Source organism: Podarcis raffonei, chromosome 3 (genome assembly GCF_027172205.1).
Source record: "Podarcis raffonei isolate rPodRaf1 chromosome 3, rPodRaf1.pri, whole genome shotgun sequence".
In the NCBI taxonomy this organism is placed as follows: domain Eukaryota; kingdom Metazoa; phylum Chordata; class Lepidosauria; order Squamata; family Lacertidae; genus Podarcis; species Podarcis raffonei.
Genome location: NC_070604.1, coordinates 98660433 through 98940468, shown reverse-complemented (window position 1 = coordinate 98940468; position 280036 = coordinate 98660433). Strand labels below are relative to the sequence as shown.

The following is a 280036-nucleotide window of genomic DNA, read 5'->3' as shown; positions in this document are numbered from 1 at the left end:
CGTGGGGATTCGAACCGCCAACCTGATCGGCAAGCCCAAGAGGCTCAGTGGTTTAGACCATAGCGCCACCTGTGTCCCTTTCAGACTACTTGTCCATTTTGTCAGATATTGTCTACTCTGACTGGCAAGGTGACCTTTTTTGAGGAGAGGCCTGCTTGATCAGAATGTTGGTTGATCAGAATGTTGATCAGACCAAAGAGTGAGTCCCAGCTAGGTCTACAAGCTGTTCTCCCAGGAACCTGTCTATGCCTCCTACCTGATCCTTGGAGAAGACAGAAATTGGACATCAGCCCCTCTGCATGCAACACATGTGCTATGCTACTGAGCAGTGGATTGTCACCCGATGTGACTGCTAGATTATCCCTATCTTTGGTTCAACCCAGGAACAGGGAGATTGTGGACCTCCCAAGGCTGTTGGCAGTCCAGTTCCCATCATCTCTCACCACTGTCCACACTGGTTCAGGGGGTGATGGGAGCTAGGAGTCCTGCAACATCGGGAGGGCCACAGGTTATGGAATTCGTGTGAGAGACAAATTCCTGTGATAACCGTCCTCTTGCTTGCAGCGCTGAAATTAAATAAGACGGGGAAGCAGAGACCGTTTTTCTAGCAACCTGGGGCTAAGCAGGAGTTGTTGCTGGCCAGGCGTGAGGAGAGGAGAACGCTGCCAGATTCATGTTCCTTCCAGCAAACTCCCTGACCTCCCTTTACCTCAGCAGCTGCTGTGGGATCAAAGGGGTAAGGAAGCCAACTTCTTCCTGCTTCCCTGCTCTCCTGTGGGGAGGAAGAAAAGAGGGAAGCAGCATGTGTGTGTTTGTGTATGCACAGGCGCGCACACACACAGATATTGGAGAGTAATTTGCTTCAGCCTGAAGCTGTGCCATTAGCCCTCTCCATTAATATAACAAGTTAAGCTAGTTTGGAAAGGATTTGAAGCACAGATTGCTCTCAGACGGTGTGGGGCATCTGCCATAAAACATGGGAGCAGATGGTAAAAGGCAATCTGAGGTAAAAAAATTAATGTGCACCTAATGCATATACTGTATTTATATATATGATCTGCCACCCTGGGCTCCTTAGGGAGCAAGGGTGGGATATAAATTCAATAAATAAAATTTTAAAAGAATATATGTTAACTCATTTATTGAGCCTCCCCTCCTGATTTGTTTGCTGGGAGATAAGGCAATGTTGTTGGCTATTCAATTAGCATGAGTAACATGCCTTACTTATTTCATAAAATCTATACACCGCTTTATGTTTTTTAAAAAAACAACAACCACCCTCAAAGCAGTTTACAAAGACAATAAAACAACCAAATCATCAGGTAAAACTGTTAAAAGCAACTATTTAAAGCATTTTTATATTAAAAAAACCAGCAATAAACTAAAAACAGATTGAAACATAAATCAACATTTTCCATGTTTTGTTTTCTTAAACAAAAATGTGTTTTGTAGGCACCAGAAAGAGTACAGTGAAGGGTTTGTGTGGGCTTCTGGCCTCTGGGTGGTGCCTGTCAAATTTTAGGCACTTTATAAACGATTAATAAAATGCCCTTGCTTTCCACTGTATGGGCATGTATGAAATCAATATATATATTCCTTTATAGGTACTCAGAGGGGAATAACAAGTCTAGCTCGTTTCCTTTCTAAGACAGAACTGGGTGCCCTGTGTATGCACCCCTAACAGTGCTTTAGAATACAAATAACCTCCAGGTTGTTTTTCAAATCAATCACAGTTCCAGAAAGACATAGCGGTCAAAGAAGCTAAAAGCTGTCTGCTATGCTGAAAGAATGGACATGTTAAAGCAGAGACAAGCAGGGCAGGGTTGGCAAACAGCCAAAGCTGAAATAGAAAGAGTTTTTATTGTTCCAAGTACAGTACAGTAACCTGCTTTTCCAGCTCCACCCCAGGGAAGTTTATTCTAATAATTAGGGGGAAATATTCTAATTACTATGTGAGAACATGCATCGCTACCCCTTTTGGGGGCAGTGGGCACATATATAATGTTGAGAAAGTGCCGTGGGCACCAGCCACAAAATGGCTGTTATGGGGGTGAGGCCTAACACAATATGGCTGTTGTGGAAAATGTGGCCTCACACAAAATGGCAGTGGTAGTTAGTGACATTTGGAACTGGCAGAGGGCAGGATGACCCAACACTTAGGGGAGCCAGAGCCAACTCATTCTAGTTTTGTTCATATCCTCCTCCCTACAAGGGCAACACTGTGGCTAAGAAACTAAAAACTAAGCCCTGGACTGGATATAAGTATGTTATGTTATGTTGTTATGTTGACAGATTTTATATTAGTCTTTGTTCAATCTGATGGCAATTACCAGTTTTAGCTTCCATTGGGGGTCTTAGATTTATAGGATTATGCAGGTGTTGTGGGGTTTTGTTTTACCACCAGTGCTGTTTTGAATTGCTTGCATTTTGCTGATATTTTGCATGCTTGAATGTTTGTTTTACATTCTGGAGGTTTGTTGCTTGTGGTGAGTGACAAGCAATACATAAATAATTGGCTATAAGGATTTCTGCCTGTTTCAGAAGCTTCACCATAGCTGTTTCAAAGGTCTTTTAAGGCTTTGAGGTCTAGTAAGGTTTTGCTTGCCTTGGCTGGAACTTGCTGTTCCACACATGAGAAGCATGATAATAATTTGATCACTATTGCAAGTGAAGAATGTTTTGATTTCTTTGTTACTGTGATTTTTTTGGCTTAACTGCCATGCTGTTAATCAAGGCACATATGCCATCTCTTTACCTTAATGTCTTTGTGAATTTCAATAAAAAAATATTTGTTGAGATGATATGCCATGAAATTAACCCTCTGAAACAACATCTCCTAAACTTTGAAGCCATCCCATTCTGAGGGAAACATTCTTTTCTCATACAAACATGGATTCTTCACCTCTATCACCAAGTCTCTAGCAGATAATTTTCTAGAACTTCGCCCAATGTTTTAGGATTGGGGTTGAGCTGAATGTCTTCTCAGGATCCCTGCTAGCCCAATAATTTTATCATTGTAAGAGGCAGGTCTGCAAAAGACAGGGGCTGTTAAAATGGTCAAACCAGTTTAAAAGCCCTGGACAAGTCTGTCAAGTGTCCTCTTTGTTTTTGTAAATAAACACAATGCTGCTAAACAGAAAAAACATTTCCAGTGACTCCTTCCAAAGGAAACCAAACCAGAATTAGTGCAGCACACCTGGAGCATCTTATTGCTCTGAGAACTGAGGTGAGCATTAACAGTAGCATCGCAAGTGTTTCCAATGATCACTCCAAAATATGAATCAAATCCCACATTGCTGCATTTTAAGCCACATAACAGTTTGCATTCGTCTAGCGTTGACACCACCTATTCAGTGGAAAATATCTCTCTCTGTGTGAATTAACTTTCTCCATCCTAAGCTACTCTGTTGGACCAGCTTTTAAGAGAAACAAAGGGAACTTTAACTAGCAACTTGATCTTCAAATTGCTTTTTTTGGCAGGATATAAATGGGACTTCTGTCAAGAAAAACATTGACAGCTGGCACCTCTGAACTTCATTGTTTCAACAAAACTCAACATTTTCTTGTGGCTGGGTTCCACACACACCTCTCAGTTCAGATCAAATGTGTTTTGTTTTGGGGAGTTGAAATCAGTGGTACTGTCAAGGCAGCACTTTAGGGCAGAAATCCAGGGCCCCACTCTGTAGGCTAAGCAGAAAGGCCTCAAACACAGCAGGCCTGTAGCACATTTTCCCCTCAAAGAATCCTGGAAACTGGAAACTCATAACGGGGCTCAGAGCCACTCTGTTGTTTCATTTTACCTAAATGCCTTTTGCACCTGGTCCATCTTGGAGGTCTAGAAAAAACAAACCTCAAAGCAGATCCCTAAAATTTGAGGTCTGCCCACCCCGGTAACCATACTATCTTAGTTTACTGAATTTTAAGCAGCTCTCAGATTTGTGTGGTAGAAATTGAACTAAGCCTGTCAGTGTTTGCAATGGACGAAAGACAAGAAGTATCACAATATTGAATCAGTTTGGCTGAGAGACTTTATCTCTCCTTCTCTGTCTCTCTCTGTGCACTGAATTTTACATTTATTGCAGACACCATATTGCTGCCAGTGCTCCTTTGCAGTAAAAAAAGAGAGAGGGAGGCAGCTAGAACCATTTACCTACTGAAAAGATTATGCCCTTGCCCAGTCAAGGATCTCAAACTATGTCAATCTCAGGCTGCTGTAGCACCTTAGAGTAGACCAGCACTTGATATGCGTGAGCTGAGCCAGCTATGTAATTTTATTTACTATTAATTTTGATCTTGCTTTTGTATTGCATATATTTTAACTCCATATATCCTCATCCAATCAGTTAGGTCTGTGGAACTGGCACTTTTACAAGTGTTTGCACCCCACTTGCAAGAAATTGGTCCTTCAGCCCACTCTTTGGAACTCCTTGCCCAGATTAGGCAGGTACCTTTGTTGTACATATTGTTGGAAGGTACCCCCGCAATGCAGGAATATGCAGCTGTCCCATACGGGGATCAAACCTGCAACCTTGGTGCTATTGGCACCATGCTCTAACCAACTGAGCCATCACTGTTACATTTTAGCAAGCCTACCCAGGCATGTAATGTTAGCATGCAGTTTTAACAGGTGATTTTAATAAAAATAATGGTTTATAAATTACTTGTTTTTTAAATATTTTTTAACAAGTTTGTTTGTTTGTTACCCACCCTTTACCCTAAGGTCCCAGGGTGAGTTACAGCATTAAAAGACAATATAAAAACAATTTTGAACAACTTGCAACCATGAAAATGAGGTGTGTCCTAAAAACATAATCTCAAATGTCAAAATGTATGATAACTTGTTATGTAACCAAATGTTATCTAACTTGTTTTTAATGTTTGTTTTTATCTGTATTTTTAAATAAATAGTTTAGGCTGTCTTTTGCAAACCTCTTAGCAGCCTACTGTTTGAATGTTATATAATTAAATAAGTAAATAATGAAGTATAATAGTATCCTTTTATCATAATATTTAACTTAACGTGTAATGAATTGCTGTTCCAAACGCATTGCTTTATTGTGATAATTACCTGATGTTTATTCTCAGCAGCTTTGGGCACGGTGGAAAAGCAGCTTATAAGGAAACTAAATTAACCACTGGTGCTTGACTGGGTCCAAAGTGAATGTAACATCAGTGAATAATCTAGGGCAGCCTTAGCTGATCTGGTGCTTTTATGAACTACAACTCCCATCAATCCAAACATAACTAATGATCAGGGATGATGGAAGTTGTAGTCCACAACACCTCGGAGGAATTAAGTTGGCCACCCCTGATCCAGGTATTTTAATGTCGTCTGGGGGGGGGGGAAAGAAGTAAGAGTTGGTCTGTGTAATACAGGGGATGCCGACATTTTTGGACCAGTGGCCACATTTTGAATTTTGGGGGAGTGCTTGGGGCACCAGCCACAAAATAACTCCTCTGGGGAGGCATGGGGCATAACCCAAAATTAGATAGACAGCCATCCTCAACAACTTTACACTCACCATAAGTCAGCTACATTCTCCAGGTCCTGATTGTAGTGATTGCACAAGACTGATTTTAGACAAACAAGCACAGATGTTGTTGCTGTCTTAATAGGGAGGGAACATTCCTCACTACCAGGAAAAATATACAAGGTGGCCACATGACACCCACTCTCATCTCACAGAAACCAGTTAGTGTCATGAGGCTGACAGAGAAATGCTGGGTTTCCGCAGGTCAGGAAAAGGCTGGAGGCTTTTACAGAAAAGTAACAGAAAGTAACACAGCGGAGTCTCTGTGGCTCGACTCCTTCAGCTTGAGACATTGCTGGAAAACTGACCTCTGGCCCTGCCTTTCCCCACTAGCCTCTCACTCTGGAGACCTCCCCAACAGACTGCAACATAGGAATAGGCCTGCCTGGTCCTTTGCTTGGCAACATGCAGAGCTCTCCTGGAGCCGGGTTGGGAGAGGAGGAGAGCAGCAAGATTAAGACTGCGCTGCTGTGCGATGGCAGGTGTACCTTCCGATTCCTCCCTGTGTCTGTGCTCACACTGAAATGCTCAGCCTCCAGCCCTGCCCTGGAAAGGCCTTCATCTTCTGACGACCCCGTCCCCCAATCGCTCCAACCTCCTGCTTCTATTACCTCCCAGCTCATTCCTCCCCCAGTCTCCTCCCTGATGTCCCACCACTAGGACCATGGAGTGTCATGGTCCGGTTCACAGGCAATCGAAGTCCTGGCTGGGGATGTCAGGACCGGGGACAAGATGGTGGGGTGGGAGCAGGAACAGGAGTTCCGAAGCCAGGAGTCAGGAAGCCAAGAGTCCAAGGGTCAGAGGGCCGGGAGTCAAGAAGCCAAGGGTCTGAGGGTCAGGAAGCAAGGAGTCACAAAGTCAAGGGTCCAAGGATCAAGAAGCAAAGAGTCATGAAGTCAAGGAGCCAAACGCAGCAAGGCAGGAAACATGTTGCTGTGGCAAAGAGCCAAAGGGAAATGCTAACCTTATACCCTTCCCAGCTCTTGCCACCAGGTGCTGTGAGTTACCAATCGGCCTCACCTGTGCGGCCACGCCTTGCCTCTTCAGAACAAACTTAGGAAGGCTCCAGTCCTGCAAAGTCCTACTGGTCACAGGGCCAAGCTCCTGCACGCACTCCTGACATGGAGTCTAAGTCCTCATCTTCCCTGTCCTCCCTGGGGAGCTCCTGGGCTGAAGACTCCTACCACTCCTCCTCGTCCAGCCAGTCCCTGACAGAAGGCAACTACACGTTTTGCCCCACAACTTTCTTTCAAGGCAGGCTAGAGATGTACTTTCCCCCTCCCTCAATGAAAGCTCAATGTCTTGGGCACCTGCTCAGGTGTTCCAGTGAAAGCCTTTGAAGGTGCCATGGTACACAGCTGATCTACTCTGGAAAGCAATAATGGGAAAAGTAACATCTTCTTACATAACAGATCTGGGCACCTTCTGTTTTATTCAGAGTGGCATCTGCTGACTTTGGGGACCAAGCTGCATTTTCATTCCCTTTTTTATATTTTTTGCTCTGCTGTCTCAGTTAAGGCAGAATAAAATGTGTTCAGCTTCCTTTCATGCAGATCTGTCTAGCAGCAGCTCATGGGCCATGTCTGCTCTAAGGTAATGTCATCTGGTCCTCGGCAGCCCTATCCAATTTAGTTAAGGAATGACACTTTTTTTGCTGAGGAAGCTGCCTTATATCAAGTCAGACCAGACATAGGCAACCTTCAGGCCCCCAGATGTTTTGGACTACAATTCCCATCATCCCTGTTAGCTAGGGATCATGGGAGTTGTAGGCCAAAACATCTGGAGGGCCGAAGGTTGCCTGAGTCAGACCCTTGGTCCATCAAGCTCAGGTTGTCAACAGTGTTTGGCAGCAGCTCTGTGGACCAAGGAAATAGATACAATTTTTTAAATAACAAAAAATGTACTGGCATATTTTACATAACTTATTTTCAAACTATTAAATTTTTTGGTAACCAATTTAATTCAAACACGGACAGTATTATAATTGTTTATTTGCTCCTGAGAAATGCCCAGCACTCCAGGAGAAACAGCCTTTGAGGAGCACATCATCCAAAGATAGCATGGCCTGCAAGATACAAAATAAAGAAGCATAATACAGAATCAGTAGGAGACGATGACTTTCTTAGAACCATTTGGTTAAAGCAAGAGTAGCCGATGTGGTGCTGTCTAGATGTTGTGGACTACAAGCTCCATCAGCCTCAAACAGCATAGCCAATGATCAGGGATTATAGGAGTTTTAGTCCACAATATCTGTAGGGCACCATCTTTGAGTTAAATCAACAAGCTCTCTATAGATGTTCAAGAACTGGAATAAAGCAACATGTGAGGGAGAGCAGCCTGCCAGCTCCACCTTCCCCAACCCGTCAAACAGCTGGAGAGCTACTGTCTGAAGTGGGAAGCTCCCAGCATGATGTAACCTGTACTGGTAAGAGCCATTGTGGTGCAGTGGTTAAAGTGCTGGTCTAGGACCTGGGAGACCAGGGTAAGCTGCTTTTCAGAAAATGATCTGAACCAACATTTTCCCCAATCCCAGCAGTCTCTGGCCACTATGATTCAAAATTCACACTTCTACAAATGTTGTGATCTAGTTCTCCAACTAATTAAAAAAAGAATTAGGTGAAAATGTGTATAAAAATGCATATAAGTGAAAAATCACACAAAAAGTTAGGGAAAGTTGCTTGCAAAAATGTGTAAAAAACTGCAAACAGAAATGTGCTTATTAGGAGAAAATTGCACTAAATTGCTGCTGAATTTTCATGGATAATTTGTTCATGGAAGTTGCTGAAGAATTTGGAGAACCAAAGGTAAGTTTTGAAAGACTAGAAAGCAAAACTGACAAGAGTCATCTATCTCTAACCTCCAAACCTTCAGACCAAATTGTTTTAACTCTGCTTCAGTGTCCTTTCTCCCAGTCTTAATAGTTAATCATGCACGGAACTGTGGGCCAGGCAAGATAAGGCAAAAAGCTAAATAAATAAGCGCTGCCTTTCTCCTCATTGTTTTGCAAGCAGCATCTAAAATAAATTCAGTGGTGATGATGTAACACCTGTTCTGCTTCTTCAGCCCACTCTCAACATCACTTTTCTGTTTTGTTTTACAAGGAATTAGTTGGTGGCTGAGTCAGTGATCAATCCCCAGTACCTGTTTGCATTAGCAAAGCTCAGCCATGAAATATGCCCACCCATTCTAAACAACAATGTCTCTTAGCTGATTGTCTTTTCCTTACTATTGAGCAATAAGAACCAGTCTCCACATGGAGTGGGGGTGGGCAGATGGGCTTGGGAAATATGTCCTCAGAGGAATACGCTTCTTGATCAGCCCCCAACCCCTCCTTGTCACTGTTTGTATATTCGTTCTATTTACTCCCTTCTTCCAAAGGAAACCAAACCCAGGTAAGCACTGTGTGTACCCCTGAAAGTTTTCACCACTTTGGGGGAGTGAGGCAAGCATAACTCTACAACATAGGGAAGTAATGCAGGTGAATTGCACCTCAGGAGAAAGAAAGATAATGCCATACTTTTCAGCAGCTTCATGCTGGGTAAAGGAGAATGGAACAGAAGAGATGGGAGTTAAGAGCACAAGAGGCAGGATGGACAGAGAGTGAGCAGTAGGCCCATTGCAAACTAAGGGGCTAACTCATGCACACAAATTTTTGCAAAGCACATGACATAAATCACATAAAAATGCTGTCCTTTATTATTTCCCCATTTAATCTGGAATTACTGTGAGCGCAGAAAACATAAGTAAAAAACAAATAAATCCCTTAAAACAGGAGGGAAATATGGGCTGGTATTTTGACAAGGACATCACCATACAGATGCTATGAAAAATTGCACCCATGCGCAGGACCTAATCCATGATAAACTGTTGTGCGAAAGTGCCCCTTATTACTCCTCCAAAGTTGATGCGTAGAGAGGGGTGGAATTACAGATTCCTACAGTTCAACACTTACTTGCAATGTAATATATCGTTATGTGTTTGCAGATGACAGACCTTTTAATCCCTGTACCCAGCAAATGTTAAAATATTATAAGCCAGGCTGTCTTCCTGATGAAGCAATCTCCTGACGAGATAGGCCATTGAAAGAGGGGAAAGGGAAGGGTAATGACTCATTAAGAAAGCCATTAAGAAGGCTAATAATAATAATAATAATAATAATAATAATATATTTATACAATGCCCACCAGAGTTTCCCCAGCCACTCTGGGCGGCTCCCAGCAGAATACAGTGGTACCTCGGTTTAAGAACAGTTCGGTTTAAGAATGATTTGGTTTACACTGAGCCTAGGGCTTGCCGATTGGAAGGTTGACAGTTTGAATCCCTGCGATGGGGTGAGCTCCCGTTGCTCAGTCCCCGTTCCTGCGAACCTAGTAGTTCGAAGGCATGTAAAAGTGCAAGTAGATAAATAGGTACCACTCCGGCGGGAATGTAAACGGCATTTCCATGTGCTGTTCTGGTTTTGCCAGAAGCGGCTTAGTCATGCTGGCCACATGACCTGGAAAAACTGTCTGTGGACAAAAGTCGGCTCCCGCGGCCAGTAAAGTGAGTTGTGTGCCACAACCCCAGAGTTGTTCGCGACTGGACTTAACTGTCAGGGGTCCTTTACCTTTACCTTGTGAACTTTACCTCGGTCTAAGACTGGAAATCGAACGGTGAAAGGGCACTGGTGGTGGGAGGCCTCATTAGGGAAAGCGCGCCTAGGTTTAAGAAGCATTTTGGTTTAATAACCGACTTCTGGAACGAATTAGGTTTGTAAAGCGAGGTACCACTGTATTAAAAACACGATAAAACATCAAACATTAAAACTTCCCTAAACAGAGCCGCCTTCAGATGTATTCTAAAAGTCAGGTAGTTTCTTATTTCCTTGACATCTGATGGCAGGGCATTCCACAGGGCGGGCGCCACTACCAAGAAGGCCCTCTGTCTGGTTCCCTGTAACCTCTCTTCTCGCAGTGAGGGAACCGCCAGAAGGCCCCTGGAGCTGGACCTCAGTGTCTGGGCTGAACAATGGGGTGGAGATGCTCCTTCAGGTATATTGAGCTGAGACTATGTCCCAGCCAGTAAGTGGGTGGATCTCCTCCCCAGGTTCTGGATGGCTAGCCAAAGACAACACCAGAGTTTCAGGATTGCAGTGGGCATGGTGTAAGCTGGAGGAAAGATAATTGCAGTTTCCAAGTGGCGCCAAGCTGGAGAAAGGTGGGAGTCAGAGCACAATGTGGGCTGATAGTTTGAATCTAAGACAGAATCCAAGGGAGAAACGGAACCCTCTTGTACTGTAACACTGGAAGCCCCTCCATCATAGGCTCAGATTATATAGATGTTTAAATAAACCATATATCATAAAGACACCTCAGTCTCTGCTGTTCCTCATTGTCCAAAAGGAGACACAAACCTGGGGTAAAGAGTGCCTGGAACTCCCTATAATCTCTGCTGTGGAGATTGGCGATATTGTGTGTCACACTACATTACAAATTAGCTTACTTTTTTCCGGGAAATGCCTCTTTTCCTTATTTTCAGGAGGGCCTATTGTTATCCAGGAGGCCCTGTCACTGATGTACTCATGCTTCACTATTTTAAAAATCTCTGCCGAATTGCGGTTAGAAAAGGGATAATGTCTCCTCTGAGGCCTGAGCCAGGCCGTTTCGCTCTTTCCTTCCAACCAGCATCCAGGGTCCCTCATCTTGTTATATTCAATCAAGAGCTTTTTCTCATCTTTGGCCATGTTGGTCAACTGGAACTTCTCTTTATCCCGAGAGGAAGTCCTGCTTTTAAAAGCAGAGCAAAAATACAAGCAAGCCTCAGTAACTTCAAATGCTTTTAGCCCATGTGAAAGCAGGACACCTTAGCCCTGCTCAGTTGCTATAGGAATGAAACCTAAGATACAGTTGTGCAACAGAAGATGGTACAATCGGCTCTTTTCCTCCGCCCCCATGCTGATCAGTACTACTGTTTCTGGGATCAAATAATAAGGACGCTTTAAAACAAGGATAAGAAACGTGTCCAGGGGCCACCTTCCCTTGTGTGCAACCTTCTGAGGGCCGCATGCTAGAGGTGGGTGGGACCAGAGGCAAAAAGTGGTTGGAGCGATGATACTCCCACACACCCCTGTCTTCCGTTCAAGAAAGCAAGAAGCATTATCTGAGTTTAAGGTCCCATATCAGCCAGGCAAAAACATTCAAGGAGAGTGTGCTTGTGGAAGGGGCATGACCTGAGGAGACTCCCTAGGGCCAGACAGCCTAGCCAATGGGAGTTGTAGTCCACAACGTCTGTAGGGCACCCTGTTGGCCACCTTTGGCTTAAATCCATCATCTAATACAGAGGTTCCCAAACTTATTTGGCCTACCCCCATCTTTTCAGAGAGAAAAAAAACTCAGTGCCCCCCAACTCAGTCTGATCTGCCCCAGGGGCAGGGATGGTGACACAGCCTGCCTGCCATTGGCCAAATAGGCAAGCTGTGATCTACTTCCCAGGCCTGGGAAGCTGAAAAGGGCTCATCCAAGCCCAGGAAAACCCCTCACCTGCAGCACGACCATCAGATCCAGGGGAGGTGTTGTTGCCATCCCGCAACAGTGCCCGACCTGGTGGTAAGCATTATTACGCAGCAAACTTTTTTTATGCTTCCACTGCCCTCTTATTTTTATTCAATGCCCCCCAATTACACCTGAGGCTACTACTGCTCCCCTGGATCATTCTAACACCCCCCAGGGGGCGGCATCACCCACTTTGGGAAACACAGATCTAATATGACAGGGATAAATAATGATTACAGATGATGCATCTAAGTTGTGAAATAGGCTAGAAATGAACTCTTTAAAAGAAGGTACTTGGCCATCCAACTCATGAAGGGGTGCTGGAAATGCTCCTTGTTCAAAGCACCATTTGATTTATAGCTGATTCCTGATAGAAATGATAATTTGGATGCAGCCTAGGTCTCCAGAACAGCCTTTCCCAAGCTGGTGCCCTCCAGATGTTTTGGACAACATTTCCCATCAGCCCTGCCAGCAAAGACAGCGGCCAAGAATGATGGGAAGTGTAGATCAAAACCGGGGAGGGCTGTTCTGGGCAAACCATGGTCAGCATGCCAATCTTGATTAGGTCGTTGTTTCTTGGATTACATGTCTTGCCAAAAAGTACTCCTATATTCTTCCCAATATGCTGGAACTAGAGGTGGAGGCTTCCTATACCAGCTCAACCTTTAAGCAACACATACCCTGCAGTGCTCTGATTTCCTAAGAGATTATTGAGTGGGACTCCCAACTTAGATCTCCTGATGGAAAAACAGGGACTGTTTAGAACTTCAGGAAGTTCCGTAGATGCTTAGCAACTGGCAATTCAAAGAATCAGCGGTCACCTTCTGTGCCAGCTTTTAAAAGCTTGCTGAAAACTTTTCTGTGCAGCCAGGCCTATGTAGGCAATTATGAGCTCATCCCCCACAATGGTCCATTCATGTTTGTTTTTAATTTCTTTTTGCTTTAAACTTATTTTTAACTTTCGTTATGTTATTGTTTGGTTTTATGTTTTTATATTCTTGTAAGCAGCTGTGATATATTTTTATGATACAGTGGTATATAAATATTTATAAATAAACAAATCATGACTAAATTAGCAATAAGGCTTCCGTTTGCTTGTCCAAAAAATTTTGTCTTAAATTTTTTTTGGCAAGGAAGAGGTCTTTGTAGTTGCTGCAAAGCCTAGATCTTGCAGATAAGAATTGTGAAGTTTCTCTGAACGTAGTGATACAGTATACTGTACAATAAAACAAGGACAAACTGGATAATATGCTATTTTACCTTCCAGCTCTCTGCATAGTATCCCCTCTAGGGCAACATGTAGCTTTAGAGGAATGATTTAGATCAGGGATGAGTGGCATAAGTTGTGTATCTTGTGCACTGAAGCCTTTGGGTCCAGGAGACCTTAGGGACTGCCTGAGCCCTTATTGATCAGCTCAATCGCAGAGATCATTTGGAGACGGACTGTTATTCCCCCCACCATGTTACAGAGGCATGACTGGCCTCAGTTTAGTGTCGCTGGTCCTGTGCTGTAAAACATACTACCAGCAGATATTCAGCAGGCATCCTCACTTTTGAACACCTCTTGAAGACATTTTATGCCCAAAGCCCTTTGCAGTTTAACATCTTACTGAGTACCCAGTCCTCTTAACGATGGTTTTGTACACCTTTTGACGGGTTTTTTATATTACTGCCCTGATATTTCATGGAGAAGAGTTAGGGACACCCCCTACCCTCAAATGCCTGAGCCCTGATCTTAAGCAAGGGTGCTTCTAGCCAAGAGAAGAAAAAGCCAGAAAATGCAGTCACAGATCTCTCACATCACGTTTCATCCGGCCCTTCTGAACCTGTGTTTCCTTGCGCCTAAAATGACACACTACCTACAGAACCACTTTCTGTCTCTTTCCTCCATCCACCCATCCTGTAAAAAACAACAACAGTGCAGTGCAAATGCACATTTCACACCGTACCTACCCCATTGCAATACAAAAACAAGAGTCATCTTCTCTGTGGACAATTTAATTTTGTTTTTGGATCCGTCTTACTGCACCCTCTGATTTCTAGGAGCTGCCCGGGTGTCTCTGTGGCATCCTTCTTCTGTCACTACATGCAAGGCACGAAAGGGTGCGCGGAGAATGGCAAGGGTGGGTGCGTGGGGGAAGAAACCTCTCTTGCGCCGGACGAGGGCCTGAGAAAGGCGAGGATCCCAGCAACCCCCGCGGGGAGGGGTCAGTAGAGAGCTCCACGTGGCCCCCAGTGACATGGAAGAGGCGCACAAGCCTCGGACGGATGGAGAGATGGGCTAAGCCCCGCCCCCTTTCCCCGAGCCCGGCCGTCCCATTGGCTGCGGAAGCGGCTTCGGCGTATCTGCCGAGGGGGGCGAGCGCCGTGTGCGCATGCGGGAGCCGGCCGCGAGTTGCTAGAGGGGCGGCAAGCGTTGCGGAGCGAGGGTGGGCGCCGCGTCCGTTGCTTAGCCCTCCTAGCCCTTCCGTGCTGCGGGGCGGGGTGCAGCGAGAGGCCCCCCGGGACAGAAGAGGGCTGGCTGGCTGGGGAAGGACCAGGGCGAAGGAGCGAGCGAGTGTGCTGGGCAGGGACGGGTGCGCGCTCGTGCAAATCCTCTTTTGTGCTGGAGGCTGGGAAGGGGAGCGAAGCTGAGGCAGGACAGGTGGCGGGTAGGCGACCTTGACGTGTGAGGCGGGGGGGGGGCGACGACAAATAGAGGCAATAAAAGGGGCTAGTCCCTTGGAGGACGGGGAATAATCCTGCCTGTGTCTGGGATAGGAGTGTGTGGGTGTTTTGTGTGCGTATCTGTGCATCAAAGGATTGTGGGTGTGAGTCTGGGGCAGAGGATAGGAGTTTTGGGGCTGTATATTTATTTTGGGGTGAATCTGTGGGGCAAAAGATAGGAGAGTGTGTTTTGGGAGTGTGAGTCTGGGGCAAAGGATAGGAGTATTGGGGGTGTATCTGTGTTTTGTGTCTGTGGGTCAAAAAATAGGAGAGTGTGTTTTGGGGGGTCTGGGGCAAAGGATAGGAGTTTTGGGGGTGTAGCTGTGTTTTGTGTGTGTGGGTCAAAGGATAGGAAAGTGTGTTTTGGGGGTGTAAGTCTGGGGCAAAGGATAGGAGTTTTAGGTGTGTATCTGTGGGGCAAAAGATAGGAGAGTGTGTTTTGGGGTGTGTGACTGAGGGGAGGGGGTTTCTGGGTGGGCAAGGGGAGGCCTCCAGTTGATCACCTGTGTGTGACCTGTGGGTGTGTTCAGGGAAGCCGGCTTGAAGGAAACGGACCCAGGCTTGAGGATGGGTGGGGATGGTGCTGACATGTCAGAGGCAGGGGAAGGCGGAGAGGAGGGAGAGGGTGGGGAGATTGTGGAGGTAGCCTTGATGCCTCCCCTGCACCAGAACGGGTGCCTCCCCGGCAGGGAGACACAAAGGAGCAGCAGCTCAGCACCTCTGGTGTCGGTGAGCGATGTGGAGGTTGGAAGAGCTGTTGCATCCGAGGAGCACCCTGAGGCAGAAGCCATGCTCCCTGCTTCCACATCGGAAGTGAAGCTTATCCCTCGGCTGTCCAAGCGCAGGCTGGTAGTGCTGGTCATCTTCAGCTTGTACTCGCTGGTGAACGCCTTCCAGTGGATCCAGTACAGTATACTGACCAATGTCTTCACCCGTTACTACAACGTCTCCAACTCTCAAATAGACTGGCTGTCCATGACCTATATGGTGACGTACATCCCCCTGATCTTTCCTGCCACTTGGCTGCTGGACACTCGGGGTCTTCGCATCACTGCCTTGCTGGGATCTGGACTCAACTGCCTGGGTGCCTGGATTAAGTGTACCAGCGTCCAACCAAACCTGTATGCGGTCACGTTGGTGGCTCAGATTGTGTGCTCCATAGCCCAGGTCTTTATTCTGGGGCTGCCCTCCCGCATTGCATCTGTCTGGTTCGGGCCCAAGGAAGTGTCCACTGCTTGTGCTGTAGCTGTTCTGGGCAACCAGGTAAGAGGATGTAGAATGCAAGATGCTTGGGACAGGGCTGTGTCAGTGAGGGATGCTCATCGGGAGAATATCTGGAGAAATCATGCATTTCTAAGGGAGGAGGGAATCTTAAATGGAAAGGGCTAGAATTTTTGTGATGAGGGTGGGGTGGGAAGGCCTAGCAGTGTGTTTTGTTTGTGCCATGTACAGTGGTACTTCGGGTTACATACGCTTCAGGTTACAGACTCCGCTAACCCAGAAATAGTACCTTGGGTTAAGAACTTTGCTTCAGGATGAGAACAGAAATCATGCTCTGGTGGAGCTGCAGCAGCGGGATGCCCCATTAGCTAAAGTGGTGCTTCAGGTTAAGAACAGTTTCAGGTTAAGAACAGACCTCCGGGACGAATTAAGTACTTAACCCAAGGTACCACTGTAGTTAGTTGCAGGTTGATGACAAGCAAAGCCCTGTCTGTAGTGGTGTGTCAAAGCAGCTTCATCCATGGAGAATGATGTTTCAATATAATTGTAACTTAAAACATTTCTCCATGAGCTGTGAAAGACTTTGAAACTAAAGGCAGTAGCAGTCTCATTTCCATTAGTCTGACTACCAGCCCAATAATGGTATCCTGTGCAGCTTAATGTAGAACTGTTCTGAATTATACAAAGATAAAACATTGTAAAAGCAGACAACAGCTTTACAATTTTAAAAGGGTGTTGACTACAAAGCTTCCATGTTTGCCTGTAGCATTTCTGAACTAAAGGCACAAAGTATCTAATGCTTTTTTTGCAGTTAAACCATGTGCTTCAATTAATTCTGCTGACAGAGAATGGTAAAGAAATTCAGCTGTACACTTCCAGTGATTGCAGTATCAATAAAATAGAGACGCTGGTATATTTCAAGATAAGAAATTTCAGCCAATGCCTTGATTGCCACCAATATTCAGAGAGAGGCAGCACCTTACAGAAATGCTAATATAGGATAGCACTATATGAAACATACCAATAAAATTGGGATCGCACAATTTCTCTGTTACTACTGATAAATGCCTTGCATTTTAATTCAATAATGATGCACTATTTAAACACTATAAGTGTAAATAAATCCACCAGGACCTGTTCCCCTTCAGGTTAATGAAGGAACACCTTGGTTTCAAACATGCTTTACTTGCAGTTATATGCATGTTTCAATTACCAAACCTCATTTAGGTTGCTTTTTCTTTACAGCTGGGCACAGCAATCGGCTTCTTATTGCCACCAGTTTTAGTTCCAAACACACCTGATGACATGGACCTCATGGGACATAACATCCGCATTATGTTCTATGGTACGGCAGCCATATCCACATTCCTTTTTATACTAGCAGCAGTGGGTAAGTAAAACATATCTGTAAGCAGTTTTGTAAAAGCTGAAGAAAGCTTTCAAACAAAGCAAATCCAAGTCAGTCAAAGGCTATATAAATATCATAGATGAGGCGCAGAGTTGTCAACTTTTCCCTTTTCTTATGAGGAATCCTATTTGGAATAAGGGAATTTCCCTTTAAAAAAGGGAAACGTTGACAGCTATGATAGGCTATGCTTGACAAAACATTCCACTCCATTAAAAAATGTTTAAATTGGAAAACAGTGAAAATAGCAAGAGAGTAAATATTTTCACAGTACATAAAAAATACTGTTTGGAATGCTTTTTGCCTAGTTACGAAATTATTACCTGATTCCATTAACCACCACCCCACTCCCCCGCCCCTTCTAAAACACATTCCTATAAGTTTTGCCTTCATGGCTATAGCTGCTTCACCATTTTCCTTTCTAGGGTTACCTGCAGATAAAAAAGTGTAGCTTGACTTATCTTTTTCGCTTAACTCCGGGAATAGGAATGGAGAAAATTCCAAAGTTTATGCTGGGCTGCCGTGAAACAGTCCTACCGGTCAATTAATTTCGTACCAGGTATTTGAAAGTATCTGCAGTGAGAATCTTGCCAGCTTCTACTTTGAAAGCCAGCAACCTGGATGTATTTCTTTTTTTTGGGGGGGGGGGGTGTCTCTCAGAAATAGGGCATAGATAAAGGGGACATTCAGACAGAAGGAGCTTGAACTGAAGAGGAATAGAAGCAAGTAAATCAAAGCTCTGCTTAAAAGAGTACAAGTTCAATGCGGTGGTTAGAAATGAGAACTGGGGGAAACGGATAAAATGTTACACTAGCTGAGAGCCTGGAGCAACATCTTAGCAACTTCAATAGGAAAAAAAGTATACACTTTGGATGCAATGAAAATAAACAGTTGCACTACTTGACAGCGAAGGAAATCATGAGAAGAAGCGTAAAGAACAGATTGAACTTGAATCAAAGAACTTCTGCTAGTTGGGAAAACATTTAAAGCATCGTCTCTTTCTCAGATAAGTGTGTGTGTGTGTGTGTGTGTGTGTGTGTGTAGATCAGTTTTCCTGAACCTGGTGCCCCCTATACTGGACTACCAATCCTGTCATGCTTAACCATTGCTCATGCTGGCTGGGGCTGATGGGAGTTGTAGTCCAACAACATCTGGAGGGGGCCAGGTTGGGAAAGGCCGGATTAGATAAATGATGGGAAAGGTACACCCTGTGACCTCACCCTCATCTCATGATTTGCATGGTGCTAATTAATATTTTGAATAACAATAGCTGGTTTGCAAAACTTTTATGTCTGTGTCACCTTCTTCCTAGTGTTTAAGGAAAAACCTAAATATCCCCCAAGTCAGTCTCGGGCTGTTCTTCTGGATGTCTCGCCTGATAATTACTCCTACAAGCAATCAATGATCAACCTGTTCAGAAATGTTCCTTTTGTTCTTTTGTTGATCAGTTATGGTGAGTATTTTGAGCATATTTTTTTCATGTGTCTTGTATAACATAGTTGCGTAACGCCCCCCCCCCCCCACGTACCTTACTACAGATTCATATATTAGGAGGTAAATATTTATGCTACTATGTACTTTTTCATTTTAAAATAAATCAATAAAATCTAACCATTATCAACTTTAAATGATAAAAATGGGTGAGAAGAAGCAGATGACAATATAACAATGTATTTATATAGTTTATTCATTTGTTCAACAATGATTTTCTTCATTTAAAATTTTTCTGTACAATCAGTTCCATTTAGAGTCTATTAATATTGCTGAATACTTAGGTAGTATCTGATATTTTCATTAACTATTCCAAAAATGTTTTAGTAGATTCACACATCTTTTAAAAAACTTTTGTAAAGTCCACACCACATGTATACAAATATATTTAGCCTACATGTGGCAGCAAAGATGTATTGTTCAATATAAAATTCTTCTTTGAAAGTTCAGTAGAACTGTGTCATTCTTACTTTAAACTGGTGTTTTTTTAACTTTTCATGTACTCAAATAAAGCTTACATGTCTAATCAGATTTTGGCCTTATACAGATTAATTAACTATGCTATGTTTGTAATAAACTAAAACAATATGAAGTGATAGAGCTGTTTTTTTTTTAGCCTTCAGATACCAATGATTCAAGTTTTCTCCTTTTAAAAAATAAAAATTAATTTTGCTTGATTTCATTTCAGTAACCATACGAGTACTTTAAACAGTCTTATTTCTCATTGCAGGAATTATGACTGGGGCATTTTATTCAGTCTCAACTCTACTAAACCAAATGATAATAACTCACTATGAGGCAAGTTTCTCTAGAATGTCTGTTGATTAATTTATTCTCTTAAAGAATTTCATGTCATGCTTGTTTCAGTTATCACTGTCAAATTAGGGTTGAGAGGGTCGTTTTGCTCAGGGCTGGAACAGATCTGACCTAAGAAATTGGTGATTATACGTGTGTGTCATGCCTTGATGCAGTTTCCTGGCTGCAGACTAAAGGATAGTGTAATAGCACATATGAAGAAAGGGTAGAATCTCTGTGATATTCGTAGCCACAAAAGAGGGGATTGAGCTTCTTGGGGAAGTCTGAAAGAGTAACAAGTAGTTCATCTTCTGGCCTCTGAGAGCATCTCCCAAATCCGCTGCAATTTTAAATACTTGAGTAGAACCTGCTTGTTCCTTTTGTGATTTTTTTGTTCTGTGGGAGGCAGTGGAAGACAGGAGTGCCTGGCGTGCTCTGGTCCATGGGGTCATGAAGAGTCGGACACGACTAAACGACTAAACAACAACAGTATATGGGGAGGGGGACCATTCCACTGCTTTTTCAAATTAAACCATTAAACACATTTTAAAATCACTATGCTTATAAGCAAGTAGCCTGATTTTAATGCTGTCATGGGATCTGTTAGAATTGGAAGCAATCAAAAACTTTAAAATGACAAAGTGAAAACTATGGTTGTGCAGTACGTTGGCAGGCTGTCTCCTGTTACCAACAGTTATTTCATTGATTTGAGTACATTGAAATGTCTTTATAGTCTGGATTAACCCATCTGTGAAAAGCTCTAGCGCAGTCTTCCTCAACCTCAGCCCTCCAGATGCTTTTGGCCTACGACTCCCATGATCCCTAGCTAGCAGGACCAGTGGTCAGGGATGATGGGAATTGTAGTCTCAAAGCATCTGGAGGGCAGAGGTTGAGGAAGCCTGCTCTAGCAATTATTTTTTACACTTAGCTACAGCAGCGATGTTTACTTAAATTTTGGCTTTTCTAATAAGTTTGTGTGCACGTATTAACTGTAGTAAAGTGGGTGCCGCTTATGGATACTTACATAACAATGTTATTCCAAGGGAGAAGAAGTGAATGCAGGAAGGATCGGCCTGACTCTTGTGGTAGCTGGAATGGTGGGTTCAGTTATTTGTGGCTTGTGGCTGGATTACACCAAAACATACAAGTAAGTGTGCGAGTGGGAAACCATAGAATAAGGCTTAAAGGTAAAGGGACCCCTGACCATTAGGTCCAGTCATGGCCGACTCTGGGATTGCGGCGCTCATCTCGCTTTATTGGCCGAGGGAGCCAGCATGTGGCCAGCATGACAAAGCCGCTTCTGGCAAACCAGAGCAGCGCACAGAAACGCCGTTTACCTTCCTGGCAGAGCGGTACCTATTTATCTACTTGCACTTTGACGTGCTTTCGAACTGCTAGATTGGCAGGAGCAGGGACCGAACAACAGGAGCTCACCCCGATGCGGGGATTCGAACCACTGACCGCTGTCTTCACCAAAGTAAATGGACGCTACCAAACCTATCTGGAACTTCCCACCATTAGAGAAGGGGAAATTAGTAAATAACCTGCTTCCCCATTACTTTTTGAGGCCTTCCCTCATATCTCCCTGTTGTTTCACTGGTGGGCGGCAGCTTTGTGAGAAAGCCTGTGGTTGAAGTGTGGTCCAGAGAATGGTAAAGAGAATATTAAGTGAAATATTTCAGATTCCTATGGGCCCCCTATTTTGTTTACTGAATTATTTGTTGGGAACTAACGATGATGTTAAATGATGAGGAAAGGTGTACTGAAGCAATAAATAAGCGGAATTCAGTAACTCAACATATAAAGGGAGCTTGGAATGTCAGGAAGTATGGTAGATTATGTGCTGCAGGACAATTTTAAGCTTTGAATAACTGCATGCAAGTTAACTTTTAAGGTACAAAAATATTTTTTACTTACTGCAACCCAAGCTGATCAACATTTGCATGCGGGTTTGTGGTCAATGTGTTTTTTATGTGCTTGTAGCTAACACTTTTTCTCTATTAAGCTTATTTTTTGTATGGTTTAAATATCATAAATTTCATCCTAATAATCTAAAGTGTGTCAGCCCCTTCCAAGAGGGACTTGCCAGACTCCCTTGAGAGATACACACACACACACACGCATATAACATTACTGCCCTATACCCGGAGATCTCAGGGTGGTTCACAGAAAAGATCACAGTGTATAAAATCAAAATAAGAACAATAACCCAATAACACCCCCTGAAAAAGAGCCACATTTTAAAAGGATATAGGACAGGCATAAGCAAACTCGGCTCTCCAGATGTTTTGGGACTACAACTCCCATCATCCCTGACCACTGGTCCTGCACAGGATGATGGGAGCTGTAGTCCCGAAACATTTGGAGGGCCAAGTTTGCCTATGCCTGGTATAGGATGTCAATCAGGTCAACCAAAGGCTGATTAAGAAGGAACATTTTTGCCTGGTGCCTAAAAGTGTATAATGAAGGTGCCAGGTGAACTTCCCTGGGGAGAGCATTCCACAGATGGGGAGCCACTGCATAGAAGGCCTGTTCTCCTGTTGCCACCCTCAGGGCCTCTCGAGGAAGAGGCACATGAAGGAGGACCTCAGAAGATGATCTCAGAATAGGTTCAAGTGACAGGTTAAGAGAGCTGTTTGAGATGGCATGCATTTCTATAGATAATCAGTTGTCCCTAGACCCTGTCTAACTATACTGCATTCCTGCATTGCTAATATTATTGGTGTTTATTGTGGTTTTTATATTGTCTGTATCCTGAGAGATGGGAAGGTACGTTAAATTTTTTTGACCAAGTAGCACAAGACTGTGACAGCCTGTCCTGAGACAAAGCAGGGAAGTGACAGGTTGTCACTGAAATGTAGTGCTGTGCATCTGTGTTTGAACTGCAAAGTAGCTTGGTTTAAACTGTAGCAAAAATAATAATACTGATGCGGTCTGAACTTGACAGTGTTGTGTTTTCTTCTTACTCTGTTTACAGGCAGACTACATTGGTTGTGTACATCCTCTCATTTGTTGGGATGGTTGTATTTACATTCACCTTGGACTGTGGACACCTCGTCGTTGTGTTTGTGACTGGCGGAGTGCTAGGGTATGCATCTACAAATTAATAAAATACACTGGTGTATTATAATGCAGGCTAAATTAAATCTCTTGGGTGTTATTGATCTAAGCCACGCAGTGGACTTAAGTTACTTAAACCAACTGATTTCACTGGGTCTAATAACTTTTCATTTAAAAGAGTTACGAGCTTTCTGGCGCCAATATGTATTTCCTGTGGATGAAAAATAGCTGTTTTTTTTCATAACAACTGTTGCTCATTTGAACTTTGGGTTTCTATGGCAGCTTCTTCATGACTGGTTACCTCCCGCTTGGCTTTGAATTTGCTGTGGAAATTACATACCCTGAGTCAGAAGGCACCTCCTCAGGGCTTCTGAATGCTTCAGCGCAGGTAACAACGGGATGTTTTGTAAAACTAATCTGCTCCAATAATTAATGCTCTGTTTTGAGTTCTGGTAGCACTCTGTTTTGTTATCAGGCGTGATAGACCTACTTACCGTACATTGTCTCTAAATGGCATACCTAGAGAATGCAGAAGTGAAACTCTCTACCCCAGGTGGTGCAGTGGGCCAGTGCATCTGACTGTTAACCAGAAGCTTGGTGATTTGAGCCCAGCAAGGGTTGGCTGTGGGCAGGATTCCTGCATTTGAGCGGGTTGGACTAGATGACCCTTGGGGGTCCCGTCCAACTTTACAATTCTATGATTCTATGAAATTCATTTCTGGCAGGCTCTTCTGCTGATAAGGCTCCTACTGTAGCTTTCATAAAATCAATAACAGGCAAGGCAGGCAGCCCTTGCCCTTAGGCTTGCACTCTAAAAGACACAACCCAACAGGCAATATGTGAAAAGGAAAGAAAGGCAAACTAGGGCACCAGTTCACAGGAATACAAAATTCTTACAGTGACCAGCTCAAGTGAAAACCATCCAAAAGTGAAGAAAAATTTAGCTAGTATCTCAGCAGAGCTGATGCCCTTGCCCTGTTTCCTATCTCTCCCTCTGCTGCAACACAACCACTGTGAACAAACACCATGCAAGTTTTAACTGTGATAGCATTGTAGTGAAGATACTCTTTATCGAGAAGCAATCTGAAATTCCTTCTTATGGTCTATTTACAGATATTTGGGATTATCTTTACGCTGATTCAAGGAAAGCTCACAACAGATTACAATCCCCGTGCAGGAAACATCTTCCTCTTCGTATGGATGTTTATAGGTATCATTTTAACAGGTAACGAGTTGGCTTTCTTTCTCAAATTAGTGTATAAATGTATTTTCTTCTTACTGGAATAGTATGCAGTCCATCCCAAAGACCTGATTCGTTCATATTTTATTTCTGTTTTATTAATTTGAAACATTTCTATCCTGACTTTCTATTAAACATATACCCAAAGTGTCTCACAACAATAACAACATTAACAACAACGTATCATAAAAGCAGCCATATGACAAAGTAAGATGGATGGAAATAATTAAGTTCTCAAAAGCAGGGGAATATCAATAAAAGTGATAAAAAACAGCTGGTTGCCTGGCTTTATCTACTTTAAAAGAGGAAAAATAAGGTGAGGAGGAAGTGGCCTGTGGGTAGCTTGCTTTTTTTTTAAAAAAGAGCTAGTTAGATTTAAGAGTGGGATGTGAGTAAAGAAAGCTTATTAGGATTACTGGCTGCCATCCAAACTATTGTGACAACAAAGAATGTTTCCTGCTTGGCAGGTGGTTGGACTCGATGGCCCTTGTGGTCTCTTCCAACTCTATGATTCTATGATTCTAAGAAAACTAAATCTTCCTTTGTCTGATAGCAGTAGAACCCTGCACTAAGAAGTAAAATGTGAGCAAGGTTATTAAATAGTTGAATGAGCAAAACCGCTTGAAGAGCATGAAAGCTGTGCTGTGATGCTAAACTCACACAGGCTGCAGCCCTAAACACACTCAGGAAGCGGTGAAACTTAATTCTGATTTAAACATGTCCAGCATGGTCAACTGGAAATAAACCTTATTAAACACAGTACATTTAAGTATATATGCTTAGGGTTGCTGTGTAAGTTGAATGCATCTTCTGTTCATTCAACAAATGGGCTTTTTGGTCTTTGCGTTTCTACAGTTTGGATCTAGACCAGGCATAGGCAAACTCGGCCCTCCAGATGTTTTGGCCTACAACTCTCATGATCCCTAGCTAACAGGACCAGTGGTCAGGGATGATGGGAATTGTAGTCCAAAACATCTGGAGGGCCGAAGGTTGCCTATGCTTGATCTAGAGTCCCATTCATTCCCCATTATAGGCTAGCGGTTCATAATTATTTGGGTGTGTATAAATTGGTAGATCAATTTAGCCAGGTGGAAACTAGAAATATGCAATATTAGTGTTTAATATCAAAGATAACAACAATATGTTTAGGGAAGTTTTTAATGACTGATGTTTTAATGTGTTTTTTATCTTTTGTTGGAAGCCGCCCAGAGTGGCTGGGAAACCCAGCCAGATGGGTTGGGTAGAAATAATAAATTCTTATTATATAAATTATAATATGTTCTAGCTACTCCTCTTCCTGCCTGCAGCACATTAAACATTTTATTTTATTTTATTTTTTAATGAAAGCTGAAGTTTTCAGAGTGCTGAGTCCTGCACCATTGTCAGATTTGACCCTCGTCAACATTTGATAAATGTGTTTCAGCAACCAGGGCTGTTAACTGCTGCCCTGTCTGAAAATCACTGTTGTAGACTGAGAAACAACAGCTAGGAATAAGGCAGGTATCATGTGGTCTGCAGAGCAATCATGATGTTAGTCTTTTGCTGCAAAAGCAATAGTCTCATAGCACCTTAAAGACCAACAGAATTTATCCTGCAAAAATATGCACGGCAGTGAATGTGCTGGTATTCATATGCTTCTTTTCTTTCCTCCTTTTAGCTTTAATCAAATCAGATTTGCGAAGGCACAATGTGAATTCAGGGATAAGTGTTGACATTAAATCTGTAAGTAGTTTTAATCTTTTAATTTGCTGGCATAATCGACCACTAATACCTGGCACTCGGCAATAGACTGTTGAACACAATGTCTTTAGAGTTCTGGTTGCTTTGAGTAGCAGATTTCAAGTTCAGCTTGCCATTATAGAGCTTTGTGGTTGTATTCCCCCCCCCCCATGATAAATTTTTATTAGTTTTCAATTACAGTCCAATAATAGCCTCATTATAACAATACCAAATTATAATGCAACTATTAATACCAATCATTCAAATACCGAATTATATAATTTAGTTAAAGTGGCCCTCCCACATGCCAGATTGGATGGTTTGATTATTTTCTTATTTTCTGCGTTCTAAAATCTTAATTCGTTTCAATTACATTCCGGTCATAATAATAATCCCTTATACAACAACTGCAATATTAATAACTTCTATTCGTGTTGACACATTGAATGATATATAAAACTGCAAGTGAGGAACTCAAACTATATCCTTGTTCTTCCTGTGTGTGGCAATTATTCTGTCCGTGGTGTTTCTGACACTGGTAGCTTATTGTGACAAGTTACTCAGAGGCAGCAAGGAGTAGTGGCACTTCTTTCTTAACGGCCATGCTTTGATCCACCTACAAAAGAGAAAGCTGCATGGACTCGTCTCAGTAATATCTTAATCAAAGGGAAATGGTCACCTGTAAAGTAATCAAAGCATCATAGAGCGTTGCACACAAAACAAGCAATCCAATAGCCTATCCCAAATCATCTACAAGGCATGTAAAGTTAGAGAACTCTCAAACTTATTCAGTGAGAAAGCTCAAAAATATAAGGCACTTCTGTCTTTGTGGGCTCACTTTGATACCCATTATCACCAGCTTAAGCAGATACTAGAATTAATAATGCTGGTTTTAGGAGTTGGAATAATCAGTGGCCCAAGCAATAGGTTTATTTGCTTTATCCTTATATCTCCATTCTTCAGAATTTGTAAGCCCCCCTACTCATATTCTGTTCAAGCTACTTTTCACTATTGATTCCTAAAATTACGATTATTGTAGCCTCAGAGCCCAGGCAACCCTGTCAAGAATGGATTGAATCAGCCATCAATTTTATTTTTTCTCACAGATGTCAGTTGACGGTCCTACAGAAGATGAACTGAGTAAAACCGCATCGAAAAGCCAGTCTGAATTAAACATTTAGGATGGAAGAAAGAAGTGCCAGATACTCATAATTTTCAAGTTAGACCAAGCAGAAGCAACTTGACAGATAGAGAACAAGAACTGTCTCGAAGTAACGTGTTTGCAGTCATGATCATGCAGTACTGCTTATATATGAACTCAAGATACACATACACTCTGCTGAAGGCACCTGTTAATTTTATGGCGACTTATTTATAGTGGGATTCTTAACTTTTATTTATTTATTAGTTGTGCAGTTTAAGATCTCCAGCAGTCTGCCATTCCTTTGTGGAAGCTGTACAGTTTCAGCAGAGACAGAAAAACTGCAATCATAAACATACTGTGGGATAAGCACCATTGAACAAATGCAGCCGGTCTTGCTTCCAAGTTAGGATGCATAGTACTGTAATGTAAACTAGGGATGGGGAAACTGTGGCACTTCAACTTCCATTGTCCCTGGCCAGTGGTCATACTGCCTAGGGCTACTGGGAATTGGAGTCCAATGTCATTTTGGGGGGACACAGGTCCTGATCTTTGCTGCAAAGGAACTTGAGTACTGTGGCAAGTACGAGTAAGTTCTAATTAAAAGCTGCACAACTAATTAATCCACACATCTTTTATATGAAGGTGTGCTCTTAAGATTAGCATGAATTAAAGGAGCATTTTAAAACTTTTTTTATTGTAAATATATTGGAAATTTTAATCCGCCACTTCTACAGGAGGTGGCATTTCCTCCAGCACAAAATGCAGTATACTTAATTCAGATTTTGAATGTGTTATACTGTAGTTTCTGTTCGCCATTTCTGTTGGCCATGAAAGGATTATAGTTTATGAAACCTCTTGTGTTTAAATACAGATGTGGGAGCTTCATAAGCTCATACTTTCTGGAAATATTTTTCTTTTTTTTTTCTTGTTTGAGAGAGTCTGGATTTCTGAGCTACAAAACCAGATCCTCATCTGTCCAGATTTTTTTCCTTTGCATTTTGAAAATGCAGCTGTGTTTTTCTTAATGTTTGAATGGTGAAAAAAAGCATTGCCAGACCGTACAAAGGCATGTACTTGCAGCCATTCTTCATTTGTGTGTCTATATGTTTGTTAGTGAAAAGTAATGGGCAAATAAAAGTATTGCAAGAGCACAAAGTGAATGTTTATCTACTGCTTCACCTGGTTAGAGTCGTGTGCAGGTTTATAATATTGTGCCTTTTCCTGCTGAATCGTGTAGCAAATGAATCAGGCCTCAGATTTGTGCTTTATGCCCTCTTGTGAAGTTAAGGAAAAACTTGAAAGTACATATTCAGCCTCTGCCGCTTGCTGATTTGGTGGAAATTTTTGTGTGTCCATTGGAGAAATATTTTGTCTGTTAAATGTTCTTCCTTCATGTCACTTGAATACAACTTGCCTGGTAGTAAATGATGGTTACCTTTTTAGATCTCTCTCTGCTTTAAAGGAAGGAGGAAAGTGGAGAGGCAGTGTGGTGTAGTGGTAAAGAACGATAGTCTCGTAATCTGGGGAACCGGGTTCGCGTCTCCGCTCCTCCACATGCAGCTGCTGGGTGACCTTAGGCTAGTCACACTTCTTTGAAGTCTCTCAGCCCCACTCGCCTCACAGAGTGTTTGTTGTGGGGGAGGAAGGGAAAGGAGAATGTTAGCCGCTTTGAGACTCCTTTGGGTAGCGATAAAGCGGGATATCAAATCCAAATTCTTCTCTTCTTCTAAATATGAGTCACAGTGATCCAGCATGCTAAATGATTCTGCAGCTTTTCAGCATTTCACAACATTTCTAGACTCCTTTACTGCTTCTGCTCTCAAATACCTTTGTCACATGACACATACCAACATGCAGGTATTATCTATAGCTGTAATTCCACATGCTGCAGAAATCCATCAATTAAAAAACCCCCCCCATAGGTGGAATTCAATTGTTACGCCATTTAAAATGTTCCGTTTGCCCAAGCATATTGGCTTGGCAGGTGGAATGATCTCCCCTCCCCCCACATACTGTTTCCAACCCCACCCAGACAACTTTTTCTGGTGGGAAGGTGTTGCCCTTCTGCTGTTCATTAAGTGAATCCCACCCTAAATCTAGGGTGGTTGTTTTTTTGAAGGAAACATTCTTTTTCTGCCATCTCTTCCCTTGGAACATCTTTCATAAAAGAGATAGCTTTACAGCTAAGCTTGTTATATAAATTTAAAATGGCCAATTTTTGACACCCTACCAAAAGCCACCTTTAAAAATCACCATACCTTTAGTATGACATTTGGAGCTTAAAATAAGTTTGTTTCCTTCCAGAATTAACGTTAAAACCTTAATCCTGCTGAATCCCATGTTTTATGTCTTTTGCCAAATTGCAGAGTTGCCTTCTGAAAAGCTCCCAAATAAGTTTGACCTGGCAGAATGCCTGTGGGGATTTTTAAATCCAAGTGTTCCTTGTAATGAGGGCTTAACGGCAGCTACAACAATGGTTCCCTGTTGGGACTGTGCAAGTTCTTCCCTGGGACTTCAGGTATACATTGGCAAATTATATTCTGGATTAAATAAAAAGGGGAAAGTGTGCTGCATAGTTTAAATAGGCAAACTTATTTGCTATCTAAATAATTGTAGGTCAATGGGGAGCTGGCGACATGTTACTTGTATGTATACCGAACAGTGTGGAATTTTGCATCATTTCAATTCACAAGGGAATCTATAGGCAAATCTCTGAGCTTAGAAAAACTGGCGTTTTAAGTTCTCTTGCTGGGTTCCAAAGAACTGCTTAGCTGGTTGTACTAGCCCAGTGGGATTTTTCTTTTTACCTCCAGAATGTATCTCAAACTAATTTTGAAGCTCCCCTCTATTTCAAAACCACTTTGTTATCTAGCTTGGGTTGCTTCTGTTTGAGAAAAACAATGGCTCACATGGCTAGAGATTCAGGGTTCTTGGAAACCTGGCCCCTCTGCTTTGATTACTTGACAGGATTCTTGGTTGTGCTATTGGTTCAGGGACGGCCCACCCATGAGGCAAGGTGAGGCAAATGCCTCAGGCGGCAGAATCCACAGGGGCAGCGGATCCCTATGTTGATCTTTATTCCCTCCATGTTCCTGGGTATAGATCTTCACTCACCCCTTCTTCCCTGGCAGGGAGGGGTGATCATTTTGTGGTTCACCTCAGATGCCAACATGTATCTGTTGGATAGTTAAACTCAGTATTTCTAAAACATGCCAGCTTTCAAGTACTAGGAGAAGCCCTTTCAACAAATAGTAGGTCCAAAATCTTCTTACTGAGGGTCTCCATTACGGCCTCTTAGGGACTCATTTTGCTTTCACTATCTTATGTGGAATCCATACTTTCTCAGGTTTGAGCTTTCTCAAATGTGCAGTGTCTGAGTGATCCATTGAGGTATAAGTGGGTGGATTTTTGTCATGTTATTTTTTTTCTAATTTCATCTACATTGGGGCTGGAGTGGAGCTCTGCTTATTGGGCACTGCTGTGGGTGAAAGGGGGGCAGGATATATTTTTAACCCTTCACCCCATAGCCACTGTGCTCCCCGCAATCTGCTTTGGAGAGTTGGGGGAACCCTTTACAACACGCATGGAAGGTGGAGCTGGACTCTGACAGGCAAAGGAGGAATGTTCTGGAATTTCCTGGAATTACTGTATAAATTTGAACAGCTTTAACACAATGTATTTATAATCTTGAAATCTACTATGGCAATCATTGTATCAGATGTTGGTTCAAGTCCCTCATGTTGTGTATCCTCAAAGACCCTGATGTTGACCCTAGTGCTCTCTGCCAGTTCTCGTCGTCTCCATAACCTTATTTTCCACCCAAGCAAACCCAGCTTCAGAGCAAGCCTCTCTACTACATTGTGTGTACATTTTTGATGTGGTAATATGTAACAAACAGATAAAAGACAATATGTCCAGACAGCCTTTACTGATCTGGGGCCCTCCAAATGAATAAACAAAATAGAAAAATACAGCTTCCATCAGCTCTAGCTGGCATGGCCGTGCTGGCTGAGGTGGATGAGAATTGTAGTTCAAGGCATCTGGGTTGGTGAAGGCTATGGAGAAATGCTGATGTGCTTGCTGTCCCGGGGTCCTTTGGGAGGAAGTGTGGGGTAGCAATTCAATAAATAATAATAAATAGAAAATGGTGGTTTGTGGCTCGGTATTCTTTTAACACCACGAAGTAGCTATGCTTGCATTTTGGACTGTGTCCTCATAAAAGTGTGGTCATTAATACCAAGTATTTTTTTATTCTGTACTTGGAATATGAACATTGTCTCCCCACCCCTTGGTAAATATAAACAGATGGAACATATCTGTAAGTTAAGCACTGACATTGCTAGATACAAACATCAGGTCCTGTAGGTATGTAGACAAAACATTTATGCCTCGCTACTACTTCAGGAGATCAAGGAAGCCAGGGAATGATCTTGATATTCTATGCTGTGTCATGTTGACCTCGCAACTAGGGTTTCAGCTGGCCCTGAGGCTAAACAGCTGTTTGAGTAGAAAACTTGATATACACTTAGTACAAAGACACTTCTATATCTTGGTTTAATTTGCTTCAGGGCTCCCTTTATTCCTGCTGTCACTCGCTGTTCACCCTCCCCGTGTTCCTGACCTTTGGGGATACTGACCCATTTAGCTGTCTGATCATGGCAACTGCTTCAGGTTGGTTAGAATTCTGAAAGCAGAATTAACTCCCTCCAGGCATGTCCAAAGTCTGTTTCGGGGGCCCAATTTATTTATCCCATTTATTGCCTGGGATAAAATCCTAAAAAATCGTAAAAAGCTCAGCAAGTCCAACCCTAAAAAAAGCTCAACAACTTCAATCCTAAGAAAAGGTCAATAACTTTGGTTGGCCCCCATGGCCCTTCACTTTATCAAATCTGGCCCTCTTTGAAAAAAGCTTGGACACCACTGCCGGGCTTAAACTGATCTATAACTTGATTCTGAGTCATTATTAGGAAGGATTCATCCAGACGTGAACCATGAACTTTACCAGTGTAGTTGACAGTGTTTTTTTTTTTTTAATACAGTGGTACCTCGGGTTAAGTACTTAATGCGTTCCGGAGGTCTATTCTTAACCTGAAACTGTTCTTAACCTGAAGCACCACTTTAGCTAATGGGGCCTCCCGCTGCCGCCACGCCACCGGAGCACAATTTCTGTTCTCATCCTGAAGCAAAGTTCTTAATGAGGCTGCATTTTAATATTTTAATGTTTCAATATTTTAATGTTGTATTTTAATCTTGTTTTTTAAGTTGTATTCGTTCAATTTGTTTTTATTATTGCTTGTTAGCCACCCTGAGCCCGGCCTTGGCTGGGGAGGGCGGGTTATAAATAAAAATTATTTATATAAATTATTATTATTATTAACCCAAGGTACTATTTCTGGGTTAGTGGAGTCTGTAACCTGAAGCGTATGTAACCCGAGGTACCACTGTAGTCACATTATTTTTTTTAAAGCCTTGCCTATTGTAGCCAACTGTACATGTCATTAATATTTCAGAGTGGAAGTGATTTTTTCCCCTTGCTTAACAGTTCTCAGTGTTTTGAGTGGGCACAGGCATGGCAGCATGAGAGACTATAAACAAGATCTAGTGAATAGGTGCTACACTAATTACTCAGTTGCAAGTGCAGAGAATTTGTGAGCAGCCATCCGGCTACTGCTGCTGTTATAACTACCAGGCACTGTTTGGCACAATTCTGCAACAATTAGAGAACATCCACTGATTTTTTAAAATATTGTTGGCTGCTAGGCATATCTACCTCCTCCCCTCATCTGATAGCTCTCCCTGTGTATAAACAGTCATCATTCTTGTGCAATTTCTTTTTGCAGCTAAGCATATCATTCAGCAAGGTCTTACTGCTATGTTCTAGGTACACAACGACCTGGTTTGTTTCCTATATGCTAGTCATCAACATGATGTACCGTCTTCTCACATGATCTTATTTCCTAATCCTGTGCTATAAATAGCTCCTAAGATTAAATAATAAGCAGGTCAGACTTTGAAGGACATGGACCTCCTTGAAGATGTAACTGATTTCTGACACCGAACATTGCGGGCAGATTCTAGGGTGGAAAGATTTTTACCCTTTCCCCAGTAGTGTTACAGCACCCTCTACTTCCTTGCATAGAACCAAATGGTCCCCACTAACGTGTATGGCTGAAAGTAAATATAGCTCATTCTACCAACAGGCTTTCCCACTCCCTCCTCACACCTCAAAAAAGTGTTGTATCTGTTTCTACAGAGTTGTAAGACCAAAGTATCACAATGTCATTTCAGGGTTGCTGATCCTAGCAAGGCTTTCATTTAAAGTCTGGATTCATAACCTTCATAATGGAGGTGGTTTCAAGCTAGCAAATGAAGAGTGAGGTGGGAAAATCATTGTCTTTTTGATTGTATTAATACTGTGATCCATTTTTGTACTTGCCTATATTGGGGTGTGTGTATTATTACTTATACTAATGGTCCCAATCCAGTAGGGTTTCTTCTTCATCTTTTCTTGCCTTCCTTCTCCATCCCTGAAAGTTTTTTAAAAACGCCCTTTTCTAGTAAAAAGCTGGCCATTATTTTTTTTTTTTACTTTTTAGTGAAGGCTGAGTTTGCATCGAGATCACTGTCTATTGCTAAAGTTTCAGCTGAGGGAGACCTCTGCTGTTAGCTTTGAGCATTGGTTCCATGCCTCCAATAGCAAGCAACGGACTGGAGACCCAAGATATGTGACTGCCGTAGCGGTAAGTGAATTAAATTACTAGCTGGCTTCTAAACACTCTCCCAGCTGGAAGGCAGCCCAAGTGCAGACAGCATGACATGGTCTGAGCTGCTGAACAAGGCTGGCAACTCCTTGTAAAACCACAAAACATATAATGAAATGAGGACGTATCCTATAAAAGGATCAAGGATTGGCATATAGCGTGTATAAGGCCTTGTGATATTAGCAAACTCAGCAGTTTGCTAATATCAGTTAAGCACTGAGTGGAAGGCCTTTGATTAATGTTATATAATAATGTTATATAATAATGTTAATAATAATAATAATAATAATAATAATAATAATAATAATAATAATAATTAATAAATTTATACCCCACCCATCTGGCTGAGCCTCCCCAGCCACTCTGGGCGGCTTCCAACAAAGTATTAAAATACAGTAGTCTGTTAAACTTTAAAAGCTTCCCTAAAGACGCCTTCAGATGTCTTCTAAAAGTCTGGTAGTTGTTCTTCTCTTTGACATCTGGTGGGAGAGCGTTCCACAGGGCGGGTGCCACTACCGAGAAGGCCCTCTGCCTGGTTCCCTGTAACTTGGCTTCTCGCAGTGAGGGAACCGCCAGAAGGCTCTCGGCGCTGGACCTTAGTGTCTGGGCAGAACAACGGGGGTGGAGACGCTCCTTCAGGTATACTGGACTGAGGCCGTTTAGGGCTTTAAAGGTCAGCACCAACACTTTGAATGGTGCTCGGAAACATACTGGGAGCCAATGTAGGTTTTTCAAGACCGGTGTTATGTGGTCTCAACGGCCGCTCCCAGTCACAAGTCTAGCTGCTGCATTCTGGATTCTGGAGGTTGTCCCCTCAGTGGAAAAGGGGACCATTGGTTGGGCACCCTGATTCCTGACAGTTTCTCATAGCCACTTCAAACCTCTCACACACTTGACACTTTGTGAACTATAGGTAAAGGTAAAGGGACCCCTGACTATTAGGTCCAATCATGACCGACTCTGGGGTTGCGGCGCTCATCTTGTTTTATTGGCCGAGGGAGCCGGCGTACAGCTTCCAGGTCATGTGGCCAGCATGACTAAGCCACTTCTGGCGAACCAGAGCACCGCACGGAAATGCTGTTTACCTTCCCACTGGAGTGGTACCTATTTATCTACTTGCACTTTGACGTGCTTTTGAAATGCTAGGTTGGCAGGAGCAGGGACCGAGCAATGGGAGCTCACCCCGTCACGGGGATTTGAACCGCCGACCTTCTGATCGGCAAGTCCTAGGCTCTGCGCCCTATAGGTGAATGTAAAAAAAAAAAGTTTGCTGTAGGTCATAGTCCTGTGCACACTTACCCAGGAGTAAATCCCATTGAACTCAGTGGGACATACATCGGATTAGACTATTCAGCACTAAGAAAATGCTTCAAAAATCCTGGGAAGGATTGCAAAACCAAATTAGCAACAAAATCCTTAGAATGTAGGGTGCCCGATTTAGATATGCAACGACTGTCAAGATGTGTACAACTACTGTGTCCCCCCCCCCAATCTTTCCTCTCCTGCTGATTTCAATTCCCTTTTTCAAAACTCTTATCTGGGATTGCTAATGGGTCATGCATCTTGAATTATGCACTCAAAGTGCAACATGACATAACCAGGAAATCTGGATTCTTCTTTGAGAACCTATTAAGCCATTATCCATATGTTGTCTTAATTATACAAATGAATCCTAGAAAAAAAAGAAGTGTAGTTAAGCATTTGGGAAAACAATTTCCGAAAGGGTTGCTGGCATCTTCCTGTCTCAATAGACAATGGAGTGTGCCCCCGGGGTGCAGCCAAACTAGCAGCAGGAAAGTGACCTCCCTGGGGCACAAGCCTGGACAGTGTCTTTGGAGGTCCTGGGCTGCCCAGACAAGAAGCTTCTTGGCCTCACTGATGTGGTCCAAAGGAAAACAGAGCAATACATTTGGTGCCAGCTTAGCTGCAGGAGTTGCCGGAGTTGCCTCGTATAAGTTGCCATCCAACAGTCTTAGGGACTCCACTCTGGATTTGTGTATGGTTTACTCCTTAGCTGTTTCTTTTCCCAAAGATATCCTGCAAGGCATGGTTTACTACTTAGCTGTTTCTTTTCCCAAAGATATCCTGCAAGGCAGCAGAGGTTTAGGACCAGGGTTTTCCTTTTCCTAGATGGTCTAGGTGGAGGGCTTATGGAGTGTTAGGAGAGGGGTATTACCTCTGGTGGGGGACACGGCGTGTAGTTTGTTGGAAAGGCTAGAACCAGGCACAGGGCCTTCTTGGTAGTGGCGCCCGCCCTGTGGAACACCCTCCCATCAGATGTCAAGGAAAGAAACAACTACTTGACTTTTAGAAGACATCTGTTTAGGGAAGTTTTTAATGTTTGATGTTTTGTCATGTTTTTAATATTCTGTTGGGAGCAGCCCAGAGTGGCTGGAGAAACCCATCCAGATGGGCAGGGTAGAAATAATAATAATAATTTATTATAGAAACATTAAATCACATATATGTATGGTAGAGAGGATTCATCCCTTCAGGACTTCATTGAGGCATCCATCACCTCTGATGGGAGACACCAGCATCCGCCTGCTGGATATCACATCAGTTCCTGACCTTATAGGTGACAAATCTGTTTTGCTGATTCTAAGCTTTCTGATCCTCGTGGTTATTAGGCTGTGGCGTGTGTGTGTGTGTGTGTGTGTGTGTGTAAACTAGAAAATGATATAGACTGGACTAAGCTACAGCAAAACTTGGGGGAGCGCAAATGAAGAGGTGCCTAGGATGCCACAAGGAGCATACTAACCTTGACTTTTTGTAGTGTTTGGTCTGGGTCTGTATGTTGCAACTTTCCTCCAGTAAATCAAACTGAGGCAGAATGATGTTGGCAGTTTATTCAGTAGGTGGCAGCATATCTTTAGGACGACTTGTGCTATTAATTGAGACAAGGCTATTTGCAGAGGGAAAGACCTTTCTACATACAGATTAGATCTAGATCAGGTGCTACCGTACAGAGAAACCCCTTTGCACTCAGCACCCAGCCTGCTGCTCCACCCCATACGAATATGCTCCCCCAAAGAAACCTCCCTCAGACTGAAGCCATATCAAAGGTGAAAGCCCAGTATTTCATAATAGGAAAAGTTATTTCCAGTCTTTATCATCTATTTACAAAAAGCCCTGAGAAGTAGGTCATAGTTATACCCATTTTACAGATGGAAAAGAGCATCCCAAACAGAGCAAGTGTTTACTAAACTAGATATATATGCATACAGTAAAAGGCTAGCAATTGAAACCAAAGTACTTACATGGATGGTGAAGTGATCTGCCCACACCTTTTACTTTCACAAAGAGTTTCAGCAAATGTAATGATATTCCATGGGGCTTTACACATCTCTGACTCACCCACTACATCCACACTAATAAGTGGGGTGATGGGCAATGGGTGTTTGTGAAGGGCTTTGAGATCCTCAGATGAAAGCCGCTAATGAAATGCTCCGCTGCTGCTTTGACACTTTCACTCCTTCAGCAAACCTCCTTGTTAATGAGGAATTGCCAGAGCAGAGCATCAATGGGGAAGAGCAAGTGGGAGGAGATGAAATTTCACCTCTGCAGACTAGAAGCAGAATATGTGGCTCACTTCATCCCATGAAAGCATTCTCCTGCTACCGAGAGGATCGCTGTCTCCGTCTCGCTCCTACAAATCTTTTGGAAACGCTCAGGGTTGTATTCAAAGCTGTGCTAATGTTCTGTCAGTGCAAGGAATGTGTACAAAGGGCAAATCCAGCAAAGGGAGGCTTTCAAAAAAAAGTTATTCACTTAGGCAAGAACCATTGGAACGAGCTGTTGAGGATGTGGATCCTCAGCTCCAGAGGCGGATTTAGGGCAGTGTGACTGATTCTGCTGTATTGGGTGCTGAGCCTAGGGGACGACACAGGCCGTTACAACTATAGCAACTAAGCAGAATGGAAGGCAAGAAGTGGGAGGAATTTTGGCACAGGGCACCACTGAAATTTGAAAGACCAAAGTCTGCCCCTGGAAGTTCAGCTGGCTGCTTCCTTGTTCAGCCAGTGTAAGTCCCCCCAAAGGGAGATCATGGGGGCATGACATGGGTGGGACCAGAGAAGCAGGACTTGGGCTGGATCTGAAGCTTGTGCAGCTTGGCCATGTGACCTGGCAACCCAGCACAGAGCACTGTTTAAAAGGTTTGATTCCCCTCTGCCAGGCTTAGGCAGAGCAGCAGCAGAAGCCCCAACTGCTGAACTGGGTCTGGATTTGGTATAACTTTACACTGGCTCAATTTTCACCAGCTTCTTGTGTATAGGATTGCTTCTTTAGCAAGGGACTCCAGCAAATACTCCTGTCTTGTGTTTAAAGGGGGGGGCTGCATGAGCTGTACAGAGAGAAACTGTTCGCCCTGTGAAGAGCTTATTAAAATGTATTTTATATCCTAAACCCTTTGAAAATTCCAAGAATTGTGTGGGCTTGGGAAAGGGTCTTTTGGCATCAGTGACATCACAGGCACTAGCCAGTCAGGTGGCTTATGATAAATCACCCAGCCACCACTTTCACGGCAGTTTTTTCTTGCACTTGGAAATCAAGCTGCAGGGAGAATCTGACTGAAGAAGAAACCACAAAATCACACCGGAGCGTTGGGAAAACAGCCTCAGGGGCACAAGTTAGAAGGAAGTTGTTTCTCCTGGAACCACATAACTGTGGTGGTAATACCGTCATCTCTCACAAAAACGCAGCTACAGAGTGAGGTGCGATGTGAATAGAGTGGTACCTCAGGTTACATACGCTTCAGGTTACAGATGTTTCAGGTTACAGACTCCGCTAACCCAGAAATGGTGCCTCGGATTAAGAACTTGTGCTCCGGCGGCATGGCGACAGCGGGAGGCCCCATTAGCTAAAGTGGTGCTTCAGGTTAAGAACAGTTTCAGTGACCGAAGTCCAGCCGTCATTAAATGGTGCACAGCATAGAAAAAAGACACAGAGAGCCAACAATATTCTCAGGATGGGAGCAGCTCCTTCTTCTTACTCTCCTCCGATTTTATTATCCTTTGTTCCCCTCTCCCTCATGGCCGGTCTGCCAATGTCTCACGTTACATCATCCGGTCATGGCTTTTACTACACCCATCACCATATACACCAGAGGAAACACAAATCCATATAAGGTCAATACATTCTATACATTTTAAGGCACAGAGTGCTGGTCAACAGGTCAGGAGGCACCCTGCAGTATTACAAGCCTCTGCCATGGCTTTATGACTCCCACATTTCAGGTTAAGAATGGACCTCGAGAACGAATTAAGTACTTAACCCGAGGTACCACTGTAGTGGCGTCATTTGGCTCGACTGTTTCTCCCACCAGGGAGTGTGCAAAGTATGTGCGATACTCTGCTCTTTCCAACTCCCAGAACCTAAAATAGGACTTGGGATGGAAACATGTGGCGTGCTGCTTAACCACAACCGTTTTGGGTTCCTCCAGGTGAAAACAGCCAAGCTGAAGATTCCAAGTTCCTGCTGCAACGCAACATGGGGAATGCCAGCAGAGCAGATGACGACATGACCAGAGGGCTTCCATTGGAGAAGAAGGGTCTGTTGTGAGGCTGCCACAGAGTTCGTAACTCTAGGTTGGATCTAAATGTTCCCTTCCTCTGATGTGAGGAGTGCTTCCCTCAGTGAAAAGACTTTTTCTGGTTGGAGGAATTCTGCCTGTCTTATGGGACAAAGAAAATGAGCTGATTAATGATAGAATAGTAGAATTGGGGGAGACAGCCAAGGTCATCTAGTCAATAGAGGAAATCACTGATAGTTTGGCCATGCAGCCTCTGCTTAAGAGCCTCAGTAATGATGCAAGACAATCTGTTAACACTACTGTTGAACAGCTTGTACTATCAGGAAGATCTTCAAATGTTCAGTCAAAAGATCTCCCTTCTTGAAATGTGAACTGGTTTGCTTGGGTCCTACCTGCTGGAACAAGACTAAAATGTTAGTATTTATTTATTTTTGTATATAAAAAAGTTCCTTTTGTTTTCATTACCCTAGTTTTCACTTATTGAGTGTATATATCTTATCATTAGGCTGGTGTGTTATGCTTCCTATGTTGTTGAAAACAATGACATTTAATCAAAATTAATGCATGTTACAGTTTAAAAACAACAACAAAACTCAAGCCAAGGAGGGAGATTCAAAGGTTGAGGAAAAAGGAGCTGTGGCAACTGTCTGTCTTGGGAGACAACAGAGGTGTGTGCCTTGGGGGGTGAAGTCAAGCTGTTGGAAGGTTTCAGACATGTTTTGTTGCATCTAGGGCAGATGAAGGCATCCGGTAGTGCTGCTGCAGATGCACATGGTGTTTCTTCTCTCTGTGCTCCTCCAAGCAGCCTTTTCTCCTCTGGTCACCACTTTGGATACACAACTTGACTGCCTATCTCCAGGCAGTGTGGTCCATCTGCAAGGGATTCCCACACGGCAGGGTTAATGTTGCCAGTCTTCCTGCCATGTTAGTAGACATCTTTGTAATGCAGAGTTGGTCTGCCAACAGGCCTGGTGCCGGAAGCCATGTCTCCATAGAAAGCGTCCTTGCAGTGTAGGAAGGCTGCTGATATAAATGTGCTTTTACTCCCTCCACACATGTACCTATGTCCCATAGAAGCAGCAAAGCTGAACTGAGCATCTTTCACCTGCCATTGTCGCTTTCAGCTCAAGAAATAGGAATGCTGGCAGACAGTGCAGAAAACTGAAGAGCTACAAAGCACCTGCTTTGCGTACAGGAGGTCCCAAGTCCAATCCAGGCAGGAATCCATCTATCTCCAGGTAGGCTTTGGAAAAGACCCTGGAGAGCCGCTGCCAGTCAGTGTGGACAATAGTAAGCTCAATGGAGTCAGTGGTCTGACACCGTATTAAGTCAGCTTCCCAGGAAACCTAGTCAGAAACCAGCCCCGTTTCGCTTGTTGTCAGCACACCCAGAAGCCAAGAGTTAACAGGGCTGAAAATCCTTCACACCCAGCAAATTCACAGCATAGAGAAGCATCTTTGTTCCAGTTCCCTTCCTGAATGCCCTTCTTTCTCCTGGAACCAAACACTCTGCAGGCATCACAAACCCACACAGCTGGTTTACTTTAGCTCCTCAAACAATACCTCCATGGTCTTCCGGTTGCTCATGCTAATGATGGAGTTCAGCAATTCCACCGAGAGAGAAACACGAGCCAAGGAGACAGTCGGGAGGGGAGCTGGCTCCTCCAGGGATTACTTAGTGCCGCAGAGTGGCATTAGCATAAAATAAGTGTGCTCATACCTACAGAGCAAGCTGTAACAGTTACGTAATATTAGACTGAAGAGAGGAGCCCTTCTTCAATGTGCATAACTTCACTGACTACAAAATGTGGCAAGGCCTCCTGCCGTTTCTGCCCCACGGTCCTGTCCTGACTGCGCCACTGGAAGCAAAAGAGGCAGCTTGTCTTTTCAAGTCAACAATGCTAGGGCTCTGGGGTTACCTTAACACAGTCGGTAGCACTAAAACTTTTCATTATGCAGATCTGCAAACAAACAAATGCCACCGCAACCCACACTTGTCAATTCCATCTCCAGAAATACAGTTTCAGGGCTTGTGCCACGAAGATCTTGCTCAGAGGCTGGGACCTAACCAATCATGTAACCCGGCATAGTTTATTTGATCTAACCATGGATGCTCAGATACCCAGTGCTCCTCTTCAAGCATCCAAGAGAACAGGGAGCTGCAATATCCGTCCTGGCAAACAGCATGAGGTTCCTGGATGGGCCAAGCTCCCTAGGAATGTTAGATGCCAGTCATAAGGGCATAAGAAGAGCCTGCTAGATCTGTCAGCTCCGCCTGTCATTGGCTGTGGCTTATGTGGTGGAGTTTGGGCTTTCAAATTTCAGCAGCGTCCTGTGTGATGCCAAAATTCAGTGCCCCCTGGCCTCTAGCCTTCCATTGTTCGTCCTTGTTGTGACGCCCCCTGCAGTGCCCTCTCGGCTCAGTGCCCAATGGGGGTGAACCAGTCATGTTCTGCTAAATCCACCTCCGATGCCACCAGTCCCAGAAAGCGCCACCAGCCACCCCTGGACACAGGGCTGGCCCAAGACATTTTGCTGCCTGAGGAAGAACTGTAATGGCACGCCCCTTCCTCTGTCAAGGTGAAAGGTACCAAACACTACCCAGGTGATTTTGGCACCTGAGGCAGGAAGTCTCACAAGAACTTTTCTCCCTTTCTGGCGGTAACAATGCCACCATAATAATTTACACGATTTACCCTTTGCTGCCCTTTAATGACACTTAAAATGAGCTGCCTGAGGCAGATGCTTCACTTTGACTAATGGTCAGGCCAGCTCTGCCCATACAAATGGGCACATATCAGAACGTTTGTAAGATTATTTCCCCACACCCAAATCCCCTGGAATGCAGATGATGCCCTGGCCAAGGACGAATCTTGTTCAGTCCTGAGTAAGTCTATTGTGTGGTGTATAAAAAAAAGAAACGTTAGCATTCAAATAGCTTTCATTCTTGACATGTTCATCGAGTTTAGCATATATGTTCATTTTTCACCTCCCTCCTCCCCATCTGCCATCTGGGATAGATGAAAAGGGAATCTGAGGTCTAACGGATCAAATCTGCTGATCTCTATAATGGGACTTTCGTAAACCCCAGATTATGCCACTGCCCATCAGGGTGAAAGGAAAAGAAATCCAACTGGGCTACTTTGCAGGCATTTTACATCTTAGCAGTTACATTTTAAGTTTGTAGTCGGAAGACAGAACAACCACTTTCTTTTTTACCCTAAGACTCTAAAATACAGTAGATCTCACATGTATGAAATGGGATTGGGGGTGGGGGATTCAGTGAGAGGGAGGAAAAGACTTTGGGTTCATCCAGACTTCTGCTTGGCTCCCAGAGAAGCTCAATCTTTACTGCTGTATTGGAGCAAACATCAATCAGGTTTTTAGGCACACGACAAGCAGAAGTGTGGACGAACCCTTTGACTTTGGCATATTTCATTTTAGAAATCAGTTCTTAATTTATAAAATGAAAAATGCCAGAACTCAGACCTGGGAGATGTAGCATGCAAGAGACAACATATATGCTTTTTGTTGTATTTCTTTATGTTCCTATTGATCAAAGTACACTCTTGTAATGTCAGGTTAAAGGTTGAGCTTTCATTCTGCAGAACCTGGGTTATCTTTTGTTCTTTCCATACATCATTTTTACCCATTAATATATATATATATTTAAATCTACTCTGCTTTCCCACTCCACAGGAGTTGCTCAACGTGGCACAAAATAGAAAAGCAAACAGAAAGACCAAACTGATCAAGCTATTAAAACACAAATGATAAAAAACTATAAACAGCAGTAAAAGAAAGAAAGAGAAAAAACACCAACCAGGAGAACAAAGAGCAAAGCTCACAATCAATGCAGTAAGGCAGAGGGAGTCAACCTAGTGCTTGCCCGATGTTGCTGAACTACAGTTCCCATAAACCCTGACTATTGGCCCTGGTGACTGTAGCGGATGGGATTTGGAGTCTCAACAACATCTGGCTGCCTCTGCATTAAGGTAGCCAAAATGGCTTGTTTAAAAAGTAACACTTCCAATTGCCAGAGAAACCCAGGTAAAGAGGAAGGTAACTTAACATCTTGGGGCAGGCAGTTCCACAGACAAGAGGCCGCCACAGAAAAAGCCCCATCATGCATTGTCACCAGTCTCGCCTCACTAAGCAATGGCACCACAAGGGACCGTAACAGCTGATGTTAAAGGATAGACAGATTCCCGTAGGAAGCATAGGACCACAAAAAGCTGCCTTCTGTGGAATCAGACCATCCATCTAGTTCATCCATCTAGTTCAGCATTGTCTACACTGACTGGCAGCGGCTCTCCAGGGTCTCTCCTAGACATACTTGGAGATGTCAGAAAATGAACTAGGGGCCTCCTGCAGGCATAGCAGATGCTCCTCCGAGGGGCGAGGGCCCTTCCCCGCAATAAGAAGAGACAGTCCTTCAAGCGGCTTTGTCTTAAGCTGCAGAGGGATTTATAGGCAACAACCACCAGCAACATGAACGGCACCAGGAAAGAATAGCCAGTGACTCTTGTTTATGTTTAATCGTCTGCCTGGTGATTAGTATATATAGTATGTACATGAATCTGCTACTGAAATCAGCTATGAGCTCAGACGGGCGAGTCACAAATAACGCTCAGCTTTACTTATGGAATATCCTAGGTGGCGGGGGGGAGGGGGAGCGATGCCTTCAGATCTGTTCGAATCGCTATGAATACGCAGCAGCGAATCAAGAAGACACGCTGCCGCCAGCCCTTTCCTTTAATGGATTCGTTTCATCAAATTTATACACTGCTTGTTTAAAAAACAAAAACGAAGCACCAAAGCGGTTTACAAAAGATAAAAATGGAAAATCACAACCCTTCCTGAAAGCACTAAAAAAAAAAATTCAATTTTCTTTTTAGTTAAAATATGAAAGCAGATTAAAATTTTATAGACCCTTACACCCACTTTGAATGGGGCGCTGCTGGGAGAACCCCGCTTAATTTTTTTTTCAATGACACCAAGGCCTGACTCGCAGCACGAGCGATCAGATTTCCCGGGCTGGCCTCGCTCGGCGCCCGACGCGGCAGCCAATCGGAGCCCGGCCAGCCTTCCTTGCGCCGCTGCCCGGGTCCGCGAGGCCCGCCCTTCTTTGTTGCGGCGCCCAATGGGGGCGCTCGGAACGTCGGCGGCTGCCGGGTAACATAGTTCCATGTCAGAGAGCAACACTTGATCATGGAACATGGGCTGAGGCCGGGGCGGCCGAGGCAGCTGCAGAGGCAGCATCAGCCGCAGCCGCCGGGAGAGGCTCCGGTGCAATGAATCGCTGCGCGAGCAGGTGAGGCGGGCCGGGTTTTGCGGGGAGAGGAGCCCGAGGATGGGTGGGGTCGCCCGGCGGCCGAGAGAGGGAGGAACCGCCTGCTTTTTTTTAAAAAGGGCTTGCAGTAATCACAGCGGACAGGTCCACCTTCCTCCCCGCACGTCGGGATCCCGAGACCGGTGCCAGCTCGCCTGCATGCGTGCATGCACCCAACCTTCCTACCTGCACCATCCGAGGCTGTTTGCCGCATGCAAGCCCCGGAAGAACGAAGCGCCGCTGCTACTGCTGAACGGCGGCGGGGCTCGCCGAGATGCTCGGTCGGATCCTCGTTCCGACGGCCTTAGCGGTGCGCCACCCTCCCCGCCCCCAAGTCAGGCTCCATCCAGGCGCGGAGCCGGGTAGCCAGACACAACAAGCAGGGAGATCTGGCGGAATCCAGCCTCGCTGTGGGGGTGACAGATTTATGATCACCCGGGACAATGTTATGCGGGAAGAGAGGGATCCAGCTCTGCAGCAGCAGGCTCCCGCTTCCTTTTGTGTGACAGTTCCCAGAGGGTTATTCCAGGGTGTTCGTATAAATGTGTAGATGCGTGTCCTTAGAGGGAGATCAGGGTCGCTCTTGCCTTCAGCCGCCCTCCGGTGAGAGAGAACCTGAGCGGGATGCCGAGGAAGAGAGGGATCTGAGGGTCCTCCTCTTTTGTTTCATAGGTGTATCCGATAAGTGTCTGCTTTGATTACTGCTGTTCCATTGTTTCCCATTTCTGGCTGAGAACAACGAGAGCCTCTGCCTGATGCGTCTCGCTCGCTAGTTCTCCTAGTGGGAAACGGGCTGTTTTGTCTGACCATGATGCTAACATGTGCTGTCTTGCACCTTCTGTTGTTATTTTCGAATAGATTCTGCCTGCAAGAGGAGAGACCCGCCTGTGATCTGCTTGGCTGCCGTTAGCAAGCAACTTCATGCCAACCTGATTCCTTGGGGGGTGGGGGAAGAGGGGATGGGGAGTGCTACCTGGCTGGGACACTGAGCTGTCCGTCTCTTCCTGCTTTGCCCCGAGAGGTGCCTCTCGTCCCTTTGAAGGCTCAGCGATGACGGGGTCCAGCTCCAATGCTTCCCGCCACCCTAAAGGAGACAAAGGGGGCCGTTCGAGGAGCTCGCACGCCCGGACGGTTGGCCTTGCCAACAGCGGGGGCTCGGAAGAGGAAGACAAAGATGGAGGGGTGGTTTTCCTCGTCAACAAAAGTGGCTTCCCTATTGATGGGAAGACCTGGGAGAGGATGTGGGGCCACGTGGCGAAGGTGCATCCGTCGGGCAAAGAGATGGTGGAGACCATAAGGAATGCTGACAACCTTGCAAAAGTAAGTTATGACTGCAGCTTCCTTTGTCATGGGCCTTATTCTGCGGCAAGGGTCTGCAGATTCTCTAGCCCAGACAGGTGGCTAGTCTACGGATCTCCTAATGTTGTTGGACTCCAAATCCCATCAGCCCCAGCCAGCATGGTAGATGGTCAGGGATGATGGGACATGGAGTCCCATGCAGCACCTGGCGGGCCAAAGGTTAACCACCTCTGCTCTGGCCAGGTGTGTGAATCAAGCTCGTGTGTGTGTGTGTGTGTGTGTGTGTGTGTGTATTTACTCATTTGCACGATCATTTCTGCTTTCCCCAGTGAGGGTTTCAAAGAACGGTAGAGTTGGAAGGGACCACAATGGTCATCTAGTCCAACCCCTTGAATTGCAGGAATCTTTTTGTCCAACGTGGGGCTCGAACCCACAACCATGAGATTAAGAGTCTCGTGTTCTACCGACTGAGCTATCCCGCAGGCTAACTGAAGGTTGGTAGCTCTTTCTTTTGCAAGCAAAGGATTAACTGTAAGGAAGTCAGGCATTGGGTGAGGTAGCCATGGCAAGGGGAAAAAGAAACCCCGATTAAATTAATGGACATTAGGCATGCTCATGCGTTCCAATGGGTCTGCTCTGAGTAGGTCTAACATTAGACACAACCCACCAGCTCTAAAGGGGGCACTGAAGACTTGCCTAGGGACCAGTGCATGCCTTGCTCAGCCTCCTTTGGTCTTTGAGACTTTGCCTAAGTGCCCACATGTTTCCAGGCCTTTCCTGTACCATGAGGACTAGTAAGTTGCTTTAAAAGAAGAAGCTTGTACCAATTTGTATGTATGCGTGCAGTACTGTGGTGTAGTGTAGAATATTCCCAGCCTTGGTTATACTTGCATTAGTAGACCTTTGAGACATCTGTAAACGCAGCCCAGCAGCTGTTCATTTTCATCCCTGGAGGAAATGCTTGTAGTTGCACATTAGAGCGGAGGCCAGAGGTGGTTAACAGCGACAGTCATCTGGGCATTTCCATGCTAAGCACTTAATTTTGAGCAACGAATTGCTTTCCATGCATTGGAAATGTCAGGTCTCATCGTTTCTCTCCATGAACAGTTGTGAAAGTTTGCAGCTCTCTGCTAACAGCTCTTGTGATGAAGTGAAATCACAGGTGGCACAACAGCTGCAGTTTGGCAGGAAAAATGACACTTGGCTCAGGATTGCGTTGAATTTCGGATTTGATGGGATGCAATGAGAAGTCTGTAGAAACCCTCAAACCAGGCAGTTTGGATTGTTTCACTCTGACCAGCTGCTCCAAGCTTGTTCTGTGCACTTACAAGTACTGCATGAAGCTGCCTAGGCCAGGTCATCTAGCTAGTCTTGCCTACCCTGACTGGCAGTGGCTCTCCAGGATCTCAGAGTCTTAGATCCTAGAACTGGAAATGCTGGAGATTGAATCTGGGATCTTCTACCAATGAGTTATGGTCCCTTTTCTATCAGATGTGCTCTGCTACTGAGCTACAGTCATCTCCAGAGGCTGCCCACACCTTCAGTAGAAAGGAGAAGCAAAATTGCACCGTTGGTGAGCAAAGAGGCAGGCCTGATGTTGCTTGCAGTCATGGCAACACTAAGAATGATGGACTGTACTTCAAGATGGATTAATGGTTCTTCAGCCCTATACAAGGTCCTCCACACATACCCAACAATATAAGTTGTTTGGAGAAGGGCATTCAAATGGCCTCCAGGAGTTCCTTCAGAAGTACTTAAGAACTCCGTGTAACATTTGGGAAGTGGTATTATCTGTTTATATATCACATTTATATCCCACCTTTTTCTTCCAGGAGCTCAAAGTGGCATACATGGTTTTCCCTCTCCTCATTTAATCCCCTGAACAACCCTGCGAGGTTGGTTAGGCTGAGAGGCAGGGACTGGGCCCAAGGTCACCCAGGGAGCTTCGTGGCCGAGTGGGCATTCGAACCCTGGTCTCCTAGGTCCTAGTCCGACACTACTAACCCACGAGGGCTGAATTTGCCACTGCTGCAATCCTATGTACATTTAATTAGGTGTAAGCCCTATTGTGCATGAATATGCAGCAAATTACACTGTCAGCTTTCCAAGCAGCTGCATCCCAGGACACTGAGGCTGGCTGGTCATATGGATAAATAAAACAGGCCCTTATATAGCGCTGTGTGTGGAAAGAATGAATACGAATGATAATAATAATAATTTTTTTATTTATACCCCACCCATCTGGCTGGGTTTCCCCAGCCAGATGGGCGGCTTCTAGCAAAATATTAAAATACAATAACTCATCAAATATTAAAAGCTTCCCTGAACAGGGTTGCCTTCAGATGTCTTCTAAAAGTCAGATAGTTGTTTATTTCCTTGACATCTGATGGGAGGGCGTTCCACAGGGCGGGCACCACTACCGAGAAGGCCCTCTGCCTGGTTCCCTGTAACCTCACTTCTCACAGTGAGGGAACCACTGGAAGGCCCTCAGAACTGGACCTCAGTGTCCAGGCTGAACAATGGGGGTGGAGATGCTCCTTCAGGTATACTGGTCCCAGGCCGTTTATGGGCTTTAAAAGTCAGTACCAACACTGAATTGTGCCCGGAAACGTATATGGCTGTATCCAGCTAAGTTATCCTCAGAATAGACCTGTTGAAATTAATGGACTAAGTTAGTCCTGTCCATTTCAGTCTATTCGGGGTAAGCTAACATCAAATGCAACAGGCTTACATAATATGATTGCATTATAACTCTAACAATAAGTAGGATATATTTACTAGTCCTCAAAGAAAAGCAAATGTCCTACATCTCAGATGCCATGCATACCCCTCCCTGATGAATTTGGGACGCTTAGAATCATAGAACCATAGAGTTGGAAGGAACAACTAGGGTCATCTATCCAACCCCCTCCAATGCAGGAATCTTTTTTGCCCAATGTGGGGAGCTTGACAAAGACTTTCCTAATGCAGCAGGAATTTTAAAGTGGTTTCCACCCCTGTTTTTAGAATGAATTTTAATCTTATTCTTTGTATGATCTTTTTTTTTAACATTCTATGTACACAGCTTAGAAATTCTGAATATAAAGCCACATATAAATGCCTTACATAAATAACAAAATGAAAATATAGTCCCTTAGCCATTCTGCCCAGAATCTGTTGTGTATTTATTTCAGCATTCCCCTTTGCTTTGAAAAATGAGGGTGATAATTAGGGTTGCCAACTGACCAGAAAAAACCCCATACCTGGCTTTCTCCCGTACCTGTCACGGCAGCTTGAAGGGCACTGAGTGAAGCATCATGCAGATAAGCGTTACCAGCTATGAATGTATGACAATCAAAGCATTAAAGGCACAGGAGCAACACTGGGTTGAAAGAAAGAGCTGGGTTTAGTTTTTTTGTTTTTTAAGATGGTTGGCAACCCTCTTTCCAATCCCTCCATTTTAATTCATCAGCTGCTAGATCCCAATTGAAATCCTTGTGAATGGACTTATTCAAAGTAAGTGCTAAATTGCAACGTATGGGAATCTGGCATATGCCACCCAAATTAAATCTGTAATTAGTGATGATTTTCTTATTAGCGTGTCAGAGGCACGCTATTTCCTCGCGGCCAGAAAGGAATTGGGATTTGGGTTTCAATGAGCATCCCAGCGCCCCAGTTGCTATTGCAGGCGGTCAAGGCAGATGCTTCCTTCCTTCAGCTTTTTCCATTTTCCGAATTCTAATTCTGCACCATGTGACTTGCGGCTGGCCTGGTGATTGATGAAACAGCTGGTGATGGAGACAACTTGCGATGGAAACTCTCCAGAGATAGCTACCCTTCCAGCCACCTGTTATGTCTGCAAGGCTACATACTGCGGGGCACTGAGACGATTTTCCTATTAAACTCCCTTGTGTTTTAGCAGTCGTGAGCAAGCATGTCGTCCGTCTGGGCAGGTTCACATTTTGTTATGTGCCACAGAGTTGCTCTGACCATTTGTTTTTCTTTTATACAAAAACGAAACAAAAAAACAGAAACCTGGTCTGATACCTGGTCTGACTGCCTGATCCTACAGTAGATCCCTGGGTGGCAACTAATTTTTAAATATCCTGTGCACATCTGCACAAGGCAATTGCAGTGCAAACCAGGAATTAACCACTTCCGTTGTCATGCGTGGAAATCTGCCACATCCTGGATCAGATTATTTATTGTGATGTCAGGTGATTGACAGGTGGGCACAGTTTCCCACCATCAAACTTGGCCCATGGGGGATGGGAGAAAAAACAATACGTTACACTGTGAAGATCCAGTACTCCACCTCTGGTGAATTCAGTCGAGTGTTCACCTACAGCTCCCATCATCCCTTGCTGACTTGGGCTCATAGGAGTTGGAGTCCAGCATAAATAAATATGGAGGGCCCAGTCTGCTCTGACTAGTAGGTGACCTTCTCTTCCTTAATGAGCCGGTGTGGTGTAATGGTTACAAGTGTCGGAATAGGACCTGAGAGACCAGAGTTCAAACCCTGACTCAGCCATGAAGCTCACTGGGCCAATCACTGCCTTTCAGCCTAACTTATTTCCTAGGGTTGTTGTGAGAGGAAAATGGGGAGGAGGAGCTATAGCTATGCTATATCACCTTAATCTTCTTGTAGAAAAAGTGGGATGCAAAATGCAATAAACACAAATAAATAAGTTATAACTTCCTTAAACAAAATTTAGCACCCTGGGGGAACAGAACAGCAGCATCAAAGGGCTGGGGCAATATTTCACATTTTTGGAAACTGGTGTCCCATTTTTAGGAGCAGGCACGACCCAGAGCTGTGATAGTATTGGAATCCCTGACTGCCGACATCAGTTAAGAGCGGGTGCTCAACATTCTTTTGTAAATCTGTTATGCAGCTCTAAATGGTAAACTTCATGAACCAAGCATGAGATTCTCATGGCAAAGGAAGCTTATTTGTGTTTCAGACATTTCAGCATCTGGTCACTGGCTCCTGTCACATATGCCAGCAGTCCGGCTGCTGAAGGCATGTGTCCATGTCCGTTTGTCAATTGCTGTCACAGAAGAGTGACATGTGGCATCATAGCCAGCTCCCTTTGACAGTGCCGCAAACAGCTGTGGTGAATATTCTGGGGAAAGTATGGCTCAGGGAGTAGTGCTGAGTGATGGGGAACTGTCTTCTGTGCATTGCAAGGCCAAACTAAGAAAACAGTTGATTTGGCAGAGCTGGCCTGATGCTGGAATGAAGACCAAACTGAGCCTGGAGAAGTTGGCTCTTTGTAGCACTTAATGTGTGTACATTCTGCCCAAGACTGCCCAACCCTATTGTCATGAACTGGCTGGAAAGAGAGAGGAATGGTGGGAGGCTGGGGAACCCCAAAGGGAAGAAGGCCCCGGACCTGGGGATTGGTGGTGGGATGACGATGAGTGCTCAGAGGGAGAAGAGGGAGCAAACTGGGAGGAGGAAGCTGGAGAGGTAACAGGGCTCAGTGAGAAGGGAGAATCTTGGGTAAAGAGAAGTTCTGAATTGGAAGCTGCAGCAGGAGAGAGGGATGAGGGAAGCCAAGAGGCAAAGATGAGCCAGGGTGGTGAAGAAGCTTCCCCCTCCCTGGTCTCCCAGGACCAGGAGAGGCATGAAGTGAGAGAAGCAGAAGCAGACATGCCAGCGTAGTCTCAGATTGCTTGGGAAGGACCTGGGAGAGGATGAGACTTCAACAGTTGTAGGAAGGTAGGGATCCTCAGTCTCCACAACTGCCTCATAGGGGCAAGACCTACCAAAGAAGAATTGCTGTGCTCATTAGGCCTGGCAGACTATGTTTCTAATAAAGAGTTAACTTTGCTTATTCCATATGATTTATTGCTGGCTGGCTCCTGTCACTTATGCACTTGCTATAAGCCAGGGGTGAAGAATCTGTGGCCCTCCTGATGTGGTTGGACTCCAGCTCCTATCATCTGTTGGCCATATTGACTGGGGATGGTGGGAGTCCTGCAACATCTACAAGGCCCTAGACCAGGCTTCCTCAACCTCGGCCCTCCAGGTGTTTTTGGCCTACAACTCCCATGATCCCTAGCTAGCGGGACCAGTGGTCAAGGATGATGGGAATTGTAGTCTCAAAACATCTGGAGGGCTGAGGGTGAGGAAGCCTGCCCTAGACGCCTAGATAGGGTCAGGCTGCACGAACTTCCGTAGCGTAAACCAGCGATGCCGCTGGCCAGTTGGGAAATGAGGCTCAGGAGCCATGTATCTGCATAAATGGAAGTGTGTCTTGGTGCAAATTTGAGAGTAGATGGCTAGGGTCTTCCTAGCATTGATGAAGGCCAGTAATCCTGTTGGCAAAGCTTTTTTAAAAAATAATAATTAAGAAAGAGAGCATTTGAGGAAGAATGGAAAATGTTTAGAGAACTTTGAAGCAGTAGTCAGAGAGATGGGTAGGTAGACAAGACACCTTTTGCAATTTTATGAGAACAAATGAATATGATACTTCTTCAACAAAATATCATAAATGTATACATTTATAAATCAAAGGGCCCAACCAATATCTCCCCCCTATTAACTTTATTAAGTATGCTGGTTTCTTTTTCTTCGCCCCCCCCCTTTTAATTTTTTGTCCATGGTTATTGGTATTCTGGATTATACAAATCATTGTTATTTAAAGTTTACTTGCAATTTGATGTATCCTGTCTAAACTCTGCAATTATTGTGTGCTTCTTTCCATGTCAGTACCTGTATTTTCAATGTACTTGCATATATCTATCCATATAACTATAAATAAAAAAGAAATAATGGTAAAAAGCAGGGAAGCGAAGAGTCAAGAAATGTGGGGCCACTGCACAAAAGACCCAGGGCTTGAGCCACCCCATAACCGGACCTCTGGTGTGAGCAGAACACTGTTATCCTGAGGTGATTTAAGCTCTGCCCCCTTCCTGCTTGAATAAGCAACAACCTCTTAACATTTCTCTCTCTCCTCGTCCACAGCCTTCAATGCCATCCTTGCCAAGCTACAGGGCTTCCATGACCATCCCTGAGTGGCTTCAGGCAATACAGAATTACATGAAGATGCTGCAGTATCCTTTTTTAATATATATAAATATGTTCTGGAGACCCAAATCTGCAATGTTAAGCTTTTCCATCGAGCTACTGAGTGAGTGAATGAATGGAGGGAGGGAAAAGGGTAAAATGTGACATGAGAATGGAAAGCGAAGGAGGGGTAAAATTCTCTTTGCTGCCTTTCCCCAGCACTAGGGAAGATTTGTGAGGCTACCTAAGCTTTGGCCTGCTTTGCTTGGTCTTGAGGGCCATGCAATTAGCTTGTGCTGACACTGATGAGGATGTAATTGAAGAGGGAGATTTAGCATCCAATCGATTGAAAATGTCCTTTGTGAACTCCGCTTCCAAGGTCATTGGGAAGAGAATTTTCACGTCTTTGTGGTGATGAATTGCTGCTGAGGAAGAAAAGGTGGCGGCCATACCTTTGAAATGCCAGAGCGGCCTGTATTGAGCTGAAGGGGCCTGTGAAGCCTTAGGAGCTTGGTGGGGTAGATCATTAGATGGAACAAGTGAGATCTGCAACAAAATTTTGCCATTCCCCTACACCCCAAATCAGTACTACAGTGGTACCTCGGGTTAAGAACTTAATTCGTTCTGGAGGTCCGTTCTTAACCTGAAACTGTTCTTAACCTGAGGTACCACTTTAGCTAATGGGGCCTCCCGCTGCTGCTGTGCTGCCACTGCATGATTTCTGTTCTCATCCTGAAGCAATGTTCTTAACCTGAGGTACTATTTCTGGGTTAGCAGGGTCTGTAACCTGAAGCGTTTGTAACCTGAGGTACCACTGTATTCTGTGACTACTGAGCATGCTCAGTACTCCTTGAGCTGCTTCTTGGGTTCCCCCTCTCTTAGGTGCTCTTTTGCAAATTTTGGGTTCCCCCCAAGCCTACTGGTGCTATCCTCGTGTACATGAGCAGTGCCAGGAGCGGTTCACAGCCTGGAAAGAGAGGAGATGATACGGTTTAGCAAATTGGAGTCCTGTAAGAAGGAAGCTGAGTTTTCACCTAAGGAGAAACCCACACTATACATTTACAGACCATGGCTCTGTAGTTTGTTAAGGGGGTGGCGAATTGCAGCTGAGTGAGAAGTTCCCAGGATTCTTTGGGGGAAGCCATGTGCTTTAAATGTACAGTGTGGATGTGCCCAATCTACCTCAGTATTGCCTACTCTGACTGACAGTAGCTCTCCAGGCTTTCAGGGAGGGCATCTTTCCCAGCTCTACCTGGAGATGCCAGGGATCTGCATGCAAGGCAGATGCCCTACTCTTGAGCTACAGCCCTTTCCCAGATAATTGCCTGCAATTCAGACTAGCAATATGGATTGGAGGGGGAGAAGTGTGCTTTAAGTATACAAAGCATTAAGGATGTCTTGAAATCTGATTGAACTTTGTTTGACATTGCAACGAACCTGACCAGCTTTTAAAAAATTGACCATTCTAAACCTCCTGAGGCTCTGCCTTACAAAAAAAGCCACTCTAAAGCAGAGCCGCTTCTCCAGTTTCCCACGCATCTAAAACAGCAAATTAACCTGATGCTTTGCTTCCTTTTTTGACACATCACTCCATTACAGTTCAGCTCTCCATCCTGGAAACAGATGTTCCCATTGGGCTATTAAGCGGCCATCCTGTGTCTGGCTATTAAGCTGCAACTCTGAGTCAGAAAGTGATTTAAAACACTCCCAAAAATAAACCACTGTGTTGGCCACAGCGAGGGAACCACCAGAAGGCCCTCAGAGCTGAACCTCAGTGTCCGGGCTGAACAATGAAGATGGAGACGCTCCTTCAGGTATATAGGGCTGAGGCCATTTAGGGCTTTAAAGGTCAGCACCAACACTTTGAATTGTGCTCGGAAACATACCAGGAGCCGGTGTAGATCTCTTAAGACTGGCGTTATATGGTCCCAGCAGCCGCTCCCAGTCACGAGTCTAGCAGCTGCGTTCTGGATTAATAGCAGTTTCTGAGTCACCTTCAAAGATAGCCCCATGTTCATTGTCAAATACATCTCCATTGTGTATGTTTTTAAATCTATGATTAAATTGGAGGTAATACCCCCCCACGAAAACAAAGATCACCACAGCCAATCACAAACAAACAACCACACCCTAGGTCAACCCCAGCCTCTCTCACCACCAAAGGAACACAATTGAAGAGCAGAGAACCTGCACAAGCAATGGTGACACCAAACCCTGCATATATTAAGTAAAATATAAACATTGCCATCCCACCCCACCCCCACCCCCCTTTCCCTCCCTCCACCTCTTTCCCCCTTTTCTTCCTAATGTCTCAACAAATGAAACTGATTTGTAAAAATGTTACATGGTAAAAATACGAGAGAGAGAGACATTACACATACTTTTGTAAATCAAGAAAATCTTTAATAAAAATACATTTTTAAAAAAATGGAGGTAATAACTTTTAATAGGTGGTATGCATTTTTAGAAGTGATGATGGTCATATCACTTGCTCAAACCAATTGATTTCTCCTCCCTGTTATGCAGTTACTTTGCCTTAACCAATGAAACCCAGATACAATCACACAGGGACTCAATTTTTTGAAATTAGGAAATCAAGACCTCTAAGTGGGTAGGTATCAATTGGACTCATTGGGGGTGCTGGATGCTCTGGTGGGCTTGGGTTATTTTTAAAGAGAGCTCCTAAGGTTGGGTAACTTTTCTGCATGGATAAAACAGGATACAATGCTCGACATAAGACGAGCCTGTTGGACCAAGCCAATGGCCCATCTAGTCCAGCATGCTGTTCTCACAATGGCCAACCAGATTCCTATGGGAAACCTGCAAGCAGGATGCAAGCACAAGAGCCCTCTGTTTCCAGCAATTCAGAAACTTTGGCTGTGTGAACAGAGGCCAGAAGTGGAAAGTTACAATCTTAGCTCAGGTCTGTACCAGTGACAAGGCCAGTTGCCTAGCCAAAAAATGCCAGCTTGTCGTTGCTTCATCGTGGACCAACACTATGTGATAAGTCATTGTGTGAATCCTCCCAAAGACTGCATTATATGGCTCATCTGCTGCAGCAGACAGATGTTGGTTATGACAAGTGGTGTAGAGTGGTACCTCTGGTTGCGAACGGGATCCATTCCGGAGGCCTGTTTGTAACCTGAAAAGAACTGCATGTCTGCGCATTTGCGAGTTGCCGCTTCTGTGCATGCGCGTGATGTCGTTTTGCGTGTCTGCGCATGTGCGAGTGGCGAAACCCAGAAGTAACCCTTTCCGGTACTTCTGGGTTGCTGCAGGACACAACCTGAAAGCGCGCAACCTGAAGCAAACGTAGCATGAGGTATGATTGTATTAGTAAGTTTTGAAGTGCAGGAGCTTATCGTGATAGCCCCATAGCCCTGCTCTCAAGGAGAGACAAAAACATGGTTTTTGTTCCACACCCACACCTATCAATGAGCACTAGCATAATAGCATAATACAAGCTAGGCAAACTCGGCCCTCCAGATGTTTTGGGACTACAACTCCCATCATCCCTAGCTAACAGGACCAGTGATCAGGGATGATGGGAACTGTAGTCTCAAAACATCTGGAGGGCCGAGTTTGCCTATGCCTGGCATAATACCTTGTTTGTTAGATCAGCATGACATGCCATCATATCCAGGACTTCCTAGGAGTAAGCTCCAATGAACTCAGTAGTGTTTACTTGCCTAGGATTGCATTCGACATGACTTACTTAGGTCTGTTAATTTCACTAGGTCTACTCTGCGTAATAGTTCGCTGTAACTACAACCCGTAGGCTCATCTTGAAAAACACATCGAGACAAGGTTTAAACAAAAGATCCCCGTCTGCTGAATTGCAACCTCTTTAGCTTTTGATTGGAAATGCAAACCATCTTGCAAAGAAGGGTTACCATTTAAACTGCTAGGGAGAAGTAGGAAAGGGAGCCTCATTAAGGAACAGAAAGAAGAATCCAGCCTTTCCTTGATTATTTTTCTCCTTCTCTGGCCTCCTCTATACTAATCTGTCACAAATAATCTTGGAGGCCCCATTCATTTGCCAGAGCAAGAAGGGTCCATCAATTACCCTGGTGCACTGGCCAATGGCATCACTGCTCCTATCTTGAAAAAAGTCGAGAGCTGCGCTCCCCTGTATATCCCTTCCACAGTGCCGCTGTTTTTTGGCCTTAGAATGCAACTCTGTTGCTGAGTCAATGGTCCCACAATGGGGCAGAACAGTCTTGCTTGTGTAACGAGTGGCAAGCTTTTGTTCTGCTGACTTCAGTAACAACTCCAGATCACTGGATGGAATAATGCTTTTAATTGCTTTTACAACTTTTTTAACTAATTGCTTTGAAATGTTTCTAACTGCAATTGCTTTTAGAAGCTTTTAACTTAAATATATATATCTTTTCATTACTGACAACCCAAAAGTGTGGCAGCAGGGCATTATATCATACCATATAAAAGTGTTTAACCATTTTTTAGAATGGTTTTGCTTTTGCTTTTTAAATTGTGGATCTTCGTGCCACCCTGGGTTTTTTGTGGGGAGGAAGGGTGAGATATAAATTAAGTAAATCAAATCAATCAATCAATCAATCAATCAATAATTGTGCAAGTATTGTGTGGCCTGACAGACAACATGTGTCTACTTAAATTAAGCTAGCAAAATGCCCGGCGTCTTGGATTTTAAATATCTGCCTTCAGTATGTTAGTGAGCAGAGGATCCTGATAAGTGAGGTCTTGCATTGGAAATGGAGCATACATTAAAACATGACTTTGGTATTTCGACAATAAGAGGAGGATGAGTTGCTGCTTGTGTTTGCTCTGCTCAGCTGGTGAAGACTGTCAGGCACTGAAACCATTAATATTCTGCCCACCCTGATGGCTTCAGGAAGTGGGGATAATAATTACCATCTTGTAAAACCCTGTATTGAAAAGCTGCCAAGACGCGCTCCTTTTTCCCAGCTAGCAAGGAGACTGCTGCACATGGCTTTGCATGCACATGGCCTGCTGCTTCTGAGCCTGGTGTCAGAAGTTCTCAAGGCAGGGGGCTCTGAAGCTTCCTGTGGAGATCTAGAAGGTCAACTATTATTTATCCTTCTTTGTGTGTCTTTACCCAGTCAGGAAGCTGATCGACAACTAGCCTCTACTTCCTCCCAACTGGTGTAATAGAAGAGCTTTAAACTTCCACCTCTCATAGTATTTCTACTAAGTACATAGTATTTCTACTAAGTACATAGTATTTCTACTAAGCTGAGTTAGATCAAAGGACTACCAGGGCACCAAACTAATATATAGTAAAACTGTATAATATAAAATAGAACCACAGAGACTGGGAAACTGTGTCTCTGCAGATGTAGTTGGACTACAATGAACATTCAGTGGCCTTTTAAATGTGATTGTGGTGGCAGCAGCGGCGGTTTGTTTTGTCCTTGTTTTTGTCTTGTCTTATGTATTTTGTGTTCTTATTTTGTACTTTTAAGTTGCGAACCTCCCTGTGATCTTCGGATATGAAGGGTGGTACACAAATTTAATAGCTAAATAAATAATAAATGCAAATAATAGTAGTAATAATAATTATTAATAATTTTGTTTATATGGTGGAACATTCCATAGGACACAGCAGTGCAGATGTCTCAGCTCTGCAGGGTCCACCACTTATTTTGACATTTTGATAAGTCTCAGACGGGACTGGCTGGAAGACAATTGTAGGAGACATATTGTTCAGTGTTACTTGGGGGGCCTGTTTGTGCCAGCTCCTCCCAGCACAGCAGGCTGCTTGTCTGTGTTTTAGCTGCTGCGTTTCCATAGTGTGATCCCTGATCTATGAATAGGAATTGTTGTGAACGTGGTGAGCCAGTGCCTGTGGCAATGCTCAGAATGGGGACCTTGAAAAACGCTGAAGCTGTGTCTGTAAGCAGCTTTGGCTGTGATGACAGATGGGATGTGGGGGCGGGGGGGGGAGAGTTGTTTCTCTGTCTCCCTGCAGGGGAGATGCAGACATGCCTTTTTTTGAGTGAACTGGAGAAGCACATGGGCAGGTACTTGTGCTTCCTGTTCCTCATGCATCCTTGTCACATCTGAAGCTTCTGTGAACAAAAAAAGACATTGCTGTCTAGACTGGGCTAGTGTGATAACTAAAACAAGGCTTATTCTCCAACTCCACCCATCTACTTTTCTGAGATGTCCTGTATGGGGACTCAATTGTTTACTGCCATGACTTTTGTTAGTATAGGGCTTGCTATACGCCACGGGTGGTGCTGTGGGTTAAACCACAGAGCCTAGGACTTGCAGATCAGAAGGTCGGCGGTTCGAATCCCCACGACGGGGTGAGCTCCCGTTGCTCGCTCCCTGCTCCTGCCAACCTAGCAGTTCGAAAGCACGTCAAAGTGCAAGTAGATAAATAGGTACCACTCTGGCAGGAAGGTAAACAGCGTTTCCGTGCGCTGCTCTGGTTCGCCAGAAGTAGCTTTGTCATGCTGGCCACATTACCCAGAAGCTGTATGCCGGTTCCCTCGGCCAATAAAGCGAGATGAGCGCTGCAACCCCAGAGTCGGTCACGACTGGACCTAATGGTCAGGGGTCCCTTTACCCTTTACCTTATATGCCTAAAGCGTGCCTTATGAGGAATGGTTGAGGGAATTGGGTATGTTTAGCCTGGTAAAGAGGAAACTGAGAGCAGCTATGACAGGCCTCTTCAAATATCTAAAGACAGGGGTCAGCAAACCTTTTCAGCAGGGGGCCGGTCCACTGCCCCTCAGGCCTTCTAGGGTAGCCGGACTATATTTTGAAGGGGGAAAAAATGAATGAATTCCTATGCCCCACAAATAACCCAGAGATGCATTTTAAATAAAAGGACACAGTCTACTCATGTAAAAACACACTGATTCCTGGACGGTCTGCGGACCGGATTGAGAAGGTGATTGGGCTGGATCTGGCCCCCGGGCCTTAATTTGCCTACCCATGATCTAAAGGGCTGTCACCTGGAAAATGGAGCAAGCTTGTTTTCTACTGCTCTGGAGGGAGGACCCAAATCAATGGCTTGAAGTTAGAAGAAAGGAGATTTTGGCTAAACCTCAGGAAGAACTTTCTGACAGTAAGCCCTGTTTTGCAATGGAACAATCCTTCACTAGAGGTTTTTAAACAGAGGTTGGATGGCCATCTGTCATGGATGCTTCAGCTGAGATTCCTGCATTGCAGGGGGTGACCCTCAGGGTGCTTTCCAACTTTACAGTTCTATGATGCTATGAAAAGAGGGAGTTGCTATTTTATGCCTGGAAAGTGGCACTCAGGTGAATGGGAATGTTCCTGCGCTACAGCAACTATGCTACAGCCACTGGTGTGAATGGAATCCAGCGGGATGAACATACGCCAGAAGTGCAACGTGGAGAAAGTCAATTGCAATTCAGCTTGCAGTGAAAGAGCAATGTTTATGAGCGCTAGGAAACTGCCCATCTGGAAGCAGACAAGGTTCAGCAGGCGGCCCACAGAGACGTCAAGTCAGAATTGCAGGGCTATAATTAACATATGAGTATAAGAAGAACCTTGCTGGGAAAAGCCCTTCTAATGCAGCAACTGGAACACTTTGGGAATTGTTCTAACTTTTATTGTGTCTGAAATTTGTTTATCCGCAGGAGTTCTGGTGTGCTACTTTAACAAACAAACAGTCAGGAGAAAGTCTCTATTAGGAATGAAACTGACTAGACCAGAAAGGGGTGAAACATAGGATACTGTCTACACCTGAATGTTTTTTGCAGCCCAAGGTCTACATGACTTTCTGGGCAGCCTGGACAGAGCAAGGAGTGCAAATGTAATCCTTGCAACACAGCTATGCCCTCCTTTGGCCAAAGAGATCAACAGATCCTCAACTGGTTTGAAGACAGGGAACTTGTTATTGCTGCAAAGTGCGAGGCTTTTGTGCACTACAAGGGTGCGCCCTGCGAAAAGGCACTTGCTACACTGAGAAAGGCCCAGAAGATTGCCAGACAGTGTGCCAGTGTGGAATATACTCAGAGTCGAGTGTGAATTTCATGCTCTTTATTCAGCTTGTAGTAGCAATGAATGAAACTTTCCCCAAAACTCTGCTATATATACATTATTTACACAATGGGCCCCACATGATTGGCTAATTCCAGGCTGCTCCTGCAGGCCAATCAGGTTGCTGATTCACTTCATCCAGCAGTCTGACTGGCTGCTCCTGCAGGCCAATCAGGTCGCTGATTCACTTCCACCTGGAGCTGGATTGGGTGGCTCCTGCGGACCAATCAGACTGCTGCATTCTGGGTCCTGTTGTTCTAGAATTCAACTCAGTACATAACACAATGACTACTGGCTAAAGCTTTGCACAGTAGGCTAGCCTCTAAACACCCACCCATCCCACCTAATTCATTCAGACAAGCAAGAGGTGTCATTGGAATTCAGGGGCACATCTCAGCCAGGCAAAAGCCCTTAGGGTGCAAAGCAGCTCCGGTGAAGGGGCTGCCTGGGGAGAGTTCAGAGGGCCAAAAAGAGAGGATTGGAGGGCCGCACAGACCTGGGGGTTCTTCACCCCTGGCTTGCAGGGTTTCAGACAGGGTTCTCTCCCAGCCCTGTTGGGAGATGTTGGGGACTGAAACTGGGGCATTCTGCACGCAAAGCAATGCTCCGCCACTGAGCTGCCATCCTTCCCCTGGCAAGCCAATATGGTCAGTTTCACAACTCCAGTTACTTATGTGGAACTAAGTCATGATGAGGAATTAATAAAGCAGTATAAAACAGGCTGCCTGCTCCACAAGACTCCTCCACAACTCAGTTAGGTTTGTGCAGTCGTGAAGTCATCAGTGCCGGATCAAGCAGTTCTTAACATTGTTTTCTTCTGAAATAAAAAGTCTGTGTGCAGCTTCCCGGTGTGAAAACATTAGTTGCTTTCTCTGAGTGACTATAGTACATGGCCGTGGATTTCAGGCACAATGATTCTTGGTCCAGCATTTGTATAAATGATTTGTTTTCTTTTTCCTCCCCTGCTTTCGTAGGTTAATGGAATCGGCAAAAGAAATGACCAGGGAATCTTTACCTATCAAATGCCTTGAAGCAGTTATCCTGGGGATGTATCCTTTTATCTACGAGTTCTTTGCTCGGATCTGTTGTTGTTGTTGTTAATAATAATAATAATAATAATAATAATAATAATAATAATAATATAATGGTAACCTACACTTCTTGGATGCTGTGTAACAGCACCGGCCAAAGGTGAGTTAAAACAGAGCTGGTTTGGGGAACCTGCTTCCTTCCAGATGTTACTGGATCACAGCTAACCATGGGGCTGATGGGAACTGAAGTCCAACAACATCTGGGCTACACATCTGTGAGGCAGAGGATTGTTGGAAGCTTGACTCCTTTTCATTATGCTTTGAAACATCTCCATTGGCCTAGTTTACTTAGATTACCTAGGAGCAAAGGGTTCAGTTTTAAATAAAGTAGGAAATTGTGATGGAAAACTCAGGCTTTTCACATCAGTCACTTTGTCACAAATATTTCCCCCCAAAATATGGCATGGTCCAATATAAATCCACCACTCTGTGCCAGGAGCATACCTAGGAGTTAGGTAAGTTGGCCTCCAGCAAGGGTGAAGTCTCTGGGGTGGGGCCCTCACAAAAATCACACGTACTAGGTGTCACAGCATCCCTGAGAGGGGCCCTTCCCAGTCGGCCGGCAGTGCTATTATCTCCTTGTCAAGGTCAATGCACTATTATTGCACCCATAACTTGTTGCAGGATATATCCACCAAAATGCATCAGTCTGGAGGGGCCCTTAGTCAGCAAGAAATTAGCACTCCCCTCCTTTCTGAATGTCAAGATCATGACTGAGCTTCCTGAGTCCCTCTCCTTCTGTGGAAATAAGATACAGGCAGTAATAACCTCATTACGCTGACAGGCCTCGCTGCTGCTTGCGTTCGGGGCAGGATCACGCCAAAGCAGCAGTCCTTAAAAAAACACGGGAGCTTCCCAGCGCCAAGCAGATTACTGAGTTGTCATTTTAATCAGGTCTCTTGACAGCTTGCACTGTCAGCTTTTACAAGTGATTTTCCTTCTTTTTTTATAAAAAAAGATCACTTCTGTAATCTCTTTGTGTGTCAAATTAGGTTTTGGAGCACTCTCTTCCTGCTTAGAAGCCTCTTGAAGTTTTGTGAGGCGGTGAGTTGAAGCACTCAATTCACTGCAAGATTGGTTGAAGGCATAGCTGATGAGTCCTTATCAGAAACTCCCTCCCCACCCCCTCAGGATATCAGACTCTCAGTAAACAGAGCAGGAGAGATTATATGGGGCTCTTAGTAAACAGAGCAGGGGAGATTATATGGGTTGCCTGGCTGGAGATTTTCAAAGGAATCCAGACAGCTTCCTCTCCTCATCTATTTGTTTGGCCTGCAAAAATCTTCCCCGAATTACAGCCCTCCTGAGATAAGAAACATGCTCAATTTTGTTTAAGAACATAAGAAGAGCTCTAGTCCAACACCCTGCCCTCACGGTGTGTTTCCTTTTGGAAACACACAAGTGGAAACTGAACCCAATAGCACTCTCCCCACTTCTGAATCCTAGCAACAGGTACCCAGAGGCATATTGCTTCCGCCATGTCTTCCCCATGTTGTGCACTGGCCCTGATCTAACAACAGCCATGCAATAGCTGGTATCTTTGGATTTCTTTATACTAACTTGGATCCAGCCTTTGGCTTCTGCCAAAGAAAAAAAAGGCTTTTGATCCAATGGAGGGGTCTCACCAGCAGAGGAGAGGTGGCTTTTGCTGATATCTCCCCTTCTCCCTGTAGCCCCCAGTGCCACCGTCTACATCAGCTTTTCCCAACCAGGTACCTTTCAGATGTTTTGGACTGTAATTCCTATCAGCACCTGCTACGCACATGGCCTGTGGTCAGGGATGATGGGAGTTGCAGTTCCAAAAAACCTGGAGAGCACCAGATTGGGAATGCTGCTCTGTTCAGTTCTTGGGGGCTTCCCAAACCCTGGAAACATGTGGAAGGCGGTGTTGGGAGCTGCAGGGGCAATGGGAATTCACCCAATTCCCACCCTCATAGGGTGCTAAGTCTAGATCCAATTCTCTGCGCGCGCTCTCTCTCTATATATATTGCATCCTTCCATTTTAAACAAACATGCAAGACAATTTTCATTCTAAAGCAAGATAAAATGTCACTAAAATTAGTTTAATTGAAAATCAAACTTTTGAAAAGAAGCAACCAGAAGTTCAATCAGTATCAACCAATGCAGTCATTTCAGGCAAATATATTTACTGAGCCAAGAGTAAGCCGATAAAAAGGCTGGCAGTGTAGGTGAGACTTCACTATTTTCCAGAAAACACAGGGCGTGTGTGGCCTAGGCAATGAATTCTGTATTTGTAGAGCAGTTACGAGCAGTACTCTGCTCTTCGGTCCTTCCTGATCTTGCGTCTTGGCTGAAGAAAGCTCGGAACAATGTCCCTATCTTGAAGTTAGTGTTCATGAATGCTCATGCAGATAAAATCATCACCCGATGCGCACAGCATCAGTCTCAAAACATGTCCAAATTTATAAGGTTACTATCAATGCTTTCGGTGTCAGCCGCAAATTCTTGGGCAAGACGGTCAAATGGGACTCCATCCTGTTCTTCATTGAATCTACTCCCTTACTACAGCAAGTGCAAGGGGCTCTTGTCCGTGGGGCCCATCTGGGGGTATGGGTCCTCAGCAGATGCCTAACTATGCTGACCCCTTGGCGCCTTCCCTGAGTGGTTTGTATCAGGAGCAACCTGTCAATCATGAACAGTGAATGAGAATAGATGTTGTATGCCTTCTGTCCAGCAAAAGCCACAGAATTGCACTTATGACCAGCTGAAAATTCTGTACGTTTCTGAGACAAGCCCCATATGGGTGGAGGGTTAACTTTACTTCTGTTTGTATACATCGAAGCAGACACAACACCGATGGGGAAGCAAGCTTTCTTTCTTGCCGTTTCTGTTTCAGAGTAGGCTCAGGAGTAGGCTTGGTCTGTGTCTGGTTGTACTGTATTCACCATGAGTCTTTTCATTTCAAAAGAAGAGGTTGACCCCAGCCATTGACTTGCACTAGGTACCAAAGCGTCCTACGCCTGAAGGTCCCCTTCTCTGGCTATTGTTTCTGTGGTACACAAGAGTGCAAAGTCAAAGGTGATTCTCCTCCTCCTAGTTAGAATTTAATGGGATTAAATAGCAAGGATTTGGGGACCTGAAGGCTTTATGGCTCTGACACAAGGGCAGGTGGTGACAGGGGGCAGCTGTTCAGACTTAACAAAGATCTGCTTGGAGGCAAATGGAGTTAAATTCTTCTGAGATGCAAGGAACAATTGTGACGGATCAGATCAGTGCCTGAAAGACTTGACAGATGCTAGCAAAAGAAAGGGCAGATCTTGAAGAAGAAATGCAACTGGTTTTATAATTTATCTGAGATGAAGTCTGCATTTACTTGTCTTCTGGTTACCCCAAAGCACTTAAAGTTCTAATTAGCAAGAAGGCATTTTGATTTTAAGATTCTAAAACTAGCTGAGAGCTGTATGAGAGGCCTTAGGAGGCTGCTTGAGTTCCACTCCACAAGTGGAGAGTGAGGTCTTTGCATGGAACAAAACTAATATTGCTGGAACTCTCCCAGCCATTGCTTTTTTTGGGGGGGGGGGATGCAGGGGTACACAAACCCCTAAATGTTTTGTGAATCTAAGTTTGGCCTCATTGAGGGGCAGTATTTCAATATGAGTAGGAAAATGAGAGTACCTCTAAACATTTTTTAAGAAAAAAAGTATTGCTCCCGGCATAATGTCCCATCTGTTGTGTCCTACCAATAGTGTGTGTGTGTATGTGTGTGTGTGTTTAAAGGTGTCAGATTGCTCATGGATCTGCAGGATTCAAAGCCTCTAATTCCCCCCAACAGAAAAGATTGACCTGAAACAACACCAAGCATATTCTGTTTGGGTGTGTGTTGCTGTTCAATCATTTGCTTTCTACACCAAGTGAGCAGAGAGCATGATGGCATGTTCCTGTGCTGTGTAGCTTTATCTTTTCCCATAATCACCCCTCCCTTGCTTCTGCTACCCCCTTTTTTTGTTCTAGGCATGTGTGCAGCTGTTTCTGTACCCCAGAAGTGTGCAAGGGCACAAGAGCAGGTGTTACCAGCCATTAGTTATCATGTTTCACAGCAGACAAAATGGAGGCTTGGCCTCCCCTCCCCCCATATCCATTTGGTGTTTTTTTTTTTTTAATGAACATTTTGGTCCAGAGAGTGATATAATTTCACTATCTTGATCTGCTGCTTGCTTTGGTGGGGACTGGCACTATACCTCCTTCAAACTAGGAATATGCTATAGGTCCCCATAGCTATTAGGAGCACAGTCATGCTTCTCTCCCACCCCCAATCCAAAACATACACAATAGCAATGAAATTCTGGAATTCTGATATAGAGGTTTTGTGCAACACCTCCAAATGTCTGTGTATGTGTGTATATATGCACACCCATCTTGGTGGATATGATACGATAATCTTTATTGTCATTGCCCCATACAGAACAACGAAATTGAAAAAACCTACATCAGACATTCAAAAACCAACAAGCCAGCTATCCCAGCTATCCCAGCCTGGTTAACCCCCTAAAAACTCTGATACCCCATAATTAAATACAATGTACTCCCACAGAGACTACCTTACACTGCGTTTAAAACCAAAATCGCATTTGGATAAAAACTGTTTCTCAGGCGGCTAGTCCTAGTCTTTATAACCCTGTACCTTCTTCCAGAAGGCAGAAGCTGAAAGAGATCATTTCTGGGGTGCGTACTATCCTGCACTATCTCTGCCGCTTTCTTATGACACCTGAGGTAATCCACCACATGTGTGGAGATCCTGAAAGAACAGTTATTCTGAACTGAGAGGTGTGACGATAGAACCCACTGAAACATCAACACACACATGTGGTGCTCACCCAAATTTTTTTGCTAAAGAGCTTCCGCATCAACGGTGACTAGGATTGCATAACGGCTTCTTTTTACTTAGTGGACTTTGTGCAATGGGGAACCTCTGAGGAAAAAGGACAGGTTAGCGTTTTGATGTTGATGATGTTATGTGGATGATGTGAGCAGCCTCCAAGCATGAGCTGTATCAATTCCACAACAAACTCCTGCCTGGAAGCGGGCATGTTTTTGCTTCTGATTCGATGTTGGATCAAGCCTTGTAGGTCTATCAATAACCTTAAGTGACAGAAGGAGGAAGGGAGTGTTTGCTATGGCATATCCTGCATTCAATGTAGCCTTTGCTTAAAGGATCAGTAGGAGCGATGTTGGAAAACCATGACTGCAAATATTGCGGATTCCTATAAATGGGTACTGACGTATCCTAAAATGATATCGTGCTAGCAGTGGCGCATAAAGATTAGTGTGCACATGACACATGTTGATCTGGATAAAAAAGACTGCTGAAAAGTCCTTCCATTTTTAAGCACTTTCCTGGCACCTCGGGAGTTCATGTTTATGTGAGAATGCAATGGAGGGCAGGTTTCTCTCAGCTGAGTTCCATGCCATTTCAGTTAGACAAAGCCTATTGTTTTTCATTTTGCAAAGGCATTTTGCAATGTTGGAAGTGGTGGAAATGCTTTAGCTCCTGAGTTCACTTTTTCGTCTCCTTAGGTTGTACCCTAAGTGTCATAATTATCCAGACCCTCAGCTGGGATAATTACTTGGGGAAATATTGTGTGGGTGAAAAGAGGTTGTGCAGAGTGTTTTAACAGTACAATCCTTCCTGAGCAAATATACATGGATATTAAAAGGCTCTGGGTTCCCTGGGACTTGCCCTCTACAAAATCTATTTAAGACTGCAGCCCAGTCATCTTGATAACTTTGAGTTCTAAAAAGATGAATAGAGCTTCAGATCAGAATTTGGCACTCATAGAACCCACATTCAAAAGGGAACAGTTCCTTTGCAAACCCCTTTGAAGTTAAAGGCAGATAGTAGTTTACAGAGGTTGCATACAGACCATGCATTTAAAGCACACATGCCCCACAGAATCCTGGGAACTGTAGTTCATCCCTCACAGGTCCCAGCATCCTTGACAAACTACAGTTCCCAGGATTCTTTGGGTGGTGGTGGAATGTGCTTTAAACGTATGTCATGTGCAGCTGAGGATTAAAAGTGGTTTGGCAAGGACAATGGAACCACACTATAGACATAAAGGACCCACACTATGCTTGTGTCTGTGTCTTGTTTTAGACTGTTGCGATATTTTACTTTAAATGGTTGTAATGCACCACGGGACCTTTAGGGAAGGAAATACATAGAAAATAATAATTTTTAAAAATAATCTTTTGTCCCACAGCTTCTGTTAAACTGTTCTTGCAGGTTTCATTTATACTGTTTCATACTTTTATAAAACCTGTTTAAGCAGAGGTGAAAGAACTACCTGTGAGGGACAATCCCTTTCTTGAAACTGCTTTCCACACTCCATTAACCAACTGCTCCGAAGTGTTTCCAATTAGGTTGGAGAATATACATCTCTCAGAACTGATGGAGTGATTGTTGCTCTTGAGACCCCTCTGAACATTTTGTAGTTTATAGAACAAACACCATCTTTATAAACTTCCTTCCTTATTTTCACTTTACGTACGCTGTGATCTTGAGTCCCTTCAGCAGAAGGCTAGGGCTGACTCAAGCATTTTGACAACTGAGGTATAAAACCCAAGTACTGACTCCTCATATAGTATAAATTGAGTGATAGCATCTCTTTAATGGTGGTTAAGATTTGCTGCGAAGCTGCCTAAATTGGTTGCCCTGTAGAAGGTAATTGGCTCCATTACACACACATTTCATGTATTGTAGAAGATCACAGGTTCAATCTCTGACATACCCACTTAAAAGGATCTTCGATAGTAGTGCTTGGAAAACCCTTGTGTCTTGGTGGGAGAGGCATTGCTAACTGGAATAGATAATATAGGGCTAGAATGACCAATGGTTGCATTCAGATATCACAATAAAACATGGCTTATCGTGACAGGAACAAGCCTAGGAAAGCACTGGTATTATACACCAGGAAAGCACTGGTATTATCCTCTCCTTTCCTTTCTTCTCCTCTCCACCATCACAGCAACACAGAGGAGTTTGAAAGCTTTCACTTCTGGTTTTATTCTAACTACAGTTTGTAATGTCTTCTGACACAAGCCAGCTACAAGCCGTGGGTTATGAAGATGGTTTGTTTCAACAAAACACAGTTAAGAGGTGAACCATCGTTTGGATGTAATGCTAAACTGTGGTTAGCTGAAATGGCTTCTGATCTCTTGGTCACAGTAGGAGCGAGAGTGTATGAGCTCAAGGCTCACCTAGGTTTGTTCCTACTGCAACAAACCATAGCTGATCATGATGTCTGAACACAGTACAGTGTAGGCAAATGTTATATGTGTATCATATGCAGCATGGAAAACATTTCTGTCAACAGAGGGTCTTTGTTGCCTTAACGGTAGCCTTGCCAGATACTTAACCAATGGGCAGCCTTCAGTGGAACGATTCCCAATCAGTTTTAAATCCCACTTCTCAGGGAACAATTTTCATCATGTGGTGCTTGGAATTTATTTCAATGGTCGATATGGATCTCTGGGCATGAGCAGAAGATCGGAGCTGATGGACAAACCTTTGATTTTCCGAACTCTGAGTGACCTCATCTTTGAGTTTGAAGAGTCCTACAAAAAGTATTTACACTCTGTGAAAAAAGTGAAAATTGGATTGTATGTCCCCCATGAACCACACAGCTTTCAGCCCATCGAATGGAGGCAGTTGGTGCTCAATGTGTCAAAGATGGTGAGGTCAGAGATAAGGAAGGAGCTGGAGAAATATGCCAGAGATATGAGAATGAAGGTATGTGCCTAACTTGTGTGATGCCTGGAGATGGTGTGTGTGCGTGTGTGTGTGCAAGGGAGCAAGAGAGAGGCAATTACATATAAAACAATTTTTAAAAACACTGATGACAATGAAGTATATAAAACCAATTTCATATCTAATACAGATACTGACTGGAACAACAGTCTGCACTTAGAAGGCTTCTTGAAACAGGAAAGTCTTCAACAGACCCCTAAAATACACCATATTTTATGGTGTATAAATGCTGAACGATAGCCCTCCTTTAAGTCTTTATATTAAGGTGATCCACCAAAAAGAGCACAACTAAAACAAATAAGCAGAGTCCATAGAAGGCTGCGGAGACAAGCTGAATCACAAGCCAGCAGCAGATACATTCAGAAGAACCCCAAAATACCCCATTGTCTTTGTCAGAGTAATCTATAACAGAATAGAGAAGAAAACCTTCAGCTGTGTTAAACCACAATGCAGTTTCATAAATGAAAGGTGCACTTTCTCTCCTATCCAACAATGAACTACTTGCAAGGGAAAACTGTTCTTAACCCACCCATTTCCCTCTTTCAGATTTTGAAGCCCGCAAGTGCCCATTCTCCAGTCAAGCAGAGAACACGGGGGAAGTCCCTCTCCCCCCGAAGAAGACAAACCAGCCCTCAGAGGCGGGCCTGCCGAAGAGACAAATCGTGAGTATAGTCATGTTGAGTTTTGCACTGCTGACTGGGTCAGATATTTGTGGTGAATATGACCTCCAATGCTTTTCAGGCTATATTCTGACCTGGGAAACCCTGAGCCTCCTTGGAAACTTTTCAGGTGTCCTCAGACAGAAGTAGTGGTAGAAAAATCTTTGCTGGAAGATGGCTTGCCTTTTATTTAAGATTTAAAGTGCATTGCTTGCCTTCCTTCCGTAATGGAATTTATGTTGAAAAACTCAGGTGGTTTCCCATCCTAGCACTGAATGGCTGAACTTCAGCAAGTTTGCTTTATCCTATACCTTCAGACCAAACCTCTCCTCTACAACAGGCAAATCCAGAGGGGCAGGGAAGACTACATTTTAGGGATGAGGTGGGCAGAAGTTAGACTTGGTTCTGCTGATGGATCTCTAGGGAATTAGCTGTAGATCAGGAAGGGTTTCTGAGTCCCAGTCATATACTAGCAGTGAGCTCAGATACTGAGGTATTTATTGTCCCTCATTTCTGCCCCACCTTGCTTCCATCATTGAACCCAAGGCGGGTTCTGACCAGGCCTGGGTATGTTTAGCTTCAGCAAGGTGGTGGCCTCATAGCCTGGCTGCTGACTATGTAGCTAAAGCATGGTTGCTGACAAATTAGGAGGCATCAGCCTGCTTGGGTGCACTCCAAGTTTTGCTGGAGTCATATATATGAAAAACCTAGCAGGCAAGTGCCTTTCCCAAAACAGCCCAGTGAGGACTCGACATGCTCAGTGGCCACAGAATGTGAAGCGTCTGTTGTGGGTGGAAAATTGGGGATGTGTGAGAGGGCGAATGGAATGGAGTTTTCTGTACGGTTGAAACAACGAATGGATGCATTCCACACCACCATTTTGTTGCTGTTCTGAGTTGTTCAATAATAGCAACAACAAAAAGCTCCCCACACCGCAACGTTCCACAGCAGAAAACCAAACTTGACTGAACACCAAACTTAGTTGCAACTTAATGCTTTTCTTAAAATGGTACCTGAAGTTGAAACTGCTTGAGTTTAGTTACACTTCAGACCTAACCTAATTTAATTGTCGTAGAGAGAGAGGAGAAGAGATGAAGATTGGAATTTCAGCCCTGTGCATAATCACTTGGGAGTAAGGTCTACTAAAAAGAATGGGCCTTACTTCTAAGTATACATGCCTGGGACTATGCTGAATGTAGCACATATTGTGGATTTAAAGCAAAAATATGCATCCCACAGCAGATTCTGCTTTCTTGATCTTTTTAGGCAGAAACTGAATCCTATCCAACGGACTGGAGTCTTCAGGTATCACGTGACATCACAGGTTTTCAGAGTGAGAACGTTTAGATATTAGGAAGGAAGAGGAAATCAGATATAGCCTTAATTTCTAAGACGAAAAATGCCAGGCAGCTTGTCTTGAAGTTGTACCCTCTGACTTAAAAGCCCTTATCACTGCTTTCTTTGGAGAACTGGAGTCAGCACCTGATGTCCTTGGCTAGCTGCCAGGACCTGTGGCTGATGCCAGTCCTGAGGCCCCTTGAATTATTTTTCAGGCCCAGCGCCAGGCTGCCAGATATAGCCATGTTCCATTTTCCCACAATGCACCTGACCTAGCATTGTTCTAGTAAACTGAAAGGGTGACTAGACCCAGCTGGCTAGTACTGGTTAGAGCATTGCCACCACAGCCAGGTATGCCTGCTGTTAAAGGAGGGGGCCCTTAGAGCAATGCCATAGCTACGTGGCGGGAGGGGGAGGGGAGGGCTAGACGGTTTTATTTGACCCAGGTGAAGCCTTCAGAGGGGCGCCACTGAGGCTCTCAACCTGTGTGTGCATGCGGTGTGCGTGTGCCAAACCGGGTCTTTGACCTGGGTGAAATAAAGCCTAGTTTTGCCCCTGCCTCGGATGACGCTCTCAAATCCTTCAAACCCTACCCAGATCCTTGGGATTTGATAGGGCCTTTGCAGAGGTGAGAAGAAGACATTCTGTACCTGCTTAAAGGCTCCCTTCTTACATTTTACACAATACGTTTCAGGTCTAAGGCAATGGATTGAAATGACTCTTTGAGGGATTTGGGGCACGCCAAAGTGGGTTCTGCACAAGTTGAAGCGGGCAACCCTGAAGCACTTTGTGGTGCTTTGGCGATCCAGACATTTAAAAAAAAAATGCTGTGCGCAAGTTAAAATGTCAGGGTACAAGGACAATGTCAGGGTACACAGGCTTTGCAAGAGCGAAACTTATTTATCCATTATGTATTAAGGATATTTTTAACCAGCTCATCCCAGGGCAGGCTACAACATCCCTTAAACCAAACAGCAATCTACACTTAGAATTGGTTCTTAGATAAATTAAATGGCAAGTAGAATTTCCAACACACCCAAGGCAGCAGTGGAGTAACATCCCCAAATGCCTGGAGAAACAGACATATTTTGGCCTACACTGAAATGTTAGCAATGCAGGGCTGGTCATATTTCAGGGGACACCTGAAGGGCGCCAGGTTGCAGAAGGCTGCCTTATTGTGATGCGATTGAGCTACAGTAAGCCTCGGCCTTGCCCACTCTCCTCTGCCCCGCTCCTAGTTTGGTGAGGCTTTCCTTGCAAGTTGGTTTGTTTCAAAGCTGTAGCAAAGTGAACACAAGGCAAATAGCCATGTTGGAGGAGGAGGAGGCAAAAGGGAAAGGGAAACTGTATAAGCCTGGGACTCACTGAGGTTTGTTCTGGCCCTTCCGTGTCTTGTTAAACGATGGTTTAGAATGACATCTGGATGTGTCCGTTAGGTCCATAATGTGTATGATAGTTGCATTTTAAATAAGTCTACGGAGGGGTCTCTTCACAGTTTCTTAGCAGCGAAAAGTGTCACTAGACTGTCTCTCTAAATATACCCCAATGTTCCTTGCAGCTGTTAAATTAACCACACGCTTCTATTTTCCCCTCGAATTCATACTATCGCTGAACCACCAGCATTCTTGGGGGCCTCTCGGTAGGAGTGCCTGGCCTCATTTAGTGTCTGGATAATTATAGTTGTCAGAGGTTGCAAATCTCTAGCTCCTTCTTCCTGCCTCATTGCGCCTACTTTAGGGGAGTATTTTAATCTCCCTGTTTCTGTGGCTGTTTCCACAGTTGCTAGGGTGGCACAAGTGTTCAAGGGGGAGGTGTGTGTTTGACTAAGATGTGTCAGCTCAGCAGGCCTCTCTGGAGTGCCAACTGCTGAGCTGAACGCCAGGTGCACTGTTGCTAGCTCCTTTCCTGCTTTTAAATTTCTCCCATGACAGGGGCAAGGGAAATTGAAATCCATCCCTTGGCATGCTCATGGGTTGTAGCACTTATGGGCCACAGGTAGGCTGAGGGGCTGCTTAAGTCTTGCTGGTCAGCAGCAGGGTCAGAACTCCAGAATAATAATAATAGTAATAATAATAGTAGTAGTAGTAGTAGTGGTAGTAGTAATAATAATTTTTTATTTATACCTCGCCCTTCCTGGTTCAAAAACCGGGCTCAGGCTGGCTAACAACAAATTTAAAACACTTAATTGTGATACAACAAAAAACAGCATAAAATACAGTATAAAACACGAATAACAATAAATTCAGGATTCAAAAATCAGTTTAGGGGAAAATCCATCCAATAAACATTAGATGATCACCAGGGCTAGCTGGCTAAATTAGTCCTATTTGGGCCAGTGTGGAGACCAGGGGAGAATTAGCTGTGGGATCCCAGAGCGAGTAATCTTCATAAAAAGGGGAGGGGGAGGGAAGGAAGGGGAATAAAAGATTAGGCTAAGTTCAAGTTGAAAGTTGAATAGTGTGTGACTTAGTTCAGCCTTTGTGAACCCAGGGTGCAACTCCCAACAGCAGCTCTCTAAATGTTCCTGGACTACAGTTCCCATCATTGCTGACCATTGGGCATACTGTTTGGGGCCGATGGTAGTTGTAGTCCAAAACAGCTAAAGCAGTGTTTCCCGAACTTGGGTCTCCAGGTGTTTTTTGAACTACAACTCCCATCATCCCTAGCTAGCAGGACCAGTGGTTAGGGATGATGGGAATTGTAGTCCCCGAAAAGCTGGAGACCCAAGTCTGGGAAACACTGGGCTAGAGGGTGAAGACTGTTCTAGTTCTTAGAAGTAAACGTGACAGGATCCTATGGCGTATTTAAAGTTTTAAGACAGTTTTGGAGTAGGATGAGCTTGAGGATCATAAGTGAGGATGGGGAACCCGTGGCTTTGTAAAATGTTGGGGACTTCAGCTCCCATCTGTCACACTAGCCAGTTGGGCCAGTGGTGAGGGGTGGTGGGAACTGGAATCCAACATCTGGACGGTTCCCCACCCTTGATCATGAGGATTGCTTTGCTGGGATGGTCAAAAGGTTCATTTCACCCAGAATTCTGTTTCTGATGGCGGCCAGCAAAATTCCTCTGGGACACTCATAAGGGGACTCTGAAGGCAGCAGTTCAGTAGTGTTGTGATTTATACAAAGGCCCACCAATCGGCTCTGTGCAAATCCGGCTTCTATGAAAGCTAGGAAAAAATAGTTCTCCTCTATTTTAATTTGAGCATGAAAGCTGCACAAGTGTTCAAAAGGTACTGAGTACACTGGACTTACCACTCGAATGATAAACTTCTGAACACAGCCTGTAGTTTTCCGTCTACACCCCAACCAAAAGGAATTGAAAGTAGACCCAACTACGTTTGGTTTTGCTCACTTTCATCTCATGCCTCTCTTACACATCCTCTCTCTTTCTGTTCTCCTTCCCCTTTGAAATGTGTAAGCTCCTTGGAGCAGGGATCTAGTGCTCTTGGAGGCAGCAATGCGTCTGAATACCTGTTGCTGGAAGCAGCAGGAAGGGAGAGTCTTCTTGTGCTTGGGTCCTACTTGCCCGTTTCCTGTGGGCATCTTGTTGACCACTGTGAGAACAGGATGTTGGGCTAGATAGATGGGCCATTGCAGCAGGCTCTTACGTTCTTATGTTATAAGCCAAATCCCATAATGGGGCTAGTTTTTAATTTCCGGATACAGTGGTACCTCGGGTTACATACGCTTCAGGTTACAGACTCCGCTAACCCAGAAATAGTGCTTCAGGTTAAGAACTTTGCTTCAGGATGAGAACAGAAATCGTGCTCCGACGGCGCGGTGGCAGCAGGAGGTCCCATTAGCTAAAGTGGTGCTTCAGGTTAAGAACAGTTTCAGGTTAAGTACGGACCTCCGGAACGAATTAAGTACTTAACCTGTGGTACCACTGTACCTGGTATATCAGAGTGGCTTCAAATTCCTAATCAGATGGTAATCATTTTCAAGCTGCCTCCTTCAGGCCCCTTAACCCAGAGGAAAAAATCCTTTAAATATAATGGGATTACTCTAGCAAAATTAATTAGGAGGATGCTGTTTCAACTTCTGGTTCCCCTCACTGACGCAGCTAAAATAATGAATGTCTACCAAGGTTGCTTTGCTTCCTTATTTATGTTTTTTTTTTTACTTGGACATGCTAATTAAATCTGATCAAGTGACAAGGTAGGAAACAGGCCCTCAGTCAGCACTTTACCCGCCTTCCCCTGGGCTGCATAATTTCATTGGCAAGGTCTGAATAAAAGACTTGGCATTCCCCACGGGGAAGCTTCACCTTCTTAATGGAGAGCTGTGATTAGTCAATGCCTTTTGTCAACAATTAGATTATGTAAGCCTCTTTCGTGGCCAACATTCACTTTACCATTTTTTGAAAACCCAAGTACTGTACAAAACTCGGTAAGCCTCTTATCAGATACTTTTGTGAACTCCCCTTTAGCAAAGGGGAATCGGGAAGCCTTTTATGCCCTTTCCTTGTCCCTGGCTGCCAGACAGTCTTGCAGGAAGCCAGCTACACCTTCTGGCCTTATCTGGTAGTTGCTGCCAAGACCACCTTGTGAGCCCACAGCCTCTTCCCTGCCTCCGCATGCAAGGAGGGACCTGGGGTTGCCCAATTAATGACTAGATCTTAGGATCCTGGACCAGCACATCTTGCAATTCCAGCCAATACTTTATAATTTACTCAGAGTATCTCTGCTCTGCAACAGCTTCCTGGTCTTTACCAATGTTGATATTGAATTCCAAGTTGTAAAGACTGGAGTTATGTACTGGTCTTTAACACCTCTGATGCTAAACTCCGGGCTCCTCTACACTTCATCCTGTCCCGCTGCTTTCCCCTGCGGAAAACTGTTCTTTAGCGCTCAGTCAGAGCAAATAGCCATTTGGGTTTTATCTGGATTGATGTTTGCTCCTGTTTAGCACTAAAGAGCAGGAAGATGCATGAAAGTGCCTGCAGCTGCTAGTTTACTGTGCGTGTCAGCTGTTAGACAGGGAGGCTGAGCAGACTAAACAGAGCCCTGCTGTGCCTCCAGTCTCCTTGGGGCTTCCTCTGCCCTTTTTGGGCTCTGGGGAGAGTCTCCTTGTGAGCCATGAAGACTCTCCATCTCTCCCCCACCATTTCCTGTTTTGAATTGATCTATTTATTTATTTCCTGGTGCCACAAGTGTATGTGGTCATGCGCAGGTCGATAGCACATAAGTGGGGGAGGAGACACCTGCACATTCTGAAAGTTGGATTTGCAAGCTCTTAATGCTTGATGGTCCTTATATACCAAGCACAAGAGGAGCCTGCTGGATCAGGCCCATCTAGTCCAACATCCTGTTTTCACAGTGGCCAAGCAGGTGCCCATGCAAGGACATGAGCGCAGCAGCACTCTGCCCACCTGCAGTTCCCATCAACTGGTATTCTGGTTGTGGAAATACAATGGTACCTTGGGTTAAGTACTTAATTCGTTCCGGAGGTCCGTACTTAACCTGAAACTGTTCTTAACCTGAAGCACCACTTTAGCTAATGGGGCCTCCCGCTGCTGCTGCGCCGCCAGAACACAGTTTCTGTTCTCATCCTGAAGCAATATTTCTGGGTTAGTGGAGTCTGTAACCTGAAGCGTATGTAACCTGAAGCGTATGTAACCCGAGGTACCACTGTAAAAGGTTGCTGGCACTTTGTCCAACATGGAGTGAGACAATTTAGTATAGCAATTTGATTGCTTGAGGCTTGGTACCTGTGTACCTGTCGACTAGCAACAGGAACAGCTGAAGGTGGGGGTACAGGAGACCTCTCATGAACTGGGAGTTATTGGCTTCTGTTCCGTTTTCAGTCTGTGTGTTCTGATTTAACTCCTCGACTTCATGGTTATAAAACCAGGCAACGTTCTTCTGTTATTAATCTTGAGAACTGGAAGTAACAGCAGCCTCCAGCTGCAGCTGCTTGGAGAATGTCACTTAGCAAAATTGATTATCTTCACATTTGATTCCAAGTGAAGTTTTGGAAATGCATGCTTTGGGAGTGCGACAGCAAAGTGAGCTTCTGCTTAGATTGGGTTTGTTATGTAAGGTGGAAAATATGTTTCCCCCCTCCCAACCTTCTTTGCTGCAATTTGACTGGAAGCTATTGCATGTCTAGGAATGATGACCCTGTGTTCTTCCAGATGGAAAAATTTACAAACAGGGTGGGAGAACCTTGGCCCTCTAGCTTCCATTGGCCTCAGCCAGCATGGCCAATGGTCAGAGATGACTGGAATCATAAACCAGCAACATCTGTAGGGCCACAGCTTCCCCTCTCCTGATTTACAACATCAGTGCCTATCTGACAAGTTGTGTGCATGTGAGTGATTGTTTTGACTATATATACCTATTTATAATCTCATACGAGAAGGATAAATCACATATGCAACTCAGGCATCAATGTTGTGGAAGTGCAATACAGTGGTACCTCGGGTTAAGTACTTAATTCGTTCCGGAGGTCCATTCTTAACCTGAAACTGTTCTTAACCTGAAGCACCACTTTAGCTAATGGGGCCTCCTCCTGCCGGTACTATTTCTGGGTTAGTGGAGTCTGTAACCTGAAGCGTATGTAACCCAAGGTACCACTGTAGAAGTAAGGCATTTAAAACTTCATATGGGGTGCCATTTGGTCTAGGGCTTTGTGCTCAGATCCTGCTTGCTGTTTCCCCATAGGCATCTTGTTAGGCCACTGCGAGAACAGGATGCTGGACTGGATCATATAATTGTAGAGTTGGAAGGGACCCAAGAGTCATTTAGACCAACTTCCTACAATGCAGGAATCTCAGCTACAGCATCCATGACAGATGGTCATCCAACCTGTGCTTAAAAATAATAGCCATTTGAAGATGGCTATCATATCTCCTCTTGTCCAAGCTAAACATGCACAAGATGAGCCACTGGGTTGACACAGAAGACTCCTTGTGTTCTTATTAATATCCAAAGCTGCCATTATAATCCACTCCCACTGGGAGATGCTGTTTGGTGGAAATGTCACAGATGTGTAGTGAAGCAGAGCATCCTGTTAAGACTGGTCAGGGATGATGGGAGTTGTAGTCCAACAACAACAAAATCAGCTGGAGAGCCACCACATTGGCTACCCCAGATTTAGACAGACACGTTAGCCTCCTGCTGGTGGTATAGACTGGAAGACCACAGGAGCACTCTCACATTAATAAACGACTTGGTGACGCTTGGTGTTTAGGAATGGTGGTGCATTACTCACCACCTGAAAACACCACCACCATACATTTAAAGCACTCATGTACCACTTTAGGAGTCATGGAGAATCCTGGGAACTGTAGTTCATTATGGGTGCTGAGAATTGTAGAGCTGAGAGGTCACCTCTTCTTTGAAAAAAAAAATCACAACTGTTAAAACGGAATAAGAGTATTTTTTAAAATGTTTGGTGTGGATATGACTTTCAGATACAACTCTGAAACGCTGTTGGCAGTGGTCTTATCCTAGGGAAATCTAATCATTTGATTTTGAACATCTCCTCTCCCCTTCTTGATTCTAGGCCCGCTGCGCTGGATAAGAAAGTGAGCGAGCTCTCAACACTGAACGATGTTGGCTACCAGCTCCGCATCTGACAAAGCCAGAAGCCAAACAAGACAGCTTCCAGGGTGCTTCTTCCTGAATTTTACCCTGCGATCTGTGGACAAAGGGGTGGAAAGAGGGAGCTGCAACTATTTATTATGAACATGAGGATTTTATTTAAGATCCTAGGAATTAGGGGTCCTAGTAGTGACAGTGGTGGGTTTTTTATTTTTATGTTTTATTTTTCAATTCGTGAAGTGGGAATCAAGGAAAAGGGGGAACGGGGAAAACTGTTTTTTTGTCTACAATAATGTTGTTACTCTCCATCAAGCTGAAAAGGGGAGAGGTGATGTGGTTGTGTGGCTTTGGTCCCGTCCCCCCCGGTCTGGATTGAAATAATTGTTTCCGTCGTGGCTGTTTTGCATTGGAGCTCGGAGCGTTGTGTGGTGTCTGTAGGGTTTTAGAAACCGGCGACGATGAAAGTATATTCCCCCCGCGGCGTTGGAAAGGGCTGGGGTGTGGTCGGTTGCTTGCGAGTCAAAGGAAGCCATAGTCCAGCGGGAACTTTCGTTGCACGACTTCCATTGGAATTAACGGGATCTGAGCAACCCCCTCCCCATTTCAGTGGAGCTCAATGGAAGAGGAAGAGGCCAGCAGGCTATTTGTCACTCCGGTCTGGTGTTTAAATGTGACATTCAGCAATAAAAACAACAAGAGCAGCAGTCCGGAAAAGTTATGCGAGTGGGTTTTTCCTTTCTTCGGAATATCAATATTACCTCAAGAATCTTGACAATAGATATGCAAAGCTGACAGTATTTTGATTTTATAATGGATTTGTACTGTGTCCCCAGCTTTTCTGGTAGCAGAACATTCACTGGGCTCTTTCTGACCCCACCTCTTCCGCCTTACTCCCCGTATGTGCATGTGTGTGACAAAAGAAAGTATCATGATATGCAAGGGTTTTCTTAAGAGCTCTGAAGTCTTACAATTATTCTGTTAAGGATGCAGCTAACTGTTGAAGCAATTGTTTGCCTACCATAAGGGTAGCCAATGTGGTGATCTTCAGGTGTTCATTGACCATTCACCATGCTTGGCTGGGCCTGGTGGGACTTGCAGTCCAGACACACCTGGAGAGCATCATGCTGACTTCACCTGCCTAACAAATGACTGATATCTGTTTTTTTTGGTTTTTTTAAAATAATGTTTTGAAAATATTTTGTGTCAGGCTATGCAGGGGTAGCCAATGTAGTCATGTCCTCCAGATGTTGTTGGACTACGGTGCCCATCAGCCCCAGCCAGCAGAGCCAATGGTCAAGGATGATGGGAGTTGTAGTCCAGCGATGCCTGGAGGGCACCAAACGTTGGCTACCCTTGGTCTTTAAGCACAAGTGGAATGGCCCAGCGGTTCTGGTGCGTATCTGCAAGCTGTCAGGTTTGCGTTTTGCTCTGTGCATGCAGGTGCTGGCCCACTGTCTTCTGTGCAATGGTGAGTCCTCTGCGCATGCGATGAGCATTCCCCATTATGCTTGGGGAGCATTCCCAAGGGAGAAAAGACTAGGGCGCCCGGCTTGTGCCACAGAGCCCTAGGGACCTTTGGATCATGCCGAAGAACCATAGATGGCTGTTTTGTACAGATGAGCCTTGTAGTGACAGTTATATCAGGTATGTGTGTTGAACATTCTTAAAAATAATGTCAGAATCTATGGGCTTCCCTCAAGAATGTACTCTTCTTCCTCTGTTTGTATGCCTATAATTATTAATAATAATTGTCTTCAAAAGGATGGACACTTCCAAGCTGATGATGTCTTGGCATCTTATATTAAGATCAGACATCCTGTATGCAGTTATGGCCAAAGTATTAGGGGAAAACAGCCATCTGTACGGAGTGCAGTCAGAGAAAAATGAATGAGGGAAGATACCCCTGGCCAAGGAATTGTCTTTTAGAATGCACCTTGCATTTGGACAAATGATTTTTTTTGCTTATTGTGGTTTGGAGAGGAGCAGGCTGCTGGATGACTCTGTGGCCTGGTGCAGAATAGCACTCTTGGTCTTTTAAACACAGTTAAGAGATCTGTGGCTTCAGTCCAAAACAGTCTTCCCTGGAATAAGCCCCATGGAATTTCATGGGTCTTTCTTCTGAGCCGACATATCTTAAATTTGCATTGTCCTGAAACCCTATGCATGCTAACTTGTTCACATGTAACAGGATTGCAGCCCATGAGCAGGACACCCTCTGGCAAACTCTCTTCCTTTCTCACCTTCCCTATCGGATTTAATTTCTACCTGCCTTCCCAGCATAAGGCACTGTTGCATCCTGATGAATCAACATTATTTAAGGGGAAACTGCTTGCAAAAAAGTGTATATTAGCCAAACAGCACACACAAATCTGTGCCAAAATGCTAGTGAATTTTTTACGAGGATTTCCCCACACCCCTGAAGAACAATCCAAATTGCAGGAATGTAGAGAACTGAATTTAAGATTGGGAAAATGAGAAAGGGAGAGAACCAGAACAAAGGCGTTTGTCCATCCCTGATGTGGAACCAGGAGCATGGTGACAGGTGAAAGGAGGGAGAGCAATTGACCTAAAGAAGGGATGAAGCTGTGGAAAGAAGCATGCCAGCTTTTACCCACTTCCAGCTCTCTTAACTAAGGTTAAGAGATCAGCAGTGATGTGTCTGCACCAGATCTGTGTGATCATGGAAGAATCTCACATTCAAGGAAATGGCCAGGTGTGTCGCAGGGCCTCACCGCAGTGTAGCCCCTGCTGAGAGCCAGCGGGTGGAAGGGAGAGACTCAGTGGACTTCCTGCTTTGTGACTGTATTCCTGAAAAGCCTAGCCTTCCTCATCCAGATGTCTTGGACTACAACTCCCATCAGCCTCAGCCAGCATGGCCTGTGACCAAGGACGATGGGAATTGTAGCCCAGGAAGATCTGGAGAGCATCCATAGATAAGGGCTGCCTTAGCCTCATTGGGCGTTCACACCAATGTGTGTAGGCTAAAAGTGGAGAGTGGGCAGGGGTCTGCGCCCCCGGACCCCCCACATGCTCATGCATGCCCCGCCCCCAACATGCTGGCCTGGGCGAGCTCCGCATGAGATCTGCCCACGTTCTCCAAGCATGCTTAGAAGATCCTTTCAGATCTTCCATCTCAGCACAGAAGTTCTGAAGTGGACTCTGTGAGCTTGGGGAAGGCTGGAGCATGGCTTAGGTGCTCACCCTCCTGCCTGAATTCTCGTTTTTTAGCCCACACCCCTTCATCCTAAATGCCTGAAGAGGACTGCTGTCGAAAACCTAAAGGGCAGAATTCCCCCCCCCCCCCAATAAGTGTTAAGTACCACTGAGGGCTGATTAATGTGACACTTTTCTTATTGCGGTGATTTTTTAGCAGTGAAATGCAGTGTTTGGATTTAAAAATAAAATAAAAAAGAGGCTGCGTGCCATATGAAGAGCTGGTTCATATGATTAAATGAGCCAAGCCATGGCTTAGTGAGAGTGTGGGGGCTACTGGAGGAGTTTGCTGTTCCCTGGTCCTTTTTACGATCATGCTGCGCCGAGGACAAAGTGAGCTTAACCACGGGTCCGTTTGATGTGCTGCAACAAACCCTGGTTTAGCTCAGCACAGCAGTGGAAGACCAGGAAGCAGATTGGGTGCAAGCTTCTCTTGGGACCCCCATGCTTGACGGCTTGCTAAGCCAGTCTGGCTTACTGTGCTGTGGGAACCAAGTCACGTTCTGAGTCTGGATTTCCTCTCTGTTTTTTCTAAAGTACTATAATGTATGTCTCTAATATATGTGAAGTGTTTGGGGCATGATCCATCATGAACTTTACTTGCATTAGTTCTTGAGATGAACACACCATCCAGGGTTTGCACCATCCATTTAAAGTACGTTCAGCACACACTGACCCCCCTCCCCAAAGAATCCTAGGAACTGTAGTTTTATTCTCATTGAGCTTTGGTTCCCCGAACCCTTAATAAACCAGTTTCCCAGGATTTATGGGGTGGAAGCTATGTGTTTTAAATGTGTGTTGGTTCTGTTTTATTTGTATGGTGTGAATCTGGATTTAGGCCCCTCCCCCCCCCCGCCCTGGTCCAAACCTTCCAATGAAACTTTTCTAATGTGGATGAATTATTTTGTATCCAGGCGTCATTTTCCTTACGTACAGATGAATCCTATTCTATCACAACACATACCTGCGATTTTGAAAACTTAGTAACTGTGATTTCAATGACTAGGTTTCTCTATTGCCATAATTTTTTGTCAAATGCTGTTCTGGGTGAGAAATGTGCATGGTTTCTTTTTTTCCCCCCTCATCATTTGTATGTTTAGTGCAGCATGGAACTTTAATAAAATATCTTGGAAGTCTTGGGTTTTTTATAGCCTCTTGTGATTTTTTTTTTTTAAAGAAACCCAACTTATCCCACAGTGACAGACTCTGATGAGACACCAAATGGTCCTAATGCAGCTGAGCTGCATTTTTTAAATGCAGTAATTGTGCCAAGTATTTTATTTATTGAATTTCTACTCCGCCCTTCCTCCCAAAGGAGCCCAGAGCTGCAAACACAAAAACATTAAAACAATACTACAGGAAGAGGAACTAAATCCAGCTCTCCAACCAGGAGATCAGTGCGGTTACTGCTTTTTAAAGAAAGGCTCTTTTTTAAGAAGAAAGGGGAAGCCCTCTAGCTGTGGTTTGGACTACAACTTCCATCAACCCCAACCAGCAAGGCCAATGTTCAGGGATGATAGGAGTTGTAGTCCAGCAAGATCAGTGGGCCAGTTTCCTATACAAGCTTTGCAGAGACCCAGCAGCAGGATTGAAAACATATGTGTAGCTCTTGTTGCATGTAAGGTGTGGGGAACCTCTGGCCCTCCAGATGTTCTGGGACTCCAGCTCCCCTTAGGTCCAGCCTGAGAGGCCAGGTGCATCAGGAATTGTGAGAGTTGTAGTCCAGCAATTAGAGCTGGAAAATATATTGATATATCATCCAAAACTAGTTTGAAACCCATATTGTGATAACTGTTTCATAATTTTTGACCAGGCAATGTGGGAAAAACCATGAATGAATGCAGCTCTCCCCTGCCTCATGAAGGGGGCAGTGAATCACAAGAGCGGGTGCCCTGGCCAAAATCACGATGCTGGAAAAAAACCTCGAAGCCAGCCAGTGCCTCTACATAGCTCAATCCTTATTTCAGATCAAACCTATCCATTCTTAAGGAAATTAGCCCTGAGTGCTCACTGGAAGGACAGATCCTGAAGCTGAGGCTCCAATACTTTGGCCACCTCATGAGAAGAGAAGACTCCCTGGAAAAGACCCTGATGCTGGGAAAGATTGAGGGCACAAGAAGAAGGGGACAACAGAGGATGAGATGGTTGGATAGTGTTCTCGAAGCTACAAACATGAGTTTGACCAAACTGCGGGAGGCAGTGGAAGACAGGAGTGCCTGGCGTGCTCTGGTCCATGGGGTCACGGAAAGTCGGACACGACTAAATGACAACAACAACAACAACAACAACAAAGTCATGGGGAAAAGAAAGTATACCCTCTTTGAATTCCGTGGTTTTACATATGAGGAAATAATAACAATCCCCTGTTCCTTAGCAGGTCTTAAAATTAGGTAAAAACAAGCTCAGATGAACACCACTACAGTACATGGCATATTACACTGTGTCATGCTCTTATGCTTGGGTCCTGCTTGAGGGCTTACCACAAGCATCTGGTTGGCTATGGTAAGAACAGGATGCTAGACTAGATGGGCCATTGGTCTGATCCAGTAGACTCTTCTTACATTCTTATCCCACCTGAAACCCTGGAGAGCCATGTAGACAATATGGAGCTAGACAAGCCAATGGTCTGACTTGCTATATGGCTGCTGTCTATGTCTTGCGTGTGTTCTATTAAGCCATTAGCATGAGGATTGTTTTTTAAGCTGCACTGCAGAGTACAGAGTTATAACTATACTGTCATACCTTGGTTCTTAAACGCCTTGGTACTCGTCGGTTTTGGCTCCCGAACGCCCCAAACCCAGAAGTGTTTCAGTTTGTGAACGTTTTTTGGAAGCCGAACATCCAGCGCAGCTTCCGATTTAAGTGCAGGAAGCTCCTGCAGCCAACTGGAAGCCGTGCCTTGGTTTTCTAACGTTTTCAGAAATCTAACGGACTTCTGGAACGGATTTCGTTTGAGAACCAAGTTACGACTGTATTTGGATGATTAAACTAATGAACTGTGCTTCCATCTGTTTGTTTCAAACCTATGGAGAAATGCAGTCTTGGTGTTTGGTTTTCTGCCAAATGCAAAGGTTATTTCAGGTGTATTCCTCATTGCTTTGTGTGCAGCTAATTAGCTACTCTGAGCTCTCTCTCCCCCTTTAAAAAAGAAACTGAAAGTCAGCAAAACCTGCAGGGACACTGTAGAACATTAGTGCTGAAGAACAGCTTCCAAGGGCCAAAGTAATCGGAGAATACAGCAGAACTGCCAAGCAAAGGGCAGCTGAATTAGCAAACCTGCCCATGCAACCTTGCCATCTTCCTCCTTGCTCTCTCTGCAGCTCACAGTTTTGTAACTGGCCAGACTTGTCAACAGCCACTCACCTGTGATGATCAATAAATTGCTTACAGGGAACCAGGCCAGCCAGCCAAAGTATTGTAAATGGGAAGGTACTTCATTCAGGGTCCGCCCCCCCCCCTTCTAGGCTATCAAAGAGTCAAAAGTAGAAATCAAGTTCTAAGTTGATGGGTGATAGGGCTGCCCAAGATTAATTTGCAAGGCAAATGTTAAATAGGTGTGGCTTTGCAAATCGCTGTGGCTCTGTGCCAGGGACAGAAACACCCTCTCCATTTTTACACACACAACTGCCCTCAAGGCCTAACTGTATCTTGCACAATTCGTGAAGCAGGATTTCCTGATATCTGACCCTTTGCCTCAGGCTGTTTACCTGATAGAAAAATACCATTTGCACCACTGGCACTATGAGCTCCATGGACACAGGTTCGAGAAACAGGCACCCAACCCGCTGCCAAAGTTAGAAGAGGCAGTCAGACAGTTGGGGAATATCATAAAAGCAAACTGGGGTGAAGACCCTCTAGGAACATGGCTGCAACCACAAAGTGCTGGACTTAGATGTCAGAAACTCAAGTTCAAATCCCAGGCACAGCCCTGAAAGCCCAGATGGTACAAAGGGGTTCTCTTTCATCATCACACACACCTCTCTGGGCTACTCAGAGGATGAAAAGAGGTAAAGATATAGTGAAGCCCATCTCCTTGGAAGAAAACAATTAACTCAATGTCTAGAAGAAATGCTTGCCTGTAGGATTAAGGGAGCTCCATGAAGGCTATAGCTGCAAGGACGTGTGGTGGTTTTTACTTGTTTTATTTTTATTGTTTTGCTGCCTTGTTGACTGTTGCCCTGGACTCCTTTGGGAGGAAGGGTGAGAATCAAAATATTAAGAAATAAAAATCTGATCATCGTTTCTGTTTTAAAAAGCACTTTATACCATCTCTTTGATGAAAAGTAAATATATATTTTTAAAAAATTACTGCACAAATACTTTCCATTATTAAAAAAGGAATCCCAATGTAAAACTCCAATTTGCTTTTTTTATATCTGAGTAGCTGTGATAATTTACAATATATTTAAAACCCATCAAGGAGGCATGCACTCTCCAGTCCCTTTTGATGATGTAGAATTAAGGAAACGAAAAGTGGAACTATAAAAGACAGGTGGGTCATCGTTATTTTGGTGTTACTCTTCCAGCCTGAACTTGGCTAGGAGAGGGAGATGATCAGAGGAGATGGTTTCATTGGGAAGCCCATTGACAGCCCAGAGATCTTTTTCCGTCACCAGTGATAATCGGCCAAGAAGGTTCAGGCGTCCGTCAAAGGCATGTTCAGCTCCTGCGACAGAAAGAAGAGGCTTTCATCAGGTGCCTGTGGACAATCCAAAGGTTTGAAGCATAGCTGTCAACTTCCCTTTTCTTGCGAGGAATCCTATTCAGAATAAGGGAATTTCCCTTTAAAAAAGGGAACAGTTGACGGCTATGGTTTGAAGAGAGGTACATAAGCACGTAAATTACATCACAACTGAGCTGGCACCAAGGCCTGGGTGCATCATCATGCTGTTCTGAAATAAGCAAGCAGGGAAACACAGTTCCTCTATTGGTCTTTACAGACACTGCATTCTGGGGAACTTTCAAGTTGATGTAAACAATACTGAACATTTATATGATGCTTTCAAGTAAGCGCTTCACACACACTTCCCCACAACTTGCTCCCCTTCAAATATTGTGGAGTTTAATGCCCTATTCCTGACAACTGGGTCATGCTGGCTGGGGCTTATGGAGACTGTACTCCAACATCAGGCTGGGGAAAGCTACATGATCTACTTATTTCATAGTTCAATGTGTTATGCACTCTGCCACACCAGCTCTCCATTTAACTCCCAGGTGTGTGTATGCGTGTGTGTGTGTGGGGGGAGGGGAGTGTGATCCTTCCCCAAATATAACATGGTTTACCTAAGGTCAGTTTCATCACTGGGTTGAAATCTGAAGCGAGAACTTCTTTGTTCGCATCACAGTCTCTTGGCCAATTATGTCCTGCTAGTTCTCTTGATCACCCCAGTTTAAACAAACACAGACTTAATATTCCATCCAGTGGATTTTGCAAAGATGCACAGCACTGAATATGTGCAACCAAGGCAAGCTTCAGTCCTGACTTATCCACCAAGGAGATCAGCTTGAAGGCACTTTTAACATTATGGCACCACCTGGTGAGCTTTTGCTGTAACTGCTATTGCTTGATTTTTTTTTTTTTTTTAAGAAGTAGTAACCTTCCACATGGTACAATGTCGTCAGGTAAAATGCATGTAATAACGTGAGCACAGGCTTTGCCACACTGGAATTGTAAACTTTAAAAAAACAAACTGGTCCTGTGCCTTTAATCTTTAGAGATTAAATGGAAATGTGGTATCTCTTAGTAGTGAGAAGCTCTACTTGCTCAACTCTATAGATCCAGTTTATGTTAAATGCATAGGAACAGGCTGGGCTGGTTTATTTGTGATCCACTGGAAAGCCTGAAACTGAACTGTGCAGGGAGGGAAGTCAGCATTACAAAGACAATGATGAAAAGAAGATCTGTTGGCGCAGGCTACAAATGCAGGTAGTTAAGTGGTGATAAATCTTCTGGTAGAGAATACAGCCTTGTCTGAGCTAGCCAGGCAGCTTCTATATTAAGCTGTGGACTGAGCTGTTTGTTCAGTCAGCACTGAAAATCAAGAGAGGTCTTCTGTCCGAATCAAGTCCCTTCTCTTAGTATTAGCATTTTATGAACGTGGAATAAAGAACATCTGGAAGCGACAAAGCCACGTGTGTTTATGTGTGGGTGCTTTAAAGAGGCTCTACTGTACTAGAAATTTTTGCTCATTGTGCAGACTGGGTGAGCACCTAGCCAATCATTAGTCACCTATCTCGCTCTAGAGTCACTTGCCTGGTTCTGCAGCTGTGTTCTCCTTGGCTGCAGAATAGAAGATATAATCCACAGTGACTGCGCTCCTGGAGTGGCAAGTGGTGACTTCTGGGGTTCCGCTGTCTGGCAGATAATGAGTGTAGGCCGAAGACAAGGGAAAACTGTGGTGCAAATATGTGGGTGACCTAAAACGGGAGAAGTGTTTCAGAAGTCACCAGCGTCTGCTGAGACAAAGGATCACAGATGAGGCCATGCTTACACCAGGTTACTGATGTTTCAGATGTTCCACCCACAATTGTCCATCTGGCCCAGAGCTGCTCTGTTTTCTGTACCTAAGCCCCACACTTTGACATGACAATCCAGACTGAGAATGCTATTGCAGCAAGGCAGGGCAAGAACAACGCATTTGTGAGCCACGATTGTTTAACAATGGAAACATTTCTCCTGCTATTGCTCCTCATCCACTTCATAGTGGACATAGCCTAAACCATGTCCTTCATACAATGCTGTATTTTATTCCTTTGTTAATTTTATATCCTGCCCTTCCAAAGAAACCCAGGGTAACAAACAACAAGAGATCAAACAATGAAAAATATCTTAGAAATAGTATCCAGTATCTTAGAAGCAATTCCAAAGACCCAGTTCCCATATCGCACAGAACAAAGCCTCTAAGACAGCATCTGCAAAGTTTTGGTGCAATTATATTGCCAAGAATTATATCCCTTTGATCGGACCAAAGGCAAAACCAGTTTAGTAATGGGGCACAAGACCTGGATGGTGTGCTCTCCTTTATCCCATCAGCATGGCCATAAGGAGATCGGAAGCATTTACTGTTGCATCCAAACCAGGCCAAAATATGGTTGTAACTATGGTTTCTTTGAACAAGCCAACTTTGTACTGGGGTTGGTCTTGCAAACCATGGTTAACCCTAACCACCATATGTTGGATATTCACAAACCCTTGCCAGTTTGCAAATTTCCAATTTCTTCTTCCTTGGTGTGTTGGAGGATGAAGTAGGGAGTGCACATATAGCATTTTAGTGAGTAAAACTTTCAGCTCTCTGTTTATCCAGGTCCAGAGTTGTAGTAGCTGATGCCTGCAAACAAGCTGACAACCGCAGTGATGTCAAAATTTACCGTTTTGCCACTGTTACGACCTCTTCTGAATTTTCCAAGCTTCCTTCTTTAGTCTCTTTTCTCTCTGGAAAAAACCAACAACAGAAATCATAGAAGCACAGGAAGCTGCCTTATACCTGATCAGGCCATTTGTTCATTGAGTCCAGTATTATCTGGTCTGCTTGATAGCAAAGTCACCAGCAAGACATCTTCCACCCCTGTTTTGTTATCTGATCCTTCTATAACTGGAGATGGCAGGAACTGAACCTGCAAAACAGGTGATGTGTGTATGAGCTATGGCTCCTACCCTATAATGGGAGAGTGCACACAGAACTACAGCTGCTGCTTATCCATTCAGCCAAAAGTTGCTCATGAGTTGACCTGCAGATGAGCGCTTGGGAAGAACCAATGTGACCAGTCAACTCTACTAAAATCACTTCTAAGGCTTTTGCAAACATCCACAAAAACTTTTCACCCACTGATGAATTCCCAATGACTTTATATTTTTAGCTTCTCTGGGGTCAGACAGCGCCTGTAGGACTTGAACTGCCAGCATTATGTGACTGAATTGCTGAAATGACACACGAAGGAACTGCTAGGTTAAATTCAGCTGTAAACATCTGAGGGGAAGTAACCTTTTGGGAAAACACTTGGGTTATCTGCTCTGAAATTTACCTCTTTCTTTTTCTAGCTGCTTCTGTTGCTCCTCATACATACAGTCCTGAGAAATGCCGAGGCTTTGAGGCCAAATGGGGATAGTGAGTATCCTATTGCCCCGTGGGGACTGTTCCTGACCAGACACCTTAAAAAGCAAGAAACAAAACAAAACAACCAAAGAGAAATATGTGCATTTCTAGAAGATGCTCAACAGTGATTTCTGCTGTAACCCAGAACCCACCTACATAGAAGTCATTTACATTACAAACCTAAAAATGTCAACTCAGAGGAAAGCCCCATTAACTTCAATTGGACTTACTTCTAGATAAATGATTTTAGGACTGTAGTCTTAGGTTCAGCCATCTAGCTTGCAGAGCTATTTCATGGCAATTCATAGTTAGCTTGGGATTTTAGCCTTCAAGATAAACTGGCATGATATATTACCTTACTATTCACTCTCAACTCTGGATCAGTTTTGAATGTTAAAGAGCACCTGCCTTAACACAAATCCTTTCAATGACCCAACAGTTTATTTCTACTATTGTGAGAGCTGCCACATTTATTTTTAATTTTTGGCTTCCCATTTAGCCACTTTTTGAGCCATAAAAGAACTCCTGCGCCACAAGTACTCAGTTTTGGAGTCTAGTTGGTGAGAGAGCTGGCAAAAATGTAATTACTTTACATTTATTATGTGTTTGTATGTTCCTGTGTGTGTGTGTGTGTGTGTGCGCGCGCACACACACACACACACACACAAAAACTGGTACCACCCCTATTTCATGCAAAAGCAACTATGCTCCAGATGATTTTTAATTTACTGTGCTACCAATCAGCTGATCAGCAGCACCTGCAAAGCGCTATGAAAAGCACTCCACAATACTCTTGGGTCTTCCTTTGGAAAGAGGCTCAACAAGACCAAACTATCAGCTGACTGATGAGTCATGCGGAGTACTTTGCAAATTGCTCTGCAAGATCCATGTGGGCAAAAAAGGGTCACCTGATGCCAGGAGACATCAGGTGATAAACAAGTGGGTGGCCCCATTAGCAACCTGTCAGACCTGGCCCAGAAGGGGCAGGAGAGAGAATGATTCGGTCTGCTGTTAAATGCAGTTCACCACCAGTGTTAAAAACTGAGATATGAAAGCTAGGAGCTAAATGGCACCTTAAACATAGGAGTGTTTAGGTGTCCTTTTTTTAACAAGAGTACAAAACTGAAAAAGAATGAACTGCAGCTAAAATCTTATGCTCATTTTTCACATGGTCTAGTCCTCATCTGAAGATGCAAAAAACAAAGTCATACTTCCCCTGCTCGCCCCCCTCATATTCTTATGAGGGTCCCTTCTCCAGTCTTCAGAGGGTGGCTGGAAGTGGGGAGGCAGAAAAGGGCCCTCCTTTTCTTCCAGCAGTGGCAGTTTTAATCTGAAATCTTAGGCTCAGTACTGCGCTCAGAGCTCAGAAACTGCTCGCGCTAATGAAATTCCCTGTCACAAAATGCACCTAGAACAATGGGAGTTTCTAATGCTGTTCACCACCCCTGACCAAAGCAATGCTTTGAAAAGTTCTACTCTTCAGTGAACATTTCCTACATCCGCATCACCTTGTCTACTGCAGAACTCTTCAGCATCTGACACAGAACCCCTGCTCATCACAGGAAGAGGAGGAGCAAAGGCATGTTCTAAGGCACTCACAGTGTCTTAAAACCGTTGGCCTCACCACAATCCCATGGTGGGCCTTGGAATGTCTTCCACCCTCCTGTGGGTTGAAAGCGCCAGAAGATTATTAATGGCTGCAACCAACTACTTCCTAACAACACTGCTTGAAAACCTCATACCTGTACTGGCTTTGGACCACACAGCATATTTTAGAAAGAACAGCAATGCAAATTATCATCATGGAAACCCCACAATGTTACAGGGGTGGGTGGCAGGGACATCGTCTTTTGCGTGTTGTCTACCCATATATTTTTTTTCTTTACACACCAACTTGACAAATGGCTACCTACTTTCCCTATTGCCAGTCCTTCGTAATTCAGCTTGCCTTCCCTTAAGAAATTGTACAGGGGAGAGTGAGGGACGGAATTGAAGTCCCCGCAGATGACGAGGGGGCAGAAACGCCCGTCTTCCTGCATAGCCACGCTGGTAATTTCTGCCAACAGCATGGCAAGCTGGGTGAGCTTGATGTCCCCCCGCCTCGGGTTATACAGCAGGTGTGTGTTGGCAATGCAGATGGCGGCTGAGGGAGCCTTGCAGGAAAAAAGAGGCTGCAAGAGAACCACCAGGCCCACGTTATCTCTGTCCAAGAGGGGGATGTTGCGCCGAAAGAATTCCACTGGATTCGAAGACAGGAGATGGAATTTGGAGGCCTTGAAGCAAATGGTGCAGCCATCTGGCTTCCTTCCTGTCCTCATCTTGTACTCACAATGATAGCCTGGAGAAGGGAGAAAAAAGGTGCTTCACAATGTGTCTCCTTTATACTCTAAGTACACATGTTTAATATGTTCTGGTCCATTGGGCTGTATACCGGGGATGGGGAACAAGTGGTCCTCCATAAATTGTTCGATGAAAACTCCCATCAGCCCCAGCCAGCGTAGCCAACGGTCGGGGAAGGTGTGAGTTGGAGTCCAACATCTGGAGAGCCACAGCTTCCCTGTCCCTCAGCTACACAGCAGGGGTTGAGTGGGTCTACCTCTTATAGCAGGGATGGGGAATCTCCTGCCCAAAGGCCAAATATGGCACACAAGGCTATTTCCACCAAACCATGCACACCTGCCCCGTACTTGCACATCAAGTGTGCGACAGGTAAAGATGCAACTGGATTGGCTGTGTGATTGAATTCATTGTGAGGAACTTGATTGCACAGCCCACCCCTTTGGAAAGCAGGCTTGAAGTCATCACCAATCAGCTGACAGGTGGTGACTTCAAGCCTGCTGATTCACTGCACCTCAAAGCACTGTGATTATCCACAGAAGTCCCAACCCTGCCTGCCTGTCAGATTTGGCTTATGGAGGGTTGGAGAGATAAGTACATGGTCTACTGGCAAGACTGTACCTTGGTTCTCCCCATACCTTCTTGCTTTCTATTTGCTCATGGAGATGGGCTGGGGTTAAAATGGCCAAAATCAGTGGACAGTAGGGAGGTTAGCTGGGGAAAGGGGGTGGGTGAGTGGTGGTTTGACATGTATACTGGACAGTTTATACCTAAGGCTTCCAAACTTGGCTTGATCTCTATTTTGTAGTGGTCTTCTTGTACCTCTTGCAAACAAAGTACCTGTTGGGAGGAAAACAGCTGATCAACAAGTAGCATACTCCCCAAGATGACTAGGCTGGCTTTAAATTTTTAGAAACTGGCTTACAACTTTCAATAACAGTTCTAAGAAGATACTGCAACTGAAAATAATTTCAGGTTATTTAATAGTAAAATTATGTATTGTTAAGAACTGGGTACGATTCAGGCACATTCAAGCATTTTCAAGCCACGCTGATTCCTGAAGAGCATGGTTAGCTCTGCCAGTGAAATCAACATGCCTTCAAAAGGAAAATTAACGTTATAAACCGATGCATGTCTTATTGGAAGTAAAACCCATTGTATTTCATGCAGCCCAAGGCTGCAATTTTATATTTACTTAACATGCAAATACTGGGCTGTAAGAAAATAAGACCATGTCAAAAGGTGGGGTTTTGAGAAGGAATCTGAATGGAGAGACATGGCACCAGGTAAATATTCACTATACTTAAACATGAAGTGCTTGAAATAACCACATGTTCACTTATGGCAGGTGTGGGAACTTCTTGCCCTCTGGATGTTGATGAACTACAATTCCCATCAGCCTCAGCAAGCATAGTGAATGGCCAGGAATGATGGGAGTTGTAGTTCAGCAACATCTGGAGGGCCAAAGGGTCCTCACGCCTGGCTTACGGTCTGTAAAAGATTTGTTCTCCTATGGATTGCGTTTTTTATTGGCAGCTATGAGGTTAGCTTCCCACTTACATCTGCATCCAGCCGTTTGATGTCTGCAAGAATGTTGGGAAAGCGATAGTTCCAGGCTAGCACATGCCGTTGGCAGTGTCTATACAGGTGAGAGTTGTCTTCTAACAAGTCTTGGGAAAGGATGTTATACGACATTACGGTGAAATCAAACTTCTCCAGTGTGTCTTGATGATCCTGGTTGATCGGCTTATCCTCTTCAAGGACCTTCATTTTTTTACTTTGCTGGCAAAAGTATTCCCAGTGTCTTTTGACCACACCTGCTGAAACACAACAACCAGGCCAGGAGTGGCGGATTGTTTGCATTCATACTTTTGACTTGAGCTTTTAAAGTCCTGTATAAAACAATTTAAGTCCTGTTTTGGGGAGCCTACTAATTAAATATGAACTGTCCAGATCTGCATTAGGGCCTGTTCCCCTGCTGAGATCAGGTGCGTACTGATCAGCGAGGCAGCCTTCTTAGTTGTAGAGCTCTGCCTAGGTATTCCTCTGCTCAGACAAATCTAGGAGGTAGCAAGCTAAAGCCTTTTCTTTTTGATAATTTTGTTAAACTGCTGCATTTTTATCTTTCTTTTGGGAAACCTTTCTGAGGGTTGGGGTATAAGTGTTTAAAATAAAAATAATAATTTTAAGTGTTTCATTAAGCAGGACTTCTAGTAATTTGGCAATAACATTTGCACCTCTTTAAATAGGAAGTACCTGTGTTCTTGAATTGTTTAACAACAATAGTAGCAAAAGAGACCCATCTCTTTCAGGAGCAGCTTTAGTATATAACAGAAAGTAGGAAGAAAATAATAACAACAAGAAAACCCTGGGATAGCGATAAACAGGACTCTGCTGAGGAGTGGAATTTAACATAAAAGTTGTAATAACTTGCTGGATGCAGGGAAATGAGTGGGCTGGTGGAGGATGGATTCTTCTATTTTGTGATTAATTTTTGTTGGTGAAATTTAATTGATATTCTACCTGTATGTTCTATTTTTGGTACTGAATTGCTGTTGAGTTGCTTCAGCACTTCTTTATGTTTGAAAATGACACATAAACTGAACAATAACAACAGACACATTGCAAAAATGCCTCCCTCACCAGCCTGCTTGGTCTCCATACTAGCTGTGAAGAAACGAAAATATCGTCTTCCTTTTATTTCCTGCACTTCCTCCCAGAGGAGCACAGGGCTGCAAACACACGATAAATGTGCCAATTAAAACATCTAAAAACAATTCAAGATACTGACACAAACTGGGAATGATCTTTCCTTAAAAGGTTTGTTGAAAGAGGAAAGTTCAGTAAGTGCTGAAATGACAACATCTAATATTTAATGGAAGTTATTTCCAAAGAGCAACTGCCACAACAATAAAAGCCTGATTCCTGCACTGTGCGGAATGGACATCTTGATAAGATGGTACCTGAAGGAGGCCCTCACCTCTAGAGCACAATGATTAATTGGGGATATAAGGGGTGGGGTGAACTTTCAGGTATACTGGTTCCCAGTTGTTCAGGGCTTTGTGCTTCAGAAACAGCATAAAGGTGTCAACTGGCAGCAAGAAAATGCAGCAGGCTGGTGGTGGAGGACACAAAATAGTAGGATAGAATGATCCATTCATCATTCACCAGTCCACTTAGTAGAAATATTATTATTATTATTAGCCTAAAAGACTAGTAGCTCAGTGGCAGAGCATCATCTGCCTTGTATGCAGATGATTCCAGGCTCAATCCCTGGCATCTCCAGGTAAGACTGAGAAGGATTCCTGCTTCAGCCTCTGGAGAGCTGTTGCATGGAAAGCAGTGAAGTAGATGGACCAATGAATCACAGAATTGTAGAGCTGGAACGGACCCTGAGGGTCATCTGGTCCAACCCCCTGCAATGCAGGAATCTCAGCAAAAGCATCCATGATGGATGGCCATTCAACCTCTGCTGACTCAATATAAGGCAGCACCCCATGTTGCTAGTAGCTTGTGTACCCAAGCAGGATATGAAGGAGGGGCCTTCACCTCCTCTCTGGCAGGCCTGGAAGTGCAGGCAACAACAACAAAAATGATCACTCTTGCAAATTTTGTTGGCTTATTTCATCAGCTGTTGTCAACAGTGCAAAAGAAAGGTGTGAACAGCTTATGGACCAAAAACCATAAATATGTGTGGTTTCTGAGCAAGTTGAATTCAGCATATATGATAATATCACACTTTTATCTCATCCTTTTTCCAAGGAATTCAAGGCACCACAAGAATCCGATGAGGTAGGTTAGGCAAGAGACACTGACCGGCTCACTGAGTAAGCTCCATGGCCGCGTGGGGACGTGAACCAAGACACCCCAGACCCCATGGCCTCTCTTCTCTCCTAAATAAGGAACACAACCCTGTAAATATTAAGAGCAAAGGATCAAGGGAGTAAGATGCCACCATACCTCTTGGTTCTGGAGTGCTTTCTTCTTTACACTGAAGTTGAGGTGGAGACCAGGATGTTTCATCTGAAGGTGAGGTACACAGTTTTTCATTAGGGCTGTGACAAATGTCCTGATCCCCACTATGTCTTCTTCGCTTTACACATGGCTCATCTCCCTCAGCTTTCATTGTAGCACAGAGATGAATGGAAGAGTTTTGTACGAGGCTAGGAAACTGTGTGCTCCAGAGCAGAGGAAGCCTACAGCTCCCCGGGCAATCCCAAGGGTTCAAGGGTGAGTAACAAGCCCCAAAACAGGATGCGGTTCTCTTCATATGCTGGAAAGCTTGACCATCCCGGAAGAGTCTCTGAGCAACATTCCAGTGGCAAACCCAATCTCTGCCGAGCCTCTGTACACGATGGGACAGCATGGGATATCTGGAAAGAAAGCAGTGTTAGGAAAGATCCTTTGCTGTGAGATATACAGACATGACAACTAGACAACGGCCTTGTTCTTACTGCAACACACTAACATGGCTTCCTGTCTGGAAACTGCATCCTCTTGGCTGATCTCGGACGCTGCAACATTACACTCCTCCATTACTTGAAGTCTGTAATTGGCTTTATCCTCAAATTACAAATATTTAATCTCATTACAAGGGACGCGGGTGGCGCTGTGGGTAAAACCTCAGTGCCTAGGACTTGCCGATCGCATGGTCGGCAGTTTGAATCCCCGCGGCGGGGTGCGCTCCCGTTGTTCGGTCCCAGCGCCTGCCAACCTAGCAGTTTGAAAGCACCTCCGGGTGCAAGTAGATAAATAGGTACCGCTTACCAGTGGGAAGGTAAACGGCGTTCCGTGTGCTGCACTGGCTCGCCAGATGCAGCTTGTCACGCTGGCCACATGACCCGGAAGTGTCTGCGGACAGCGCTGGCTCCCGGCCTATAGAGTGAGATGAGCGCACAACCCTAGAGTCTGGCAAGACTGGCTCGTACGGGCAGGGGTACCTTTACCTTTAATCTCATTAAATAAGGAAGGGTATTACTTTTTCTTCAGGAGAAAAGAAACTCTGTACACTAGCTATGATCCAGGTCTTGCTTTGGTCTCTTAGATGTCTCTACCAAAAACACATTAGGCTGCAATGAGCAAATGCTTTATGCTGCTTTGTGTTTCCAGGTGTGGTTGGTTATGACACAAGGCTGAGCAGTTTTGTCATACAGAACAGGCTTCCTCAACCTCAGCCCTCCAGATATTTTTGGCCTACAACTCCCATGATCCCTAGCTAGCAGGAGCGGTGGTCAGGGATGATGGGAATTGTAGTCTCAAGACATCTGGAGGGCCGAAGTTGAGGAAGCCTGATATAGAAGCAGCAGAAGTGAAACAGAAAGCACATAGTTTGAGAATGACTGGCAGATACCGAACATATTCACTAATGCTCAAGTTCAATCAGCTACTAACTTGTTTACACATCCATGGCCACCATATCAGTTTAGTAATAACCTTGCCCTGAAGCTTCCTATGCTCCTGTGCCTTTTTAGTTGATCCCAGAAAGCTTTACTCCTACCCTGATTTTTAATTTCTGATTATTTTTTCCCCTAACACATTACACAGCTACCTGCAATGTTTATATATTTTAGATCTTATACATATATATATATACAGAAACATCAATGGGCTTATCTCTGGACTCCTCATTAATGGACGTTTTCCTGTCTAAATGTTTTGTCAGCAAAGCAAAATGTGTAACACTGAAATCCTAGGATCGTTTATTTGTTAGTGTGTATGTATACATACATACATACATACAAGGACATGAAGGCAGCAATCCTCTCCTGTTGTTTGCTCCTAGCATCTTAATACTCAAGAGGTACACATTCTGCATATGGAGATTTCACTTAGCTATCATTATCAATAGCTGTTTAGACTTGTATTCCAAAGAGTACTAAGTTCCAGGGTATGACTGAAGGCACTTTGCTGAAGCTATGCAGATCTGGGTCTGATCAGTGCCAAGTACAGTAACTGAAAACCACATGTATGCTGCCTTTCATGACAGAAGAAAGGCTGGGTGCAAATATAATTATTTGAGCAACATTTACACGAAATGATGATGTCAAGCGGTATATAAAGTGTCGAAATCAAAAAATGTCCCTCCGTCTTTCACGGGACAGGTAAGCACAGGAGGCCCTAATCCTCCTCAATGCCACCCTTTGAAACCAGGGTGGCAAACCTGTGGCCCTCCAGATGTTGCTGAACTCTCTTCACCCCCTGCCACACTAGCTGGGTCCGACAGGAGAGGCAGTTCAGCTACACCCGGAGTGCCAAAGGCAACACCTGCTTTTCAGCCACGGGTGGGGAACCTGTGGTCCTCCAGATCTTCAGAACCTAAGAGGAGCCTGCTGGATCAGGCCCACCGAGTCCAGCATCCTGTTGTCACAGTGGCCAACAGCGTGGGAAGCCCAGGAGCAGGAAAATCAGCGCTCTCCCCACAGGCAGCCTTCAGAAGGATGGTGTTTTAACCGTATTTTTCGCTCTATAAGACGCACCAGACCACAAGACGCACCTAGTTTTTGGAGGAGGAAATCAAGAAAAAAAAATATTCTGAATCTCAGAAGCCAGAACAGCAAGAGGGATCCAGAACAGCAAGAGGGATCGCTGCACAGTGAAAGCAGCAATCCCTCTTGCTGTTCTGGCTTCTGGGATAGCTGCGCAGCCTGCATTCGCTCCATAAGACGCACACACATTTCCCCTTACTTTTTAGGAGGGAAAAAGTGAGTCTTATAGAGCAAAAAATATGGTATATTGCAAGCTGCCTTATGATCCGCAGATGAAAGGCGATATACAAATTCCGTAATAATTCTGACACTGAAGGCGGAATACAGGCACCACGAGCTTGTCGAATCCCTCCCATGTTGCCAGTGTCGGCCAGTGGTCGGGGATGATTCGGAGGGCCACAGGTGGCTCCCTCCAGCCTTAGGCCGCCCACCCCGGCTGAGCCGCCGCAGTTACCTCCAGGGGGGACACCTGCCCTGTGCTTTGCCAGGCCGCCCCGGCAGGTTCTCTGCTCCCCGCGCCGGCCCCGCAGAGGGCTCATCTCAGAGGGCCGTGGCCGGCGGCTCCTTCACCACTCGCGCTCCAGGTCCGGCTTCGCCCGCGCAGCCGCATCCAAACAAGCCGGACTTAGCGGTCGCTCCTCCCCTCCTCACGTAACGAAGGGCGCTCTCGCTTTGGCTTCCGTGGGGGCCCATGGGACTTGTAGTTCGGCTTCCGCAACAGACGCTGCCCTAGCCGGCGGACTCATAGATTTATAAATAGACCTACTGAACACGAAAGACTTCCGGGTTCCTGTAGACTCTTCCCTTTAGAACCTGCGGCGATATTGCGCGAAAACGGAAAGGTTCCATTTCTCCTCTGGCGGAGACCAAAAACTTTGCTTCGTTGTTTTCTATCAGTTGCCATTTCCGTGGGACCAGTTCTACTCTAAAGGCGAGTTTGGAAGCATCTTTAGACAGGACTCCACACTCTAATTTTCCTATCTCTATGGTCCGTGGATAAAAGTCGTCGTAGAACAATTCAAAGAGCGGAAGGCGGGGCGAATAATCTCTCGGGAACCATCTTTCTTAAGGGCAACATTAACGCCTCCGCCGCCATTTTTGTGCAGGGAAGAAAGGCCCTGAGGGGGAAGATGATGACAGCCGGCCCGGCTTGGGACTGAGGCGGAGAGAGACGCCATGCCGCTGGTCGTCCTCTGCGGGCTGCCGGGAAGCGGCAAGACCCGGCGCGCCGAAGAGCTGAAGGCGGCGCTGAGCGCCGAGGAGGCCTCAGAGCGGCGCGTTTTCGTGGTGGCCGAGGCCGACTTGGGCGCCGGCGGCGGGGACGGCGTTGCCCGGGCTGCTCTGAGGGCGGAGGCCGAGCGCCTGCTGAGCCGCCGCGACGTGGTGCTGGTGGACTCGGGCGCCGAGCTGAAGAGCTTCCGCTACGAGCTGTACTGCCTCAGCAAGCACGCGGGGACGCCGCACTGCGTGCTCCTGTGCCCGGGAGGCGCCGCCCGCCCGGACCGGCCTCCCCTGGAGCCGCCCGACTCGCGCCACCGCTGGGACTGGCCGCTCTTCGTGGCGCCCGCCGACCCCGCCGAGCCGCTGCCTTGGCCCGAGATCCGCGCCGCCCTCTTCGAGCGCCGCCCGCCGCCGCCCAACCAGTCCACGCGCTCGCAGCCCCTGCAGGCCGCCGGCTTCCTGCACCGCCTCGACCGTCTCACGCAGGACGTGCTGGCCGCCCTCATGGCCGCCCAGAGGAACGGAGCCCAGCCGGGCCAGTTCGTGCCGCTCGCGGTGGACGGGCTGTCGCAGGCAGGCGGCGGGGAGCCTCCGGGGCTGCTGCTGACCCGGCCCGTCAGCCTGGCGGAGCTGAGCCGGCTCCGGAGGCAGTTCCTCAGCTACGCCAAGATGCACCCGGGTGAAGGCGAGGGCGACCTGCCGCAGCTTGGAAGCATGTTCCTGCAGTACCTGGGCCGCAACCTCCAGTGAGGAGGGGCTGGAAGCCGCCGAGCCGAAAGGAAAGCAAGCCCGAGGGGACGGAGCAGGCGCGCCGTGGGATTTGGGGGGGGGGGGGCGCCCGCCCGCTATGCACCTGCAGTACACAAGAGCCGAAGGAGCCTCCCCGACCATGAAGGGAGTTTGTCTGCTGCTGGAGCTTTTGGCTCTGGGTCGACTTTGCCGTCTAAACCCGAGAGAGGAATGCACCTCCTGCCTATCATTTTAAGTGTGTCGAACTGGTCCGAAACCGATCTTGGCAAAAGGGGGTCAGGATTATTGTAAATAAATGAGTTTTTCCTCTCCGCAGGTCACACACCTGTTTATATTTTAAGTTGCTCTTTTCGTTTTTGTTACGCTCCCTTGCTGCAGGGGGGGTTGGACTAGATGACCCTTGGGAGATGACCAGGTCCCTTTCAGTTCTACAATTCTAGGGTTGTGTACATGGTTCATGTACAGCACACTAAGGGAGCTGGTATCTGGTGGCACAATGAGTCAGTGTGTCAGGTTGTTTTAACAGAAGGTTGGTGGTTTAGGCCCCCTGGAGGGACACTAGATGACTCTCAGAATCCTATCCAACTACAGTTCTCTGACTTGAGAAACAGTAGCCAGTCAAAAGCCACCCAGTGTGATGCTATTGTGGTGAGACGACGATTCTGATGTAAATTGAGTGTGATCCCGAGAGTTTCTTCATCATGGATTGGACACAAACCCACTTCAATCAACTGCTGGACTGTGTGTTGCAGGACCACAACTACTGCTATTCTTAACAGACAGCTACTATTGCCTTTTCCAAGAGTAAAACAGAAAGGATGAGCATCAGGGCTGGCTCAACATATTTGGTACCCTAGGGGGATTATATGTATACTGCTTTTGTAGATTTGGTGTTTGAAACTTACCTTAAAAGTTATTGTTATGCTGTTTTTAATAGCAAGCTGTCCTAATAAGGTATTGGGAGGGTGGTGTATAAATAAATAAACCCACATCCTACTTAGTAACATGGAGCATGGTGTGCTCCCATATGAACTGCACTGAAATGAATGGGAATTAAGTGCTCCAGTCCATTTCAGTGAGGCTAGCACAGGAGACCCTCGTGGGAATTGCTCATAGTTCATGTGCTATCACTCTAGAATGAATTACTATTTGCCATGGGTGGCAACTTTTTAAGGTGTCACTTTTATTATACCAAAGAGATGCATCAGTGCCTCTAGTGTGAAAGGGAATATGCTGTCATTCTTTCCGGGGGCCAATATCACTTTATAGATTATGCTAATTAAATACAATCTAAACTATAAATATCTACCTAGTACTGGTAAGGAAATAACATTAAATGTCAGTTTTATATTGACATTGTGAATGCAAACTGTACACCTTGACAATATAACTGAGGGAGAGATGGAGGCTGCTGTCCTATGCACACTTAGGAGTTTCCCCAATTCAACAGGTGGCAATCTATGCACAATCACATTGGTCCCGTTCAACATATTTATTTATGTAATGCTTAATGTCAGAATATGCTTCTAAGTAGTTTGCAAGTATAAAAACCAATGGCGCATAGTGGAATAGCTCAGTTGGTAGAGCACAAGACTTAATCACAGGATTGTGGATTTAAGCCTCACATTGGGCAAAAGATTCCTGTATTACAGGAGGCTGGACTAGATGATCCTCGTAGTCCCTTCCAACTCTACAATTCTATGACTTAAATTTTTAAATAAACATACACAGAACCCATTAACAGAACAACCAAATGAGTTCTAAATAGCAAAAAAACTCACCTTATGGCCATGATGCGGTTCCACATCTAGTTCTACCTTTAAATGAAACAATAGTTGGCGAACTGTGAGGGCAGAATTGGTCCTCTTGGAACCAAATCACAATTGCCATGGAAACCTGTGGTGCTAGACCTAGAACTTTGGAACCATTGTTCTATTGTGATCACACAAAATACTAATCTTAATCAGTGATGTGGGTTTTCTGGAAAATTTAGAACTGGAGATTTTTCCTAAACAAATTAGGATAATTTGGATCTGGATTTTTTTCAGTCTGCATCAGAAAGTTTTCTGATGAGAGAGTGATCTAATTCATCATTTTTGCTTTGTTTGTATTTACTAAACAAAACAACTTTGAATTTGGTTACCTAATAACTGTTGAGCTCCTTAGAGGAAAGGTGGGATATAAAGGTAATTAGAAAATAAATATAAATAATATATAAATAACAAATTATTGTTAAATGAACTCTAAACGACCCTCACAAGTTCTGTGCAAGTGGTCTTTGGAGGAATAATAAATAAAAAAGACATTACTATATATGTTAAATTATGCAGCTAATGAAACTATGGCAAAATACATTAAAAAATCAGAGTAACGTGATTTACCTCACTGTTCAGTGCATGATTATGAAGTGGTGGCTTTGATTGACATTAATTACTCTTAAGTGCATACCCAAGGGGGTAGTATGTTCACAGTTAACATGTGACATCAAGATTTTAACTCATTACCTATACCTGGAGATGGCTTGACCAAGGTACTCCACGCTCTGGTAACTTCCAGATTGGATTATTGCAGTGTGCTTTACATGGGACAACCCTTGAAGACAACTCAGAAACTTCCAAGTAGTCCAAAAGTGCAGCGGTCAAGTGGCTGGGGTTGCCTTTAGGATTTACATAGCCCCTGTCCTAAAACAGCTGCATTAGTTTCCAGGTTCTTTCTGGGCCTAATTTAAGGTGCTCACACTAATGTTTAAATCCAAAAGGCTTATGTCCCAAATTTTTGGGAGACCGCCCCCTTTAAGATTAGAGGGAGCGGTCTCTTTGTAGCTCCACTTCCCTTAGAAGTTTGAGGGGGTGATAGCCCAGGAGAGGGCATTTTCTGTGACAGCTCCTAAATTGTGCAATTCCCTCCCCACAGAGGAGTGTCTGGCATCTTCACTGTACAGTTCTCAATGACTGCTGAAGATGCATCTCTTTATCCTGACATTTGGTACCTGGTATGTATGTGTGTGTGTGTTTCAGGGCCCACCCTATTCCCATGACTGTAAATTGTTCTAACTGTTTTTAATGCTGAGTTTTAAATAGTTGTAACCACCTCTGGGACCTCCTGTTGAAGGGCGGGTAATATAGCGAAATCAGTAATTGCTTATTTTTATTTCTTTTGAAAATTTCTAACCAGTGCCTTTACACAAAACATGGATTTCTGGATGGTGCACATTAAAATCAAGTATCAAAACAGTATTGAAACATTTTTTAAAATAATAAAAATAATAAATTGAGTTGAAAAGGAGTTAAAATGAAATAAGTCTGTTGCTTTAAAAGGGAGTACCTAGCTGAATGGCAAATAAATCAAGTGGCAAGCTATGGATGTGGATAAACAGTGACCTAGTAATCTAAAAACACACACCTAGTTACAATAACTAACTGAATTTGCAGCATAGTTTTATGTATAGGACACTGGCTAAAATGTGGGCCTTGGACTGGGGAGTCCAAGGTTCACATTCTCACTCAGTGGGTGACCTTGGGTCAGTAACTATCTCTCAGTCCAACCTGCCATACAGTTGTGAGGATAGGAGGGAGAGAACTATAGAGTGTACAGTATATTTCAATCATTGCACAAAAGGTAAATACTGTGTAAGTGCAATGCATATTTACCAGTAAATAGACCAATAATTCCTAAACTAGACCTGTCTATGGCTGTGGGCTTCACACCTGACCATAGCTGTCAATGTTTCCCTTTTTTTAAGGGAAATTCCCTTATTCCGAATAGAATTCCTCGCAAGAAAAGGGAAAAGTTGACAGCTATGCACCTGACATGTAGTGATCAAGCTTCAGTATAAATATTGTTTGTTAAACGGTTCTTGAATACAGACTTCTCTTTCCACCCTAAATCATGATTGATGTACTGGACCCAAACTAACAAAATGATTTTCAACAGGGACAGATGTCAAGTTATACACTTAGCCAGGGATTCTAGTGCTGAGAGTGTGACCTCCAAGCAGAGTTATGCTCCAGCCGTTACCCACCTTTAAAACTCAACAGACTGCTCACAGTGCTCACATACAGAGTTGCAAAAAGAGGATTACTAATAGGTGCATAGAAAATAGCACATCTGAGACCACAAAGCCTTTCTTCCAGAGGACAAATTGTAGCCTTAAGCTTTTAGGGGATCCTTTGGAAAGGATATGCGCTTCCTAAGAATGTCAGAAGAGCTCTGCTGGATCAGGCCAAGGGCCAACCTAGTCAAACATCCTTTGGTTGACCACAGTGGCCAACCACAAGCCCATGAGATGCCTGCAAGCAGCACCCGAGTTCAACAGTGCTCTCCACCCCTACAGTGCTTTCCCAGCAACTGGTTATTCAGGGACATAAAGCATCCATGACAGATGGCCATCCAACCTCATAAATACTAAACATTCTATAACCTTGGTAGCTATGCGTAGATGTAAGAAGTCATAAATGCATGGACGTAGCCAGGACTTTTGCTGGAGGGGGTCAGACCTTTTGTTAGGGGGCTGCAGAACCTCAGCTTGCTACGTATTTTTATTGAATTTTATTGATGGGGGACAGCTGCCTCTCCCCACCCCTGCCCCGGCTACACCCATGCATAAATACAGGGCTTAATTCAGTCTTGGCATCGTTTTTTCAATTGCAACCCTGGCACGTAGGAAATAAAAATAGATTTAAATTGCCAGAGCAGGTGCAGTGTCTATTTCACTCGCCACCACTGAATAAATACAGAGAACTGATGTGGCCTACTGGCTAGACATCTGTCCTGGATTTACTAAGTGGTCTTAGTCTCTCTCTTAATCCCCCCCTCTGGGAATAATAATACAGATCTTCCTTGCAGGGATGTTGTGCATAGGCCTACATCAAGACAGTGTGTATGCGACATGCCAGGAACATGAGAAAACACTGCATAAAACGCATCATTATTAGAAATCATGAGTCAGGGTTAAGACTGCACATTTACGCACCGTTTTATTTGGGAGCAAGAAGGACTTACTTCCGAATAAACATGTTTAGGCTTGCGGAAAGAGCGCCCCCAGAAGCGGAAGAGGTGGTGGAAAAAGACAACAACCCGGAGTCTTCGTGCTACTTTCTCTCAAATTAAACTCTGAGCAGAGGAACCTTTTTTCTCTCGATCCTGAAAAGGGTCGCGCGCGCGCAGTCATTTCATGCGCCCCTGGACCCAGCCGGCCTGACTCTGCCGGCGCTTCTCCTTCCAAGGCGTGTGTGGGTGGGGAGGCTCCATCCCGACCCCCGCGGGAAGGATCGGGCAGGGCGGGTGGGGGAGGAAAGAGAGGCAGGCCGGCGAGCTGCGTCGCGGGGGCCGCCCTCGCCTGCATCGCGCGCCGGATCCACGCGGAGGAGAAGAGAGGCGCTGCTTTAGCGGCTGCCGCGGCTCCCTCTCTCCCATTGCTTCCGCCGCCGGCTCAGGCCTGACCCGGGAGTGGATCTTTGCAGCAGCCTGGCGGCGCTGGGCCGGCGCCGAGGAAGCCGCGGCCTCCGCACCTCCTGCCGGCCCGCTGCAAGCAAGGATGATCTCCCCGCAGGGACGAGGCGGGGACGTGGCCCGGTTCTACACGGTCACCGAGCCCAAGCGCCATCCTCGGGGATACACCCTGTATAAGGTCACCGCGCGGGTGAGTGAGCCTCGGGAAGAAAAGGGAAAGAGAAAGAGAAATGGGAAGGCCGTCTTCCGTGCAATCTTTGATTAGGTTCGGGGGTGACGAACGGGATCCTTCCCCTTCTGATCTCCGCCACGGGCAGGGAGATCCTGGGAGCCTGCTTGCCTGCAAGTAGGCAGGTTGTCCGTGCGGCTCGCGGGCAGCGGCTTTCCGGCATCTACCGAAGCCGGAGAAGGCAGAATTGGAACCCAGGGCCTCTTTTGGCAACGCCCGACGGGCATGTGCTTTTGCCACAGCGCCGTGGCCTCTTACAGGGATGCCTTTGCTCGTCCTCTCTCCAAGCAGATATCCATCTCTCTCTCCCCCCCACCCCAATCTGCTGAGAGGAGTGAGTGGGCGGCAGAGAGAGAGCATTGATTCTCTTTCTTCCCCGACATCTCTATTCATTTTTCCTCGCTCTATAGCAGGGGTAGGCAACCTAAGAACAGTGGGCCGGATGCGGCCCAATCTCCTTCTCAATCTGCCCCGCGGACGGTCTGGGAATCAGCGTGTTTTTACATGAGTAGAATGTGTCCTTTTATTTAAAATGCATCTCTGGGTTATTTATGGGGCATAGGAATTCGTTCATCCCCCCCCCCCCAATATAGTCCGGACCAGCCCACGGCTGAAAGAGTTGCTGACCCCTGCTCTATAGGATGGAGGGAGTCGCAATTCCACTCGGACCCCACTCCAGAAGTACCCAGTTTTGGGGGTAGGAGGGATCATGGCATCTCCCTTCCATCTCAGATCGTCCTCTTCCCTCCTTTCCATGCATGTGGGTTTTATCTGGAGGGGAGGTCAGCATCCTCTATCTTCAGAGGAGTGGACGGGATGTAGGAATAACACTGCAATCCTCTGCATGCTTAACCTGGGATAAACACCGCCGAACACGGAGGGACTGGCTTCTTGCACATTGGCTCAGGAATGTGAGCTTCCCCCAGTAGAGATGTGTTTGGGGAGAGAGCCAAAATCTGCATTATGTAAGGCTAGGTCAGAAGGGACAGCCATCACTATAGGTGTAAAGATGGGAAGCAGTTTGTGGTTGTGCCTGATTTATGGATGGGCCTGGTTGTCCAAAGGGCAACAGGAGGTTATGGTTTGATCTGGGCTTCCAGCTCAAAGGGCAGAGCCAGGTTTTGATGGTGTAGTAGCACTCATTTGTTTCCTAGACCTGGTCCTTGAGTACAATGCAAAGAGACCATGTCCTCTCATCTGTGCTATTGAAAATGAAGGAAGAGCTGTTTTTTTGCACAGATGACAGCCTAACTCAAATGAAAGTCAAAAAAATAGTCATATTTCCTATGTCTTGATCTCCCCACCCATATTTTAACATTGCCCCAAAAATATTTTTTTGAGACCCAGTGTGGCATAGTGGTTAAAATGTCTGACTAGGACCTGGAAGATGAGGTTTCAAATCCTTACTTGGCTATGAAGTTCAGTGGGTAACCTTGAGCCAGTCACTGGCTCTCTGCCACACCTCCCTCACAGGGTTGTTGGGATTAAATGACAAGGGGGAGAACCATGTCAGGAATTTGAGCTCCTTGGAGAAAAAACATGGGATATAAAAACAACAAATAAGTAATCAATAAGTAATAGATTGGCATCTATCAGAGAATAGCCGCTTTTGAAATTCCGTGCTCCCTTACATCTCCGGTAAGAGACAAGGGCTCATTCAGACATTACTTGGGAGAAACCTACATCTGCTAAGAGTCTTGGACTCTCATCTCTCTTCTCCTGCAATCCAGCCCACATTCTCACTGCTGGGAGGAAGTAGCATTATATGCAGGCTATACTGGTGTTAATTTAATATATTTATTTTGCAAGGTTTATATATCTTTTAACAAAAAACAACCTCCAAATGGTTTCCATAAAATACTCATTATTATTATTTTAAAATGGTATCCACCTGATTCCCTATCTGTCCTTGGAAAAAATGTGAGTTTTTAATCGTGATGACAGAGGTACTACAGTCAAATAAATCTGGTACAGCCTGGATTAGATGTTGCTTTCTTTTCCTTTCAGTAGTTATTACAACAGTTGTGTGTTTGTGCGTGCGTGTGTGTCCCAAACTGGTCTGTGGACAACTTGTGATCTGCAGACTTCACGCAGCTCTCCCGCGGCTTGCAGAGAGCCGCGCGAAGCCCGAAGCCTGGGGGGTGCTGAGCTCAGCGTGCCCCAGGCTTCTGGGTGCAGGCAGCTCTCCGCAAGCCGTGGGAGAGCTGCGCGAAGGCGCGCAGCTCTCCCACGGCTTGTGGACAGCTTCCTGAAACCTGGAGAGCAAGAGGGGTCGGTGCGCACCAACCCCTCTGGCTCTCCAGGCTTCAGCGAAAGCCTGCATTCGCCCCATAGGACGCACACACATTTCCCCTTCATTTTTGGAGGGGAAAAAGTGCGTCCTATAGGGCGAAAAATATGGTAAGTACTTAACCTGAAGTACCACTGTACTTGCCAACTAAGATTTCGCTTTGTGCATCTGAGGATGTGGGCTTCAGCCCATGATTGTGTTTGTCCCAAGAAGTTTGTTAGCCTTTAATGTACCACAAGTCTCTTGGGCCACACCCAAACCCTACATTTAAAGCCGTATAATACCACTTTAAACAGTCATAACTCCCCTCCATCCCAATCCTAGGAACTGTAGTTAGTTAAGGGTGCTGAGAATTGTTAGGAAACCTTTATTCCCAGGGCTTTTATTTTCAGCTGGAACTTTCCGGAACTCAGTTCCGGCATCTCTCAGGTGGCCTCCTTTGCCATTATAAGAGAACAAGGGAGGCATTCATAGTGAGTTCTGGCACCTCTTTTTCTAGAAAAATAGCACTGCTTATTCCCCTCACAAAACTCTGGAAACTGTAGCTCTGTGAGGGGAATTGGGGTCTCCTAACAATTCCCATCACTCTTAACCAACTACAGTGTTTTCATTGTTGGAATCTGTCCTGGGACCTGGCAGGGGTGATGTTGCTTCCTGTCATGTTTGCAAACATCTTCGTAACACAGAGTTGGTCTGCCAATGAACCTGGTTCCAGAAGCCAGCTCCCCATAGAGCACACCTTTGGGGAACCTGTTGTCTTCCATTCTGTGGACGGGACCAAGCCAGTGTCAATGTTGCTGAGATAGGAGTGCAAACATGCTGGGAATGTGGGCCCAGGAGAGCACATATTTGCTTGAAACTCTGCCCTGCCATGTGATACCGAAAATCTTCCTGAGGCAACACATGTAAATAGTAATAGTAATAATAATAATAATAATAATAATAATAATACATTTCCCAAGATCCCTTGGGGGAAAGCCATAATTGTTAAAAGTGGTATGGTAGTACTTTAAATGTAGGGTGCAGAAGATGGGCCCTTCGTTGTCCATTCCTGGTGGTAAATTCCACAGCGCCTTTCTCTCAAGAGATAAGAAAGCAGGCTTGTCCAGGAGGATGGTAGATAAGAAAACCCGGCTGTTAAATTTCCAAGACAGTTCAGTTACTTCATTGTAAGCCTGAGGTGAAGTGGGGTATATGTGTGTGAGAGAGACAAAGAGGAAGAGGGGCGTAAAGATTGTGCAAGGCATGTGAAAGGTAAACAGTGAAAGCCAGAACTGTTCCACAATTATAGATAAATGCTCTTAAATCAATATATTAAAACCTGCAGGCCCTTGCTCTTTAAGAGAATTGGATTTGAAATGCACTCGCCCAAGCAAGGTTAAAGAAAAGACCCAGCGCACCTGCTCACGCCCACGATAACAGTCTCCAAAAGAGGCTGGGATTCCTTTCCTCCCCCTGCTCATTGCATCATGCTCCCTTGGTTTTATTTGGTTCCTGAGTAACCAAAGCAAATGCATCCGAAGCTTCAGATACCAGGGGGATAGTGCTTGTTAAAGTAATGTTAACAACAAGCATCTATGTAAGGTCTCCCTGTTTTTGTCATGGAATAGAGCCAGCCAGCAGTACAGAGTTTAACGCTGGTGGCGCTTGAAGCTGCTGGCATGAACTGACCTTACATGTCAACATGCTGGAATTGGAGTTAAAACTTTGACGGTAAGCTTCCTTAGAATGCTCTCAGTCTTCTCAGGTTGTGAAATGAGTGATAATCTGAATCAGCCTTCCTGTGATGGTAGGATTGCTTAGTCTTGGGAATTGTGGACTGCCATTGGTTGAGTTGCTGTGATGTCACCGAAGGGCTGTGCAGCCATAGGACAGGCAGCCCAGCATGAAAGCAGATTGAGAGACCTTTAGCAGTTTGAGTTCTAAAGTCGATCAGAGCCTTTGTTGAATTAAACTTTTTATGTGTGTTGCCTTCATGTAGTGGGGTGCTTGGTTAGTTGAGTGGATGCAGAGAAGGGTTGTGGTTCAGTGCTATATACTTTGCATGCAAAAAAATCCCCTGCATCTCCAGGTTCAGCTTGGAGAGAGCCCTATCTGAAGCCCTGAAGAGGTGCTACCAATCAGTGTAGGCATTACTGATCCAGATGGATGGATGGTCTGACTCTGTATAAGGCAACTTTCTATGCTCCTCTGAGTGGTATTGGAACATTTTAATGACCACTGACCACTCTCCGCAAGTACCACCGAATGCTTTCATTAAGAGTTAATTGGAGTTACCTTAAGGGTACAAAGGTTATTGCCCTGATCCATCACATACAAGCTGCATGCAGAATTGGGTTTGTCTATGGCCCCTTTCAGTTGTTGTTAAAGTGGCAAAAGTTATCAGCTGGGAGTGTGGGGCAGTGGGGTTGATGAATGTACGGTACTAGCTCCACATCTTTCTTTTCATTTAAATTGTTTCTATTAAAGATTTTGTTGGGTTTCAAAAGTACATACTGCGACACTGCTATCAGTTCATAGAGTTCTTTCTAACAGATCATCCAGTCTTCCAAGAAATATGCAAAATAACAAAAAAAGGTACTAGAAGCCACTCCAGAACTGGCCCTACTGAATATTTTCCAAGACAATAACACACGCTACAAAGAACTCATAAGCCACCTTCTCTCAGCAGCCAGGGATCATAGAATTGTAGAGTTGGAAGAAGTGGCCGCACTGATCATCCTGCAATGTGAAAATATGTTGCCCAATGTGGGGCTTGAACCCGTAATCCTGAGTTTAAGAGTCTCATGCTTTACTGACTGAGCTATCCCAGAGGTCGCATCATAGCTGGGCACTGGAGGGACCTGTCAGGAGTAAACATGGACCACTGGTACCAAACTATATGGGAAACAGTAGGGGACAAACAAAAGATGACACCTTCACCCTGGTGTGGCTCCCTACGTACACAGCCCAACAAGACAACAACAGGAGCCCACTGACAGCATATGAATCGATATTTCTCCCAACTTGTGGAAGCTGACCTTCTGAAGCGTGGATCTTAATGTGCTTGTGGAGGATTCTGTGTTTTAAAATGGTGGAAAATCAGCCTTTAATAGTGCGGAAGGCTCCCCATTTCATAGGGATAACCTCCACAATTGGAGGGAGGTAAGAACAGGAGTGGAAATAGCCCTCGCTTGTGTTAACTCTCTTTAGTAACACTTGAAGAGGATTTGTATAGATCCCTACTGAGCATACTGAGGGTTTGGCTGTGGTTCCTCCCCCCCCCCTTGTCTCTTCTTTTAAATGGGCTCTACTACTTCCTTTCACCAGGCATTTTTTAATTAGAGCCTGTGGGCTGATGCATTTTTATCTGCTGTTCCTGGTGTGTGTTGTTGCGGTATTTTACTGGAGTATGTTGTTGTGCATTTTAGCATCCATCTCTATATGCCATTATATCTTTAAAGATTCTGCATACCACCTTGATTTGGCACAAAAAGGTGGAATATAAATGCCAAAATGAAGAAATGAATAGCTTGGGACTTTTTAGCTTTAAGAAAAGGTGAATAATAGAATCTTAGAGTTGGAAGGGACCCCAGGGTCATCTAGTCCAACCCCCTGCAGTGCAGGAATCTCAGCTAAAGCATCTATAACAGATGGCTATCCAACCTCTGCTTAAGAGACAACATGCTAGAAGTTCATAAAATTATCTCTGATGTGGAGAAAGTGAATTAAAAAAAGGCCCCCTCCCCTCATGATATTGGGCTAGCTTTTCTATCACTTGAGCCCTGCATCCTGTTTGCGGCCTTCTAAGGATTGGGGCACCTAATTAAAGAGCTTGTGGCTCTAAGGTCAAACTGCCTGCTTGGGGGTCTCAGACCTGGTATTGGAAGTGAGCACTGGGACCCCAGTAGCTGCCTAAGATTCCAGCTGCTGCTGCTGCTTGTCCTGCATGCAGAACAAAAAACATCAGTAGGTTTGTAAGCCCAGAAATGGCGGTTGAGTGAGGTCCGAAATACAGTAGTAGCTTGGATGCCAAACTCTCTGCGAGTCGAACATTTTGGCGAACGCCGCAAACCCGGAAGTGAGTGTTCTGGTTTGTGAAGGTTCTTTGGAATTCAAATGTCCGACGGGGCTTCCGCAGCTTCTGATTGGCTGCAGGAGCTTCCTGCAGCCAATCAGAAGCCGCACTTTGGTTTCCGAACGTTTTGAAAGTCAAACAGCCTTCCGGAACAGATTCCGTTTGACTTCCAAGGTATGATTGTAAGGAGGATTGGCAATTTAAAATGACAAGAATATGCAGAGCTGGCAGGTCTAACAAGTAAAATAAGACAACAAGAAGATCAGGTATATAAAGAGGAATGGACAAATTTTGTGTACTATCTGGAAAACAACTGTAAACATGTGAAAATGTTAGTAGGATTAAAGTAAATTCAACAGTTTAACACATAACAAAGGAGTAATAAAGGAATAAGGGAGTTAAATGGCTATGCAAGAATATGCGGGAATATTAAAGGAACCAGGGAAGGGGAAGAAGGGAAGTCGTGAATGATCCGTTTATTTTAAAGAAAGATATGAATGGGGAAATGTTTCTTTTAATGTGAATGTGGTTTTGAAAAAAAATTGTAACACTGAAAAATATAAAATTTTAAAAAAGAAAAGAAAAGAAAAAACGTAAGTAGGTCCCAGTGTATGCATTCCGACTTGTTGGTTTGTTTCACCTACAGTGCATCCCTCCTTTTACCTGCAAGCTTTATTATGGTTGTTTTCCCATCAAGTGGGAAAGACCAGTCAGAGACATTTCCGACTTTAGTAATTCAGCAGGTGACTTTTGGATGCTTTCTAGGGTGTACTTTCCATTTGTACTGGGCAATGCTGAGATCTTGGCCTGCTTGTCTTGTGAACTGACGATGCACCTTAGAATATTCCCTAGAATATGGTACCGTACAGGGAGCTTCTGTGTTAAGGCACACAGGGGCTTATTAGTAGATTGGTGTGAGGGGAAGTTGAAAATTACTGATGAAGAGGGAAAGAAGGAGGATGAAGAGGAAAAAGAGGTTTCTTTTCTTATCGTGCTGTTGAACTCCATTGTTTAATGACTTGCCTTTTTGTTCCCTTGCACTTCTGCATTTTTGCCTACGGTACAAAAATACGCTGAATGTGGTGTTGTAAATGACATGTTATTTTGAAGACAGTTTGCAAAGACAACATACACTGAGAGTAATAGGATTGGGTGCTTTTGCTCTGCCTTGCATTGGATCATGATGTTCTCATACGGTCTGAAGTGCATTGAATTCAATCTGCATAGGTGTCAGCTGCACTCTATGGGACTCACATGAATTGGTTTCTATGTGTATAAACCCCTCTGCAGATATGATGCTGGAATGTGTGGATATCAAGACTGGGATGGATGAGTGTAATCCTAATCAAGCATAGCCCCAAATAAAGAAAGGGTTTTTAAAAATCAATATTAGATCATTGGGTGCTTTTGCGTGCTCTCTGTGTGTCTCTCATTAACAAACTCAAGCACTGACAGGGCCTTTGCTTTTGTTTTTCAGATTGTATCTCGAAAAAATCCAGAAGATGTTCAAGAGGTAAACTTTTTTCCTTTAAAGCATCTTTGGTTCTAGCATAGGTATGGCACAAACTGTTTTGTCTTTTTATAATGCAAAATAGAACAAGTAAGTTCTGTTCCTGTTTTAGTGACTAGATTGGCAATTGGTGGCTAATCTTGTTTCTGCTGCCTCAGTTGGTCATTTGCTCGCAGGCTAAGTCTAGGGACCTCCTGTGCAGGTGTGCACACACCTCCACACGTACACACACACACACGTTCCTCATCTTCTATCTGAGATTTGAAAGAGAGTCCTAATGGATTGTTAAGGAAATGGGTAGCAGTGCACTTTTCTCTTTCAAGCTACCATTGTGTAATTAGCACAGTTCTAATTAAATTAGTGAGGTCCTCAGTCCTACCTTGGGTGTGTTATAACTGTGAACTCCTGGTGGCCATGAAGTTTTGCCCAAAATGACAAATATAGTACAAACACACACACACACACACACAGAGAGAGAGAGAGAGAGAGAGAGAGAGAGAGAGAGAGAGAGAGAACAATGCCCAAAGCATAAGCACAGCACCACTTTCTGAAAACATCTTAAGAGTCAGGGAAACTACTGAATAGCCTATCTACAACAAATACCAGAATGATGGATGGAGAATTGGAGAGAGATGTGATCCATAACCATTTGAACACTCAACGGTGAAAGTGATTATGTAAGATTAACAGGATGCAAAACAGAGTTGACAAAAGGAGAAACAAGGGTAGGAAGGTAGGAAACTGTCTTCTCTGATGGGCAGTGGCTCCCTAGAGCCTCAGGTAGAGAGGTCTGTCATATAATTTCCTACTTTTTGTCTGAACATTTCCGGGATGAAATCTGAGATTTTATTCATTCACATCATGTGCTCTACCACTGAGCTATGGCTTCTTTCCCAAGGGAAGCGGAACAATCTAAAATACTTGCAATTGAGAAAGTCTTCACATAAACCTTTGGGCAAAAGCTTTGATGAGTGGAGGAGGGCTGTTTATGAGAACACAAGCAGGCCAAAGGCCCATTCAGGTCACATGCATGCCATGCAGTTAGGGCACATGGCTTCCCCAGAAAGAATCATGGGCACTGTATTTTCTTAAGGGTGCTGGGTTTGTCCTCTGTGAGGGATAAACTACACTTCCCATGATTCTTTGGGAGAAACCATGTATGGTGTGGATGTGAAAGCAGTTCAGCATCATCTTGTCATGGTGACCACATGTATATCTGCACATGTGAAGTCTGCAACAGGACCTGAGTCCTGCCTGCAGCAATTGGTGTACAGAAGCATGCTGCCTTTGGCAGTGAAGGCAGAACATAGCAATCATGGCTAGTAGCCACTGATAGCTTTATCCTCCAGGCATAGGCCAGGAGGCCTGAGGATGTGAACAGAGCACTATAATTCCACTTGTGCAGTTTTGGGATGGGAGATGCTCAGCCCCCGTACTGCTGAAGTGCTAACCCGGCTGCATGAAACAGAAGAACCAATGTTTCTCAATCTTTCTTGCCACATTCCTCATGCAAGGCTTCTGCCCGACGTGTTTTGCATGAGAAAGTCACGTTCTCTTTAGATCGAAAGCTGTTTCTGCACACGAAGTAGACTTCTGGGCATGAAGCAAGAAATCAGCATGTAGGAAGGTGCAGGCAGAATCAGACAAGAGGGAATGAAAAGGGCAGATGGGTCTGTAGGCAGAGGGGTGAGTGAGAAAGGGTGAGTAAGGTCAAGGACAGTTGGGAGTGCTTAATACAAGGTTCTGGCATGCTGGCAGTAGGGGCTTAGTGAGAATAAAGTGGGTATGATTTCAGTGAGATGGGATTCTAGCAGGCATTTTGAAATGATGAAAGAGGGTGGAAGGGAAAGTTGGCAAGATGGTCAGGGTAGGTATATCACAAAGCCTTCTCCCTTGTGGCTTCTACAGTATATTTAATATTTGAAAATAAGATCTTTGCCGTAATGAAAGATGCATTATGCACTCCCACTTCACCCACAATCTAGAAATAAAACATTTTTTCATAGACTCAGTTGGTTCACCTATTTATAGCAAATTTAGTAAAATATCTATCATCTATCTATCATCTATCTATCTATCTATCTATCTATCTATCTATCTATCTATCATCTATCTATCATCTATCTATCATCTATCACCATCAACAACTATCATCTGTCTATCAACGAGGGAAATTTGAACTTGAAACAACCTGATTGATTTTGACAGTCCTTGCATATGGATCATTGAGTAAGAACAAATATAAAAATGGATTAATTACAGAAACATTATCCCAATATTGTCAAATCGTTTGCTTCCTACTTTCTGCATGCAAGGGTAAAACCAAGTTGCCAAATCTTTTCCTTGTTTGTCCAGTGGGGGGTGGAGAACTTGCAGCCTTCACAGATGTTGCTGGACTCCAAATTCTATAATGCCTGGCCCAGTGGTCATGCCGGTTTGACCTGATGGGAGTTGGAGCCCAACAAAATCTGAAGGCCCACAAGTTCCCCATCCCTGCATCGATCACAGGAGCTTTCTCAGACCTTTTCTATTTCACCGTTTATGTCTGTGACAAAGGTAGACCAGCAAATGAACTCTCTTCCAGATTTGTCGTCTTCTAGTTTGTAACTTGTTGTTCACCTTTTCCAAGGAGGATCCTGAACTGGAAATAACCCGTGAAAACAGGTTGCCATTATCATCTTCCTAAGAAGAAGAGCCTGCTGGATTGAGCCAATGGCCCATCTAGTCCAGCACCCTGTTCTCACAGTGGCCAACCAGATGCCTGTGGAAAACCCAGAAGCAGGACCTGAGCACAAGAGCACTCTCTGCCTCCTGCGTTTTCCAGGAACTGGTTTCAGATGCGTTATTGCCTCCGACTATGGAGGCAGAGCATAGCTGCCATTTTGTCAGACTAGCCATAAGTGTTACATTCATGAGGCACACCGTGGCCTGGTTCACACATCCCATTAAATCATAGTTAAAATACACAAGCCATGGTCTGGCTTGCCACATCATCTGAACCTGGGCTCTTGGTTTGTTTCTCTCTAGACAAACCATAAGCAGAAGATAAAGTTTGTTTTTGGCTTGCCACATGATTTATTTGGAGGAAAGAAACCACAAGCCTGGGTTTGGATGACACAAGTAGTCTGACTTTGGGTTGCTTTTCAGAAGCAGGTCAGATCCTGCTTGTGGGCTTCCCATAGGCACCTGCTTGTCCACTGTGAGTGCAGGATGTTGCATAATATGGGGATTTGGCCTGATGCACCAGGGCTTTTCTTATGTTCTTATGGTATGTCATTGTAAGTTTATCAGCCATTGTAAGTTTACTTTCTGTTGCTGTGCTCCCATCCCCAAACCTTGACATTTCTGCAGGGCTTTGTTAACAAAGCATAGTACTGCATTTCCTTTCTGGGCCTTAATGGTTTCTGAAAGTGCAAACACTAAGGTGCCATACATGGTAAATCACCAGGGAGTTTTAATTTATATAGATGCAGAAGGCAGATAATAATGCTGGTATACAAAAAGCATTTGTTTGCAGCAGCAAATGCTGCTGATGTGAAAGTTTGCAGCAGTTGACTGTAAGACATTCACTATTTCAGACTGATGCCTAAACCTTTCTCTGCATGAAATAAAATTACTTTTCAAACGGGTTTGGCTTAATGTATTGTGTGAGCCAGTTCATTGCACAGGCTCTGTTTTAAACAGAGATGTGATTCCTGTGGGATTCCCCCTCCCCATTAATCTGTTGGAAATGGAAACAAGACCTACTGTTCCAGGGGTGGTGAACCTTTTTCAGCTCAAGGGCCGCATTCCCCTCTAGGTAACACTCTGAGGGCCACGGGTCTGTGCTAAGTGGGGCCAGGAGCAAATGCTAATTTACTCACACATCCCACTCTAACCCCCCATGTAGGCAAGGAGGAAGCACTTATCAGAGTTCAAATACACATTGTAGCCTGGCAAAAGCACTCAAGGAAGGACGCAAAGTATGACCAGGGAGGGATGTGGCCTTGGGAGAGTCCTGAGGGCTAGATAGAGAAGCCTAGAGGCCTTCATTTGGCTTAGGGCCTCTTCTATGTTCTTAAAGCGGCAACAACAGCACACATAATTTATAATTTTGGAGCCATTAGTGACTTTTGCTTCCAAACAGTTGTTCACGTGTAAACTTTGGCCCAGGTACAGGGTGAAATGCGCTGTTTGTTGTCAGAAAAGAACCTGCCATTTGTCCATATGGAATGCCTGACTTCCAAACTTGGAGATGAGGGAAATTATCTGGCAAATAGATAGTGCAATTGTGTTTAAATTGTTTTGTTTGATTGCCAGTTGGCTTTGCTTAAAGCTAGTATTATGTGCAGTATATTTTAAAATATACATTACATAATAAATAACAATAACAACAATAATAATAAATGAACCATGACCATCCAGATTTTACTCTTAGGGTTAGAAGTGTCAAGATCTGGAAAGAACAGTATTTCCCTTTCTGTTTTTCCAATTCTTTGGAGAGAAAAAGCAAGTTAAAAACCACATTGCCAATTGCGACTGGAAAGAGCCAACACAATGTGCAAGGCATTGAGGCCCTCAGCTATGCTTAGTTGGTGTGTTTTGGTGTTTGCTGGGTCCTGCTCAGTCTGCTCCTGATTATTGCTCTAGAAAAAGGAACAGTCCACTTCAGATCTTCTGAATTAGCACTGAGCTTTCTCACCAGAAAGCCTATTCTTAATTTGAATAGTGTTGCAATTTGAGTAGCCCAGCAGCTTCTGTGTCTAGTTGCTTTCAGAAAATTGTTACCACGGGCAATTTAAGTGGATGGCTATTTAGAACTGTGTGGCAGGGCCGTCTTGAGAGGAAGGACAAGATGGCGGCCATCTCCATTTCTCCTACAGAAACTGACTGGACTGGAAGTAACAGTAAACAGTAAACAGTAAACAGTAAACAGTAAACAGTAAACAGTGAACACTGACACTTCCACCATACCTAAGGGTGGCAAATTATCTTAAGGGGTGCAGGGCTGGCTGTGTGGCACACATACGCCTGCCCCCAGCAGAAGGGGGCTTTTCTGATGCTCCTCATACACTTCAGTACCTGCCACCTGAGGCAGCTTCCTCACTCTGCCTTATAGTAGGGCTGGCCCTCTCTGGTAAAGCGGTAAGAGCTTTAAAGGGATGAGTCTCGATGTAAATCTTTGAAGTGAATGGCCTCCCTCAGAGTAAGAACCTTTCATGATTCACTTTTTTCAGTGAATTTGGGTCATTGTATTTGCTCACTTCAACACCTTAGCAATTTTATCTACTCCCCCCACCCTTTACCATAAGAATTGGCAAATGTTATTGTTTTCATCTTAAACAAAGAGCTGCTCTGGTTTCTTAATTTTTTCATTTCAGCAAAAATGTTGTAACTAGGTGGAATAGTCACAGACCACTTATTATTAGCATATCATTATTTTTAGTGATGGATTTTCTGTTTCTGTTCTTGTGGGTGGACATTATTCTTCTCCCTTTCCCTTTCCTTTTGGTTGCTGTTAAAGAATTACAATAAGACAGAACCCTTTTTGCCATGCTTAGCATTCCTTATAGCACCATCCTCTTGTGCTGGATCATCCGCTCAAAGATGCTGCAGACACTGTGGGAGTCTGTTATTTTGCTACGTAACTGCTGCAAATGAGGCTGAGGTTTTGAACCAATGGGTAGCAAAGGGCCATAGTAGCTGGTTGTTGTTCCTTAATGCTTCAGTGGTCAAGCTGTACGAGCCACCATTTTTGTTAGGGGTTAATGGCCTGCAGTATGGACAGGGCCCAAGCCCAAAGTGGATGGGACCAAGTCATACAGGTGTGCAGACATGGGCACACACATAGATTTTGAAACAAAGTTGGCTGACGACTGAAGCATTTTGGGATGCCGTGTGACCCTCTCTGAGATTCTAATTTAGAGGTAGTGACTTCACTGCCCTCTGGGCCAGCCCAAGGCATTCTGCCACCTGAGGCAAAGGACAAGATACACCCCTCCAAACAAAATTATGTGCGCAGAATCCAGCTGGACTGGCAGCTGAATCTTACTTCAGCAGTAGTGGAGGACAGCGGCCCCCGCCACGTGTGGGTGTGGCAGGCTATTTCTCTGTCCCTTGATACCTTGCAACCACTGCCCAACCACCTGGTGCCCGAAGCAGCTGCCTCACTCTGTCTAACACAGGGACGTCCAACTCCCAATAGACTGTGATCCACTCACAGTATAAAAAAACTGGCAGTGATCTACCCATTGTCGTTGGATAGACCTCAGTTGAGCTTTTTTTAGGAAGCCAAAGTTCTTGAGCTTTTTTTGGAAAGGCAAAGTTCTTGTGCTTTTTGGGGGAGGCCAAAGTTGTGGAGCTTTACCAGGAACGCCCCGTGATCTACCAGTAGATCGTGATCTACCTGTTGGGCACGCCTGGCCTAACGGAAGGGCTGGCGCTGGCTGTGCTGCCAAGAGTGCCAAACTGTTTGCCTCCAACTATGGGTGACTGTAGGGGTGGGGGTTGGCAATGCGCGCTGTTGCCTCTTCATCAGTTAACTGTAACCTTCAGATTCCAAGCTTTCGGTTTTATTTTGTTTTTCAAAAAGACTGTTTTCTAGCGTTTGTAGAGATAGCATTTGTAGGACCCTCGTACCTACGGGACCGCCTCTCCTGGTATGTCCCATGGAGGACCTTACAGTTTTCAAACAAAAACATCTTGGAGGTCCCGGGCCACAGGGAGGTTAGGCTGGCCTCAACCAGAGCCAGGGCTTTTTTGGCTGTGGCTCCGATCTGGTGGAACGCTCTGTCACAAGAGACTAGGGCCCTGTAGGACTTGACATCTTTCCGCAGGGCCTGCAAGACAGAGCTGTTCCACCAAGCCTTTGGCCAAGGCACAATCTGACCCCCCTCCTTTGGTAATCCTCACAGAACTCTAGCCCAATGGTTGCCATTAATCTGATTTTGAATTGATTTTAGAATGAATTGATTTTAGAATGCTGTGTTTATATTTGTAAGTAAAACAGATATTACAGAATGCTGCAAGTCCCCATTGATCTTTCCTTCAAAAGGAAGTCTCATCCCCAGGTTAGTGCTATGCCTGGAACTTCTTCCTGCCCAGCGAAGTGAGGAGCATGTGATAGTATAAAGTAAAATTTACTGTATTTTTCGCCCTATAGGACGCACTTTTCCCCCTCCAAAAATGAAGGGGAAATCTGTGTGCGTCCTATGGGGCAAATACAGGCTTTCGCTGAAGCTTGGAGAGCAAGAGGGGTCGGTGCGCACCGACGCCTCTCGCTCTCCAGGCTTCAGGAAGCTATCAGCAAGCCTGGGAGTTCCCGCAGGGCTCCCTAGGCTGCGGATAGCAGCCTGCTGCACGGAGCGCGGGGCGTGCTGAAGCAGAGCGCCCCGTCGCTTCGGGCAGACATCGGCCGGCCCCACAAGCTCGGGGGACAGCGGGGAGGCGCAGCGCCGCCTTCCCGCTGTTCCCCAACCTGGTTTGTTTTCCCCGACCTGGTTTTGGGGGGGAAATAAAGGGGAAAAAATTCCCCTTTATTTCCCCCCCAAAAAACTAGGTGCGTCCTATGGGATGGAGCGTCCTATGGGATGAAAAATACGGTATATAGGCAACCTGAAATCATTTTATGTGTCCTGGGGGTGTCTTTTCCTGGCGTTCTGCAGCCCATGTTTATACATGTTGCATAATGTTTGAGCTGCAGAAGAGGAACTGAGAGAAGGGCTGTAGTTCAGTGGTAGAGCCTTCCTTGCATGCCAAATGTCCCAGGTTCAAATCCCTGACATTTTCGTGTAGGACTGGGAAAGAAATGTTGGGCCCCCCCAGACTTCTGGTTTTTGTGTTTCTTTGTTTTGCGGGTTTATTCTGCAGCATGTCATTTATTTAATAATAGAGTGTTGGGGTGGATTTGTACTGGATAGTCCATGCATCATTCTGCTTTATTTGTTGCTTTGCAATGCTCCCGCAATGTTACTGCTACTATTGCTGTTTGGAGGGGCACCTTTGAGTTATTATAGTGCACCAAAAGCAAGACACACGCCTGTGGGAATGTTCATGATATAAAAAAGTCACAGGATTTTAGCAGGAAGCTGCAGGAGATGCACGTACTGGGAATGAGGCAACATGTCTGCCTTGAAACCTTTGCAGGTGCAAATGGTATTGAAAGTAAGGTTGTGTATAACTGCCCTGATACCACAAATCACAGAATTGATCATCTAGTCCAACCCCCTGCAATGCAGGAATCTTTCACCCAACATGGTGCTCGAACCCAAGACCCTGTGATTAAAAATTTCATGCTGTGCTGACTGTGCTATAATCATGAATGCACAATACAAAGCAAATTGAAATGGGAGGGGGGGAACTGTCCCGAAAACCTGCAGAGGTGCTGCCACTCAGTGTAGTAGACAATACTAAGGTAGATAGACCAGTGGCCTGACTCAGTATAAAGTAGCATTCTTCTGTTAACCCAAATCCACAAATGCCCTTTCATTGGGGTGGAAATTGTTTAAGTTTAAGCACAGCAGCTGCTTGCGTAGTTTAAGTAGTTTATGGACTGCCTTGGAGATTAATTGTTGCTTAATATATTGGCGGAACGATACTTCGCAGGGATGCGGGTGGGTGTACAGCAAGGGCAAGATTTGATTAATAGCTGCAGTTAAAGAGTTTAGTGACTTTTAAAAAGATCTTATAGGGCACGTATAATACGCTACTGTGTTGGTTTCTGCCATTCTTGGTAAATGCTCAATTAGCAGGAATGATTGCCTCATGGGTGTTTGTTTTCTGTTTTCACTTCAGATAGTCGTTTGGAAGAGATACAGTGACTTTAAGAAATTGCACAAAGAACTCTGGCAGATTCATAAACACTTATTCAGGCATACAGAATTGTTTCCTCCTTTTGCTAAAGCAATAGTATTTGGTAAGCATATATACTTTTTTTTTTAATTTGCTAAAATCATTTGGGAAAGATTGGTGAATAAATCTGTGGATTTTCAGAGTTCTGTATTGTGCTAGCATTGTTTTGATTCTGCCAAAAGCAACATAGTAACTGAAGTATATTGTGTGTGAACAGTTTAATAATAATAATAATAATAATAATAATAATAATAATAATACCCCACCCATCTGGCTGGGTTTCCCCAGCCACTCTTTTAAATGCTAGTGACTGGTATTGCATAAAGAAACAAAAACCCACAAACCTCTCCTCACCCTCTACACTGGGTCTATAACACGTGCTAAGTTTTATTAGTGATTGTAGAAACTTAGACATAAATGATAGTGCAGATCTGCAAACTTTGCAGGGGGACACTTCTGTGAATTCGGTATAGACCCAACATTACCTAATATTTTCTTTCATATGTAATATTTTATTTCATATTTTCATATCCTGGAGTTCCTTAAGCCTTTCTTATTACTTCCTTCATTTGTGCAGATTCCCCTTCCCTTTTATTTTTGAAATGCACCAAGGGTTAGCCGTTAACCATAATTTCTTCATGTGTTTTTTTAATAACCACGGGGTTAGCTCCAAACCACAGTTGGCTGTTGTGCTGATCTGTGAGCTGAGATAACTATGGTTAGTCATGTGTTAGCTCTGAAAAATTATTAGGAAAGGGAAATCTCATGGGCTTGAGGCTGCAAAGCATTCCTGGTATTATAACCACAATTGCATGGAAAGGGCTTTTATACTTCCAAGTGTGATTATCTTCTTAAAAATAAGAAAGTTTAGTATTTTGTGCTAGTTATGGCAGAGGGGGCTCACCTGGTGGGTCAGAGCCACAGTGCTAGCTTCCTGGCGGCGGGATTCCTGCGGCTTACCAGGGAGGCAGAGAAGATTGGGAGGGTGGTGTTAGGATATTTCCGTTCCACCTTAAAAGGGAGTAGGCTTTGTGAGTCACAGAGTCTGCGTATTTCCTGTTCACAGGATGTTTATGTTTTCAGTTGCTTTTGTTTTTTTCTTCGTGCCTGAACGCTGAAGCAGGCAGTCATGTTTTTCTTTGTTCTGACCAACGCTGAATAAACTGTAAATATGCTCTCCTGCTGTGCATCTTTTGCTGTGTGAATTCTGCTGATAGAGTGTGCACCAGCCTAAGAATGTGGCAATCTATTTCTGAGGCTTCGTGTCGCTAATTGCTGATACTGCGTGTCTACGGGAGATCAATGGATCGTCTGGCAGCCGGCTTGGGGGCTCAGATGGACTCTGTCTCCCTGGCAGTATCCCAACAGGTGGCACGGTGCAAATGCACTTGTGGAGTGCCGGATTGACTTCACCACTGCCCTCACACACTGCACTGACCTCTCTGCTAGCTCCTCTTTCCAGTAAGTGACAGCAATGCCGCAGCCAGAAAGCTATCATTGTGGCTCTGCCTGACTGGGTGAGCTGCTGTTGAATTAGAGGTGGCAAACGTGGCACCTTTCAAATGTTGTTGGACTTCAGCACACATCTTCCCTGCCTATTGGTCACCCTGGCTGGGACTGATGGTAGTTGGAGCCCAACATAATCTGAAGGTCACTTTGTTGGCCACCCTTGTACTAAATTAAATAAGAGAGGAATTGCTAGGACAAAACAACCATAGCCCCGCTTGGTCTCACAACTTCTGCTAGCACCAAGAATGAGCCTTGTATCAGGCTGCAGAAAGGCTTTCTTTCCTTTGATCTTTGCAGTTTCTCTAGGTTTCTCCGTTGCAGAATAACATATTGGCCCAGACTGAATGGGTTTGTTTTTTTGCGATGCTCATGCCGTGCCTAGAACAGGATTGGGCCACACTTGGCTACCGAATTGCCACAGAGCGTTATGTTTTTAAAAAGCTGAAGGACATGATGCTGATGTGCCCAAAGGACTTGGCAAATAGAGGGGGGTGGCCAACGTATTTCTATAATGTAAAAGTCATCCTGGTTAGTATACAGAGCTGCTGGGCAAGTGGTCCAAAAGCAAGAGACAAAATTATTGCATCACTGAAGTGGCAGGCAGCTGTGACGTTTGAAATACATGCACCAGGGCTTCCCCGATTTCTTGTTGCACCTCTTCCTGCTGAATGCAAAGATCATGTTTGTGGTGGGGACCATAGTTCAGTAGAAGAGAACCTGGTGCAATCTTTGCAGTCTTCTGTCAGGTAGCAGTGAGATGAATCACTTCTTCGCCACACTCAGTGGAGGCTTAAAGGTAGCAAGTTGAGGACCCACTTAGAAATGTGCCGTATGTGCAAATAATGATGCCGCCCATCAAACTATATTCATTATTAGGGACTGTGCTTTTGCTCTCTTTGCTCACCAACCCCACATGCCCCCTACCAAACCCCCCTTGCCAAAGCCACACACACACACACACACACACACACACACATTCTTTCTGCTAGAGCTCCCAAAACTTCTTCAGTTCACTTGGGCCACCCGCTCACTTGCTTGCCTCACCAACCCGCCTCTCCTAAGCACCCACTACCTCTGAGGGGTGCCTGAGAAAGAAGCCTGCTAGCCTGGAGTTGGGGTGGGTGGGTGGGTGACGAAGGAGAGAACAAAGCGTCTTTCTCCCCTTCATTTCTCCACCTGCCAATGCTGTGGGAAGTGTGAGAAAGAAGCCTGCCCACTGGTCTGGGCTGCCAGTCTGCCTATTGGCCTACTCGCCTGCCTCCATCTCCAGTTCCCTCCCTTCTTGCCTGAGAGCCCAGTTTGTCCTCAGGATGCAGTTCACTGCCCCACCTGTCTGTGGCCAAGTGAGCCGCAGTGTGATAACATTCATAGATTTTCATTATATGTATAGAAAAACATGTTTGATGATACTAGAGTATGCACTTTCCCATGTATATTTGGCTAAGTTCTCTGCCACGTGTCGGAAGTTATGTAGCACATAGTTCAGATGGTGCAGATATATATACACCTGTATACTTTTTGTCCTGGCTTTCGATGAAAATACTGATTTTTCAGATGGCCAGCTACAATATGCACTAAAAGTTCTAGAGCATCTCCTGCCTTTTATTCACCTAGGTAAAGGTAAAGGGACCCCTGACCATTAGGTCCAGTCGTGGCCGACTGTGGGGTTGCGGCGCTCATCTCGCTTTATTGGCTGAGGGAGCCGGCATACAGCTTCCGGGTCATGTGGCCAGCATGACTAAGCCGCTTCTGGCGAACCAGAGCAGCACACAGAAACGCTGTTTACCTTCTCGCCGGAGCAGTACCTATTTATCTACTTGCACTTTGATGTGCTTTCAAACTGATGGGTTGGCAGGAGCTGAGACTGAGCAACGGGAGCTCATCCTGTTGCGGGGATTCGAACCGCTGACCTTCTGATCGGCAAGTCCTAGGCTCTAAAGTTCATTAAAATCAGGAGGCCCTGACCAACCCCCCGCCTATTGTTGTGTGGATGGGAGATCCCAAACCTTTTCCCCAATGACTCTCTCCCTTGGGAATCTCCTCCCCAGAGAGGGCCATCTGGCTGGCTTCCTTTTATCATTGATCTTTCAGAGGGTAGACAAAATCCTCCTGCTTAGGAAAGCATTCTGAATGCCACATTAGCTGGTGAGATTGTGCCTTTTTTTTTTTTTTTACTGCTTTTTGCAAACTGTATATTTTGCCAACCTAGCAGTTCGAAAGCACATCAAAGTGCAAGTAGATAAATAGGTACCGCTCCAGCGGGAAGGTAAACAGCGTTTCTGTGTGCTGCTCTGGTTCACCAGAAGCGGCTTAGTCATGCTGGTCACATGACCCGGAAGCTTTCCGCCGGCTCCCTTGGCTAAGAAAGCGAGATGAGCGCCGCAACCCCAGAGTCGGTCACGACTGGACCTAACGGTCAGGGGCCCCTTTACCTTTAAGGGACATTGGCTCCCTTTCATCCCAGTATGTTTCCAAGCACAATTCAAAGTGTTGGTGCTGACCTTTAAAGCCCTAAATGGCCTCGGTCCAGTATACCTGAAGGAGCGTCTCCACCCACATTGTTCAGCCCGGATACTGAGATCCAGCTCTGAGGGCCTTCTGGGAGTTCCCTCACTGCAAGAAGCAAAGTTACAGGGAACCAGACAGAAGGTCTTCTTGGTAGTTGCGCCTGCCCTGTGGAACGCCCTTCCATCAGATGTCAAGGAAATAAACAACTATCTGACTTTTAGAAGACATCTGAAGGCAGCCTAGTTTAGGGAAGTTTTTAATGTCTGATGTTTTATTGTATTTTTAATATTTTGTTGGAAGCTGCCCATAGTGGCTGGGGAAACCGAGCCAGATGGACGGGAAACAAACAAACATATTATTATTACTATCATCATCATAATCATCTTAGCTACACAGGTGAATTTATAATGTTATAAATGCATCATAAAAATGTGACACCAGATCCCGCTGTAGAGCAGAAATCCAAAGTCTGTGAAAATTTCAATTGGGAGCTGTATCTTTTTATAGCTTTTCTCTCCATAGTGTTTTTTATATCTGTGTAGATCCAGCCAAGGTCTAAAAGCTTGCTTCCCTCTCACCCCCACAATGAAGGCTGGCGGGGTTGAGAAAGCTGAATTCATCACCCACAGCGAAAGATAAAGTATTTATGTAGCATTTCAGATATAAATATTACTACCGTTTTGTGTTGTTCTTTTGGCCATCATGGTCACATTAACCACAGAAAAAATGAAATGAAATGTGCACTGTTAATATTATCTTTACATTAAAACAGACCAAAATACTACTACTAAATATTCAACATACAAAAGATAACAAAGGAATAAAACAAAAATACGCATTAGAGTACAAATGGTCAAGAGAGCTGATACATTTAAAGGCATCTAGATAAATGTTTAAATCAAATCATCCAATTAAATTATTGTGCTTTCCCATATTAGCCTCCATTAGTTTTTTTCCTCCGCTTTTGGGCCGCCGCTGCAAATCTCATAACTCTGTCTTATCTCGAAATTGTCAAAATCAGACAACAGATACGGAATACATATATATTGCAATGAACCACACTTTTTGGGAACAAAATAATAAATTTAAAAAATGACTAGAACATTTCTGTGGAGGGGAAGACTCCTATTTACATAAGAACTTTTAATCCAGTGGGGGCTCTCTTTGATGCGGGGAGAAGAAGGTGCCAGTTTCTGACTATTCCCATTTCCCCCAGCAGCTCCTGCAGCTCCAGCTGTTCTGGGCAGTCCTCCAGCCCTCCGGAGCAGATTTCCGGGTTGGGGGGTTGGGATGCACAGGGGCTGCAGGTGGGAGAGGGAATTTGGGCGAAAATTGCCTTTCCTTCTGATGGGAGCGTCCCATAAGCAGAGTTCCACTCAACATCCATCCAAGCCTCTGCCTTTATGTTAGCTGAGGGCCCAACTACGTGTGATGTTAATGATGCGATTAGTAATTGTGCTGTGTGTCTTTAAAAATTAAATAACTGTCTGGGGGGAGACCCACACCTGGTACCAAGATTGCAGCATTCAGGAAGGTGAAATAGAATCTTTCCCTCTCCAGCTGCAAACTCCGTAAAATCGCGCCCCCCCCACTCCAATCCTAGTGCAGCAATTACCATTAGGGGAAGGGAAATTAAAAAAAGAAGAAGAATCCCATTGGTGCACGGTATTTAATTTTAGCAATTGTGTCGTTGACTTACATGCATTTAGAGCCTTGCTAGGTGGCGATCCAGTCTGCGCAGGGTTAGGCCTGTAGCTAAGGCAGAACGTGGCCATCCATAATGTGACAAGGAGGATTAGAACATTTAGCTTCTGGAAACTGATGGACATATGCTTGTGTCTCTTGGCTAATCTGGAGTGTTGCTTCGCACGTCTTTTAAGGAGGGTGAAATCTTGGGTTCTGCGAGCCGCTGCCAGATTATATCATTTGATTGCAGAAGGCAGGATTGTAGGGGGCATTTTGAGAAGTGTGAAGCTTGTCACTGTCTCCCAAAGCGATCATGCGTCTTGATAGATGTGGGGCTTTCTTCTCGTAGGGTGGTGGGTTTTTTTTGTTTTTTGTTTTTTTTGATAAAGCAAGGAAAAGGCTTAATTGTTTCTCAGAATGTTGATGCTTTTTATGTTTCAGGGCGATTTGAAGAAAGCGTGATTGAAGAGAGGAGACAGTGCGCAGAAGACTTGCTTCAGTTCTCTGCCAACATCCCGGCGCTCTTTAACAGCAAGCAGCTTGAAGATTTCTTTAAGGTTAAATAACTTCTGAGCCGCTCCATGCCTCTTCAGTGATGCCACTGGGCAGAATAAGCAACACCCTCGCGCTTTAAGGCAGCTACTCTTTTGAGAGTCAGGTCAAGTCGACATAAACAGGGTCTCCCCTAGGGAAGGAGGGAGGAGGAGGAACCCATTTTAAACGGCTTTATATGTGGGGTGGCATTTGGCCCAAATGGGTAGACCCACTGAAATGAAAGAAACCTAGTAAGTTAGGTCCATTAATTTCAGTGGGTCTCCTCTTGAGTAGAACTTAAGCCACATCCACACCATACATTTAAAGCAGTCTCATACCACTTCAAGCAGTCATTGCTTCCCCAAAGGATTCTGGGAACTATAGCTTGTTAAGGGTTCTGAGCAGTGCTATTTTTTCTAGAAAAAGAGGTGCTGGAACTGTGAATCCCTCACTTGTTCTCTTATCATGGCAGTGGTGCCCAGCTGAGAGCTGCCTGATCTGAGTTCCGGTGAGTTCTGACTGAAAAAAAGCCCTGGTTCTGAGAGTTGTTAAAACTGTTAAAACTGAAAAGGTAAAGGACCCCTGACAGTTAAGTCCAGTCACGAACGACTCTGGGGTTGCGTGCTCATCTCGCTCTATAGGCTGAGGGAGCTGATGTTTGTCCGCAGACGGTTTTTCCGGGTCATGTGGCCAGCATGACTAAGCCGCTTCTGGCGAAACCAGAGCAGTGCACAGAAACGGCGTTTACCTTCCCGCCGGAGTGGCACCTATTTATCTACTTGTACTTTGATGTGCTTTCGAACTGCTAGGTTGGCAGGAGCTGGGACCGAGCAATGGGAGCTCACCCTGTCGCGGGGTTTCTGAGAGTTGTTAAAGGTAAAGGTCAAGGGACCCCTGACCATTAGGTCCAGTCGTGACCGACTCTGGGGTTGTGGCGCTCATCTCGCTTTATTGGCTGAGGGAGCTGGCGTACAGCTTCCGGGTCATGTGGCCAGCATGACTAAGTCGCTTATGGTGAACCAGAGCAGTGCACAGAAACGCCTTTTACCTTCCCGCCGGAGCAGTACCTATTTATCTACTTGCACTTTGATGTGCTTTCAAACTGCTAGGTGGGCAGGAGCTGGGACCGAGCAACGGGAGCTCACCCCGTCGCGGGGATTCGAACTGCCGACCTTCTGATCGGCAAGTCCTAGGCTCTGTGGTTTAACGCACAGTGCCACCTGCATCCCCTGAGAGTTGTTAGGAGACCCTTATTTCCCTCACGGAGATGCAATTTTCAGAGTGGTTTAACAGTCAATCCCTCTTCACAAGAACTCTGGGAATTATAAATCTGGGAGGCAAACAGGGGTCTCCTAACAATTAAGTATCCTAGAGAATCTGCAGTTCCCATAAATGCAGTTCCCATTTTGGGGAAACCGTGATTATTTAAAGTGGTGTTCATAGAATCATAGAATCATAGAGTTGGAAAAGACCACAAGGGCCATCGAGTCCAACCCCCTGCCAAGCAGGAAACACCATCAGAGCACTCCTGACATATGGTAGTCAAGCCTCTGCTTAAAGACCTCCAAAGAAGGAGACTCCACCGCAGTCCTTGGCAGCAAATTCCACTGTCGAACAGCTCTTACTGTCAGGAAGTTCTTCCTAATGTTTAGGTGGAATCTTCTTTCTTGTAGTTTGGATCCATTGCTCCGTGTCCGCTTCTCTGGAGCAGCAGAAAACAACCTTTCTCCCTCCTCTATGTGACATCCTTTTATATATTTGAACATGGCTATCATATCACCCCTTAACCTCCTCTTCTCCAGGCTAAACATGCCCAGCTCCCTTAGCCGTTCCTCATAAGGCATCGTTTCCAGGCCTTTGACCATTTTGGTTGCCCTCCTCTGGACACGTTCCAGTTTGTCAGTGTACTTCTTGAACTGTGGTGCCCAGAACTGGACACAGTACTCCAGGTGAGGTCTGACCAGAGCAGAATACAGTGGCACTATTACTTCCCTTGATCTAGATGCTATACACCTATTGATGCAGCCCAGAATTGCATTGGCTTTTTTAGCTGCCACGTCACACTGTTGGCTCATGTCAAGTTTGTGGTCAACCAAGACTCCTAGATCCTTTTCACATGTACTGCTCTCAAGCCAGGTGCCACCCATCTTGTATTTGTGCCTCTCATTTTTTTTGCCCAAGTGCAATACTTTACATTTCTCCCTGTTAAAATTCATCTTGTTTGTTTTGGCCCAGTTCTCTAATCTGTCAAGGTCGTTTTGAAGTGTGATCCTGTCCTCTGGGGTGTTAGCCACCCCTCCCAGTTTGGTGTCATCTGCAAATTTGATCAGGATGCCCTTGAGTCCTTGGTGTTAGTGGCCAAGGGCCTTATAATTCAACATATTCAGACTGACACATGCAGAGAAGAGGAAAATAATTAGAGCACCTCATTTGAAATCGGAAAGTTAGATAAAGTATTAACACGAATAGTTAATGGTTAAAAATGCAGCCGTTATCTTAATGATTAATATACCAACCGAAATATAATTAGATGATAATAAAAAATATGAACTGCAACAATATAAGGACTGCATTAAAAAAAATGATCAAGGAGCACGGGAAACCACTTTGATTAAATTGTATAAATTTGGAATCAATTGGAATTATTTTGACATTAACTGGAATCTGCATAATTGGCAAAACTGTGGTAATATTGGGTCAATATTGGAAAATCAATTAAAAAATTATTTTTAAAAATAAATGAAGTGGTATTAGGAAATGCAGCTCTGAATCTTGGTTTGCCTGCATTTGTAAAAGCTCAAAGCAGAGTTTCCCAAACCTGGGTCTCCAGCTGTTTCTGGACTACAGTTCCCATCATCCCTGACAATCGGTCCTGCTAGCTAGCGGTGCCATTCATTTCCTATACATGTAGGCACGAATGGCATGTGCCTGTCTTTAAACACCCATATACCAGATTCCGGGAACCCTAGCGCAGTTAGCATGGTCAGTAGGACGTTAAGAAGAGCTCTACCTGGATCAGACCAAAGGCTCATTGTCTAGCACCCTGTTCTCACAATGGCCGACCAGATGTCCGTGGGAAGCCTGCAAGGAGGAAGGCTGCGTGCAACAGCACTCTCCCCTCTTGCAATGCCCAGCATCTTGGTGTCCAGTCATACTGCCTCCGACAGTGGAGGCTGTCATAGTTAGCCATCATGTCTAAGTAGCTACCTATGTATCCCCCATGAATTGCAAGAGGTGCTGGTGTGTTGTATATCACTCGATATATGAATAAATGGGGATATGCCCACAAAGGAGACACTTGTGTGCAGCCAGAATGACACTCATGCTTCAGAACTGCTCTCTTTTGTGGAACAGGGCTGCAGGCAAGCAGGGTGATTTAAAGTTTAGGGAAGCTTTTAATGTTTGATGCATTACTGTATTTTACTGTATTACTGTATTACTGTATTGTGTTGGAAGCCGCTCAGAGTGGCTGGGGAAGCCCAGCCAGATGGGCGGGGTATAAATAATAAATTATTATTATTATTATTCTTAAAGTAAATGATATTTTTCTTCACTGAGAAGGCTGCTTCGAATGTGTTGCTTATAGATGCTAGATACTTAGGGCTAAACTGCACACTCACGAAATATGTAGTTGGCAACTTTGAGCTTAAAAAAATACCTTTCAGGTGTGTGTGTGTGGGGGGCTTCCATTGAGGGGAGGGGAGGTATAACTTTTCCTTTCCCCAAATGGGTGAAAATACCAGTGAGCCTTTTATTTAAGAAGTTAGGTTTTGAATGGGGAGAGTGTGAAGTCTCTGTGACCTGGCCACATTTTTCTATAGCTCTTTTCTTTTTCTTGGTGAAAGTGGAAGTTGCTTTAATTCATAGTAAGTAACAGTTAAATAAGTCCTAATTTCTCTTTCTTTTTCAAGGATGGAGAAGTACATGCTGGGTCTGAATTGATTGGCCCTGCAGATCCTCTGTCGGATTCCTTGACAGACAGCCTGTCGGTCTGCAGTTCTGAAGGTTGGCTCCCACCGTGTTACCTCTCGTAATTTTGTCCCCAGCCCAAGTTTACCAAGTAGGGTGATTTATAGCATAGTCAAGGAATGTAAAAGCGCACCTTTTCCCTCCTCATCTCCTCTAGATGGCAGCATTAGCATTTCAGCTAGAATTTTTTTGGTCTGCTCAAACATGTAAACGTAGTTGGTGTTAGCATGCATGGAGTCCCCAACCTTGCCACTCTTCGCTGATAGGGGATAAAACCTGCTAATGCCAGAGCTTGAGGCACCTTAATGCAGCTGTCTTTCTGTAAAAGGCACTTCTAACACTTGCAACCCTAAGCATGCTTGTTTAGGGTATAAGCCCTGTTAAAAAACTGTGGGGATTCTGAGCAAAAGTGCCTAGGACCAGGCTGTAAGTCTGTAGTTTGGCATATCTGCATTGTCTTTAACAAGCATGTGATTCATTTATATTGTTTTAGTTAGTGAGGGGTTGGTTTCTCAGACCCTTTTTCTCACACCATTTAAAGTGCTGTGCTACCATTTTAAAAACTCATTGCTTCCCCCACAACTGTTTAAAGCGGTGTATTATTGTGCTTTGAGCTATGAATGCGGCCAAGGTCATTTGATTTCTACACAGATGAGAGAAAGGGTTCAGTATCCCAGTTATAACGCATGCAGGCATCATCTCAAGAGTTGTGACTTGTCCCAGGCTACAGAAACTCACCCACTTTCCCTTCTATATATTTCCCCTCTCTTCCCCCCCTTTGGTTTCAAGCTCGGAAGGATGCTGGTCTCCTCGATGACGTGACACTCAGCCAGTCAGAGTATGGAGGTAAGCGTGAGTAAGGAGTGGCCGATTTGAGTTTCGGTCGCGAACGCAGCAGCGTTGTGCCGATTGTTGCTTCTGCGATTATCTGAAATCTTGGATTGTGCCATGTGGGGAGGGGGGGGTCTTCTTTGCCAGTGCGTTCCCCTCAGAAAATGTACTGGTGAAGCAGCACCCAGCAGGACTGAACTGTCTGCTCACCAGCAGATGAGTGGATATTTCAGTCCTACTCTATGCAGGGGTCTGTTTCACCAGCAGAATCAAATTCCGCCCCCTTGCCTATCAGCTGACATCACCCAGTGACGTCACCTGATTGACACTTGGACATGCGTCTCACTGGCCAAATTGGACCCTCTGGCAGCCAAGATTTGCCTGCGGCTGGAAGATGCCATGTTGACCCACCAGATTCTTTCCCAACTCCATTCTCCTTCTGCCCTTCAGGTTTCTCAAGCGACAGCGACCTGATCTCTTTGACTGTTGATGTGGACTCTCTTGCTGAGTTAGATGATGGAATGGCATCTAACCAGAATTCCCCCAGCAGATCCTTCAGCCTCAGCTTTCCCGCCGAACTGCTGGCGCAGGCCTCTGCCGTTTCGGACCACGAATGGAGCAAACCCGATGGCGAGAGGGAGAGCCGGGGCCTGTTCACTGGGAGCTTAAAGGCCAAGCTTGGCAGGCGAGATTACCTGGACAAGGCAGGGGAGCTGATAAAGCTGGCCTTGAAGAAGGAGGAAGAGGAAGACTATGAGGCTGCCTTTGGCTTTTATAGGAAAGGAGTGGATCTGCTCCTGGAAGGGGTGCAAGGTATGGTTTTACTCACTGTGTTTTTTTGGCTGCGTTTCTTGTTGACTTGGTTCAGCTTTTGCCAGCCTGCTGCCTTCCAGATGTCTCAACCTCAGGTGAGAGTTGCCTCTTCTCTTCCGCCGGCTGGAAGATCCCTGAACTCTGTCCAGTGGATTCTCCTGCCAATGGGAGCAAACTCAGCATCCCTGTCAATAGCTGCATTGTGTCTGCATAGATAGTTTGCTATGTGCTCAAAAGAGTCCACCTAAATGATTAAGCCTGAGGTTTGTCCTGAACTAGGTTTGGCATAAGGTAGGAATGGGGGGACTTGCAACGTCCTAGATGTTGCCGGGCTCCAACTCCCATGATCCTTGATCTCTGGCCATGCTGGTTAGGGCTGATGGGATTTGGGAAGTTTGGAGAACTATGGGTTCCTTATCTGTGGTGTAAATTGAAAACCGCCCTGTGAGGACATCAGAGTAGCCCTGCTAGATCAAACCATCTACAGTGGTACCTCGGGTTACATATGCTTCAGGTTACATATGCTTCAGGTTACAGACTCCTCTAAACCAGAAACATTACCTCGGGTTAAGAACTTTGCTTCAGGATGAGAACAGAAATCGTGCAGCGGCGGCACAGCGGCAGCAGGAGGCCCCATTAGCTAAAGTGGTGCTTCAGGTTAAGAACAGTTTCAGGTTAAGAACAGACCTCCAGAACGAATTAAGTACTTAACCCGAGGTACCACTGTAATCCTGCCTCTTCTGTCCATCGGTAGCCCTGAACATGGCCTCTGTCTACTCACAAGTGTGGCCATTCCTTGGTGTCGTTATCTTCTGACTCCTGCTGTTCCAAAATCGATTTGATTTGATTTATTGTATTTCTGGGCTGCATTCCTTTCAAATGAATCCCGAAAGCGGCTTACAAACAATAAAGAGGAGGAGCATATGATGGAACATAACAGAACATCACGAAGGCAGCACAAATCAAATGGAATAATGAGCAAATCATCAGTGTAAAAACTATGAACAGTCTATAAAACACTGATAACAAAGCAACCACTAAAAAAAACAAGCTGAACATTGTGATTAAAGCAAAAAGTCATATTATATGCTTTAACTGCTTTGGAGAGGAGGAAAGGGACTGTGTCACTGTTGGTGCTGGGGTGCTGGATGATGGCCAGAAATGAGCCAGGAGCAGTGGGATGGAGAAGCCTTGGGGTCAAAGGACGAAGCAGGAGGTAGGACTGAGGAGAACAACTCGGGGGTCAGGACTGAAGGGCAATGAAAGGATATGGGAACATACTGTACGCCAGAGCTCAGGAAGTGTTTGTTCTTCAACTGGAACAAGAAGCTTCTTCCATAGCTTTCTGCCCAGCAGGATCCAGAGACCAGCCTGGGTGGGTGGAGCCACTCCAGGGCCTGAGGGTATTTCACTGAGAAGCTGTCACCTGCATTTCAGAGGCTCAGCGTGGGGCAGCTGTCCACAGATCACAGCTGCTCCCGGCAGTTAATCAGCCCCATAGGAATCTGTAGCCTGCCTCACGTTGATTTTCGGAGCAGGCTTCCTCCGAGCTTGATCTAGGGGAGAAGGCTGTGCAGCTCAGTTGAACGTGCTTCTGCAGTAGGCAAGCTGGCCAAAGATATGCTCCTGTTGTGGATATGCATCCTTTTTGCCTTTATTCCAAAAAGAGAACTTCTTTCCCAGGTTATTGGCGAAGAGGGCCTTCTTGATGCTGTCAAGTCCACACATGGGCCACTTAAAACTCCAGTTCTCCTGATTTTCTCTAGAGTTAAAGGAATCCTTTCCCTTGGAACATTAGCTGAAACCGGAAACTTTACAATTCGTGGCTTCCTCAACCTCATTCATTTGTTCCCCATTTCTAGGGTCGAATGATCTCAGTAAGCGCAGGCTAGGCTCCACTCAAGCAGGGCTTTCCTCTCGTATTTAGTTTCTTATATTATTAAATGGGTGAGGTTTGAGCACTACAGACCCTGGCTTTTCAACCTTTATGTGTAAGCATTCCAGAACTGCACAGCCAGGTACAAAAGGTAGTGATGAAACCACCAGCTTGGATGGCTTTGAAAAAGTCTTATCCTCCTTTCATTAGTCTAATCCTATCAACGGCTACAAACCGTGATAACTTTTTTCTGCTTCTGTGCCGAACACCAGTTGCTGGAGAACATGAGAAGGGAGAGTGCTGTTGTTCTCATGTCCTCCATAGTGGGCTTTCCACAGGCGTCTGGTTGGCCACTGTAAGAACAGGATGCTGGACTAGACGGGCTGTTGGTCAGATCCTGCAGAGCTCTTCTTATGTGTTAATGTCTCTCGAAAATGATGTGGGTGCATGAGAAACAGTGCATTCTTGCAGAATTTACATATCTGCATTAATAGGAAGCTACCTATGGATTTATCCTTCCTAGTGGGCTTGTGTCAGGAGACTTACACAAGTGTTGGTATGTTTTTGCTTGTGAACAAGAGTTTCCATTCTCCATTGATGGAAAAAGTGGCAATACAGATTATTGCCACATGGTGGCGCCAAGTAAGTAGGATTTGAAGCTTCCAAACTTCAGTTGCAACACGGAGAACAAAAAACCCCAAAGCACCGCTTCTTGGTTTTTATCTTTGCTCTTAATGATTTCTGCTATCAGTTGATCTAGAGCACTTTACTTCGCGGTGTGCCTTGCAGAAATCTCTCCTTTCCATTGACTCCGATCGGTGCCATATCCCTGTAATAGTGCAATAGCCTCTTAACCGCTGTCTCGTTTAGCTCACGGCATTAAGTTTTATAATTTATATAGTCCAAAAGGCCACTTCTCATGTCCTCTTGCAAGAATCTCATGGTGATATTACATATGCTGTACGTGTAGTGAGTTTAAGGGGTACAGCGTTGCCCGTTCAGGTGATCGTTACTTGACTTAATATACTGAGATATGAACAAGCCTTTTGCCGTATGTGTGGGAGCGAATTTGGGCAACCCACTATCAAACTTGGAAGCCTCTAATTAGCCACAAGCTTCCAGTCCCACCTCCCCCCCCCCAACTGGGAAACTACCATTTTCAGTTTGGGAACAAACCAGGAAATTCAAAGCTGCTTTTGATTATGTATGGACTTTATAATTGATTTTATACAGTGGTACCTTGGGTTACAGACGCTTCAGGTTACAGATGCTTCAGTTTACAGACTCTGCTAACCCAGAAATAGTACCTCGGGTTAAGAACTTTGCTTCAGGATGAGAACAGAAATCGTGCTCCGGCGGCGTGGCTGCAGTGGGAGGCCCCATTAGCTAAAGTGGTGCTTCAGGTTAAGAACAGTTTCAGGTTAAGAACAGACCTCCAGAACGAATTAAGTTCTTAACCCGAGGTACCACTGTACTTGGAAGCCATTTGGGCAGGCAAGTGGTATGTAAATTAATAAGCAGTGATAAATAATGAACTTCACACCGTGGCTTAATATCCTGACTGCTCTGAAGCTGGTAACCGTAGTCCCCCAGTTTGGACGTAACAGGAAACTATGGTTGGTTGAATACTTCCTAGTTTGTTTGCCTGTGTCACAAAGGGTCTGCATGCCCTGACAAAAAAGTATGTCATAGCTCTTCTTCTAATAATAATAATAATCTGAGAGATGTTTGATCTCCTAAGCACAGCCAGTGCATTAGAAGGGGGTATATTTTCATGAGCATTTGGAACTTTTGGAACTCCTGAGAAGGCCTCTCTCTCCCTCAGTAGAGTTTGCATCAAATACCAAACGACTGCAATAAAACTTCAGATTGGTTTGCATATGAGCCCTTAGTAGTTCTTGCTACTAAATGGTTGCCATCCTGCCAACATGCAACATTAGTGTGAAAATCAGATGAACCCAGCCTTTTCTCAGTAGCTCAACCAGCATTTATTCTTACCGTATCTGTAAGTTGCTAAAAGGACTCTTCCCCACCTGCTTTGTTTAGTATAGTGGAGATCTGCTACCCTTTCCATAATTAACATGTGCACATACAGTCACCTAGTTTATTATCCAAATGATAGAATACAAAAAGAAAAAGGGAAGCAGATTTTTATAGTGCTCTAGACTTTTTTAAAAAAAATTATGCTGGTGCTGATGATTCCGTTGGCTGCTGGATTTGAAAACTATTTGGAATCAGAATCCTGGGACCCTGAGGGTCATCTAGTCCAACCCCCTGCAACGCAGGGATCTCAACTAAAGCATCCAAGACATTCAGAGGCATTCAGATGTATGGAAACATAGGAGGCTGCCTTATACCAAATCCTCAGAGGTTTTATTTACAATTAAGCAGTATACAGATTCAATTAAATACACAAATAAATAAATAAAATCTGTTTGACTGCCTTGGCCAGTACAGTGGTACCTTGGTTCTCAAACTTAATCAGTCGGAGGATGGATGGTGGCTGATGGATTGAGGTTGAATCCTGACAAGACAGAAGTACTATTCTTGGGGGACGGGGGCGGGCTGGTGTAGAGGACTCCCTGGTCCTGAATGGGGTAACTGTGCCCCTGAAGGACCAGCTGCGCAGCCTGGGAGTCATTTGGACTCACAGCTGTCCATGGAGGCACAGGTCAATTCTGTATCCAGGGCAGCTGTTTATCAGCTCCATGCAGGCTGAGACCCTATCTGCATGTGGACTGTCTCGCCAGAGTGGTGCATGCTCTGGTTATCTCTCGCTTGGACTACTGCAACGTGCTCTACATGGGGCTACTTTTGAAGGTGACCCGGAAACTACAACTAATCCAGAATGCGGCAGCTAGACTGGTGACTGGGAGCAGCCGCCGAGACCACATAACACCGGTCCTGAAAGACCTACATTGGCTCCCAGTACGTTTCTGAGCACAATTCAAAGTGTTGGTGCTGACCTTTAAAGCCCTAAACGGCCTTGGTCCAGTATACCTAAAGGAGCGTCTCCACCCCCATCGTTCTGCCCGGACACTGAGGTCCAGTGCCAAGGGCCTTCTGGCGGTTCCCTCACTGCGAGAAGCAAAGCTACAGGGAACCAGGCAGAGGGCATTCTTGGTAGTGGCACCCACCTGGTGGAACGCCCTCCCATCAGATGTCAAAGAGATAAACAACTACCTGACATTTAGGAGACATCTGAAGGCAGCCCTGTTTAAGGAAGTTTTTAATGTGTGACATTTTAATGTATTTTTAATCTTTGTTGGAAGCCTCCCAGAGTGGCTGGGGAAACCCAGCGAGATGGGCGAGGTAAAAATAATAAATTATTATTATTATTATTATTATTATTATTATTAGTCTGTTCCAAAACCAAGGCACGCTTTCCCATACAAAGTAATTCAAAATGGATTGATCTGTTCCAGACTTTTAAAAACAATTCCTAAAACAGCAATTTAACATGAATTTTACTATCTAACGAGACCATTGATCCATAAAATGAAAGCAATAATCAATGTACTGCAGTATACAATACATAAAACAGTATTGTAGGTGATAAAAATTAAAATTAATGTTTTATTCCTACCTGCACTGATGATAGTCATTGTTTGGATGGGGGGCTTTTACCCATTTCTGCACTCACTCACTCACTCACTCAATCCATCAGTAGCTGAACTGGGACCCACACAGTCAGAAAAACAAATTAACTGAAAAAGCCGCAAAACAAAAAACGCAAAATAAATAGCAAAAACAAAAGCACCAAATATAAGCTCCAAATATAACCTCAGAACACTGCAGTTGGAAATGGAAGGCTTGAATGGGGCGACGCAAATTAGCAGCACAACAGGAAACATAGGGGGACTCAAAATGGAGCACGTTTGATTTCCAAAAAAAAAGTTTGAAAACTGGAACACCTACTTCTGGTTTTGCAGCATTCAGGTTCCAAGTTGTTTGTGAACTGAGCTGTTGGAAAACCGAGGTACCACTGTATTGTCTGCTTGGACAGGAAGCGGCTTCCCAGGGTAGCGGAAAGAGGTTTCTCTCGTTGCCTGCTACCTGATCCTTTTAACTGGAGCTCACCTGGGGAGATCTGCATTCAAAGCATGATAGAATTCATAATGCTATGTTGTCAAGGATGGGTAATGGCCATATATGGTCAAGGGGACGGGGGACAGGACCTTTTTCAGAATGAGGGCCACATTCCATTATGAGCAATCTCCTGGGGGCCACAGGTGTGCGTGGCCAAAGGAAAAGGTAGGCAAAGCAGCAAACCCATAAATCTTACCTGTGAGTGGCAGGCTAGTTTCTACAGTACCACCCCCCCCCCATCCAGGCAAGCAAGGGCATTCAAGGGCACATTCCTGCAAGGCAAAAATGCTCAAGGAGAGTGGAGTGTGTGGCTGAGGAGGTGCGGCCTGGAGAGAGTCCTGAGGACCAGATAGAGAGGTCTGGAGGGCTGCATTACACCCTCCGGTGTGAGGCCCTGCAGCCTTGATACAGTCCAGTCCTATGCCAAATGCCACTCACAGGAACAACATTTATTCTGACTAAAATTCAGCCTACAGTGTGGCTCACTGAGAGCGCCAGACAGTGGGAGAGAGGCCCCCATGCACCTAGGAGAGGAGGGGCTTCTTAAAAGAGTCTCTCTAAACCAGAGGCTCTCAAACTTATTTGGCCTACTGCCCTCTTTTCAGAAAAAAGAAATTACCTGTGAACAAACAGGAAGATGCAGTGACAAATTTGCGTTCTTTTATGTATCTCTATTTCCACCTACTGTATTTTTTTGCTCTATAAGACGCACCCGACCATAAGACGCACCTAGCTTTCAGAGGAGGAAAACAAGAAAAAAAATATATTCTGATATTTTGGCCATTTAGCCTCCATGTTAAGTTTTCTCTGAGCCTTAGCCTCCATTGGTGACAACCACCTTGGAGTTTTATTTTCCAATAAATCTTTATATCTAGTCCAAACATTAAACAGTGCTCTCCTGACAATATGATTTTTAAAAGCTTTGTGTGCTTTCACCTTAACATGGAGGCTAAATGGCCAAAATATTGGGAAATCTTGGAACTAGAAGGGGACAGATTGAAATTGCAGAGTTTTGAGAAATTGAAAGATAAAGTGCGAGATTGGCTTCATTATTACCAAATAATGGAGGTTTATAATTTGGACAAGAAAGTTGGTTTCCAGGTGGAAAAATCAAAATTGGAAACAGAACTGCTAGAATCCAAAACTAAGACCTTGTCAAAAATGTATAACTTGCTGCTGAAATGGAATACTCAGGATGAGACGGTTAAATCTGTAATGATTAAATGGGCACAAGACATTGGACATAATATTATGTTTGCTGACTGGGAACAGTTGTGGACCACCGGGATTAAATTCACGGCATGCAATGCCTTAAGAGAGAATATTATGAAAATGATATATAGGTGGTACATGACCCCAGTCAAGCTTGCAAAAATCTATCATTTGCCCGATAATAAATGTTGGAAATGTAAAGAGACTGAAGGTACATTCTTTCACCTTTGGTGGACGTGCCCAAAGATTAAGGCTTTCTGGGAAATGATATATAATGAACTGAAAAAGGTATTTAAATATACCTTCTTGAAGAAACCAGAGGCCTTTCTCTTGGGCATGGTCGGCCAAGTGGTGCCAAAGAAGGACAGAACTTTTTTTATGTATGCTACAACAGCAGCAAGGATACTCATCGCAAAGTATTGGAAGACGCAAGATCTACCCACTCTGGAAGAATGGCAGATGAAAATGATCGACTGTATGGGACTGGCAGAATTGACGAGCAGAATCCGTGACCAGGGAGAAGAGTCGGCAGAAGAAGATTGGAAAAAAATTAAGGACTATTTACAGAAACATTGTAAAATTTAAGAAAGTTAGATGGTGTTGGATTGAAATTGAGAGGTTTCTAGCTGCAATAATATATAAGAACATAGATGGGGAAAAGAAAGGGTTTGAAAAATAAGGTAATGTTATAAGCTGTAATGCTTTAAATGAAGGATTTGCTGAACAAATAATCTTAATTGGGATACAAGAAGGAGAAGTATGAGGAGGTCTGAGAAATTTGTTATTTAAAAGTATGGTTTATGAATTTTATGCCTGTGTTTAATGTTTCTGTTTGTTTTGTTTGTTTGTTTGTTTAAAAAATTGGAAAATTTAATAAATATTCTTTAAAAAAATATATATATATATATATTCTGAATCAAATGTTGTTGAAGAGGCTGCGCAGCTCCCCCTCTTGCTGTTCTGGCTTCAGCAATAGCTGCACAGCCTGCATTCACTCCATAAGATGCACACACATTTCCTCTACTTTTTTGGGGGTGGGGGAGTGCATCTTACAGAGTGAAAAATACAGTACATCCTACGACATGGTAAACAATGTTGTTGCAAAGAAGACACCTTGAAGCTTGGAAGTGATAAAATTGTTTATTAAAATCAACCATAGTAACATTCACATTGCACTCAGAAAATTAAGACAATGAAGGATAATATTAACGTAGAAACTATGAATAGCATTGAAAATAATCCTAATGAGAAGGACGAACCGTCTTTCTTTTTACTTCTGCTGCCCCCTTATTTTTATTCAACGCCCCCCAATTGCATCCAAGGCTACTACCGCTCCCCTGGATCATTCCAGCGCCCCCCAGAGGGTGGCACCTCTCATTTCGGGAAACACTGCTTTAAACCCATCAGCGTAAACCTCCCCGTTTCTTGATAACCAGAGCAAAGCTTCTTCATCACTCAGCACTCAACAGTGGAAGCAAGCATTGCTATTTCCTCCTTGGATCCATCATCTGAACTGGCCTTTCTGGTTACATACAAAGCTTTGGTTCACCTCCATGTCTACATCAACTGGCAACATGTTGAACCTGAGACCCCTTTGTGTGCAACAGAGATGCTCCTAGCCACGACCCTCCCCTTGGTGTTAACGTTTACGTGCTCTCCAACCAAGAGAAATTGAAACTCAAGGAGATGTGCCTATATCTCTGTGGCTTCACCCTTTCATCCTGGGCTTAGCTCTACCAAGAAATGTTGGCCATGGTGCCAAGTTGCTGAAGAGAGCCAGATCTTCTGAGGCACAGAACTGTCAAGGAAATTACCCTTGCTTATCAGTGGATTTGGAACCCTTTGGTGGTGCGGCATTGTTGCTGTTGTTTTTCGCCGTCCCTCGTCGCTCTTCTGTCACATGGTTTCCACTTACAAGTCTCTCCAAGAAAACTGATCTGACTGTCGCTTCAGGGCGAAAGCGGTCGCCTGCCAGTCTCCGTTTGGAAGCTGGAAAACTAGTAGCGCCTGATGGCTGCCCAAGGCTCAGGTACAAGGAGTGAAACCTCTTGGCCCAAATTCTGTTCCTTGGGGATGGTCCAAGGAGAGAGAGAGAGAGAGAGAGAGAGAGAGAGAGAGAGAGAGAGAGAACCACAGTGGTGTCCAGTGAAATAACAAGAGAGCAGGACCAGACGGAAGGATTTTATTTTTTGCTTTGGCTTGGAAATGGTCCAGCTGTGTGTTTATATATTTGAAATCCGACTTAACCCTAAAGCACAGGCTGGGTAATGACCTTCAAAACAAAGACAAAACAAAAGCACGATAGATAAGAAGGAACCCCTTCGTGTCATGGTGGCGGTCCTAGTGTTTTGACTAGGGAGATACTTGGCAGGGGTAACGTGGGGCCCCAGATGTTGCTAAACTACATCTGTCACACATGTATCTATCAGGAACCCTCGTGTGTGAAGCTGCCACTCGTGCCCCATTCTCCTGCCGCCCCTAGCTAGCATGGCCAATAGTCAAGGCCAATGGGAGCTGTAATCCAACAACATCTGGAGGGCCGAAGGCTCCTCACCGCTAATGTAACTGCATGGCTGAGGCCCAGAGTTCACAACCCTGCGAGATGGGTTACTTCAGGGATGTCCAGCATGGTTGCCTCCAGATGTTGCTACAACCTCACTTACCAGGCTGGCTGGGGCTGATGGAGACCATCGTCCTCTTGACTACCACTGGCATACATGGCAACAGCCAGAACAGGGATAAGGAACCCGTGGCCCTCCAGATGTTGCCAGGCTCAACTCTGATCAGCCCCAGCTACCATGGCCAGTGGCAGGGATGGTGGGAGTTGTAGTCCATCAACACCTGGTGAGGCATAGGTTCCCCATCCCTGCCGTGGAACTGCGCTGGCTCTGCTTGGACTTTGCAGCTCCAGTTGTAGAGAAAGTCACACTCGGGCCTCCTGCTGCTGCCCCTCCTGTCTTTGATCAGCTTGCAGAGCAGTCTGAGGTCGGTACACCCCTCCAGGCCCATTGATCGCCCTCTGATTTAGTGAGCAGCCTGCTTCTTAATTGACCCTTTGCGGTAGTCCTCGAATGACCCATGTGCCACATAACTGCGTTGCCCGCCCTGTCTTCAATGTTGATTTAAAAATCAACAAGCGAGAAATCTGATTCCTTTATAAGCAAAAGCAGTGGCTTTCCTATTTGTTTATTTCCCCCCTTCAGGGAATTCTTCCCAAGTTGACAGGGTACGGTTTTATTATTTGGTGAGGTGCCTTGAGCATTTTAGAGGATAGCAGGGAATGGAAACCATTTTAAATAAATAACTATTGGCCGCGGAATCTCTGCTTCCCACAGAGCATCCTGGGAATGTTCTTGGCCCCTGTTGCCATTTCTCACAGAGCACTGCATGGGACTATTGGGTAGTGTTCCCTAGTAGCACCTCCACTGCCCTTTTCCTTGCATCTGGTTGCTCTTTATTTATTCCTATTTTGCTTTTATGTACTGTGTTGATGTTCCACCTTTTCCCTTCAAGGAGATGAAGGTGGCACACATAATTCCCCAGTCCTCATTTAGTCCCCACAACAACAGTCTGAGGTAGGTTAGGCTGAGAGGCAGTGGTCTGGTCCAAGGCCGCCCATTGAGCTTAATAGCTGAGTGGGGATTTGAACCCTGGTCTCCCAGTCCCTAGACTGACACTAAACACCACACCGGCTCACAATTTCCTATAAGGAAGAGACTTGTCTATGGAAGTTTAGCAATGTGTGAAGAGGTCCTAGTACAAAGGCAGCAAAGTACACCCAGTGCTATGGGTAGCTAATCTGAGGCCCATCAGCCCCAGTCAGCATGGTCAGTGCCCAGGAATTACGGGAGTTGTAGTCCAAAAGTCTAGAGAGCCACAGGTTCCCTGTTTTACCCTTTTTGCAATTCAATTTGCAAAAAATGAAAAAAGAAGATACTTCAGTGTCTTCCAGGAAGCGTGTAATACAAATATTTTTCCTGCAGCCCCTGTATCTAAAGTTATGTTTGCTGTTCAAGCTGCTGTAGCTGGTTTCCCAGGATCAGGCGTCTGCTAGGTTCCTCTTTGTTGCCTAACAAGTTCCTTTTGTGCTACTCTGATTCTTGGCCATCTCTGCCTTTGCTAGATTGAAAGCTCTTCCAGAACAGAATGCAAAGGGAACTGGAAAATATCGCGCCTTCCTTCCCCACTGTTCAGAGGTTGTGTGTGAACAACCTCAGAACGTGACTATGAAAACAGCCTCCTCCTGTTTCTGTAGTCTTTATGCTGGAACATGGAGCGCTTCTGGCACCATTTTGTTTTCTTGTCGGCAGTAAGAAGCTGTTGCTTCTCCCTCTGTCTTTTGTCTTGATCCAAAGCCCAGATTTGAAATTTCAACCAGCACAATAAAGCACCCATTGTCACAGAACCAGCTAAGAAGAGGAAACAAAATTATCTTATGTCACCTTTAACCGGATCCTTTAAATGCCAGCCTAAAGAAAGAGGCAGTAGTGATTCTTGGAAGTGCTGCATCTTTGATTTTGAGAGATAGTCAAAGGAAAGTTTCCTTCTCCATAGAAGGCCAAAACCTTATTTACATCCCGAACCAGCAGCGAGGGGACTCCTGCCCTGTGGCATGATTCTCATGCTGCTGTGATTTGAAGACCAAGCTGCGGGAGGCAGTGGAAGACAGGAGTGCCTGGTGTGCTCTGGTCCATGGGGTCACAAAGAGTCGGACACGACTAAACAACAACAATTGGGAAAAACCCACCTCAATGGGTCTTCCTTAAAGGGCCTTTGGACAGTAGTTCAGAGCCATTTGAAGCATCTGATGAGGCTATGCCCAGCCTCAGCTTGCTTCCTCCCTTTCTCCACCCCTCTCCCCTTTCCCTTCTGTCTTTTTAGATTGGAAACCTGAGGGCAGCTGTTCTTGTAAACCGCTCAGGAAGCTCTGTATGTGTGTGTGTGTGTACTAAAGAGCGGGGTAAAATACATTGAATAACTAGATAAATGAACATTCGGAGTGGGATTTCAAAATTACAGTGGAGCATTTTCTCGTTTTCTAAATGGAGCTGCCTTCTGCTCTGCTGCAATGCTTGGTGGTGGAAAGGAGGACACCTTCTAAGCAGGTTTTGGGGGCACAAGTGGTATGGGGTGGCAGAGAGGAAAGGGAAGTCCCACTGGGCAAAATGAACCCTGCTTGCACAACCTTAGACATTGCCTGATACCCTCTCAGAGGATCCAACCATGTTGTTTTGCTACCATTTTAAGGTGAGGAGAGGTAAAACTACAGTTGTGTTTACTATTCTGCAGTTGAAATACTCTTTCTGTGAGAAACAAGGAGATGTGCAGAATGGTGCCTGGTGCCAGTGGGAAGACTTCTCAGAGCTATAGTTTATATCACATCTCCAAAACTTTTTCTGTAAATCTTTTAGTCTAGCAACCTACATGCACTGGAGTCCTCAAGATGGTGTCCTCATCCAGGAATCCTCAAGATGTTTTGGACTGCAATTCTCATCAGCCATTGCCAGGGTTTAGGGGTGATAGGAATTCTACTCCAACAACATCTAGAGGACATCAGGTTGGGGGAAAGCAATTCTAGAGCTTCTAATCTTTTATTATTATTATTAATGTGACTGGCATTTATTGATGATCAAATGCTACTTCCCTCAAATGGCCTCTCCTGAACAAATGACTTCCACACCGAGAGCGCCTCATCCCTCTGCTTGCAGTTGTCGAGCCCCGAAGCCTCTACTGTGAAATTAACAGAGTTCTTTATTGATAAAAACAACAACACAAATTGATTATCTCATTTGCTTTTGAAGCCTACCAAGGAATGTAGTTGACATGTACCATAAATGAATGAATGCAACTCTCATCTTGTTTTCAGATAGTGTGCTTTTATAGGGTAGTTTTTCAAATTATTATCTTATTTCTGTAAGTAAGGCTTGAGATGCAATATTAACTTTCTATAGTTGGTTAGTGCTGCAGTTTTGACCCACCATAGGTCATGCTGTAATTCAGTTACAGCCAATGTTTAATGAATTATTAAGCTTAAACACTGGACAGATTAAATACTCTGCCCATCATACTTGAGGTACAGTGGTACCTCGGGTTACATACGTTTCAGGTTACATACACTTCAGGTTACAGACTCCGCTAACCCAGAAATAGTGCTTCAGGTTAAGAACTTTGCTTCAGGATGAGAACAGAAATCGTGCTCTGGCGGCGCAGCAGCAGCAGGAGGCCCCATTAGCTAAAGTGGTGCTTCAGGTTAAGAACAGTTTCAGGTTAAGTACGGACCTCCGGATCAAATTAAGTACTTAACCCGAGGTACCACTGTATTGGCTGTACAAAAAAACCAGTGTCGAAACTAGTGTCGTTGCAGGAAACACTGTTCCTGCATAAGGTTGTGAGGCAGCCCTTGGATATTTGGGGCAGAAGGAGGGGGTGGAGAATGAGACAGGTTTTTCTGCTTATCGGCATTGCATATAGAAGACTCCAGGTTCGATTGGAGAAGGAGGTCTGTAGCTCGGTGGTAGAGCATCTCCTTTGCATTCAGAGGTTCCTAGGTTCAATCCTCGCTATTTCCAAGGTAGGGCAGTGTTGGGGTATCTGCACCATATAGACCTAACCAAGGTAGGGCAGTGTTGGGGTATCTGCACCATATAGACCTAACTTTCCCCATTTGGCCTGCAAGGCTAGTTTGGGCCAGCAACACCCATGTACCCTGTACCTGAACTCATACATGGGTGAGGCTTGGACCTGCCAATCGACCCCCTTCCGCAGTTTCCAGGGTGCCCGGCAATCAGTTGCGGAAACCAGGGGCTGGCATTGAAACAGCTGCTGAAACATAGCATAAAGCCTTTTAGCATCGCCTTGCTGCCTGCCAAGCGCTTTGAATAATAATAATAATATAATAATAATTTATTATTTATACCCCACCCATCTGGCTGAGTTTCCCCAGCCACTCTGGGCGGCTCCCAATCAAGTGTTAAAAACAATACAGCATTAAATATTAAAAACTTCCCTAAACAGGGCTGCCTTCAGATGTCTTTTAAAAATAAGATAGCTGCTTATTTCCTTGACATCTGATGGGAGGGCGTTCCACAGGGCGAGCGCCACTACCGAGAAGGCCCTCTGCCTGGTTCCCTGTAACCTCACTTCTCGCAATGAGGGAACCACCAGAAAGCCCTCGGAGCTGGATCTCAGTGTCCGGGCTGAACGATGAGGGTTGAAGTCCTAACATGGTTTGAAACCCCACCCACCTGTCAGATTTAACCCTTGCAGCAGATCCTGATAAAGATCTGGCCCTTGGAGGCAAAATGGTCCCCAAGTAGATAGGACTTTGGGTTGCCCCTTACTGAAACCCTGGAGAGGTGCTGCCAGTCATTGTTGAGAATACTAGGCTTGATGGACCAAGGGTCTGACTGCCAGTACAAGGCAGTGACCTCTGTTTCTGTGGCCAAGAAGAATTCAGTTTGACCTGACCAGCTCAGATGCTGATCCAAATAAAAGAAAGATCAACCCTTTAAGCGCAACAAGATGGTTTGCGACGAGGGTAAGCAAATAGCTAGAAGCCTGTATATGTTGCGTAGTAAGCTGTGTCGGGTCCCCCCCTCCTTTTTTTTTTAATATTCTGTTTGCAGTAACGGTGAACAGAGCATCTAAAATAACCACTTTCACATTGCAACAAACACATCATCATTTGCTTAAAAAGAGTTATAATTACAGTTGACGAAGCATGGCCACCATAAAAATGCATTAGTTTAGCTTGACACATTAATTACCTGTTTTTGCAGATGTTTTTATATATTGTTGTGCGAACAGTTTACAAAATAATTACAGGAAAGTCATATGGAAAACAAGCTAAGGGGGTGGTTTCTCGCCCAAATATTTTCATTCATGTGAATTTGCGTGAGGCACAGCTGCTGTATAGCAAATGGGGAGGGAGGGAGAGAGAAAGAGAGAGAGAGAGAGAGAAAGAGAGAGAGAGAAGAGGAATCTCGAAGGGTTTTTTTTATTTGAAGGTCTCTGTCATCAGCATTAACACACTTTTTATATCTTTCTTCAGAAGAGGCTAGTTTTTTCAAACATTTAAAATGACATTGCTCATTTTCTTTTCTTTTCTCGAATCTGACTGATTTAGGTGAAAAGCTTTGATCTTTATCAAATGAAACACAAATATCTGCTGGTATCTTGGAAAACAACTAAATAGAAAATGAATCTTTTGTTTGAAGTGGGGTGACCTTGCATGATCTTGCCATCAAGAAAAATTAAAAGCTTTAACGCAGTTAACACTTGTATTCCTATATACATATGAACCCACAAAGCACTGAAAAAAAGAAAGCATCTTAAGGTGAACTTAGGAGAAATGCCTATTGAATACCTCAAGATATGTGCTAGAAATATGAATTTTTACAATTTGATAATAATTAGCAATTTCTTTGTCTTGTGTTTGTTGTTTATGTGATGAATAGAATTGGAGGCATGTGCAGCACGTTAACTTTTAGCTGTTACACACTCAAAATGTATTGTTTGTAAGCAGCAGTCTCTTTCATTTAAACAAGGAAAATGGAATCCTCAACTTTATCCTTAACACCTTAAAAATTCTAAGCTAGAAAATGTTAGCATTGAATGAGATGTTAAATTCTGTATGTGTCAGTGTATGTGAGTGTGTGTAATAGATGTTAATGTCCAGAATTTGGTGACAACAATAACAATTTTGTTAATTCTATACCGCCCATCTGGCTGGGTTGCCCCAGCCGCTCTGGGTGGCTTACAACACATCTAAAATGTCAAACATTAAAAAAACTTCCTGATAGAGGTGAATCATGCAAATGCAACTGAAATATACTCAGTGAAATATACTCAAAGTCGCAAAGTGATTTCATGCTCTTTATTCAGCTCCTAGTGGTGAGGAGGAATGAATGAATGTCCCCTCAAAGTATCTGCTTTATATACATTATTTACACAATGGGCTGCACATGATTGGCTAATTCCGGAATTCTACTGTAAGCCAATCAGGTTGTGGATTCACTTCTATCTGGAGCATGATTGGGTGGTTCCTGCCAACCAATCATACTGCTGCATTGTTCTAGGACCAATCAGACTGCTGCATTCTGAATCCTATTGTTCTAGGACCAATCAGACTGCTGCCTTTTGGATCCTATTGTTCTAGGACCAATCAGACTGCTGCCTTTTGGATCCTATTGTTCTAGGACCAATCAGACTGCTGCAGTTTGGATCCTATTCAACTCAGTACATAACAGCAACCAATCCCAGATGAATTTTATGAATATCTGTGATACTGAAGCCAAATTGAGCAGTGGTAGTTGGAGGTTATGTAAATACTACTAGGTAGAATTACTTAGTAGTTGGAAGCTTCCAGCAACTCACAACTGTAATTTGGAACACAAATGGAAAACCACTGGGTTGATGACAGCACTGAACATGTGGTATTCCGCTCACACAACTGGACTTCCTCTTCTCTTCCTGTGCGCCTGTAAAATCTTCCCCAGAAGGTCCTCCAATCCTCTGAAGCAGATTTTGAGGCGTTGTGTATGCTCTGTAGGGAAGAAGAGAGAACCACGGTACGAGTGGAAGTTTACTTTGCTAGCGAAAAAACAGCCTTGGATACAACCCACTGATTTGAGCTGAATCTACAGGAAGACAAAATCTCAGAGGTGGCAGATTTTTAACACCCTTGTCTTATATCACACAGGGGAGTCAAGTCCAACACGCCGTGAAGCAGTGAAGAGGAAGACTTCGGAATATCTGATGAGAGCAGAAAAAATTTCAAGCCTCTATTGTAAACCCTCATCAGAAGACGGTTCGGTTTCTGGAGTAGGTTCTTTTCTTTTTACAAAATGCAAAATAATGTACAGTTGTGCCTCGGAAGTCAAACAGAATCCGTTCCGGAAGTCCGTTTGACTTCCAAAATGTTCGGAAACCAAGGCGCGGCTTCCGATTGGTTGCAAGAAGCTCCTGTAGCCAATCGGAAGCCCTTTTGGACATTCGGGTTCCAAAGAACGTTCACAAATGGGAACACTCACTTCCGGGTTTGCAGCGTTCGGGAGCCAAAACGTTTGACTCGCAAAGGCGTTTAGCTTCCAAGGTACGACTGTAATCTCTCTTGGAGTGTTTGTATGTGTTCCATGCATAGTTGTTTGCTTCTCCTTATGAATTACAGAAGCAGGATGATGCCAGATAAGCAAATATGTACAGCTTTGGACCAAAGCATTGCAGAAGTGGAGAGGGAAGGCGCTATCCTTGCCATTAAAGAGAGGGAAGCAGCTATCTCAGGTGGCAGATTTGGGGGCAGGGAATGCCAGGGAAATATAGCTGTGTCTGCCATGTGGCTTGCACTGTCCCACGTGCTGTCCTCAGGTGCAGGGAAGGATGGTGTTTGGCCATCAACACTGGAGTCAGAGTCTACTGCCAGTTTTTGTGCATGGTATTTTGGGGTGGTGATGGACACCATCTTGACTTTTGCTTCAGGCAGACCATAGCTTCCCTGTCCTGTTTGGCTCATCAGCAGTTATTTAGCTTATTCATGGATTTTCAGTTTAAGAAAGAAGAATGCTGGATTAAAGATCGCAATTCACAAATGAAAAAAATAAAAATAAAAATAAATTTTAAAAGGCCACTACTAAGTATCGAACGCCACCTTCAAATATCTAAATGGCTGTCACATGGAAGATTGAGCAAGCTTCTTTTTCCTGCTCTGAAGGGTAGGATCCATATCTAAGGATTAAAGTTGCAAGAAAGGATATTTCACTAAACATCAGGAAGAACTTTCTGACAGTAAGAGCTGTTTAACAGTGGAACGGACTCAGGAGGTTGTGGACTCTCCTTCCTTGGAAGTTTTAAAGCAGACGTTGGATGGCTGTCTGCCATGGATGCTTTAGTTGAGACTCCTGCATTGCAGGGGGTTGGACTAGATGACCCTTGGGGTCCCTTCCAACTTTACAATTCTATGACTGCATGATTCTTAAATGGGGGCACAAAAACGGCAGTACCACTCTCTGAGGAAAGGGCTCTTAAAAAGTCTTGTGTGGGCAGTGTAAGAACAAGGAAGTTTGTAGGTGGATTTCTTCAGGTGTTAACTTCCAAACTGTAGATGCAACAATAGAAAAAGCACAGTCTCACATCCCAGCTTTTTTTTTTTTAAAGTTGGAGGTTACGGAGAAGCCTCTCCTTCTGATTTGGAGGGGAGGCGAGCAGACAGGATTGCACAGGAGAAGATGTTCCTTTAAAGTAATGATAAGGGACACCTTGGTGTCTTTGAACATTAAGGCGCTTCTGAAGCCATCTTCAGTGCGATCTTTACATGGGGATTTTTCCAGCGAGGAGTGATCGTTAAAACATTTGCAGGAACTGGGGTGGTAGCTCTTGGACTTGGAACTGAGAGAACGAGATACATCCTTTAACAAATCTTGACTTTGCCCTTCTTCGGCAACAGCCAAAAAATAAAATAAAAGATTCCCCGAGGACCTTTCTGTTCTTAGCTTAGATGTCTTTTGCTGCAGTCACACAAAACTGTGTGTGATTGTCGATGACTGCTCTCATGTAGCAAACGTTAAAAGTTTCAAACTTCCTGTCTGTCTACATTTGTATCACAGAAGGACAAAAAAGGGCAAATGAGTCTTTCATCTTACTTTGAACAACCCTAAGAATAGTTGAAGGCAGCTAGTTGCTGTGAATAGGCAAAGGGGTAAATTAATCTCTGCCTCTCTGAATGGTGATTGCCTTTTGTTGTTGTTTTCTGTTTGAGGGAGGGTTTTGGGGGCGAGAAAAAACAAAACAGGGAAAAGAAGCCTCTTCTACTCCAATAGAACTCCCCAGATGAGCTTTGGAGGACATTTTTTCCCCCACCTGAGGACTGCTTAATTTTTAGCGGTATATTTGTGCATTGAGATGTTACGGTACAGGGTTGGCCTTAAATTCCCTTCAGCTTCTTTCCAAGCTTAGAATGTAGGTCCACTTAACCAAAGATTAAATTGATTGCATAGCAGGAACTCCTGTGTGGAAATTTGTATAATTACCACAAGTATTTCAAGTATCTTGTCAAAGGTGGATTTGGTTTGAGAGAGGCATCAGCATAGAGCCTAACATTGCGGCCTGGCCTATCTAGGAGGGGCCTGGCAACACCTTAAGCCTCCTATTTATAAAACCCTATGGACTATTGACTTCACTGGATTCTGTGGGACAAACTTAGATGGATTGCAGCCAGGGTCATGGCTGAGAGGAGGCAGGTTTAACATTTTACAAAATGTCACACTGTATCTCTGGCCCCCAACTGGTATGCTCATGTTTGGGGTTTCTGTCAGCCTGGAATAGTCCCCATGTAGGGAAAAATTCCATGTCACACTATGTCAGTGATTCTGTCAAGATAGGCACTTCGGCTGGAAAGCTGGGATGAGATCCCCTCTCCTCCCTTGCTCACTGTTCTGGGGATTTTTCAGTCCCCTCCAACCCAGTTTTGTGGAGCATGGAGGGAGCAGCGTGGGGAAGCCCCCATTTTGCCAGCGGAAGTCCTTGCTCTGCCCTCTGCTGACAGGATTCGTTAATTGAACCCTACCCATAGTGTTTTTGAGGGCTTATGAGAAGGGAGGTGAGAAAGAAGAAAAAGACATTTGTTTATTTTTGCCTCCTTCCCTCCTGAAACCTCCCCACAAACTAGAACCATTTTTTCCCTTTAAGCAGGGCAAATAAAAGCTTTCATGCGCACAGCTGCACTTCCCTGTAGAGATTTGTGCTGACACCAGGAGGAGCAACTTCTTAGAGCATAAAATGGGGGAAAGGGCTGCTTGGCTTAACCTCACTGCTCTCTTGCACATTGACACAGAAGTAGACGGTCTGCACAGAGGTATTGGGGTGGGTTTTTACTAAGGCCACATTCACACCACACATTCAAAGCACTTTCAACCATCATGGTTCCCCCCAAAGAATTCTGGGAGCTGTCATTTCTAAGGGTGCTGAGAATTTTTAGGAGACCCCCCATTCACCTCACTGTAGCTCTCAGAGTGGGTTAACACTCAATCCCTCCTCAAAAGTTAACTGGGAATTGCAGCTGTTTGAGGGGAATTGGTGTTTCCTAACATGCGGGTGGCGCTGTGGTCTAAACCACTGAGCCTCTTGGGCTTGCTGATCAGAAGGTCGGCGGTTTGAATCCCCACAACGGGGTGAGCTCCGGTTGCTCAGTCCCAGCTCCTGCCAGCCTAGCATTTCGAAAGCACGCCAGACAAGTGCAAGTAGATAAATAAGTACCGCTCCGGCGGGAAGGTAAACGGCGTTTCCCTGCGCTGCTCTGGTTTCGGTGTTCCTTTGCACCAGAAGCGGCTTAGTCATGCTGGCCACATGACCCAGAAAAAGTGTCTGCGGACAAACGCCGGCTCCCTCGGCCTGTAAAGTGAGATGAGCGTTGCAACCCCAGGGTCGTCTGCGACTGGACTTAACTGTCAGGGGTCCTTTACTTTTTTTTAAACAACTAATCTAATTAGGGAATTTCTGCCTTCTGTCAAAATGTGACTGATTTGGGGGTGTGGCAGATTAACTCTCTCTTCTGCCTCACTTGGAGTTGTGACCACTAAGTGCTTCTTCTTGGAGGGAAAGGATGTCCCTTAAAGGTAAAGGTACCCCTGCCCGTACGGGCCAGTCGTGTCCGACTCTAGGGTTGCGCGCTCATCTCGCTTAAGAGGCCGGGAGCCAGCGCTGTCCGAAGACACTTCCGGGTCACGTGGCCAGCGTGACGAAGCTGCAGCTGGCGAGCCAGCACCAGCGCAGCACACGTAAACACCATTTACCTTTCGTTATAAAGTGGTACCTATTTATCTACTTGCACTTAGGGGTGCTTTCAAACAGCTAGGTGGGCAGGAGCTGGGACCGAACGACGGGAGCTCACCCCGCCGCGGGGATTCGAACCGCCGACCTTTCGATCGGCAAGTCCTAGGCACTGAGGTTTTACCCACAGCGCCACCCGTGTCCCTTACTTATATGTTTATGGTTGGGGAACCAGAACTAGGTTCACGATCCATAATTAGTTTAAAGTCAGGCTATTTAGCAAATCACTTTTCTGGTTTTAGGGTTGTTGTTTTTCTAATGAAAGTAAAGACTGAATAACGGCACAAAACATTGCCTGTAGTTTCCCTGCTATACTTTTGTCACTCTTATTTTTGTTCCTCTTCCTTCAAACCCAGAGTAATGGATACGGGTGGGGTTTCTATAGCAATGAACCCGAGATTCCTTGCATGCACAAAGAACTGGGGAAGTGTCTAAATTCTTAATATTTTTTCCTTAAAATATTAATATTCCTTTTTGCCACATTTCCATTTTCAGTGTCCCAGCGATTTATTTACTATCAACTCCCCCTGCTTCCTTTTTTGCATTAAGGACAAACAGCAAACTTCTTTCATCTTCCCTCTCTCTGATTTATGATAAATTTAGTTTCCTTCAGCCTGGCATTTGCTCCAGCAGGCAGTCTTCCTTCAAGTACCACCCTGATTGATGTTGTAATCTTTGATATCTTCCATTAGCCTCCAGGATCACTAAGTTCAAGGCCCTCTTGGAACCTAAGGAGCCCTGCCGAGGAACTGAAGGCCTTTAGAGTCCTTGGGGTGATTGACAAGGTAATTCTTCAGTGTCTCTTCAAGAGTTCAGTCATAAATCGACTGCATGCTGACATTCTGTCTTTGAAGCTGCGGATCTTAAGGATATGAAACAAAGAGGGAAAATGACTCAAATGCATCTGCACTTTAAAATAACAAAAGTAGAAGGGGGGAGGGAAAGGCTTTTATCTAAGCAATTCATGTAAGGTCATGCAAAATATATTTGAGCTAAAGAATATGGTGCCAGTCTGCAAAAAGGGCCCAGTGAAATTTTTATATTTTTAAAAAACGCTATGCCCCGGCTACTATGCTGTAGCTAAAAACATGCCAAATTAGGTGCTAGGTTGCTTCCAGGAATGGAAACTTTGAAAGAAAGTAAGATGGAAAATCGTGCCTCCTGTCCCCCCAGAAGATGACGTCCCCGATTTTACTCAGAAGGTAAGTGTAAATGCTGCAAATACTGACAAACAGGTTCTCAAGGCATGAATGTTTCGTTTTCTTTCAACCTTGGGTGCAACTTGAAGGGAGGCCCAGAAGTAACTTCAAAACAGGAGTTCCTTTAGGATGGGTCATCTCTCCCCACTTGCTATGCTCCAGTTTTGCCTCCCTCCCCTCACATCCCGTTTTGGAGCTGGGCAAACATTTTGTGGCTGCGTACACAGCATACGTACAAAGTACATGTGTGAATGGGATGCTGGACTAGATGGGCTACATATCCTGATCCGGCACAGCTTTGCTTACCTTCTAGGAAAGACTGCGGTTTTGGTCTTTCGGTATTAGGTGAGACGGAAACATGGAAAAATATATATACATTCAGTGGAGTTGGTGCGAGAGTCTGGGGAGTTACTTGGAGGTTTGCGGGTGTGTGTGTGTGTGTGTGTGTGTGGCGTAGCGCAACAGAGGAGAATAAAAGTGAATTTTAAAAAGGTGTTTCTCCTTGTTCTTTTCAGCCCCCCCAAGTTAAAAACTATGGGGAAGAAAAGGATGGTTCCCTACCTCCTTATTTTTAGTATATGTGGGATAAAATACCTCCAGATTCCAGAATCCAGGGTAATTTCGTTTTGTCTTGAGTAAACATTTATGAACAAGATGTGGCTCTTGTAAGCCTAAGTGAGAGACCAAAGAGATGCTGTGATTAAAGTGACTGCCCTGGTTAAGTATAGCCAATTAGTGATCCAAGTCGAACTTGGGTGACATGCTAATGAAATGGGCTGTTTAACTTTTAAAGGCACACTTCTTCATTCAGCATTTAATCTGCCAGCCTTTTGATGGTTCCTTGTAGTCACTCAGATGAGGTTTATTTCTTTCATTTATTTGAAAATTTTAAATCTGCCCTTTCATAATGTGTGCATTTGATCTGTACTCTAAATTCTGAGTTTAGCACCTCAGTTGAAAGGTGGAAATGCCTGGTTCATATGCCAGTTCAGTCACATACTCTCACAGGATAGTGTTACCAGGGACAGAGGATGTGTGACCTGCAGGGTGTGTTTGTATTTGTGTCTGTGTGTTTATGTGTGTTTGTGTGACAGAGAGAGAGAGAGAGAGAGAGAGAGAGAGAGAGAGAGAGAGAGAGAGAGAGAGAATTGGGTGCAGCTGTATGCTTTCCCGCAACAACCATTGGCTCCTCCTACTCTTGCTGTGTTGCTGGCAACTATTTTCTAAGGGAATGTGGCTCTTCATGGTGAGCGGGGAAGTTCTCTATCTTTGACTTAGGTAAACAATCCTCTCTCTTTCTTAGGATAAGCATACTTACAGGGTTATAAGAATTATTGAGATAACAAATAAGAAGCATGAGACCTGCTATAGAAATAACACACACACACACTGCAAATCAAGAGTCTTCATATATCATATATGTCAAGACTCTTGACTTGCATAACATTTTACTTTGAGTGGCGGTTGCAGATGCCCAACCCTCCGATATCCAAAATATTGAAAATGCCAGATTCCCAAAGCATATGAACTAGACCATGCATAGGCAAACGGCCTTCCAGATGTTTTGGGACTACAGCTCCCATCACCCCTAGCTAACAGGACCCAGTGGTCAGGGATGATGGGAATTGTAGTCCCAAAACATCTGGAGGGCTGAGTTTGCCTTATGCCTGAACTAGGCTCATGCACTAGAATTCTTCTGGCAGCTGAGACTGTCCTCTGTTTGCTAGAAATGGAGATGGTTGTTGAGGGGAGGGAGTTGGATATGTTAAGCTGAGAAGGAGGGAGGGAGCAGGTTGCTTTCTGTATAGCCCTCCCAGCCAAGGTCCCAACACTCTGTTTGGATGCTGGAGCCATTTGTGACCCATTGCCAGATCAGAACTTTGCAAATGGCTCAAATTTCTTCTTATTATTAGTAGTATTAATTAATTAAATTTCTATACCACCCTTCATCCGAGGATCACAGGGCAGTTTGCAATATAAAAACACAAAAATACACAACACAGTAACAAGCAAAAACAATATTCCTCACAAAACTGAACTGAATCCTTCCCCAATAACCATTGTCTCTCATATTCCCCTCTGCCTCTGGTGTTCCTCTATGTCATATTTCATTCTGTTAGCCTATTCAGGCAGGGACTACCAATGTTTCTTCTTGCTACCCTGTAAGGGACCTTGTGCACTGATAATCATGTTCTTATTGTGTCCATGTTCAGAAATATGATCACTGTTGGGAAGGAGTGGGTAACCCACTGCTTGTTGGTTAGAAATAAATACAAGAAATAAAGACACAAGAAATAAATACAAATACCTGATGGATGTCAGTGCGGTAAAACGTGTGGCCTTGGGAATAACTAGTAACATCTCCCTTTCCGCTGCGATGTATGATGCATTAAGCTTGCAACGCTAGGAGACCTCTCAGTAATGCCTTGCCGCCTGGATTGCAGACCTCTTTGGTCAGAGCGCTTAGATTTGAGTCAATTTAGTTCCATTTCCTCCAGTGTCACTAGGTCAGGCTTGTAAGTCAACGTCTTTTTCATTCTCATCTGCTTACATCTACTTATAAGGGTCTGATCTGGTCTGGTGTTCCTTTCTTTGCGTATTTATTAAAGAGCCTAGACGGCAAGAGCAATTTGACCAAGCCGATGATAGCTTTCAGCTGTGTATACTGTATAAATCTGTAAGACGGTGGGATGGTCCAGGAACGACTTAACCTCCTAATCCTTCACCAGGAGGGATGGAGCAGATAGCTGCAAGTCTTGGGGTGCATCCATGTGTGGGATTCATCCACTGCTGGTGCACAAGCCAGAACTGTTTGCATAGGAGCAGGATGGAGCTTGAGCACTTCAGCGGCGGAGACCTATGAGATGCTGGCAGTCTGTTAGCGGAAGGCAACAGTCACTGCCTTCTAGGCCAGCCTTGCAAATAAGGGGAAAACAGAACCCAAGATCAGCAAATACAGAGCTTGCCAGATGTGCTCAGCCTCTCTTTTGCTCTCACTTGCTGGCAAGCAGAAATCAAGAGGAAGAAAGGGCAGCCAGCAAATGAGGATTTTTTGCCGCCTGAAGGAGGTTTTTGCAGGTGGTCTAGGGCCAGGAATAGCCAACTGGCAGACCAGAGGCTGAACCAGTTTTATTTAGCTCCTTGTGGTCTTACTTTTCTTTAATAAATGCATGGCGGAAAAAAAGGAGAAGATGACGAAAGGGAATTGCAAGGAAAGAAAGGGGTTTTCCCCACATTTGTAAGATAAGAGCTTCAATCCCCATTTTTATATTAAATCTCTCTTTGGATTTGCAATTCAATACCTTGGCTGTTGTGTCTGCGAGAAGGCCAGTTTGTGTGGTGAAAATACACCCCTCTCCATCCCGCATCAGGGGAAAGGTTTCCAGAGATAGAAAAGTTGGTTGCTTTAGGTGTAGGCCATGCAGCAAACATTACATGTCTCATGGTGTTGCCCAAAGAACCCTGGGAATTATAACTTGGCAAAGATGCTGTTCTTTCTCTGAGTTCTTGGAAAGAGCAAATTCCTGTATGGTGCCCGTATGCCCCCGTACCCCAGGAACTAGCAGCAGCTTCATTGTATGTGGAGCAAATAGATCGGGGTGGTGGTGGCATGGGGGAAAGGGGGTAAATGCTTCCCCTCCAGCACTGCTTCCCCCTATCAGATCAAATTAGTAGCTCGTGTATCTGCTTTGAAGTGAAGAAGGTGACGCAGGGGAAATCTAGTCACAGGTTTCTCTGTGGCGTTTGCCCTCCTAGGTGACATCTTACTGGCTCATAGGGAAAGGGTTAAATGAGTGTGAAGTGATTGGCTAGTGGGAACCCAAGGGGAGGAGTTAGAGTTAGTGTTGTTAAGGAGTTAGTCGGGTGTTAGGGAAGAGAGAGGGAGGATAAGTCTGTGGGTTGGGATAGTTTGATGTGAGAGAGTGAGAGAATCTGTTACGAGGAGTCAGATAGACAGTTGGGATAATTAGTTAGAAGTTATTAGAAAGGTATAGGCCGGTAAGAACCTAAGATTAAGAGACTGACAAGAAAAATCATCTGAAACCATAAACTTGTTAAGGCTTATAAAATAAACTTGTTTATTGGGTTTAATGTTAACAACTGTCCGGACTCCATGTTACCCGAGAGAAACAGGTTGGTGGCAGTGGGGAAGCAATCACAGTGGTGGCACAGGGATCAATAGACCGTCAAACGTCCGGGGACCCTGTGTGATTGCCACATTCTCACATAAAACATGTACTCTGACCCTCAGTTTCATAGAGCATAGAACTGTAGAGTTGGAAGGGACCACAAGGGTCATCGTAAGTCCAACCCCTGCAGTGCAGGAATCTTTTGCCCAACATTGGACTTGAACCCATGAGCCTAAAATTTAAGAGTCTCACGTTTTGCCGACGGAGATACCTTTGTGAAATTTCTTTATTTTATACTCCCTGGGTCTCCATTTGGGATTCTGTTTTACACCAGCCAATGGAAAGTATTGAGGTGCAGACCTAGGACGTTGTCTTACACCGAGATGGACTATTGGTCCATCTAGTTCAGTACGGTCTACACTGACTGGCAGCAGCTCTCTGGGTTTTCAGCCCAAACTGGAGAGGCCAGGGATTGAACCTGGGACCTTCTGCATGCAAGACAGATGCTCTACCACCGAGCTACACATCTTCCCATAAAGCACTGAATGTCTTATGGGCTTTTGCAAACAAAAACTGACCCAGGGAAGCAGAATTAAGTCCTTGTGGGGTGTTTTACTATCCCCAGATATGCAAATTGTCCCTCCAAATCCATCTATGCAAGTTTCTGTTGAAGGAAAAACCGACTGGAGACAGGCGCATTTTATTCCTGGCTCGTAGTTCATCTAGTTGTGTCCCTTGTGACCTTGGCTGGGAGTTGAATAAGGTGACTTCGCAATTCGCCATATTCCCTTTTTCTGGTGGCTTGCCTGTTGCCCGCCTCTGGGCTTTCGGCTCCCCTCCCTTTCTGCTGACTTCTGCAGCATTCCTTCTGTCTCTTATCTTGGCGCTTTGATGCATATGTTCTGAAGGTGGCCACCGTGACTTGGGGTGGCAGCAGATGGTAAACCTTCAGGCTGCCACCAGCTAGGCTGGTGTTAAGTTGGAAACTTTGCTTTTGATGAAGAGTCAGCAGTGCATATGAAAGAGCTCTTGCTGCAGAAGTATCTTTTAATTAAAAAAAATTAGCATACCGAAACAGTTGCTAATTTCTGTGTGTTTAAAGGTTTTTTTATTTTTTAAAAATCAACTCTTTTCTTTAGGCTAAATTGTGGTTATTTTCCAGCTTAAAAACAAATAAACAACCCTCCAGTTTTTGTTTTTTAAAAATGCATTTATTTATTTTCACAAAACTTGTCTTCCCTTCTCCTTTTTTTTGGTAAACAAAACTGTTCGATCCCAATTATTTTATTTTATGGTGACGGGGTGGAACGGGGAGTAATTTAGATTTTGCCAGCCTAAGTCTTCATTTGGAGGAGCCAAGGCTGCAATGCTGTGCAATCCTGGGACTGAACCCCATTTATTTCAGTGGAAATGTTTTTAAAGCATCCATATGGGCTGCAGGTTCCTTGATTTCCAGTGAAGTACTGTGCTTTTTTGTCTATAAGATGCCCCCATGTATAAGACCCCCCCCTATTTTTGGGGACTCGGTTTTAAGAAAATGAGGGGAGATGGCCCAAAGCTGTTGAGCTTCTCTCCCCATGCAGCTGCGGTCAAGAAAGACTCCCTAGATTGTTTCCCGCACGCAGCAGCATTGAGGGAAGTTGCGCTCCCGTCAGCCAGCTGGCTGGTGGCGCACAGCTCCCCCCCCCCACTACCCGTGTATTGGACGACCCCAGTTTTTGACACATTTTTTTAGTCAAAAAAACCTCGTCTAATACACGGAAAAAAATATGGTACATCTTTGCACAGTTACAAAGTTACAATCACAGTATTTGTGTCAATCCTCAACTTTGGGGACGTAAAAATAAAATGGGATTATTTCTTTCTTTCTTGTTTTGCAGCCCTGCCCTCTTCCGAAATTACCGTGTTACTGTCTTAGATATCGTTAATGTTCCCTTGCTGCTCCACTTACAATAATTTGTCCTAATTTTACATGCAATTTTTAGAGCTTTATACTGCTGACTTGGAGACTGAAACTACTGTCAAAGCACAAAGAGGCCTTTGAAGGCATTGACTTGGTTTTTCCTCTTACTGTTTCAATGTGATCTGCATATTTGTCTTTAAAGCATTAGTAAAGGTTTTGTAGTCAGCTGGGTTTTTTTAATAAAAAAAACCTCACTAAGTTGTCGGAGAGGCAGTTGTGCAGTTTGGTCATTTTAGGCTTAGTTCTTAATGGTCTTTATGGGGGACAGCCACACCCACACCCACCCACCCACACCCTGTTTAGATGGTAAAGTGGATCAAATTGTTCGCTTCTAAATGCAGAACGCCAGCTCTGCTGTGTTTTCTGGCCCTTCTGCCCTGCATAGCTGTGTGAGATCCTGGAGTCCTGTCCCAAAGCCCCACTGTGATGGGCGCCATTATGGAGAGGTGCCATTTTGGCTGCAGAGCAGTTGAAAGCAAACCAGAGAGAACCAGAGGCCCCTGTCCAAATATAGTCGCTTTGGGGATTATAGCCTAGTCTTTTCTTTCTGCTTTGCTCATCTAGACTAGAGCAAAGGGACTATATGAAGGTGCCTTATACAGTCGTACCTCGGAAGCGGAGCGGAATCCGTTCCGGAAGTCCGTTCGACTTCCGAAACGTTCAGAAACCAAGGCGCGGCTTCTGATTGGCTGAAGGAAGCTCCTGCAGCCAATCGGAAGCTGCAGAACCCACATCGAACGTTCGGGTTCCAAAGAGAATTTGCAAACCGGAACACTCACTTCCGGGGTTGCGGTGTTTGGAAGCCAAAATGTTCGACTCGCAAGGTGTTCAACTTCCGAATACGACTGTACTGAGTCAGATCATAGGTCTAGCTTAGTATTGTCTACACTGACTGGCAGAGCCTCTCCAGAGTTTCAGGCAAGGGTTTATTCAAGGCCTACCTGGGGATGCTGCAGATTGAACCTAGAACCTTCTTTATGCAAAACAGATTCTTTACCACTAAGCTATGGCGAGGAAGGCTGGCATCCTTGGTGGCAGAACTTGCTAGCAGACTTCTTTGAGGGCTGGCAGTGGGGTTGAGATGCTGCTTCACTCCGTCCTAGTATAAGTAGTAGCTAATCATGGGTTTAAAGTATGAGGTGATTGTGTTGGTTTAGAGTTCAGAAAGCTATTTTTTTTTTTACAATCAGGGCTCGTTTTCAGATGTCACGTTCACTGAAGCAAGATGAGTGCTGCACTCCACAGTTAAGTTTGACTGGACTTAACCATCCAGGAGTCCTTTACCTTTTTTACCTTTACAGGTGCAGCCATGCAACTTATCACACTGATGGAGTCTCTTAACTCAATAACAACTGCATGGGCATTTAATTTTTTTAAAAAATCTTTTTTAGCTGAGAACCATATCACCAAATCTGGGAAAGTAAAAAATCAGAAGGATAATTATATTCTGATCTTCACAATTCACCCAGCAGGGCATGTCAGTTCACATCGGAATTCACAGAAATCATATTCCTCAAGCCTCCCTGGTCAAAACATCTTAATTTTGCCAGGTGAAGATTTAGATGGCAACCCTAAAGACATAAAAACAAGGGGAAGCCCTATTAAACACAAATGACTGACTCCTGGTCATTTCTATGGAAGCCCTATTAAACACAAATGACTGACTTCTGCTTCTACGCTATTTACTAAAAAAGGAAACAGATGCGGGTGGCACTGTGGTCTAAACCACTGAGCCTCTTGGGCTTGCCAATCAGAAGGTTGGCAGTTTGAATTCATGTGACAGAGTGAGCTCCTGTTGCTCTGTCCCAGCTCCTGCCAACCTAGCAGTTCGAAAGCATATCAGTTCAAGTAGAAAAATAGGTACCACTGTGGTGGGATGGTAAAGGACGTTTCCGTGCACCCTGATTTCCGTCACGATGTTCTCATGTGCCAGAAGCGGTTTAATCATGCTGGCCACATGACCCGGAAAGCTGTCTGCGGACAAACGCTGGCTCCCTCGGCCTGAAGTGAGATGAGTGCCGCACCCCATGGACACCTTTGACTGGACTTAACCATCCAAAGGTCATTTACCTTTACTAAAAAAAAGGCTGCTAAAAGGAACAGTTCTCTGTTAAAACAAAATGGAAGTGTGTATTGTTAGGGTTGGCATTCCTCTTTTTAGCCTCGCTGGTGAATTTTGAGTGTAGAATTTTCACAGTTGCAAGTAAATTGGTGCCTGATTCCATCAAGGCCCGACGTGAACAATAGGAGGAGATGGAAGATTGGTGAGCAGTGCTTGACAAAGTGGTTGGCCATTGTTTCCAGCTTTGAGTTGGCAAAGCTCAGCAAAAATGGCGCTTCTGCAGTTGACAAGAATAGGATGTGGGTGAGCTGTCCTCAAGGTCATTTGTGGAGGAAGAGTTGGACTATGCACCTGATGGTTGCATGTGGCTTATGGTCAACATGTGACCTACTCCTGCTTAGACAATTAAGAGCCACCCCACATACTAGTTGGGAAGAATTAAAGGGAGCATTCTTTTAATGGTATTTGTCCCAATAATGATATGCTATCAAAGGTAATTATTTCATGACGGCTTGGTTACAGCAGTTGTTTTATCCTGAAATGAAAGTCTGTGTTGGGCGCTTTTGATTGGGAAGACGATCATATCAAATTAGTCCAAATTAGATTTTTGTCTTTATAAAGGTGAGCAAAGCCATGAGCAGTGTTGTTAAATTGGTATGTTCTAGCCTACAAATGATCCAGCCCTCTTGTGGGTTAAAGAAGCTATTATTCTGTCCTTTATGCTGACGGCTTCACTACCGATTAGCCTTGTGTTGGTATTCCCCCCCTCCCCAAAATAAATGCTTGGCTCCTTATGATCTTTGTGTATGCAATGATAATATTAATACAGAGTCGTAGGCCCATTCATTAAGAAATGACTCTAAAATGAGGTTGCTTCATTTAAAATTGGAGAGCTGCAGATGTTGTGTGCAGACGTTTCTTTTTCGGAATTAGCCGTATGGCTTATAATTTCCAAGTGGCTAAAGCTCTTGTTAGCAAGAGTGCTGGGGTGTTAAGAATGGCCCTATAAATAACTTTAAGAAGGGAAGTTGAAGGTGCTTCTTTTTAAAGACTATTGTTAACTAAACATTATTGCCAAGCAGATGGAAAGCATTCACCAGCCTGATGTTTTTACTCTAATTATATTATCTCCAGTCCTGTACGGCTCAGTTGAAGAGGTGTATCCAGGGGCCAATTTATAATCATTTAACCAACACCTGTTTGGGAAAAATTGACAGTCAAAGGGCACATTTAAAAAAAAATCACATATGTTCTTGTATTTACTGCCTCAATGTGAATGTTAGCTAGCTGAAAACAAACTTGGTTGAAAAGACAAAGTCCCTGGGAAAATTGATGTATCACTTTCTAAGCATTTTTATCTATTTTAATTTGGCATGTCTTTTCCACCCTTGCCTTGTGGCTAAACAGGGAGACCACAGCTCAATTTTCCTGCTATGATTTATCCTATCAGTTCCTAGTCTGCTTTTAAATAGCCCTGATTTGCAATCTTATAAAATCTTGATGGGAAACTCACCAACCTAGGGACGTAGAATCAGCACTTGTGTGTATGTGTATGGTAGAAGTGAATTCATTTATCTGAGTGCTGTTCTTCATGTAGCCAAAATGGCACTATGCACCTGCAAGGAAAAGTACCATCCCATTTGGGAACGAACCCTAGGGTTTTCCGAAGTACAAATAGTATTTCCAGGGAGTGGGGAGACTGCGGGGAGGGAGAACACCTCAAAAACATCATGGCAAGAACTGAGCCTGTTCAATGGGCTAAGAGTGATGACTGTCTGTTGGCAGAGGCGCGGGTCATAGAAAATGGGTGGAAGAGGGAATAGAGTGACTATTCTGGGCATGAACATGAATATGCCACACCATTTTGTTACTGTTCTCCATGAAGCTAGGATTATTATCTAGCATTCTGGAACTTTTATTGAATGTTGTTTTCATTGCATGTTGTTGGAAGTCTTCACTGTATTAAATGGGATAAATAATAGAATAATAGATAATTTACAATACGCAAATAAACTATATACTAGGGTTGCCATATTTCAGAAAGTGAAAATCCAGATGCAGAAGTTGTTGAGCTTTCCCCCCCTCAAGAAAATAAAATAAAATGGAAGTTTTTACCTATTTTTTTTTAGGGAAATTGCCAGAAAATCAACATTGCCAATATGGCCTGCCATATGCCCGGGTTTTCCTGGATATTTTAGCCGCTTCCCGATAATTCCAGCCAGACACCATTTTTAGCGGATGAATCCCGGCTATGACTGGGAAATTCCAGACATATGGCAGCCCTACTATATATGAGATCTGTAAATGTCCACAATACGCATATGGATCATGCTCTAAATGAGTTCTGCAGCAGAAGCTCTTTAGCTTTGGGGGAAATCTTGGTATGAGGATCAAACAAGATTCTGGAAGTGCTGACCACTTGCAGGTTTCTGCGTTCAGAGTATCTGGATAATTGACACTGGATAAGGACCGAAGCTAACCATGGGCTTCCCTGTAGCAAGTTTACACTTTGGATATTCAGTAAATACAAGCCCAGATTAAGTGTCATCACCCAACCATTTATGACTATGAGATAAACCAGGACATTAGCGTTGACAAAGGTAATGCTAACACATTGGGCGAGGGTGGTGTAGCTGTGGCTGTGTTCATCATATTTGAGAAGAAAGTGGACTTCTCTCGATTTTGTTCTAAGCTGATGCAATCATATTCTCCAAAGGTCTGATTTGCACAGCAGATAAGACTCCTATTAAAAGTTGCTTCTTCCTCTGTAGCTCATACATTGTTCTCCTGCTGTGGTAAACTGGTTCTCTGTAATGCCCCTCTCAAAACAAAGCAGCAAAGTCAGTGGTCCCTGGGTGGGAACATACACATAATTAAAATAGTAGATAGCAAACACTCTAAAATCAAGTGGGAGTTTGGGTGTTGTGTACTGGTGTGTAAAAGCTGATACACCCCACTATCACGTTGCATTCTTGAATGACCCACTGTCTTGTTAAGCCTTTGCAGCATTACTGTTTTTCTAAAAATGCAATGAGTTGTTGCCTATTTTCGAGGGTTTTTGTAGAGTTCCTTTGCGGGGGTCTTGTACTCTCTGATATGCAGAGAGGAAGCCATAAGAGCTGTTCCATGAAAGCTCATACAAATTGCCTGCATTTTTGTAATTGCTGGTTTCATTTAGGTTTTGCTGGTAATGGATACTAGGACACAGCAGACATTTATACTGAAGGTAAGTCATTATTTTTTCCTATATCACTTGGTGCGCTGATGTTTGTCTCCTCGCCTGCCCACAGATTCAGTCAACAAAATCAAGACCCCAAAGTGCCACAGGCACTAATTGATAAAGCCTTGAACAACTTAGGTCCAGGGTACCTTAGGGGCCCACCTGAACCCCTATATCCCAGCTTGATCACTGAGATCATCTGTCAGAGTATTGCTGGTTGTCTCCTGAGTTGGTGAGGCTCAGTTGGCATCAACACAAAATAGAGCCTCTTGCTTGTCTGCATGGAGGATAGAGAGGTATGTGTGTAGAAACGAGCCTTAAGGACCACATCTCTCCATATGAACCTGCCCGGACCCTGAGATCACCTTCTGATGGCCTTCTTCGCCTGCCTCCTCCAGGAGAGCTCTGGAAGGTGGCAACCCAAGAACGGGCTTTTTCTGCAGTGGCTCCCTGTTTGTGGAATGCTCTCCCCCGGGAAGTTGGGCTGGCGCCTTCATTGTACCCCTCTAAGTGCCTGGCAAAAATGTTCCTCTTCAACCATGCCTTTGGCTGATTGAACATCCGATACCCCTTTAAATGTGTTGTGGAAGGGGAGGTGTATGTCTTTGTTCTTATTTTTATTATGTATTTTTTATATTGTAGCTTTATGCTGTGAATTGCCCTGAGATATACGGGTATAGGGCGGTATAAAAATTTAATAAGTAATAATAATAATAATAATAATAGTACTGAACAAAGGCAAATGTTACATTCCTACCTCTGACGACTTTTGCTTCTGGCCTTGCCAACCACTGGCGTGTGGCGCCCAGAAGCGAATATGAGCCCCCCTGGTTTCCATCCTGTTTGTGGAGTTTAGCGCACAAGGGGAAATCGCATGACACCGTCAGGCTGAAAAAAGTCCCCCACTTTCCACTTTCAGGATATCCGCCTCCCCTGAACCATCTGTGATGCCTTTTATTGTTGTGCCCGAGATTATGATAGGAAAAGGTGTTCCATGAGGTCTGTGTCAGCTAAGGATGGCAATGCAACACCTCCTCCTCCTGTCTCCTCTTAGCAAGTTTGTAAAACAAAATGCGCAATGTGAAGCCATCAAATGGATGCTTATGACCTTTGTGTAGCCTTTGCCAATCTGGTGCCCTCCAGATTTTTAGGACCACAACTCCAAAACATCTGGAGGGCACCAAGCTGGCAAAACCTGGTTTAGTTTCCTGAAACACATTTTATCTGTATGTTTACCAGCAGCAAGGCTCCCCTCATCACGCTTCCCTTTGCCCGTGCCACCTTTTGAAGTAATAACCTCTTTGGGAAACAAACCGTGTCACGCCATCAAGCTGAGGGAAAGACAGAGTGGTGTGTGCTTGCTCCTAACCCATTAAAAGTGGGTCGGAGTGTGTGTGTGTGTGTAGGGGGGAAGGCTTGCCTATGAAACGTGGGTGGATGTAAAAATTTGCACCTTACTTTCCAACTTAAAGCACGGCACCCACCCACCCTCCAAAATAGATTTTTTAAAAAAGGTCACGGGGAAATAACAGAGTGTCATCCTGATGACTTGGTTTGCGAGAGATTCTAATGAAAACATTGACCCATGTAATTGATTTTAATGGGAGCTTTGTGCCATCTTCTGTTCTCTGGACCTGTGCCAGATGCCATCAGCAGGGCCTCGGGGGACCGAGGGCCATAGAGCAGCAGATGAGTGGCTTCTCTGAAGCCTGGAGTAACTCAGATAGATTAGTTTGGTTGATAAACACCAAGCACAGCATGCTGCAAAGGCAACTGAGGGTACAACTGACCTTTTTGTTCTCTGTCAGGGTCTAAGGAAAAGTAGCGAGTACAGCAGGAAGAGAAAGACCATCATCCCCCGCTGTGTGCCCAACATGGTGGCCCTGCACAAGTACATCATCTCGGAGGAGTCGGTCTTCCTTGTACTGCGCCATGCGGAAGGTGGGTCTGCCGCTTCAGATCTCTTGCAGGAGGGATTGGGGAGGGGAGGAGGAGGAGAACGATGCTGGCTTTTCAGTCAGCAGCATCCCGGAGTTAGAGGGCTGTCTTTCAAGCCAGAGGTTTCGGAGGCACGGCTGCAAAGCACATAAATGCCACACGCCTCTTTCCGAATCGCTTGCTATGTGCAGTTCCCACTTTTTGCATTTTTGCGCTTGTCTTGGAAGTTTTCCCCAACCCTCATGAAGCACCAAAACACAGGAGGGCAACAGCTCTCAGTTTAAGCGGACCCCAGTACCAGATAAAAGTTTGAGGGTGGGATGTGGGGAAGCCTTTTTCGCCACTGCTGGCACTAAACCCCAGCCAACCTGAGCATTTGTACTGCCATGCTAACTCATGGCTTGTTTTAGTGCGTATGAATCTCCTATGCAAGTCATGCACCTGGGATTTGTAATGTGTGGTTTTTTTTATGTTTCTGGAGCAATGTGGTGCACTTGCCATATTGCGACCCATATTGAGCGGCAGCAAGTCCCTGTCCTGACCCGGAAATTTTTATTGAGTTTGTGATATATACATTACTTTGAGGCAGTTTCTTAATGACAGCAGAACCCTTTTGGCTTTCTAATATGTTGCTCGTTGCTGCATTTCGAAAGTGGCAGTGCTCAAAACCCCCAGCCCAGCTGTGAGTGTGCAAGGCGATGGTGTGTGCAAGGTGGCTGCTTAATCAGCCTTCAAAATGAAATGTGTTGTGCAAAGCAGTGATGATATTCTCAGATAGGTTGTAGCCCAGCTACATCTGGGCAGCCACATGTTCCTTGCTCCTGCCATTAGACTATAAGGAGAGTACTCCTGGCTCAGATCCAAAGTTCCATCTGGTCCAGCACCCCATTTCCAACTGTAACCATCCAGATACCTCTAGAAATCCCAAAAGCAGGCTCTGAAGGCAACACCTGACCTCTGCCCCCCATGTCTGATTCGTAGCAGGTAGGCGACCTCTGAACATAGCCCTGTTTTAAAGCAGCCTGGTAAATAAACCCGCAGAACTCCCCAGCTGGCAAAAATAGCTAACTTCCTCAATACACAGTTGCTGCTGATGAAGTGAAGGGCAAGCTGGTCCCCCCAACCCCCTCATTCCATGGACAGAAACTGACCATAGTCAGAGTTCATCAATGCTGATGGGGCAGCGTCCACCTCACCAGAGAGCAGCAGAGAGCGGTAGACTCATAATCTGGTGAACCGGGTTCGTGCCTCCGCTCCTCCACATGCAGCTGCTGGGTGACCTTGGGCCAGTCACACTTCTCTGAAGTCTCTCAGCCCCACTCACCTCACAGAGTGTTTGTTGTGGGGGAGGAATGGAAAGGAGAATGTTAGCTGCTTTGAGACTCCTTCGGGTAGTGATAAAGTGGGATATCAAATCCAAACTCTTCTCTTCTTCTTCTCGGGGCTGTGTGGCACACATAGCTCTTGTCTCACTCTCGCACTCCCCTGCATTTGAGGCAGTCGTCTCACTCTGCCTAATGGTTAGGGATGGCCCTGCTTACCTGTTGAAGGCTTGCAGAGACAGGATAAAGAACTCTGTTCGCCTTACAGCCGCCTGCTGCATTTCTGTGCTGGATGTTGGGATTAAGGGCTTCCTTCTTTGGGCAACCCACTTGGTTTCCTTGCTGGATGCAGACAAGAGACAGAGCACTCTGCCTTCCCTTCACCAGCCCATACTAGTTCCCTGAACTCGCCTGCATACAAGTCCATATTGCCCTTGCCTACCAGGCTAGTGCTTAAATGCATGTTAGCATGGGAGAAGTTAAACCCCTTGTAATCTTCGGCAAATGAGCCGGTTTCTGTTCTGTGGTTAATATACCTAGCATCCATACAAGAATAATCACTGCTGCTTTTAATTATTTATTATTATTATTTTATTTTTGAAAGCAAGCTTTTTGTTGAGTTTCCACAGTCAACAGCTGATCTGGTTTTCTAAAAGGAAAAATAGCCAATGGCATCACATAGGAGTTGAAAGCAGCACAGCAGAGTGGTGGCTTCCGTGTCTTTAGGAAATTTGCTGGTATGTTCAGGGAACAGGTGGCAAAGAATAATTACTTATTAACTCCCCCCGCCCACCTGAATAACACAGGGATTTAAATATTTCTTACATTTAATTAGCCCTGAATGGAGCCTAAAAAAATTACATTGCTGCTAATATCTCTATACAGCAATCCCTCAGTTTGCGTGGGGTTACGTTCCGGGGATTGCCCCTAAAGCCAAAATCTCATGTAATGGTGGGTGGGATTGCCAAAGTTTGTTTCCTCTTGCCCCCCTTTTTTCACTTTTACTTAATTCCGGAATATATCCATCCAGTCATGTTTTAGAAATCATGAGCTGCATTCTGGAAACCAGACTCCAAGCAACAGCAAGCAGCAGTCGTATCCAGACATCATAGATCAATCTAGTAAAACCTTATCTTAGTAGAACCTTATCTCTTCTCTCTTCCTCCCCCCCACTGTCTCTCCCGCAACATCTTGGTCACGATGTATTAAATGTCTTGTTAAAGACGAGGACATCCATAAAGTGTCTGTTAGCTATGTCACAAAGCACTTGGCTAGATGTAATGTGATGGAAAGCCAATCTGAGGCTTCACTACTACTTAGCGGTGTCAGTGCCAGAAATTGTTGAAACAGATGCTTGTTTATGCTTAAAAAGAGTTGACACTTCCCAACAGCCACTTAGACGCTGATATCCGTCAAAGCCCTCCCCACCCCTGGCCCCCCAGACTCCTTTAAAACAGTCTGGGGGGCAAGGGGTGCGAAGGGCTTTGACGGATATCGGAGTTTAAGTGGCTGTTAGAAAGTGTCAACTCTTTTTAAGCATAAACAAGCTGGAGTTCATATCCATCTGGAAAGCACTCAAGAAACTTCAAAATGAAGATGTTTCCTGTTAGCAGACGCTGATATTGTAGCAGGACAATACTATAGTAGCCTTATATCTTTCCTGTCTACATTCTTAAGGGTCTTGCGTGTGGATGTAGAAAGGCACTGTTTTCCATTCTGCCGTGTCTTCGTCTCAGTGCAGCACTGTTTCTTTAACACTGCAGTTCATCTTCTGCCCCAAACGACATTATTCATTTCACATTATCTTGCCATTAAATTATTCTGACCTGTTCATTTTAGTGCAAAGGAAGCACACTGTAAATTAAGCGGTGGTGGGATAATCAATTGTGTATTGTTTTGTGCACTGAGCGAAACAACAGTGAATATCAGTCATATTCCCTGGATTGATTTCTGTTCCAGACAGGGGACAAATAAGTGAACCTCCTTCAGTCTCTGCCCCATCCCCATTTTCAGTAGACTGCTCTGACGTCTCTAGTCAGAAGTACTGCCCGCCGTACATTTTGTTCCATGGACACAAAGCAGGAAGCACGTGCCCCCCCCCGAAGACTCTTTTTAGCTTGACACAAAAATTGTTCAGTAAATATAAACCACTTTTGAGAGATGGCTCTTACCTGGATCTAGCTTGGGGGTGGTGTGTCTCAGTGCAGCTTACAACATGAGAAGATTTACATAATTACAAACATAACAAAGTAGTCATGAATAATAAATAAAACACATCTAAAAGTTGATGGGTGTTGGTGTCCATCTGCCCCAAGAGACAATGGAGTGTCCCTTCAGGGGTGAAGTCAGACCACTGTGTTAGCAGCACTGGGGTGACCTTTCCAGGGTGCAAACCTGGGCGGTGTGTATGGAGATGAGAAGACCCCAATCTTAGCCTCACCAATTGTGCTGACATGGAAAGTGTCTATTAGGCAGCTGATGCAAGGGACTGGACCTGGGACCTTTTGCAGGCAAAGCTACCTATGAACCTTTCCTAATTGCTAATAAGGTGCAATATTTAAGGAAACTCCTATGCATCGATTGATTTCCCAACCCCCTGATATTTTTACATGCATTAGATGGCGAGTAGTGCACCAGCTCTGCCTAATGCATTTAATTGATCTTATCCATCGCAGTACAAGATAGAAAAGATTATTAGTGTGTCATTCATAAAGACATAATTACATACCCAGAAGGAAATATTGCTCCTCTGTAACCTAGATTGGGCATTTTGAGGTTTCTTTGTATGAAATAAAATCATTGATTCTGTTTCTCTCTAACCCAACTATTATTATTTTTTAATTGTTTACATATTTTTACTTTGGTGCCTTTTCCATAACATTCATACAGAAATGACGATATATTCAAATGATTTTCATTGGTTGAACATCGAGGTGTGCATCAACATCGAAAATGGGGTTTTCCTTTATTTTCACTCACAGCTTCTAAAAACAGTTCTGCGGTGGTTTTTTCCTAACTTTTGGGAGTGCATTGATCAGAGTAATGACAGGTTTCAGAAAGCATCTGAAATTAATTGTATTTATGATGATGCCAATTATTTATAAAGCGGCATCAGTAAACATGGCACTTTGTAGAGCAAAATGCAGGTCCCTTTCCCCCAAGAGTTTAAAATCTAAATTTAGATGGGTGGGACACAGTGAAAGGAGGCAGGGGAGGGGGGGAGTAAATAGCTGAAAGCAAGCAAATCCAGTTGCACATATTTAAGCTTTGTTTCTACTAGGTATGAATTCTTAAGGGATAGAATTCTTGCGGAAAGAGCACATGCAGAAGGTCTCAGGTCCCAGCAACTCTGTTTAGAAGAATAAGGTAGGAAGAGATAAGAATGGCTAGTGCCTGACACCAGCCAGAATACTCAATACAAGGCTAGGTGGATTAACAGCCTGATGTTATAAGGTAGCATCATATGTTCATAAGGATTTAAGAACTAGAAAACCTCCATGGAAAGGAAAGAACACAATGGGTAGGTGGGCGAGTTTGTAAAAGTAAACGTTAACAGTTGGACTTTAGTAAATACATGCCCCTGACTCTGAGAGCTCAAAAGAATTTCTAGTGATATTTCACATTGTATTCCCTACCTGCCTATTAATATTAATTAATATTAATCAGACATCCTCTTCCTCCTCTTGCTGTTGCTCCTCCTCCTCCCTGCAGTAAGTTTATGATTTGTTAAGCTTGTTAGGTGCTTGTTACCTGAAGGTCTCCTACAACACATTTAAAAACATAAATATAAATATATTAGATCATAAAAACCAAACCAAACAGATGATTTCAGATGATTGTGTCATCTGACTTCCCTGTTCACAAAAGCTTTCTCTGTAGTGTGACCCGGTTTGATAGCATTTGCTTATTACTGCCTGGTGGCATGGTATATATTTTTATATATTGTGAGATTTTATGCTTTAAGTTTCATACAAATTTGTGTAAATAAATGCACAAGAGAGAAACAGTTACAGTCAACTAGCAATAATATGCTTCCTGAAGTCTTCCATTTGGGGTCCAACTTAAAGCTAATTGATGCTCATTTAAAGGTAAGAGTAAGGCAGGCAACTCTTGACAGTTGCTTGTTTGCAAGGTTGGAGATGGGAAGGGCTTGACGAGATGGTCAGTGCAGATATATTGCTAATTTGTCTAAGCAGGGTTAGAGGATTAGAAGCAGACTGAAACATAGTATGGACTATCTGTCATATGGGCATTCAGCCTCTTCTCTTGCTTTCAACCATTCTTAACCATGGGTGCAACAACCTAGGGTTGTTTATTTCTTAACCTAGCATTTGGAACCAAGGGCAATTTGATGTTTTCCTGACATGCATGTCTGTAAAGGAAACACAATTAATCCCAATTACTTTATTTGTTGTAGGAGGCAAGCTGTGGTCTTATATCAGTAAGTTCCTCAACAGAAGCCCCGAAGAAAGCTTTGAAGACCCCAAATCCAGAAGATCGAGTTCTACCAAAATACATTTGCACCAGGCAACTCCTAGCCCTCAAGATATTGGCAGTAGCATTGACTCTAGAGGAAGTAATGGTGGTAACATGCTGAAGGTGTTACCGCTGAAGACCAGTCTCACTCCAAGTTCTCAAGATGGCAGTAGTAACCAGGAAGATGGCCAGGAAAGTTCCCTCAAGTGGATTGATTCGGGGTCCAGTTCAGAGGAAGAATGCACTACAAGTTATCTAACCTTATGCAATGAATATGGTCAAGAAAAGGTCGACCCCGGATCGTTAAATGAGGAGCCTATTCTGAAAACAGACAATGGCACTCTCATTACCAAAGAACAGGGAGGCATCAAGGCACGTGATGAGCCTGCCAGTGGGAATTTGGGGTCCCCATTCACATCTCAGGAAGTAAACTTTTTTGCCGACGACGTTGATCAAGAAATTGTTAGTCCCACCCGAATATCAGAATCGTTAAGCAAATCCAAGAACAGTCCCATGGAATTCTTCAGAATTGACAGCAAAGACAGTGCCAGTGAACACCTGGGGCTGGATTTTGGAGATAAACTTTACAGCTTAAAATCTGAGTCTTTGAAACAGTTTTTGTCCATGCCAGATCAGGATAAGAGCCTTGATGCCATAGAAACCAAACTGGGCCCTGCCTACCAGGACACAATCAGCAGGGGCTCCAATGACTCAGTGCCTGTGATCTCCTTCAAGGATGTCGCCTTCGACGATGTGAGTAGCGTGGACGAAGGAAGACCTGACCTTCTGGTCAACCTGCCAGGCCTCACGGAGCAAACGAAAGAAGCCACGGCAGACAGGCCGGCTAAGCTGGTGGAGCAGAAGGGTGACAATTTGGAAAGCAAACTTTTGGAAACCCCTGACGTCTTGCAACTGAATAACAGCGCAGAGCAATGCAGAGGAGGCCTTGAGCCAAAGGTGGACCAGGTGGTGGGAGAAGACACTCAGGAAGCGATCAGGACATTCCACAGAGCTGCTAGTGACCCAGTTGGCTCTGGGGATAGGGCTCTCTTTGGAGGGCTTGGAGCAGCCTCTGCGTCATCACTGGACGCATTCAGTGTGCAGGGAAGGTTGCTGACTTCTAAGGCGCAAGCGGGTGCTGAAGAACGCAGCTTAGATTTGGACAACGAAGCTGTTCTGCTGTTTTCTGATCAGGCAGAAGACTTGAGTAAAGAGGAAACCGCCTCTGCTATGTTGCACAAAGCAGAACGCAAAGAGTCGGGTGCGAGGGGCAGAGGAGAGAATGAGATACACCAGATATTTCAGGACCTCGACGAGAGATTAGCGCTAACCTCCAGATTTTACCTCCCTGAGGGCTGCGTTCAGAGATGGGCAGCTGAAATGGTAGTAGCCCTTGATGCCTTGCATCGAGAAGGAATTGTGTGCCGTGATTTGAACCCAAACAACATCTTATTGAATGATCGAGGTCAGGAACTTCTGCAAATGCATTTCTTTTTATTCGCTGTTGCTTCCAATTAACTGAGTAGGCGTTTTATCTTGTAATTAGTATCTTCATTTCCTGTCTAGAGCTTCATTATCAATGCAGCAAATTCACCCCCAGTAATAGCTTCTAGTACTTAATGATGCCATTATTCTTAATGATACTGTTTTTAGCTACAAAAGGAGTAATTACAGTTCACTTCTGCAGAAAATGGAAGGGAAAAATGTTTTGATTTCTCCTGTCGTTTTGTTTTTAGGACACATTCAGCTAACGTATTTTAGCAGGTGGAGTGAGGTTGAAGATTCCTGTGACAACGATGCCATAGAGAGAATGTACTGTGCCCCAGGTTAGAGCAATCACCTCAAATGTTTCACTTGGAAAACAGATTAGCAGCTTTCATTTTCTCATGGAGCTTTCATCCCATCCCACCCTCTGTTCCTTGGGAATACAAGCTGTTCAACATCTTCTAGCTCTTTTTTATTTTTATTTTTAATACGTTATTTTGGAATCTGAAATGCTGATAACTGAGTGTTGTTTAGCTGGAGAATGTCACTGAGAATTGTAGATTTAACACATATGCATTAAGGTTCTGAAAAGCCATGTTCTTTTAAGAGTGTGCAAACATCATCTATGTGTACTTCAGGGATGGGGAATCTGTGCTTCTGGTGGTGTTGGAACTCCTATTCCCATCAGTAAGCATGGCCAGTGGCTTGGCATGATGGGAATTGTAGTCTAGCAACATCTAGAGGGCTTGAGGCTCCCCATCCCTGACATTATTTGTAGAAATGAGGGGGTTGTTGTTAAGATATATCATGCTTTGGGGGACATGTCGAAAATGCATTATGTGCCTTCTTGTGCTATCTTGCACACGAGATGTTCCCAGTAGACTCTGTCTCTGTGGTGCTGAACGTGCCATGGATTCCCAGTACATCCAAACACAAGTAACCAGGAGTGTACAAGAAGCGGCAGTGACACGTCTTTGTGACCTTTAAAAGTTCTGAAGATAATATAGCGAGAATATACTTTGTGTAGACACATTTGCTTGTCAAGTAAGCTGGGCTCCAGAGGAGGAAGGCTTAAAGCATTGTGGTGTTTCAGATAGGGAGGTGCTTCTTTGTAAAAGAAAGTACTTCTTTGCAGAGCATGTAGTTAAACTGTGGACCTCGCTGCCACAGGAAGCAGTGGCGGTGACCAATTTGATGGCTTTAAAAGAGGATTAGACAAAGTTCATGATGGTAAAGGCTATGTTTCTGAATACCAGTGTCTGGAAACAATGGTTGGGGTGGGGAATGCTCTTGTGCTCAGGTCCTGCTTGTGGGCTCCCCACAGGCATCTGGTTGGCCACAGGATGCTGACCAAATGTTCCTCTGTCCTGATCCACTAGGCCTTTTCTTATGTTCTTATGAAGGCAGCCTAAGACATTAATCAAGGAAGTGTCTGCTGAACATCCATGCGGAGACTGTTCTGTAAACAGGGCTCCCCAGTGGAAGAAGACCCCACCCAACGACTGAATAGGGAGATGCTCGGAGAAGAGCTTCAGAAGATAACCTTAATAGGCAGGCAGATTCACATAGACAAAGGGCCTCTTAGGACTTTAGAGGTCACAGCCAGTACTTTCGGCCAGAAATAAATTGGAGGCCAGTGCAGTTTGTTTCAGCACCAGTGAATTATGGTCTTTCTGATGAACATTTGTCAGTATCCCAGTTGTTGTATTCTGAACTAGTCATATTTTCCCAAAACACATTTAAAGCACATTGTGCTAATCTAACACAGATTAGATCAGATAGGTCTCTCTCAGGTGCAAGAGCCAGTGGGGATCTTATTGTTTAGAGATTATGAAGAACAAACTTCATAATCTCTTTTGATAAATTGCAAAGGGTTGGCCTGTGCCTGCCAGGGACTTCTGCAAACTTGATAGGCAGAATTGCATATTCTTCGCTTTTAATCCTCTAAAATGTAATGCAGTTAAGGAGGCATTGCTGCTAGGAATCCCTTCTTTCTGGAACTTTGATCTTAGTTCTAAAAGCACAGATTGCATTTGCAAACTTTCAGTTCTTAAAGTCATATATGGAAGCATTGCTTTGAGTAATGTTTACACGAATGAATGAATTTGAGTGGCACGTGCCAAACTCCCAATATGTATAGTCACATTGTACAGCTCTGGCTGTTAGACTTAAATTCTCACCTCTGCCCTGCTCTGGCATGTACACACGCACAAAGACACACACGTACATCCTGTTTTCCATGTCCATATTTTCTGCTGGCTCCTAATGCTTCAGGTAGCATCATTTGGAATTTTAATACTGTCAAGCCTTTTCCAAAGGTTACTGGCTTCATAAAGATGGAGCTAACCTTTTGTGAGCATTTGTTTGTTGCAAAGTAGAAAACAAGAAAGCTGGCTACAGTCAATATTATAATAATATCTTATTATTTCTGAAGCATTTTTTTAAAGGAAGGCACTGTACAATATGCTAACATAAGATTAACTGTGACAAAACCCTATCTGCAGACTTACAATATACGTAAATAAACAGGTCTGTGAAGAAAAGCAAGGCAGGGGGTGTAAGGCAAGAAACTGCTGAAGTATTTCTGGATTTCTAAATCTTGATTTCTGTTTTCAGAGTTGGAATCTTGCAGCACTTCATGCTGCAGGAGATAATCTAAAGCTGCCTTCCCCAACTTGGTGGTGCCCTCTGGGCGTTTTGGACTCCCATCATCCCCAGGTGGTATGACCATAGGTCAGGGATGATGGGAATTGTAGTCCTGAAGCTCATCAGGTTGGAGAAAGCTGATCTACAAAGCAGCTCACATTCATGGATGGAACTAAGCTATGGTGTAGAATCAGGATTTACTTAGTGTGTTCTTCTGTGGTGGTTGCTACATCAGGCACAGCTTTGGCTGTCCTTAGTTGTACATCTGGTGGATTTTGAGGCAAGAGGACAAAAGACGTTGATCACATAAGGCAGGGGCTGCCAATGTGATTCCCACTAGACACTGGACTACAGTTCCCACCGTCCCTGCTCATTGGTCATGCCGGTTGGGACTGATGGGAGTTGTAGTCCCAACAACAGCTGGAGGGCACCACTTTGGCTACCCCTGCCCTAAGCAGAGTCCACCACTTATTCCTGCTCTACCTTCTACTTCAAAACAACAAGAACAGCAGTCCAAGCAGCACTGGGCAATTAGGTCTGGGAGCCGCCATTTTGATTTCTCACAGCGATCTTAAATGAAGCATTGCTCTTGGGGCATTGTGGGAAATTATGAATTGACTCCAAGTCACTTGGCACTGCTTCCTACCTGCCAAGACCTGCCCACATAATAGGGCCACCAGGGTGCACTTTGCTAAGGACTGTCCCGAATCGGGAGCCTGCCCTGATGACACGAGGGGAAAAAATAGGGGGCAGGTACTGAAAATGGCAGTCCTATGCCAGGTTCACTCTTCTCGCTATATAATGTGAAGTAATAACAATGCGTGAGATGATGGTCATCACCTCACATTTTTCTCCTCTCCCCCCAAAAACAGCCAGTGAAATGACTGGGGGAAGTGATGATGAGGCATCATTTACTCCTCGTTTCAGGGGAGAGGAAGGAGTCAATGCTGGGTTGCCATTTTTTGCCAGGAGCATCCCCATTCTCTTTGCCATGCTTAACTTCTGCCCTCAAACTCCCCTCATATTTTTCCCCTGGATTTATGCTCTGTGGATATATGTTGGCTCCATGGTTGAAAGGGATGAATGCAGGTGGCAACACAGCATGAATGGTCACACGGGGGGGGGGGGGAAAGTGAAGTGATTGTCTGCTACTCCAAGGGCTCTTTAGTTCCATCCTAGGGCATCTTTCCAAGTCGAGAAAAGATGCTTTGAGACTCCCCAGCTGACAGAGGAATTAGCAAGAAGAGCTGCCTCTCATGTCTCTTGGTGTGGGGTAAAGCAGAAGAGGGGTGAGGCTGGGGGTCCTGTGTCAAGCTTCCCCTGACTTTTCTACCCCATCCACCCCTTCCTAATTTGAGGGACTGGACCACGTCCTTTATCGAATGTAAGGCATTTTCTCCATTTGAGCCAATGCACTTCCAGTCAATGTATTTTTTGCAGAGGCATGTAATTTGTTAAATAGATTTCTATGCTGCTTTTTTGTTTGCAGAAGGAAAAAGAAATACCAAAGCAGTTCAGACCTTAGCAACAAAGCGAATAATAAAAACTCCCCAGTTACGTTCCAAGGCACAGAATTGTAGAGTTGGAAGGGATCCGAATGGCCATCTAGTCCAACCCCCTGCAATGCAGGAGTCAGGGTTGTTGCAATCAAGGATGTCCAAAGTATGTGAGATTGAAGGCAGTGGTTGGCTTGCCAGGAAGGACCTTGTTCCATAGCAACACAAATGCACAGCATGCCATCTCAGTTGTAGGCAATACTGAGATACATGGAGCAATGGTCTGATTTGATGTATGTTGTGGTTATATGCCAAAGCACGTCCTGGGACGTTGTACTGGCTTTGGTGTCTTTAAACAGGGTCATACATTCATGGCTGTGTGGCACGAATGGAACCTCCATGTCCAGAGGCAGTATACCCTTCAAACATCTGATTCTGGGAACAAATGGAAAGGCAGTCACTGCTGACCTCTACTGGAAGCAGTATGCTGGGTGAGATGTGCTTTGGTTTGATACAGCAAAACAGTTCCCTGGCAGATGAAAAGGCCCCTGTTTGGCCTTCAAGAACATACCCATGCCTGTGCAACGACACACTGGTTCCTCAGTTGTTTTGCTGCAACCCGCTTGGGGGCAAAGCCCCAGCACACATGGACTGCAGGGTTGATGCTTCTGTTTCAGCCCAGCCCCTTTTGCCTTTTTAAAAATAATTTGTCTCTTGATCCTGGAGAAAAGAGACAATGTGGAGAGAAACAGGCCGCGATTTATTTCTCCAACTTGTCTTGTAAAACTCCCGTTAAATAAAATTCACTTTTTAGAGGACCAATGTTCCACGTACCAAAAAACAAAAAAAACCCGAGCTGGCTGCAGCTCAAAACCACAGTGAGGTGAACTGAATTTCAAGTGTGCACCATTTTAATCTTTTCCATGCCTGCCATTTCTGTGCTCCAAAAGTGCCGCTTCCAGCTGCTTTTCAAGACAGGAGTGTTTGGAAGGTAGCAAGTGGGAGTGGGAAAGCAGTCGGCAGGGAAAGGGTCAAGCCCCCCTCCCTTGGTTGCTTTTCCATAAACAAAGCAGCCCTCTGGCTTGGAGGGTGTGTGTGTGTGGAATGACCAAACCCAAAATATTCATTTGCTGGTAGCATCTGCTTCGGCCCTCAAATAGCTTTTGCCAGGGGAATTCTTTCTTGAAGTTGGCCAGTAGGTGGCAACCTACCATTAACTGATTTCTGTGGTCAAGGGGGGGGGGCTAGCATTTCCCCCCAGTGCTCCAGATCTAGATATAGAGGAGCTTTGTTGTAATTGCTTGTGCTCATCTGCTCTGTCGGCTGTGCGAGTTTCTGAGTATTCTAGTACTATCACATATCAGGCCATCCCTTTAGTTCCCAGAGTCCCAAGGACAGGTTACGTAAAGAAGTTTAAGCTGAAATAAATAACTATAATGCTATTTGCAGAAGCTCTCCAAGTAAAGCACTCGCCAAAGCGAAAAAGGCGTGCTGCCCAAACAAAAGTCAGATTTAAAAAAAAAAATTCACTATATTCCGTAGCATAATAGGAATGATTGACTCCAAAATCCATCCTGGTAATTAATAAAATAAAGAAGAAGAACATTTAATAATATGTTTTATCTCCGTAAAAAGCAAGGCGGCTGCGTATGAAAATTATAAAACACACAACTGTGCCCAAAGGCTTACAATCATAAGAGCAGAACTATATATTGTAAGAAATGCCGGTGCCAAAAATAGGGTTGTAGTCCGCTAATCCTGCTCAGAATAGACCCACTGAAATTGATAGACGCAAGCTAGTCATATCTTTCAGTTTATGATTCCATAATTCCCACAATTCTGCTAAGCGTATGATTGACGCAGGATGCAGCCTCATGGACTCATGTGTTGCCTGCCTTGCCTGCAGAATGTATAGCACAACTTACTCAGTGCCCTGATGACATTATCTAGAGGGTTTCCCCATCCTTTGCACCGTGTCAGCTAGCGATACGGAGCGGAAGGCACAGAAAACAAAACAGCTCCATATTTCTTAAAATGCAGATCGGTTGTGACCAATCAATAACACAACGGAGAGGAAGAGGTAAGGGAAAGCAACAGTAGTCTCAGGCTGCATTTACATTTATTATCTTTTCCTAACATTTCTCATAACTGTTAATTTCCACATCGTATCTGAGCTTTCACGAGACATCAAAGCAACCTCCAGAGATATAGCAGAATATAGCACAAGTCTGGCACTCATTTCCCTCTTTTTCGTTTCCAGGGAAAATTCCGTTTGCAAATAACACGCGGCTTCTATGTCGTGTGGAAGCTCAGATATAAAGTGGAAATTAACGGCTAGGCAAATGTCAGGGAAACAGAATAAACTGCTTTGTGAACGCAGCCTCAGTTACTTCTGCTGATTAGCCAAAGCACGGGCTATTGTGGGCTGTGGGAGGTATTCAACAAAATATTTGCACTAGAGCAAGGATTAGCGCTGGAGCCCCCTCCCTCCTCCCCCTGTCCCCATAGCACTATTCCCATATCTGTTCTGGAGAGTTGGGGGGACCCCAGAACTGATTTAGGGGTGCCTGGGAGAAGGGGAGGGGGATAACTTCCCATTGTCCAATAAATCCTTCCACTGACAGAACTTTCTCCTTGGCACTGGGTTGAATACAACCCTATATTATTGACACATAATATCGTAGTATTTTAGAGCATGTATGTTCTGGTTGAACAATCCTGAGTTTTATCAGGAAAGACAACACCAGAGTGGATGGCCTGTGGTCCGAGCAGGTTTAATTTCCTAATAGCAAGTTAGTAACCAGTGCTTGAGAGTTTACACCGGTAGCTCCCAAAATGCTTGCTGTTCATTCATTTTTTAAAGAAAGAAAAAGAAACCCACTATATATATATTTTTTTTTTTAAAAAAGAAAGTAATGTAAGCATATCTATGTATGTGGGTGGTGTTTGGATAAAAGGGCAAAGTTGTCCTGAACTCATGATGCAAATGTTTCACTTCTGTTTAAACACCCCTTTGCTCCCAGTGTCCCCTGGGAATCCCTTATCACATATTTGTGCTAAAAAAACATTAACCACCTGCCCTGTGCTTTGTAATATCAGCAACCGATCTTTTTATCTCTTGGTTAATGTGCCTTGGTATTTTGAAAGGGGGAGGAGGGGTGAGTGGGGCTGGGAGGAGGAGAAGAGCTGAGAAAAAAATTCCAGTAACATTCGATTTGCAGGGACCGAAAATTTTGAGCAAATGCCAAGCTAGCAGGGGGGCCATTATTCTGCTCTATAAATAAGTTTGAAAAAAGAAACACAAACACTCTCACACACAAACCTTTTAAATCAACATGTTTTGGTCTAATTGAGCAAGAAAGATAAATTTTGAAATGCAAATGATCGCCTTCTGTTATTGACATATTCCTGCAACCGTTCCCCGCCCCCGTCAGCATTATGATCTTGGATTTTAGAGAGTCATTGCAGTGTTAGAAACTCAGATATGAAAGCTAGGAGCTAAATGACACCTTAAACCTACAGTAGGTTATGGGCACAACAACGGAATGTCTAGGCATACTTTTTATAGCAAGAATACAAAGCTGAAAATGAATGAACTGCAGCTAAAATCTTATGTTCATTTTTCACATGGTCTAGTCCTCATCTGAAGTCTTCAGAAAACAAATACATGCTTCCCCTGCCCACCCCCCTAATATTCTTTAAAGGGTCTCTTCTGCAGTCATCAGAGAGTGGCTGGAAGTGGGGAGGCAGAAAAAGGCCCTCCTTTCCTTTCACTCTGCAGACAAGCCCTGGATTCTCCCTACACCCCCTTTCCTTCATACAAATATATCTTTTTGTCGCCACAGTTAACACATATTAAAGCCTATACAGCTGATGGCAGAGACGCCCACCTTGAGTGTCCAGTTTGCAAATCTAAGACTTAAGGGTCCTTCAATGATCCCAGTCCAAAATTTGTTAGGATTTTAAGCATCACTGTGAGAGTCTGAGGTAGATAATGCTTTAACATGCACTAATTAAACCCTCATAACTAACTGGCTAGTATATTTCAAATCAAAAGCACATCATACATTAAAAGTACATTAAACAAGGCAACCAAAACCTAAACAAAACATGTTGGGGTTAAAAGAAAAGAAAGTTTTCAGGTCCCCAATCTATTCATGTTTTACTTGGGAGGAAGCCCCATTGAACTTGACTGGGATTTACTTCCAAGTAACAGCGGCAACTTGAATCTGAAATCTGAGGCGCAGTACTGCAGCCAGAGCTATAAAACTGCTCGCGTTTATGAAATTCCCTGTCGCAAAACACGCCTAGAACAATGGGGGTTTTGAACGCTGAGTCATTGGCAGCAAAACAAGGCAAAAGGTATAAGCTGCTGCTAGCTCACAAACAATACAAAGTTTATAAAACTGCAGTTTGGGGATTTGGTTCAGGGGAGGCTAGCTGATCCTTTTGTTCTTATCTGCAAGGAGCTATAGCCTGGTCAAGATCAATCTGAACATCAGTGCTTAATTTGTTCCAAGAGAGGATATTGCTGTCAATATCAGGACACTTGTCATGTGAAAGAAATTATTATTATCATTTATTACCCGCTTTTCACCCTAAGTTCCCAGGGAGGCTTACAACAATTAAAACACAATATTAATATCAAAGCACCGCATTTCAAAATATTAAAAACAGTTTAGAACAAAATGACAAAAACAAGGCAGGTCCTAAAAAGATACCTGTCAGGTGTCAGAAGCCGGGGTACCACATACAATGCGGAGTCATAGCAGTGCTCCATCTGCCATAGTACTGAATGGAATAATCTGAGATCCCTAGGAAAGTCCTTTTCCAGTGTTGCCACTTGTTCCTTTAATTGGAGATAAGAAGAGTTGAACCTAGGGCCTTCTGCATGCGCGATGTGTGCTTTACTACTCAGCTATGATTCTTCCCCTTGTTTCCTAGATTATTAGCACCAGTATTAGCCGAGACCTTTTTCTGTCACCTGTCAGCTAGGTGGGAAAAAGCTCCTCTCTGGATGTATGTACCACCACCCTCCTCCCTGCTGAACACCCTCAGCTATTCTCTATACATCTAGGATTATGGGATAGGGCTTCCAGTTCAGCGGGCTTGTATTTCAGGGCAAGGTTGAGTATCGGCACATCACGTGTTTAGAAACTGATACATCAGGTCAGGAGAGATATCCTTGGCCCTTACCAAGTAATGCCTTTCAAAACTCTGTTGCGATACATTTTAGGGCTTGTTGCTGCTGAACAACAAGCCTTTGTGCCCTTAAGTTAAGTCATATTGACTCGCACGTTCCGGCACTTCAGAGAAAGAAATGTTGTAGGGGAAAATGGAGTTCTATTTGCATAGAAATATTTTTTACAGGGGAGGTGGATAATCCAGAGACCTAGGTACACGTGGAGCATCAGTAAAGAGAGCCAGTTCTGTGTGTAGAGAATTGACCCTCCATTGAAATGAGTGGGGGAGCCCATTGGCAGGGAAGCTTTATGTGAGCCCTGGAGAGTCCAAATATTGGTTTGGCATGGTTGATCTTCGATCTACGAATTCCACACTGTTATTGTCGGAAGAGCAAATGGATTCTAAGTGCTGTATTCTTAAACATTGCATACAGCAAATTACTCTTTTTGTATTTTTCAAGGCACCAGGAACAAAGTGCAATCCACATTTAAAATGAAGCCGTAGTTCTCAAAGGGAGCCACTTATTAGGTCACAAGACCTGAATGTAGTAGTTCCATGGTTTGGGGTGGGGTAGTTGCTCTTCTATATAATTGAAAGGAGCTAAAGGGCAGGCTAGGAGTGAGTGTTTATCATCTTTGATAACACGGCACTAAACAACTTTGTCCTTTTTATATTGCCAGATGGCTTTAGAGGAAGTTTTAAATCCATCCTGAGGGCAGCTAACAGGAAGAAAAAGAAGGATTCTTTTATTGCCGTTAGTCTTTGTCTTAAAGGACACAGGGATTTTAAATTTTTATTTCACAAAGCAGAATGTAGATGCTTGTATGTTTTGAAATGAAATGCTTCATATTTTTCAGACTTTCCTTGTTGTCAGAAGTTCCTGGACACATATGAGAAACATAATTGAGTACAAAATTTGCAGGAAACATTTTGATTGTTAATGTGGATTAAAAAAGAAATTGCAAAAGTGTTTGTCCGATGAAAATTAAGGGAGGAGCTGGAAGAAGCACAGCTAGTTGGAGACAAAGTCCGAAGAGGACTTGCAATCGGGAGAATTCCTGGCACGATGACCTGATGACAAATCCAGCACATTGTGACGTCTGGATGGGGAAAATCAAAATCAAGGCTGAGGAATAGCTCCAAGTTGGCTGTCCAAAGATCAAGGACAGTGTGGGTTCTGTAGATGGAGCAATGACCTGATTTGGAGTATGGCATCTTCCCCTACTTCTCAATCCAGATAGCCTCATTCAGTCTGAATGACTGCTGAATGGCTTGCATCCACTAAGTGGAGAGACCTGTTGGAACGAATTGCAGTGATAGGAAAGCAAAGCAAGTGGTCCCTTAAGCTTGTATGTCGCTGCCATTTGTTGTGTAAATGACTTGGGTGATGTGAAAGAAATGGCTTCATTATTAAGAAATGGGTATTGGGTTTAGATTTAAGGTAAAGGTAAAGGCACCCTGACCATTAGGTCCAGTCGTGACTGACTCTGGGGTTGCGACACTCATCTTGCTTTATTGGCTGAGGGAGCCGGTGTACAGCTTCCGGGTCATGTGGCCAGCATGACTAAGCCGCTTCTGGCGAACCAGATCAGCGCATGGAAACGCTGTTTACCTTCCCGCCGGAGTGGTACCTATTTATCTACTTGCACTTTGAGGTGCTTTCGAACTGCTAGGTTGGCAGGAGCAGGGACCGAGCAACGGGAGCTCACCCTGTCGTGGGGATTCAAACCGCCAGCCTTCTGATCGGCAAGTGCTAGGCTCTATGGTTTAACCCACAGCGCCACCCGCGTCCCGGGGTTTAGATTTACTGCAATATTAAAGCTTGGAGGGGGGCTGGGGAGAGCAATTTTGTCATGCAGAATGGCATTAGCTGCTTGGACAACTTATGTGAAATCACACCACAGTCTATAGTTTTCTAGATTTTTCTTCTTCTCCCCTGGGATGCCTTATTGAGAGAAAAGGTAACCTTATTGATGTGATATACTGAGCCTATTACTATCAATAGGTTGTGGTGGCCATTATGTGACCCATTCAAAGGAAGGGAGAGAATATGGCAAATGTTTATCTGCCTCTGTCTCCTTGATTATTGAAAGTCTCTCATTTTAATTCTGAATGTGGAAACAGCCAGCTCTGAGAGGCAAAGCAGGGAGAATGAAGATATTGAGGGATGGAAGGGTAAAATAAAATTATATCGAAGAGCGACTACCCAGTTGGCCAAAACATCTAAGATCTTCAAGGCTGCAAATCTTTGCATGCCTATCTTGAATGTTAACTGAACTCAGTGGGGTTTTCCATTGAGTAAACATGCAAAGGTTTGGATTCTTCCAGTGCAATCTTATGCATGTCTGTTCAGAAGTAACACACCCAGCATTCTGATGTTGCAGCCTGGGGAAGCCTCACTGAGTGTGTACTGGTAGTTAAGACTCAGGATTTTAAGGTCTTATGGGGGACCTCCCTCTGCACAATGAATTCTGTACTACTTTACTGACAAAATCTGGTAATCAGCCTTATTCTGCTGAGTGGGGCCCTGGGCTTGGGGCCCAAAGTCCTGTCCTGACAGCACCACAGAGGTTAATGGGACTCACTCCTACATAGCTGTGCTTAGGACTGCAGCCTTATTTGATTTCACTACTTTGTGGGTGGCTAACATTGGCCCTGGCTCTTTAGAAAGGGCTTTAAGTATTTGAATACAGCTTTTACTTGTTTGTAAATTACAAAAGATACACACAGCACAGATGCATATTTTTTTTATACCAATCAGGTTTTTAATAAAATTTATAGAAGGAAGCTAGTCTAAAAGGACTGAACGATAATGCTTATGTAGTTATGGTCTGTAGCTATGGTTTGTTGGAACAAAACATCAGGGAGTTGCAACAGACACTAGTCCCCGTCCTGCTCATGTGTGGAAGAGCTGAACCCATTCGGTTCAGTGTTGGCACACGTTTGAGCAGACATTCCCACTGTATTCTCAAGAGTTGTCCCCATATTGGCCCTGTGCAACTACTGTGTCATGTAAACCTGGTTGGGCGGTTCACCTGAATGTCTAAACCAGTTGTAGCCAATGTGGGCCCTTCAGAACTTGTTGGACTACAGCTCCAATCAGGCTCATCTAATATGGTCAGTGGTCAGGGATGTTGGGAGACCAGCAACATCCAGAGGGCACAGCTTAAACTTCGCAAAGTGGGGTTTTGTTTTTGTTTTTGCTAACCACCTCCAGATGTTGTTGGACTTCAACTCGCACCACCCCAAGCTGTTGGGAGTTTGATTCCAGCAACATCTGGAGGGCCATAGGTTCCCCACTCTTGATGTAAAGACTGATAATATACCATGGTTCTGCTATATTTTGTGTGGGGCGAGGGCAGTGCTAACCAAGATTAAGGCAACAAACTGCCAGTTCCGCGTTCATGTAAAGAGACACTCATGTACCCAGGACACTGTAATATGCTATAGTGGGCATGCTCTTTCCTTCAATGTGCCAGGGGAATTCATCCCTCTTCATAAAGATTTGCGGTGGAGAGAACTGACATAAACCCATAATAATAATAATAATTTTTTATTTATACCCCGCCCTCCCCAGCCAAGGCCGGGCTCAGAGCAGCTTACAAGCAATAATAAAAACAAGATGAATGATTACAACTTAAAAACAAAAAAAAACAACAAAACATTAAAATAATGGAACATTAAAATATTAAAATGTAGCCTCATCGCAGGAGGAGAAGGAAAAGAAAAAAGAAAGAGAGGGAGGGAGGGAATCAAATTGGCTCCAAGCCAAAGGCCAGGCAGAACAACTCTGTCTTACAGGCCCTGCGGAAAGAAATCAGATCCTGCAGGGCCCTGGTCTCATGAGGCAGAGCGTTCCACCAGGCCGGAGCCAGAGTTGAAAAGGCCCTGGCTCTGGTTGAAGCCAGTCTAACTTCCTTAGGGCCTGGGACCACTAGGGTGGTGCTATTTATGGACCTTGAGGCTCTCCGTGGGGCATACCAGGAGAGGCGGTCCCGTAGGTACGAGGGTCCTAGGCCGTGAAGGGCTTTAAAGGTCAAAACCAGCACCTTAAATCTGACCCTGTACTCCACCGGGAGCCAGTGCAGCTTGAAAAGCACTGGGTGAATATGCTCCCATGGCAGAGACCCCGTGAGGAGCCTCGCTGCAGCATTCTGTACCCGCTGGAGTTTCTGGGACAGCTTCAAGGGCAGCTCTGTGTAGAGCGAATTACAGTAGTCAAGCCTGGAGATGACCGTTGCATGGATCACTGTGGCCAGGTCAGGGCGGGAAAGGTAAGGGACCAACTGCTTGATGCGGCGAAGGTGGAAAAATGTCGCCTTGGCTGTTGCTGTAACTTGCGCCTCCATGGAAAGGGAGGTGTCAAGGATTACACCCAAACTCTTAACGGAAGGCAATGGCACTAATTGGGCCCCCGCAAGAGAAGGGAGTTGGTCCCTCATCCCCATGCCATCCCGACCTAGCCATAGGACCTCTGTCTTCGAAGGATTTAGTTTCAATTGGCTCCCACAAAACCATCCAGCCACAGCTTCCAAGCATCTGGTCAGTGTGTTCGGGGCCGAGTCGGTGTGGCCATCCATCAGCAGATAGAGCTGAGTGTCATCAGCATATTGTCATCAGCATAAGAAGGGTCTGTTGGATCAGGCCAGTGACTCATCGAGTCCAGCATCCTATTCTCACAGTGGCCAGCCAGATTCCTGGGGGAAGCCCTACAAGCTGGACCTGAGCTCAGTATTACTCTGCCCATCTGTGATTCCCAGCAACTGGTATTCTGAAACATAACTCCTCCGACAGTGAGGAGAGAACATAGCCATTGTGGCAAGGATAGCCTCATCCTCTGTGAATTTGTCTAATGCTCTTTTAAAGCCATTCAAGGTGTGTGGGTGGGGGGGAGGTGTTTAGGAGGGAGCAGCAGCCTCTGTTGACATTCCAAACTGAAGAGTAAATTGTTTTGTCTGTAATGATGCGTGTCTATGCACTAGGTTGTCTGAAGGGCTTAGCTTCAGATATGCTCCACTAGCATCTGTGTCTCCTTGTAAATGCAAGTTTCAAGGTGCACACATCGCTTGGATTTTCATTGCAAATGTCTTTCATTCAGAAGTTGGCGTTGTCTTTGAAGAAACGGAGGCCTGCGATTGGTGGAGTCTAGGTGCTTTGCTCTTTGAACTTCTGACGGGGAAGGTGAGCCATTCTGACCATTATCTAGCTAAAGGGGCATAGCAAATAACAGAAACTTTGAGAAGATCAGCAATCTCTTTATTGAGAGTACCTGAAGTGCAGGGTGCATACTTCTGTACTGCACAGAACTCTTCAACAGGCAAAGGCATTCTGACAAACAGATGATGCTAGATCATCTCACTAGGGATGCTCTATTCTTGGGGCAGAATGAAGCATTGCTTGTGTTAATGTAGACGCTGTTAATTAAATTCACAACGGACCATTCTGGTAAGATTCATGGCACCAAAAGTCTTTCCAGGGACAATGAAAAAGTTATGTTCTTCTTGAAAAGGTATCATACAGGAGCAAAATTTACAATGAATGTTTGTTGCAGGATGTAAACTAGGGGTTAACTGGCTTGTGGGCTTCCAGGCTGACCATTATACATAGTCTGCTGATATATCATGTTAACTCCTGTATTTTGTTATATTGACTCTTGTATTTTGGGGACTTTGTAGAAGCCCAGGAAGGCAGAGAACAGATAAAGGCAAGACAGTAATCTGGTTTGCACGCCACACTAAGCCAAACCATGGTTTAACATGTGCAGGTGCTAGGAGAGGAAATCAGGGCTGTTCTGCTTCTCAGTCATTCTGCTGGTTAGAGCTAAACCGTGAGCCTGATTTACGATGGCATGCTAAGTTGAACCATGTCCTTCTCCATGTCTGAATGTAAAATGAGATTCTGAGCATGCACATTGAGCTCTCAGCAGATCAAACTCCCAAAGCCAACTGTTTTGGAGACACATGTGCAGAGGTTCTGTAGCAGAGCACTGTGGTGCACATTACTCTTCTTTTACATCATTATATCACTATATACATTAACAACATTATCATGTTTCTTGTTGGTTTGCTATAGACTTTGCTGGAGTGCCACCCAGCAGGAATAAATACCCACACCTGTCTGAACGTGCCAGATCACATCTCAGAAGAGGCAAGATCACTCCTTCAACAGGTACATTCCTGGAGAATTTGTATATGCGATTTCTAGACACATACATGCCAGCTGGTGATTCTTTGTGGGGAGGGGGAGCGTAGCCAAGAGCAGAGAAATGAATGATTAACAAGGATGGCCTGCAAAGTCACACAGCCATAAAAATGTGTAGAGCTGCAAATGGACATGCATTTCCTGAACATTTTTGAAAGTGAAGGTGGTTCATCTTGGAAAGAGGTTAAAGAGTTGTTGAGGGTTTGGCATAAGGGACCTTCACAGCCATGGTCATGGCAAGTATAACTGTGGCCTGAATTTACTGTGAAAATCAGGTGATTTTTTTTAAAAAATTAGGTCTTTAATAGTTTATCCATGGTGGGTGATCCACCCCTTTGACACTTGACATATATATATTTTCAGGACTCTCCCTAGTCCTGCACCTTTTGTATGAGTTAAACTGTTTTAATATTGAACTGAACTGTTTAATATTGAATTTAATACTGAATATTGACTGAGCCACCCTGTCAGATGGGTGGGATACAAATAATGATGATGATGATGATGAAATTTTTGTAGCCTGCCCTGAGACCTTATGATGAAGGGTGCGTAAAAAACTGAAATAATAATTATAACATTAATAGCAGCAGTAAAGTAACAATACTACTGCTGCTACCAATAGCAGCCTGTCCACTGTACCAGAGTGAATGTAATACTTCATAACTATGCTCATCCAGTACATAAAAACTCATAGAAGGCTGAGTGCTTCCCCTCTGCACACACAGAGATTGAAAATAAATGGAATTTTACCACTGGCATCTTGGAGACCTTTATTAAAGCAACACATAGCAGTGCTCAGCTCCTGTGGGACCTCTTAAGCCAGGCCATTTGCTATTTCCCTCCTCTCCAAGTTCAAAGTCACCCGTGTCCTAGAGGAAGCGTTCCAGCCCTAGGCTGCACGTGGCTGACTTTTGGGTCAAAGGGTACGCCCCATTGGCTAGTAAATCAACCTTCTGTTGTGTGTCTATCCAAGGAAACTACCATTCATATTTGAGGAAGCTTAGTCAGGAAAAGGAAAAAGGGGCTCTTGGCATGGCTGGTCATTTGTCATTGTAATTTTCCTCTTCCATCCCCTCGCAGGGTTGCTTGGGTCAGCCTGTTGCAGAATGCCTAGGAGAGGAACAGTGTGCAAATGCTATGCCAAATGTGTCTCATGACACAGCTTCCAAAACCAGTGACCTCATTTTTTTTTAAAAAAATAAATCAACCCCCCCCCCTTAGCCAACTAAGTATTCTGTAATTCAGAGCTGTTATTATTTATATTTGGATGTATAAATCTTTTTAGATGAAGTTTGGAAAGACTGACTTGACTGGCATTTTGTCTACAAGATCTTTCTCAAAGGTTGTCTCGGCAAAGCATAATAAACCCGTGTGCTTCCCAGCCGTGTAGATCCAGCACAATTTATTCTGCATTTGCTTTCCAAGATTATAGTTCTCTCCTTGCAGAAAGGGGAGAAAGCTTCAGAGCATAATTTTCTTTGCACTTAACTTTCCCACCTGCTGTCACTTGTTCCGTTTTCCAGGAAGGACAGCAGAATGGCAATGCCTGCGACTGTTTTTCTGTCGGCTCATGTATATTCACAAAGGAGAGGCTTATTTTTGCTCTCTGAGTTATCTCTACCAAGTGAGAGGTTTGAGAGATTTTAAGTGGCAGAGCCAACTTAAGATGTGCAAATGAATACATTTTATGGGGAAATTTCTCACTTTGATTATGGGGTTGTATGCATTTGAAGACGCACCGCCCAGACGAATACAGAGCACTACTAAATGACAATGGGGTGTAGGGAGTTGCATTATACAGGAGTCAGTCCTTTAGAGGAAACCCAGAAACGAATTTATTCTTTTGAACTGTTTATTTAGAATGCGACAGTCTCATAAGATGGCAAAATGTAAACTTCAGCTCCTTTATCCTTGGTAAATATTTTCCTGCCTCTTTGCTGGTTACTTCCTTTCAAGCAATCATTCTCCATCAGAATTTGCAGATATGAAGAGCTGGCTTCACTTTCTACATATATTCAGCTCCCCCCCCTTTTGAATATATTGTAAGTTCTTCAATGCAAAATAAACAAGCTGCTTAGTTTTCATAATTCTGGCAATCAGCTGCTCCATTTCCTTTAGACTTGGTTTTAGGCACCACTAGTTTCTAAAGATTACCAAGACTTCCTTTGCACATTACTCTCCCCCCTCCCTCATTTTGAAACATACACCTAAAAGTGTGGCTGCAACAAGAATGAAGTTCGTTAAGATGGGGGTTGTAATTGGTATGTTCATCATAATCAGGGATGGGGGACGAAGGCTGGCAGTGGCTGCCTGTTGAGCCTGCACCTGGTGTCTGCTCCCACACAGTGTGTGGAATTGCCCTACGAACTGGAGAGGCAGGCAGGTACCAACAAAGTGAAGCTTAAGAAGGGCTCAGATATAATGGAAGAAAGAACAAAATTCAAAACTAGTTGGCTAGGGCAAAGACAGTAGCAATTCAGGGAAGGAATTAGAAGTTGCCCCTGAATAGCTTGGGACCAAAGTATCTTCTCCATTTCCAGCCATCTCAGGCCCTATGATGGGCAGAGCACATGTTGGTGCCGCTGCCACTGGGGGTTGCCCAGTTGGAAGTGATCCCTGATGGGACCTTATTTATTCTAGTTCCCCATTTGTTGAATGCCTTCCCTAGTTTGTATGCTGCTCAGTAGCTAAGGTCTCTGGGAAGCTTACAGGAATGATACAATCATAAACACAATCTCACGGACTGTACCAAGTCCGTTCTGGTATGCTTGCTGAGCACTTTTATTCCTATGGTTCATACTAACTCTGTATATTTTGCCTTAAGCTTTTGCAGTTCAATGCTGTGGAGCGTCTTGGTGCTGGAATTGCCGGAGTTGAAGACATAAAATCCCACCCCTTTTTTGCCCCCATTGACTGGGCGGAATTAACAAAGTGATAAGGTGCGACGAGTTCACTGCCCATGTTTACAGATACCTTTCTTGGCTGGCTGCCATCATAAAGGTTCTCGGATCTTCTGGGCAAGGATGAATAAAGTTGGAGACTGGAAAGGCATCAAAGAGAGAACACTTTTAGCCAGAATTGAGGACTAGGCCAAACTAAGGTGTGGTCTACACTGATGGGCACTGTATTTAGTAGTCCTTTTTGGCCAGGATGAGATGTGATGCTGATCATGCCCCACTCTCTGTCTTTGTTCTGTTTTGGAGAAACAATGCTGTACATTTCCTCACCCCACTTTTCATGTTTTTGGCAGCCGTTTGGGATTGGGGTGGCGAATGCATGGGAACGGGGAGCTCAACACAGAACTGGAAGTTTTGGGTGGCGACCTGTGTTTGTGATCCCATCTGGTTTGGGCACTTGGGAATTACGTATAATGGAATGCACTTTTTGTGTTTCTCTTGTAAGTCATGACGGAAGTGCGGCACTCCTGTTGTACATGCCAAGCTCCTCTTGCATATGCCAGCTGGAAATAGCCCTCCCCCTCTTTTTATAGTGTCAATGTACTCCTTCCCTAAGCTAGATGCAGCTGAGGTTGGGGAATGGGGAGAAGAATAACTTATTAATAACATATGCTAAATAAAATGCTAGGGTGTTTCTGCAAAACCTGACATGTAACATGTATATCTCTGTATGTTTGCTGAGTGAGGGGGGCATACATAGCATCATGTAATGTAACTCCAGAATGATTGCCTAACATCTGTCAAAAGATGGAAAAGGGCAATCTGGCTACTCTTATCTTGTGCACGTTGGTTGGCAATGCTTGTTTTAAAGCACTAACTCTAACCTCCAGTGAATTATATGTTTTAAGTCACTACAAGACAGGATATCTCTCAGTCCGATCATGATTGCTTTAGTAGTTAAACTTGGAGCAAGGCAAGAAGATGCTGACTAAGTGTGCAGATATAAATATATATATTTAACAAAGCTGTCACATTCCTGTTTGGGCTATTTTAGGTCTCATCTGTAGAGGCTGATAAAAATCAAGTGCTATGGAATTCATTACCTGTCTCATCTCAGATTGCAGGTGGGAACCTTTGGAATGCTCTCCCATTTCAGAACCTCCTTGGACTCTCCTTCCTTGGAGGTTTTTAAGCAGAGGTTGGACAACTATCTGTCATGGATGCTTTAGCTGAGAATCCTGCATTGCGGGGTGGGGGCGGTTGGATTAGATGGCCCTTGAGGTCCCTTCCAACTCTACAGTTCTGTGATTCTGTCACCATGGAAAGCTAACATATCAAGCATTAGTGCTGGCCCTCCCTGCCGAGCTAAAGAAGAAGAAGAAGGGCTTTTTTTAATGGGAAAAGACAGTTGTGGTGTTTTGTTTTGGCTTTTTCTTTTTTCATGTGGGAATGCTGAACCGTGCAGGATCCCACCTGCAAAATGGAATCGTGTACAACACAATCTATTTGCATGTGCATATTAATTCTGGAAAATGTCGTTTTGCCGCCTCCTAGATTCCACTGCCGCCCTGTTTCTTCATTCAGAAACACCCAATAAATGTGTGTTTGTGTCTTACCTATGTGCATCCCTCCTGAGGAGGAGAGAGCCTCCAAATTGGCGTGCTTAGATTTGGAATGGGGTCATCTTAAATTGCTTCACCAAGAAGCACATTGGAAGCCTTCCATATGCAACAGCATTCTACCATTTTGAATTCCATGGCACTTGCTGTGGGCAAGTTTCTAACTACATGTATGGGCTGTCCACAAGAAGATGGCTGTTCTTTCCTGGAAAACAACCACTCTTTTCAAACAGATTGTTCACTACGAAGCTGTTTCAGGTGGGTTGTAGGCCCACCAACTGCGTAAGTCCATAAAAATCATGGTAGTTCTGCCATTGGTACTTAAAACATGTTGGTAATTTTGCCGGAGGGAGAAAAAAAAGGAGGCGATACTGCGGGCTGCAGATGTTTTGGGGGAAGAGAGTGGGGGAAATAAACCACTCAAAGTTGATATTTCTATCTAAATAAAGAGATTTTCTTTTTAAAAAATGCTTTTGTTTTTATTAAATTTATAACTCACAGAGGGTACCAATTCAAAGTCTTCAGAGATAAAAACTGCTATGAGGATATTCTTGCGCTGTTCCCAGATTGCTAAGTGCGTGCTGCAGAAGATGCTTTTCAACATTGCCTCTGAGAGTTGCTTTGGCTTTGAAGGAAGGGCGTTCCAGAGCTGGGAGCTGTCATCACCCGCATGTTGGCATGCGCCCTGTTGATATTTGGTGCAGGCACCCTTCAGTTCACTATAAGCAACTGGGAACTGCTCTCTCTTGTGCAAGCCCAATGTTTTGAAAGCTTTGGGGGAGGTCTTTGATGTACTCAGAAGACTGCTACATCCCAGGGCAGCACATGGAAAGACCAGCACGGTGGGTTTCAGGTGTCTTGCTCTCTCTGGGTAAGGATGGGCAAATATGTCCATTTCAGTATCTCTCAGTTTCTCATTCTTCAAGTTCAGTTCTCTGCGTTTCTTCATCAGTTTGCTTTTTTTTTTTAAGGAACTAGTTCTTAATGTGAATTTTCACCTCACGTACACGTTTTTTGGCATGCAGCCTTGCCTAACAGACACATTTTGGCAAAGCAGTTTTTCCTTATATAATTCACACCCGTGTGTTATTTTCACTATTGCACACATTTTAGAAACACACTTTGCACTAGTGCACTAGTGCCCGTCACCTGGCTGGAGAAACTGCATTGCAAAAGGGCTGATTTAAAAGGCTGGCTGCGTTTCGCTTTGCCTCTCAGAAAGTGTGTGTTAGGTAAGTTTGCCTTTAAAATGTGAACTGAATTAAACTTCTCCCCGACCATACCTACAGAAACTGTTTCTGCACCTTTGGTGCTCGCTGCAGCTTCCAAACGGGAAGTAAAAGGTAAAGGGACCCCTGACCATTAGGTCCAGTTGTGGCCGACTCTGGGGTTGCGACGCTCATCTCGCTTTATTGGCTGAGGGAGCCGGCGTACAGCTTCCGGGTCATGTGGCCAGCATGTCTAAGCCGCTTCTGGCGAACCAGAGCAGCGCACGGAAAAGCCGTTTACCTTCCCGCCGGAGCGGTACCTATTTATCTACTTGCACTTTGACATGCTTTCGAACTGCTAGGTTGGCAGGAGCAGGGACCGAGCAACGGGAGCTCACCCCGTCGCGGGGATTCGAACCGCCGACCTTCTGGTTGGCAAGTCCTATGCTCTGTGGTTTAACCCACAGCGCCACCCTAAACAACAAGAAAAACAACAACCCACAACCAGGGGTGGGGGGTGGGGGGTAGACAAAAATGAAGTTCTGTGCTTCATACCCTACTGGTCCTTCTTCAGGGAGATTCAGAGAAGTGGTTCAGAATTCAGAAGTGCTACTTCTTGCTTCTGCTTCCTGTTCCTTTTTGGAGTTCCCATTTTTGTCGCAGCCTCTGCACATCAACTGATCCCGTGTACATTTTCTCTGAAGTAATTCCCAGTGTTGCTTTCTCCCCAGGATGTTTGGCAAGGATTGAAGCCTTAGGATTACCACCTGCTATATATTTGCATGTGTAAGTGAGACTTGCTGTCATCGTAGCCTCAAGCAGTTCTTTCCAGAAACTGGTTACAGGTTAGAGAAACCCACTTTTCAAAGTGAAAGATGAAGCCCACAACTTTGAGAAGGGTCACAGCAAAGAAAAGAGTATTTTTCAGTAGGGATGGGTGGCTCTATCAATATTAATCTCAGTTTCTCATTTTACTGGTCTTAAATTCCATCCTCTACATTTTCAAATTTAAGTCCTCATGAAAACTTAGCAGCTATTTAGTGCCCCCCCCATATACACAATTTGGCATGCGATTTTGCCTGACATAGACATTTTTGCAAAGCAGTTTCTCCACATATAACACATTTTTTTCATGTTAATATGCAATTTTATACACACATTACCATAGCATTTTTGTACATGTTACTTGGCTGGAGAACTCCACTGCAAAGTTGAGAGTCAAGTGCCGATGTCTAAAGATGGCCGTGTTTTGGTTTGTACATTGTTTTGGGAAATGTGGATTTGATCGAGTCGCCTTTAAATGTGAACTCAATTTCCTCCCCATCCCTCCTTTTCAGTTCTCTCTGCCAGGGAAATGTCTCCAGCAAGATGGACAAAGTTGTCAGTTCACTCACAAGTGAGAACTGGAACAGAAATAACTAGCTGATATGCAGGTTGGTCATCCCACCATGTTCATTTTGTAAAAGCAAAACATCACCAGCCCCTCCAAACATTCGTAGAGTACACTGGGGCGCTAGTACACCATGATGCGTTAATATCTCTTGCCTGTGCATTCTTTCCCCCCAGCTTTATCCGGAGAACAAAGGGCAAATTCCTTTTGGTAAAGGAGTTTTCAGGCTTTTCAACAACTCTCACTGCTCATCCTAGTTCATGGGTCAACCTTGGATTTTTATGGGCTGTCCCCCAAGTTCATCTGAACAGACTGCATCTGTTAGGCGCCAGGACTGCGTGGTCACATAATATGGAAAAGGAAAAGAGTTCATTTAAGCAAAGGAAATCTGGAAGCTCTTTTTTTCTTTTCTTTTGAAATTATTCTGCTCCTGTTTCCCCACTCCCTCTCTCCCTTGTGATATAAACACAAGCCACAGGACTGTAATAACACTGTAGGCTGCAACCAGGTCACCAGTAGAATTACTATGATGGAGGGCTCTCCAAGATTACATCATTCTCCAAAACTTCCTTTGAGCAAAACCATTCCATGGCTACATAACAGGAAGTCTCTCAGGTGAGCTGCAGCAACAACTTCCTGTGCTGAGAGGTGAGGAAATCTCTGAAGTTGAGAGAAATATAGTGTTTCCTTCCAGTAGTGTGTCCCCCATTGGTTTGGAAGAGGATCTCATTCTGAAGGCCACAATCCCTGGAGTCATTTGATGGACAATAATGATACCAGCTTAGACTGGTTGGTCTTTTACCACATTGTGGTACAAGAAGCACCCGACCCTGAATATTTGTGGCATGCAGAGTTACAGGACTTCAACAAGACCATGAGGTTAATCCAAGACACAATTATTGCTAATTGAAAACTTTCCCCACTGCCACAAATTATGCCGTCAATGGGGCATGCACCCATTGGGAATAAAGCAACCTGTCCAACCCCCAGACTTTTGCAGGTGCAGACAGTGTTGGAAGTGGGATTGCGCATAAGTGCCCTGATGCCATCATGCGCCCCAATCATCATGAATGCACAAGAAAAAGGGTGTCTGGGGGGTCTCCCCGTTGCATAGCCTTAAATGACTCTTCAGTTGGTTTGCAAATTATGAAGTCCTTTAAAAAGTTCCTACAAAGAGATTCCAGTTGATAGATTTTGCATCAGGGGAGGCCTGCAGGATCTTCCCATAACATGTTTAGACTAAACCAGATGCAAGGGAGTAGGAACTCAAGTGACTGTAGATTTCTTGTGAATGTCGTTCTGATTGTTTTCTCAAGGACGCCAAATGGAAAGCTGAAGAAACAGGAACTTCCTCTTTGGCAAGATTTATGAGAGTGATTTAAGTAATAAAATGAGAGCTTATTTGCTTTCGTAGCCATCAATACTTTATTTTTTTTTTAAAGTTACAATATACTGCTGTTCAGAAGGAGATTTAATCAAGACATGACTGTAATCTAAATGAGAAGCGCTGAATGCTGGTTCTCTCACAATTCCCAGGCACATGCGATGAATGAAGCAGGCAAGCACCAGTGTAAAATTGAACTTATCACTTCTGTCAGTTTTATCTGCCTTATGGCTTAAGACTGCAGTGTTTTACACACACTGCATTGGAAAAGACAGGGAAGGGCCCTCTGCTCCCCACAGTTGCAATTCTTTTCTCCAACCACCTCAAATGTCTTCAGGTGGGGTGGGCAGACTTTAGGCTTGTGGGATCTACTTTGTTTTAATCCAGAACTTCATGGTGCATTCCCTGGAGACAGATTCAAAAGAATAGGTTGGAATCAGATGACTTGGAGGGCATCCATCTGAATTACTTCCGATCAGAGAATCTAACAAACTAGCTTTCTTCGTTGGTGGCGGCGGTGGATGAATAAGTATGAAAATAAAACTGCCTTTTTGTTTCTAAATAATTGTCAGAAAATCTTCTTGATCTACTGTAAATGATCTAGCATTCTACAGGTAGATCCCAGCCTACCTTTTGCCCACTTTCACCTTGAAGGGTCTTCTCCTTGCTTGGTGCTTGACACAAAACAGAAAAGGTGGAATAAGTTCTTTAAAAAAATGCATTCTGGGCGGACTCCGTGTCAACACGATGCAGTCATTTGGATGGTGGGACATGCCCTGGAACAATAGCTATTCCTATCTGCAATGGAGATGGGGTAGGCTTCAGTCAACCCTCTGTTCAGGCCATGTAGAAAAATAGTTAAACCATACTGCTCAACTGTTCCGATTTAAGTGGAACATCCTGGAATTACAGAAGCCACTCCCGGCTTCGATTGGATCCTGGAATGTCCTGTATTTTGGTCTGGTGCTCTGGTGCAAGCCAGCTGGCCAGACCAAAAGGCATTGTTTTTTGGTCTCTTTCGCGCCAGAACACTGGATCAAAAGACGCTCATTTTTTGGTCTTGCGCTCTGGCATGAGTCGGTTGACTCCCATGAGAGTTCAGGACTGAAAAAAACGAGTGTCCTGATTTGGATCACCTGAATGTTGGAAGGTCTGGTTAAACATGTGTAAGCAATATGTGAAAAGAGCCCTGTGGAAATTTACCCTGGAAAGTCCCACTAAACCAGTGTTCTACAGCGACACTGAAAGAAAGTGATGCACCCACAACTTCTGGATTAGCAGTAGGGGTGTGGGGTTGATTGATGTATTGAAAGTTGAACTTATCAAAATTGCGCTTTCTGAAACAATATGATAACAAAAACATAGCCATCCTTTGAAATTTGTACTTATCTGAATTCTGATTTGAGGAGGGTTTACTACCTAGCCTTTTCTTCTCCTGAAGGCAGCAGAAGTTTAGGATCAGAGTATTCCTTCTCTTAGATGGGCTACCTTCCCAGGTTGACGAGCCCCATCTGCTCCTCACTTCCCTCTACAGCACATGCAGAAACCACCTTCTTGATTGTTGGACACACTGTTGGTCTTTTCCGCTCAATCCACCGGAATCTGTCTTCACATAAAGGGGAATTCCATAACTCACTGAGGGTTTGAGACCCATCAGCTAGCCTCACTTGCTTTAGCTGGCCAGTTGAAGCCATTCCTGGGGTGTGGCTGCTGTCTCATGCTGACAGCTTCTAGGAGCCACAGGTGAGAGCTGAGTGTGGGGTGGGGACAGAAGGTGGGCAAACTACTCCAGAAGGAGCATGGCGTGTCCCCCACCAGAGGTGCTATCCCTCCCCTAACATCCCAAAAAGAGAATAAGAATACAATAGAACAATAGTCCTGCTGAATCAGACAAAAGGCCCATTGGGTTTAGCATCCTGGTCTCACAGTGACCAAGCTGATGCCCATGGGGAGCTTATAAGCATGACACATGGGCAACAACACTATCCCCACTTTTGTTACCCAGTAACTGGCATTCAGAGGCCCACTCCCTCTGACTCTGGAGGCAGCACACAGCTGGTCCAGGATGGTGGTGGTGGTGGTGTTAGCGGCAGTCGTGGGTCCATTGCCGGGCAGGATGAATTACATTTGTCCTTACTGTTGTTCCAACAAGGACTAAAGTGGGAATCAAAGAGATAATGCTTCTGTGGATGGGTGACGGCTTAAGGCAGTGGTCCAGCTGTTGGGGGACCACAGGCAATGATTCACCAAAGGCAGCTCTACCTCCATCTTTTTGGCCAGCCGAGTGCTCAATGAGGATTAAAGCTCTCCTGCTGGAGGGTTGATCTGGCCTTGTGTTGGGCACAGGAAGGAGGGGCAATCACCCCAATTCTTCTGCAGCTGTAAACCCAAGATCCTAGGTTTGGCTGGTTTGGGAAAAGCCCTTCTGGGGGAAGTAAACCACACTGGCCAGCTGGCAAATGATCTGGCTAGGGAAGCCTAAAACTGAATTAGGGGAGGACCAGCCAAGAAAACAACAGATGTCGTGATGGTCAGAGGCTCTTTCGAAAAACCGGCAATGCAAAACCTCTTTCTAATTTGACTGGGGGTTAATAAGCGGCGCATCTCTGGATAGTCTTGCCTTGGCACTGCGTGAACTTCTGAGCAATTCTCTTTCCCAAATATGATGGAAAGACAAATTAATTGAATTATAGGCACTAATATGCAGGAAACTGTTTAGTTCATCATTTTGTCCGGCAAGGTTTCATACGGCAAGGACAGGGAGCGGCCGCCTTTGCTCCCTTTTGTTTATCATTTCTGTAGCACTTCTGGAGTCATTGTGATTTTGCAAAGAACTTTTCAGTCTGTCCTGGCTTTGATCTCTGGGCAACCCTGTGAGCCGTATTAATGCCTTCCTTGTACTATGCTGCCCATTTGGATAAAGAAGCTACTCAGATGACCCTCAAAATCACACTACGATGTAAGAGAGGAGATGAGGCATGGAAGCATGCAGTTAGTCATTCTCCTCAGTTGGCAAAACAAGAGGCAGAAGAGACTATGGTCAGGTTAGGGCCTCAGACCTGGGAACCCAAATGCAGTCCTCCAGATCTCTCAATCCAGTCTTTGGGACTCTGCCACGGCCACACACATCCCTGGAAGCCGCACATCTCACCGACCCTTCTCTGTCTCCTTAGGTGCTTTTGCCTGGCTGGAATGTGTCCTTGAATGGCAATACAGTGGTACCTCTAGTTACGAACTTAATTTGTTCCGGAGGTCCGTTCTTAACCTGAAACTCTTCTTAACTAGAGGCGTGCTTTCGCTAATGGGGCCTCTTGCTGCTGCTGCGCTGCTGGCACACAATTTCCATTCTCATCCTGGGGCAAAGTTCTCAACTCAAGGTAACCTTCCAGGTTAGTGGAGTTCGTAACCTGAAGTGTTTGTAACCTGAGGCGTTTGTAACTCGAGGTACCACTGTAATGCCTCTTGCCTGCCTGCCTGGAGAGTGGTGAGTATAGTAATCTCAAATTTTTATGTGGTTGGAATGTCATCAAGAATAAGAGTGACATCCATTGCTCCACCCACTTTGGATGCTGGCCCCACCCACTTTCACTTCTGGCTCCGCCTGCCACTGGTTCCAGAAGGTTCCCCATGAGTGAATGAGGCTGGAAAAGTCAACAATACTGAGCTAGATGGACCAACAACCCGACTTGCTATAAGGCTTCCTATGTATCCTGCAAGTAACAATGCAGTAACGCTAAGAACCAGTTAAACTGTAAAACCAAATTCAGTTAAAATGCCTGCTGAATTTTCAAAGTCTTCAGTAGGCACCAGAAGTTCAAAGGGGAGGGGTGATGTTTGACCGACCTCAACTAGAGGGGAGTTCCCTACAAACTAGAAGGGAGTTCTGCCTGTCTGTGTGCCGTGTGGAGACCAGCAGGAGATGATTGCGGCCTCGTCTCAGGGTAGATGAAGATCGTGAAGCTTTTGATGTGGAGAACGAGCGCTTCTGATCTCTGACAAAAACCCTGCTCAGAACTCTGCTCTGGGGCTTCCCCACGCACGTTTATAGATGAACTTGGGGCGAATGGCAGGTCTTACAAACTCAAAGCGGTCCCCAGCGAAACGATCCTTTGTAGATGTCCCTGGCCCCCCATTTCCCCCCCTCTGCCTCCTCTCCTTTTTGTCTCCTTCAGCAGTCGGGAGCAGCATCCTCAGCCAAACGGGAGAGAGCATGGTAGCCGTTCCAGACCCCAGATGCCAATATGTGGCAGCATCTGGTTCCTTGGCAGGCATCGCAGACAGTTGTGCTGGCTGCTCTTGAGCCTTTCGTGTGGCTTATTTTGCTGTCAGGCACACTGACTCTTTGAGAAAGTGGTCCCAACTGTGCGAACAAAGAGCGAACGGAAGAAAAGTGGCGCTGGCGTTGTGTGTGTGTGTGTGGGGGGGGGGAATGGCCTGCATTAGAGATGGAGCTTACAAGGTAAGGTGACTGGTGTTGTGGGATGCTTCCCCTGTTCTCGCGCCACTGAACATCCCATCCCGATGCATCTCGAATAACTGCACCTTCTTGCGACGTTACTGTTTTTGCAGGTGCCTTAAGGCATGGAGCTCCTTGAAAGAGAAACACAAATAGCTCAAAACGGAGAGATAAAAAAACAACCAAAAACCCCTCTCTCCTTAGAGGCCATGTGTTTGGCTTGGGAAACACACGATAACAGCTTGCTTGAAAAAGGTGACATTTCTACCGAAAAGCTGAATAATAAAAATAAAAATAAAAGAATGCCGCTATAAATGCAGCTCGCCCGTGTCTTCAGATAGGGACGAGACTTTTCTGATGGAGACAACCTCTTTGTTGGATGAAATAAACTTTTCCCTTGAACGACAGACATTTAAATTTCTGCCACCCAGCTGGATCCGAGCAAGGTATGTACGGGGAAGGGTAGAGAAATGTCACCTGTTTTCATGGTGCAAACCAGAAATGCCATTCCTTCCGGGCTTTTACTGGGTGTTGGTGGGGGCGGTTGTGTTCTGTTTTGTTCAAGTCTCTGCCTAAAGAGTTTCTCTGAACAATAACACAGCAAGGATTTCTGGGGGGCATTTTTAATAGCATGCTTTGCAAAGGAAAACTTAGTTTAACAAGACTTATGGGAGATGCAAGCTCTGTTCACTCTTATCACTACCCAGGATTAGACAAATCCATGCACTGGAAGGCTGCTAGCTGCAATAGCTGTGCTCTAACTCCACTGCCAGAGGCAATACTCAGTTGCTGGGGAATTGCAGGTGGGCAGAGTGCTGTTTGACTCAGTCATGGCAGGTTTCCCATAGGCATCTGGTTGGCCACTGCAAGAACAGGATGATGGACTAGACAGGCCATTGGCCTGATCCAGCAGAGCTTTCTTTTTGTTCTTACGGCATCTTACACTAGCACAGCACCAACTCATCACCTGTGCCCTGTCTGCCAAAGAGGCTGGACTCCATTAGAGATGACAGCCTTGTTCCAATGCCAGCCAGGGGCGCCCTGTTTAACAACACTGGGTTGGATCTGGTCAGGCTTAGAGGAAATCCATCAAAATCAATGGGACTCAACCTTTAAGACTCATTCATCTTAATGGGTCTAATCGAAGCACTGTCGTCTGGATCCAACTCATCGAGTTGTAGCCAATGTTTGACTCTACTCAGAGGAGACCCATTATTATTATCATTTCTCTATTCCGTTTATATACTGCCCTTTATCAAAAGATTCCAGGGTGGTGTGCAACATTAAAAATGCATTAAAGGGTAAAGGGACCCCTGACCATTAGGTCCAGTCGCGACTGACTCTGGGGTTGCGGCGCTCATCTCGCTTTACTGGCCGAGGGAGTCGGCGTACACCTTTCGGGTCATGTGGCCAGCATGACTAAGCCGCTTCTGGTGAACCAGAGCAGCACATGGAAACGCCGTTTATCTTCCCACTGGAGTGGTACCTATTTATCTACTTGCACTTTGACGTGGCAAGTAGGAGGTTGGCAGGAGCAGGGACCGAGCAATGGGAGCTCACCCCGTCGCGGAGATTCGAACTGCCAACCTTCTGATCCACAAGTCCTAGGCTCTGTGGTTTAACCCACAGTGCCACCTGCGTCCCTAAGCGGCTTACAGCATATATAAAACATAGTTAAGCATCAAACACTAATAACTTCCCAATACAGGGCTGCCTTTAGATGTCTTCTAAAAGTTATGTAGTTCTTTATCTCCTTGACATCTGAAGGGAGGGTGTTCCACAGGGAGGGTGCCACTACCGAGAAGGCCTCAAGTGTCTATGTGTGGGATTTTAATGCTGTTTTGTTCTGCTTCAATGTGATTCTGCTTTATATTATTTTAATAAGATATTTATTACTTTCCCCCTTACTCACCTGACCCTTTTTGGATTGGATGGCCTATAACTACAATCAATCAATATAACATTCTTGCAGATCCAGAAGGACAGGAGAAGCATCTTGGAGCCATAGCAATGTGGACATCATCTGGCAATGGTGGGCCTATAAAGGAACATGTAGTTTCTATGTTTTCTGTGCAGTGTCAAGGCATTCCTTCAGTGGAGATATTGAAGTACACTCTGGGTGGCCATCTGCCAGAGATGCTGTGGCTGCAAGATTTCTACACTGGGCAGTGGGGTGGACTGCATCAAATGTGGGGAACCTTTGGCCTCCAGATAATGCTGAACTACAACTCCCATCAGCCCTAGCCATTAGCCACATTTGCTGGGACTGATGGGAGGTGTGGTTCAGCAACATCTGGAGGGTCAAAGGTTCCCCACACCTAGACTAGATGATCTCCAAGGTCCCTTCTAACTCTGATACCATGTACCCCACCAATGCCTTGATGGGGACCAGGGAGAGGGTAATTCTGTGCCTAGTACAGTGGTACCTCAGGTTACATAAGCTTCAGGTTACATACGCCTCGGGTTACACCCTCCGCTAACCCAGAAATAGTGCTTCAGGTTAAGAACTTTGCTTCAGGATGAGAACAGAAATTGTGCTCCGGCGGCGCGGCAGCAGCAGGAGGCCTCATTGGCTAAAGTGGTGCTTCAGGTTAAGAACCGTTTCAGGTTAAGAACGGACCTCCGGAACGAATTAAGTACTTAACCTGAGGTACCACTGTACAGACTCTGACTCCCTCCCTAAGGAGACCCACTTTGATTCCTTGCTCATGACCTTCTGCATCAGTAACTGTAGAAGACATTTCTTTATAGAAAGCCACTGAGTTTGTGTGAGGTTCTTATGATGCACTGATCTCTTTTACTTGGGTGTGCATCTATAAATCAAGTCATTAGCAAACTTTATCTTTCTGGGTTTGAAACACAGATTGGCTTTGATACTTGGCAGTCTCCATGCTGTCCGCTTGAGATAAGCTAACAGGAGTGGTGAATAGCCCCTTTAGGAGTTCCACCCATTACAGTGGAGGTGCTCACGTGAGCCTCCTGTATGTTTTGGTTGAGCTTTTCTGGCACAGCTTACGGAATCTCTGGAGCGTCTCGTGGCCATCATTCCGGGGATGGCTTTGTGACCTCCCCTGCCGTTTCAGAGCAGCATCAGCCACCATGCCAGCACACACACTCTCTCTCTCTCTCTCTCTCTCTCTCTCTCTCTCTGTCACATTGTTGGCAAGGCCCCTGGAAATGTAGTATCTAAAATTAAAGATTTGTATCCGTTTTGGAAAATCTGAGCTGACCTTTGCCCCTCCAAAGAGGAGAGGGTGGTTATGAGGAAAGACTTGGCTCTACCCAAGGTAATTAGGAAAAATACAGTTTGGAGCAGAGAGACGCTTCGTACCTGAATGGAAGCGAAGGATTTAAAACCTTGAAACAGACTACATCATTATCATAATCATGCTCATCTTCATTGTTTTGGATTCTGCTTGTTCTCTGAGCAGTCCGAGGTAGCACATGTATGTGGCTTAATCTCATTTAGATCTGTTTTTGAGAGCTTAAGAAGAACAACAGAGGAGCACTACGGGATGGGACTCTTCTATGCCACAATTCACACCTTACATTTAAAGCACCGCTGTTAATGCTCCCCCCCAATAATCTTGGGAGTTGGGCTTGTTAGGGGTGCTGAGAGTTGTCAGGGGACCCCTATTCCCCTCACTGGTGCTGGAGGAGACTCTTGAGAGTCCCATGGACTGCAAGAAGATCAAACCTCTCCATTCTTAAGGAAATGAGCCCTGAGTGCTCACTGGAAGGACAGATCCTGAAGCTGAGGCTCCAATACTTTGGCAACCTCATGAGAAGAGAAGACTCCCTGGAAAAGACCCTGATGTTGGGAAAGATGGAGGGCACAAGGAGAAGGGGACGACAGAGGACGAGATGGTTGGATAGTGTTTTCGAGGTTACCAGCATGGGTTTGACCAAACTGCGGGAGGCAGTGGAAGACAGAAGTGCCTGGCGTGCTCTGGTCCATGGGGTCACGGAAAGTCGGACACGACTAAATGACTAAACAACAACAACATTCCCCTCACAGAGCTAAGATTTCTTAGAGTGGTTTAATGGTCAATTCTTCTTCACAGGGAACTCTGAGAATTGTAGCTCTGTGAGGGGAATGGAGGGCAGGTGTCTCCTAACAACTCTCAGCACCCTTAACAAACTACAGCACCCATAATTCTTTGGGGGAAGCTATGACCCTTTCTAGTGGCATAATAGCGCTTTAAATGTATGGTGTGAATGTGGCCCTTGTCCAACAACCAGATGCCTATGGGAAGCCCACAAGAACCTGAGAGCAACAGCGATCTCTTCACTTCCTCAACAACTGGTACTGAGAAGCATGCCACCTCTTATTCTGGAAGTAATATAATATATACTAATATATCTACAGTGGTACCTCAGGTTGCATATGCTTCAGGTTACATACGCTTCAGGTTACAGACTCTGCTAACCCAGAAATAGTGCTTCAGTTTAAGAACTTTGCTTCAGGATGAGACTAGAAATTGTGCTCCAGCGGCGCAGCAGCAGCAGGAGGCCCCATTAGCTGAAGTGGTGCTTCAGGTTAAGAACAGTTTCAGGTTAAGTACAGACCTCCGGAACGAATTAAGTACTTAACCCGAGGTACCATTGTATGTTTGTTCTTGGTATAACCTTTTGTGTGCATGCACATGAAAGCTTATACCAAGAACAAACTTAGTTGGTCTCTAAGGTGCTACTGGACAATTTTATTATTATTATTTTATATATTTTGACTGCGTCAGACCAACATGGCTGCCTACCTGATAATATATACTGTATGACTACTAGTTATCAATAGCCTTATCCTCCATGAAATTGTTTGATTCCTTTTAAAAGCCATCATTTGAATGTGCAATAGCAAAAGTGGAAAATTACAAAAAAACAAAAAATCCAGCTACCTTTTATGTGAGGTCATGTGGCATTTCCTTTCAGGGAAAGTGTGTGGCTTTGAGCTAACCCCACAAGGGCTGGTCCTACTAGCAGGCAGAGGGAGGCAGCTGATTTTGGGTGTCATGAAAGGGCAGGAAGTTGTTAAGATACATGATTTGTTAATGTTGTATTTTCACTGCCAGAAACTAGCACTTGTGGGATTCATATTGTCAAAATAATTTAGCCACTCTCAGATAGTGGGGCCTTCTTGGGGTTTCCAGCAACTGCTATTCAAACCACTGAGACTCTTGGGCTTGCCGATAGGAAGGTTGGTGGTTCGAATGTGTGCAACAGGATGAGCTCCCGTTGCTCTGTCCCCGCTCCTGCCAACCTAGCAGTTCGAAAGCAAACCAGTGCAAGTAGATAACGAGGTACCGCTGTAGCGGGAAGGTAAATGGCATTTCCATGAGTTCTGGCACTCGTCATGGTGTCCCATTGCACCAGAAGCAGTTTAGTCATGTTGGCCACATGATCTGGAAAGCTGTCTGTGGACAAACGCTGGCTCCCTCGGCCTGAAAGCGGAGAGGAGCAACACACCCCATAGTCACCTTTGACTGGAATTAACTATCCAGGGGTCCTTTACCTTTAATTCAGAAGCATCTCTGCCTCTGACCATGGAGGCAGAATATTGCCTCCATTGTGGTCGGTAGCCACTATCCCCAGTACGCATGGATTTACATAGGCATATTGATGTGTAAGGACTGTGGATAACGGATGTGCTTGGCTACACATCCATCCTGCTTTGAAACCCTGAAGTGGAAATCCCTGGAAATTCCTTGGGACATTCAGTCCTAATGGTGCCCTCAGCCACCCACCCACCTGGCTCATCACATCGCAAAAGGGTTTATAATATCATCTGCACTGGCAGGGCACATGAAAGGCTCCTTCCATGTGTGGAACTCTCTTTCTGGATCAAGATGTCTGCTGCTAATAGTATTACATGCACAGATTCAGTGCTTGTCACAGCAACCTATCCAAATAGTGGGGAAATAGGGGGAAAGGTGGAAAACAAGTATTTATTACTTTATTTCTACCCCAGCCTTTTCCCAAGGATAGAGATGTTTTCTAGAAAACAAATAAATGGGCAGATGAACAAATAAAGGCTAAGCTGTTCACGAGTAGATAATAACTTGCATTATTAGACACTTGTATTTCGCAGGGGTTATGGAGTTTATTGCCGGCTTGAAATTGTGAATAATTTGATGCTGCTGCTTAATATGCATTGGTTATTATGTATTATGTACTGAGTACTCTTATGTACTGCTTATTATTATGAACTGTATTTAAATAACTTTTCATTTTTGGATTTTGCAGATATTATGTTCTATTATTATGATGTTGTTTATCATGTTACTGTGTTGTAAACGACACTGTGGCTTTTTTGACTACGGGTGCTATATAAATATTGTAAACAAATATGACAAATAAGCATGATCTTTTCAGTCATCGGCATCTGCTCTTAAAAGGATCAAGGGGGGCATGGCTAGAAACACTGTCTCCTCAAGATCTTTCAAGACTCTCTGTGGGTGAAAGCAGGTGTGTGGAAACTTTGCTGAACTACAACTCCCATCAGCCCCATCAAGCACGGCCAATGCTCAGGAATGTTGGCAGTTGTAGTTCAGCAACCTCCAGGGGCCAAAGGCTCCCCAGGTGGGAGTTTGAGTGTGGCCAGAACTGAGTAGGTGGTCCGAAGCACTGATTCAAGGATGGACTAAGCCATTTTGTTACCTGAAGCAGACAAGATGGCATCTTCCTCTCCTCCCACCTGTTCCAGAAGCCAACCAGGGATGCAGTTGAGGGCAGCAGACTAGCTTAGAGGGTGCATGCAATTGCTGCCTGAAGCGGCTGCCTCCCCCAGTCTAATGATAGGGCCGGCCCTGCACTGACCCCAGGGTGTAAAGCAGCTTCTGTTCCCCCCAACACCCATTTCTGTGGTTAAGAGAGGAACTCTCCTAAAGGTTTTTTTTTTTTAAGTTTGCTTCAGGTTGAGGTATTTTTGAACCCGCCACAATTTTTTTGTTGTTGTTTGACAGACATGACAGCCTGTCCTCATTATTATGGAAAATATAGGGTTGGTGGTAATTACTATCTGAATATGAATGGGTACAGAAGTGGGCACTGCTGCCACTGGCCTTTCTTTGACAAGGCATAACTTTCTTCTGAATTTCTGCATTAATTAATGCTTATTTAAAAACCACTTTAATTGGCAGTAAACACCTCAACTTTTTGTACTCATTAAAATGCAGCCATTGATGTGTGATGGATTTTTTTTAAAGCTTAATTAACTTTTCTTTCTGTATATATAACCTATAATAATGACAAACATTGAAAACGGCTCCCACCCCCCCCTGCATATTGCTATCACTTCAAGAAAAGGCTATAGAAGCAGAAAAAGCATCTCTGACTTGGTTAGGATCAGATGGCATTTGGAAGATTAACACGGCGCATCACATCAATGCTAAGTGAGACATTAATAGATCAGACACTGCCTGTATCTGTGTGACACCTGCCACATCAAGTATTGAATGAGGGACCTCCCAGTTTAAAAGCACAAAATCTGTGCGCTTGAGCTGCAAAGCTGGAAAACTGTAGTCAGATAGCAAAAAAAAGAAAAGAAAAAAAGTAATGGATACAAATGGTTCTCTGAGTAGGGAGTCTGTGAAACATATGAACTAGGGAGACACAGTTCTTTTCTGGAGCAACAGCTCCCATCATCCTTGACTGTGGGCCATGCCAGCCGGGGCATTTGGCTGGCCACAGTAAGAACAGGATACAGTACTGGACTAGATGGGCTATAGGCCTGATCCAGTAGGATTCCTCTTGTGTCTCTATGCAGGCATGGGGAGAGGATGATCTGCAGGTTTCTAATGCCTTAGCAGCCGCTCACAAGTCTGATAGAGGTAAAGGTAAAGGGGCCCCTGACCGTTAGGTCCAGTCGTGGCCGACTCTGGGGTTGCGGCGCTCATCTCGCTTTATTGGCCGAGGGAGCCGGCGTACAGCTTCCGAGTCATGTGGCCAGCATGACTAAGCCACTTCTGGCGAACCAGAGCAGTGCACAGAAACACCGTTTACCTTCCTGCCGGAGCAGTACCTATTTATCTACTTGCACTTTGACGTGCTTTCAAACTGCTAGGTTGGCAGGAGAAGGGACTGAGCAACGGGAGCTCACCCCATCGTGGGGATTCGAACCGCCGACCTTCTGATTGGCAAGTCCTAGGCTCTGTGGTTTAACCCACAGCGCCACCCGTGTCCCTAAGTCTGATAGAAGAGGGGCATTAATGCCAGGCTTGGTGCTGGTCTCAAATTTGAGGAGACCCTAAGACATGACTGTCAGTGGGGCTTCTTTCTACAGTGGGTTTCTCTCCTCCTTGCTTTGGGTCATTCACTCAGCAGGCAGAGAGAGAGAGAGAGAGAGAGAGAGAAGGTGGTGCTGGTATTGGAGAGGACAGGGCATAGAATCACAGACTCATAGGGCATGCAGAGGTTATTGCTCATAATAATAATAATAATAATAATAATAATAATAATAATAATAAAATTTATTATTTATACCCCGCCCATCTGGCTGGGTTTCCCCAGCCACTCTGGGTGGCTTCCAACAAAACACTAAAATACAATAACCTATTAAACATTAAAAGCTTCCCTAAACATGGCTGCCTTCAGATGTCTTCTAAAAGTTTGGTAGTTATTTTTCTCTTTGACATCTGGTGGGAGGGCGTTCCACAGGGTGTGCGCCACTACCGAGAAGGCCCTCTGCCAGGTTCCCTGTAACTTGGCTTCTCGCAGTGAGGGGACTGCCAGAAGGCCCTCAGCGCTGGACCTCAGTGTCCGGGCAGAATGATGGAGGTGGAGACGCTCCTAAGCCAAGACTGCACTGAACCTTTGACTGTGTTGGGCATAGGGAATGTTGGCCCTCCAGATGTTGCTGAACTATAACTCCCTGGATCATTTGGTCTGATAGCCAATGTAAGTTCTTATGCACAATACCTTCTTTTTCTAGTAATTCCTCCCTGAAGTGCCGTGCTGGAAGTGGGGATAGTTTCCAATGCATTAAATATTGTCTATGGCTCCCCAGCTTCCCAATCAACCCTTTGGCTGCGATGGTCACTGGGTCCTTTACTTTTTGCATCCCGTCACAATTGCTTTCAAGAAGGCTATGTTGTGTTGTCGCCAATGTTAGAATCATGACTATATCTCACCCCAGGCCTGGATGGAGGAGTTTGTTTTTGCCATTGTGATGGACATAAATCTGGGTAGTCATTGCAATTCTGTAAAGTGCTTGGCTAAGAAAAGGAACTAGGTATAAATCAATAGCCATACCTTGATTCACAACTGGTCCTGTTCACCAAAACATGTCAGCATCTATTACATACAACTGAAGTCTGCATTAATAACAGAATACGTTAAGTCTACTGTCACCTTGACCCGCCTGATGCTATCCTGTTTGTCTTTCACCAGTCTGCGTGTTGTCATCATCCAAGACGGACGCTGTTTAGAACAAGGACTGAATCTGCTTGTAAAAACTTTCTATGTGCAATGCAATTTTAATTCCAAAAGACCCCAGTCAACCACGGACCTTGAATTAGAGTCACTCGCTATTGGTTGTTCTGCACACAATAGAATCAGGATGCAGGATTTAGATTGGAAAGATTCTGTCTGTGATGCAAATGGGTCACAATTTTACCTCCAAGACATTCTATTCTCCATGGAAGGGCAGAGAACCTGTGACCCTTCCTTCAGATATGACAGGAGTACAACTCCCATCATCTCTCATTATTGGCTTGCTGAGTGAGGCTGCTGGGAATTAAAGTCCAAGAACACATGGAGGGCCATAGGTTCACCACCCCTGCTCTGTGGATATCTTGTTCTAATAGATACAGAGGCAGATTTCGGAGAGCATGACAGGTTCGGTTGCACCAGGCGCAAAGCTGGGGATGACACAGCTATGACTTAGAATGGAGTGTGAGAGGTGGAGGAATGCTGAATTTTCGCACCACACATGGCGCTGCTGAAATTGGAGATGCCAAGATCTGCCACTGATATGTACCACTAAGATAATATGCAAATTGTATCTTTCTGTCAGGGACTGGACTGAGGAGGGATGATGGAGACCGCCCCACCTCCTTCCTCACTTCCCAGAGAAGAGGGAGACAGTACAGATTTACAACAGTGGTTTGCAGAAGGTCACAGATCAGAGGCTGCAGAGGGGAGAAGCTGGGAAATACAGTCATACCTCGGGTTACAGCTGCTTCAGGTTGCGTCTTTTCGGGTTGCTGACCACCAAAACCTGGAAGTACTGGAACGGGTTACTTCTGGGTTTTGGCGGTGGCACATGCACAGAAGCACTAAATGCTTTGCGCATGTGCAGAAGCGCCAAATCGCAACCCATGCGTGCACAGACGTGCAGACGCAGGTTGTGAACACTACGGGTTGCGAATGTGCATCCCGCGTGGATCACGTTCGCAATCCGAGCGTCCACTGTATTGGGAGAGGAGCAGGAAGAAGAAGAAGAAGCACCAGGGGAGAGACAGAGACAGCTGACAGACTCAGTGTCTTTAGAAAGCATTCCAGACCCCCCCCCCAGGACCCGGAGGTATTGAAAGTAGGAGAACAGAAAGCTCAGAGGCAGAAAGCACAGGTCAGCCAACGTAGCGATGACATATAATAGGAGAGACGGAGGGGGTGGGGCTTTACTCTGAGCAATGCCATTATCCAAGAGAGATGGCGTTTCTACGTCTCTCACTGTGAATATTGAATAAAAGACATTGGTAAGAGCTTCCTGTCTTTCCATTACTGCTGTGAGGGAGGGGGGATCAGATTCCCTGAAGCCTGTCACTTTCTCAATAGGAAGCTGTAGCCAATTGTGACTCTCCAATGACTATTGGTACATGCCCATTTTACATTTTAAGGCAGGGCTAAGTTTAGGGTTGGACTCCAAATCCCGTTAGCGCCAGCCAGCATGGACCATGATCAGGGAGTATATCATTCTATATCTATATCACTTAATGCGGGCATAGGCAAACTCGGCTCTCCAGATGTTTTTGGGACTACAACTCCCATCATCCCTAGCTAACAGGACCAGTGGTCAGGGATGATGGGAGTTGTAGTCCCAAAACATCTGGAGGGCCGAGTTTGCCTGTGCCTGACTTAACGCCAGAATAAGGGGGTGGCAGCTGTAATCTAGCAACGTTAAAATATAACATCAAAATATAGAACGTGAATGTGACATTTTAAGAGGTACACTTAACAGCACAATCCTATTCGTGTCCACCAAGAAGTAAATCTCACTGAGTTCACTAGGTCTTTATTCTCTCAAACATCGTAGGCATATAGCTAAAAATGTGGTGGTGAAGGAATAACATGGCCTGTATGTGACTAATTAACATTTCATGCCTCTGTTGTCCTGTTCCATAGCTGCTGGCTCTCCCAGTTTTATCGGTGTATACAGTACAGATGTGCTACACGTTACACCAGTTGTGCTAAATATGCCTGATCCTGGCAGAGGGGCACCGCTTCCAACTGTGAGCTTAACAGATCTATATCACATAAGCTGTGGTTTTTGGAACAAGGTTTCCAGCTAACAGAACATTCTCAAGGGACAAGAAATCACACCTGGGACTTCTGGGGGAAATTTCATGTGCACTGCACAAAGCCTGGCTTTGCTTTCAGCTTAAAATATTTTACTGGAGTTTTCCACTGCAGTTACAATATTAAGTACATAAACATTACAAAGTTACACAACTTGCTTATGATTAACTGGTGCTGTGTCGAATGTTTGGGAGGCTTTCTATTTGAAAATTACCATCTGGAGGAGGCAAAAGTGGCCACCCCCCCCCTTTCCACTCTTTCACACAATTTTTCCACACCTGCTCTGTCATTGTTTCCCTGATCTGGTGCTGTTTTGGAAATTGTGTGTGTGTGTGAGAGAGAGAATGAGAGAGAGAGTGATATTTTTCACTGCACAAGCCCAACCAATCAAGGATCATGTCCTGAACATGATAACCTCAGTGGCATGTAGTCAGGAAGATCTGGCAATGTGATAAGGGAAACTGAAGCCCTTTGAATGTGGGGAGGCAAAGGGAACATATCCCTACAGCTCAGGTCATCATATCAACAATCCCTGTCTTGCCACAGTGTGCCTATCTTTTAACCTGAACATCTAGGAATATGTGGTTTAATAACTCATCCAGTATTTGGAGACCTAAATAGCCCAATCAACAGTATCAGCTCATCTGCTCTGTACAGAATCGAGCAATTCTCAGCCTCATCATTGCTGCCTTATTTGGGAACACACGTCTACATTTTGCGTCTCCTTGGCATAATCCACTGGGAAGTTCGCCTGCACAAGCCACACTGGAATGAATGGGTTCTGCATGGATGGAATGGTAATTCTGTTGTGCACCTTTCATTCATTTTAGTGGGACTTGCCAATGTATTGTGTCCCTAGTCGCCTGTGGATGTATATACTAATGAACAAAATATTGTGTGCAGTCCTTCATGCTAAGTAAGATACTTCAGTGGAGAAATGTATTTCTGGAGCAACATCTGCAGGTCTTTCTCAAAGCAGGGGAAGGGGGGTTTTGAGCAGTAAAATGCTGATCCCAGACAAAACCTTTCGGCCACAAACAGGCTGCTGTAATCTTTCGCTTTTGTTGTTGAATTTTCCTTCTAATGCAAAATGAAGGAGAGCTTGCCACTTTCCTCAAATTTCTCCCATGATTGAGAGATGAGTGAGCCCGGCAACTGCGATATCTGATGGCTTTGGCGATTCAAGGATATGATGACTGAGTAATAACGCCCAATTTTACACACTTCAGATCCATTAGTAGCAATTACCTTCCCCGAGGTGTTTTGAGTTAGTTTTAGTGCAGCATTCTTGCAGTTGGTGGATAATGAGAGTAATAATGTATACAGCATTTTCAAGTCGCTGTGTTTTTAGCTGCAATAATGCCATTAGGATGGCTATTTAACAAATGTGTTTCAGAGTCAAAGTTAAGATTTTTGTTACCAGCTCCCTCTCTCCCCTCCCTTCGCTGTCTCGCCATGTTGTTTCACAACAGCTAGATTTTCCTTTTAAAAAATAAGGTTTGCAGGTAGGGATCAGTGATTTTTACATTTTATTTTATTTGTCCCCATAGGACAAAAATTGAGCCCATACTCCATCCCAGGGGTAGATTCTGCACAGACAGGTGGTTTTTTTAACCCCCTGGAAACACCAATTGAATATATGTTTATACTGCTGAAACTAAAGTAACAAGCTAGGTAATCACCAGAGCAATTCTAGACTCAGTTGTGTTCAACTGCATAGTTCAACTAGTACTTATAGGATCCCAAATTGCAGTCTAAGAAATGTGGCACAGAGTAGCAGTTGTTGGAAGTGTGGGTCTGGGGAATGCAAATTACGATCATTGCTGATAAGTTCATAAAAAGAAAAAAGTAAGCTGAGGACCAAAGGATTGGCTCAAGAGTCCATCTAGTCCAACATTCTGTTTCCAGCAATGTCTCCTGCAATCATTTTTTTTAAAAAAAGATATTTATTAAGATTTTCAATTTTTTATATGAACAAAAAACAAACAAAAAGATTTAAAAAGACATATAGTTCATGATATAAACTTTTCAATAACATATTTCTCTGACCTCCTCATACCTCCCCTTCTTGTATTCCTTTTCAAATTATTTGTTCAGCAAATCCTTAACTTAAAGCATTACAGCTTATAATATCACCTTATTTTCTATCCAAACCCTTTTTTTCTTCCATATTCCTTTATATCATTACAGCTAGAAACCACTCAATTTCAATCCAACATCATTCAACATTCCCTAATTTTACAATATTTCTGTAAGTAGTCCTTAAATTTTTTTCAATCTTCTTCTGCCGACTCTTCTCCCTGGTCACGGATTCTGCTAGTCATTTCTGCCAATCCCATACAGTCAATCAGTTTCATCTGCCATTCTTCCAGAGTGGGTAGATCTTGCGTCTTCCAATACTTTGCAATGAGTATTCTTGCTGCTGTTGTAGCATACATAAAAAAAGTTCTGTCCTTCTTTGGCACCACTTGGCCGGACATGCCCAAGAGAAAGGCCTCTGGTTTCTTCAAGAAGGTATATTTAAATACCTTTTTCAATTCATTATATATCATTTCCCAGAAAGCCTTAATCCTAGGGCACGTCCACCAAAGGTGAAAGAATGTACCTTCATTTTCCTTACATTTCCAACATTTATTATCGGGCAAATGATAGATTTTTGCAAGCTTGACTGGGGTCATGTACCATCCTGCAATCAAGGCATGAAGGAAACAGGGTCCTTTGTTGTTTGTCCCTAACACCTAGTATTCAGTCTCTGATGTAGAGTGGGTCACCTAAGCATCACCCAAGAGGAAATGCACCACTTTGAATTGTTCCCAGCAGTGAATCGGCAACTTGTGCGCATGTTCTGAAATGGGTGTAGTAGGCTCACACACCCTTGTTGCTGTGAACATCCTAGCTGCCATACTCTGTAACCTACTTCACAGGGTTGTTGTGAGACTTAAAAAGGCAGGGGGAGGCATGTCCTTAAAGCCTGACGTCCATACCTAACATATCAAGACAGCCAGTGGAGCATATTAGTTGTTAATGTGTTGCCTAAAGAGAGCCAGTTTCAAATGAGCCCTGAAGCTCACTGGCCCAGCTTACCTCAGTGGGTTAATGTGATGATGAAATGGGGAGAGGAGATGCTATCCTGAGTGCCTTGGATGGATGGTCTGAAATAAACAATAACATAAAGAGGACTGTGCACACCTAGGCCTCAACCCCCCCAAGACCTCCCACAGGAAGAAGGGAACACAGAGGTCCCACATCAGTCCCTGTGGTTCACTGTCACCACAAAACCCATGCTATAAATTTCTGCCACAGGCGTACAATTCTGTGGTGAGAGCTAGCATTCATTTTTATGAAAGAAACTTGGAATCAAGAGTCCCCACTCATGTGCTAAATACCATATTTCACCACAGGAGGGGGCATTCAAATGTAATATATACTATGGGACTCTCATGTGGCAAACTTCTCTTGTAATTTTAGCACAAAAATGAGGGTTCCTCCTCACCAGAAAGGCTCTCTTACAAACACCAGCCTCAGAGGTACAAGGCCAATGCTCAATTCATTAAACACACTATGTGTGTGTGTGTGATTTAAACATGCTAATCCAAAAGTCTATGAAACAGGGCAATGAAAGCATTTGCTGGCATGGTCTTTGAATCTGCTATGGGCACAAATGGGAGAGTTTGTTCACTCGGTGAAGAGGCTGATGCCTTGATTTTCCAATAGGGCTGAAGCCTTTCCTTGGTCACCTCAGGGAATCCACTTATAACTCTATTACCTGGCAAATTAGCGGAGTGATTCAGTCAGGTATATTTATCACGAAGAGAACTGTAGATAATTAATACACTGCATTGAATGCAAATTGCACCCACAGCACTTATCTCATTTTCAATTAGCACAAACGTTACAGCACTGCAGGCTTGTTATAGTTTTTTTTTTTAACCAGGAGCTGGGTAATTAATTTCTGTGAGTTACATATCAGACACCTGATAATGTCGTTTATTAATAAATGTCACCCCAGGTATCTGTTAGGAGAGGTAAATAAATTAAACGTTCAGTTGCCTGCCCTGCACAAATCTATTCTTACACCTCATTGCATCTTCCCCCCTGTTTGTTTATCAGGTGGAATGGCTGCAGAGATTATGGTTAAAAACAAAAGCGATATATGTGACCGATGATAATCCGTAGGGTTGGTATTTTCCCTGGCAAATCCCAGTGCCTGTAGATCACCATGTGTTGGACAGAATCCCAACAGGTAGAACTCCCCCTCCTGCCCCCAAAGGAGCGTAAGGTGATGAGGAAATCCTTCACCTGTTGAATTTCTGCTTCCTCGGCAGCTGTTAAATATACTCTACCAGCCTTTCCAAGACCAAATGACAGTTGTAGTAATTGTGCTGAAAATAGCAACTTTTCCAGAAAAATATAATATTTCCAGCCTTGGAACAGGGAGATAACTGGCAAAGGAATGTAGATACACACACCCTCCAGTTGTTCACCAATGGAGAAAGGGACAAATTCAGGGTGATTGTAGGTCCTACTTTGTGAGGACAGTCCTCTGTTTGAAGTTGTCCTCTCTTTGAAGGGCTATCTGGCCCATGTCTGGTTTAAAGGCAAAGAACTATGTGCCAGGAGAGCAGGAGCCCTGGAGTTGCCCATTGGCTGTGAGTGGCTGAACAGCACCCTCAGCTCAGCAGGTCATATAGTCTTCCCCACTCTGGTGAGCTGTGTTATATTTCTGTTTAAGCTAGTAACGCATGGTGAAGTGAGGCAGCAGCTCTCGCCTGACATCTGGTCAGTTGCAGCACTGCTGCTTACTGGGAAATAGAGAGGGATGGACAAGGCAACAGTGAGGCCAGCACAGTGCAAATGTGCCAGCAGAGTCAACCCAATACTCTGATGCATTTGCACCACACTGACCTTGCCCAGGAACATGGAGCGGACCACAAGCTTAACATGAGTCAACAGTGTGATGCAGCAGCAAAAAAACAGAAGCCTCAACAGAATATAGTGTCCAGATCAAGATCAAGGGAAGTAATAGTACCGCTCTATTCTGCCTTGGTCAGACCACACCTGGAATACTGTGTCCAATTCTGGGTGCCACAATTTAAGAAGGATGTTGATAAGCTGGAACATGTGCAGAGGAGGGCAACCAAGATGATCAAGGGTCTGGAAACTAAGCCTTTTGAGGAGCACTTTAAGGAGCCGGGTATGTTTAGCTTGGAAAAAGAGGAGACTGAGAGGTGATATGATAGCCATTTTCAAATATTTTAAGGGCTGTCACGTGGAGGAGGGAGCATGCTTGTTTTCTTATATCTTAAGGGCTGTCACATGGGGAAGGAGCTGTTTTCTCCTGCTCTGGAAGGTAGGACTCGAACCAATGGCTTCGAGTTGCAAGAAAGGAGATTCCGACTAAACATTCGGAAAAACTTTCTGATGATAAGAGCTGTTCAGCAGTGGAACAAACTCCTACGAGAGGTGGTGAACTCTCCTTCCTTGGAGGTTTTTAAACAGAGGTTGGATGGCCACCTGTCATGGATGCTTTAGCTGAGATTCCTGCATTGCAGGGGGTTGGACTAGATGACCAATGGGTCCCTTCCAACTCTAAAATTCTATGATTCTATGCAGTGCTTTTTTCTGGGGGGGACGCAGGGGTGCGCATACCCCTAAACATTTTGTGAATCTAAGTTTGGCCTGATTGAGGGGCAGTATTTCAATATGAGTCGGAAACTGAGAGTACCTCTAAACTTTTTTTTAATAGAAAAAAAAGCACTGATTCTGTGATTCTGTGATACAAACCTCATGGCCCGTGGCATCTTTTCCAGGAGAGGCTGTGTAGAAGAAGAAGAAGAAGAAGAAGAAGAAGAAGAAGAAGAAGAAGAAGAAGAGGAGGAGGAGTTTGGATTTGATATCCCGCTTTATCACTCCCCTTCAGGAGTCTCAAAGCGGCTAGCATTCTCCTTTCCCTTCTTCCCCCACAACAAACACTCTGTGAGGTGTGGGGGGCTGAGAGACTTCAAAGAAGTGTGACTGGCCCAAGGTCACCCAGCAGCTGCATGTGGAGGAGCGGAGACGCGAACCCGGTTCCCCAGATTACGAGTCTATCGCTCTTAACCATTACACCACACTGGCTTTCCTCACTGCTTTCTATGATCCCTCTGCTTTCCTTGTGGCAAAGCTTCCTTGTAAAGGAAAGGTGTGGAGGAGACTGGTAGGGAAGTGAGCAAAAGCATGGCTCAACCAAATTGAGTGTTCGTATAAATGCTCCAAAACTCACTCAAGGTTTTTGAGCATTCAACAGCGATGCTCAAAAAGATTGATTGGTTTTTAGAGTACACTGGAGGAGACTTACACATCATACGTTGCTGTATGTATCTGAATCGCAGAGTCTGTTCCCTAAAAAGTGCAATGATCTCCATTGTGACATTCTGTTAAGCATTCTTAATTATTTTTTTCAAGGAATTTGTGATACTCTGCTGCTTCAGAAGCCAGTCTATTATAGAGTAAATAAATACATCATGTAGGCAAGGAAGAGAATTGGATAGCTCTGGCAAAATGTAATTATTTCCCACCCTGTTTTCTGTGACCTCTGATACCCCCAGTGTGTTCTGGTAAATCACCCAGGAATTATGTACAGCATACAGTGCTTGGTGGCAAACCCACTATTATATTAGCACCACATTTTAAAAGAACATTTGACTATTTATCATGAAAGAAAAATATGGATGTCACTAAACAACTTGAGTTATCTTTGCAGGCGTTGGTTAAAGCATTCTGCAGGTGCCTTCAGAAGGTCCAGGGAAAAAGAAAATAATGTATGTATTTACTGTGCACGAAACTGGTGCCTGCTTTAACTGTGTATAAATTAGCTTGCCAACCAACACAATGTCTGTGTGAGACAGATCATAAAACAGACAGAGCAATTAGTCCATTCACAATTTGTGGGGAAGTTCTTGCGGTCTTGTATTTCATTCACTACCAGGGGGCCTATCCATTTTGATAGTCCAAAAATAGGTAGTCCACTTGCACATCACTAAAAAAGAAGCATGCCATTTGGACCCCTTCCAATTGGGATTCAGGTCCCATCATGGGGCTGAAACCGCCTTGGTCACGCTGGTTGATGATCTCTGATGGCCTAGGAAAAAGGTGAAAGCTGTTTCCTGGTTCTGCTGGATCCCTCACTGAGACAAGTGAAGTTACAGGGAACCAGGCAGAGGGCCTTCTTGGTATTCATGCCCGCTGTGTGGAACGCCCTTGCGTCAGATGTCAAAGAGATAAACAATTAAAAGACCTTCCGTAGATATCTGACGGCAGCCCTGGATCGGGAAGCTTTTGATGTTTGGTGTTGTATTTTGTTGGGAGCTGCCCAGAGTGTCAGGGGCAAACCAGTCAGATGGGTGAAGTTAAACAAACAAATGAAGACAAAAGAGAACACCAGTTTGCATAAACATTTGCACACACCAATTTCTATGTATGTATGAATATTGAGAAATCATAGAAACACAATACATCTCATTGTGATTGTGATCAGGTGACCTGGGTGCCTATACAGGGTTACCCTCTAGGTGCTAACTGTTGATGGACAATTTCAAGGCTCCTAAAGGTAGAGACCTTCTTGCCAGTGATGGCTCATTGGGACTGGTAGGGTGGAAAACAAGGAGGCCAACAGTAGGTGGAGCTAGAGCCAAGACAGATAGAGTCATCCTCTTCATGGTCTAATTATGTGCGCCTTTTTCACGAGGCCTGGTGCATGCCAACAAGAGCCGGTTGTTATTCACCTTAACTGCTCAGTTTGCATTCCTCCTAACATACATATATGTATTTGCAAACCAGGAGCTGCAACTTTATGCATCTGATTAGATGGACCCTCCTAGTCGGTCCAAGAAAGCTTACACCATAAAATAATTAGTCTTGAAGTTGCTACCAGAGTCTTCGTTGCTTTTGCTGGGAGAGATTAATACGGTCACCTTTCTGGCAAGAAAAACTGCTTATGTGCACATCAAGGAAGTTAAGGTCCGCTGAGGAGTAAGGCATGGCCTGGTGAACATTTTTGAGGCCTTGGGAATCTGATAATGTTGCTTTTAAGTATAGGGCTTTCCTTACATAGATACAGGCAACACTCATGATGCGACTCACTATTAGGTGGTGCAGGATTATTGCATGCCTCCCTGTAGGGCGGCCTACACGGCCTTCCACATCCTGCTCTCGCAACCTACAAGCTTAGCAAGGCCTGCTTGGCTCCGTATTTGGATATAGGATTTGCAGTTAAGTGCTTCTTTAGAAAGATAAAGTCATTGCTTGAAGGATCAGTTAAAAAAAATGCCTTAGTTGGATTAGTGATCTCTCTCCAGACAAGTCTGCATTTTCAAATGGCTCGTGAGTATCGGTTAAGAGAGTCGTTTACTTTGTGAAGGATGGTGTGCGAAGCCAGCGTTTAAACGGCAACATGATATCCATGTTAAAAAGCTTAGGAAACACGGATTTTATACGGCTTTCTGCCCCCTCTTCCCTCTCAGGTATACTGGATTCTATGAGTTTGGAGCTCCCTGATGCATAATAGAAGTTATGTGAGTAGCCACAGGCAATTTTCTCTCTCTTCTAATTAGAGACTCGCTAGCTACTGCACATGATATAGGTCTATACCTAGGCTTCCTCCCTGGCACTAGGCCCAGCCATATTTGTATTGGCTCTACTCAAACCCACATTACCAGATCCCCTGCCAACAAGAAAATCTTCGCAAGTCACCAAAGAGGCTGTTGCTGAGAAGATCCTTGAGGCTAGTCATGCTGTTGAGGGGTCAATACAATACAATACAATACTGTACAGCCCTGGAACTTGGACATTTTGGCTCCCGAACGCCGCAAACCCAGAAGTGATTGCTCCAGTTTGTTAACGTTCTTTTGGAACCCGAATGTCTGATGGGGCTTCTGCTGCTTCTGATTGGCTGCAGGAGCTTCCTGCAGCCAATCAGAAGCCGTAATTTGGTTTTCGAACGTTTTGGGAGTTGAACGGACTTCTGGAATGGATTCCGTTCAACTTCCAAAGTACAACTGTACTCTACTTATGTATTGCATTTATATCCCCATCTTGCTTCCATCATGGAACTCAAGGTGGTGTGTATTATTGTAATCTATCTATATCTATCTATCTATCTATCTATCTATCTATCTATCTATCTATCATCTATCTATCTATCATCTATCATCGATTAAATTTGGATACCACCTTTCATTCAAAGATCGCAGAACAGTGGTTTCCCATCCGATCACTGATCACCTTGCTCAGCTTCAGCAAGATGGCCACCTCATATGCCTTTAGACCACCTCTGTTTTTAATATGTATTTTTAATTTATTTATTTTAAAAAGCATTTCCAAAAACCAATCATTAAAAAAATCAATTCTGGACAGTATAGAAAAACAACATAGAAACAACAAAACAGTATAATCAAAACAGCAAAAATAGCGTTATGAAGACAGATTGAAAATGGGGAAAACGGATTTCAGGAATAATACCGTCTGGTCTTACGGGTCAGGGAAAGCCTAAGCAAAAGGATATATTATCACAAATTGTGTGAAGCAGCTAATAAGAGGTGCAGGGAAAATGGCAGAAAATGCCTGTTTGGGGGCTACTGCCCTGTGTTATTCTGTAGGGGTGTGTTGCTGTGAGTAAAATTCCTTGACATGAGTGACCTTACAGGTCTATACTGGAGCAGGCAGGATTTCAGGTAATCTGCCCCCATGTTGTTCAAGGCTTTATATGTTATAACTAGACCGGGGATATACATTGATGAGCCTAGTCCAGGGATATTCAATGTGCTGCTGTCTGGTTATTTTGGGTTCCGACTTCAATCACAGAATTGTAGAGCTGGAAGGGACCCCAGGGGTCTTCCATATATACCCCAAGGAATATAGAGTAATAGAGTTGGAAGGAAGTCCCAGTTAGCATGGCAATCATCAGGGAAGAAGGGTGTTCTAATAAAAACACATCTGGAAGTCATCATCTTGGCTGGCCTTGGTCTAATCATTGATTGATTAATTGATGGGGTTTACAGAATGCCCTGTCTCAAGGGCTTGGGGTTGGTACCAGTATATCCGTTTGCCCACCCTATCCCTTCCTTCTTTCTGGATGCTGTAAACCAGTTTGAATAGAAATATCTCACATCACTTACAGCACATGCGCAGACTGTGCCTTTGGTAAATCTCCAGTGACGCAGAATTCTAAAGTTGAGGGATTGTTTCCCTCCTCATGATCTTGAGGATCTGATTTGGAGCATGGATGGCAAACTTGAGAGTGTTTTCCGAGTCACTCTTAAAGGTCATGGAGAATCTTTAAGCTGCCTCTTCCAATTATTTGTCTGCTTCATTGCATTTCTGGTTAGGTGTGTAGTAAGATTCTCCTTATCATGTTGCAGGACAACACAGAGAGTAGATCGAGTAGTTGTTAGATCTCTAGTCCCTTAACCAGAGCTACATTTTCTAGAGTTCCCTTGAAAGATGGTTAAACCACCCTGGAAATTGTAGCTGCATGAGGCGAAGGGGGTTTCCTAGCCACTCTCAGCTCCCTTAACAACTACAGTTCCCAGGATTGTTTGGAGGAATCCATGACTGTTTCAATTTGCAGGATACTGCTTTAAATACATAGTACAGATGGGGCCTTGGAGTCAGAAGGAATCATGGAGGTCATCTAACACAACTTCCTCCTCAGTGCAAGGTTTGCAATGCAGAAGGCATCTACAGCACCACTAACAGATATCTGTCCAGACACTGTTCAGGAAGGCTATTTAAAACTGATCAGTTTATATCAAACTATATAGCCCTTTGCAATATTTCTGTAGTTATTGGTGTCACTTCCAATTCCCAAGTCAATGCATTTATCTTTTTTTAAAAAATAATAATAATGCAAAACCAAATGAAACATTTCAAGTTTTCCCACTATCAACAGATCAGACGTGAGAAACAAGAGTGCTGTGCAATGCGACACAATTCCTAGAAAGTAAGTCCCTCAGAGCTCAACAAAACTCTGTCCTTAGTTATCTGTGCATGGGATTGCAGTCTTAATTAAAGGTAAAGGGACCCCTGACCGTTAGGTCCAGTCGTGGCCGACTCTAGGCTTGTGGCGCTCCTCTCACTTTATTGGCCAAGGGAGCCGGCGTACAGCTTCCGGGTCATGTGGCTAGCATGACTAAGCCGCTTCTGGCGAACCAGAGCAGTGCACGGAAATAGCATTTACCTTCCCACCGGGGCGGTACCTATTTATCTACTTACACTTTGACGTGCTTTCAAACTGCTAGGTTGGCAGAAGCAGGGTCCCAGCAACAATAGCTCACTCCGTCGCGGGGATTCGAACTGCTGACCTTCTGATCGGCAAGTCCTAGGCTCTGTGGTTTAACTCACAGTGCCACCCGTGTCTTAATTAGTTTTTTCCAATTTATATACTAAACTTCCTGCCAACCTAGCAGTTCGAAAGCATGTCAAAGTGCAAGTAGATAAATAGGTACCACTCTGGCAGGAAGGTAAAGAGTGTTTCCATGCTCTGTTCTGGTTCACCAGAAGCAGCTTAGTTATGCTGGCCACATAACCTGGAAGCTGTACGCTGGCTCCCTCGGCCAGTAAAGCGAGATGAGCGCCGCAACCCCAGAGTCGTCCGCGACTGGACCTAACAGTCAGGGGTCCCTTTACCTTTATATACTAAACTATCATATGTCTTTTTATGTAGAAGAAAGTCCCACTGTGTTACATGGGGCTTATTATAGTCAGGGAAATAGGCGCAGGGCTGCAGCTGGATAAACGTGGTAAGGCAAGAGGTAACATTTACATGCTTACTACTAAACTGAAACAGAATCCAAGATGCTAAATGTTCCAGTGATGTAGGAAACATCCATAGCAAATTATATCTTTTAGCACATGAAATTAATAGTCCATCGATCATGGATGTCCAAGGAGTTTACTTAAAATCCCGCTAAATCACTACAACAGAGGTGGTATTTTTTTTTTTAACTAAGTCCCTGGTAAATGCTACAAGGACAATTGGTTTCAGTAATAAGAAGTTACCATATTAATGTTTTAGCTATTTATCTCAGTAAATTTTAGGAAGCATTCATGTTTTGGAAGGTTCTTTTCTTATATACAATCTTAAGAAGTGTTTTGTATTAAGGCAGAAAAGCACGAGAGGGAATTTGCATTAGCAAGTGATCGAAGCATAAAAATGAAAGGTTACCTGTTTGTTTGTCAACAGGATGAAATAAAGAATAGTAAAGGAAAAAAACCTTCCGAGACACCAGTCAAAGGCAATCAAATATGTATTTAATTAAAGCAAACATAAAAATTAAAGTTACATGTTGAATCAATAAACAGCACTTTTTTCTACATGCATTTTGAACAAGACAGATCAGAATCTTGCATGATGAAGACATAACGTGTCATAATAATTAGGAGCACAGACAAAGGAACAGCTAATCAACATGCAAATGTATGCAGTTCTGGCGATTCAGATGAGGCAGATTTCTACCTCTTTTTTTTTTTTTTTGCTTGATTCATCTTCATTGCTAATCATCTGAAGGCTGCCAAATGTTCACTGACACTAATGTATTATAGGTCAAGAGAGGCAGGTCTTCACCTATTACCCCCACAAACAATATGCTTTCCTACCCTGTTTCCTCTTCAGGATTTTCAGCAATTACTGCCAGATGCAATCAGACTCCTTGAATAGGAGCAACTGGGGCTTGTTTGTGGCTTGGATTCATTAGAATCAGGAGGATGAAGAAAGGAATAAATTACTTAATTGCACAAAAAAGTTGCAGCCAAAGTGATGGCGAGAGAAGCTGATTGTGTGGATGTGTATGAGGCCACTCTTGGAATGGAGGATCTTAGAATAGCTGGTAGTTTGGCCCGGCAGATTCAGACAGACTTGGGTGTCCTCCAAAACAGATGGCTCCACATACCATCTATTCTTCCCTTTGTCAGGTTTTACCATTTATTTGATCTTGTTCATCTATGATGCTGGTTGTATTAGATGTAACTCAAATATGCATTCAGATCATACCCATTTACTCCTGCCTCCCAACTTTCTCCCTCTCTCCCTTTTTTCTTTTTGTCTTTTTTGATGAGATGATCAAGTTGAACAAAGCCCTTGTTGTCCTCTTCTTGAGCGGCGCCCAAAAGAAAGTGCTGCAGAATGGGGCTCTCGCAACCCTTACGCGCAGGCAGATTTACTTCTGGAGTTTAAGGATATGTTTCAATTTTTTCTTATATTATTATTATTATTTTTTATTATTCCTCAGCAGACATCATTTGGATGTGTTCGCAAATGGAGCAATGATCAAACAAAGCAAATAATTGTTCCTATGGTTCCGGTGAACATGAAAATTTGCATCTGCCTAGGCAAAAATTGCTTTTCTCTCCCTTCTTCTAAGCAGACCCCTCCTCAAATATTCTCTTCAGGTTCCAGTCCATGTGCGATGCTTGCGGGTGGTCTTAAGATCTTAATAAAACACACACAGACAGGCTGCTCTGTGAAGTTATCTATCCTCGGGTATAATAAGCCTTTTTTAAAAAGAAAAAAAAGAGTGTAGTTACTGTTACAAAACTCCCCTTAGAACTATGTGCTTAATTTCCCCTTTTCGAGAACGATTGGAACTTTATTTCAATGGCTGAAATCGCCATTTTGTTAATCAAAACAGTACTTTGTCCTGCAGTGCCAAATGGAACAATTCAGGTTTCGACCTTTGATTCCTTCTTCTGAAATGTATGTATATTGTTGGCAGGGTTGTTGTGGCTGGTGCTAGACAATGGGAGGTGAGGTCTCCTTTTAATTATTGATGGTCACCGTTAAATAGAGTTGCATCGGATGGTGTCCCTTTCTCTTGAGGGACATTGTGCTACTCTCAAATATTAGCTCAGTGGCAGTAGCCCATGTCGCTACTGAACTCGCCTCCCATTTTGCGATATTTGCCTGAGATGATACGAAAGGGGAGAGGCCATGGCTGCAGTGGTAGCACATCTGCTTTGCAGGAAGATCATGGGTTCAATTCCCGACACCTCTGGTAAAAGGACAATGGAGCAGATGAGGTGGAAGACTTCTGTCCTGAGACCTTGAGAGGCCCTGCTAGTCAGCATAGACAAAGGGTGGGCAGAAGGGAAATGGGTACACCTCTGGGTGATATGAAGCTGACCAGCTAGTATTTCAAACTCCCAATTCTGTTCACAATGGCAATAACAAAAATGCCTCTCCCCACTCTAAAATATACTGCTAAAATGAAGGAAGGTGAAGGGGTGGATTGGGAGCAGATAGGAAGGGCTAAAAGTCTCATTCAGGTCTGGTCTTCAAAACAAGCTCATGGGCTCAGAATTCTGTCTTTTATAACTGTTAAGAATTTCCCACCTGGCTCCACTTAGTGGATCTAAAGGCTCTTTCTAAAACAACAACAAAACTAAACAGGCAGTGGCACAATTGCTCATAGCAAAGAACTTGAAAGGACTTGATCATCTACACATCACACAATGGAAACAGAACATATGGACAATTGCTTTATCTGAGAAACTAACTAAGAGAGTGAGTGCCCTGAACGATGCAACTGATAATGTTGATTTTGTAGTAATATGGCACCCCGCTATAAGGAATTCAAGTGAAAACCCAGAAGACTGGCACCCGCCAACTACACATATAGATTACTGGGAAAATTTGTAGTACAGTCAACCCCCTATTTAAATGCGCATCCAATGTGTGCACGACCACGCACAGGAACGTCACTCTGAATTGGGAAGTGACCCTAAAAACATCACAAAAACGTTATGAAAAGGGGTGGAATGGGGCAGGGGTGGAAGGGTTTGTTTGCAGGCCTTTTCGATGGTGTTCTTCTATGTGCGATTTCACTGACGTGCGTGGTGCCTCGGAACATAACCCCGGCATAAATGGGGGGGGGGGGCTGCCTGCATTAGTCTTCTGTCTAGAGGGAAGGTTAAAATCAATTGTTTTGATAGTGTTATGTGTATGCTTACATCTGTTTCTTGAAAATTAATAGCGTTTATTAAAAAAACAAAACAAAGCAAAGCACCTCCTGCAAGCCTGAAGTTCCTGGCCAGTTCTGGCCTGGAATATGCTGTGTTAGATGAACCAATAGTCTGACCTGATGTAAGGTGGCTAACTATTTTTTTAGGCACAGCTAACAATCCCCATAGGTTCAGCTGGTCAAGTGATAATTGATTATTGTACAAGTAATAAACTGCATGAGTTTACCCTTCTGTATTCAAAAGCTCAGTGAACCAAAATTATTTGAATGTGGTGAAGTTGAAGGCCACATTTTTAGTACACATAGGTGCAGCCCTTGATTTTACTGGCTCAGTAGAACAGACCAATCACTGTGCCGCTGGGTGGACATGAAGACAGCAACGTGTTGTGAAAGGAGTTTCTACCTTATAGTGGGATCAAGCTGAGTTTTACTGCAAGCTGCACACTCAGATACTAGGTCAATCCTGGTTGTCTCTTGAGTGTAAATGCAAAAATTTGTTTGCTGTAAAGGTAAAGGGACCCCTGACAAGTCCAGTCGTGAACGACTCTGGGATTGCTTTACAGGCCGAGGGAGCCGGCGTTGGTCCGCTTTCGCAGACAGTTTCCGGGTCATGTGGCCAGCATGACTAAGCCGCTTCTGGTGAAACCAGAGCAGCACTCAGAAACGCTGTTTACCTTCCCGCAGGAGTGGTACCTATTTATCTACTCACACTATGTGCTTTCAAACTGCTAGGCTGACAGGAGCGGGGACCGAACAACGCGACTCACCCCGTCGCGGGGATTCAAACTGCTGACCTTTTGATTGGCAAGCCCAAGCGGCACAGTGGTTTAACCCACAGCGCCACCCGCCTCCCTTGTTTGTTGTAGTGACATGTAAAGCGCCAAAATACAAAACTGGGTTTGAGGGTATAGATCTGTAAATTAATATACAAAGTGCGGAAATGAAAACATACAACTTTAATCTCTCCACAAAACTCAAAAACACAAGATGTTTAAAAAGCCTGAAGTACTAATTTTTAAAACATATTGGTATTTCAGATAATGTAAACATCTCATTTATTTGAGTTCTGTGGAGAGATTTGTATATTTTCATTTACGCACTTCGTTTATTAAATTACAGATCTATATGCTCAAATCCAATTTTGATTCTGTTGCTGACATTGGTTTTTGTATTTCCTTGTTCTCCACCTATTGCACATGCAAGTGTGAAGTGTACTTTTTATGTGTGAAGAGACCTGGTGCCTCTTACAGTCATGAGGAATATATAAAGAATCCTAACCCTGGTCAGGGTTAATTTTTTTAAAGTCTGCACTAGAGCACGATCGCTTACATCACACACCCCAAAAGGAAATGCATCACCGAAAAGAAAGGATAACATAGGGTCATCCTGCTGCAGTTGGTCCAACCTTGGATTAAACCCTGTGGAGGCCCCTAGGCAGTCGAAATCTTGTTGCCCCTACCCTCACAAATTATTTCCTAATACATTTCCAAATCAATAATATTTTGATCCATTGTCGCAGGGCCCCTAAAAGATGTGGGGCCTTTAAGCCAGTGCCTGTTCTGCCTACTTGGTAATCCGGCACTGACTTGGTCACTAAGAGAGAACCAAAGCCCTGTTAAACATATAGATGCATTGCTATATTTCAGTAACAAAGAGAGGTTATAAAGGTCACCCCTCTCCCTGTTGTGTGCTGCTGCTTGCGGCAAACAGCAGACATCACCTCACTCGTCTCTGAAGATTCCTCAGGAACTCATGCTGATGGGTGAACTTGCTCACCAAAGCCGAGTCTATTACCTCCTTTGTTTTGGCATGTTTTATGTTTCCTGTTATCATGAATCTTCCCCATTTGCTGCATTTTCCTGTAGGTGTTTTGTCTTCCAGATGTCCAGTGGTTGACTATTTTGGTAACTGTTGAGTGTAATATAATATAACCGTTTCTTTTTCAAAAACTGTGATGGAAAACCCCACAGTGGGCAAAGAACATTTGTTCCGCAGGTCACACATTTAAAAACCTGCATTTTATAACATTGTCTTAAATATTATCTTAAATATCGTAAAGTGACATGATTGCAATATCATAAAGTGACATGAGTCCCTATTTTCCGGGGATAGTCCGGGATTTAGAGACGCCATCCTGGTTTGTGATTTGATCACGGAATGTCCTGTTTTTCCCTAGGACGTCCCTATTTTCATTGAAGAAATGTTGGAGGGTATGGAGGGTATGGAGTTATGTGACCCCTCTGAGCTAAGGAGATAAGTAACTATACAACCTTTAGAAGACATCTGAAGGTAGCCCTGTATAGGGAAGTTTTTTAAAAACAGTGTTTAATGTTTTATCATGTTTTTATATATGTTGGAAGCAGGGAAACTCGGTCATATGGGCAGGGAATGATGATGATGATGATGGAATAGGGTGCCATTATTTTCATTGGAGGAATGTTGGAGGGTATGTGATGAGGGAGGAGCTGCAGAATGGGAAAGGAAGTCCTGCGGTTTGAGTCGAAGTCCACTTGCACCATGTTGGATGTAGCCCATGGTGTCTTTCTAAATAAAGGGGGACAGTGCACTTATCCACACAGGTATATCCATCCAGGATCAGAATCACTACATTCTTTCTCCATGCAGTGGAGGAAGGAAATGGTGATCTTGCTGCAGAAGGGATAGCTGCACTGTCAGAGTCAATTGCCAAGTCAATTGGGATAAACTATGGTGTGTGTGTGTGTGTGTGTGTGTGTGTGTGTGTGTGTGTCTGTGTCTGTTTTACTGTAAGCTTTGCTTTTCTGGATTGTTAACATGTTGCCTTTAAGAGAAATCGAGTGGAATCCTGGGGAAAGCAGACCCCAGGACAGCTTTCAGCCAAATGACATGCCACCTTAATGGCATAGTGGTGGTGGACTATGGGATCTCAAATTTCTGCTGTGCCCTGTGTGATGCTAAAATTCAGTGCCTCCCGCCTCTCACACTACAGCATTGCTTTGGTGCCCCCTGCAGCATGGTGCCCAGAGTGACCGCATTGGTTGTACCACCCTACAATCACCTCTGGCTCTGTCCTTGACTGGAAGTTTCCCCCAACATCTGCATCAAGACCCTTCTACCCTCCTCCACTTGCCGTGTGAATTCAGACCATTGTATTGCAATTCACACATTGCCAAACAAGCTCCCTGTCCAGTTCTGTGGGCAACTGTGAGGAGCAGTCAGTGTCCAGTGTCTCAAGTCCAAGTCAAGCAGGGAAGATGCAGGACCCTGGACAGCTCCAAGGGTCCCTAGTAAGGCAGGAAGCTAGAGCCAACTGAAGCTTTGTGAAGGTTCACCAGACCTTGTGTGTTATGCCCTGCCTCACTGGAGGAGCTGGCTGACTGGTTAAAGGGCCCCCATCTTATTTTGTAGCCTGTGTATTCTGTAAACCTGGGGAGACAGCAGTCCAGCAGGATACATCCTCTGAGTCAGTAGACGAAGGCAGGGCTGTGTACTCTCACCGGAAGGGCCCTGAATAAAGTAGTGGTGGTTCTCTCCCTGACAATCTAGCCTGAACCTTGGGCACATCCAAGACCTCAAGTGCCACATTGCAAAGTCATGACAGCTCCCTTAATTTCAAAGGGACATTTTCTTGCATGCAGACCACAGGGGCAGGAGTTGTGTGAATGAAGTCTGTGCAGGCCTCTCCTGAGTTCTGGGATGTTTTCAACAAGGCATGTTTAGTTTTCTATATTTCCCTAATCTGGAGTATAACATGTGCAGGTAGACCCCCTGCATTCAAACCTACCCAGCTGGCAAAACAGATTCATAACAGCATGGGAATTGCGGCAGGAGTGACCTGCTTATCTCTGGTGATATTATGAGTACAAGTTGAGATGTACCCATCTATACTTAGTTTCCAGCACTCAGAAGGGAAATGATTGCCTAAACTGGGGAAGTGGGGAAATTTCCATTAACAAAATAATGGGTTGTGGGAGAAAACCTTGTCTTGATCCTCCACCAGAACCAACAAACAGCTTCACATTTCCAGTCCGTGCAATACAGTGAGGCCCCAAGTCTACATTTTGCTGCATTGCTTACACATGATGATAAAAATACAAGCTGGGAGATGGAACATATTCCACGACACACCTATGAAATTCTAGGAAGCCTGTCTTTATTAATAGCAGTTGTTGTAGCTGATAGTATCATCATAATAAAACTGATGTTTCCACTGCTTATCTGGATTTTAAATGAAATGTAGACAAAGTGGTGGGTTGTTTTATAACCCCCCATCAGATATCTTGTACATCAGATTTTGGGGAACCTGTCACTCTCCAGGTGTCATTGTACTCTGATTCCCCTCAACGCCATCCAGGTCAGGAATGGTGAGAATTGTGGTCCTACAAGTTCACCAACCTTGCTGCACATTAATATTTAGGGATAAGCCTGCAGAATTTGCACCCCACCAAGCTGAATATAGCCCACCAGCCATGCATTGTGGTCTGCAAGGCACTTGGCATCTTGGCAAGAAAGTCCACCCTCAGCAGACAGGCTCCCCTTGGAACACCATGGCCCAGTCGTTCCACTTACCTTGCATACACACACATACCTGCCCAAGCTCTTCTCCTCTTCCAGCTGTGCATGCCCACAAGAGTTCTAGGGTGATGACAGCATTACTTTTTATGTGCATAGGAAGATATATTTCCCTTCTTCATTTTGTTCCTTCCCAGTCTCAAATTAATTAAGCAGAAGAAATGGTATGTTTTGCCGTATTCCCTTTTCTTTTCAAATGAAACATTGCAAGAATTTATGATAGTGGATGGGTATAATTGAATGAGATTGATAGTGTATGTTGATGCTACACAAGCCTCCAACCTTAATCCCTGTTAAAAATATCCATCTATAAGAACGCTTGATGCTGAAGGCACAAAGCATGACTGAAAGAAAAATGAGCAAGTATTTGCCTGTAGGGTAAGAAGGGAGAAAAGATGGGTCTAAGTGCAATATGTACAATGTTCAGAATTCTCCTATTTCTCCACCACCACTAGTAGCATGTCCCCACCCACAGCCACAGATTACCCTGAGGGGAATGTAATCCATGACAGAAAAAAAGGATGTGCTTCCTTGGCTTACAGCAGGGGTGCCCAAACTTTTTTCAAAGAGGGCCAGATTTGATGAAGTGAACATGCGTGAGGGCCGTCCAAAGTTGTTGAGGTTTTTTTTAGGATTGAAGTTGAATTGAATTTTTTTAGGATTTTACCCCAGGACATATACTGCCACAGGGGCCAGATCAAATCAACCGGTGGGCCCCCAAAATGGACTTTGGACATGCCTGGCTTACAGCATCCAAAAAGCCATTTTCTAAACCAGATTTCAGTTCTTATTTAAGTAGAAGTTTTACAGGGGTTTCCCTGTCCATAGGCAGCTTCTCTCTCCTCAGACCAGAGGAAGTGGGTGCCACTTTTACCTAATTATTGGCTCCTCCCAGGAAGTGCAACACAAGCAGATTGCCTCTAGTGGTGTTTTGCTATTATAACACTATACAACCTTACTGGCTAACTGATTAGTCAGCTGACTCTGTGGAGCCATGTTGTGATAAGATCCTCCAACAACTGCACTTGTTTGGCAGACAAGGTGCCTTCTGAGAAAGCTTGGTCTCAATTACTAGCTGTGTGTTCTTTCCTGCTTCATCATACCCATGTTTTCCATCCCCTCTCTGAAAGACAATGCTTGTACCTAGGATGCCTTTCATCTCCCCCGAAAGAGCATTTTGTGACTGAGAGTGATAATGAGGCCTACCAAGTTTGTTGCTTTGTTCAAAGAAAGATGTCATCCAGTGCTTGCGGCTGGAGATGGTTGCTCAGGAAGGTTTCTAATTCAGGGGGTCTTAATTTTTGTAAAGCATGAATTACAAGATGTCAAAAGAATGATGCAAAGAGCATTTAATAATGCACATTCACAAAAGAAGTGGTGTAACGACATTAATTAGGCAAGTCTTGCGTAAAGATGCAATGTAATTATATATTTGAGACAGTTAATTAGGGAGCTACTTGGAAATTTCAGTGAATATTAAGGTAATTATACATAAATACTATAACCATTAAGACTGCACCCATAATGAAAGCAATAACTAATTACATAAATAACAGCATACTTATGTTTTTACATTACCAACACCTAACAATGCTTCCTCTTTTCCTCTCTTCCCCTTACCACGTAAAGGACAAAACTTCTATTTCTATTTCAGATATTCTTGCAAATCGTTAGAGAAACAATGAACTTTCCTCTTTCTTTCCCCCCTCCTCGAGATACCCCAAACACCTGCAGCTGTGAACACCTCACTGCATAGAAGGAAACATACTCATTTGATAAATGGTGAGATTATCCTAAAAGCATTCATCGCGCAAGACACAGAGACCTCTTGTCCGCCTCCACATGCCCCTTCCACAGTTTAGTGGTCTACAGACCCTTATGCTAGTCTTAAGGTTGTGAAGTATGCAAGTGGCTGTTGTCTGTGAGGAACAAAGACTTCTTGTTAAGGCTAGAGAAGAGATGCCATCTTGGAGAACATTCCAGATTGATCTCCTGCTGCTTCCTGCCCTGTCCATACCCCTTCCTCTAATACAGGGGGTGGAGAGCTTGTAGGGCCTAGATGTTGTTGGGCAACGACTTCCATCATCCCTGACCATTGGACACGCTGACTGGGACTGATGGGATTTGGAGTCCGACAGCACCAGGCGGGCCCCAGTAACAATTGCCGAGCTTAGAGTTAAAAGTTTTTGTGTGGGTTTTTAAAAAACACCTGTGCTTCACTATGTTGTTTCTTCAGCTTAACCAGTAGTGCAATTTAGCTTTGAAAAAAAATCAGTATTGAAGAAACTTGAATGTTCTACCAAATGACAACAGAGATGCATATCTGGAGGGATTTAAGTTTTAAAATGAGTTAAGGCTATCGAAGTATGGTTTACTACAAACACTGAAACCTGGATATGGTATGTTTCATTTGCGAGCCATCAAAACAAAACAAAACAAAACCACCCACATTTTGTTCTTCAGACTGGCAATGTGAGACCACACTGAAGGGCCCAGAGACATGGAGCTATGGAGAAGCAACAACGCTGATTTAAAAAATGGGACTGTATCACACTGTGGGACTGCACCAATGGCTGAAGCCCTTGGGCTAGCTAGACAATGCCATGTACCTGTTTTACATTGATATAATTCCATTAAGTTCTGTGGAGTTACTTTTGATTTACACAGGGATATGCGAAGCTGAAAATTATGGCCATGCCCTTCAGGGGTGATGTATGGGCAATACTTAACAGTGTTCAGGGCTGTTATAAAGAAGTCCAAAGAGGAAAGCCATTCAGACAGGCAACATCCATGCGACGGAATTATTCAAGAGCTGCACCGTGGCTTTTACAATACAGTAAATCAGTTTTAGTCAGCAAGCTGAAGGAAAACAAACTTGGGCCTTTTATTATTTGATGGAGCAATTGATACAGAAGTCTGTGTAGGGAACGGGGACTAAGTTGCTACTTGAGCGCCCTTGAAGCCTGGGCACAGTGGCACCCATATTATTTACTGTCTGGATTCAATAATTACCACAAGCAGCCATTGCTTTAGGACACAGGTAGTAAATGTGATACCCTCCAGATGCTGTTGGACTACAACTCCCATCAGCCCCAACCAGTGATGATGGGAGCTGTAGTCCAACAACATCTGAAGGACATCATGTTGGCTACTCCATTTTAGGAAGAATAGTACAAAATATGGGTTGCATTAGACTAAGCTATACAACCGCTGATTTCAGTGGGTCTATTCTGAGTATGACTTAGTTGAATACAACCCGTGAGTTTAGGTTTTAAAGCATTATCACCTCCACCACATTTCCCCTAACTGCTATAAACAGCCCTAGAGGCTGGAGGCACAAGGAAGAATAAGTGAAAATCTCATCTGCTGAAATAGGACTTTGTTGGATCCCATAAACCATGTTTCCCCCCCAGAGGGTAGGACTCGAACCAATGGATCCAAGTTACAAGAAAGGAGATTCTGACTAAACATCAGGAAGAACTTTCTGACAGTAAGAGGTGTTTGACAGTGGAATGGACTCCCTTAGGATGTTGTGGACTCTCCTTCACTGGAAGTTTTAAATCAGAGGTTGGGTGGCCATCTGTCAGGGATGCTTTAAGTTGAGATTCCTGCATTGCAGGGGGTTTGGACCAGATAACCTTCAGGGTCCCTTCAAACTTTACAGTTGTAAGATTTTATGAACCTATTATCAAACAACCACCCTTAATGAGGCACCTCTGGTTATGATCTCATGTTGTATCCATTAACCATTTAAGGTTGATTCACACAACAGCTATTTGCACACAGCGTTTTTGATGCTTTTGCAAACTCAGGTGTGCATCTGGAGTAGGTTACAGCAATGTTCCAGCATTTCTGTTATCAGGCTTCTACCTTTCATGTGCTTATTTTGAGATATCAAAACCATGTCAAAGTGATTCCTCTTTCCTCCTTCATTTGAGAGAAACCTTCTTGATAAATCCATACTTGTGCAAGTGGACTATAATGATAAAAGAGTGATGATATCAGGGTCTTATATAACTCCCAAAAAGGAGATCCCCATTGCCTGCATGCCCTGCCTATGGACTTCTCAGAGGTATCTTGACAGTGGCTACTGGACTAAATGGACCTTTGGTCTAATCTAGCAGGGCTTTTCTCATGTTTATATAGCAAGAAGTGCCTCCGCATTGGCTGTTGTAGTTCTGTTGTACTGTCATCATAGGAACTAAGGAACTCAGCCTCTAGGTCTATCTAGGTTATTATTACCTATAGATTCTGGCAGAGACTCTCCAGGGTTTTCCTCCCAGCCCTGCCTGGAGATGCTCAGGATTGAATCTGGGACCAATGTTCGACCACTGAGCTACAATTTTTCATCACTTATTGAGCTCTGTAACAACTGTACTGAAATGGAGATTGAAGATGAGGATCGGTGAATTCCTAAGAATTTGTTTAATGTCTGAAAATTCACTGATTTCTGCAGTTTCTTAACAAGACCTAGCAATTCATTCTGCCAACAGAGGCCAGAGGCCTATGAAGCAAGCTATACACAGCGGCTGATAATTGAGAGAATTCATAGTGGTGGATAACAATTGGTTTATTAGAGCTGACTGATTGACAGTCCTGTTGACAGCAATCTGAGCCAAAGGTTAACCAGACAGTACGACCTTTCTGAAGTGGGAGGGGATGTTCTTTCTGACCCTATAATATATACTAGTGGTTAATATATCATTAACCTGCAACATGATGATGATGGAATGAAGGCAAAATGAGTTTTATCTTCATATTTTATACTTTTAATGGCAATTAAAAATTGCACAACTGTTTTAGAACTTCTTGATATAATTATAGTTAGCAACCTAGGTAACTTAAACCTCCCTAGCAAATAATTGTTTAGGCCTTTGCTCTTCTTAATCTGGGCTGTGCAGCTGTATATTATCAGAATTTTCTTGCTAATACAGCTTTCTGATTTATCAACAAAAGAGCGGGTAAGGCTGTTGGTAAATAAAAATGAAGGGCGTTTCCATAATGGATTCCACCCCCGCCCATTGCTAAGAACGAAATAAATAATAGGTATTACAAAAGAATCATATCATATTATTTTGTGGTTGGGTTGCAGGTTTTTTTTTTTAAAGCCTAACTTTCTAAATAGTTTGGAGCCCATCCTTAGTTTCTGGAGATATTTCCCATATTTCAGTTAGTAGTCTTGCAGTGTAATAATTCCCCATACAACTGTGCCAGCGGAGTGGGGAAATGTGAGCTATAATATGGTAGCACCAATTTGGGTATCAGTTTTGAGGGTTCAGATGGATGGCCGTCTGTCATGGATGCTTTAGTGGAGATCCCAGCCTTGTAGGGGGTTGGACAAGATGACCCTCAGAATTGCTTCCAGCTCTATGATTCTGTGTGAGACTAAAAACAGGTCCTAACCACCCTCTAGGTCAGGGGTCAGCAACCTTTTTCAGCCGTGGGCCGGTCCACCGTCCCTCAGACCATGTGGTGGGCCGGACTATATTTTGAAAAAAAAAAAATGAACAAATTCCTGTGCCCCACAAATAACCCAGAGATGCAATTTAAATAAAAGCACACATTCTACTCATGTAAAAACACGCTGATTCCTGGACCATCTGCAGGCCGGATTGAGAAGGTGATTGGGCCGCATCCGGCCCACAGGCCTTAGGTTGCCTACCCCTGCTCTAGGTATTTAGGATGGGATCAGTTACCCTATTTTATTCCTTTATTGCAGCCCTCCCAGGTGCGATGCTCTTCAGATGTTTTGGGCTCCCAACTCCCACCTACCCCAACCAGCTTGGCCAATGGTTGATAGGAGGTGAAGTCTAGCAGCATCTGGAGAACGTCAGGTTGGGAAAAGCAGTCCCCCCCCCCTTTCTAAGTACACTTTGCCCCATGTTGTTCCAAGACATTTTGCAGCCTGAGGTGGAACAGAAATAAACACCCCGCCCTCCCCAGATCAAATTGCATAGCACCTAGAGCCAGCCAAGTTGTTTTGCCACCCGAGTCTGACAATCTCACCAGCTCTTCTCCTCTTCCTCCTCCCTCTCCTCCTCCTCCTCCCTGGTAGTAAAAATATGAAGATAATACACCCCACAAGAAATTATTTGCTGCTGTTTTGTTAATTTCTAACATTAATTCCAGATGCAGTTTGCCCCCGCACTTGGATCATTTTTCTCCTCTGTGTTACTAAGGGCCCCCGAGTCCTCCACAGCACATTTTGTGAGCAAGCCAGGGGGAACTGTCAGCAGGTGGGGGGGGGGGAGAAGGGAAGCCCTAAGTCCTACTGCATGATAATTATAATTATAATAATTTATTATTTATACCCCGCCCAACTGGCTGGGTTTCCCCAGCCACTGTGGGCGGCTTCCAACCGAATATTAAAAACCATATAGCGTCAGACATTAAAAACTTCCCTAAACAGGGCTGTCTTTTAAAAGTAAAATAGTTTTTTGTTGCCTTGACATCTGCTGGGAGCGCGTTCCACAGGGCAGGCGCCACCACTAAGAAGGCCCTCTGCCTGGTTCCCTGTAACCTCACTTCTCGCAGCGAGGGAACCGCCAGAAGGCCCTTGGAGCTGGACCTCAGTGTCCGGGCTGGATGATGGGGGTGGAGATGCTCCTTCCATGAATGGATTTCCATTGCACAAGTGGGCAACGGGGAAGGAGAGCAAGGAGAAGTCTTGTTGGATCTCACCCAGGAGCAGCCAGCATTGAGGGGTGCATTGGATATTGTTCCTGCTAACCAGGCACTGGAAAAGTCAATCTGGTCATCCTGCTGGTGTGCCAGCACAGCTCTGACCTCGCTGTCATCCTGCCGCACCCCCTTAAGAACACAGGAATATGTCTTAATCCGAGTCAGACCAGCTACTGGCAGATGCTCTCCAGGATTTCAGAAACACAATGTTTCTCCATTGTACCTGGACTGGATAAGCCATTGGCCTGATCTATCAGGTGCTTCTTATGTTCTTCTATTCTTAGGTATTTGACTTTATGGTTGTGGGTTTTTTTTTTAATGTTCGCCACCTTGAAAGAATTACCGGCAGAAAGATAGGATGTAAGTATCTTAACAATTAAATGAAATATAAGTGCAAAGCAGCTGGAGCAATCCACCTGTGATCTGCCTGTGCTTTTTCGTGAATGAGGTTTTTGGAGTTTGGTGGCAGAAAGGGCTAATCGTTTTAAAGCAAAAGCTCCAGGCACAATTTCAGATCCGAATCCCCAGCGAAGACCAATTGCAGTGTGTGCTTCCTGAATGCTAGCAAGAGCACATTCCTTTTCATACACTGATCTTGTAAACAATGTTCAGATGAAAATATGCATTATATGGTATATTACTGAAAGCGTGCCATGGCTGATTTGTATGAATGGCTGTGTTGTATTTGTCCCCCCACAGAACTGTGAAATCTTTAATTATCTAAGTTCTAATTAAGCTTTTATAGCTTCTGAAAACACAAGCTCATTTTTGTGTGTGCTTGCTTCATGCTAAGGTTTCCCAATGCAGTTATCTCATAGGCAACAACATATTAGGCACATAAAGCAAGAATTCGTTGGTGGCTTTCCTTAATTTTTGTGGATCGCGCAGGGTTCTCTCTCTCCCCCAATTTCCTGGGACCTCAACAAACTCTGGTTGTCCTCCTTATGGTTCCTATCCTAAATTCATCTCTGCTGTGTGACTTCATGTAAATGACTGGAGCCAAAGAAAGGATGAATAAAGACTGGCTTATACTAAATTACTTGCCAAGGAAGAAGGTGTGGAGTGAAAGGGAATTATCTACAGTATTGTTTTTTTTCCTGGTGGGATTTTGGCTGGTGATGCTTGCAGAGGTCTACAGACAGATTTCTTGGACAGTGATACTATGGAACAGACTGGATGCTTTGCCAGTCAGAACCCAACCAAGAGTTAGCCACATTCTCTGAATGTTTTGAAAGAGCTGCACAATAAGGCCTTTGGCAGCTTGATGTTCAGATTGTTGCCTTTTGTAAAGGAAAATAAAACAGGCACCTAAGAGCTCCCCTTCCTTTTGTATTGTAGCGATACAATTTTTGTATTTTCTGTTTTCTGATTAATTTGCTGCCATATTAGAAAGGGCAGTACCGCTGATACATTTCATTATCTGACCCTGGGGGTCCCTTCCACTTCCACAGTTCTCTGATACTATGATTTCATTTTGCTGACTGCACTTCTTGCTTTCCTGCTTTGCTTCTTGAATATTTTGTCAATGGTAGTTTTATCAATTCCTAATTATATGCTTTACTTTAGGCGTGTGCATTTCTATTATGGCACAGTAGTTTTCTCCTGATCCACAGCATCTTCATCACTCCTCCGAACAGAGAGAGGCAGCTCCGGGAACGAGTAACCCGGCTTCGTGCTAGAATGATGACCCTAGGCAGATCCAAGGTGCTGGGTTGAATGCAAGAGCAAGAGATCCAGTAGATCAAAAGTATCACCTGTCATCTAAAGTGGGGGGGGGTACCTGTGTCCTTCCAGATTCTGTTGAATAGCAGTTCCTAACATCTGCAACCATTGACCATGATGGATGGGGCTGATGGGAGATGGAGTCCCAAAGCATCTGGCAGGAAACAGCTCCACTACTACTGATCTAGAATTTAAACTACCCGCGACGAAAGAAGAATGGAGGATGAAATTGATAGACTATGCAGAATTAGATAAACTAACAGGAAGGATTCAAAACCTGTGGGATCAGAGATTCTCAGAAGACTGGAGTAAATTTATGGACTATTTGAAAAGTAATTGTGATGGACAGATTACGCTAGTAGTTTTGCAAGAAGTTTTGTAAGGTGAATTATTTGAAATATTGCAAAAAAGACAATGAGGAGAATTATTAGTTAAAGATACTTAAAGGTAATATGAAATTAAGAAATTAAGAAATGTGTAATAAGTGATAAGAACGGAAAATCATCAGAGGTGTTGACGGAAGTCCAAAAAATATTGTATAAGATGTGAAGTTCTGTTGTATGAATGTTAATTAATATGTTAAAAACTAATAAAAATGTGTGTGTGTATGTGTGTATGTGTGTATGTGTGTGTGTATATATATATATATATATATATATATATATATATATATATACCGGTATATATATAAAATTTAAACTACCTGTTTCTGTCACAGATGTGTTGCAAACAATGTTGTTGGCCTTTTGGATCAGGTAAAGAAGCTTTGCCAGAGCTCCACTGCTACATCGGAGCAGAGCTTTTTGCAAGAGCTCATTTTCTTTGCAAGGCAATCAGTGTTAACGTGATTAACTCACATCAGACAAGCTTTGCAGTCTAAATAGAATGTCTACGATAAATTGTTTTTATTGATTAATTAAACTTATGTCCTGCCATTCAAATGAGGATCACAGGTTGGTTTACAGAAAAAAGGCAAAAGGGCATATCATCACAACCAGTGAAACAATAACACCACCACCCCCAACATGTTGGAGAGGGACGTTTTTGCCTGGGTGAGCCTCCCTGGAGAGAGCATTCCACAAATGGGGAGCCACTGCAGAAAAGGCCAGTTCTCATGTTCATAGAATCACAGAATCGTAGAACTGTAGAGTTGGATGGTACCCCAAGGATGATCCAGTCAAAGGGTCATCTATCATGGAGGGGGGCACATGAAGAAGGGCCTCAGATGATGATCACAGAGCCTGGAACAGAACAGAATGCCGAGCCCTGTTTGCTTGAGGACCTGAAAAGTGGGGCCATGCTAGGTGGCTGTGTCCCTTTGTCCCCAGTGCCAGTCCCCTCCTTCTTGCATGTGGAGAACGAGACATGGGAGAACGCAAACACAAAGAGGATACTCCTTGCTTCAGAAGCGCCTCTTCTAACAAATACACAGCCATGTCAAGGACGTAACAGAGTGATGGGCACCAGTGCTTATGGCCTTCTTCACCTCCCTCTCACAATGGGAGTCATAGGAGGGATGAACATAGGGAGCTGCCTTATTTCAAGTCAGACTATTGGTTCATTGGCCTCGGTCCAGTATATCTGAAGGAGCGTCTCCACCCCCATCGTTCTGCCTGGACACTGAGGTCCAGCACTGAGGGCCTTCTGGCAGTTCCCTCACTGTGAGAAGCCAAGTTACAGGGAACCAGGCAGAGGGGCTTCTCGGTAGTGGCGCCCGCCCTGTGGAACGCCCTCCCACCAGATGTCAAAGAGAACAACAACTACTGGAGTTTTAGAAGACATCTGAAGGCAGCCCTGTTTAGGAAAGCTTTTAATGTTTAACAGACCACTGTATTTTAATACTTTGTTGGAAGCCGCCCAGGGTGGCTGGGGAGACCCAGCCAGATGGGTGGGGTAGAAATAAATTATTATTATTATTATTATTATTATTATTATTATTATTATTATTATTATTTTGTCCATACTGACTTGCAGCAGCTCACAAGGATTTCAGATAGAGAGCACTCCCAGTACTATCTGAAGATGCCAGGGACCTGGGATGTTGTACTGCTGAGGCCCCCTGAATGTGGGGCTTGACCATTCAATCCACTTTTAGGAAGCTATATATAATTATTCTTGATTTTAGCATATTTTAAAGTAATGTGCCGAAATATCAGAACTCTTTTATTGGTTTTTACTTTTAGTAAGGGACTGTTAGATTGGATTCGGATGGAACCTAATTCAGCCTTCCAGTTGGTCCTAAACTGGCAGGCACAGAGCCTGTGATTTCCCTACAGAGTTTAAGATAAAGGAGGAGGAGGTGGTGGAGGAAGGCAATCGGATGAGTGTTGGAGCAGAGTTGGACAAGGCTATAGTTTGTCGCACGGATGCATGGAGGAACCGTATTGCTGGCAGGGCTCAATTTGTTGCAGTCTACAGCTGTCTGCCTCCTCCTGCCAAAGCCTGTGCTTTTACAATGGCATGTTCCTGTTTGTTTCTTTCTTTCCCCTCTTGCTGTGGAAAGCCCACACAAACAGGGAAAACTGGCAATATGGGGCGTAGGGGTTGTGAAGAGTCTCGGTGATTATTCACAAAGCATTCAGCCGAGCGAAATGTGTAAACAACACACCAAAATAGATTCCCCGCTTTCCCTGTCATTTCCTTCAGATGGGTAATCTTGAACGTTTGAAATTTCTGCAAAAGTGGCCCTAAACAGCATTTTGCAGGTTTCATGGAAAGGTAAAGGAATCAAATTCCAGGTATGCTTTTATGAGGGTATTTGACCAATGGCTGTTGACTTTAAAAATCCAGCAGGTTATGGGCCATGTTACCTTATCCACACGGGAGGTTGTTTTCAATGGGGACTTCTCGCATGTAGCTGATACCAGCATTCAAAACTCCCCTTGTTCTAGGCGTGTTTTGCAACAGGGAATTTCATTAATGCGAGCAGTTTCTGAGCTCTGGGCACAGCACTGAGCCTAAGATTTCATATTAAAACTGCCACTGCTGGAAGAAAAGGAGGACCTTTTTCTGCCTCCCCACTTCCAGCCAGTGTGGTGTAGTGGTTAGGAGCGGTAGACTCGTAATCTGGTGAACTGGGTTTGCAGCTGGGTGGGTGACCTTGGGCTAGTCACACTTCTCTGAAGTCTCTCAGCCCCACTCACCTCACAGAGTGTTTGTTGTGGGGGAGGAAGGAAAAGGAGAATGTTAGCCGCTTTGAGACTCCTTCGGGTAGTGATAAAGCGGGATATCAAATCCAAACTCCTCCTCCTCCTCCTCCTCTTCTTCTCTGAAGACTGGAGAAGGGACCCTCATAAGAATATGAGGGGGGTGGGAAGGGAAGCCTTCAGATGAGGACTAGACCATGTGAAAAATGAACATAAGGTTTTAGCTGCAGTTCATTCATTTTCAGCTTTGTTATTCTTGTTATAAAAAAGCGCACCTAGACACTCCATTGTGGTGCCCATAACCTAGGTTTAAGGTGCTCCTAGCTTTCATATCTCAGTTTCTAACACTGGCTGATACAGCTTGCAATTGGGGTCTAACTGGAAAATGTCCACATCAGCAGTGCTGGGAGACTGAATATTATGAAGGTGATAACTTACAAACTTCCTCCTCCAAAAAACCAAAAATAAAAACAAACTGTAGCACTTAATACAAAGCAATGTGTTACAGAAACCCACACTTACCCATAATTTTTTTCTTAAGATACTTTAAATGCAAAAACTAGGCATGGATGAATCTGCCAATTTTGGTTTCTCACACTTCCAGTCTGAAGTTCAGTTCTCCACATTTCTGAATCAGTTGTCTTGAAAATTCTCCAACATTTCAGTACAATGTTCACCTATTGGACACATTTTTTTGCCTGCAATTTTGCCCGATATATGGATTTTATACCCCTCTCCACCTATTGCAGAGTCTCAGCGATCTGTTTTAATTGCTTTAGTCTCTTTGACATTTCTGCACTCAAGTCTTGAAACACCTGTGTTTGCTTGTCCTTGTTTTTCACTTCTCTAAGGTTCCCAAAAGCTTTGAAGATTTTGTCTTTAGTTTTGTAGCATTCAAGCAGACCAATTATACCTCTCAGGAATTCCATTGACAGTTTAGGAGGACCCAGGATCCTGCGTGCCTGTTCAGAATCATGGGCTGTAATAGGAGTTCCTAACTGTAGAATATTCAGCCATTCTGCCAAGAATTCAGCCATAGCTGTCTTTCCCTCCCATTCCATAATCCCACACCAGAAAATATTCTTTCAGCAATTTCTATCCTCCTGATCTACTCTGGGTGCTATTTTTAGTGCCTCTGATTTAAGTTGATGTTCCAGTTCCAGATTCATTAGGTGTTTTTGTAACAGGCACCCCATAATTGGTGAGATTTTAGTTTCAGTGGGCTCTAGAGCTGCGCTTCAGTCCTTGGACAACACCTTGTGAATCTTATCAATGTAATGTCAGTCTCCTGATGTGTCGCTACATCAGATGGGTGGGGTATACATAAAAAAATAAAATAAATGAAAAACGTGCTGATTTCCCACTCTTCATCGCCTTGCGGCCATTGCGTGACATGTTGATGCCACTGTTAGAACCTGAGAGCTCCGATTAACTCAGCCAATTATTAGGCTCACCTTGAAGTTTGGGAATGTCGCAATATTTCACAACATTCATGAGGACGTATTCTTTAGATTCATACTATGATTTCTTCGGGACGCGGGTGGCGCTGTGGGTTAAACCACAGAGCCTAGGACTTGCCAATCAGAAGGTCGGTGGATCGAATCCCCATGACAGGGTGAGCTCCCATTGCTCGGTCCCTGCTCCTGCCAACCTAGCAGTTTGAAAGCATGTCAAAGTGCAAGTAGATAATTAGGTACCGCTCCAGCGGGAAGGTAAACGATGTTTCCATGCGCTGCTCTGGTTTGCCAGAAGCGGCTTAGTCATGCTGGCCACATGACCCGGAAGCTGTCTGTGAACAAACGCCGGCTCCCTCGGCCTATAGAGTGAGATGAGCGCCGCAACCCCAGAGTTGGTCACAACTGGACCTAATGGTCAGGGGTCCCTTTACCTATGATTTCTTCAAAAAAATAATTCCCTGCCCCTGTCATCCAGCTAGTTTTGATTCCAAGTTAGGGAGAGCTGAAGAATTATGCCACCATTTTGCCTGCTGGCAAACCACTCCCCTGCTTCTTGTCTTCTCGATCAATAATGGGTTGTGGGTTTAGGACTTTGCATACCATGCGGACCATAAGAAGCCATCAGCAGTTACTGCTTTTAATAAAATACTTGAGGTTCACTTTTCTAAGATACGTTGATTGTAGTTAAAGATTAGTGTCAGCTTTATCAGCACACTGAAGTGAAAAACTCAGTTATATAATTCCTTTTCAACTTTTTCAATTCATTATGAAATGAATAGCAGCAGAAGCATCATTCTAATGCCAGTTACCAAGGAAGCAAGACTATCACAATCAACACATTGTCTGTTGTGTGCTAGATTCTGTCTTTATCTGTTGGTCAAATATAATTGGCCAGTAGATATTAAGTTTATGTATCTTCTAAACATGAGCAACGATCAGTTTTGGTTATTTTTTCCCAATGGTGCAAGATGTCTCTCAGTGTGGACAAAAATGTTAAAGAAGCAGTTCTATAATCCAGAACAGAGACGTTAATGCACATTTACCTGCAAGTAAGCCTCAGTAAGGGATGCGGGTGGCGCTGTGGGTAAAACCTCAGCGCCTAGGATTTGCCGATCGTTAGGTCGGCGGTTCGAATCCCCGTGGCGGGGTGCGCTCCCGTTGCTCGGTCCCAGCGCCTGCCAACCTAGCAGTTCGAAAGCACCCCCGGGTGCAAGTAGATAAATAGGGACCGCTTACTAGCGGGAAGGTAAACGGCGTTTCCGTGTGCTGCAGCTTGTCACGCTGGCCATGTGACCTGGAAGTGTCTTCGGACAGCACTGGCCCCCGGCCTCTTAAGTGAGATGGGCGCACAACCCTAGAGTCGGACACGACTGGCCCGTACGGGCAAGGGTACCTTTACCTTACCTTTTTAAGCCTCACTAAATGCAGAAGGGGTTAACCTTTGAGTAAACAGCTGTAGGATTGCACTATTACCGTAATATCAATGAAATCTAAAAGCTAATCCATATTACATATCAAGGGTCCACATACAACAATAATAAGCTGGATAGAAATTTACCCATGATAATAAATACATTAAAATATGCAAAGAACTAAACCTCTTTCTACTTTGGTACAGTAAACAATGCATATTTTAATTTTCATGTGCATATCCTATTTCTTTACATAATTTTGTCCGATCTATAGCTTGTCCGCAATTTCATAGCTAGTGTGTCTGCACTTCAAGCTTTCGTATATTTACGCAAGGACATATACCCAGCTCCTCACATTTCAGCAGGACAAGAATTCCTTACAGCTGTAGTAGATCTCTACTAGAGAGAAGGAAACAGCTTTCATTTGTAATGAGCAATGACTAATTTTTGTTTATGGGAAATGGGAGGCAGGAAGTAAGTATCAGAAGAGCCTAACATACTTCCACTTTGGAAGGACAAACATTTTTCATACAAGACAAGGGGAAGTTATATTAGCTGTTTCAGCCAAATGAAGATAGACTCAGGTTTTTAAAAAGTGATTCAGAATGAACTTAATTTTAACAATGAGTTCCGAGGGCAGTCATAGACTTATTGTTTGGCTCACACTTAAACAGCTTCTGGTACCAGGCCAGTAAAGAAGCAAAGTACAACAAATGTCAAATAAATCTAAGTGGTTGGTTATTTATCTCAGTTCCTTGCCTCAGAATTAGGGATAGGTGAATACAGTGGTACCTCGGGTTAAGTACTTAATTCGTTCCGGAGGTCTGTACTTAACCTGAAACTGTTCTTAACCTGAAGCACCACTTTAGCTAATGGGGCTTCCTGCTGCTGCCGTGCTGCCGGAGCCCAATTTCTGTTCTTATCCTGAAGCAAAGTTCTTAACCTGAAGCACTATTTCTGGGTTAGAGGAGTGTGTAACCTGAAGCGTATGTAACCCGAGGTACCACTGTACATCAATTTTACTTTCTCTAAACTTCACCCCCCCCGCACCTTAAATTCAGTTCTTCATATTTTCATATCAGTTTGCATTTTAGAAACAGGCCTCATGAATTACTCCCAATATACACATGTTTCTATGCATAGACACATTTTTGCAAAGCAACTTTCTCTAATATTTTATTTTCACTAATATGCACATTCCTTGGCTGGAGAATTGCATTACAAACTTTGGGTTGGGCATAGAAAATGAAGGCCTGTGCAGCTCAGGAGGTCAGTTGGACCTACAAGCCCTGTCATTTCTCAAACAACCCCCATCCCACCCAACCACCCCTGTTTTCCTGACTCCTTCATGAGGGTAAGTTTGCTGTTTTTGGTGGCAGTGAACTCCGCCACTGGTCCCAAATTAAGTGGACTTTGAGACAGATTTTTAAATGGGAGGACTGCCTGTTTTGAATCTTCCAGTCTTCCCCACCATCACTATTCTTGAACATTTCCCCATTCTGTCTACTTCAGCAGATTTTCTTAGGGATGTCACCAAGATGGAGGGTGCATTTGTCATTCACCAGAGGGATGTGGACATTGTTTCCAGATGGTCAGATCCTATCAGTTTGGTGGCATCTCTAGGACAGAAGTCCATGTGGCATAGTGGTTAAGAGCAGTAGACTCATAATCAGGTTCGCGTCTCTGCTCCTTCACATGCAGCTGCTGGGTGACCTTGGGCCAGTCACACTTCTTTGAAGTCTCTCAGCCCCACTCACCTCACAGAGTGTTTGTTGTGGGGGAGGAAGGGAAAGGAGAATGTTAGCCACTTTGAGTCTCCTTCAGGTAGTGATAAAGCGGGATATCAAAACCAAACTCCTCCTCCTCCTCCTCTTCTTCTTCTTCTTCGGCAGGCAGTTGTGCGGGTGGGCCCCGGACCTCCTCTGCAAACCAGCCTATTGCAGGTCGGATCGTCCTCCTGCTGCCATATTGGTCAAGGGTGGCAGGAATTAGAGGCCATTCCCCTGGGGCGGGACCAACTGACCAATAGTGGCGCTTGGCCCCGCACCCAGGGCAAAGATAAATTCCTGGCCTGCTGGGCCTTCAGCCTCTCTCTTGCCACACTGGGGGAGCCTTAAATTTAAGAATCCATATCAGCAAAAAGGAAAGAACTCACTCTGAAGCTCACTTACAGATGGTACCTAACACCACGGAAACTAGTGCTAATACGTTCAGGAACCTCACCAAAATGTTGGAAAGGATGCACCTCCACAGGCACATACCTCCACATGTGGTAGGAATGTCCCAAAATCCTAATCTCCTGGACAGCAATCATACAAGAAATATGCAAAATACTTAAACAAGTATTAGAAGTCATCCCAGAACTGGCCCTACTAAACATCTTCCAAGATAATAACGCTCACTCACACAATAAAGAGCTCATAACCTACCTACTCTCAGCAGCCAGAAACATCATAGCCAGATGCTGGAGAGACCTGTCAGGAGTAAGCATGGACCAATGGTGTCAAATAGTATGGGAAACAGCCTTATTAGAAAAACTAGCCAATAAACTGAAACTGACACGGGGACAAATAGAGGAAGACGCCTTCTCCCCGCTTTGGTTCCACTTTATCACGTACATAGCCCGACAAGACATCAAGAATCCGCCAACGGCATACGAATCAATCTGGCTAACCTGATTAAAAAATACACACTCACATCCCACTCACATACACAAAAAACAACTCTTACTACAGCCAACCAAAGATAACCAAACACACCCTAAGTCACTCCCAACCTCTCTCACCACCAAGGAAATACAACAAGTGAATAGTAAGAGAAACCATACAAGTAACGCTGGCACAACCCCTCACACACACTAAGTAGAATAATAGAAGCATAACCACCCCACCCCACCCGCCACTGCCCCTCCCCTCCCCCTCTACCCCTCTTCTTCTTCTTCTTCTTCTTCTTCTTCTTCTTCTTCTTCTTCTTCTTCTTCTTCCTCCATGAATTGTTTAAACCAATTTATGAACCAAGAACCTCTACACTGACCACTAATAATGAAACATATGTTGTAGATATTTTCCCACATTTATTATGCTATTTTTTGTGATATACAAATGACATGAGAAAACTTGTTACAGAAAGGTAGCCGTGTTGGTCTGCCATAGTCAAAACAAAAAATTTTTTTCCTTCCAGTAGCACCTTAAAGACCAACTAAGTTAGTTCTTGGTATGAGCTTTCGTGTGCATGCACACTTCTTCAGATACGAAGTGTGCATGCACACGAAAGCTCATACCAAGAACTAACTTAGTTGGTCTTTAAGGTGCTACTGGAAGGAAAAAAATTTTTTGTTATGAGAAAACTTGGTATCCTTGTTTGTATAACATTATTCTTGTTTATAAAACATAATAATAATAATAATAATAATAATAATAATAATAATAATAGTAGTAAGGCTTAGGAGAAGGTAAGGCACCAGCAAGTTGTTCAGCTCGATCGGTGCCCTTTGGCAGATGCATAAATGCACCACCCTCTCAGTCAAAAAAAGTCCATGTTTGTCTACTTTGGCAGATGCCCTGCATGGTCTTCACATACCTTTAAGGGAATGGCTGAGCTTCCCAAAACGCGAAACATGGATGGAAATTTCAGGTGCTTGGATGCTTTATGGTCCATGGTGCTAGGAAGGAAGGCTGAATCTCTAATTGTGATGGCAGCAGTTTATTTGTGCCCACAAGGATGGTTTTAAAAGTTAGGGTGAATGCTGAGAAAGCTTTGTTTTCATTATTCTACCTGCCTTGAATGGAGTACAGCATGACAAATTAGTGCATTTTTTTAAAAAAACAACCCATTGATTTCTTCTAAAATATGAACATGTGTGTGTGTGTGTGTGTGTGTGTGTGTGTCACTTACTGAGACTGGCTAGATGCTCCAGTGCACTGTTTCCTGTTAATCTACTTTGATTCCTATCTTATGATTTAATGGAGTCATGTGCAAGTGAAACAAGTGTGTGTTTGATCTGCTAGGTTATACCTTAAGAGCACACACACATACAGAGCGCGAGAGAGAGATAGATGGAAAGACTGATGAAGGTATCAGCTGGGTACTGCCTACAGTTATGTCAAACAAAGTAAGGCTGGAAGTGCCAACTTTCCTTTTGTGCTATGACACTGAGCACTGCCAAAAGATATTTAAAAAGCTTGCGTGAACTAGGTGATGGCAGCTATAACGGATCTATTGCCAGGCTGCTGAAAAATGCTTCGTTGGTGCTAAGTTTGTGTGTGTGTGTGTGTAGATAAATATATATAATTCCCCCATTTGTTTGGCCTTTTTAAAGCAACCAAGCCCACCCAAATAGGCTGTGATCGGATTGTGCTCCTACACCATTTGCTACCCCTAAAGAGGCAGCAGCTTAGCAGAGGCAGCGGAGGGAGACCGTCTCAGGCAGCAGCTGATGATATAGAAGTCATATTTCTTTTGGATAGGACCCTAATCTGTTTCTCAACCCCCTCCATCCCTCCCTCTTATGGGTCATTGTCAATCCAAGAAAACCTTAGACTAGCGGACGGCAAAACGGCAAACGTGCTTGCACACACACACACACACACACACACACGACCAAAAAAACAAAAAAAACCCACCCCAAAACAAAACCCACAGCTTTTCTGTGTTCTTTCCATGTTGGCTCCAAATGGACGTCTGCAGTATAGCCAGCTCCTACTAGCCCCTGCCAACCCTACATCTGCTCTCTAAAACCTCCAGCAAATAAGAATTACTGTGGGCTTGTTTAACCAACGCTTACAATATACACACTTTTCATTTTCATCCCCCCCCCTTCCTGCCGCCTCTATATCTGCATGCCGGTGGCAAAGGTTTGGGAGATAATGGAGAATGATACCTATCAACCCCCCCTTTTTTTGGTGTTGTGATGCAGGAAGGGGGGAGGCAAAAGCAAGCTAGCCTTGTCTGCTGGCAAGTGAATCAGAGATATAAAATTTATTTCATTGTCCCGGGCTTTTGGGAGAGGGTCTGCACTGGGCTTGGTGGTTGGCTGTAGCTTTTCCTCTCTTTTTTTTGTAGTCTTCTGTTGAGTTCCCTCTTATTCAGCTGTCTGTTAAATAATTCATACACCTCATGAATGTCGTATTTCTAAGAGGCACTTTTTCCAGTTCGCTATCTTTTTGTTTTCTCGTCTAATCCAACCTTGTGCATTCTTCTTTTTCATCTTCTTTTTAATAAAATAAACATAACAGGATAAGGGCATATTGCTTGCCTTGCATTCAGTATTAAATTATTTTCTTCCCCCATATATACGCTAGAATCAAAGAACGTTAATGGAAGATCTGGACTGTTGATCTTCCATTCGGCCTCTTCCCCAGGCAAGCAATCTTGAACAAAATAAAAAATAAATCCTAATACTCTTACATTATTTGAGAACAACTAGCTTCAAGACGGCCCCAGTTCCCCAAGGAAAAAAGCGTGTCTCAATGCATATCTAAGACCACCAACCCCACCGAGACGCTTAAAGAAGGGCTTTGGATCTCACCAGGGTCGTTTGTGAAATGTGTGACTGTTAATGGGAGATACAACACAGAGGAGAAATCAAATGTCCGTTCTTGGCATTGTGTCAGTTTTGCATTCGTACCACAGACCAATTATTTAAGGAAAAGCTGATTTAAGCTGCATGTGTAAAAGAAAAAAAAAGGGAGGGGGGAATAACCCTCTTTGAAAAACAGCAGACTCCAGTTGGGTGGCATTACTCCAAGCTGAGCTGATGTACACTGACCATACATGTCGGGCACATTTACCGAACATCACTTCCGCCAAACTGTGATGGTCTGTTTGTGAAGGACCCTGTGTGAGAGGCAGGGAAGGAAAGATCTCCCAGCGTGAGAGGCTGGGGGAAGAAAGGGGTGCTCCCAGGTGAGAGCTAGGAGGGCTCACCTTTTTCTGTTTGGGACAAAAGTTGAGGTACACATGTGAGAGAAGATTTTGCATTCTTCTCTTTTTCTTCTCTTTTTCTTCTTCTTTCTGTCTTCTTTTTTTGCATTTTTAAAAATTACTTTTGTGCTTAGATTAGTCTCTTTTTTGTATTATGAAAAGTCATAATGAAATTTATTTAAAAACGAACAAACTGTTGTTTCTTCAGGGTGCTGGGAATAGTAGTTCTGTGAAGGGGTTAACTACAGTCCCTAGGATTAAATGTGCTTTAAACATATGATGTGTATGCAACCTGCTGCCAAGTTCCTGACCTCCCATTGATTGATTGATTTGTTAGTCTTGTATATTGCTTTATACTAAAAAAAAATAAAAAATCTCAAAGCGATTTATATGTAACAAAAGATTATAAAACAATGAACAATCCCAGTGCAGTTACTCTTCTAAAACACACAGATTGGGTAACTGTAACATCAAAATAATTAAAGCAATTATCATTGACTGATGGGGTTGAGATTCTTTCCCCAAACACTTTGTTAGGAAGCTGGTTCCTTTGGACTCTGTGTGACTTTTCTTTGAGTAGCCACATTTAGCGTATCCCAATTTTGGTTTGGGCTGCATTTAGACTCCTGCTCGAGGGAAAGTTGGAAGTGTGTGCATTTATTACTATGGCTCCTACTAGGACAACCAGCTATGAAGTCAAATGCTCCTCACACACTACAGAATATAAGGTGCTCAATCTGCCACTGGAGGGGGGGGGGAGCCAGGCATCTCTGTTCACCTCAGGCCAAAGCCTTCATCAGGGCTGCTCTGTGTCCTCTTCACGTACTTCTGCCTGGCTGGAATGTGTTCTTGACCTGTGAAAATGCACCCTGCTTTTCTGGATGGAGAGGCAAGGATGTAGAAAATCTCTAGTACACAAAGGTAAGAGTCCCATCTATTGCTCTGCTCACTTTTGCCCGTGACTCTGCCCCCCCCCATTGGTATGTGGCCCCCTGAAGGTTACCCAACAACAAATGTCGCCCCCAGGATGAAAACGCTTCCCTAGCTCTGGCCTGGTACTTACTTTTACTTAGTACTTACTACCAAACTTTTAGAAGACATCTGAAGGCAGCCCTGTTTAGGGAAGCTTTTAATGTTTGATGTATTACTGTATTTTAATATTTGGTTGGAAGCCACCTAGAGTGGCTGGGGAAGCCCAGCCAGATGGGGGGGTATAAATAAATAAATAAATAAATAAATATTCAGCCTCAACCTGAAGAAGGGGAGAAAAAAGCAACTCGTGGAACATGCAAATTTGTGAACTTGTGCTGGTGAACAGGCACACACATACAGAGATTTCACACACAACACAGACACACTTCCCGCACTGCTCAGTCCCTCTCTTTAGATGATCCATAATTCACTCTGCCTAGGTCCCATCTCTCCCCACAGCACCCCCCTTCCTGTCCCCCCTGAATTCTACCTGGGGTCAATAACGATAACAGGAGCTGTTGCAGCCTTCATTTGGAAACAGCTGTGGTAAGACCTCTGGGAAGTCTAGTTTATTTGGGATGAACAAGCCCTGGGAAACTAGATTTCTCTGGTACGACAGGAGCCAGGACGACCAAGTTTCAAGGGAAATTGAAGGGGCAGTAAAGGTGGAGCTCACAAGAAGGGGGCCCTCCTTCCCCTCCAGGCCTCAGTTTCCCCAACATCCTTGTCAGAAGCCAAATGAAACTTCAGAATGGCAAGCCAATTTGAGCCTGATCTGAACCGAGCACCAATTAGCTCATTTTGGGCAAGCCAGCAGGCTCTGGGGAAGGTGTGGTCATCTAGGTCTTCCCAGATGTTCTAAGACAGACAGACAGCAGCTGAAGAATCCATATCTGAAACTGGTAGTCACTCTTTTGAAGCCTCTGCTGCAATTGCCAACAGCATTGTGCGAAATGAACATTTGCGTACATTGTGACCTGAATTTTCTTGGAAGGCAATCTTCTTTGGAAGGGGAAGGTGGTGAAGTGTGTACATTGGTCCATTATGTTCATCTTCTTAGTGTCACATAAGTTTGTCCTAAACAACAATCAGGCGAACAAGAAGAGTCAAAAGGCTGCTGGCATTTGCCAACATGATACAACCATACATCACTATCACCTTGGGAGAGAAATATATTTTAGTTTGCATTTCAGTGCTAATGTACCTGTTTCACACTTCTGAAAACAATGCATGATCTGTAACACAGGTATCCTTCTAACTTTGCATCTTTTTGAATTTTGCAATGCAGTTTTCCTTTCCAACTCCCCCCCCCCATGTGTACATTAGGAGAAAGCATTGTGTTAAAAAGACATTGCTTGCAAAATGTGCCACTGTGAGAACAGGATGCTAAACTAGATGGGCTATTGGCCTCATCCAGCAGGCACATCTTTTGTTCTTTATAGCATATGCAACAAAATTGCATACAAAAATGTGTCTCTTGGAAGAGACGAACCCTGAAATGCTGGCCGGTTTCCCCCACGAGGACTTAAAATTGTAAACCGATGCAGAATTGTGGTGAACTGAATTTAAGATTGGTGGGGCTGTGGGGACAGGGAGAAACGGGGAGAAAGTGAAAGTCTCAGGCGTCCCTAATCTCAACGCGAATTCTTGGTTTTCCTTCTCTGAGCAGCTTGCGGATGCCATGCCTCCCCTTTGGCAAGGCAAATGGGTGCGTTGTGTGTGTCATGGAAATGCTGACAGACCTCCACTGTTACGGCACGAACGGCACCAGTGAAATAACAGAGGAACAGATGCTGCCACCACTGCCCCTGGTGGGGGAAACACGATGAAACAGAAGGGCATTAGAGTTGGTAGATGGCAAATTAATCCTATTGTACTAGCAGCTGCAACTAGCAAGACGTTAGCATTCGTGCTTCGGCTCTTCCAGCGCACCAGCTCTGGTAGAGATGGTTGGAAGAGACAAGACAATGAAAGGTCACCAGTTTCAATGGAATAATAATGATGGGAAGGAGGGGGCTGGGCTGGGGAGAGCCACATTCATGGACATGTTCTGTGAATGAGACCCTTTCTTTTTCAATAGAGCCAAGCTGGGCTTCTTAACATGGGCTCAGAATTCTCAGGTATATGCCATTGCCTTATTGATATGAATATATATATAAAATAAGGCTTAAAAAAAAGAAAAGAATTGCCGTCCTTCCTTGTTGTGGCAGCCCAATGTTTAAACAGATCACAGCACCGATTGGCAAAAGAGAGAGAGAAAGAGAAGCCGTCACTCTCCTTGTTCATTTAGGGGAGAAAGAAGGAGCTTGTTCTCATGTTTCCCTAGAATATGGTGATTTTGGCAGTAGATCAGCCCAACAGAAATCTGGTCTTCTGGTTCCAAGCAGTACCTGATTTTCTTTTTCTCATTTTGGCGTGCCAATGTGAAAACTTGTTGAAGGGGAATGTGCAAACAATGGCTGGTATATGCCAAAAGTTGGCATCCAACAGTTCTTAATGTCTGAATGAGAGCTGCCTCTTTCACCCCCCCCTTCCTGAACGAGATATTCTGCCAAGAGAAGAAGGAGCTGCTTTAAGCATTTACAAATGGTAATGCACCAACAGCTGGTCTCAATCCAACTCAGCTATTGTTGGGATTTCCACCCTCCCCCCCTTAAAAAAAAAGACAGGCCAGAGTTTGAAATCTACTGCCAAAGTCCTGGGCAGAATTGGGTAACATTTTATTAGAGTAGGAAGGCTGGGAGAGAGAAAGTGGGAAAGCTGATCTTCTGTTTGTTTGTCACTTCAATGCCCAGCGCAAAGTGGTGCTCTTTTAATTTGCGGTGGAAGATGTTGGGCAAGATGTGGTTGCTCATTCATTTCTAATTTTACTTGCATGCTGCTTCTGCACAAAAAGAATCAGGTTCAAAGAAAGCAAGAACACATCTCAAGATCAACCGTTGCAAAAATAATTTCATAATAATATAATAAAAAACAGCAAGGTAACAGCAGATTTAACAACACACCAATAACATTTCTGTACTATAAACAGAGCAAAGACTTCATTGACAATGTTACACCTCCTGGCCACAGCAGAACTAACCAGGGAGCTTGGCAATTTCACCTTGGTCCTAAAAACTCCCCTCACATGATGTTGCTGAGGTAAGCTTCATGATTGCTACCCCATGTTTAAAGATCCTGGTCTGTGCTGTTACCTACATTTTCCAATGACAATGCACAAGCACCTTATGAGGATTTGATTAGGTTTACATTTGTGGTAGCATGCACAGTACTAGAAAAACAATGGTTCTGGACTGAACATTCAGAACTGGTGCAGCAAACCTTGGGACCTGGCAATAATGGAAAAATGAACATGCCATCTGAAATCACGGAGGAACCCACATGTAACAGGCTCATTTCCAACAACTTGGAAAATCTTTTTCTCTTTCATCAGTCAGGAGGCATTAATCAGTTTCATTTGGACAGATATGAGACCTATACAAATTTTCTTTCAAACTTATAACAGCAGACCCAGGTCGGTAGATGGTACTTATAAGGACAGTCCCAATTTTGACCTAAACATTAAAAACAACAACTGTAATCAGTAATGAAACACTCTTTCCTCCCCTATATTGGGAATCTGATGGATATTCTACATTGCTATATATGGCTAGCTGACGGTGCACACCTTGCCTGGCATGCCAGATAGTCACAGATGGCTTGATCTAATCACACATACATATGTGAACAACAATACCCATCATCCCATGCTTTCTGGGGTGAATGGGAGTTGTAGTTTAGCAACATTTGGAGGGGGGAAAGGTTCCCTGACAACTAATCTCATGTTTTTGCTGACGTCTCTCCTTTCCCAACATCTGCAGGGGCAAAAGGTTCCCCAGCATCTAATGCTTTTCTGATAGCACACCTTCTACCAGGAACTCAGGTGATGGAACAGAAATGGAGCCAACACAGAGATACAGAGAAGCAAAGGGGAAATATCAGCAGGCTTGGGGGGACTCCTAGATATGCAGAACAAACAAACAAGTAAAAGTACCCTGAAGGGGCAGCCCAATCAAAAATAGCCCAATGAGAACAGAGCATGCTCAATAGCTAAGGAATGTTGAGTTTCAGCTTGAAATGAAAAAAAAAAGGGGGGAGCAGAAAGGATGGAATGGTCTGTTGGAGTTGGATTTGAGCATCTGCCTGTCTGAAACACTGAATTCCTGTTAGGAGGTGAGAAAATACTGCAACATTTTGTTGTAGTTCCCACTTGTAGAATACAGAATCTTCAAGAATGGATTGCTTCTTTGATTTGATATTGAATAGTCCTTTTTTTCCTTTTAAAAACTAAAAATTGTGCTGTAGCTGTCAACCAATCAACAGTAATATTGGCAGATGGATCAATGAATTAACTTATTAAAATAAATTTTAATAGGTGTCAGCGCAGGTGCCCTTTTTTATTTCTCTTCTAAATATTACAAAAGAACACTGCATGTGCTAAATGCGTTGCCTGAGTAAATATAGCCTCTAGACAATAATATTGTGGGCCATGATAAATGTATCCTATGTAGCATCTCTAACTAAAATCTGAATTGGGGGAAAAAAATCTACATTTTAAAATATTTTAAATTCTTTCCTTCCACCTCCACAGAAATCTGAAAAGTTCTCTGGCCCTACTGCCTGGAAAATCCAAGACCTTCTTTTTTATATTAGTGGTATAGAAAATCATCCTCCACTCATTGCTAATTTGGATGACCATCCTTAAAAATAAAAGTAAAGTATGTGGTAACACACAATGTGACTTTCTCCTAAGTAAATGAGTATAAGATTGCAGCTCAAATATTCTCTCTGATTCACTAGTTTTGATGGCTCATCGTATGATGTTTGCTGAGACATATCCACAAAATTTACAGCTGTTTTCCCTGCCCACAATGTTTAAATACCACTTTTTGCTTTTCGAATTGCTATTTTTAGACAAATATCAAGGTGCCAAATTGCATTTATGTAGACTGCAAAGATGTTGTTTAGAAATTAGGTTTATCTGCATACACAGACAGGTACAATTATTAAAACCTCGGTCAAATTGATCTAAATAGTGCTTTCAGCTGGTTGTATTATCTGTTTTATATATTTCAGTTTCTGTATCTCCATGGATGCAATTGCTCGTACACCATATCATAGTACATCCTACTGAAAACCAATGAGATTTACTCTAGGGCAACAGTGTGGAAAATTATGAACTATCTGTGAAGAATTTTGTATGTATGAGACCTGTGGTTAAGAATAGAAGCTTTCTGAGGAAGGGCTTCTTTTGATCAGGGCTTGCAAAGTAGAAGTTCCTGGAAATCCCCTCGACTATGATGTTGTGAACCTGGAGAAATCTAGGACGGATATCAATATACCATGGTTTTGAATGAATCAGTGCTTTGGGACAGATTTTGGGTGCTTATCAGTGGAAACATTTCAGTGCAGGAGATCATTCAAGAGGAGGGCAACCAAAATGGTCAAAGGCCTGGAAACGATGCCTTATGAGGAACGGCTAAGGGAGCTGGGCATGTTTAGCCTGGAGAAGAGGAGGTTAAGGGGTGATATGATAGCCATGTTCAAATATATAAAAGGATGTCACATAGAGGAGGGAGAAAGGTTGTTTTCTGCTGCTCCAGAGAAGCGGACACGGAGCAATGGATCCAAACTACAAGAAAGAAGATTCCACCTAAACATTAGGAAGAACTTCCTGACAATAAGAGCTGTTCGACAGTGGAATTTGCTGCTAAGGAGTGTGGTGGAGTTTCCTTCTTTGGAGGTCTTTAAGCAGAGGCTTGACAACCATATGTCAGGAGTGCTCTGATGGTGTTTCCTGCTTGGCAGGGGGTTGGACTCTTGTGGTCTCTTCCAACTCTATGATTCTATGATTCTATGATTCTAAGCAACGAGAGTTAAAAATGATTACATAACTTGGATCTACCTAGGATTCCAGTCCGTGGGTTGATTTGGAGCAGGTTGCATGAGGTATGTGTTAAGCTGCAACATTTTCACATGTACACTTGGGAAATTACTAATCATCCTATCGTTTTTATTTGTTAAAAAATCATAAAATTTAAAACATACTAGCTGTTCTTATAAATGATAGCAATAATTCTGTTAGAGTGGCTGGGAAACAGCCAGATGGGTGGGATAATAATAATAATAATAATAATAATAATAATAATAATAATAATAATATCGGGGCAACATCTGGTTAGATAAATCTTAGGCAATGTGGGGGTTTTGAAAAACCAATTCATCAATTAAATTTGCATGTATTTGTGGAAAAGCAAAGTTTCTATAACAAGAAGTATACCTTTCTGCTGCTTTTAAGATGATGTGGCTGTGTGCTATATTTGGAGGGGCAATTTTCCTGTGTCAGAAAGAAGCATAGCTGTCAACTTTTCCCTTTTCTTGTGAGGAATCCTATTCGGAATAAGGGAATTTCCCTTAAAAAAAGGGAAACGTTGACAGCTATGGAAAGAAGGCTGTGGGCTGGTTGCAGTACAGCAAATGGGGCACTGCCCCACCTACCTCAGGCTGCCCTCAGCCAGCCTCACCTGCCTGCCTTCTTTCTTGAGACTAGTCCAGAAGGTGGGCCTGGTTTCAGTTTCCTCCTCCTCCTCAGTCTCAGTGTTGCCCTTGTAGAGCACACTAGAGAGGAGGAGGCTCCATAGTTGGGAGGCTCCACCTGCCATTGGCTCTGGTTCCACCAATCATTAGGCTCCCTGCCTCCCACTCCACCCATCACAACCGGTCCCAGCCACACCTGGCTTGTTGCATCCTCACGCAGGCAGTGCGTGGCTTTCTACGGAAGCTCTTGGTGGTGGATGCTGCTCCCTGTCCTGGACTGCTGCAGCCACAGGGGAGGTGACAATATGTTTGGATGCCTGGTAAGAAAGTCAGGTTCATAGGCTCTTCTGATGTTCCCACGCATTTCATCAATATACTGTAATAGTTAAAACGTGAAAAAACGCGGAATTTTCCCCGCTCTTCCAAACAACTAGAACGTCGTCTTCTTCTTCTTCTTCTTCTTCTTCTTCTTCTTCTTCTTCTTCTTCTTCTTCTTCTTCTTCTTCTTCTTGGATCAAAACACTTCAACATATTGAAAGCACAGGAAATGTTTTACCCCTTTAAGGCAAGGGGGTGGCTGCTGGCATCTACTGGCCAGAGTGCTGCCAAGTATTATTTTTAATTGTGTTTTCTAGTTTTAGATTCCTTTTTTAAAAAAAGGTTGTTATTAAATTTGTTCAATTATACATTATTGTGAGTCACCTTCTAAGAAAGCTGAAGCTGAGCGTTGGAAGAGCCAGGGCAGGTCTCCCCACAGCACATGGTTTAACTATGGATCTTGTCGCCTCAGGAGAAGGTTGCCACCAACCCAGATGGCTTTAAAAGAGGGTTGAAGAAACTCATGGGGATGAAGGCTATGGATGGCTACTAGCCATTATGGCTATCCTGTGCCTCCACAGTTGGAGGCGGCAATGCTTCTCAATACTCACAGGAAGGGAGAGTGCTCTTGTGTTCGAATCCTGCTTGCAGGTTTCCTGCTGGGGCATCTGGCTGTGAGGACTGGATGCTGAACTAGATGGGACATTGCTGACCTGATCCGAAAGGATCTTCTGGTGTTCTGGTGCTCTTATAAAAAACCTTGTTTTATAAAAGGCGAGCTGCACACCTATAGAAAAACAAACGAGAGCACCTCTTTTAAGATAATGGTTGCAATCTGCAGTTTTTATAGGCTTTGAAATTCCCAGGGTATGGTCTGAAGGCACATGAGGATGCTTCCTTACTGCAGTATAATCAGAGTCTGGATGGGTGACTGTCTGGGAATTGCATTGTATACATTGCCTTGGGTTTCAAGAAGGAAAAAAGGCAGGATATATAGGTAAGAAAATCAATAAAATGTGGAATTTTTTTGCGGGGTGGGGATGTGTTGCCTAATTAATTGGTGACAACTTTTCAGTTGCTCAAGTGTCTTGGATCAGTTAATCCAATAAAAGTGCCATCATGTGCGTGTTCACTCAGAAGCCTGACTGAGTTCCATAGAACTTTCTTCCCGGTAAGAGCTGTAGGATTGCCCCCTCATGAATACAGGCAGCGGAATCCAACTCCCTCTTTACATCGGGCTGTGGTGGTGGGGTTGCAATGAGCGAAGGTGTCTCTCCACTCCGCAGTGTTGGCTGAACCAGCTGGCTGCTAGATGTGGGAGTGGAGATGTGGGAGTGGAAAGCCCTAAGATTGGACTTTGAGAGGGGAGAGGTGGGCTGAACTGGCCTGGGATCCCGAGCCAGTCTTGCTGCCATTGCGCAACAGCACTGGGCCTCATCTGGCCCCAATCACTGCACCAGCCTGGAGCTGATGCAGATGTATGGCATGATCGTCTTTCCAACCCCCACTGCCTCTGTGAACAGTGGGGAGTCTCCATTTGCACAGGAACAAGCCCTGTTGGATTCAGTAGAGCTTCCTTCCAAGCAGGCATGTGTGGAGTTGCAACCCTAATGAAAATATGAATCGTTTCAATCGCCTGTTTCAGAGGAGCTCTGCAGGATGAGCCATCTTTTTAAATTACTATTAAAGATAGAATTCAAGAGGAGGTCAGTCCCTCTGCATCAAGGACCATCTCTGGTTGTGCAGTTTGCCATTTATACATTAAAAAGAGAGAGAGATGCACTCAGGTTCTCTCTTGTACTCTAGCATACTTTGCACGTATTCTTTTGCTGATTCTAAATCTCCAGGAAATTGTGGAACTAAAAGGATGCTTTATAGCTAATATAATTACTGATGAAGTCTGTTTGTGACCAATGTACTGCAGAGTGAAACAGGAATAACTCTGAAGGCCTTGGTTATTAGTATTACAGCTTTTGCATCCCCTTGCTTTCTTTTTCCTGAATGGAAACTAAGCAAACAGGCTCCCCAATACCCCCATTCCAGCCACAAAGATAAACAATAAAATCCGTTGATATGCATTATTTCAACTTGAAATCTATGTCAAACATTTTTCCAAGGAGCATCGATTAATTTTAAAAAGGCAAGCGAGATGGCAAAAACGAAAAAAAGAGAGAACAAAGTTAGCCAAATCTCTGCCAAACCCCACCTCCAATCCCTGCCTGGCTCTGATACGTATTTGTATTTACAAGATGTTTGTGAAGAGTAGCACGCTGCCCGTCAGCTTGCGATCATCCCTCACTCCCCCCCTTGCCACTTCTTTAACAATCGTATGGCTTGATTCCGTTTCCCAGATCTCCCCCTTCCAAGAGCTGCTATTTGAATATTTTTTAAAAATGAAATAAATAAATGTTTGTCTCAATTTCCCTATTAACGGCCTCATTGTAATACAACCTGCTGCAGTTAGAAATGGCAAAACAGATGCCACAATGAAAATTTAGAGTGACGGACACTCAGGTTTGCCTGTAAAAGCTGCTCACAATTTAGAGAGCTGGAGTGGGCTTCTGTAGCTGGGAAGAGGTGCTCCAAAAGCGCCCATGAAAAGGCAAGGCAAAGTGGCTGGTTGTTAACTGGAGGGGCTGTGCTAGGAATACTACCCTTCTCGGGGTGATTCTCTGCCTTCTGAAGTTTGGCCCCTTCTACTGATGAACATCAAATACAGGACCATTTTCAACAGAAAGCTGCGCTTACAGCTTTTTCCTTTTGGGCTCGTGCCCTTAGCTGGGGCTTCATGTTGAATTTTAAAATGGGTGTGCTTACCTCCCTGATGTTGTTGTTGTTTAGTTGTTTAGTCGTGTCCGACTCTTCGTGACCCCATGGACCAGAGCACGCCAGGCACACGCCAGGCAGACGCCACGCCATGCCAGAGCACACCTCCCTGATAGGGATGGGCAAATCTGCAAGTTGGGTTTCTCATTTTTCTAGTCCGAAGTTCATTTCTCTATTAAAAGGCCTATTAATCATAAGATTTGTATCCTACTTTGACTTCCTGTCTAGGGATCCCTAGGTAACCATGTTTAAATATGGGCTCAGTTCATTGCAGTAACACAGTGTTCACAGTGACTCTGCAATTCAGGAAAAATCATGGGGAAAATGGGTGATGATCAGCCTCCCATTGCTTCTTATAGCTGCTGAACATATCCATAGCTGGTAATAAGGAAGCCCTGCTTAGACCTGCTGCGCTGATCATCTGGATTGCAGCCAGGACATTAAACACAAAGTGGGAGGAGGAAAATTGATTATTTTTTACCCAGAGATGGTGAAATAGCTGGAACGCTGCTCTCCCTCCAAACCATAACAATCCCATTGCAACAGAAAATGAGCTGCACAAAAGACGATACTAACAGCATAAGAACACAGCTAAAACAGAAGTCAATTTCATAAGGAAACAGAGGGTTCGAAAATTAAAAAAACCTGACTTTACCTCTCTCCAAAACAATAGTAAAATAAAGATTTACTAAAAGAAAGGAAGCTTATTGTCAGAAAAAGCCTGTTATTTTAAGCAGCTGGAGATGGCAGTTCAGAACCAATAAGAGAATCAAAATTTGCACCAATGGATTTCGAGATGGAACGTGCTGTCGAGCATTATATGTGTTTGTGTTTCTTGAATCTTCCCCTTAGGATTTCTGACCAATAATTATTGTTTTCTGGATCTCAGTTTGTCTTGACAAAAGAAGGAATTGTTAGAAGCAAAGTTTACCAACCTGTAATGGTCAATATTTTGTTGGAGTTGTACTTAAACTTTGTCCTGAATATCTATCTATCATCTATCTATCTATCTATCTATCTATCTATCATCTATCTATCTATCTATCTATCATCTATCTATCTATCTATCTATCTATCTATCTATCATCTATCATCATCTACAATCTACAAATTGCAGTCTGGTGGCCTTAGCACCTCTGAGGACACTTGACTAGGGATGTAGAGGATTCTGCCAAAAACAGAAATGGAAGTGGAAATTGCTGATGTTTGGCTGTTTGTCCTATTTGTTTTAACAATGTGGTAAAAGAATAACCGGGGGGTGGGGTGGGGTGAGGGTGAGGAGTACTATTTGGTGAGAGAGTCCCAGCAGAGATTTAAAATCACAAAACATGCAGCAAAGCAAACTGTGTGGAAATATAGGTTGTTATTTTTAAAATAGGTCCTTATAAGTCACCCACGTCCCTAGAGTAGAACGAGGCCACATGTTTGGTAAGTTAAAACTGCTTTACCTACAAACACTTCAAAGGTCAGATTCATGGGCTTTTCCACACAGCAATAATAATAATAATAATAATAATAATAATAATAATAATAATAATATATGAAAAGACAAGCAGCAAAACTTAGGTTAATTTCAAAGTGGTAAACATTTCTAAATTATTTGTATAGAAACACAAAGGTGGCTTGCTAAAGCCCCACAGTCTAATCTTGGAGCATCCATCTTAGACACCTGTACTGGTCAAGTTAACATGGCGGAAGAAATGAGAGAACAAAGAATTTGGTAACACTTCCTTCCAAGGTGAGGGGGTGTGACCTAGCTAAGCCTGACAGGACACCTTACTCTATTGTCTTAACTCTTTCATGCATTAATTAGAGTTAAGCATGTTTGTCATATGAGGCTGGGTTTATTCCACACAGAACAGAAACCAAGCAAGCAAATACAGTCAACATTCACCGTTGTTGCTGTTTTCAGTTTGCTAATGATATGTAATTGATTATGCCCCCCCCCAGTGCATTGCATTTCCTTTGCACTGAAATGAATGGGGTGGAATAATGTAATTAAATATATAAAGAATGGTGTAAAAACTTAACATAACGGACAGTTAGATGAATGACACAGTTTTGTCAGAAGATGAACTGTAGCAGAACAGAAGCAGCACTGTATGTGACAAATATGAGAATGAATATTGATGCGTTTTTCCATTTCTACTCATGACACCACTGCATTTCTTGAGATCATTGGACAGGCTTCCTCAACCTCGACCTGATGTTGTGAGATTATGATTCCCATCATCCCTGACCACTGGTCCTGCTAGCTAGGGATCATGGGAGTTGTAGGCCAAAAACATCTGGAGGGCCGAGGTTGAGGAAGCCTGTCGTTGGAACTTAGCAGTGGCTGTGGTCATTTTAATCATTTGTTTCAAAAAACACAACATTCATTCTGTCACTTCATCTCACCATCCATTCCATACAGTCACTATAACCACTCACTACCTCAAGCATTATCTGTATCATAGAATCATTGAATTGTAGAGATGGAAGGTACTCCAAGGGTCATCTAATCCAACCCCCTACAATGCAGGAATCTCAGCTAAAGCATCCACGACAGGTGGCCATCCAACCTCTGCTTTAAAAAACTCCAATGAAGGAGAGTTCACAACCTTCCGAGGGAGTCCTTTCCACTGTTGAACAGATCTTACCATCAGAAAGTTCTTCTTGATGTTTAGTCGGAATCTTCTTTACTGTAACTTGGAGCCATTGGTTTGGTTCCTACCCTTCAGAACAGGAAAAAACAACCTTGTTCCATCTTCCATGTGACAGCCCTTTAGATATTTGAAGATGATTATCATGTCTCCTCTTATCAAGGCTAAACATACTCAACTCCCTCAATTGTTCCTCACAAGGCTTGGTTTCCACACCCTTGATCATCTTGGCTGCTCTCCTCTGCACATGTTCCAGCTTGTCAATATCCTTCTTAAATTGTAATGCCCAGAACAGGGCGCAGTACTTGAGGTGTGGTCTGACCAAGGCACAATGAAGTGGTGCTATTATTACCGTGGTTCTCCAGTGTCACCACTCCTGCTCTGAAAAAAGTCCCAGAGCTGCGCTCTTCTGCTCCCCTCTTCCCCTACACTACCGCCAAAGCTATGACCTACATTTCATTGTTACTCATGAATGTAGGAGAGACCTCAAAAGCAACATTCTGAGCTTACCATTCAATTGCTGGAAGATCCAGCTCCGAGGGCCTTCTGGTGGTTCCCTCAGTGTGAGAAGTGAGGTTACAGGGAACCAGGCAGAGGGTCTACTCGGTAGTGGCGCCTGCCCTGTGGAACACCCTCCCAGCAGATGTCAAGGAAATTTTAGAAGACATCTGAAGGCATGTTTTAGAAGGCAGCCCTGTTCAGGGAAGTTTTTAATGGTTTTTAATGGTTGATGTTTGATGTTTTATCATGTTTTCAATATATTCTGTTGGAAGCCGCCCAGAGTGGCTGGGGAAACCCAGTCAGATGGGCAGGTTATAAATATATTATTATTAATAATAATAATAATAATAATAATAATAATAATAATAATACGAATAAGCTATGCTATTTGAGAATGCTCCTTTCTATGGTAACATTAGAATGTTCCTTTCAAAGTCTCTCCTGCATCCACAAGTAACATTCAAAACATCCCGTCCCCCTTCTGAGAGCTGCATCACTTTCATCTCAGCATTTCCAGTACATGCTTTGCAGACAACTATACTGAAGATCTTAACCAGATAACAATCGTTTGTGTGTGTTTTGTTTAATTGCCTGAAAGTAGCATTGACGTCTCTGTGTCTGTAGAGCTTCAGGTCACTTTGGAAGAATATCTGATTGGTGCCTCAGAACTAAGAAATGCGCAAGCGATAAGTCTGAAGGGGAGGGCAATCCCATTTGTCTTCCTAGAGCCAGGGCACATGTTGGAAGAAGTGACTCTGCGAATGACTTGCTAGCAATATAGAGACATCATCCCTCATATAAAACGCTGCTGGGGGGAAGCGGACGAACGGGTAGGCCAAGGTGGCAGATGGCTTTTAGGGGCCTGCTGCTTTCTGTTCTCCTACCTTTTTAGCATTTGTGCAATTGAAGGCTCTTAGTTACTGGGTTTTCATTATTATTTTCTGGGAACTGTTGCTGTCCATTGGCCCTACTGGGAGCTTTTGTTGTCATGAACAAATACACCATATTTTCAGTGAGAGGCCATGACCGGCCATGCTGAGCTTTGCCTTCTTGGAGGAAGGCAGTACAAAGGAGGGCTCGTCCAGAAAGGATCAGAGGAATTTACAGATAATAGCCATCATCGTGTCTCGGAAACATTTAGGCTCTAGTATTTCAATGAGCTGTAGTAAAAGGACCCTGTAGATCAGGAATGGAGAAGCTTTCTGAGCCAAGGGGCCACATCATTCCCAACTGGGCAAGCTTCCAGGAGGTCACATACCCATGATGGGCGGGGCCAGAAGCAAAAGTGGGTGGAGCATTAAATATCAACATTTGCCATTGCTAATCTATGTAAGAGGGGATCCATGCAATGGTTGCTACAGTCAAAAATGCTTGAAGCTGTAAATCAGTAGGAATGCTAGCTTTATTGATGAACTTCTGAGTCTGAAATAGGGATGGGCGAGTCTGCCATTTTTGGTCCCCTCCCCCCAGTTTCTCATTTCCCCAATATTAAGTTAATTTCTCTGCATATTCACATTAGTTTAAGATTTTATTTTATTTTTAAAGAAATGAGTCCCTACAAAACTTCAGGGGCATTTTAATGTGCTTTGGCTTCCAACTGTTTCAAGGAATTTAATGCATTTCTATATGTTATTTTCACTAATATTTATTTATTCATTCATTTATTAAACTTTTTCTACGCCACTTTTCACAAAAGTGTTTCTAAGAGGTGTACAACAATGTAAACAATAACACTTCACAAAACTACATAAGAAGAAAACTACACCACACACTGAAAGTTGATGCACATTTTCCCCAATATACACATTTGTGTGTACTTTTTTGGTTGAAGTACTGCCTCACAAAATAGGAGGCATGTGAATGTTAAAGGGTAGCTGTGTTGTGGATCATGTATTGTTTTTGAAAGTGTTAATACATTTATTTGTATTAAACTGCAAATTGAGCAGAGTTTCTTCCTTCTCCCTACCTCAGGCAACAATATGTATTTGGATAGAGAACTCTGGAACAGCAGATCTGGGAAAGTAGGGATACTTAATGGAAAATTCTCAATATCCTTTTCAAATTATAAGTCTCAGGATTCTAGCATGTGTGCTTGGGAGCCCCTGATGTTAATCCAGTATAAAACATATAGGTCTCATCCAACACTGCCATTCCACTTGCACAACAGATTTCTGCTTGCACAATGGAACGTCTGCCTCCCCTCCCCTGTGCACCCTCAAAATCTGTTCCAAAGGATTGGAGGATCCCCCAAGAGCAGATTTTTTTGGGGGGGGGGTTGCAAAGAGAAGGAGCAGTCTTACAGGTGAGTGGAACTGTGCTTGTGAAGTGTAGGAGACAAGCCTATACAGTGGTACCTCGGGTTACAGACGCTTCAGGTTTCAGACCCCACTAACCCAGAAATAGTACCTTGGGTTAAGAACTTTGCTTCAGGATGAGAACAGAAATCGTGTGGTGGCGGTGCAGGACCCATTAGCTAAAGTGGTACCTCAGGTTAAGAACAGTTTCAGGTTAAGAACAGACCTCCAGAACGAATTAAGTTCTTAACCCGAGGTACCACTGTATGTTTATAGAGCAGGTATTCTCTTGCTTCTGCAAGATGGTAGATGCTGTGCTGTGAGCACACAGCTCCTTCCATCAGGGCTTTGAATCAATCTGGCGATGAGAGCTGAACATCAAGCCCACCAATTGTCCCGTTGATGATACAACCTGTGCTTTTCTCAGTATAGCGGCTTACATTTATGGGATGTGTATTTAGCATTACCTCTAATATCATTGTCACCTTTACTATGGAATCCACATATATTTACATTCGCCTGCTTCCATTGCCAAGCCTGGGCCTCTTTGTAATGAAAATCTATGCAGCGTTTGCACAAGCAGAGAAGCTTGCCATCTGATTTCCATTGTGTTTTGGCGCAAACTTTGATCTTCCGACTCTCAGATGCGAGAGTATGTTGATATTCTTTGGCTCATTTGATCTCATCCATGCATCTGGAATGAAGTCTCCTTCTCATATACATTCTTGAGACCAGGTTAGGCATTTATATGGAGAAAAAAAATTCAGTTTGGGATTGTTAAGCCTCTTACATTTTTTTATCAGATTCCATGCACCCAGGATACAAATTTATAGCATGGGTTGCTCTTATTATTAATTTCCACCCCTCCCTTGTAGGGATTATAGCTGAGCAAGAAGCATGAATTTGATAATGGATTTTTCAGCTCTATTTTTCTGAGGTTGTTTTTATTTGAGTTTATGGATCACACGGTAGCTATAAAAAGTCATATTATATTTTCAAGGTCTGTTTCATTATTTATGATGTGCATGCAGAGTTGTCTAGCTAGCGCCTGGTGGTTTGAACAAGAACTGAAAGAGACCCGGGGAGAAGCACTTGAGGAGACCATCACCAGGACTGTAGATGAGAAGACATAGCAAAGTGTTTTTGTTTAAACCAATAGATATAGGCAGACTATTTTATTTGCTGGTTTCTTGGTTCACATTATTTATTGATGGGTAGGGTTGCCATATTTCAAACAGTGAAAATCCGGACAGAAAAGTTGTTGAGCTTTTGGGGCTAAATTGCTAATAAAATTGCCAATTTTGAGCTATTTTTTTGACTGCCATACACCCAGATTTTCCCAATTTCCTCCTAGACACAGTATTCTGGACATATGGCAACCCTGCTGTTCCCACCTTGATGTGTATCTCAATCAATTGAAACAACAACATATAATCAACAAAGTAACTAACCCTAACAGCAAAATTGGCTTGTAAGGGCAGGGTGGGTTCCGGGCAGGTGCGTCATTGTTGCTTATCAAGAGGGAGAGGAAAGTTGGGAGGGAGGTTTGTACTGCACTAATTCCCACCATCTTGTCTCTCCCCCTCTCCCAGCCAGGAAGTGATCATAGAGACTCTCCCTCACCAGGAGAGCCTGAAAGTCAGCAAAAGGACAGTAAAACAAGACAAAAGCCCATCTTGTCCAGCATTCTGTTCTCGCAAGGGTGGGAAACCTTCTGGTTCATATAAAGAGATGTCTGGAGGGCCATATTTGGGCCCTGGGCCTGAGGTTCTCCATCCCTCAGGATTGGAAGTCTGGAAGTAGAGACACGATTCCACTTCTGGCAGTATTGCAATGGTTGGGTGCCGCTTGATCATGCCTCCCTGGAAACACCCTGTTAATGACTCTGCCCTAGTTTGCCCTGAACTAATAGAAAACTAATTGGGGGCGTTTGCTCTTTTCTGTTCAATGATGGCTTAGATAACCATCATTGAACCCACCAAGATAACCAAGAAGATGATTGTTTAAAGCGTTTTGAAATTGCTCAAGGAATTCAAGTTTTGCAGTTCTTCGAAAGAAGCAGCAAGCCTGTGTCAGTGTGTTGATTCCTTTATTGTAAATGGAGCCTTACACGGTCGATTTAGAAATCCCACTGTATTCAGTGGAGTTTACTCCCAGGTAACTGGGTAAAGACTGCAGCATTACACTGCAGTCGTAAGCATTTGTACTCAGAACTGAGTTCAACAGGATTGACTCTTTGGTATGTCTCTGATCATTCTCACAGTTGTTCCTCCTCCTCCTCCTCCTCCTCCTCCTCCTCCTCCTCCTCCTCCTCTTCTTTTTCTTCTTCTGCTGTTTTTCCCTGACAGGGACTCAAGGCAGCTTACAGCTATGAATTAATTTCATTCCATTTATCTGTGGAAGGCCTTGTACACGATCCTTTCCCTCACACATGGTATCTTTACTGTACAACAATCTGGTGAGGTAGGTTAGGCAGAGAGGTTGTAATTGGCTCAAGGTGACAGATGTGCATGTGTATATGATGTCTATGTGTGCCACGAGATCAAACACAGGAGAAGCTTCCTGATGTAGAATAGGTTGTCCCTATTTTCTTTGGAGAAATGTTGGAGGGTATGAAAAGGCCATAGAATGTTAATCAGATAAAGGCCTGTTTTCGCCCAGCACCTAAAGATATGTAAGGAAGGAACCAGGAGAGCCTCTCTGGGGAGAGCACCCCACTCTTCAGCCCGTCTCTGCTGCACATTGATAGCACTTGTGTTCAAAATGTTGTCGACCCAGAGCCTAATGTATTAGCCGAACTAGTGAGAAGGCTGGACTGTATTCCATTGAAATGCACAGAGAGATAGGGGGTTCTTAACCACTTTCTGTGTAGAGCTTTTAAAAGTCAAAAATGTTATTTCTTTTCAAACTATGTGTATGAAGAGCATATAGCACCCGAGGGGATCCATTAATAAGCAAAGCAGCGGGGGCGGGGGCAGAGAAGAGATGGGCAGAATTTCACAGCATCCTTTGCAAGATTGTTTGTTGACGGAAACTCAGCTCCTTATTAAGAGCGTTCTAGCATAATTTGACTTTAAAAACAATTCCTCTTTCTCCCCTCAAAAGCCATGGTGTTTTTGGTGCTAGTCTTTCCAACATGTTTGTCTGATGGAAGAGTCCTAAGACGTTTGAGAATCGAAAGCAGGAGAATTTTTTTCTTTACTTAACTTTAAAGTGAGTGCAAGAGCAAAGATTTAAGAGCTATTGATGCATTTTTTTGTTTTGTTAAAAACAGGTCCCTGCATTTAAATTATAACTTAGGAGAAAGGGTGGGTTTTATACCACCGTTTTGATATGAAAACTGGACTCAAAATAATGTGCACTGGTATGGCTGCTCTCAACTAGTTGTTGACCGAAATAAAAAAATACTGGTATGACTGCCAACTTATGATTATTAAAATTCACTTTTAACAAACTACAGTTCCCCAGATTCTTTGTGGGGTGCGTGGGGAGAACCATGGCTGTTAAAGTGGTATCACAGTGCTTTACATATATGGGGCAGATGTGGCCTTTTATTCTAGACTTAATGGATTTATGAAGGTCCCCTTCATTATATGGCAATGTATATTACCTCAGTGACTGCAAACTGTGGTAAGCCAGCTCTGGTTATGAACACACAACCAAGTCAGATGAAAAGTTTCAAGTTAGCAGGGATGCCAACTTGAATAAAATATTGGGGGGTGTGTGGCCCACGTAAGCCCCACTCTGCCTGATCACATGACATGGCACACCACATCATTGGAAAAGCAATGCCCATCAACTTTGGGGCCCCTGACCCCCTCAAATATTTTAGGGGAGGTAAGGGGGTAAAGGCTGCTCTGGTTTGCCAGAAGCGGCTTAGTCATGCTGGCCACATGACCTGGAAGCTGTCTGTGGACAAACGCCGGCTCCCTTGGCCTATAAAGCGAGATGAGCGTACAACCCCAGAGTCGTCCACAACTGGACCTAATGGTCAGGGGTACCTTTATGTTTACAGGGACCTGAACCCCTAGGAGTGGGCTCCTATGGTTGTAAACAAATTAACTGTAAAGAGAATACTTGTGTTGTTCTATTTTATTTTGTTTTTAGCCCTCCTTGTGTGGAATTTCATCTTTGTTTCCTGGAATTTGAAGGTCTGTAGATTACCAATAAAGATGGAAAAGTGGAATGTACCTGAGTCAGCAAGCTGGACCTAATGGGCTTCTCTAATGGGTTTGAGGTACTGGGCCCATCAAGAGGAATTGGGAAAATCACATGTTGAACTTCTATTATTGCTAAAATTCACCAAGTTCAGGCAACCACCACTGAAGCTTTACCCAAGTAAAAGCAGATACATGAAAAGCAGATACATGAACCTCTTCTTATTTCCCCAAAGATTTTCCCAGAGGTTTGCCGAAGTCTTGACATAGTTTGCAAAGTGCTTCAGCTTGAAAATGTTTATTTCTGGTTGTGTCCCTTTTGCATGTATTTATTCATTAGTCTGTCCCATATTGTTCCTGCAAAAACCTGCACTAACATTTGCATTTAGAAATTGTAGAGCAAAATCTGATGGATAACTATGTTCTGGTCCACACTTCAGCCCTGGTAGTGCAGATCCCGTCAGTTTGCTCTGAATTTCATAATTCCTCAAGCATCCTTAGCTAGGACTAACTGGAAAGCTAACCAACTCAACATAACTGGTCTGGAAAAGTAGCCTCTTTTTCTGAAACTTAATTTGGTCTTTCCTTCTTTCGAATTCTTTCCCCTGTGAGCTGTCTGGATGTCACAGAAAGCAAAGCATATACAAACTTAGATATTTGTACCCAAGTGGAAATAATGTTTTATGAGAAGCAGATGTAAATCAGTGCAGTTATTGGAGTAAATTGGCCTAGTATAATATAAACTCAGCTATTTATTTTATTTTATTTTGCATTTCTTTCATGCTGCCTTTTATTTGGGGAGGGGCAGTGGCGATCTTGTGAATGAAAAGATGCTTATATATGCAAGGGTGTGGGGGGAAAGTGCTTTAGCTTTGTTTCAGCCTATCGAGGGAAAATAGGTACACACACACAAAAGTGCGTATTACCATATTGACCCTATTTATTTTCACAGCAGGTGCAAGATAGCTTGTGCTATCAATGACCACTGGAAACAAAGACGGGCAGAAATGTGAACTTGCTTTCACCTCTTATAATTCCACAGTGGTCTCAGAGGTTAATGCATAAAATAATTCAGGTCACCATGACTTGAAACCACCAGACCATGGAAGCCTCCTTCAGAGCCAAACAGGCCTAACATGCAGTATATTAGACCGCCTGCGTACTTGTGCCTGGATCAGATATTGCTGATTTTTCAGGAGATCACATGGCAGGGGAATAAATGGCACCTTGCCCCAAGAGCACTTGGTGAACTTCATGGTGAGTAAACTGCAACCCTAACCTCTCTTCCGGGTTTCCCATTGACAGCTTGCTAGTCACTGTGACTCAAAGAATCATAGAGTTGACCAAAGGTCATCTAGTTGAACCCCCTGCAATGCAGGAATCTCAGCTAAAGTATCCATGACAGATGGCCATCTGCTTAAAAACCTCCAAGGAAGGAGAGTCCACACCTCTTGTGGGAGTCTGTTCCACTGCCAAACAGCTCTGACTGTCAGAAACTTTTTCCTGATTAGTCGGAATCTCCTTTCTTGTAATTTGAAGCCATTGGTTCGAAACCTACCCTCTAGAGCAGGAGAAAGC

At 44.2% G+C, this 280036-nt stretch overlaps 6 protein-coding genes and 1 long non-coding RNA gene across 17 annotated transcripts; 4 read left to right on the top strand and 3 right to left on the bottom strand.

Moving 5' to 3' along the window:
* Positions 1-7438: 7438 nt before the first annotated feature.
* SPATA45 (spermatogenesis associated 45) lies at positions 7439-14338 on the bottom strand. 4 transcript variants are annotated; one of them, XM_053383215.1, is made up of 3 exons: positions 14015-14338; positions 11013-11296; positions 7439-7596 (listed from the first exon to the last, which is right to left on the bottom strand). In XM_053383215.1, the coding sequence occupies exons 1-3, from the start codon at positions 14017-14019 to the stop codon at positions 7577-7579; spliced, it is 309 nt and encodes a 102-aa protein (XP_053239190.1). In that variant the 5' UTR covers positions 14020-14338; the 3' UTR covers positions 7439-7576. The 4 variants fall into 4 exon arrangements, with proteins under 4 accessions (XP_053239190.1, XP_053239191.1, XP_053239193.1 ...); XM_053383216.1 differs by having other exon boundaries at positions 11013-11293; XM_053383218.1 differs by lacking the exon at positions 14015-14338 and adding an exon at positions 12742-13022 and having other exon boundaries at positions 11013-11293.
* Positions 14339-14760: 422 nt separating this feature from the next.
* On the top strand, positions 14761-28284 carry FLVCR1 (FLVCR heme transporter 1). Its single transcript, XM_053383205.1, has 11 exons — positions 14761-14840; positions 15170-16030; positions 17234-17378; positions 18706-18846; positions 19615-19682; positions 20723-20826; positions 22657-22767; positions 23022-23127; positions 23853-23964; positions 25637-25701; positions 26805-28284. The coding sequence occupies exons 2-11, from the start codon at positions 15335-15337 to the stop codon at positions 26877-26879; spliced, it is 1623 nt and encodes a 540-aa protein (XP_053239180.1). The 5' UTR covers positions 14761-14840; positions 15170-15334; the 3' UTR covers positions 26880-28284.
* Positions 28285-44257: 15973 nt separating this feature from the next.
* VASH2 (vasohibin 2) lies at positions 44258-80358 on the top strand. 3 transcript variants are annotated; one of them, XM_053383210.1, is made up of 9 exons: positions 44258-44449; positions 45326-45787; positions 52719-52807; positions 55315-55371; positions 61754-61828; positions 69239-69620; positions 70185-70300; positions 71564-71602; positions 79148-80358. In XM_053383210.1, the coding sequence occupies exons 2-9, from the start codon at positions 45518-45520 to the stop codon at positions 79218-79220; spliced, it is 1101 nt and encodes a 366-aa protein (XP_053239185.1). In that variant the 5' UTR covers positions 44258-44449; positions 45326-45517; the 3' UTR covers positions 79221-80358. The 3 variants fall into 3 exon arrangements, with proteins under 3 accessions (XP_053239185.1, XP_053239188.1, XP_053239186.1); XM_053383211.1 differs by lacking the exon at positions 44258-44449 and adding an exon at positions 44585-44777; XM_053383213.1 differs by lacking the exon at positions 71564-71602 and having other exon boundaries at positions 44260-44449.
* A 6438-nt stretch (positions 80359-86796) lies between these two features.
* Positions 86797-103447, bottom strand: ANGEL2 (angel homolog 2). Of its 4 annotated transcripts, XM_053383209.1 has the most exons (9): positions 103066-103446; positions 96789-97201; positions 94389-94648; positions 93599-93668; positions 92405-92829; positions 90421-90547; positions 89767-89830; positions 88652-88815; positions 86797-87064 (listed from the first exon to the last, which is right to left on the bottom strand). In XM_053383209.1, exons 1-9 carry the CDS (start codon positions 103089-103091, stop codon positions 86913-86915), a joined length of 1701 nt encoding a protein of 566 aa, XP_053239184.1. In that variant the 5' UTR covers positions 103092-103446; the 3' UTR covers positions 86797-86912. The 4 variants fall into 4 exon arrangements, with proteins under 4 accessions (XP_053239184.1, XP_053239181.1, XP_053239182.1 ...); XM_053383206.1 differs by lacking the exon at positions 86797-87064 and having other exon boundaries at positions 88178-88815; positions 94389-94645; positions 103066-103445; XM_053383207.1 differs by lacking the exons at positions 86797-87064; positions 103066-103446 and adding an exon at positions 99768-100052 and having other exon boundaries at positions 88629-88815.
* On the top strand, positions 100366-101604 carry KTI12 (KTI12 chromatin associated homolog). The gene has a single exon (XM_053383214.1). It carries the CDS (start codon positions 100490-100492, stop codon positions 101282-101284), a length of 795 nt encoding a protein of 264 aa, XP_053239189.1. The 5' UTR covers positions 100366-100489; the 3' UTR covers positions 101285-101604.
* A 3159-nt stretch (positions 103448-106606) lies between the features above and the next one.
* RPS6KC1 (ribosomal protein S6 kinase C1) lies at positions 106607-198804 on the top strand. 3 transcript variants are annotated; one of them, XM_053383202.1, is made up of 16 exons: positions 106607-106925; positions 114789-114824; positions 123594-123714; positions 129795-129910; positions 133799-133892; positions 134646-134702; positions 135138-135500; positions 152378-152499; positions 157191-157283; positions 169031-169078; positions 170881-171013; positions 176750-178273; positions 178545-178634; positions 192721-192800; positions 193692-193787; positions 196645-198804. In XM_053383202.1, exons 1-16 carry the CDS (start codon positions 106821-106823, stop codon positions 196753-196755), a joined length of 3189 nt encoding a protein of 1062 aa, XP_053239177.1. In that variant the 5' UTR covers positions 106607-106820; the 3' UTR covers positions 196756-198804. The 3 variants fall into 3 exon arrangements, with proteins under 3 accessions (XP_053239177.1, XP_053239176.1, XP_053239179.1); XM_053383201.1 differs by having other exon boundaries at positions 106608-106925; positions 192718-192800; XM_053383204.1 differs by lacking the exons at positions 106607-106925; positions 123594-123714 and having other exon boundaries at positions 114794-114824; positions 192718-192800.
* LOC128411149 (uncharacterized) lies at positions 156981-161452 on the bottom strand. Its single transcript, XR_008329707.1, has 2 exons — positions 161000-161452; positions 156981-157360 (listed from the first exon to the last, which is right to left on the bottom strand). It is a non-coding gene; the product is annotated as an uncharacterized LOC128411149 (long non-coding RNA).
* Positions 198805-280036: the final 81232 nt, after the last annotated feature.

Coding starts and splice junctions, on each gene's coding strand:
- ANGEL2 (XM_053383209.1), bottom strand. CDS start 103,091: ATGTGGAACCGCATCATGGCCATAAG. Junction 93,669..94,388: donor TCAAACGGCTGGATGCAGAT/GTAAGTGGGAAG, acceptor TCCTCCCAACAG/GTACTTTGTTTGCAAGAGGT. Junction 87,065..88,651: donor GAACACAGCTGCAGAACCAG/GCAAGTGACTCT, acceptor TTTCTGTCGCAG/GAGCTGAACATGCCTTTGAC.
- RPS6KC1 (XM_053383201.1), top strand. CDS start 106,821: ATGATCTCCCCGCAGGGACGAGGCGGGGACGTGGCCCGGTTCTACACG. Junction 114,825..123,593: donor ATCCAGAAGATGTTCAAGAG/GTAAACTTTTTT, acceptor TTTTCACTTCAG/ATAGTCGTTTGGAAGAGATA. Junction 171,014..176,749: donor TGTACTGCGCCATGCGGAAG/GTGGGTCTGCCG, acceptor TATTTGTTGTAG/GAGGCAAGCTGTGGTCTTAT.
- VASH2 (XM_053383210.1), top strand. CDS start 45,518: ATGACGGGGTCCAGCTCCAATGCTTCCCGCCACCCTAAAGGAGACAAA. Junction 45,788..52,718: donor ATGCTGACAACCTTGCAAAA/GTAAGTTATGAC, acceptor CCTCGTCCACAG/CCTTCAATGCCATCCTTGCC. Junction 55,372..61,753: donor AAATCAAGACCTCTAAGTGG/GTAGGTATCAAT, acceptor CTGCTTTCGTAG/GTTAATGGAATCGGCAAAAG.
- FLVCR1 (XM_053383205.1), top strand. CDS start 15,335: ATGGGTGGGGATGGTGCTGACATGTCAGAGGCAGGGGAAGGCGGAGAG. Junction 20,827..22,656: donor GATTACACCAAAACATACAA/GTAAGTGTGCGA, acceptor CTCTGTTTACAG/GCAGACTACATTGGTTGTGT. Junction 25,702..26,804: donor TAAGTGTTGACATTAAATCT/GTAAGTAGTTTT, acceptor TTTTTCTCACAG/ATGTCAGTTGACGGTCCTAC.
- KTI12 (XM_053383214.1), top strand. CDS start 100,490: ATGCCGCTGGTCGTCCTCTGCGGGCTGCCGGGAAGCGGCAAGACCCGG.
- SPATA45 (XM_053383215.1), bottom strand. Junction 7,597..11,012: donor GAGGCATTTCCCGGAAAAAA/GTAAGCTAATTT, acceptor TGTATCTTGCAG/GCCATGCTATCTTTGGATGA.